This window comes from Synchiropus splendidus, chromosome 13, assembly GCF_027744825.2.
Source record: "Synchiropus splendidus isolate RoL2022-P1 chromosome 13, RoL_Sspl_1.0, whole genome shotgun sequence".
Lineage (NCBI taxonomy): Eukaryota > Metazoa > Chordata > Actinopteri > Syngnathiformes > Callionymidae > Synchiropus > Synchiropus splendidus.
In genome coordinates this window covers 1059035-1337817 of record NC_071346.1, presented here as the reverse complement: position 1 = coordinate 1337817, position 278783 = coordinate 1059035, and the positions used below count along the sequence as shown (strand labels likewise).

Here is a 278783-nt window from a genome sequence, read left to right as displayed (position 1 = left end):
GTTCTTCAGGATGTGCGAGTAGCCGTGGCCGCCGTACTTGGTCAGACGGTTCTTGGTGTGGATGTCGTGGGCCACCACGATCTTGTCCTCGTAGCCTTCCCTCACCAGCACGTTCAGCCTGAGCAGGGACCGCAGCAGAGGGTGAGACACGTCATGGGACAGCAGACAACTACACTTTGGTTTGTTCATTTGAAACAGAAACTCTTCTGTGGGAGAACTTCGGCTGAAGAACACATGAATGGTCATCTTGATGATTCACCGTACTGGATTATTTTAAAAACAAACAAACAAACAAAGAGAAACCCTTATGAAAGCCCCAAACCAGCTGCACTCAGGACTGTCATCGGGGTCGCACGGAGGACGTCCACCTATCAAACCTCGTCCCACAGAGCTCATCTCATCTGCAGGACTGAAGGGCAGAGGAAGGTGGCAGCTTACGCTTGGACGCGCTGGCTGTCGCTGGGCATGTCCACCTCCAGGTTGTAGGGATAGTTGAGCATCTCTGTTCCAAACAGGTCGTACTCCAGGTAGCTGCCGAGCCGAGCGAACTCCAGCAGCTCTCCGTCCTGGAACAATGTCCTGCAGAGCAGCGAGCGTCCGTCAGTCAGGCAGTCGGACCGTCCAACCCGGAAGGCTCCCACCGCACCTACCGGTCCAGGTGGGACATGACGGTTTTGCCGATGTCCCCGCCGGCCTCCTGCAGGATCCGGACCACCTCAGCCGGAGCCGCCGGGTTCCTCCCGGGATGGATGATGACCGGACATCCCAGCTGAGTCTGAGCATGAGCCGTGGCCTTCAGAACCCTGCTCTCGCTCTCCGTGATGGGCCACCCGGTGCCGATCTCTCCGATCACCCCGCAGCGGATCTCGGTTCCGTCGGCGCCGTGGAGCACCTCGCCCACGATGACGGCGGTCAGCTGTGGACATGTGGCAGCGTCAACCACCACCCACCTCAGGCTTTTAGCTAGGATTTTGAAATAGGGTGTTCAACATCCCGCCCCCAAACCATACCCTCCAGACACATCATGTTAGCCACTGACAACTACCAACTTGCTTTGTAAAAAACACTGCTGTATTTTGTATCTATTTGTACCAAAGTAGCTTGATAAACAACAGATAACCAACGTTAACAGAGATGACCTCAGTAACTGTTGCCACGGTAACACTTTGAGACGCAGGGGACCCTGGGCAGCTGTTTTACTTGGCTGACCCTGATTATGAAAATAATAATAATAACATGTGTGATTCTTTCCCTCAAAACAAGCCATGGTGTGTCCAGCCTTGTGTCTCCATCTTGTTTGATATATTGATGCCAGATAAGCAGGTGTATCAGCTGTGATGCTTTTCTACACAGTCACAACCTCAACATTCATTCATTCAAACAACACATACATAAAGGCTTGTCGCTTGATTCAGTCAATAGAACCACTCAAATGTTGATCCCTGTGAAGCTCTTTTGCCCCCCTTCTGAAAGGGCTGTGTGTTCGTCCGCTTGCTGCTGGGACGCAGGGGGTCGAGGAGGGGAGGGGGCGCCAAATACTCCTCCCACTAGAAAGCAATGAGTTAGTTTAGTCAACGACTGTTTAAAGTGTGGAACTGATCTGTGGTTTCCTCCAGTCTTCAGTGTCGCACACTCCATCAATAACAGAGCAATTCCATGCCGCGAGTGTCGCCACTTACCGCGAGACCACCGCGAGATTACGCTGGTAAACAAATATGGCGACCGCGATGGCCAAAATACGGTTGTGAAAGGTTTGAGAATCTGTGAATTTGTATCATATTCGGCCAAATTACCGGGCGGAAACACGCTTGAATATAAACCAGTGAGATGACACGAGGAGTTGGGCATTATACAGACACTAATGATACATTCAGGACATCCTGCTGAGGAAACAGGGCGTCCATTTTATCGTGTTTAGACGGCCTCGAGCTAGAAGCCTGCCTCACCTGCTCCACGCTCATGCTCTTGGTGGCCTCCGTGTGGGTGCAGTCCACATAGAAGCCAGCTCCGGCCACCACGTGGACGCCGGTCTCCTGGGCCAGCTTCCTGAGGGCGGGCAGGTCCCGCTCTATCCCGGCGGTGGTGTTCTCCACGATGGTGCCGCCGCCGGCCGCCTTGTAGGCCAGCAGCTCCTCCCTCACCGCGCTGTTCTCCTGCTGCAGCAGCAGGTTCTCATGGCTGCTGTAGGGGTTCTGCCGCAGCCAGTGCATGTGCCGCATCTGGAAGGGGTTCTTCGCCACCTCCTCCTCACCGGGGGGCGGGGGAAAGTAGCAGCACTCGAAGGACATGGTCAGGTGTTCGTGGGTCATGGTGCGGCCCAGCTGCTCGGGATCCAGGAGACCCAGCACCGTCTGGACTTTCCCACTCAGCTCCGTCATGATGGGCCTGACATGAAGGTGGGAGACGTAGTTAGGGGAGGAGAGACACGCCGTTCATGGTGAAGGAGCGACTGAAGGTACGACTGGTTCCAACAGCAGAACCCTAAGCACGAGGGATGGGCGATAACTTGTCGTACACGATATACCGCCAAACACAATCTCCACGACGACAATTCCGCGTCAGCATTAGGCTTCACTGATGGAGGACACACTCTCACAGGCAGCGCTAATGCTAGGAGTCGCCATCAGTTAGGGACCATCAACAAATTCTGAAGCCTCAAAGTATGAGTGAAATCTGCAATAACGCAATGGAAAACAAGCACTTTAGGAGAGAGAATTGTGACAAGGTTTTTCATCACACAAGACAAAAGACTGACAGTTTGGGTCATGATCTGGTGAATAGAATGTGACTCCATGGTCATTTCTTCACATGATCGTTTCTAATGTTTCTTCAGCAGCATCTAGGAAATGTGTCCAGACTGCTCCATAGTTCAAGTCAACTGTTCAGAGACATGAGACACAGCAGACAGACGGCATGAGCCACGTATGGTGGCAGCAGTGAGTCACTGAATCGACTTGACAGCTGCAAATCTGTGATAGTTACCAACTATGGAGAAGTTCTTGGAAAGAAAAAATGATAAAGAAAGTGATGGCGCCCCCTACAGTAAACACTGTTCATGAAAGCACCTGTTGGAGCAGTTTTGAAAATTTCATGGGTTAGATAATTTACACTTCAGTTATGACTTCTGTGGAGTTTAAATAAAATACATTGTTTTAATTTCATGATATTTAGACAATTTTATTCAGAATTTTATTCAGTTTTTCCAATTTTCTCAGCCCCTGGACTTGGACGACCCAGGGGTTATTTCGGTTCAGTGTTTGCGCGCGTGTCACTGAGTAACGGCAGCTATTCATTGACCAGCGCAAACGCGCTCCGCTGCCAGCAGGAGACCCTTGAACTTTGGGATCTGGTAACGGGAGATCGAATCCTGCACAAGCTCAAGACTCTTTAAAATCCACTTCAGTTCTGCAGAGCGGTTTCACTCACTTCGCCATCGAGTCGCCACGATGATCGGCACACTTGTTTCCAGACAGTTATGAGACACAAAGACCATTCGCATATGTTTGAATTACACCATCGTGTTTGCAGATCGCGATTGTGAAGCTCAGTGTGAACCAGCAGAAGACGACAGTTGAAGTTCAGGACGGCGATGACGGAGGGAGTCAGAAGGACAGAGCGCGGGCACGGGCTCGAGCGACTCGCGGTGGAAAGCCCTGACGGGGAGAGACCAGGGACAAAGCAGAAGAAGCCATTCTAACCTTGTTTTGCGAGGACTCTTGCAGGACACTTCTCACCCACTTCACGGATCAGCAGGAGCTTCCTGCGGGAACTGCCAGCTATCGCGAGACACCACGAGATTTACGTTGAAGAGGACGGTTGCTACAACAACCATATTTGCGTATTTTGTGCGTTTAATAGTGGTATTTATTTAGGTGTATTATTAAAACAATTACTCAAAAAATGTAAGAAATGTGATTTTATAGTTTGAGTTTCTATATGAATAAGATTTGATTATTGTATTTCCTTGCGTCGTCATTGTTGTTTTTAACAAAATATTTGAAGATCATTTTAAAGCGAAAAGCACCACACTGAATTTGAATGTATTTTAGTTTTTTAATTCCCTTCACGTGATCCAAGAGGATGAGTACGTCGTCTATTTTGTCACGCTTGAGCAAGCTGCTCTAGCGCCCTCTACAGGCCAGAGTGCGTGACTGCCTCCAGGTCATTTCTTGAAAAAGACTCCTTTGTCTTCACACACAGCAGAGTGTGAAGACAAACCCATGATGAACAGGGCCACAACAGAACACAACAGAAGCCATTGTGTATGGCCTTTTCTTGAGTCACCCACAAGACACTGTGATTTCATGGTCTGTTTAGTAATGACACGCTTGGATGGAGAGGACCGAGCAGAGGAATCAGCAGCCTGTCGGACAGTGGCAGGTCAGAACGTAAACTCATCACTGGAACACTGTAGCATTTTTCATGAAACATTGCGATGATGATGCATTTCTTTGTAATGTGATGAAGTCCATCATTTGTTTTGATCTTGACTCTCTGTGAACCAGGCCACAGTGGATCCTCAAACCCAGCGAGCAGCTCTTGCTCAGGTGAAATCAAAGTCTCTTGTGCTTCAGCACTGACAAACACGCAGCTTGTAATTGCAACCATGAACCATGAAGGGTGTGGAACGGCAGAGTGACCCACAGCAACTGTCACACACGTCTGTTTTCACGGCCCCGCATGACAAAGCAGCCGCCTCGCTGCTATAAGAGCTGGGCGGAGTGGGGCGTCCATACTTCACCACCACTCATCATGGCAGGGAGGACTCTGGTGGCGGCCTCCGCTCTGCTCCTGGCCTGGTGCATCCTGACCAGCGGAGCGCCGGCAGACACGCACGCCTTCTGCAAGATCGTCTGGTAAGATGGACGCACTCTACATGTCTTCTGCTCCAGTAGACTCAATATTTAATCCAGATGTGTTTTTTATGAGAATATAAATGGGTTAAATTGTTGTAAAAAACTATTTAACCATGGGAAATGTTTTGGTGATCAGTCACACTCTTAACTTGTGACATGAAGACCACACATATAAATATAAATACACCATTATTTAGACGCTGTATAGTGGTTTAATCGAAATTAATCTTTCACAAAAACATATGACTAATGAAGTTATAGTCATTTTCAAAGCAAATTATAGTTATAAATGAGTGCCGTCATCCGTATTGACAACATAAATATAACATATATTACAATCCCCGTGTAATATAAATGTCTTGTTTTGTGAATGTAACCGTGATGTTTCTTCTCTAAGGTTGGTAGAAATACCATGCAGCCAAGCCAGCATGGCCGTGGCCACGCAGATGAAAGCGATGGGTTCGTACAAGGTGAGAAACGAGCTGAAGACCATCTGATGCCAACCATGGAGATGCACCTCCTCCATCTTCCACAGGGGGCGCTCGTTAGCCACATTTGAGATGAAAGTACATGATAAACAATCAATTAAAAAACAAACACACACAAGTACACATCTGCTCTGAAATAGGTTCTGCTGGAGTCGATTGAAACCTGACTTGTCTGGCGCCCTCACCGGGGTCGCAGGATCGAGGGTCGCCACATGCATCAGCGTTGACAGGCTCTTGCTGCGATACGGTTTGTGAGTTCAACACTCCTTCTCTGGTGTCCAGCTGGGTTCGACCGCGCCTCTGCTGATCCAGGCCAACCACACCTCCTCCATGGGTCAGATGGAGAGCGTGAACTTCACCATGAGCAGCACCACCATGGACATGGGCTGCAGAGTGGAGGTGACCTTACAGCCAGCGACTCCGAGCCGCTCACTCTCCCGCTAACACTGTCGATCCCTCAGGGCTCGTCCAAGTCCCAGTTCTGGCTCAGCCTGACGGATAACGGCACCAACTACTGCAACCTTCACAACGTGATCAAAGGTAGGACCGCTCGTCTGCAGCGGCCCAATCCCCTCACCTGCTGTCTGTCTCTGCAGGGAGCGGACTCACCACAGCTCTTGGATTCATGGAGTACACCAACGACTGGCTGTGCCTCGGGTTCGCCTCGTCTGTCTGCATCTGAATCTTACAACGTCGTGGATCAACCAGCTGCATTGCTTCCATTGACCCCAATTAAAAGAACATGAACTTTTTTCTTGCATTCATTCGTTTGCGTGAAAAGACACGATGCTATTTGCTCCATGACTGAATCCAAAGATGTTGGTGAATTCCCTGGGGTCACGCAGAGTCAGGAGGTCTGATGCAGAACCCACTCAGTCACTGATCCTGACTTGAGACAGAAAGTGGATTCTTCATGCTCCAGTTCTCTGTGTTCTGAACACGTGCTTCTAAACACGCCAGTCACGGCCCTGTGCTACATTTCACACACACTTCTCCGCTGGCTTCGCTCCTCCCAACATACGAACAGTGGTGGGTCGCCTAAGTGCTCATCTGCCACTAGAGGGCACTGCAGCCCATTTGTTCACTGCTCCTTTGTCGCGCCGGGATGAAGAAGAGACGAGGCGGGAAACATCTAATGAAACAATGAAACAATGATATAGAAACTAAATTAAACTTGTGTAAATATTGAAAATATTTGCATTAATAAAAATTAATAGATTCTGAAGAAGGAATTAAACTTTTTTTGAGGAAAAAGTGACTGAAAATTATACATGAATGTACAAATATAACTCGGGCTGGAGTGAAATAGAACAGTGACATGACACTCACACATGATATGGGACCATGAATAGCCGTCTGCCTAATATTCAGACGTGATCAGCGGAGGCAGATTATGAAACCTGGATTTGAACCCTGACCCTGAACACAGCTCATTGATTGGCTATAACATCAGTATAAGGTAAGTCAGTTCACAGTAACCTGGTCCACTGAATGTACTCCGTTATTACTGGAAAACAACTTAAAACAACAGCAGACCCGTTGGCACTAATTTGATTCCACATGCAGTGAGTTCAATTGGGCAGCAGGTGGCAGCATCATTTCTGAGCTGCGTTAACACGGACACTCAGGAGAAGAAGAGGAAGAAGAGGCGAGCAGCATCCACGAGGACGAGACTCAGTTCGCTGGATACATCCTCATCTGGTCACCACAGTCGCATGGAAGCTGGTGTGTCTCAGTGATTCCATCTCATGTTGTGTGTTACGAAGTCAAAATGTCCGGCTTCTGCCTGTTTTCTCGGGTCACATGACTAAATCACTGGCAAGACTCGTGAGGGTGGATTGAAGTATGTTTGTCTGTTCCCACCTTCTGTTGTCAGTTTCAGATGATGATATCTAATGTATCTTGATCGTCGTGATTTAGCGAAGCATAAAAAACAAGGCTTGACTCCAGACTTCGCCACTCTCCTCTCTGGGCTCCTGATCAGCTGACCAGTCTGTCACCACCGTGCCACATGTGCCGTGTCAAGCTCCAGCCGGCTGATGTCACAGCTCATAAAACGCTTCCCATCAATCAAACCCACTCTGCACCAGTGACTGCAGCGTCAGCAGAACCGGCTCCTCTGTGTCTGGAGGAACACGTGAGACTTCCGTCATCAAAGAGCCGGCCAGAAACATAGATGTTGTGCTCAGACAAACAGGTCTGTGGAGCAGTCTTTAGCTCGACCGTTTAGCTCGACCGCTCGGTTGTTTGTCAGTATTTTTTACTCATAAACCGTCGGCTCAGTTCATTCAAACGTCTTTCGTCACTCAACTTGTGAGGGAAGCGGAGGGACACCCTGGACAGCCAGCCACTCACACAGAGGCGTGTGGGGGGAAGGACACACAAATGCCGCACACAGAGCTTTGTTCCAAACCAGGAGCGGCTTTATTTCTTCAGGGATCCAACCTGTTCCTGCTTCCTGTTTTCACTGCTCCGGGTGGTAGAACCGAGCTACTTGAAGAATCTGGGCCTGCAGGCGGCCGTGCTGTAGCCCAGGCAGCTCCACTCGCTCACCATCTCTCTGAACCCTGGCTCCAGGTCCAGCCCACTTCCTGCCACACAGATGGAGCGCTCAGTCACCAACATGGGCCAGAGAGCCGTCGCGCTCACCTGTCAGCAGGTCGTAGAGGTTGCAGTAGTTGAGCCCGTTGTTGAAGAGGAAGGTCTGGTCTATTGATGCGGACGTGGCCTGTGACAGAGGGAGCAGCGGTCAGGTGTGTGTCGAGGGAGTCGGTGTGTGTGTGGGAGACTCACATAGACTTCGCAGTTGTCCATCAGCTTGGTACTGTGCAGGTCGAAGTCCACGTTCTCCGACTGCGGAGTGTCCCGGGATCCATGTCGGGATCGGATGGTGGTGTTGGACGAGGACTCCAGCTGGACAAGAACGGTATTACATCAGCCCAGTTAGTTCTCCGAGACCTTGGTCCTGCTTCTGACCCGAGACGGGACGGGAAACAAACTGAAACCACTGCAGTTCTGAGTCGTTTTGAAAAAGTGAGTTCAGTTTCTTTTAGAAATATCTGCGTGTGTCTACATGGTGAAGAGACACGTTGGTCAGGGTCTTGGGTCAGGTGGTCTGGACGACAGGAGGTCAGACTTGAGGTAACCTGATCCTGATCCGCCGGTGACACAGTCTGACCTATGTTTATTGAACAGTTTAGATCTGTAACACACAGCGATCTCAGTCTCGGTCTCAAGTCTACGAAGCTAATTTTAGCATCCTGGGCTCCGCATGCTAAACGGCAAAGCTGACCGAATGGCATCAGAGCTCTGGTGGCGCCATAACAAACTCTCAGGCCGGAGAGTTAGGTGCAGACCTTTGAAGAGCAGGATCATCGGATTCAGAAGCTCAAACTGAAGTGGAAACAAATCCAAGCTGTGGCCCAAATGGGCTCTGATCGGGGCTGCAAACGGGCCAGATGCCAGCCTGCTGCTTGGCGTCGGTGAGAGCAGCACTTGAGCATGATTCAGCGAGATGGGTCCAGAGTGGAAAAGGTGACGGAGACCTACCGTGAAGTGCCTGCGGATTTTGATCTCGTTCACCAGTTTGGTCGCCACATCATCGCACAGCCCGCTGAACAACCTGAGGCACAGCAGCAGTTTAACGGGGTCCTCCCGCGAACCGCCCGACCCACAAGTCTCACCAGATAGCCTTGCAGATGCTTTGGTACGGAGGCGGCGGCGGGGCGGCAGCGGTGAGGTGCCCGGCCAGGAGGGTCGCCAGCAGGAGCAGGTGGAGGACCATGGTGTGGAGAACGTCCCGTCAAGTGTAAAGAATCTCAGCTTGTGACTGAGAGCGCCCAAAAACCCGAGAGCTCTGATATAGAGGGGCGTCACGAGGGCAGCGGTGAAATCAGAATGAAGCGCTCCAGCATGGAACAGTGGTGTTGTTGATGGTGCCAGGGATAATAGATTTGTACGCTCTCACAGAGACGGCTTCCACTCTGGCTTTGGGGCAACCTGTGCTCCAGTTTCCTCCCTCCGTCCAAAAGCAAACGGTGCGAGTGTGTCTATAGCTGCTCTGTGATGGACAGTCTAGGGTGACCCAAGCCTGTCACCCTGAGGAGCTGGAACCGGCTGCAGCCCACGCTAGTTTGACATTGAACTTTTTTGAATGGTTAAAGTGGAAAATCCAAAACCCCAAACTGGATTCCAGCCTCTGATGGAGACAGTCATCTGACCCTTTCTCAATTTAACAGTGGGACTTCACGGTCACACTCCTCAGCTCACAGCCGTCCTGGCTCCCATCACAAGACTCTCCGCCACACAGCCGACCTGCTTCCATGGTGCCGCTTGCTGAGACGGCCGGGTCTCCAAGGTGAGGAGTGTTGGCAATACACTTCCGCGCGTCCCTTAACTCGTGAGCCTGACTACCAAGAAGCCAACGTCTGACATCCCAGACATGTGTTCCCTGACAGAGGAGTGGAACACACAGCAGAATTCTGGCTCTGCAGCTTCACTTGACTTAGCCTTAGCAGTCGTGCGCTAGAGCCACAAACACTGTCTGAGGTCGTGACCCCTTCATACACAGAAGTTCTGCACGTGGGCTCTGTCCTCGTCTGATTGGTCCTCAGCTGTTGACGCCAGTGCCAGTCTTCCTCGTCACCATGGCAACGATCACAAGGCACGCTCCCCTCCTCCGGACCCAGGTGGCTCTTGTCAGGACCATATCCATCCAGCTCTGGAGTAGATGGTACTTCCCAGCCTGACCTTGGACCCGCCAACAAGTCCTGCCCAGGCCTCCAGGGTCAGCTTCACTCCCGCCATCGTACTCCAACTGGGACTTCTCTCTTTCTCACGCACACTCCTTCAGCATTCCTCCGTCTGTCAAGAACTTCTTTATCAGCAGCACGAGTGATTCCAACAACATGAATATTGTGTCATAAATGCACAGTTCCCATGAGGAGCGTCCAAGAGAGACACGAGCCGCTCCCCTCCAGACCACCACGGCGGTCCACTGCTCTGCTTACGATGACTGATGGGAACACACCTGACCACCCTGGCTGCTGTTGAGAAGCCAGCGGCAGCAATAAAAGAGGGAAACCAGATTACAGCGCTTGTGTTGGGGAAGCTCCGTTGCTCTTCATGTAGTTAGGTCTAAGTGCATTCCCACATTCAGAGAAAACCAGTACCAAGCAGCTTTAGAAACTACGTTTTGATCTCAGTTAATCGCACTGAAGCTGAGTTAACTCCTGATTCATATCAAATGAACCACCCATTCTGTGCTCTCAACGCCAGAGAGGCCATTTCAGTTTCCAACGTCCTGCTGTTAGCATGTTGTGGAGCTTCTTCAGAGCCTCTGAGGTGGTTCCCCAGAAGGTTCTGGACAGGATCTGCTCTGTGGCCTTGTTGGAGTGAACACGTGTTTGCAGGAGGGAACATTATTGGCTGCTCTGCTGTTGAGAACATCGACTTGAAGCTCCATTTAGACCGCATGCACAATGTGTGATTCATTTGCCTTTAAACTTCACTTTTGTTCCCCTGAGGCCACTATAACTGAGAGAAATGCTGGAACAGCTACACACTGGAACACTGGGTTTTCTCTTGAGTTCCATGAAAGTATTTCATCTGACGTCCCAAAAATCTGGTTTGGAACTAATCTAATATAACTACAACAACGTAAACAAAAGAGCCATAAGGCAGTGGAAGCTAACTGAAGCAGCAGACTGCAGCAACTGTGGAGCTTCAGCCTGCCTGACCCGGCACTGGTGTCAGGTCGCTGCCTGCCGGTGGCACCAGCTGATCCGCACCACAATCCTGCCGTCATCAGTCACAGCAATTTAGCTTTCGCTAGCATCCGTTCACAATCACATGAATCCAATTATTAATGCTGTGGTTTAAATAGCTGAAAACCAACGTTGTACTCCAGAGATGGAAGTAAAACTGCAGTAAAACTAGCTTGGTGCTAATGCAGTAAAAATGGAAGTCGAGTCCAAATTGAGACATTGAACAGTATTTTTGGGTCAGAAAATGTTTTTTCTGCTGCTGTTGTGTGATATTGCCGACACGGTTGCAGTATGACGGTCGGTGGAGGCGGAGCTCAGACGTAGTGGGCCTGCTCAAGTTGCAGCCGCAGTGCTGAAGACGATGACCTGAATGAGGCTCTGACCAGGTGTTCTGGTTCTGCTCACACACTCACTGCAGGTCAAACATTGCAAACTGCTGCGGACCTCTGCGCAAGGCGACACGGCACTGAGTCAGCACTAAACTAATTCAAATATCCATCATTCAGACACCCTCAACTCCTCAGTCAGGTGGGTCAGTGATGGGCCATCATGAGGTCGGGACTCACTGGGTCCAAGTCAGAAGTCCTGTTATCTTCTATTCAGCACCAAACTCATGTGCTACAAGATCCCAGTGGGAGGTCCACCAGGCCCTGCAGCTCTTCTGCGACCCCGTTGAGGTGAGTGGGACGGAGGCCGAGTGATCATTGGGGGCCACGACTGACTCCCACTGAGGCTCCCTCAGTCCAGGACCCAGTCCAGAGTGATGACCACTGGCATATCTCAAGCCGTTTCGCTGTGACCCCGGACCCCGAGGCCTCTGACCTGCGGGGGCAGTGGTGGATGACAGTTCAACAATGACCACCCCAGAAAGGCTTTGCACTTTTATTGACATGCAGCAGGAAACAGTGAGGTGACAAGGAGGCGCCAGGTCCAGAGAGTCAGGGGTCCTGTGGGGATCTGCAGGTGGCCGTGACGTAGCCCCTGCAAGCGAACTCATTGGTCAGCTCAATAGCCCCCGGCGTAGAGAGGAGTCCGCTGGCTGGGTCAGAAACCGAGACATGGATTCAGCCTCCAGCGACAGCAGGGAGGAGAGCGGCTCTTTACCTGACACCAGGTCGTAGATGTTGCAGTAGTTGCGGTCTACCTCCAGGGCGCCGTCCCATCTGAGCGACACGGACTTGGCCTGGGGGGAGAGAAGAGCATGGAGTGGGCGGCCACTCGGAGAGCGCTTGGCTGGGCTGCGGGACTTGCCTTCAGCTGGCAGCGAGTCGGAGAGAGGGAGCTGGGGGAGGAGTTGGAGAAGCTGAACTCCATGATTTCCACCTGCAGGCCGTCTGGAGAGGTGTGGGTGGCTTTGATCCCGAACGGACTTGCTGATTGCAGCTGGACAAACATACCAGCGGACTGTTACTCGCCTAAAACTGAGAGCCACTCCTCCAGCAACTCACTCGCTCCACTTCAGGAGAGAGCCGGAACCATTGATTCCCAACAAGAGAGTGGAACGCTCCCTTTGACTGACAGCGCTTTCTTTGTCTGTTGTTTATTAGAGATGAAAGGCACATCAAATTAATAAAACCATTGATTTTTTAAAAAGATTTTCTGCAAACACACATTTATAAATCACCTGAATATGAAATACCAGATTTATTTCCACCCATTTCTTCAGATGTCTCAGCTAGAAAATGCATTTCTTCCTGTTTTTGAATCTAATCAAATTATCCTTTGATTTTCATGAATTGCTTTGAGTTGTGATCCACAGCATCCCCCCCTCACTTCCCGCCGGCCTCACCATGTAGCGACACTTCTCGCACCCGAGCAGAGGGTTGAACGCTTGGATCTGCCTCAGGATGATGGCGCTGACATCATCGCACGGATCGGAGAAGAGCCTGGGAAATTCACAGGTTTAAAACCATGAAAACTCTAGAGTCAGTTTCGGCAACTCACCACACCGTCTTGCAGAAGGCCGGACGATTCACCGGTGTGAGGGAAGCTGTGGCGGCCAGGAGCCCCAGCAGCAGCGTGGAGGAGAGCAGCGCAGCCTTCATGGTGGCTGAGACGAGGATGGAATATGACAACCTTGGTGCGCTGGTGAAGAATAAATAGGCTGTTGTCTGATGCCACATGATGCTGATGCCCCGCCCCGGGCCTTTTCCTCTCTTCATTCTGCGGCTCATCTGACTAATATGGATTTGACTGAGTAATTCACACGCACGTACAGCTCAACTGCCCACTCAAGAGGAAGCAAACTACACAAAGCAGACAAAGATCAGAGGGTCACACCAATCCTGCGCCACCCTGTATCTCCAGCCCCAGAAACCCACTGGTGACAGGACAAAAGTGTCCCACCTTCGTTGATGCAGCTCGGCTCATCACAACAAAGTGGCGATGACCTTTCACCTTTGCCAGTCACGAGCAGCCGTGCGCTTCAGTCCCTTTCACAACTGATTCTTCATTTTGTATGAATTTCCTGTGAGACTTGAGTATCAACCAAGTCGTAGCTATCTGCAGGATGGAGCCAAGGTTGACCCAGGAAACGGGAGGTTGTGGAGGAGGACTCCTGGTTTGTGCTCACCTCCAGTATTGGGGTGTGATCATGAGAGATCCTGACCTCAGGTATCAACCAAGTCTTGCTGCTCCACAGCAGAGCTCCTGGTGGCGGAGAAGCTCCAGGACTGGCCCTGACATGAACATCATGGGGCCACGAAGGAGGAGGCCTGGGAGATGAAGGCGGAGAATCGGGGTGAACTTCAGGAGCAGGTGAATTGCTCCAAGGCTCCGTGACTTCAGGCTCTGATGCGTCTCCAAATAAAGAACCATTTCTAGCACTCAGAACTTTTGAAGACCTTCCTGTCCCAGCTGACGATGAAGCCATCCAACTCTGGGGCCGCAGCCTTTCACATGGCTCGAACCGTGTCATTCTGTCCTTCACTCCCAGTGTTTGGAGTCTGTGAGTCGCTCACTTCAGGACAGGGCTTGACATTTCTCGTGTAAATGAGCTTGAACTGTTGATTTTGATGTCATGTCGCTTACAGAGTCGTGGTGCACATGTAGATGTTCTGAGAAATGCATCATGAAGGGGACTTTTTCACCGCTTCTTTTGATGTAACTGCAACGTGACAGGCTCTTCTGACTCTTCCAACAAGGACTGACCAACCACTGTGAAATGACTGAGCTGAAGAGAGAGAGAGCTGATGAGCTTCCACAGCTCAGTTTTGCTCTTGGTACAGATTGCACAGATCGGACAGTATGATCCCTAATTAAAAAAAAAGTCGGATTCTAGCGCCCTCTGCTGGTCATAATGTGCCATTCCAGACTCACAAGTTGTAACTCACCAGCTGCAAACACATCTGTCTGGGTTTCTGTCATATACGTGGTCATATATGTTTATTCGGTGCATTTTGGAGGTGAGACTTCACGTCTTATCGTCGAATGTGTTGAGTGGCGCACAGTAAGGATTATGGAGTGTCTCTCTTTTAAAGCTTGAGTTCCGATGGAAACCTGCAGAGGAGCTCTGTGAAGTGAGGCGTGGTGACACATGGAGCCTGCTGCTCTCCTCCCCATGCTGCCACTCAGAGGACCACTGTCCTCACCAGTCTTCCCTCTAATTGTTCACCAACTTTCTTCAAATAACTTCAAGCAACTTTGACAAGCATCCATCCCTTCTCAAGCGGCTGGACAAGGCCCATGAATCAGTCTGTCGTGAGAGTGAATTTGGTCCACTTGAGTTTTCTGTGACTGCGTGTCATGGAGCAGGGAGCCTGCGTGGATCAGGCTAAAATGCAATAAACCTGCAGTGCACCGATTCTCTCTCTCCCCTCTGTGTAACCCCGCCGTCCCAATTGGCCCAGAGCATGCGCACATTTGGACCAACCGCCAGCCACTTGAGGAGAAGTCAGCTCTTCAACATCAGCCAGCTCCAACAGTTCACTACGAATAGCAGCTCTTCCAGTTGCAGTGAGCGCTTCCTTTGATGGCTCTAATGTCACAAGGCTTTATGTCTGGACGGCAGGAAGCCCCGTAGAAATTGTGGTCATTTATATTCAATTCAGGAATATTTTTGTTCCGTCGCGTTCATGTTTTTGTTGCGCCGAGGTCGTATCAGCTGTGCGCAATTGCATAAGCGCGCGCATCTTAGAAGGAACAATGGTCCTCACACTTGAGTTTCTGGACCATCATCTGAACCACCACCAGAAGCAGAACCTCTTCACTCGCCCTGTCTGTACCAAACACTGTTTCTTCTTTACATCTCTTTGAGTTTCTTTCATTGAGTGACGTAAATGAGCTTGAACTGTTCATTTTAATGTCATGTCACTTATAGAGTCATGGAGGACATATAGATGTTCTGAGAAATGCATCATGAAAGGGACTTTTTCACTGCTTCTTTTGACGTAACTTACAACGTGACAAGCTCTTCTCACTCTTCCAACACGGACTGACCAACCACTGTGAAATGACTGAGCTGAAGAGTGAAGTCTTCAGGAACCTTGCCATGAGTTTAGCTCGTGCTTCAGATTGTGTGTCAAGACATCAGTACAAACCCAAATTCCATTTGTTTAAAAAAAAAACTTCTGTCCTATTCTATTCTCTCTGCCGGTCAGATAGCGTCATTGCTGACTCACAACTTGTTTCTGTCATGTATACGTAGGCAGGAATCTGTCTGGTAAATAACATGGTAATGACTGGCCAAAAAAGAGACTGAGAATGAAACTTGTCACTTTTATTTTATCACAAACAAACAGGGATGAAAGGCTTTTGAAAGTGCTCTCTGAGGTGGAGCTCAGGCAGTGATCTCCTCAGAGCTTGCACTGGCTGGTGCCGAAGCCCAGACACGCCCACTCGTTGGTCATCTCCATGAAGCCCGGAGCAGAGGTGAGGCTGCTCGCTGGAAAACACAGCGCGGGTTAGTGCTTTGCGCCGCCCAGTCATGTGACCAGAGCAACTCACCGGCCAGGAGGTTGTAGAGGTTGCAGTAGTTGAGGCCGCCGTCCAGCAGAGTGGTGGAGAAGCCGATGGTGGCGGACCGTCCCTGCAAGGTGAAGCCACAGAGAGAGCGTGTGAGTCCAGACCTCAGCAGCCGCGAGCCAGTCATGGCGGCGCGTCAGTCCGACTCACAGAGACGCGGCAGCCGGCCATCATCATGGGGCTGAAGCTGAAGCTGATGCTCTCCGCCTGAAGACCGTCCGCAGAGGTGTGGTTGGCGCTGATCCGGAGCGGGGTGGCCGTCACCAGCTGGAGGGGAAAACGGGAGCCATGAGTGACACACCGAAGTATCGACACTGATGCGACCGTGACTCACGTTGTAGTGGCAGTCGGGGCAGCCGAACAAGGGGCTGAAGGCTTCGATCTGCTGGGTGAGGGTGGCGCTTATCTCCGCACATGGAGTTCCAAACAACCTGGAAGGAGAGGAAATCAGAGTCATGCTCAAAGTTCTACTGACGGATGTGAGGGTTGTGGGTGGTGTACCAGATGGCAGCGCAGAAGGGCTGGTAGGGAGTCGGAGCCGGGGCCGGAGCGGCCACCAAGGAAGCCACGAGTCCGGCCAGGACAGCCGAGGCCAGCAGCAGAGTCCTCCCAGTCATGTTGGAGCTGGTCCTTCTTCTGGAGGGGTCCTGGAGAGCTTGGGTTCACAGAGCGCTGTGAGGTGACGCCGCAGAGCGACGCCTCTTATACTGACTGGCTAACGCGGCCTGAAATCCATTTCCCGTCGGTGCTGTCTCGTGGTCTCTGGTGGTGGAACGCTCCTTTGTTCAGGCGGGTCTGAGGCTCCTGCTGTGTCAGGCCGCTCAGCTCCATCACGCACCGTGACGATCGCGGTGCTGGACCTGAGAATGTGTGACTGAAAACAAGCGATTGATGGAGCCAACGCACGCGACAGCACCGGAAGCACAGAAGATAAGAGCTGTTCTGTTTATAGCCTGAAGACCACTCAGCCCTGCAGCTCATGGCAGGAGGCCTGCATCAAAACTCGGCCTGGAAAATGGGCCGCGAGTGTTGCTCCCAGCTTTTTGATCCCCTTTGGTGGCAATCACAATTAAAAATAAAATAAATCATTTGATTTAGAACAATAATTCTTCACTAAAACAGAAGGGAGGTTCTATCATTTCCACGAAACACATTTGTGTTTGGCCAAACTTTTATACTTTACACTGCAGAGTGTCGCGGATTAAAAAGGTTTTAGAAAACAGTGTTTGATATTTGACTGAATGACGAAAACAGGATTTTACTCCCTCTGCTCAGAAACACCAGTGAACATGACAACAATAAAAATAAGTATAGAATTCCATTCAGGAACAAAACCACTTATTATTGCTATTGATTTTCACGGTGGCATCGTGCTCATTGTTTCATGGAATGAATTCCTCTTTAGCTGCAGATATTTACTTGAAACAAGGCTTCAGTGTTACAAAGGAGGGACTTACATGACACGGATGGCTGTAATTCACGGCACCTATCACCACCCTCACTTGGCTCCCGCTGTGACGTCACTGAGGTCACATGACGGAGCCCCACCAGTGAACACTCTGTGAGCGCTCACGTGACTCTGAGAGAAGTTCAGGGGACGGAGGGAGGTTGTTGAGGTTTAAAGATGAAGGCTGCTTCATCACTGGGTTGGGGTTCAGTCAGTGTGTCCTTTCCTGAAGAAAGTGGGCCACAATACTCTGAATAACACTCAGAGGCTATTGATAATAGCCCTCATGTCTCAGACAGAGAGCAGAGAGCAATGTTGTCATTTGTCATTTCAATGAGGTTTCTGGCTGAAGAGGAAAGAAATGCATTGATCAGAGTGATAACAGGGGCCCCTGCAGGGGGCCCTTCATGAAACCCAAAATCAGGCCTGAGGAAGCAGAGCGTGAAGGCTCCGCCCACAGCAACATGGAAGGGCCATGACTGTACATCAGAATGCGGAGTCCCGTCACCACGCGTTAAACCCGCTCAGAGAGCAGAGCTGTTAGCCACGCTGTATTTTAAGGTGACTCGTGAAAGTGACTCAAACAAGAGAGGGAAACGTAGCGCGTCCAATTGGTTCTCTGGAACCTGACGCGGTCATGCTAACCATGTTTCACGTCTCTTATTCCCGCTGGAGCATGGTCAGTGGGCTGAGGACCCCCTCCACACTTCCACCGGACACGAGCAAGACGTGACAATGGCGGAAACTCTCCCTCCTCCACTGGCGATGTCCTGAACAAATGTTGATCTTTTTAACTTGAAAAAGGTTACAAAGATAAATATTTGAGCGTAGTTCCCTTGACTGATAGCAGGAAGACTCTATTGCGGTGTGTGCGTTGATATGAGGTGCACAGCTGAGGCTAGCTTTCAGCGCTGGCGTTCGTCAGGACAGACCAAACAGGAGTGGCGCTGAAGGTAAAGACTGGTCGTGTCCTCGCAGCTCTGACACAACACCTTCGTTCTGACATACAGACATGGGTCGACACGTAGCACTGTTGTCTACAGGGTTGCAGAAGCGTCTACTTTGGGCTTGTTGCGAGTAGCGCCTCCCACAACGCTGCTCCCCCTGGTGGCTATATTGGCAAACAGCAACGTAAAGACACATGGAAGCATGTGATCAGTGACGGGAACATGGTTTGAAAAGGACGGGGAGATTTTCGTACGTAAAGGGAGCCTGACTGGAACCTGATTGGTCCTCACGTGCATGTTGCAACTCAGTTTTCACATAAACCGGTCGATGAATGAGGTGCAGACGAACGGCACCTCTGTGTCACAGAACTGCAGCTCGCTTTTCTTCTTCCATAATGTGTCGACAGGCTTGTCACGAGACGGAAACACCTGTGTGTCGACACGTCGCACCTCATAAAAGCGCTATTTTAATTTTGAGGACAACGTTACCTTCGATTCTGGAATAAGCCCCTCCCATAAATCCCTCCTGATCAGTGTGATTCGTAGCTACAGCACTTCACTTCTGTTAGTCTCTGACAACTTAAAATAACTGTAACCTTAAGGATTAGCTAGAGCTAACGCTGCATGCTAAACCAGACTTAGCATGTTAGCATGTTGTTTTAAAACCCATGTGAGTCATCAAATAATTCTTGTTCTTGTGGAACTAATATTTGTGCAGTTCATGTTTTGGGCTTGGTTACATTGTTAGCTGTTACATGTGCAGATGTTTTGGTGTGAAGTTTCTAACCACCTTCATGACGGAAAGGTTTTCAGCGAAGGAAGGAGGAGGAGGCAGAGCCAGAGCTCAGAAAACGTCGCATTTTATTTGTCATTTTTGCCACAAAATCACATTTCGGGAAAAACAACGCTGTGAAGACAACATAGCGGCTAAATAAAGAGGCAGGGCGAGAGGCGCGGCTCAGAGCTTGCACTGGCTGAGGCCCATGCCCAGACACGCCCACTCGTTGGTCAGCTCCATGAAACCCGCGGAGGTGGTGAGTTTGCTGGCTGCAACACAGGCACAGACGAGTGTGTCGCCACTGCGCGAGGGGGTCAGTCAACTCACCGGCCAGGAGGTTGTAGAGGTTGCAGTAGTTGAGGCCGCCGTCCATGATGCTGGAGGTGAAGCCGATGGTGGAGGATTTGCCCTGGAGGAGAAAGAAGAAGCGTCCACGCGTCAGTCCCACTTCTGCAGGCGCTCAGAAGACAGTGTGGACTCACAGAGACGCGGCAGCCGCCCACCATCATGGGACTGAACATGAAGGTGATGCTCTCGGCCTGCAGCCCGTCGGCAGAGGTGTGGTTGGCGCTGATCTGGAGCGGGGTGGCCGTCACCAGCTGGAAGAGAAACAGGCCTTAGATGGGCAGCAGGAACGGAGTCCAGGAGCCAGTGCCACTCACGTTGTAGTGGCAGTCGGGGCAGCCAAACAGAGGGCTGAAGGCTTCGATCTGCTGGGTGAGGGTGGCGCTTATCTCTCCACACGGAGATCCAAACAGCCTGCGGGACAAGAGAGGCAAAGTCAAGCCATCGGCAGGTGAAGTTTCAGCGCAGGAGCAACTCACCAGATGGCGGAGCAGAAGGGCTTGTAGGGGACAGGAACCGGCGGGGGGAACGGGACCGCGGCTGAGGAGCAGAAGAGTCCGGCGAGGAGGGCGGCGGCCAGCAGCAGGGACCTCATGCTTGTGGTGGAGCGGCTGGCTTCTTCCCTGGAGAGACTGGAGGAGAAGTGTGAGGGCAAGAGGACGGAGCCGCTGCCTTTATTGCAGCCCACTGATGCAGCCTGAAATCCATTTCCTCTGCAGGGTGACTTGTGGTCTTGTGGCTGCTGCCTCACAGCCACTTGACTGGAGTCACACATGATGCCAATCCCACGGCTGCAGCTGGTGCCAGCAGCGGCATGAAGTCGCCGTCTCTTCTTATTTCTCTCTGTTCGCTAAACTCTGTGGTCCTTCACCTCAGCTCTTACCTGCACAGTGGGCGTAATTTATTCAAGGAAAATTCAATAGAAAGAAAGAAATTGAAATTGACATCAAGAAGGGAAACAAGCAAACAAATGAAAGAAAACCCACCAAACAAAGAACGAAAGAAAGAAGCAGGTAAAAGGCTGCAACAAAGAAACGGCCGACGCCTGCAGCACCAGCAGTTGAACACTGGCATTCAATAACAGAAGCCTTGGAAGAGAACTACAGACTTGAAAATAAATAAAAGAATGAGTCATTTCTTTAACTCCCTGTGAATGGCAGCAAAGATAAATAAATAAATGTATAAAAATCAAAGCGTTCAAGTAGTAATAAGAGGACATTTTTAATGAAATTAAATAGAAACAAATATCGATTGAACTGTTTATTTTTTTTGTATGTGAAGCCTGAGCTGGGTCATGTTGAAGCTCCTCAGTCTAGACCTGGAGCACCAACAGTGTCTTTATGTTCTGTGGGGTGTCGTTCCGTGGTTCTTTTCTGGTGACACATTTTGGAATTGTTACATGGGCAACTTGTAAACAAAAATAAATGAATCAGAATAGTCATAATGTGCAGGATTATTTATGCAGGTGAGTGATGGAGCGACACATCATCACTCACCATGAGCTGAAGAGGTTCTGGACTCCCAGCTGTAGAATGGGTCATGAGGCTCCACGCTACGCCTCTTCAAGCTGCTGGACTCTCTTCCAACTCTGTGTCTGATGGAGGGATTTCACGGCCTGGAGGGCGTGTGACCCCTCGGCTGCCGCTTGCTGCTGCTTCTCTTTACGCTCCCCGGGTTGGGCCGGGGGGCGGAGCCAACGTTCAACTGTGCCTGTCCAGCTCAGACAGTCCCGCACGTCCCACCGAGGATAAGTCAGTGACGGAAGGATCTGGAAAACCCAAGGAAGCCGGAGAATATTTGGGTCATTATCCTGCAGGAGGCCACATTTCACTTTGTCACATAACTACAGCTTCAAACACAAGTAGTCACACTCACAGGAAGCAGATCCAGAAGCCAAAGACTCACATCAGTGGAGATGACAGACAGTTCACTGTTGAATATATATTCATTTTCTTGCCTCTGTATTTGAAATCTTGCCCCCTGGATTGATCGACAGCCCTGGTTCGGAGGCCTTTATCCCAGAGGCCAGTCAGCGGGGCTGCATCCTGTTCTGACAGGGACGTGAGGGCTCTTTCTGTCCACAGCTAGGTAGCATTTCATCACGATTAAACAATAAGATAAAAGGTCAAATATGTGGGAAATACAGGAAATAAAAATGTTAAGCACATACACTGTCCATGTCAACCACTCAATATGAGTTTAAAAATCGCTCTTAAAAAAAAGAAAGATAATAAACGTCAGCAAAAATAAATAAATAGTTAGTTAGGTAGCAAATACACGACACGCATTTTTACCTTAAATAAATAAATAATAAATGACGAAGACATTTATGAAACAACAAAAATAAATAGAAACAAATCAATAAAAATGGCTTGAATTTGATGGTGGATCAGATGAGAAACCTAAACTGAGACACATGAAAGCCAGGCCGCCTCCGTCTCGCACCCGAAGCCTACCACTGTCTGCTCAGTTTCTCTTCGACCTCACGACCTGTTGCGGCCCCGGGGCCGTGGCTTGGCCCCCGCTGTCCCCGACTGAACTTGCTCACATCACTTTAATGACATTTGTTTTCGATAAATCATTCCAGTCTTAACCACCGCGTGGCAGCGTGGCGCCGGGTCACAGCTTCATCAGCGTGTCGATAAGGAACATTTCAACAGCCGTGGCAAACGTGCTGCGACCCACTGATCAGGCCTTTGGCTCTGCATGGTGCAGTCTCATGCCATCATGCATTCTGATCATGGAGACGCCAAGTCATTGGTTGGTTCCATCATGGGGAATATAGATGTCGGAGCGGAACATAGCAAGGGTCAGCGGTGGGGGACGGCGCTTGCTTCCGCGCCGTGGAAGGCTGAATGTGCTGGTGAGGTGGCACACGTTTACTGAAGCCACACCTGGGTGAAGACAGCAGGTGATGTCATCACTCTCGGCCTTTTCCTCGTTCGACTCCGATTTGAAATACAGTCCAATTCATACGCAACAAAGCTCGTTGATCTTTTGTTTCCTGACCTTTATCATTCTGCCTTGTCTTTCTCTGCGCTGTGGAGTGGGACCGTCCTTGACGTGTTCATTTTTATACTCTTTATGTTCTCTCAGTGTTTTAATGCTGTCTACGTCTGTCGTGCTTTCATCTACCTTCCAAACAGCGGGGAGTTTCCGTCCTCAGACCTTCCCTGTCACGGTGGTTCCCACCTTTAGTTAGCCTAGCGCTAACATGCTTGAACGCAAGTCTGATCTTTGCTTCCACCTGTGACGCTAAATGAACAGCGGATCAAACCTCTGTTTTCAGGAGACATGCCCAGAAAAGTTTCAGAAGGAGAGTGGGTAGGTCGTAGCATAACGACAAGCTAGCTCCACGCTGGAGCCCGACGGAGGGCGGTGACCTTCCTCAGGGGCCACACCTTTCATGCTGGGGCCGCCAGACCGGAAGACAGCAGCACGCAGGAGGACAAAGAGTCTTGAATTTAACTTAGTTGCTATCAAAGAAGGAGAAAAGACTGTCAAAACAGTTTATTCTGAGGGACAAATTCAAATTCAAACTCTGATTTAGATGCAGGAAACAATTCAATATCCAACGTCTGACGGAACAGATCAGGCAGCTGAGTGACCAAATGGAGCCTCCTGCGCAGGAGGGCATCTCGAGGTACAGCTCTGTGTTTCTCCATGAAGCAGACTCAATGGCAAACCGGTACCCCCCAAACAAACTAGGAGATCTCAGAAACTGGACCGGATACAGCGAAAAAGAGCACAGGTTGAGAATCCTGAGGCTTTCTTCCATGTCCGACCCGACTTTCATATTTCTACAGTGAAAAGCTGCTGTTCTTCTCCGATCCTGGTCCTCCCTGCATCATTGGAGCTGAACAACTGATGGAAAATGACAACGTCATTGGCCCACATCTGCTGGACCATCTCAGAGCCTGGATCCAGACCATAATATCACACCCTTCAGACTGATCCTCTGATGCCCGAGAGGAAGGTCTCCTTCCTGCGCTGCAGATCAGCCACCCTTCACTTTGACTCTGCAGTTATGAGTCATGGTTGTTCCTTAGTCTGAGCTGTGAGGATTCAAACACAGAGATGACGTCCTTGAATCTGTCCTTTGATCTCGTTCTGATGACGCAACATTAGCTCCTGAAGTGCGTGCAAGGTCACACTGTCAAAGGCACATCAACTGATGTTAAATAATACTGACTGAACCAGTGACCCGTGACCCAGCCGTGGCTTGGTTACACACACATTGTTGTTGGTGTGTGTGTAAACAAATGCTTTCAACTACAAATAAAAAAAGGACCGTGTTTAAGTAAAAATGATTGAATGTGATCCAGGTTCAACAGCGTCTTCTCACGATGACCGAGCAGGGTATTAGACCTAGACCTGTTCAGGAGCCTGGATCCATGGCCCACTAGATCCTGCACCCCCAGCTGTCGACTGCTTCAGTGGTGTCTCACTCATGACGCCGGTGAAAATGTCCTGATTCTGGAGCGGAACCACGTGCCTGCAAGAGGAGCACCTGAGGTGTGACCAGCAGGGTGACGACAAACATCGCAAGCCTGACAGATTTATCCACAAAACAGATCTGATCTGCTGATGCAGCGTGGACGAGCGTGGAGGAGGCAGGACAAGGCTGTGTTCTGCGGGTCGGTCACAGTCAGCTGGGGGTCACGATACACTTCTGCTGGGGTTCCATTCACTCGGAGAGGGAGATTTTCTGGAGCCATGTGACTGGGGCAGTTGGCTTTAAAAGGGCCCGGACTTGCCGGCCGCCCTGAATGCAGCTCTGTCATGCGGCGAGGGACCACGATGAGAGCCCTGCTGATCCTGGCCGTGCTCCTGCCTCTGGCCGAAGCCTCCTCCAAATGCACATCGATATGGTAACGCTCACACGGGCCTCAGCTCATTTCCTGACCTGGACGCGGAACCTTGTGTTGCAGGATCTTCAGGGTGCCGTGCCTGGAGCCGGCCAGCGTGTTGCTGGCTCAGGTGAAGGCGTGGAGCGGCAAGAAGTGTCGGGACCAGCAGGAGACCTGCATGTACGAGGTAGAGTGACCTCCCACTGGCTGTCTTTGGACCCATTCCTTCAGTTTTCCATGTTGCTGCCGCCCTCCAGCTCACCAAGGAGTCGCCCAACTATTTTGAGGTGAGGCACACGTCCCCACAGACGCACAAAGTCACGGACATCCACTTCACCCTCTCCCCTCCGTCTGCTCCGGCCTTCTGCAAAGTCAAGGTACCGTGTTTCTCCCAGCCCCGGGACCTCCTCATGGGTTCCTGCCCCCGAACAAGGGCGAGCTGTTCACGTGGTGGGGAGGGTAATGACGCTTGTGTCCGCAGGCCACCGCCACTTCCCAAGACGGCAGCCATCCCAACGACTACTGCCTCATCTACAACCTGATGGAGGGTGAGATGTCCTCCTCCTCCTCTGGGGAGCTGAGGCCTTGCTCACCTGCCTTGTCCTCTCTCACGCAGGCAGCGGCCTGACCCAGTCCAAAGACTGCAGGGAGGTCACCAACGACGCCATGTGCCCCGTCCGGCAGTCAGGGAACTGCCGACACTAGAGCCGACTGCATCCAGACATAATCTCTCTGTTGGAGTGGCAGGTTTTCAGATCGTCATCCAGAGCTTCCTAAACCAGACAGATCGCTGGAGTTGTGGGATTAGAGCCGACGGCAACCTTCTATTTAACCTCTTTTCATGTAGTTTTCTTGGCCTTGATTCAAAGTTGGATGAGAGTGCCACCAGGAGCAGTGCAGAGAAGCACACCAGCTCACACCTCAGCCAATCCAACCAAGGCCCCGTGCGGAGACCCAGTCCGCCGTCACATGACGTGAACATGGGACGCTATCGCTGTGGGATCAGAAGTCACATGGTTGGTGTCGGCGTGGACCCCCAAACTGAGGACCCTAGGCACTGAAGTCCTGCTGTTTTCCAGGTGAAATAATAAAGTTCAGATGAAAATCTCTTCAACTGGTCTGGTCTCTTTCATCCCACCCAGTGTCCACCTCATCCTTGAGCCATGTCTTCATCTACTGTTTCACATCTTCACTGGTCTGAAAATAAAAATTGATCTCAATTTATTTAAAATTATTATTGTCATATGCACAGGTTATGTTCTATTTCTCTTAAGCTGAAGGTAGTGCATTTCTTCACTCTGGTAGTTCAGCGTCATCCCCAGAAGACGATCTTATTGTGGCTCCACACGTCCTTCCTCTCTCCCGTCTTTCCAAGGTCTCACTCATGGGACTGATATGCTTCAACTGCAGCAGCTACTTGGACCACCATGGCCCAGGATGGTGAGCCAGATTTGGACCACCAGGACCCAGGATGGTGCGCCAGATTTGGACCACCAGGACCCAGGATGGTGAGCCAGATTGGGACCACCAGGACCCAGGATGGTGAGCCAGATTTCTCCACGGGTCAAAGCCTCAGTGCACCTCCTTGTATGTGGAAGCTTTGGGCCCTGGATTACATTTTTCTGTTGTTTATCAGAAGAATGCTGACGACTACTGCATCCTTAAAGCGTGATAATAAAAATATAAATAACAATAATAATCTGGAATTGCCGACGAAACCAGCCGGTGCGTTTCAAACCCACTTTATTGACAGCTCCTTGCCCTCACTGTACAATACAATGCAGGATTGGTTCTGAGCACAGAGGAATAAATACGGCAATAAATACAGTACTGACTGGCCGTCTGTTATGGCTGACACACCTCGCCCCGGCGGTCACGCCCCCTTCCCGTCGCACGGTTAGATGACAGACGACGTCACCTCACGATGACCATGACAGGAGCAGAAGGTCATTTCCACAGCTTCACTCACAGGCTTGTTTCCACTGGCAACTCAAAGAAAGACGAGGTCTTTTTCAAATGTTGTGGCACACTGAAACAGTCATCCCAAGTCACCTGCAGCTGACTGGTCCGTTATCAACGCTGTGATGGCTCTGTGTATTGCTTGCGAGAGAGTACCGGAGTATGTAAGTACACAGAAGGGAAAACCCGCCTGTCTTGTCACCCTCGGATCTTGTTACGGTTACAATTTTGCTGCCAGCTTCAGTCCTGATATACATGTTTCAGTTTGTTAGTTTGGTCACTTGTTAGCCGTGTTCAGTTAGTGTTTTGACCTCTGGATGTATGCTGCCAAAGTCAAACAGAAAACGGAGGCAGGACGTTGGATTGCCACACAGCAACGACAAGAGCGGGAAATGAGAGAAGAAGAGAAGCATCAAAGCCAAAACTCTCTTCTCACAAACTCCTGTGGGAGACACACTGCACAGACGTGTGAACCTGACAGGTGAGGCTGGGCACGGCACGGAGAAATGTGTGGCTCACCAAACAGAGCGCTGAGCGGACGCTGAGAGTCCGGACGCTGGGAGGAAGCAAGCGGCGGCTCAAAGCTCCCTGGAGACTTTGATCTTTCTCAGCAGCGACTAGACTCAGCCACAAATATTCAGGTTGGCAATTGCATATCTGCAGTTGGTTTTCATCCACGTTTGAAGTCAGTCTCTGCAACGTCCCTGAAATTATGACCTTTATTTCCTCAAGTGAGGCTCTGACCTCTGTGACCTGGTTACTTCCTTCACTGCCTCCTTCAGAAGACTCAGTCTTGACTCAGTATTGAGGCCTGACTGTGATATGACAGCTGGCTCATGCACACACTCTGTCATGAAAAGCTCAACAGCCACTCTGTCGGGCGCCAGGACCACAAGCGCGCTTTGCTTTGGCACATCTGTTAGTATTCGTGTATAAGTTTGTTAGACGGTTGCACACTGCTCATAAATATTTACCTTTTACTTGATTGTTCTAAACGTATTTCTTCTTTTAAACCACCAGTTACAGCAACAGGCTGAACTGCGCTCACTTTTACCTCAAATCAAACGTCAAGAAACATCTCTTTGTTTTTATTTCACACTTCATTAGAGAAGACGGAGCCTGTTTGCTGTCCTGCTCAGAGCGGGGCCACATGCGGCCCTTGGCCCGTATTCACGAGGCCCTCAAGAGCTCACTGCAAAAGCAAAAGTACCATTTGAATTCTAAATACAACTTTTTTTCCTAGATGTTTTTCTTTCTCTCATCGTTCTGAACATTAACCCTTTAATGACTATTGCAAATATTAACAGTATTTTTGTCCCTCCAAATAAATAAATAAAAATATTGTGTAATAAAGTGCCTTTTTAAATCATATTTACATGTTTTACATTTACTGTTATCAAGCTTTTCACAGGCTCAAATTTAGGAATTACATTGAGAATTAGCCGCGTACAGTCAAAACAGTCAAAACATTTTATGGCGACACTTTCATTTACACTTTACTGATATCTTCTTTGGAGTTCAAATAAAATATATTAATTTATTTTATGATATTTAGGTTTCATTGTATTTATTTTACTCAGAATTTTATTCAGTGTTTCCAATTTTCTCAACAATTTGCATCAAGTGCATTTTTTCCTTTTTTGCTTTTGATGAACATGACTTGCAGCTGCATCTGCTGCGGGTTGGACTTTTCCATGACAAATAAATATCTTTGTGATGATCACATGTTTTCATGTCATTTCACAAGGTTTTGCTTTGTTTACGTGTGAGTAGATTAAATATGGTTGTTGCTCACAAATGAAATCAAGAGTCATGAATCACTTCTATGACTTGAATGGGCCCCGGGGCCATTGGTTCTGGGAGAGTTGGGCCCCGAGATCAGAAAGGTGAAGAAGCCCTGGTCTGGCCTGAAGGTTGAGTTGCTCCGCCTCATGCAGCGCCGAGGCTTCGAAAGGTCAGTGAAGGGCAAACACCAGGTGACGCATGAGAACCACACACACACACACACACACCGGCTCGGACGGACACGCGCGCGCAGGACCCGCCGTCCCCGCTCCGCGTCAAGTATCCAGAGGAGGAGGGAGCAGAAGCAAAGTGTGATTAAGGCAGCCTCAGAATATTGCAACAGTTCCCCGGCGCTCGTCCCCACACGTCACACGGAACTGATGAGCTGAAACGGCGAGAGAAAGTCTCGGCGCTGATGCCACCACACTCCATCCTGGAGGAAAGAAAGCAGTCCGTCCCGTGGTGGAGCAGCCATCCTCTTTGGAAGAAAAGGTCATATTTGGTTTGTGTATCAGTCCTTCACACAACGACTGGAACCAAGAAAACGCACAGCTCAGGATGAGGACTTTTATTGAAGTCTAGTCTAATGTCTCCACTGAAGTCGGAGCTACGGGCTGTTGAAGCGGCGTGCAGAGATGAGGATTGACAAAGGTCCAAATTACTTACAGTGGCTTCACTCAGACTGGCTCATCTGAGGAAAGAGAGTCCAAGCCGACAGGCAGAGAAGCTGGAGACGCCGTCGCTCCATGGCTGCTGTCAGCGGCTCCTCGCAGCCGGCGCACTCTGCCGACGCGGCGCCGCCTGGGGCCCGGGGTGACACCTCGCCAGCCAGCTGGGTGCAGAGCAGTCGCCGTCTCTTATACCCACTCCTGCATGGAGCGCTTGCAGTACAGTATGTGGCGCTGCGTGCTCTTCCTCCTGAACTGGAACACGGTGTAGAGAAGCACCATCATGCAGAGCGCCAGGACGCAGGGGATGGCGATGGCCACCGCCTTCTCCGTCCCGCCTGCGCTGTCCAGCTTGATGACCACGTCCACGTCTCCGTTGTCGTAGTGGCGCTCCTCGGCCACCGGAGGGCTCCAGTCCCAGTCGGGGTCCGCCGGCAGCCCGTCGCACCCCATGAAGTCTCTCAGGATGGATCTGGGGTAGCCGGGCTCCACGCGCAGCAGCTGGTTGTTGAACTTCCAGTATTCCTTCCCCTTGTAGAAGTATGTGAAGCCTGGGGGAGGAAGGATGAGTCGGTTACTGGCTCAGGAGCCGGCTCTCAAGGCTGGTCACCACCTCAGCTTTCACCCATCTACTGTTACAAACACAGGATGGGAGAGTTCACAGTGGCACAGAGGTCGGAGGTCATCCCCGGGAAGCTCAGTAACAAGGCTCAGACACCCATTGGTCCTCTGGCTGAAGGGGCGTCGCCATGGTTACCACTCTGATGCTGCGGGTCAGAGGAGCCTGTCCAGGGTGGCAGGGGCCCCACCTGACCTGAGGGGCCCATGCACAACCCTCACAAGACCAAAAATACATGAGCAAGTGGGAGAATACTTTTTCTCAAGGGCTTAATAGAAGAAAAGGAGGGTGCTTTTCTCACAGAAGGGGAAAGGGCTCGAGCTCGGGCCCCACCTGTGCTCGTCCCTGACTGACCAGGAACCAAGGAAAGAGGTTGAACTCACCACCAGGACTTGTAGGACGGTGGCCCACAGGTAGGGCGAGCTACAGCAGGAGCATTTGGACCATATCTACTGGAGCCATGGCTCAGTTCTGCACCTCAGACACCTGGGTGTGGAAGGGGCTAAAAAGGCAGGTTGCCCCGTCCCTCCTTCCTGTGCTGAGGGACGGCGGTACACAGAGGTCAGATTCGCCCTGGGGTGCCCGTGTGGGTCAGAGGATTCTCTAGATGTGGAACTTCACAGAGAGCCAGTGGAGATGTGAAGGATGGGGGTGATGCGCAGAGAGAGCCTGATGCCAGTGACCCATTTTATAAAGTGGAGAGTTAAAAGAACATTGGAAGGAAGCAGGGAGGAGCTTTTCATTTGGAAGTTGCTGCAGTGTGAAGTAGAGTCCTCTGCCCTTGAGCAAGGCTCCACTCGCAATATGCAGAGGCCTGTTGACAAGTGGCCCGTCACTCGGGCTGCGATCATTTCGATGGTCTGAGGAACACGCCACTATTGTTGATGTAAACAGAACATAAATGAATCTGAATAAAACAGAATTGTTGTAAACACTTGTTGGTGTTTTGAAACTAGATACTTGAATTTTAACAGCGCAAAATGTGGTGTGAAAGGCGTCTCTTTTGATGTCTCCTTTGATGTGTTCTTTGTGAAATGGTCCCACACTTTGGATTTTTTCAGGCGCCTGTGGTCACGTAGCCGTTTCTCCTCTTGCCACGGATTGTGGCGAGAGAACGGTGACATCACGACTGATGAAACTGTCGACTCATTTCATAGTCAACTGTCTGCAACTATACGAAGCCGCAACCAAACATCTCAGCATCACCCGATGGAGCCTCACTTAAGCCTTCATTTCACAGCCTTCATCATCATCATCATCAGAGACAATAATGAAGTTGGCTGCAAGAGTGTGAGAGCTGAACCAGAGGTTATATGGGGTCACTTGAAAGCACCCATTCTAAACCCCTCAGAATCAGTGATAAACATGTGCACACTCTGAGCTACATCGGAAAATAGTCGCATTATTTATAGCCTGACCTCCATCAGTCAGAGAGGGATGCGAGGCGCGCCAGTTCAGGTGAAGTACTGCGGAGTGGCAGCAGATGGCGCGCTTGTTCTCCACAGACTGAGACACGGAGGCGCTCATCCTGTAGGTTCGCCATCGCCTTCTGGCCTTATGGCAACGCTCACATCCGAGAAAACAAGGCTCTTTAAAGAGGCCTGGATTATAAGATATATCTCCATCTCCATGAGCAGATTAGATTAGGTGAGCAGGCGCTTTTGCTGTCGTACCGTTGGCTTTATCCACAAAGGCCCCCTGAGGGGAGTCAGGAATGCCCTTCCAGATGGTGATGGGTTTGGGGTAGCCCGGGTCCATTGTCCTCATCTCCTCGTTGTACCTCCAGTATCTGAGACACAGAGGAAACAGTCATTTCAGCAAGAGCGAAGTGGCTCGGGTTCAGAGTTGATCAGCGAAACTGGGACAGGAAACTGGGAGGTGCTCTGAATTCAGGGGGGTGGGACGTCGTGACGAAAGGCCTGTGTTTGACAGAGTCACGGCTCTGTCCAGCAGCTAAGTGGGTCAGAATGAATGGACCTGCTCTAATGGAGCCCTGCTGACCCTCGGCTCCGGGCTCCTCTCCACACTCTGGCTGGTGTGGGGTCGATCTTACGTGGCAGCCGCCTGCCGTGACTCAGCCCGGCGGCTCATGTTCAGCGATGACATAACTTGATCAATAGGAACGTGCCGCTGCGCAGGCGCTGCGGTTGGATTCCGACCTGTCGCCTTTGAAGAAGTAGGTTTTGGCCACGTCCTCCCACCACACCGCCGTCTCGATGCTCTGGGTGGGCATGCCGCTCCCGAACAGCGAGATGTCCTGAGGGTAGGAGGGCTGCAGCGTGGTGTCCTTGAAGACCCAGAAGCGGTTTCCTGTCGGGCAGAAGCGGCGCGTCAGACAACTCTCCATGGTGCAGAGAGAAACTGCTGAGGAATGGTGTTGCTAATTAAAGGAACTGTGCGCTGGCATCAGGAGGTCAGAGGTCAATCAGAGCTGAGAAGCTTCAGCATCTCTGTGGCCGAGAGCCTCACGTCTTCAGACCCTTTCATGGACCACGTCCCCCGTGATCTCAGCAGGAGCCTGTCCCAGCTACACAGGGCCAGAGGTGGGGGACACCATGGACGGCTCCGTCACTCACAGACAGACACACACACACACACACGTGTTTGTAGTTCAACAATCATTTCTCCTTTCCATCTCCCTTTCCCCATCCTCTCCCCCTGAACCTAACCCTCCAAAACACATGAACCAGGACTCTGGACCAAACTGGAACATAGTTATTTTGAGGGTTTTAACCCACAAATTGAGGCTGAACCTTTTAAAGATCAGAAAAAAATGTCCTCACAAGGACAGCTAAAGCAGGTACACACACAGTCCATGCGAGTGAATGAACACAGCAGTGTGACAGGCCTGGCCGAGAGATGCCATGTTAATCTGCCGAGACATGGACGGATGAAGCAGACCTGCTTCTCCTGCAGCTCAGACGCTAAGCATGACGGAGGTCCGCACCATATTCCCCAGGCTCTCGCCCTGTGCATGTGACCTGGACTTGGCTGCGAAGTGTGTTTGTGAAGCAGCTCACCTTTGAAGAACACAAACTTCCCCTCGCTGTTTTCATACACCGCGTCGATCTTGGGAGGGAGCCCCTTCCAGAAGTAGTTAATCTGCATGGGATAGCCAGGAACCACAGAGTTGTCTCGGACCCTCCAGAACCACTGGTCCTGCAAGACGAGAGCGGCGTGTCACTGAGGCTGCAGCGGGTGGGGTCTGGAGCGGACCCCGCGCACGCACCTTGAAGACAAAGAGCTCCTGGCGCAGGATGGCCAGCGTGTTGAAGCCGCCGTCGCAGATGTTTGGCTTGGAGTTGGGGTTGGAGGGCTTGGCGCCCTGCGGGGGTCGGTGAGGTCTGGCGTGGCGGTCGTGCTTGCGGGGGTCTGAGGGGAGGTGGAAACGAGGAGGCGGGGCCGTGGGGGGAGGCCTGGTCGGCTGAGGGGCTCGGTCTGGTGGACCTGGCGACAACAAGACATGTGCCTCAGACCCTAGTCGTTCCACTGTGAACCACGTGAGAAGGTTCACACTTTCCATCTCACAACACAGACATTCAGAAAGTTCACCCTCTGACCTACAGTAGGACATTTGTTCCACATGGAGCGTGACCGAACACAGATGACTGGAGCTAAAGAAACATTAGGGTTTCTCCTCACTGACTCGCTGATGTTGCTCTCCCTTCTCTGGAGGCTGGACAGTAGCCAACATGCCCAGATTCTCACAGCTCCTCCCCTCTTATTGGAGCCAGATGAAATCAATATTCACGGCACCAAGTGGTGCGGCTCCACCATCCGAGCTGAGCCAGAGGACCAGCGTCTCCACCAGTGGGCCGATCCATCTTCCCACTCTGACCTCAACAGCTGAAACTTGACCTCCCACAGGAGGTCAGGACTCCGTCGGAGGTTGAGAACCTCGAGCTCAGAGCACAGCGTCAACAGAAGCCAGTGGCTACAGCACCTGTCCAGCTGGGAGGAGCAAACCCAGGAGGAAACGCTGAAGAGATCCAGACCTCTTCATTTTGAGTGCTGCCCCTGCGACCTGACATTAGGTATGTGGAGGGAAGGCACTCTGACTCCCATCAAAACTGAATCTGTCATCTGTGACAAGAAGAATAACCTTGTTCATGGACAGAGTTTGTGATATTCATGGATCTCAGTGGTAGAACATCAGAAGAAATTCCTTTTTTTGCGTGAATATTCCTTCACGGAAGCTGCTGTTTCCCACCTGAGTTGCCTGTGTATAGATATTTTTCATCATTACTGAGCTCTAGAACCTTTTTGATCTGGGGGCCCATCTTTCCCAGAACCAATGTGCCCAGGGCCCATTCAGTAGAACTCATTCATGACTCTGTATTTCATTTGTGATCAATAACCATATTTAATCTACTCACACCTAAACAAACCAAAACCTTGCGAAGTGACATGAAACCATGTGATCATCGCAAAGATATTTGTCATGGAAAAGTCCAACCAAAACTGAATAAATAAATATCCTAAAATAAAAATAATAGATTTTATTTAAACCCCAAAGAAGATATTAGTAAAGCGTAAATGGAAGTATTGCCATAGCATTTTCAATACTGCTTCAACAGCTGGTTACATGAACAGTGTTTACTGTAGGGGGCGCCATGACTTATCACTTAAAACTGAGCGTCCCACAGTCCAAAGGTGTCAAACAAAAAACTTGCTAGCAGCCCTCTAGGGGGCGCTCGCGGCCCAACCTTGTAGTTAAGAATCACCGCTCTGGAACACAGCAGCCCAAACTGCACTTCTCTCTTCCTAAAAAGCATGAATCTTTGAGTAAACCTTCAGTACAATCCTGGAGCGAGTCAAAGACAAAGACCCAGTGCAGGCTGAAGCGCCGCAGACTCCTGCGCCTGGACCTCACAAGACAGTTCTTCCTCTGGAGTGAGCTCCATATCAGCTTACCGTAGATTTTCTGGATGCCCTGGAGGTCATCGTGAGGTAGTTTGAAGTTCTCCGTGTCCATGTACTGGTAGAAGGGAGCCATGATGGCGGTGGGGTCGTTGGAGTGCTCCAGACCCAGAGCGTGGCCCAGCTCGTGAACCGCGACCAGGAAAAGGTCATTGCCTGGGGAGGGCAAATTAGCATTGGAATTATTCTTCCACACTTAGCATGAATATTTCATGCAGCTTGTTCTTGTCAGAGAAATGGAATAATTCATGACGGTTCCTCTACTGTAGCGGTGCAGAGAGTGTGGAAGGCCAGCAGGAGGCTGCCCCCCCCGGCCCCCGTCCACTTATCGAACAGCCTCGCCCACCACCAAAACCTCGCGTGAGCAGCTGCCGCCATCAGCGCGCACCTCAACATTTGCTCCTGTGCTGCTGTGAAAGGCCACTAAAGGCTGCATCACTTTCCCCCCACACTGGCGCTGAGGCAGGAGCTTCTCAGGGCCGGGTCCCAGCAGGAACAGCCATCAGGGCTCCACATGAGGGCCAGCAGGGGCAGCAGGGCCAGCAGGGCCGACACTTCCTCATGACCAACGCCGCTGATGTGAGGGAAGAAGGCGAGTGTTGTCCAGACCTGCAGGACGGTGCAACCACTCGCAGCACTTCACACTAGCATGAACGCTACAGCGCTACATGGAAATGCTTGTTACTATCACACAAATGAATAGCAAAACAATGAGTAACCAACTAAAACAAACGCTGACAGATAACATCCACAAATAAACAATGAACGATGCGACAGAAAAAGTGTAGTGAGGGAGAACAGAACAGTTTTCCCATCAATGAGTTACCAAATGAAAGCAAACAAAACGATCCACAACATAATGGATTCCAATGTGATGCATGCTAACACGACACTGAGGGAGTGGAGACCTCTGCCAAGCTTCACAGCATCCACTCTGACTTTTTAACCAAGGTCATTGGAAGGACTGGTCAATACAGTGTCACATACGTGTAGTGTAATGAGCACAGACCGACAGCAGATGGCAGTGTTGTGACAAAGACACACACGAGAGACATTAAGAAGAAGCCGCTCTGCTGGGAATGAATTGTCGCTACAGTCACATGACAGATGATTATCACAGTGATTGGATGATACACTGTGTTTTATAGACTTTCCGCCTGTTTAGACCAGAGCTGGTCATGTGACCACATCGGCCTGAAACCACTTCTAACCTGCCATGACAGTTTCATGGTGCGTTCCATCCTGAGTACACAATCCAAGATGGCCTCCTGAACGTAAACAGGAAGTAGGAATTTTGAATCAAGGAAATACACTGAAAGAAACAAACACGTTCGTGTATCTGACTGTGTTTGGAGGAACTCGGCTGTGCATTCTCAGGTCCGTTTCCGAGGTTACTGGAACGCAGCATCCACACTGTCGTCTGTCAGCTAACCATCAGTGGCGGAGGCCAAACGGCGGCAGTGTGAGGGAGAACGCAGAGGGAAAAAAACAAGTAATGAGATGCTAGTTGTGACGGAGGAAACCTCACCTGAGCACAAACCAATGTCAACATGACGACACGTGAAGGGAAACACAAGGTACAACACAACCGTTCAGCCTGCAAGAAGGAGCCCATAGAAAGGCAGCAGTAACAAGAACCAGGTCACTAAACTTCCCACATTGCAAACAATGGCCTCATAAAAACACCATGAAAAGTGTCGGAGAAACAGAAGCCAACGCACAGAAGGATGCTGACGCAACACAGCCTGGAGCGGCGAATCTCTCCAGCACACGCTGTACAGTGGTAAACCTCCAAGGTTTAACCGACCTGCTCCGCGGAAGTGCGTTGCATTAAACTCACAAATCCTCAAATGCCTCCATCACAGGGTAGAAAAGCAGCGTCTGAAAATAGCAGCTCGCCGCGCTGTCATCTGCTGGAAAACACGTCAGAATCCTGACAGATGGGCTGATTTGTCTTAGCAGAGAGGAGCCCGATCAAAGGCTTTCCAGCGCTCTTTGTTTCCGCCAAAGCTCCGCGCACAGCCTGTGATGCAAGCGTTCTCGCCGCCGGCGTCCCAGCAGCTTCCTCCCGCTCTGCTGAGGTCAAGGCTTCTCACTCACCGTCGTGGTTGGGGTTCCCCAGGGTCCAGGGCTCGTCTGAGTCGAAGTGCGTGTCCCCTCCGATGCCCGGCCCCGGGAAGTAGGCGTGGGCCAGGAAGCCTCCCTCGCCGTCGAAGGGGGAGCTGTCGCCGTGAAAGCCCGAGGCAAAGATGATGGTGATGTCCACGTCCCGCCTGCCGGCCTCCAGGGCGCTGTAGGGAACGGCCTCAAAGCGGAGAGGCGTCACTCCCTGCCACACGTCGAAAGCACGGCGGATGGCGTCGTGGGTCTCCCGGGCGCCCACCTTGGGCGTGACGTTTTTGATGCTGTCAGGAGGAAGGAGACAGACAGTGCCATCAGCATGACATCAGCGCCCGACTCTCCTGGCCGCCACAGAGGCCGGGAGGGAGCCAGAGAACAACACCACTATCGCAGCGCATATACGAGTGAGTACAGCTGGACAGGAAGCTGAGGCTGCCCCAGCTGCAGCCGGGTCGCTGAGACCACCTGACCCAAGACCAAGTCACATGGGTGGGCAGTCCATCCCCCTCAGGTCAGTCCCCATTATCAGCCTGCTTCTCTATCAAACACAGAGTCGCCATCTCCTCACTGACCACCAGGGGTCGCTGTGTTCTGAATCTGAGTGATGATGTTGAAGACTGTGCCAGTGCAGGAGTGAGGCGTCTGAGAGGGTCTGGATCTATTCAACCAATGGATCAGACTGGTCGTCTCTCTGAGGAGGCTCTGTCGGTAGCATTAGCCACCGAGCTAACCAGTGCTGACACGCCACAACCTCAGTTCCCAGTGGGTTGAGAGGACCAAGACTGATGAGGGGGCTGGGGCCAGACTGGGACCAAACTGAATCCACAAGCTAAAGTCATACAGAGACACACATGTATATCTTTTCAAAATAATTCAAAAACAGACTTGTTGGTCTGCATTCAGTTCGCCCCTTGGTCCTTGGTCAGGTGGTCTGGACTACCACGCTACGACTCCATCATTCAGATCCAGGTTCATCACCACTGTCTTCTTAAACCAAGAGCCGGGTCTGCTCCCAGTTCTCTGGGGTCCCAAAGGTTTTGGGAAGAGAGATGGAGTCCTCGGGTCATCACGAAGCCTTGGGCCATGTGACGACTGGGGCCTCTGGAAGAAGCCATCACGAGGCCCTTTCAGAAGACCCAGGTCTTCAAGAGGCCCCGGGTCTTCACATGGTCTCGGGTCTTCACGTGTGCCCGGGTCTTCACATGGTCCCAGGTCTTCACATGGCCCCTGGGTTTTTACATGGTCCCAGGTCTTCACGAGGCCCCCTCTTCACGTGCCTCCGAGTCTTTACATGGTCCCGGGTTTTTCACATGGCCCCAGGTCTTCACGTGGCCCCTGGTCTTTACATGGTCCTAGGTTTTTCACATGGCCCCGGGTCTTCACGCGGTCCTGGATCTTCACCAGAATCTGGGTCTTCAGATGGTCCCAGGTCTTCACGAGGCCCCAGAGAGCCAGAGATCAAAGCGTGGGCATCGCTCGTCTCCAGCCCATTATTTCAGAGGGATTTCCAAAGTTTTTAAATGAAGAGGAAAGAAGCAAAGTTCCTCCCGACACCAGACCCGCAGCTTCCCGTGAACTTCTCCTCGCCGGGCGTTATCAGCGGCTGACAGGCTGCGAGCAATTGTGGCTCTCTCTCTCTGTCGCGCTCTTCCTCATTTCCTTGAATCCAGTCACGGCGCCGGCTGCTCTGGCTCGCCACTGATTGACATTCCGGCAGAAGAGGTGGCTCTTCAATTCACATTTCGGGGGGGGAGGAAGGATTTAAATAAATTGGCAGCGTTATCTGCTATTGCTGCTGTAACCTGTCCATTTGTGCTGGTGCTGGAATCCCAGGCCTCTGAGAGGCCCGAGCCTCATCACAGAGATCAGATGCGTCTGGATTACAGACTTCGTTCACACTAAATGTGCAAATCACTTGACTATATGAGGAAGACGACGCCGGTGCTAGCGTCAACACGGCGGAGTCATGGCGCCTGAGGGGCAGGGAGCCTGGAGCCTCCAGATAATACCAGTCTCATACTACTGTTCTTACACCACCAAACTGTGGAATGGAATCATCCGTTTTGCTGTGACTTCATTGACCTGTGTGTGTGTGTGTGTGTGTCACTGTAGTCTAGCATCCACATTAGGAGGAGAAATTCATTCCGTTAAAAGGTAAAAGGTAAAACTCATTGTGCATTTCTTCACCAGCGCAATAACCTCATCCTTCACCCTCACCATCTGCACTTTGTGTTTAAGCTTATAAGAAATAATTTTTTTGTTTCTTCATTAAATGAAGGATTTTTTATTTACAAAACTAAATAAATTGTAATTTCTCTTAATAAACCAAAAATAATTGTAATCATGACTTTGTAATTGAATTAATTCAATTGAGTCGATCATTAAAATAAAAGACATTTTTAAATATGAACTTTCTGAAGCCTCTGTTTACAACCCCCTTCCCTGAAAGTGTGTATCTTAACACACAAAAAATATTATTATTTTAATATATACATTTTTATTTAGTTTTATCTGTTGTTTTACCAGAAATTTTCTCAAAAATGAATGCTGTTTTTATTTTAAAAAGGGGAAAATGCAAACTTCTTGTGTATTTTTAGAGAAGCCAGTTGGAGCCACGGTGTATTTCAGAGGAATGATCTGCTGCACATGACGCGCTCCTGACATTTAACAGGTGAATTCATCACAAGTATCTGGATCCACTCACGTTGGCTCCGTGGATCAAGTGGCGCATTGATAAATCTGCCCGCTCGCTATTTATATAGTGCTAAGTAAATGACTGGGCTCCTCAAACCCATGTGTTATGTCGGCGCTCGCGCCCCCTCAGATGTGACGTAGGTGTCCGGTCGCCATGACAACAGAGCAAGTGTGACTGCAGATGGCAAAACAGGACATGAAATCACTTGTCATTTGGACACCAGCTGGTGCTAAAGTCAATGGTCACCATGGCGACCGTCGCTCACCTGTAGGTGATGTGAGTACGCTGCCACCTCTGTCCTGTGAGCGCGTATCTCCGCTTCCGTGACCTGGAGGCGCTCCGGAACCTGTCGGGAACGCCGCAGCGAGGCTTCTGCATCCAGCTGGCAGAGGAGAGGAGGGGAGAGAAGGGCTTGTGAGCGAGCGCAGGGCCACAGCGCAGAGTCAAACACTGCCACAGGACGTCCACTCAGGGGGCGGGGCTACTGTCAGCTACAGGACAGACGGACAAGACGTGCGTGGAAGCTCTCTCACCTTATCGTGATATCACTGCATCACCATGCAAATGAGAAGAAGGACAGCAGTTAAACTTTGGTCTCACTCACACTGCTCCCGGTCTAACCAGTCACATGATCATGTCAGCATGCAGCGTGGCACGGGGAGGGTCCCTGACCTGCTCCCACAGCTGTGACCCCTCGACCTTCACCTTTCCTCCCGCCTCCCCTGCAGCCGCACACTTCCATTCCCGCCTGCTTCACCTCTTCATCGGGCGAGAGGCCGGGGAAAGGGTTATGGCCATGAGAGGTCTTCACAAGGACAGCAGTACAGGTGTGTGCGTGGGTGTGTGTGTTGCCATGCTTGTGAGTCTTGACACCATCTTGTGAGGGCATTTTGCCCCGGGGGTATGAAGTTGCCACTTTGAACTGTTTAAACAAGCCTTCAAAACAGCATACAGACACACCACAAGGCCAAATATAAAGTGCATGCAAGCGTTTTATCGGCATATTGTTAAATCAATGGGAGTCCTGAGCTAGTCCAGACGTTCCCATCCCATCCATCGATAAAACCATATTTCAAGTACGACTCACGGTATTGTCTGTTTAAAACCCTCTTGTTCTTGGAAGTCGTAGGCTCTTCTGTCTCTGGAGGAAAACACCTCCTTGTGAGGACATTTGGCTGACGTCAGTTTTGCCCCCACAATTTGAGCCCACAAGGAAAAGCCTCAATTTCAGGGTTAAAACTTCAAAATAACTTGGTGATTGTGACTGGCTTTCGGTTTGCTTCAGAGTCAAGGTTAAGTTTAGCCATGTGCTTAGGGGCAGAGGCTGGGGAAAGGGTGATGGTCCTCACAAGGACGTGTGTGTGTGTGTGTGTTGGTACTCACTCTTTGGTCCTCTCATCCAGCGTCCCGGTAACATTGAGGCCGTAGACCCGCTGCATGGCAGCGATGGCGGAGTGCATGGTTTGGGCCGAGCGAAGCACTGACATTCCCGGTTCTGTGCGGGGAAGATATCCATACCTCTGTAGCCAACCCTGCGACGGCGGCGAGAGAATGACAGGATGAAGGAGGTGAGCCGCAGAAGCAGTGCCACAAAGACGGTCCTGAATTCAAAAGCCTCCAGTTCAGGCAGCCATCAGCTGCTCCAGCCTGAGCCAAACATCTCCTGGCAACTCACCCGGCCGGGTCACAGTCAGACCCGCGGCCGACCTGCTAACATTTCCGAGCTATGAACCGAAACATTGTGCCGTTCCTGAATCCAGGACACCGAGACGCACTGAAGGAGAAAATCACCAGGAAGACATTCACACGAAGCTCAACATCTTAACGCCACGAAGCAGCGACTGAATATACTTCCATGAATTCAGCCAAATGAACTTTCACCATGGAGAGGTTTCGTGATTAATTGGCTTCAGGAAGGAATATTTACTCCATTAAACGATGCTCTGAATGGCTGCTCATTGAAACCCTCCGCAGTTTTGTTGGTGATTATCACCCTTCACGGCTGGATGACAGTTAAGTGGTGAGAGAGCAGAAGACTTCCACAGTCGCACGGTGAGCTTTGAACAAGAATCTTTCCAGGGTTGTTCCTCACTGGAGGAAGCTGTGAGGGCAGCAGGAGAGCCTGCGGTGAGGCGACCTTTGACCTGCAGCAGTGCAACGCTGCGTCGTCGTCGTCACTCCGTAGGTTCTCACCTGAGGAAAGACTGGAGCCATGACTCTTTTTCGGCTGGAGGGACTGTTCACGGAAGAGGGGTCAGTGAACGCCTCGCCAGAGGCCCGGACCTCCGGATCCCGCTGTTCACCGTCTGTAAACTGGTCTAGTGTTTTGGACTCTCTTGCTCTCTCTGTGCTCGGCTTGTTTCACTCCCACTGACCCGCCTCTGTTTGAGGCCAAGTTTTGGAGCAGTTTTCCACTTGGATCCATTGTCTTTGCCTCCCGTCATTGAAGACTGAGATGCAGGTTCTTATTCCAAGGTTGAGTTCACTGCTTCTTCCGTGTCACATGAACAACGAAAGGGGAGCAAACAGGACGGGGGTCCATCGCAGTCCCACCCACCACTCACACCCTACTTCGGACTGTGTCCGAAGGCACGTCTCGACAAATGTGCTCTGTTTGCAGCTGGAAAACCCACTGGATGTTTCTTTTGAATCAAAACTTCTACTTCCTGTTTGGGATCAGCCATCTTGGATTGCGCACTCGCACAACGCAGACTTTAACTTTCAAGCGTGACTGAAGCCTTGTATCCCTGGTTCACCGGACTTCATCTCCTTCGCCCGTGGACCCTCTGCAGAAGCTGACTTCAGCGAAGACTGAGAAGCCGCAGCGGCCTCAGCTGCACTCACACCAGCTCTCACCACGGTCCGGGTCTGTAGACGGCGGTCCTCTTGCTCCATGCAGCTGTGAGTCTGGCTCACGACTCACTGGCTTCCCGCTCACCTCAGTGACACACACACCGTTTCATTTGCTCCACTTTCGATCTTTATCCAAACAATATTCTCCCACTGCTGCAGCAGAGCCCTCCAGCCCCACAGGGGGGGGCGCAGCCCCTGCGACCCAGCACTCCAGACTCTGCAGCCGGTGCTGGGAAAGTGGCGATAATTCACGGCAAAATCGCGCTTTGAAACGTGTCCTACATTAGCAGCGCTATGCAAATGAAGCCAACAGTGAAACCGACACGTTCTGTCTGAACATGTCGCTCCACAAGGGCAAGGCTTTCATGAACAGATTGTCAGTGGAGCGACTGCGTCCAGCCTCCTTCCTCTCCAGCGACAGTGATTCACCGTGGCTGCCGTCCAACCAGCCGCCCGCATCTAGAACCTCCACTTGGCTGTCTGTCCCGCAATAAAAGGCAGAAGAATGTGGTGTACCCCGCAGCCTTGAAGCCAACGAGGACCGACTTCCTGTCACTGGTCGTGACGCGGAACAAACTGTTCCCTGCAGAAAGCTGCTCTCAGCGGCTTGTAAATGTAAACATCATCCTCAGGTCAGGCCATAAAGGTCGTGGAGTTCATCACCATCCTTCACCTGATCCAGAGGCTATTCAGCGCTGCAGCACGGAACAAATCACCTCACCACTTCCCTTCCACTCGTCTTCATCCTCCCACATCATCCTGTCTTCCAGGGCTGGAACCGCCACATCACTTGGCACCAGAGCAGGAAACCTCCATTCCACTGCTCCCTGACCTGACGTGACCTTCACACCTCACCACAGGTATACATCCACACAAGCGGTCATAATGTTAAGGCTCAGTATTGTGTGGCTGCTGTTGACCTCTTAATAGCACAGCAGAAACTGTTTACTTCCAAATGCATATTCAAACGTCCTCATTTTGACACCTCACAGTACGATACGCATCACGATACGTATCACGATACGATGCCATCACGATGTATCGCAACATTGTGACTAACAGTTAAATAAATGAATCACAACAGCAGCTGAAAGGACAGAACCTACTATGGTGTTGAACTCAGGTTGCAACCAGGACTAATATTCCAGCCTCGAACAACGCACAGAACGCAGCGCCTGCAGAACGCAGCGCCTGCATTGTCTCGTCGGTCTCAGCTTCTGGTGCTGGAGTCGGTCACCAGCGCGGGGTGACCCCACCTCTCGCCCCCAATGTCAGCGCGCTGTCCAGGTGCCAGCGGAAGCTTCATCACAACGGCAACCATTTGCATTTTGCATTGAATTCTTTGTGACCTTATCAAGTCATCTGGCTGGCGGCCACCGTCCCAACACATGCTGCGAGCGCAGGCCTTCACTTGCCCTCCGCAGATGAGGACGATGTGGAGGTGAGGACAGAGAGGAGGGCAACATGGCTGCTGTGATGGTGGCTCTCCTGTGGACACGCTGCTGTCTCTTCACCCTGCTACTGGCTCTGAATCCAGGGTGCGACGTCTGAGACCCAAGTGAAACATGAGAGCCGCAGCGGCGGGAGGCTACGTCACGGCGCTCCAGCATGGCCGTCTGAGGCAGCTCGGACTGACACCGTCACTGCTCACTTGCCTGCAGGATTTAACTTCCAGCTAACAGCTTTAGCTTCTCTGTACCCTGGGGTGGGGTTTTATTTGGCATTTGTACACTGCACACTGTTGAACAGAGAAGGCTGCTCAGTGTTCTGGATGCTGATTGGCTCGTGACGCGCCACCACGGTTAGCATTCAGCATCAGCCTGGTGCCAGCGTGTAGCACATTGCTCAGCAGTGTTGTGGCTTGGCCGCGGACCTCAGTTCTTATGACATTTCTGTTTGGATTTTACAGATCAAAACTCGCCATTTGACCAATATTCAGCGGGTTGGACTCAGAGACCTTGTGTGAAACCTCAGAACAGACTCAGGTGTGTGTTCCACGAGTCGTGGGGGTTACAGGAAGTGGAGCGTCACTATTGTTGTCATGTCAGCAACACGCCAGTGAAGCTGTCCAGTCTGGGTTTTCAACCTGCCTGTTCCACGTTGGGTCATGCGATTAGGGCTGCAACAACACGTCCATAAACGTCCGTTATTCAAGTGTTGCCACTGACGCACCACGCAACGTCATCGTCGCGCGACAGGACGATGACGTTGCGCGGTGCGTTTGTGTTTATCACAGCCAGTAACAACAGAAGAGTCTCCTTCATGACATGCTGACCACCGTCTGAAACGTTAGCGCCACCAGCTGTCAGTGACATGTTGGTGCCACTAATCATTAAGTTAACTGATTATTAATTGCGAGTCATACTTCTTCAGGCCATGAAACAGCGAGAGATCATGACGGTTCTCGGACTGTTTTCTTCCCCAACACTGCCATTGATCCCAGCTGTCTCTCTGGAGTGTCCAGGCTTGTTTCCCCCGCCGCGGCCCCTGGTCACCTGCTCACCAGGCATCATCCAGGGGTCAGTGGCAGACTCTGATGCTGAGGACCACGCGGCTTCTGCACATCTGTGCGCTCGCCAACCAGCTGCCTCGCCGCCGCATCTCGCCAGCCTATGAGAGGCTCCATCCAGCTAATCTGTCCATCCCTCCCCCACTTCTGCCTTCATCCATCTTTCTGCTGAGCTAAACGCCTTGTTTATCCTTTCCATGAGCGGTTTCCACTCCAAGGAAAAAAGGCGTCCGCCTGCCTCATGAATAACACGAGTGTGAACGTGGCCATGCTCTGGTTCCATCCGCATGTCGCTGTCAAAGACGGCCAGCTCGGATGGAACTGGAGAGACACCCATTATGCGCTCAGCCTCGGCGCCCGCTTTGGGCTCAGTTGCTCCATGAGAATGTCCGGTTTAGTCGCTTTGTTTTTGCGCATCAAACGGCAGACGCTCGGCGTGTGCGAGTGTGTGTGTGATCACAGCGAGGAGAAGGCCATTTATCTTACCTCCACACTGAACTGACGATGATGATGATGATGATGATGCTCCTCTCCGGACACCGCGATCCAAAGCCAGAAATGCAAGCAGAGAGCTGCCGCGTACAAACGATCCCATGGTTTTCTTGGACTGGAGGATACTAAGGTCATAATGACCCGCTTTATCCCGCGAGTTGACGAGAAGAAGCCGCCCGTCTCTTCGGCTCGCGTCACACGGAAACCATCAGGTCGAGCTGGCGAGGCGTTCCCGCGAAATAGCTGAACCATCGGCGTGAAAAGGCGTCAAGCGCGAGCACCGCGGCATGTTGGAGCCTGCGTCCTCGCCATCATTATTTACAGCAGCAGCATCAATGGACTCAGCGCCGTCTGCGCAAGATTGGCTGCCTCCCGTTTCCACGCCTGCGCTTTGATTCCTCAGCATCCTCCGAGCTCTGAGGACACGCAGCGCATCCTCCAGCGCGGCACCTGACGTCTCTGATTCACGCGCCGCCCGTTCAGAGCTGCGAGCGGCGGATGGAAAACCAGGGCGAGCCTGCGCTCGTGACGGAAACGCAAGTGAGCGAGCGGAGCCCGATCAGGGGCCCTGGGGCCCCATTTTTCTCTAACAACCGAAAGAGCCTATCGGGTGCCAGTGAGAGAAAACACTGGCCGCTGCAATGGACTACATCAAAGCTTGGCCCGAGGGCCACATGAGGCCCTATGCCTGCATCTCTGCGGCCCTTCAGTGGGAAACTAGCGCCTCGCACTTTCACATTTAGATATTGCAACACTCCAGCAACACACTGATCTTTTTTTTTGTTTGTTAGTTTTTAAATATTGATTATTCGTGTTAATATATTTATTAAACATTTTCTTTCAGCTGTTCTTTTTTTTTTTTTATCTAAAATTAAATTCCTAAATAATGTGCCATTATTATTCTTATTACTCATGTTAAAAACACTCTTGTCGTCCAGTCTCTTGCATAGCTTTTTTTTTTTTTTTTTTTTTTTTTTTTGAGGATATCAGGTCCCTTTTTTGCTTAGAATTTCTTGCAAATTGTTTTCATGTATTATATTGGATGGTCTTTATTATAGTACAGCGGTTCCAGTCCCAGATTAAATCCACCAAAATAAAAGGTCGCATTTTCACGCGGGTTGACTGCAGATTGTTACTGATCGGCGTTCGACTGCATAACTTGAGTTTTAACTACATATTTGGTCTGCTTTAACTCAGTTCTTTCAATCCCATCTGTGCAGAGGTACAGTGACACAACTGCTGCTGTTGCTGCGTCCCGCCACAAGATGGTGCTCCATCGTTGACGGAGCGTGCTGCCGTTGCTGGAGACCGAAGGAAGAGCGACGTGGGAAAGTCTTGAGCGGGATTTGGAATCACGCTGCGACACTTTGTAGCAGTGGAGTTGATGCCGTGTTCCAGGACAACACTCAGGCGAGCCCTCCGGGAGTCACGGGTTTGACTTCCATTAGAGACGAGCTCAGTCTTCGTGACCGCATTTTAATTTGTCTGATCTCTTAAATCCAAATGTGGCAAGACTAAAAGATCCTCAAGGCGTCCCCGAATTTATTCTAGTCTTAGGAACGACCTCGTTTCTGATTTTGGCAACTACTGTCGGATTTCTTCCTTGACTGGGCTCGAGATTAGGAGGCATTATACTTCCACTTCACTGCATTCAGGATGAGTTATGAGCCCCTGCTCCACATTTAAATGTGAGGCTCCACCTTCTGCAGGGCCTGGAGTTTCTACTACTGTTTCCTCAGGATAAAGATCCTCACTGAGGTGTCGCTCAGGACGCGACTCAGGCATTCCATGTAAAGAACGAGGAAGGAGGCTGTTTCCCCTCTGCACTGCTGGGGTGTCGCTCTTTAGCTGAGGTCTTCTGAGCTCTGTCGCCCGCTAGAGACTCGTAGTAGAGCAGCTGCATCTTTGAAGGGGAAATGTGGGAGGTGAACCCATGTCCCTCCTGTTGGGAGGACCTGCTCATGCTTGCATGGGTTTTCTCCAGCCACTCTGGTTTCCTCCCTCAGTCCAAAAGGTTCATTCAGAGGAGGGCAAAGTGTGGTCTGGGGGCCACTTGTGGCCCTGGTGAGGTCAGTGCAGAACTACAAAGGAAAGTGTTGGAAATTTAAACGCTGACACAGATTGTAACATAGTGGCTTTATAGCTTATATTTACTTCTTCCATAGCAACTTCCAATATTTATGACAATCTTTGAAAGTAAATACAGTAACTTAACATATAATGAAATAACATTTTAAGCATGAAATGTCATGGCATAATAAGCATTTTTACAGTTTTCTCCTTGTTATTAAAGCTACAAAAGTCAAGTTAAACTTGAGACTCGTTTGCTTCTGTCTTGTCCCTCACAGCAGACACAGTGGAAACTGTGGGTCCCACCTGGGTTCATTGATGGCTCTGGGTTTGAGTCTGCATCTGGTAGTGAGAGCGCCCCCTGGTGCTTGCCCTGTGTAGCCATGACGAATGTTGGATTTCTCCTTCATGCCTCGGTGGAAGTGGAACGTGTGACCAGGACTCTGATCCGGCTCTGAAGGAGCCCCGTGATGGCACTGACCCAGCTCCAATAGTAGGGTTGTCTCTGCCCACTAGCAAAGCACTTCAGTGGGAAATGCACTAGCGTCCATCACCTGAGGACCCGCAGGTGAACTTGTCTCACTGAAAAAAAGGTGGTCGGTTTTGGAGACATTCTCACCGACGGAGCTGGCTGCTCTTATTGGATCGCGGCAGGTTCGTTCATTCACTCTGTTGTGTTTACTGACTACCCAGGGGGTTGCCATGGAGATGGCGTGCTCCGGCAGGTGAGCTGTGCTGGAAACCCAGGCCTTCGTGATATCATCGATCCTGTCAGAGAGGTCATGTGACTGGCTGGTCTGGAGGCATGCGCCTAATGAGCTGGTGGGACGCCCGAGGCCCCTCAGACAAACACCTCTGGAAAGCAGATGCTCGCTGGCTGATAGTGGAGCATCTCACGAGAACATGACCTCAATAACACATCTGCCTGGCTAATGAGCAGCCTTCTTCTCACTCGTCCGGCTGAGATGTGGGAAACTATATCAGTCACGATACATACGAAAGGCAAGAACTACTCATGTCAAATTACAAAGCCATTCAATTGCTATATATCCAAGATATGACAGCTTTTAAAGCCAGAAAACAACATATACCATCATGCTTTTTTTTAAGAGAAATGAAAATGTGGTGAAAATAAACTGAAAACTTTAAAGCCACTATTCAGAATTGTTTCCTAAACATCACATAATCACACCCAAACTCATGCTTGCAAGTCATGAAATATATATTCAGCATGACAGACACCTCCAGACAGGCTGCGAGCGTCTGGGCGAGCTGTCGAGTCGGGGTCAGCAGGGACAGTGGCGAGGTCACGGCCCGGGTCACCACACGTCACTGCTGCTTCAGCTGAAGCCACGGCTCTGTTCTGATGAAACACAGGAGGAAGTCGCTCCGAAATGATGGGGTTACAGCAGGAACTAGAGCTGGTCCCGCCACATGGAGGGGAGAGTTGGACCAGGAGCACTGCAGATCAAGCTGTGCCAACTGCTTCCTGTCGGCCCTGTATTTGGGCCGGGACTCAGGGTCGAGACCCACTGACCCAGGATCCAGTCGAGAGGAGGTCTAGACCGAGACCAGGCTTGGTCCAGGTGACTGAAGCATTAGTCTGTTGGTCATGATTAATTTATTCCGCCCCTGATTCTGAAGCCAATTTTTCACCCTGAGTCCTGAGTGAGGCACCGTGACTCCCGAAATGTTTGGGTTCATAACGTGACTGGGCTGTTCAAGAACACGCACACATTGGGGGGAATATCTGACTCACGTGGCGTTTCCCGCTAACTTGGCGCCCTTTCCTCCCCACGATGTGAATTACAATCACACGGTATAAGCGAGCAATAGTCCGCTCAGGTGGTCATAATGTTCCGGCTTGCTGTTGGTCGAGCCCACAGACGAGTAGAAACAGCAGCAGCCGTGATTTCTGTGACTCAACTCCTCTACCTGACTGAGGCGCCTCCCGCCCGCTGACGTCACGCAGCCTCTCCTCCTCCGCCGGAGAGAAGAAGTCGAGAAGAGGAGGAGCTGTCAAAGTTTGAGCGCGTCCGGGGAGCGGAAAGTCTCGCACGGAACCGTCGACTTGTACCTGAAGCGTTCTCCCAGCGTTGAGGTTATTCGGAGCGAGAACCCGAGGCGGTCATGGAGTGAAGCGGCGCGTCACGATGGCGGCTCGGTTCCTGACGTGGATCTGCCTGGGCTCCCTGCTCTGCCTGGGCTCCTGCCTGCCGGCGGAGAAGAAAGGTGAGTCGCTCTCGACCTGGCCTGGCCTGGCCTGGCCTGGCCGGGAGATACACTTCCATAAAGTTCCTGCCGTTCTCTCGGCCGTAAACCTGTGTGTCACGGAGAAGGACAGAGGTGAAGCCTGATCCAGGGGAGAGCGAGGTCTCCCTGGTAGCTCCGAGGAGGAACCTTGTAGTCCGCCTCACCGCGCACTGATTTCTTCTTGAAGGTTCCAGGACTTTAGTCTGAGTCCGTGGCTTGCAACGGACGAACCACTGTCAGGTCTCTGTCACGTTTAAACGACGTGGGTTCAGTTCCCTCTGTACCTGAGGTGCGACTTCCTGCGCCGACATCCCGGTATTCGGGGTTTTATTCCGTAAAAAATGCGTTTGACAGCATTTATCTAGCGTTTCGACTTTACTATGATGAATTTCTAATAGCTTTCCTCCTTCAATTAATTTTCCCTGGCAACATGACTTTGAATGAATTTCCGTTCTATTAACTTCAAATATATTTCTTCACATGACATATTTTCTATCATTATCAAAACGCAACGACAGCTGTCTTTAACCATGAAGCCTAAAGAAATGTTTTTGAATTGTAATGCAGATAATTATCACAGTTGGTACACACAAAAAAACTACATAGAAATTATGAAAGTGTCCAATAACATTCCGTTGAGTTAATTTAATACAGTAACCATTGAGGGCTCTATGGTGTCACTTGGTAAAATAAAATGCAACATAAAAGTTCATTATTCAGCTTCCTTATTCTGCAATCTATAACATGTACAGTATATTTATAAACAGCAGTGTTGTTATTTTGTTCTCATTATGCCGCGACTGTGGTCAGTGCAGCTGACTCACTGTGAGAAGGTTGCAGGTCTGGTCTGTGTGGAGGTTGGAGGTTCTCTCTGGGCACTCTAGTTTCCTCCCACTGGCCAAAAGACATGCAAATCTTAATAGATGGCTCTTAAGGCCCATTCATGCATTGTACACTTCCATTTCAAACCATGTTCCCGTCACTGATCACATGGTTCCCTGTGTTTTTTACCTTGCTGTTCACCACTTCATCCATCAGGAGGAGCAGCCCAGAGTCAAAAGTTAATGACCGCTCCAAACATGGCGACTGTGGGGTCAGTATTGCTCATGAAGCTATTGCCCAAAAGAGGAAATGGAGGCCGTGTTGTAGGAGGCGGTGGTCGGTGAGGCTGTGAAATATATGGCCACTGGAGGACGGAGAGTTTCCGCCATTGTGTGTCCTTTTGTGTTGGACTGCTGACCCGTCTGCTGGGATGGGCTCCTGTCACCCGCTGGTGGGACAGGTCCAGGTCACAGGTCAGAAGATAAGCGCTAATCTTGGTCCCTGGTGTGACAGGAACCCTGCATCCGTGCTCCCCGGGCTGGTCCTCAGAGGCCACCATTCACAGGCATCTCCATCTCGATAAGAGCCTGGCGCGTGGTTCAATGGAGCTCTAAGCTGATTACGTGGAGATGTGACAACAGGCCGTTACTCTGGGACAAAGAAATCACATCAAGCGGCGTCTGGGTTAAAACAGGGAGGGTGGGATTATGATGGATGCTGCAGATGGTGAAGATCCACCAGTTGCCAAGCAAGGGGTGGTTTATTTACCATAGAGTGACTGGACTCAGCTGGTTCTCACGCTGAGGAAGCGTCGTGCTCCTGGGTAGCTTGATGTTCACCAGAGAAGTGGTCTGCTGGAGATCTCCACTGGCTGGGAAAGAAGCAAGAGTTTTCCCCTGCAGGGTTGGAGGCAACCATAACAAATCAGAAGTGTTTGTCAGCGCCACAGACGTGGCACCTAAATATTGTCCAGCCTCTAAACAAACAGAAATTTGTCCTCTGTGACAAAGAGCGTTTCTCCTCAGGAGGTTGGGCTGCACCGCGCAGCTGAGCCTGGTGGAAGCCAACTTTAATGGCTGTTCTTTTTGGTGGCTGCTCCACTTTCAGAGCGAATTCCTCCATCTGCTCTGACGGCTCCAGCCCTTGTTGTTGTTGTTTGGTATGTGACCAGAGGCCCAGACAGATGTTCCTGCGTGGAAGCATCTTGTTTTCTAGCTGCCGTGTTCACACTCATCGATCTGGAGCTGGCCACTCACCTTCAAACGCTTCTAACCTTCTTATTCTCCACACCAAACACAGAGAAATTAAATTTGCCGGCCTCGAACAAAAATGTCTCTCTAATCTGACGGGATTAAGTCTGTTTGTACGGCTTTATGAAAGGATCATTTTCTTTGGACACAAAGGGTGATAATCCTGAGATTGACTCAGCCGTCACTCGACCCGGACGCCAGTGTTTCGGAAGGAAAGTTAATGATTCAATCTAACCTGGCGTCTGTTTAACTGCAGCTGTTTGTGTTACCAGGGACCCTGCAGGAACACCTGGTTACATGTTTACGCTCCCAGTTAGGATTCATTAACACCTTCAGATCTGTCATTCCTCATCATCTTCATCATCCTCGAGGCACATCTCACCTTCCTCTCCTTCATCTCCACCATCTCAACCACCTGTCCTCCTGAACTGTGTCTCCAAACTTCTCTACTCTGATAGACTCTGCTTCCATGCTTCTTTACGTTGCAGTTCACCAATATACCCACCAGGGGGAGCAGCCCAGAGTTCACAGTTTATGACCACTCAGACATGGCGACTGTGGAAGACGCAGTGATCACGTAGCTCTTGCATAAAAGAGGAAACAGAGGCAGTGTTGTAGGAGGCGGTGGTCGGCGAGGCCGATAAATGTATCGGCACTGGAGGACGGAGAGTTTCCACCATTGTCATGTCTTTTTCGTGTCTCATTAGAGCTACGTATTGGCGAGCACGGGAACACTGCCTCCCCCCCAATAACATTGAGTGTGTCTGACTCTGATCTTCTCCTTAAAGCCTCAGAATCTTCAGCTCTGACTCTCTTGTGTTTACTGCAGTGTCATACAGCGATGAACATGAGAGTGAGAATCACTCCTCTGTACACAATGTACAGATGGTGAAGTGAGATTGTTTATTTGAACGTTCTAGAGTCGTGTCTGTGGAGGTTATTATCTCCAGAGGCTCGACTGTAAACCTCATCATTGGCTAACTAAATTACTTCACGTAATCTCAACAGGAAGTCCACCTGTCACAAGCGGCCGCGAGTTAGATTCTCGAGGATTCAGAGCGGATATAAACCCCCTCCCCGCTCCCGCACTCTGTTATTAACTTTCATCATCCGTGTGGAGGTTGTAAATAAACCCTGCAGCTTCTCCCGGCTGCCAACAACAAGGAATAACTGAGCTGATTTATTTCTGAGATAAAACGCCTCTGTTAGTGAGCAAAGCGTCCTGCTGTGGAGAGCCACCTTCTGAAGAATCCTCAAGTGCAGGATAAAAGGAAGGTCAGGACCACGAACCCCGAATCTCCCGTCCGGCCTTTACATTTGAGGCGCTTGAATGTTTCATTCCTTCAACTCACACGGACGTTCTGTTCAGTCTGTCATTAGGGTTTGAAAAAATAAAAAAATTATAAAAAAATAAAACAAAAAAAAGAGCATGACACCAGTCAGAGATACAAACCATCTGGCCCACTGTTGCTTCATCATGGACAGACCTTATTTAGCAAGCGCCGTCTCCACTGAGTCACTGGAAATTGTGGCGATTGCATTGCACTTGTCCCGGAGAGTGTGTGGCCCCGGGGACAGAGCTTGGACTGCTGGTGCCCCAGTTTCAGAGGCGGAATGGAACGTGGAAGGGTGGTGCCGGCTGACTTACTTTGACATGGGTCCCAGCAGGATTCAAACCCATGACTCCCGGGTGAGAAACACCTGAGTCAGCAGACGGCGAGGACGTGAGAGCGACGTGCTGGTTGGACTGTGTTGAGGACTCTTGGTGGCTGGGGTCTTCACGAGGGGCATATGTGAGCAAGGATGGACCATCAACGAGGTGGTTGGTGTCTGAGGAAGGTTTCTGCCGTCAGGCCTTGTCATTACGGCCCAGTCTCTGATCCCCTGTCATGCTAGACTCCACGCTCTCTGCTTCAGGGTCCAGCGCGTCTTCTGCTGCTCCTCTGACGACCTTCCCAGACTCCCATCTGCTTCAGCTGAAACCGTGGGAGCTGGCGCCTGATGCCTCCCCTCTGCTTTCTCTCGCTCGCAGCTTTGATAACCCGTCTGGTGTTACAGCGGTGGATTTCAGGGCGCCTCTGGCAAGGTGCGGGCCTCGGGTTTCACCCGCCACAATAGCTGCTGTGTTGTCGGCAGGTTGGCGACGGCTGCTTTCATGAGGCAGACGCACCTGAGGCCAGGCCTGTGTGCCTGTTTCTCTTCCTCTTTCACCGCTTCAACCACAATCACATGCGACACTAAACCTATTGTCTGGTATTAAAATATCACTGTGTTCCAAAAGGTAATTGTTGAGCCATTACATGTCTGCAAACCACCGAGGTGTTTCTTGCCGAGCAACTTAAAGCTAATCAAAGCAGCAACCGCGTCTCACTCGTAGACAAAGACTTTGATTTTGGAAAGAGCTTTTGGTTTAGTTGAACTGCTCTCAGCACAGTGACGCACCTTGAAAGAAACGATGGCACTTTAGCGCTCCTGTTAGTTACACAATAAAGGTTAACAAATCATAGTTACCTGGAGGTAACTCCAGTTCTATGAGTAGATATGAAGCCCTCTGAGTAGTTATTTTATTAATACTTCTAATTAGGGATGGGCAACATGTATAAAAAAGTTATCGCGACAAATGTTGTAATTTTGGTGATAATGATCAGGATAAATCCATGTTCCTTCTCCTCCATGTGTTGGACACTACAGTCTCTCTTGAAACTCTTATTGAAGATGTCACTCATACTTTGAGGCTTTAGAATTTGTTGATGGTCCCTAACTGATGGCGGCTCGTAGCATTAGCGCTAACCCTACTGGGGATGCGGAAGAGGACGCCGCCAATATCCAAGTGTTGTCACCTTGGCAGCAGGAGAGCTGCATGTGTTGATGTGAACCAAGGCAGAGGAGCGCGTCAGAGAACCTGTGAGGACCACTCCATCTCATCAAAAGAAACAGGGATCCAGAGACTCAGAGTCCACCAGTGTCAAAGGTTCCCTGGATTCAAAATCACTTTCACACTACTATGACAGCTGGAGAGCGTGGCGCCATGTTCACGTGTGCAGGTCCAACGCCGCCAGTGAGCCGCGTGTTTATCCAGTTTATCCTGAGATGCAGAATTGTCATGGTGGAGACTGTGTTTGGCGGGATATCGTGTACGATAAGTTGTGGCCCATCTCTACTTCTAATTCTGATAAAAACATTTATAGCACAACAGATACATGAAGATGTGCAGCTTCTAAGACCAAAATAAAGGTTTACTGATGAGAGTGAAGCGCTGATGTAAGCCAGTCCGGATGTGTCCAGGAGGCCTCCCAGCTGAGGCGTTCCAAGCAGGTCCAGCTGCTCTGACCGTGGCTGTGACCGACTGGTCAGAACATGCAGCGCTCCTCTGTTTACACTGCGAAGGTGGCTCCTCACTGAACTGTGTTTGTACACAGCAGCAAACTAAACTGGTGTATTTACGATCTTTCCATGAGGCACTGAGGGGGGGGGGGGGGTGCAGCGTCGCGCTGCAAAGGAAACCAGGCCACTACTCCTGTGGAGCTGCGAGGCGTCCGGCCGGACTTCCGGGCCGGAGGATGTCTTTTTATCTGGTTGCTGACCCCAGTAACTGACTGGTGTTTCTCTTGCTGACAAGGGACCCGAGTGGACAGTTGCTTCTGGACAAACATGGTGTCCTGCTTGTCAAGTGTGAAGCATATGAAGCGGACATTTTCACAGTGAAGTATATCAATATAATCAAAATATCACCTTTAAAAATAGTTTGATGTTAAAAATGCAACAAATAGTGAAGAGTAAATAAGGTATTTCATTAAGTTAAAGTCTGAGTCATAGCAAGACATTCCCTCAGCCGGAGTGGGGTTACAATCTCTCCACTTGGTTCTCAATCTTCCCCACCACTCCAGCAGAAGTTCTGGAAGCCAGACCCCCTCTTCTGGGTCGTCTGTGAGCAGATGAGCAACAGCTCTTCTCTGAGACCAGCAGCTGCGTAAGGAGGAAGCAACATTGCTGCTTTTATCGGACCATTTTTCTTCTCATTATTCACCAACAGCCCGCAGTTCCTGTTGCTATGACGTCGCCAGCTTTGACTGCGGTTTGTTCCTGCCAGCAGTGGTTTTTTCAGAGAGGAATCACCCATAGAGAGGAGAACAATAGCTTTCTAAACAAATCCCCGACTCTTCAGCGGCTGCAAAAGAGCTGGCTGATCTCTCAAACCAGCGTCCTGCCTCTTCCTGTGTGGTCGTAGAGGGAAAGTTCTTGCCTTCAAGTTCATTCATACTGATCTCTCCTTCAGAGTTGGGCCTCTTTGTTCCTCGTCCTGATGAGAAAGACGTTCATGAAGACACTTTCGGGTTGGTTTGCTTTGACTCTCGGGTCTTTTCCATGGCGACGCACGTCAACAATAGAAAGTCACAACAATAATGTGGCCGTGCTTGACTGGGTTGAACTGTCTAATTGTTTAACTCTTGATCGGGCTTGTCCGATTGTTTTCCCCGCTCCACTGCTTTTCAACGCACTTTTATTGACTCGTGTGAGCTCTGCATGCTCGGCTGCAGAGGCGCGGCGGCCATCAATCATGGCCTACTGTACTTCATTGAAAGGAAGTCTCGACAGGCCGTGACCTGCTGGGTGGAAACGTTGTGGTGTTTGAAGCGAGTCTGAACAACGACAGCAACATTCGCTGCGCTTCTGCGGCGGCACATGGCTAACAGGCTCCCAGGTTTGTCAGAAGCTGGAAATCCAGCCTGTGCTTCAACACGGTGGCTCATGATCAGAATAACACTACAGCATGAGCTGCTGATGGACTGCTGGGGCCTTCTCAATGTGTGTTGTGGTGACACAAAAAGCTCTTTGTTCCAGACGCCGTTGTCTTCTTTAACAAGGCCTTATCTGTCTTCCTTGACCTTAACTTGCCATGTGGACATGACTTCACAACCCTGTGTCAACAGTGGCCAGAAAGGCCTCTCTGTGACCGATGGCTTCCGAGGCGGCTTGTGAGGACCACCGTTATTCACTTCTGTAGTTCCCTTTCAAAGGAAAGACGGCTGTGGAGGTTCCCAGCAGTTCACTGGCGTCCGCCCTGAAGGATGACAGCTCGCCGGGCGAAACCCTTGGACTGTCTTCGCAGTTGTGCTGCCTGGCACCCGTCACCCCGGACTCAGCAGCATGATGCTAGCTAGTGCTGGGGTCCCACCCCGAGTCCCCCCATCAATTTGAGGGCCTGACTCGATTTGCAATTTGAGTCCTGATATTTCAGTCACATCACCAACTTGTCTTGAAAATGGAAGAGATTCTCAGAGAAGCCTTTCAGGGATTCCTTGAGTGGACATCCCACAGAGGAGGCCTGATTCAGATTGAGCCGTCATTGTTCAACCCGGCCGACGGCGGATGAAACAGTCCGACCCGTGTCTCATGCTTGCTCTTTATTTGCACTGTTCCAGAGAGTTATTGGGGGCCGCCCCCGGACCTCCCAACAATACAGAAAAAGGGCCGCCCACTGAAAAAGATCCAAGCAGGAAGCGCTGAGACAGGATATATGTGACCTTTACATTCTGACCTCGCCAACGTAACTCTTCCTCCCGATGAGTTCAAACGGTGTTTTAGCGTCTCCGATAAATAGCCTTTCAGAAGCTGTAATAAATGGATCAATTGAAGAGCAGAACCTTCACACGCTGGGAGGAACCTCCGTGGGTGGATTGACTCTGCAGATGTGCTTGGTGTCGCCTGCGATACGACCTGACACACATCAAAGATGAATCCACCATTTAGCTGCTACTGTGGGTATCAGCGGGGAGAAGTGATGAACAGGGCAGGGGGACACCCTCTGGAAAAGCCTGGCTCCAGAAGCATCTGCTATGGTCGTTACTCAGTCTCCATGGACCCCACGGAAGACGTGTGGTCCTTCATAGGAAAGAATTCAAGCGCTATCTGTTCCTGATGAATCCCTCAGCCAATCTTTAGGAATGAAATATTATTTCTGATGGTATCACCGTTAAAGCCAGAAATATGGAGCTCTGCTGGAGAACTCCAGCCGTTCGTCTTCTTGCACCGTAAATAGCCGATTATTTCATGGCAATATGGCCGTCTGCCTGGAGGAGGAACTATAAGCTGTCTGTCGGAAAGATGAGGGGAGTTTCTGGATGGCTTCTGTCTGCACCTCGGTAACAATAGTCATTACAGTCGGCTTCCTTTCAAGTCAGGAGGACAGTATGGCTGCTGAAGTTGGTTCTGAAAGTCCCAAAAAGTGGCTCTGAACATGACCTCCAATGTATCTGACAACAACAAATCATTCTGTATCACTTCGCTCATTTCAGACTTGAATGTTTCTGCAGCTCAGGATGAGACATGAGGTCAATTATCCTTTTATAGTCCTCAAATGGAAATGAGTTTCCGGTCGCAAACACCGAGCCACACACTCGATATACACAGTTCTCTGTGTGGTTGACGTTGTATGTGGAGCAGGAAAGATTCAGAACATCGAAGATTAAGCACCGAAGAGCTTGTGTCTCTTCTGTGGAGATGGGTCACGTGAGTCCTGTGTTGCTGAACTTGACTCGGCCTGGAAGGATACACTTGATCATCTATGGTTCTACACGCGCTGACGTCCAATGTGCTCTGTTCCCACCACACCCGCTGAAGTACCATTTAGCAACGAGCTGGCAAGTTTCATCAGAACGCTGAACTCACTCAGAACTCATTTTCTGGTTGGATCTGAAGTAGGGACGTCTGAATCACCACATAGTTTCATAATTATTAGCAGAGACACTTAAAAACAGAGCCATCGCTGGACTGTCTCACCATGTGATCAGTTTCATCACCAAATGATCATGTGACACGTCTGTTTTTATAGCTTATTGAAGCACTTAGGTCTATGTTTGCAAGCTGACCATCGACTGTTCAGCTGTACAAACGTCTGGCCCCGGGGCCGCATGTGGCCCTTTGTGTTTGTTAACGTGGGCTGCACATATTGTTTTGTCTTTATTTTAGTTTACTGTGATAGTCACCTTTCGAAGTAAAATGCAAATGAAATGATATCATTTGTAATGAAATGGCAGGTTTCATGCCTGACCCTTGTGTGAGTTTCGTTTCCTGCCCCAAGCCTTGATGCTTGTGTGCAAATGGCCTGGAGTGGTCCGCGCGGCTGATGCCCGTCAGCCCGGACCTGCCCGCGTGCTAAATCCACATCTGTTCTGAGAAAGCAGCTTAAGATATTCATCTGAATTTGCTTGTTAGGGGTTTATTAAGGAGCGACTCCTGCGGTGCCTGGAGGATTTAGAGCGCTCGGTGTAACTAGGTCAGGCGGCCATATGAAAGGACGTGTAAACACAAGCCAGTCAGGTGGTAATAACTGAGTGACGCCCCTAAACTCACCTCCGGCCCCACGTGCACGGCGCTAGCTCGCGCGTGCGCTCACCCCTCTCTGTGAGTCCAGCCGTCTGTGTTTATGCTGCGCGATACTGAGACAAGGTCCCTGTGTCCAGCAGTTGGGCTGATAACAAGTCGTCTGCCGAGTCGTTTGAGGGCCGACGACTGGAAGAAAAAAGCCCATTGTGTTCTGAAAGTGAGGGGGCGTCCTTGAAACAGCCGCCCACTCCAGTCATAATCATCTCAAGCTAGCGATTGTTTTCTGAGACACAGACCACGTGACCACAGGACCCCCCTTCCCTCGTGAAATCTGAGAAAAAATCACATTACATTGTATTCTTAAATGCAGTTAAATAACCAAGTAGATCTGTTGGTGAGCAGCCCTCCTGTGACCTCATGGTTAGAGGTCAAGAGAAGCCCTCGTGAGGTCAGAGAGCTGCTGCTCCTCTTCCCTCACTGGCTCCACAGGAACTTGGCACCCGAACTCAGTGGCATTTCAAGCATTCCACCTTCATGTGTCAGCTCTCGCCTGAGATTCTCCCAAGCTTTCTCCCGGAAATGAAAGTGCTCATGCGTTTGGCTGCAGACTGATCTTGATCACCAGCGTGAGCAGGAATCCACTCACCAGTGTGGAGTGCGCAAGACTGTGCAGTGGAGAAACGCTTACTAACACCAACCCTGGGGCTTTTTGGAAAATATTCCTTTTATGGGGTCTCTCTCTCTCGCACTCTCTCTTTCTCTCTCTCTCTCTCTGTGTGAGGACTAGGGGGGTGTATGTGGGGGGGGGTGCAGAGACTCGTGACTAAGGCGGTAACAGAGTTGTTGGCAGGCAAACACTGGTTTAGACGTGCACAGAAATGATCCTGTCAGCAGTCTAAAATAAGAAACCCTCCAGAAGAAAGGCGGCCTGAGAGAGAGAGAGACAGAGCGTTTATCTGCTCTGCGAGGATGAGTCCGGAGAGCGAGCGTTATCTGCCCTCTCTGCTGATGAGCTCCAACCTGCCGCCCAGAACCCGGGTGATGGGTGATGAGCGTCCACGTCGCCTTGCTCTTTTCCTTCTCCTCTGTTGCGCTTCTTTTCCAGTCATGCTTCAGTGGGGAGGGGGGTGGTGGTGAGTGAGTGAGCAGCAGAGTGATGCCGCCCACTCCCTCTTTGGCCTTCCTCTCCCGCTTCCTGTGGGATTGAAGAGGAGTATGGCTTTAACAGGGAAGGAGAGAAGAAAATGTGTGGGGGGGTGGGGTGCGTGGGGGGGTCGTCTTGGCTCGGCTGGGCTTTAACTGCTAGAATGTTCAAGAGGAAGTGGGCTGGTTGTTGGAACGTTTGTGCAGGACGTTAGTGAAGTTGAGCTGGTGTTCTGGCTCCCACTCGCTCCGTCCGTCCGAGGAAAGTTTGCACTGTCTTCAGCTCCCGCTTTAGGATGTTGGCTCTCATTTTTTAGGGTCACTGTTGCAAACAAAGGTCATTGGCTTTGACCTGCGCCTGGGTTTGGCTCCGGCCAATCACACGCTTCAGTCATGGATCTGGTCAACTGCATCCCACAGCTGGGACCGAGTAGTCTGACGTCACTGGGGAGCAGATGTTTCCATGCTGACGTCGTGTTGAGTGTTGCGGCTTGAGGCAACTTTGGGTGATGTCTGTGTGCTTTCTCTGCTCCTCAATGTGTTTCCTCTAGGCACTCCAGTTTCCTCCCACAGTCGGTGGCCTACAGGAGTTAGCTAGTGGCTCTATCTGTCCAATGATGGACAGCCGCCTCGTGCCCTGGGTTACTTGGACAAGCTGACCCCTGTGACCCCACAAGGGAATCAGCCAAATTAAAACACGATTGACTGATCAAACTCAGTCCTGTTTTACATGGGATTAAATTGGGATGGAAAGAATGACGACACAAGTCGGCGACTTGATGAAAGCTAACTTGGCTTTTTAATGCTCCAAAATGGTCTGAATAATCCACACATCTGTACTGATCTGGACAGTGGGATGTTCCCAGCATTTCTCACTTGGTGCTTTTACAGTTGAGGCTGAGTCAGATGAGCTTAGTAACGTCCCAGAAGCGGCCGTGAGTGCTCGCCGCTCGCTGTATTCCTGTGTTTGTGCAGAGCCTAAATCCTGTTTCCTCACGCCGAGTTGGAGTAAACACGGGGACGCGCTGAGTCGCAGGTATCTGGAGTGTCTCACCGGCTGGTCAAGAGTAAAACAGTGTAAACAAGCCGCTTTCGGCTCTTTATTTGGTCACTCTGCGCAGCTGCCGGTGACAACCTCGTCTGACTGTGGAGTCGGTCCTGAGCTCACAGGCCAGGTCACCCCTTTTCACACCCCCGTTCCTCACTCCGACCCCCGCAAACATCCATCCACACTCACCAACAAGGAGGAGATTGTCGAACCTCCCCAGGAGACAGCATCTGGTTCAGTATGGCGGAGCTGTCTGGAGATGTGCAAAGTTCAACTTCCTGATGCGTTTCTGCTCACTGAGGACGAGGAAGGAGGAGGTTTACTCTCATCCTCACTGACCCCCTTTTTTGTTACGGGCCCCAAGATTCTCTGCAGCAGGATTTCCTCCATGAATTAGGAGTGGAGGAGTGACATGGAAGAGAAGGAGGCAGTGTTCCCCCACGTTTATTCACTCGAGGGCCGACGAGGGAGATTTATGCTGGAGTGAAATCTAAAGATCAGATGCGTCGGCCTCCTACATCCTGTCTGAACCAGAAACAGTCAAAGTCAGCAGCACAGTTTGTCATGCTTCTCAACATCTCCTCAGTGGAGGTCCGAAGGGAACGTTATGGAGAAGAATGGGCTTCTTAAAGGAACGTCGCAGCTTCTCCGATCCACCGTGCGTTATCTGATAATGACATTAGGAGTCTCTGGAAATGGCTTAATGACATTGTGCGAGGTGAACGAGGGGAAGAGGCTGCTGCTGTAAGAAGACTCATCATGATTCATGCCTTTAAAAAAGGCCATTTTATAGACTTTTTTTCCTCTCTCTGGTGCTCTCTTTTCTCTCCTGTTTTCCTTTGTATATTGCTTGATTTTCTGATGCTTTTAATCATTTAGTTTTGGCCCCTATCATCAAGGATCATAACAAACATCTCCATCACTGAACAACACTAAAGAATGTGGCCGCAAAGTTTTGTGTTTGCTCCAACTTTAATGATTAAATCTCATATATCTTGTGGTCCTGTCTCTGGCTGCACGCCTGCTTCTGCTTGGACCCGTTTAATACAGTAATGTTCGACTACATAAGTCAAGGAAGCCGCATGGATGGCGAGCCAAATGGGCTGTTATAAATGAATAATAACAAACGTTAATGTTTCTCTTTTCTCGCAGAGTCTAGTTTTACAATAAGGCGGGGGCCACATTACATGCTGTGAGGCCTGTCAAGCCAATACACAGAAGGAAAACTGGTGAATGGAACTGTAGTTGTGTTGCTATAATATTATAGAACAAGGAGAAGACTGGATGAAGTGCAATTACACCGTAAACTTGCATGAGTTTTTTGGTAACACAACTACGAGTAAAAAAAATTGCCAATTGGTATGTTTCTAATGTCTCTGTGGTAGAATGTCCCTCATTAAAAGAATCCAATTTAAGATTTCAAACTCTGGGGGAAGAAAAACTGACCAAAAAATGGGGGAAGAAAAATGTGAAGACCTAAAACATAAATGAGTCGTATTTAGAATGTCTTTTCTTGTTCCGAGGGCCACAGCTAAAGGGCCCAATGTGGCCAGTTCCCCTGCAGAAATAACTGGTATAAAGGGCTTGAGCTGATCATATCGCCTGGAGAGACACATACCTGCCCACACGCAGCTCAGATCGTTCTTAGTCCCTGAGTAAATATCAGGAGTGGAGTGAGCGGCCTCAGAAGACTAATGATGGGCTTTAGCGGGTGCTTTGTCACGCTGACGTGCCGCTGATCTGCTTCTGCTCACACGGCCGCTGAGGTTCAGGTACGCCCGCCGGCCTCGCCCTGCCCTCAGCCGCCGCCCGGACACTCACTGACAAGGGTTCAGCTGGAGGAAGTGAAGCAATGGGGAGTTAGTCCTTGTCACGTTATGTCACAGGCCACGCCCCCCAGCTGCAGACACTGGTGACTGACGGCGAGTCGAGCTGAGAGCTGGTGGTGGCCCGTGAGGAGGTTGGTTTATGCTCAGAGGTTATCAGGTCGGTTACCACCCGCGGTGGGGTTTGCGAAATAAACAACCCGACCAGCAGAGTGTTTACTGCAGCTGCTGCTTGCTTCTTTAAAGCACTCTTGTCTTTGACTCATCCAAGCGAACGTGAGCGCACTGGGAAAAGATTTTAGCCTGTGTTAACGTTGTGAGTATGTCTTTGGGCTGTGGGAGGAAACCGGAGTACCCAGAGAAAACCCGCGCAGGCCCAGTGTGAATGGTGTGCGTGTGCCCTGCCATGGTCTGGCGACCTGTCCAGGGTGAATTCCTGCCTCTCGCCCAATGAGAGCTGGCGCTAAGCCATGGTTAGATGACAATGTATGCTAGCCCGTGTTAGCTGTAGCCTCGCTGAAGATCACCTAGCTCTTGGCTGTCACCCTGCTAAGCGCTCGCCTCCTTTGTCGGTTAAAGGATGTGAAGAAGATGTAGCCTCAACGATGGTCATGTGTATTTGGGCCCAGGCTTCTACTCTCTTCCCACATGGGTCACGACCTGTGGCCACGCAGTGTATCCAGGTGCAGCAGTGGTGATGCGATACGGAGTTAAATCATCATACAGTATTGTGCGAGCAAGTATCGCGATGTTTGATCGTATCGATATTGTCTTCAGTGTAACTGCTGGAGGAAGGTGGTCTGGACTGCCGCAGTCGTGGTGACCTCTTCTGCCAGGATGATGATGATGATGATGATCAGCTGTGAGGATGCTGCTGTCAGCGAGACGTGAGCAGGCCTCAGCCATTACTGTCCTTTATCATGAGGTGATACTGTGCTTGGCCACTGAAGGAAACGAAGGACGTCCTTGTCCTGTCCGGCCTCTCTGGCCAGGTGGTGGGGCTTCGGGCTTCATGCCAGCTCCTTCCCTGAGAGCCGAGCTAATGAGGACGGGGGGGACGTCAGGAGACAGCTGCTGTTCTTCTGCACGGACATGGTTTTGTGGTGGAAACCTCTGGCGACAGCGCAGAGGAAGCCAGCAGAAAACAGTCTTCACAGTGTTCCTGCACAGACACACAGAGGGACGTGTCACACCTGTGTCATCATCCAGTTCCAGATGTTGCTCAACGTTTGAGGAACTTGCACACAAAACCAATTATCTTTGACGCAGCATTGTCTGAGCACGAGGACGAGGTTACGCCGCCTCAGTTCCAGTCATAACCTGATGGACCTGTTCCTCTCTTCCTAGTTCTCCTCTGGAGGTTTTCGCTCGGTTTGCTTCTCATGGAAGGAGAGGGCTGACGTTTAGTAACCAGATGTGACGGCCTCTTCTTCCTCCTGTTCGACATCCAATTTTACAGAATCAACCTGAAGAAACCACTAGATGTTGGTGGTGTCTGGTGGTTCCACAGCTGGACCACCTGCCAGTGATACCAGAGGCTGGACTGCAGCCTTGTGTCTGCTGCATTTGTGCTTCGATCTCAGTTGTTATACAGTGAAATGTTACATGGAGAAAACACTTTGCTTAAAGCTTATTCGATTATATGATGCATGTTTTTCAGTATCTTTGATTTGTCTGTTTTGAAGGACAAACCCAATGATACGAAGAGCATCGTTTATTAAAAGGATTTTCAGATTTCACTATCAGTGTTGGGGAACCAACGACTCGCGAGCCAGCAGTCGCCGACTCGCACATTGGAGGACAAGCTGAGACCAGTTTCCCTGATGGTCCAGGTTATCCACGGAGTTCTGGGACATGAAACCGCGTTGCACATGAGGTGGCGTCACTCTCAACTGTGACTTTCCATGATGCTCTGACCTGGTGACGGCGTCCAAACGGCAGCGCTAGGTCCAGGACAGTTGGACACAGTTTGGACTAGTGAGAGAATGCTTTGCTCGGAGTGTGGTGTCCCTGTGTGAGCTCTGCTGGAGCCTGAGTTTTCGGTGTTTCCTGGGTGCGCTGCCCATATGTTTACCTTGCTTTGCGCGGCCTTATTAGCTGGTCCCTGAAACAACACGAAGCAAAGAAAGTGCACACATCAGCATTTTCATTTAAGCCTCCACTTCTGGTGGCTGCGACCTGAAGCAATGTTGTTGCAACAATGGTTCATTATCAGATTTAGGGATCTAACGCTTCCCTCACCAATCCGCCTTGAATCATCTGGCGGAACATGTGACACACACACACACACACACACACACGCCCTCGGACCTGTTCTCTGAAATGACAGCAAGCCTGTCGATGCCCGTCACACTGGGGTTTTTTCCCAGGCTTCCAGTGGAAAGATCCGAGCCGCCGCCAGTATAAATACAGCCGCCTCACGTTGACTCACCGCCGCCGAGATGCGAGTTTATTGTGGATGTAACCCAGATTGGTTATTTTTGCTTGACAGTCGACTACAAAGAGATTTTTACAGACACGAGCGTCTAAAAATGAGCCGCGGTGTTACGTAAGAAGTCAGAGTCAGATGAGAGAGCAGACGGTGTTTGTCTTTGTTATTGTGGATGCAGATGAGTTATGGCGGCGCTGCGCAGGGTCTGGTGAGGCCTTGCAGCTGGGCTGGTTTCACTCACCAGACACGGTCATGGTCGCTTCCTCTGTCTTGTCTGTTTTGCTCAGCGTGAGTCGTGAACTCTTTCAAATGATTCTTGTTCTGGGTTGCAGCTTGTCAAGGCATCACCAATCGATTGAACCTTCTCGGCACCAAAGATGACCACTACCAGAACATGGTGAAGACCTACAGCAACTGCACCGTGGTGCTGGAGAACCTGGAGGTCACTTACATGGAAGAGCATCACGACCTGTCCTTCCTCCAGGTAATGACCCCTCACACTCTCCCGATCAGGGTCTGAAATGGACCTTTCATGCCGTCAGGAAGTGAGGTCGTGCTATCGTCACACTTACTCACGTTGTAGCGACACAGTCAAACTAAGAGCTGAAAGCCTGAGTGAGATGAGGGATGCTGAAACGTTTGAGTGTCCGTCCCCAGTCCATCGAAGAGGTGGGTGGCTACGTCCTCATCGCTCTGAACATGGCGTCCAGGATTCCTCTGGGAAACCTCCGGATCATCCGAGGCCACACCCTCTACGACGGAGAGTTTGCGCTGGCCGTCCTCTCAAACTCTGAGAAAAGCCGCGGCACCAGCGAGCTGGTCCTGAACAACCTCACCGGTCAGTGCTCCCCATCTCCCCCTGCTGGTCACTGCTCTGCCTTTCGTCTCACCAGCCTGATTTGTCCAGAAATTCTCAAAGGAGGAGTCAAATTTCGGAACAACAACCTGCTGTGCAACGTGGAGACAATTCAGTGGTACGACATCGTGAACGGCGACAGCAGGCCGAAGATGGAGCCCCCTCGGCGGAGTTTGAACCCACTATGTATGTGACTCACAAGAGCTGGAGATGGGCTCCGTCCACTAACAGGTTATTGTTTTGTCTGTAACAGGTAAGAAGTGTGACAGCAGCTGCTACAATGGATCCTGCTGGGCCCCCGGTCCCCAGAACTGTCAGATATGTGAGTCACGGTCTGGTCTCAGTCCTGGACCTCAGCAGAACCTTTCACTGAAAACAACAACCTCCCTCAGTGTGAATTCAGTGGATTACTTCCTCCTAGCCACCTCCCTGAAAACTATTCATGGATTGGGATTCACGTGACCAACCTTGGCCCCTTGGGCGTGTCTCCCTCTCTAAAGCTGCCCCTAGCTCAGAGGTGGGCAGCGCGTGGCTCGGGGCCACATGCGGCCCTGTGCCTGCAGAAGTGCGGCCCTCATGAGGACAAAACTGCACAACAATGAATACAAATTCTATATTTAACTTTCATATTTTGTAACCTTTATTTTCATACTCATTTTTAATTCACTTTGTTTTAATGAGTAGCGCTCATTTCAGCAGCTTAAATTAATAATGAATTATATGTATTGAAAAAATACCTTCTAATGAAGTTCCTTTCAACCTTAAAATATTTATATATATGTTGTCATTAAACACAATGCATAAAAATGATATCATGCATAACCAGATAACATATGTTAGTCATAGAATGCAATCGTGCTTGTTTCTAATTTACAATATTCCATTGGATTTAATCTACCATAATAAATGTATTTCTCTTTTTCACATTCCTCACATTATATCATGTGGCCTACGAGCTGGCTGCTAGTTAGCAACACGTGTCAACTCAAGGTGCTGAAAGAATCTTTGCCCAAGAATAAATAAATCCTACTTGAGAAGAAAAAACAGGGATTGAAAATACCAAATTGATGTTTTTGTGTTTGCCGATAGTCTCAGCTAACTGCTGAGCAGCTCTGCCTTGCTTCGATGAGACAGAGCTTTTTTTCTTTAAGTTAAAACACAGTTTTGGTTGTACATTGCTTCTTATTTTGAAACGAAGTGGTGTTTTGATAGCTAACGTGTGACCACATTAGTCACTGGACACAGCTGTTTTGTTCGGTATGTCATGTGACCTGCAGAGCCTTTATGGTGCCACTTATTTTATGAGCGTTTGATTCTGCAAGGTCCCAAGTCCGAGTCCAGCTCGAGTGCGACTTTAAACCCGGTGGATGCAGGTTTAGCGTGGACTCATGTGTTGATTTCCTCCTCCATCAGTCACCAAGCTGACGTGTGCACAGCAGTGCTCCAAGAGGTGCAAAGGACCGTCGCCCATCGACTGCTGCAACGAACACTGCGCGGCCGGCTGCACGGGACCGCGACCCACCGACTGTCTGGTGAGAAACACGCCGAGAATCAGATCCATCAGGGAAACAATGGGTTTTCTGTTCGCCCTTGTTTGTAAGACGGCGGCACATAAACAAGGCTCGCTCATCCGCAGCCTAACTGCTGATTAAATCTTTCACCTGGCAGCGTCTCTCCTCAGCTTTGGGGATTATCCCAGGCTGTGACGGAGGAATGCTCTGTTATCATTACGGCGGGGCTCTGTCATGCTCCCACAGCACTGCATGGCTGTGTTTGTGTTGCAGGCATGCCGAGACTTCCGGGACGACGGCGTGTGCAAGGACTCCTGCCCGGGCCTCATGCTCTACGACCCCAACCTGCACCAGATGGTCCGCAACCCTCACGGAAAGTACAGTTTCGGTGCCACCTGCGTCGCCAGCTGCCCACGTAAGCACCACCCGCTTCCTTCAGGAGCGCAGACGTGAAGTTGATGTGGTCGCCCCCTGCTGTTAGACTTGAAGTGGCGGCCGCTTGTTTGAGGTCAGTGATAAACTGTGGAGACAAGGAGAGCGAGTGACTGAGTCTGAGGACACGGTCAAGTTGGCGAGGAAAGGGATCTGGTTCTTAACCCGGCTTCTGCCAAGACACCAGCATGTTTCCGTTCAGAGCTGCATGAGCATTGCTTCTCTGATGCTCTGCTGGCAGACAACTACGTGGTGACGGATCCGGGCGCCTGTGTGAGGAGCTGCAGCGATGGCACGTACGAGGTGGAAGAGGGCGGGGTCAGGAAGTGTGCCAAGTGTGACGGACTCTGCCCCAAAGGTAAGATGTTGCACATTAACTGTGTCAATCAGGACAGAACACACTGACTCACATCCTTTACTGGCTCTGACTCATCGCAGCTCCAGAGATCCGCGGTTTGACACACTTTTCCTCACAAACATTATTCTACTCATAAGTCAAAAGTCAGCTCACATCAATGGTTTAGTTTCTGTAGTATTTATACTTCTCGCTAAAAAAAAACGAGCCTCAAGGACTACAAAAATGGCCGACGCCACGGGGCTGCAGCTCCCTTCTGGTTTGAGTCGAGAACAAACGATAACGAAACTAAAGTGGCTGAGCTAAAAGGATGAACGTGGTCCTTCACACTGTTCATGTTCTTGTAACTCCTGGTGAGTCAGGTGTCGCCCTTCTTTGCCAACAGTGTGTAATGGACTTGGCACCGGCAACCTGACTCACATCATTTCAGTCAACGCCACCAACATCGACTCCTTCAAGAACTGCACCAAAATCAATGGGAACATCGCCTTCATCCACACCTCCATCCACGGGTGGGTCCGGCGCCGCTCCCCGTCTCCCTCTCTCACAGACTGACCGGCCTGTCTCCATCTCACAGGGATCGTTTCACCAAAACGCCCAAGATGGATCCCACACAGCTGGATGTGTTCAGGACGGTGAAAGAGATCACTGGTAGGAGCTGAGCGCACCACGCTGTGCTGCGGTCCCCGTCATTAACCTGGCTGTGCTGGTGTAGGGTACCTGTGGATCCAGACCTGGCCCGAGAGCATGGCATCACTCAGTCCTTTTGAGAACCTGGAGATCATCCGCGGCCGGACCAGACGGTGTGTACCTCATGAGTGCCATCTTCTGTTTGTCCGCACCTCCCTCCCCGGCAGAGACTCTCCTCTCCAGTGGCTGCTCCCTGTTGCTGCCCCCTGTGGCTGCAACATCCTGGGCTGTTATTCACGCCCGGTTCACCCACATTCACACTACCTTCTCTGGTGCTATCTTGGGTCCGCCCATTTCAAGAGCCACAATGCAGGCGAATGAAAGGCCGCCAGCAGTCTGCAGTCCTGGCTCCACCACTTCTGTGTGGCTCATTTATCTATGTACAATCCAGGCCAGACAGTTGACTGATCTTCATTTAAGGGATGTCCACGTTAACTTGATGAACTCCGTCGGATGGAGGTGTTAACTCTGTTAACCCATCAGCTGCTCACTCAATGACTCATTCAGACCCAATTTCCAGCGGAAGCTTTCTCGGGTCCACCTCCACAGTGAATTCACTGGGCTTCTATTTTTCCAGCTGCTGCATGATCCCCTCTCACTACAGTCCCATCTGCTGCGCTGTCATATCAGGAGAGTTGGGAAGGGATTCAGACTCAGGACTGCCTGGTCTCTCCAGCCCGATCAGGCTAAAACCAGAAGTTAGATTTAAATAAACTCGCCCCATCGGGCACTGCAGTGGTTCCACCTCCGTCGCTTCAGAAGAGTGGAAGGCTTGAGATTATTTTTGGGCCCCGCTGTGATGGAGTTGAACACCTCTGATTTACCCTTAGGGGCAGCCGCAGTTTGGTCGTGACGAAGCTTGGCATCACCCACTTGGGTCTTCGCTCGCTCAAAGAAATCAGCGATGGAGATGTCTACATCCACGACAACAACAACCTCTGCTACACCAACAAGTCGCACTGGTACAAGCTTTTCAAGTCCTCGTCTCAGAGCCCGACCAGCGATGCCGACGCCAATGCTGCCAAATGTGGTGAGTGTGGCGACCCGCAGTGGTTCGGACCCGCAGTGGTTCTGACGAGAACTTGTGCCTGCAGCGGAGAGAGGCAACACGTGCGACAGGAAGTGCACCCCAGACGGCTGCTGGGGCCCCGGTGCCGACATGTGCTTCGCCTGCCGAGATTACAGCCGGCACGGGAGTTGCGTGGACTCCTGCAACATCCTGGAAGGGTAATGGAGGAATCCGGAGTTGAGCGACTTCTGAACTCCAGCAAACAAACATCAGATCTATTTGTGGAAGCGTGCAGTTGATAATGTCAGATGAATTGATGGAGCTGGAGATGACTTGCACAGCTTTCTTAAGGGTCATGATGTTGGCCCTCTGGGGACCCACCAAGTGGCAGCGAACAAACATCTGAGCCTCATAAATACAAGCAATTTTTCCGCCCAGATAAGAGCCGTCAGATGTTTGGAGCTAGATTACTGAGGCCGACACAAAGAGAGATTGTGTTCCTTAAAGATGAGTTTTAAACTACAGTAAAATGGAAACGTTATGGCTCCTTCTCTGTTTGAGACACTGTAAGCCACAGTACAGATACAGTCCCGTATTCCCGCTTAAGACGTGACAGTACAGTGAACAGGAGCCTGGCTCTGGGGTTCCAGCTTAAACAACAACTTCTCTCCCTCTCGGTTTGCTGTCAAACATTGAAATGCAGCTCTACACTTTAACTTTTGCCAGGGAGCCTTTCAGCTTGGATGTCACTGATTGAAGGTGTCTTGTTGTTGTTGTGCAGCGAGCCGCGGGAGACGGTGATGAATAATACCTGCGTGGAGTGTCACCCCGAGTGTCAGCGGCTGAACGGGACGGCCACCTGCAGCGCTCCCGTACGTCTGCTGCCTGAAACGCCTCTGTAATGGAAAACACCGATTAAAATTCAGCCGCCAACACTTCTTTGAATGTTGTTTATCATCAAGTTACATTGCTTTAAAGGCCCGGGGTATTATGTGGTTATGTGTGACTTACTGTGGGTCTGGTGCGATGCTATATATTGGACCTGCGCAGGGCAGTTTAATAGCCACATTATATATATATATATACTGGAGAGGAAGTTATATTTAGTCCTTCATTTTGAGTACGTGTTATATATAAGATCTTCACTGTAAATCATAAATATGGGAAGGTTTTCTCTTCTGGTCTTGATATTCTGTGTAAAAACAATTGTTGTGGGGCTAAATATTACCTCATCAGTTTGTTTGTATTTTGTAATGCATTTCAAAGGGCAATACATTTTTACTTGAAATGAAATGTAAAATGAAAGTCTCAGTGATCTGATGATCAGTCTCACCAGGGCCTCATAAGGGCCACATAAATGCAGGCCAAGGGCCACATGTGGCCCCGAGCCGCAGGTTTGTTTTTACGCCCAATCTGCTCAATATTCATGATTTCCAATCAATAACATCATATATTCGAAAGCATCATGACATCCGACTCCTGAGTCTTCTGCTTACTTATGGCTCCTCTCAGGATGTTTGGAAACATCTCAAGTGTTGGCTGCTGTTTGCTTCCAGGGCTCTGGAAACTGTACCAAGTGTGCCAACTTCAGAGACGGGCTCTTCTGTGTGTCCTGCTGCCCTCAAGGCGTCCCCGGGGAGGACGACACGCTGGTGTGGAAGTACGCCGACGCCAGGAAAGTCTGTCAGCTCTGCCACAAGAACTGCACTCAGGGGTGAGGACGCGCTCCTCTGCGAGACGCTGGAAGGGAGTCGCCTTCTCATGTCTTCTCTCTCGTCGGCTCTCAGGTGTGTGGGTCACGGTCTGGAAGGCTGCCAGGGCAAAAGGTGAGCCACTCCCCTCCACGTTTTCTCAAGTGACCCTGAGGGTGTTGACTGTGAGGCCGGTGTGGTCAGGACCGCTGGTGTTCCAATGATCGCGGCGGGACTGGTCGGCGGTCTGCTGGCTCTGCTGGTGGCCGGCTTGTCGGTCTTCGTTCTGCTGCGGCGACGACACATCAAGAGGAAGAGAACGCTGCGGAGACTTCTCCAGGAGAAAGAGGTGGGCGTGAGCTTCAGATGAGAAAACCCTCTGTCGGAACTGGTGGTTCAACCAAGACCATGTGTCCGCCCAGTTGGTTCAACCTCTGACCCCGAGTGGAGAAGCTCCCAACCAGGCTCTGCTGCGGATCCTGAAGGAGCCCGAGTTCAAGAAGATTAAGGTTCTGGGATCAGGCGCTTTTGGAACGGTTTATAAGGTAATGACACAGAGGTGTAGTGCTGCGTGCATGTGCCGAGTCGGCAGAAAGCCCTCCGCATCTGCTGCAAATTATTCAATCAAAAAGCACATTGTTATCAGGCCGTGTCACTCTGCTGTGGCGGCACTCTCACTCTCGTTTGAGGGGTCCACTCTGTTTTCACACTGGACGGCTTTAGTTATGATCATTATTCCTCACCACTCCCACGGCTCCAGACTCAGCTGGAATTATTGATGGATTTCCATTCATCTCAGACTTTACTCATTCATTTCTCTGTCCCCGCCTGCGTGCGCACGTCTTGAACTGAGTGTAGTGTCTGCGAGTGCTCCAATGGTTGTTGGTGTGGTTTGTGTCCTCGCAGGGTTTGTGGGTCCCGGAGGGAGAAGACGTGAAGATCCCAGTGGCCATCAAGGTCCTACGAGAAGCTACGTCTCCCAAAGCTAACAAAGACATCCTGGATGTAAGTCCACTACGCCCCGTCACGTGACCAGCTGCAGTTCGCCATTGAGCAAAACAAAAACAAAACGAAATCTGCAATCGAATCACTGAAATGGTGTCGAATGTTTCCTCATTCATTGCTGCTGCTGGCTGCACACTGTTATGACAGAGTTTGTTAACCCTACTGCCACCTGCCGTCCGATGTAGCTCACTGCGCTCAGAATATATGCAACACAAATAAAGTTAATGTACAGCAGTAATATTAGATTCACAGTTGGGGTGGAAATGAGTATGTTGGCGGAGGTATGTGCTCTCCCAGTGCCTTTCTCTGTCTGTTCTAATAAGGTTTGCTTTTCATGTTAGTCATAGCTAATATCCAAGCTTTATCCAAATGGAATAGTTTGAGATAAAAATGTAGAACTTTATCTAGTTTTACGCTTGTACATGTGAATTAATCTATTACATTTCATTTTTTCACCATCGTAAATGGCCCGTGCGAAACCGTGTCATGTGATCCGGTGCTGTGGAGGGTCCGCCTAGGCTCGAGCAGTGACTCCCCTCAAACAACCTTAGGTCGGAGAGTGAGTGACAGTCGTTTCCCATGACCTGGTAAACCGACTGTAAAGTGCTCACTAACTTATTGTACTTGTAACTTCATCTGGAGGGTAATTGGGTCGTATTTTCTCTGGACGGAGCGACTCTGCGCCGCAGCGCTGCGACACCCATGGGGCTTTGAAGAAACAGGATTAATTTGCCGGAGGCCGGCGAGGGGGAGTTGGTGTGTGTGTTCCAAGGCTGAGGTGTTCTGGAATGGAATGCAGCCTGCAGCCACTCTCAGACTCTTCCAACCGCTGGATGGAAACAGCTGAATGTACAGCAGTTTTTGGGGCCTTGTTTTGCTCGATCAGGCTTCACATGGGTGTTGTGGTGACCAGTGAGCCCGAGGGCAGAGCTGCTAGGACGCTGTCGTTGCCAAGTGCTGACTCTTTATTATGTAAGTGCAACGGTGGGCTGGTGCGCTGGAACAGTGGAGAGGAAGTTGGACGACGAGCTGAAAATCATTCAAGTGTGAGTCACTTTAGGCAGGACAAGCCCCCGATTGGCAGTTGCTGTGGGTTCCATGGTTGTGTTGTCTCACATGTGTTGAACTAAGGATGAACAGTTGGAGTGGAGCTGCTCCCCATCTTGAGGTCTTGTTCTCGAGTGAGGAAAGGGTGGAGCATGAGGACACTATCGTCCTGCCCAGATGAAGAAGGAGCTGAGCCACAAGACGTGCAGCTCCTTCTCTCACCCGGAGCTCTGGGTAACACCCAGAACAAGCTGAGCTGTTGGCAGCTCTGGTGTCTTCTCCCGACGCCTCTGGGAGGCTCTTCATCTTCTGACCTGGACAGGAGGTCCATTGGTTCTGCTGCCCTTCAGTTAACAAAAGCTGAGAAGGTGTCTTTGACCGATCCCCAGGAGGCCTACGTGATGGCCAGCGTGGAGCATCCGCACGTCTGCCGCCTGCTGGGAATCTGCCTGACCTCCACCGTCCAGCTGGTCACCCAGCTCATGCCGTTCGGCTGCCTCCTGGACTACGTGAAGGAGCACAAGGACAACATCGGCTCGCAGCCGCTGCTCAACTGGTGTGTGCAGATCGCCAAGGTGAGAGACTGAGAGCCTTCCGACGCTCGGCGGGAGCGTTGCGTAACAGGCGCCTGTGTTTGGCTGGCAGGGAATGAGCTACCTGGAGGAGCGCCACTTGGTGCACCGTGACTTGGCCGCTCGGAACGTCCTGGTCAAAACCCCTTACCACGTCAAGATCACCGACTTTGGTCTGGCAAAGCTGCTGAATTCTGATGAGAAGGAGTACCACGCTGATGGCGGGAAGGTTGGTGGTTCATTTCCCGGCTGCTATCAATCACTGTTGGTGACACTGAGGACTCCTTTATTCAGATGAATGCGCCTGTTGATGAAAGATATTCTCGCTGCTTTTAATCAGACCGTGGAAAAATCTTATGCAAGTCATGTTGACTTTGGGCTCGGTTCCTCTGCAGGTGCCAATCAAATGGATGGCTCTTGAATCCATCCTGAACAGGACCTACACGCACCAGAGTGACGTGTGGAGCTACGGTGAGCGCTGCGCTGCTGCCGCACAAACATCTGGAGTCCTTTCTTCTGTGGTCTGGCTGGGGGGTGTTGACCTTGTGTGCAGTAGACTTCCACTGCAGAGGTCATCTCAGGTAGCAAGCTGCTGCTGAGGGGGGGGTTAGAGCGAGGAGAAGACATTAGAAGGTCAGGTATGTGACGCCCACACTCGGGCGCTGGAAGATCTTCTCGTGTTACGGTTGCACCGACCCACTCGCTGCCTTCCTCCAGCTCCAATGAAGCACAGATGTCTGCACATTTACTCCCGGAAATCAAACACTACGCAGCACTTTAGTGAAGGACAGGCTGTAAAGGCTTCTGTTCCCAGAGGTTTGGTGAAGCCTGCTGCCTGTTACGATTGGCACTTCCTGCCCCAGCATCCTGCCATCTCCCTCTGCTGCTCATCCCGTGCTCTCAGAACCAGCCTTCACCCTTCACTGTTTGTTTGCTGCAGGCGTCACTGTCTGGGAGCTGATGACGTTCGGGACCAAACCCTACGACGGAATTCCGGCCAGTGAAATCGCCGGCGTGCTGGAGAAGGGAGAGCGCCTGCCTCAGCCGCCCATCTGCACCATCGACGTCTACATGATCATGGTCAAGTGTGAGGAACTCTGTCAAACTTCCAGCTTTATTCTAGTGCAAAGTTAAAACTGTAGCACATGAGACGCGAGGTAACACAACTGCAGCAGAGAGAGCAACACAACATTGAACACACAGCCTCCAGCACTGAGGGAAACTGCTGACATCAGGGCCTCGTCTCCGCAGGCTGGATGATCGACGCCGACAGTCGGCCGCGCTTCAGAGAGCTGATAGCAGAGTTCAGTAAGATGGCCCGGGACCCGTCGCGATACCTGGTCATTCAGGTACAGAGCGACCAGCGTGTGTGGGACGTTCCGTCGTCACTGCTGTGCTGTCCGTCACAGGGCGACGACCACATGCAGCTGCAGAGTCCCGTCAATCCCAGGTTCTACCGCAGCCTCATCAGCGGCGAGGAGATGGAGGACGCCGTGGACGCGGACGAGTACCTGCTGCCGCAGCACGGCTTCTTCTCCAGCCCCAGCACGTCGCAAACGCCGCTGCTGCACTCCACCGTAAGACCACCGCTGACACCTGCTGGTTCTTCCAGCGTCTCGCTGCCTCATTCTGATGGGAATAGATTGTAATTCTGCGGACAATTCTTGGTCTTTAGCCTGTATTTTCTTGTTTGCTGAGCATAAAATAGCCACACATTTGGGCCATACACCACTTTATAGGTGTCGATATCGAACTTGTCATAGTTCGAACTCGGCACACATACCACGTGTGGTGGTCTTCACAGGCAGCAGGTCGACTCGTGGGGTCAGAGGTTTTTGTCCGTAGGTGTTTCCCTCAGCGTAATATAGTGACATTGGGAAAGTGGCCTTTTGCGTCTGATACTGAAGAAAAAGGCAGCCTTCAGCGTTGCATATTGACGCATTGGCAGCGTGACGTGAAAAAAAGACACGGGTCAAGGTTGGGTCAGCGATGGGGTGGTGCTCCATTCATTCTCTGTTTAGTAATGTGGTAGATTGCTATTTAAAGCCCATTAAACGGCCACGCAGTTTAGTTACGGTGACACTCCATTACTAAGGAGGAGGGCCATGTGAGGGGTTATAAATATAATGTCATATCCTCGCGATGCTGCCCGCGCTCGTGCATTCCCGCGCCTCTGCGTGTGCTGCTCCACAGCGCATGATCCACGCTGCCCCGCCTGGAACACTACAGAAGGAAACCCTTCTTTCACTCCACCTATGTGTAACTGCGCTGAAGGCTGGACACAAAGGTCGCACGTTCCCAACGTCAGCATATTACGCCATAGCAGTGAGGATGGGACCATCACTGGTCCTGTGCAGCCTCCTGGTTATTTTCTGCCACGAATACTGCACATTTATAACCGAGGCTGCGAGCCCTGCGGTGTCGGATCCCGGGCTGCAGAAGGCCCACGGGCCAGATGTAACGGCCTCCTCACCTCAGCAGCTGAAGCCAACTCTTTAAAGCTAGGCCCAAACTTGGACCGCCGACTCATCCCCCTCCCAGGGGAAAGTTTCCTGGCTTTTGGACCGAGGTTCAACGGCTTTGGAGTCAGTCACGCTGACCTGCTCCACCTCAGCTGGTTCCTGATATCCAAACGTGACTGAACGAGTGCGGCGCTCCTGAAAAATCAATCTGGCTGAGCCCGGCGCACGTGCGCAGCCTGGCTTCATCATTATCCTGCTCTGGAAACAAACAGTAGCCTGCTGGTGGGAGCAGGGGCCGCTGCTGATGGAGCCTGCAGATGCCCAGTTATCCTCTTCTCTTCAGGTCCACTCGTTCATGGCCCGACCCACGTTAACGTTCGCCTTCTTAATTGTCACCGGCGGGAATAGCTGTAGTGTTCCTGACCCCCCCACCCCCACTTCCTCCCGGCTGATCGGTGATGGATGTGAACTTCCACATCAGGATCCAATAAAGCTGAGCGTGGGTCTACCTGGGATCCAGCCTGAGAGCCTTCACAGGCCGCTGCCCCCTCCCACACACACACACACACACACACACACACACACGCTGGGTCCAGCTCGGTGGTGCAGATGGCTGCTCCTCCAAAATGTTTAATTTCCGTGGCTTGTCGAAAGTAATTGCTGTGGTGCAGCTGTCACTCAGCGCTCGGCCGCCGCTCGGTTCCCATGGTTTCCTGCGCCATTCAGAGTCTGACAGACGCAGCATGGACGTGTATTTTGGAGCGTCAGCGGGTTCTGAGGTGACAGCTGCAGTCAGCACCAAACTGACTGGGGAAGCTTAGGAAGATCCTGCTGGAGATCCAGACTCACTGGCCGCCCTCTCTCTCTCCCCGCAGAGCTTCAACAGCAGCAGCGGAACATGTCACAGCAGAAACGGCTTGTTGGTAAGAGCTGCACACGTCAGACGCTTGCACCTGATCCTGTGAGTTTCTGAGGACAAATCAAGTGAAAGCCCCGCTCCTCTGCTGCAGAATGGCTTCCCGAGCCGGGACGGCAGCATTGTTCTGCGCTACATCCCTGATCCCACTGTCAAACTTCTGGATGACGCCTTTCAGCCTGCTCCAGGCAAGTGTTCCCCCCGCTGAGTGACAGCAGGCGGCCGCGGGCGCCACCTGTTGGTCAAGAGTGGAACTGCACTGACTCCTCCTGAGCGGGAACATTCACGGTTCCAAGTTTGAACTCCGGCCTTGTTTACACAACCAAATCACAAGTCTTTTTGAGCCGCTTTATCTGCGGAACTCATTTTTTTTGTTTCATTACGACTGTTTGTACAGAAATATTTAATAGTTTATAGACTTACCAATGGTTTTAACTGTAAATAATGTTAATACAAGGGTTTCATTTTCTGAAATATTCATTGCATTTTTAGGATGAAAATCTAAAACGTGTAAATTGTCACAGACCTTTAAAAATACAGTTTATTTTTTTTAAATAGAGATGAAATATTCACATGACAAACATTGCAACAAGGAAACAATCTAGGAAACACTATCTAAATTCAGACTTGGACTTTATACTTATTTGCCACCTTCTTCACCCACACAACATTACGTCATAGATGACACCTACAATAACAGACATTATTGGGAATATTCAGGTTCCGCAAGCTTTGGGGTGGAAGCACAACGCTTTGAGTTCATTCTCAAGTGGTGATGGTGAAATGTGGAATTAATCTGCATTGATGAATGAGTCTTTTTTTTAAATCCCGTCCCTCAAACATAACAAACGTGTTTCCAAAATAAAGCTCCTGAACGTCAGGTTTGCTGACTGAGTTACGTTGGTGCTTCAAGTGTAGAATGCTGACTCGCTCTGTCTCTCTCAGACTACATGAACCAGAGTGCAGCCTCCGACATGAGCAACCCCATCTACCAGCACCCGGGGCCGGCCCGCACCCTCCTGCCCACCATCTCGTCCGACGACGCCGAGTCCGAGTACCTGAACTGTTTCAAGCAGGAGCCTATCGGACCCGAGTACCTCAACGAGGCGGCGCTGCCCTCCGTCATCCCCTGTCACGCCAACGGGAAGCTGCACCACTCTGAGAAATACTGGCCCCAGCACAGCATAGACAACCCCGACTACCAGCAGGACTTCATGCCCACCTTCAAGACCCACACCAACGGCCACATCCCGGCAGCAGAGAATGCAGAGTACCTGGGCCCAGCCTGAGACTTGACGCCTCCAGACGTGAACGTGTGGAACGAAAGGGCATTTTTGCAAGGTACCATGGTGAAACCTCAGGTGACGCTTTTCTTCCGCTGCCTGCGTCCAGTTACGTTGGACCTGACCCAGTCCTCCTCAGAACAAGGCTCTCGGACTCACAGACACGAAGCCCTGGCACCTTCAGGACGATGAGGAGGCCCATGTACAGAATGTAGTCCGTTGAAAGGGAATCCTGTGAAACTCATACTGTTCCAGCAGGGGCTCACTAACTATGCAACCCTCCGATCCTGGTCCTATTTACCTTCCTATACTCCACAGCAGCACTTTTGTAGCATGAACGTTTTTTTTTTATATCCAGAAGTCAACGTCCCAGAGTCTGTATCAGAGTTCTCCCGCTGGTCTTGTGATTGGTCCTTTTATTTATCATTTATCATCCGTGACAAATCTGACCTGCTTAGTTCGAACGCAAGTAATACACATTCCAGAGGTGTTTCCACTGTCATGATTGTGTTTTTGTAACTGTGTCGTAGTAAAGTGTGTACTTTGTGTCTGCGTCTGAAGAGTTTGTGTCACAGTCCCCTGCGCCTCTGTAATGCCAAGGTCACCGGGTTCACTGTTCACCACAGAGGAGGACAGATCACAGACCACTCACACTCGAGGACACTCAACACTCTAGACTCACTCCTGTTCTTCTACTTTATTTATCTTTAAATCTTGATTTCAGCAACAGATTGTCCTCTCATGAGGAAGTCAAGATGCTTGCTCTGAAGGTGAATGATAGACTCAGAAGGAAGGCTGTTCCTGATTGTGATGAGGAAGTTGCTGTGTAGTTGTGGTTACACAAGCTAATGCAGTGAAGACGACACTCTTCCATGACTGTTGCTGTGAAGTCCGCTGCCTGATGGACCCATCAGTTGCCCTCACGTTCCTCTGCCCATCACCGACCTCCTTCAGCAGCCGGGTGCTGGCGACCGGAGCGGCCGAAATGTGAGGTGGTGTGAGGCCAACCAAACTCCAGGATCATCTGGGATGATGTTGGTGATGGTGTCGGGATCTCCTGAAGCCAGAACAATAAAGCCTTCATGTCAGCGACTGGTCTGAACATTAAAGGTTCACAACATCTGCACCTCAAATCACACTGGCATTTTTACTGGTACAAAAGTGGCCTGGCTCCACTTTGAAGTGAGGCTGCTTTTATGCTGCAAGTGTCGGCGCAGGAAGGACAACTGGATGATCCACTCATCCCTGCGACCCTTTTATCTTCCTCCATGTTGATCATTACCTGCCTCTTCCTCTTCCCTTGTCCCACAGCTGATGAAAATTCACATTATTTGTTGTGAGTGCTGTCGTGATAAAAGGCGCCTGATTGGACAAAGAAGAGCCTTTTATTTCACATTATTAGCATTAAGTGTGTCATCTCAGATCAAAAGTGACGTGAGGGAGACCCAGGTGTGCAACTGAGGAGAACTCAGCCGCTGTTTTGGAGAAGCTGTTAATGAAGCTAATGAGTTGTTAAAACTCTCAGTCCTATCGATCCACCTCTTGACCCACAATAAGTGGATCAAAGCTGGACAAAGTCCGCTCCATGGGCCTCATCAGACCAGCGCTTGACCCCAGTCTCTTTTGCACCTGGAAAGTGGCTTGTGCTCTGACGAATAAACTTTCCAATGGACGTTTAAACACAAACCATTATTTTGTTGATTATATATGGAAATGTATGAAAACATATTATTTTTTGTGTGAAATATTTCTATCAATAATATAACCTTTTTGTTGACTCTGTCGTTCAAGAGATTTTTACTTTTTACTGTAAAGTCAATGTATTTTTCCACAATATTTTCATCATAAATGAATTAAAATCATTCACGCCTGTTTTTGTTCTCTTTTTGACTCTTCATTTTGACATATCTATTTCCATTTCGTCGAGTTTGAGAGAAATGGAAAGCAGCCGTGTCCTCACAACTGCTGTTGTGACATAAAACGACGCGTCACCTGCATGACATAACAAATCTTTGTTGTTGTGACGCCTTACAACAACCAAATCGATGTTTGCGCTATTATTTTTTGACTTCAAAGATGTAATCTGCGTTGAAGGAACGATTTAGATGCAGTTCATGGAATAGTCACTTGGGGGCAGCAGAGACATCTATTTAGCAGCCTCAACAAACAAGGGCACGAAGAAGAAACCGACAGCAAAATATGCCAAACTTGGTCTGAGCTGTCACTGCGTTTCGATGATTCCGGGGAGAACCATGGGGAGCTCTTCCATGAGAAGCGGGTTCTGGTTCCTTTTGGTTATTGTCTTGCTGTCGGTGGAGCATTTCCAATGGGTGAGTGTGATTTAATCCGGTTTCCAGGCATAAAAACACGAGTCAGGCTGCTGCCGCCGCCGGTGTTGCTAGTCGGAAACTAAACTCTTGTCAGCACTACGCTTTGACTTGGTGGTTTCCCTGAGTGAATAGGTCGAGTCGAGGGATTGGAAAGAGTTACAAAATCCACCTGGAGCTTGTGTATGGCGAACGCCACTACTCTGTTCAGGTTAAATAAACAACAGACGAGGTGTTTTCATGAAACGTCTTCTCAGTTCACTGTTATTAACCGGGTGAAAGTGCGCCGTAGCTGTCGCTGGTTTGGTGTGTGCTCACCGACATGTACTTGTCTGGCAGTACTACTGTTGAATGTCACTGGAGGAAGAGCCGTGGACCAACAGACGATAAAGTGTGTGTTCGATCGTCCCCACTATGGTGACGGAGCTGTGTTTCGTCAGATGCAACAGTCTTCTATTGATTAATTCAATCAGCCGTTTCATCTTCGATAAAGCAAATGTGTTTATCTTTCTTCATCTGATCATTCAGCTCTGTAACGCCTTTGCTTCCTTCCGCGAACGATAGATGACGTGTGAGGGTAGAATTGATTACTAATGGAATGTCGGTCCAGTTCGAGCTCTGCGTTTGGCTGCAGAGTCGTTTTCAGTGCGTCTGAGGCATAACAAGGTTCAACTGGCTCACACCCAGCAGCAAACTCCAAAAGAGAAGCTAGAATGTGACTCTGAATTTGCCTAGTTTGTGGTGCAATGGTTTTATAGGGAAATGGCACCAGATCTATTTGTTGTGCATCTGTTGTATAACTTCAATGCGATTGCTTTTCTTGTCAATGCTGGACACTGGTGTTCTCACTTTAATGCCAGCCTTGGTCGTTTATTTTAGTACATAACATAACAACATAAATCAGCAGGTTGTTTCATGTTGTTTTAAATATTTCATTTTATATCTCTGTTACTTCTACTGCTGCAGGCGTGGGGCTCGTAGTTAATGGCAACTCTTATGTTCTCCTTGTCCGTCAGTGTTGTTCTGATTTTTTTCAAATCTGTTTCAAGCATTTAAACCTATTAAAGTCCAGTTGATGACGAACTTGGGTGCGATTGTAGTCTAACTTTCTGGTGAGGGTCATTTTTACCGTTCAATGAGGCAGATCCTCTTGTTCTGCAGCTGCAGGAAATCTAAATTTAGGAGACACTCGCATGTGGCCTCTGTTCTCAGAGGGACAAGCATAAAACGAAGAGTAAGTGAATTAACTTCCCACCTAGCAGAGATCATGTGAGCACCGGACCGCTGAGTAGACCGTTTTAAAAGGATCGACCAGTTTGGCATTGCTGTTTCAACTTAAAGGAAAGTGGTTCCCGTCGTAATTATGTTGCGTGTATGAATGAAAATGTCAGTTCTCTTCAGTTGCCTCAGAACTCTGACCAGACCGTTGTGTGAGTCAACCAGAGAGGATGTGACTGTTTTACCACCCGCTTCTTCACCTCAGATGTGACAAAGCTTATGTCATGAACGCTGGCTTGGCATGAGAAACGTTTTGCAGAAGTGAAATTTGTATCTATGACTTCTAAAGCACCATTTGAACAGAACACACAGTGGTCTTTATACCCTCGAGGCCTCTGAAGCCTGCTCCGACTGATTTTCAGGAGTTTCGACTCGTAAACTGGCTGCTGATATAAATACCACTTGCAGCTTGGTGCGTGCTTCTAGTGACTGTTTGTCTCTCCTACTCACAGCTGTAGATTAAAATAAAGTGCTGCATTTGAATGTCTCTCAGTTTCACACACCAGCAGCAGAGCTTTTCACTAAATTACGTCGGAGTCCGACCGGGCCCTGGAGCAAGATCACAGCAGGTGCAGGGCTGTTGTCGCCCTCGCTGGTCACTCATGCCAAGGCTCCTGTTCCGTCAGTGGTTAGTCAAGATCAGAACATGACTCACAGGTCATGTGATGAGAGTGGTGTCATCGTCAAATGTAAGGTGGAGGAAGCCTCTGTGCTGCTGGAAAAGACTAACAGGAACCTAATACTTGCTGAGCTCCTCTGCCTCTCTGAGGCGGGGCCCTTCAGTCTGAGCAGGTTTTTAGGGTTCATGTCACTATCGATTCATTTGTTGTTTTACCAGGTGGAGGCGCAGCAGTGTGTATGGTACGGTCAGTGCGGGGACTCGCAAATAGTTCATGGTAAAAAGTACAACTGTAACTACACAGGCCCGCCCCTCCCTCTGAAGGAGGACGGTTACGATCTTCTCAAGGTACGTGTCCTCGCAGGGTTGTGTGTGTCGCCGTTTACATGTCAGCTCATAACTGGTCCCCTCAGGAACTTTGTCCGGGGTTGGACTATGGGAACCGAAGCCTCTGCTGTGACGTGGACCAGCTGCAAACTCTCAAAGAGAGTCTCCAGGTGCCGCTGCAGTTCCTCTCTCGGTGAGTGGGATGCGACACGAGACAGAACTGGAGACCTGCCGGCTGTGATCCAGGAAGCTAACCAAACTCTGGCCACAGCTGTCCGGCCTGCATCTACAACTTCATGAATTTCTTCTGCGAGCTGACCTGCAGCCCTCACCAGAGCCAGTTCATGAACGTCACGCAGATCAGCGGGCCCAACGTGGTGGACGTGCAGTACTACATCGGAGAGAGATTTGCCAGTGGTCCGTTTTCTTCTCATCGTGGAGGTTTGTGGAGTGAACCGGCTCAAGCGAACTTTGTTATTTTCCAGCCATGTACAACGCCTGCAAGGATGTGGAGGCTCCGTCCAGCAACATGAAGGCCCTGTCCCTGCTGTGTGGCAGAGCGGCTGAGGAATGCACCCCCACCAACTGGATCCAGTACATGTTTGACATCTCCAATCAACAGGCTCCCTTTCCCATCGAGCCCATCTTCTCAGGTAGGTCTCGCCTCACATGTCACACGCCGCTGTCGTGCTAACGCTAGCTTGTGCGTGTCATCAAAGACAGCCCCGTGGTGGGTTTCACCCCCATGAATAACCAGACGTTCGACTGCTCTGAGGCGCTGGAGGACGGCCAGGGCGCCTGCTCCTGCCAGGACTGTGAGAAGACCTGCGGCCCCGCACCAGTCCCCCCTCCCGTCACCCCGCCGTGGACCATCCTGGGCTTCGACGCCATGGTCTTCATCATGTGGATGTCCTACATGGTCTTCCTGTTGGTCTTCGTCACGCTGGTGGTTGGCGCCTGGTGCTACAGGTAAACCCAAACCTCTGCTGCCGTCTGACTCGGCGCCACTCATTTTCTCGTCCTCCTTTTGTGTGTTACAGAAGAAGATTGATTGTCTCTGAGTACGGCCCCATACTGGACAGCAAGAACCCTCTGTCCCTCAACGGAGAGAGCCCGGACCAAAGTATGGAACTGTCTTTTTCATCAGCTGGTGATTCCCTTCCTTCCTTCTCACATTTCCCTCCCGTCTAATTCTTCTGCTCTCTTCCTTTCGGATGATAAATCCAGCTTTTTTTTCTACCACTCTGCCCAATTTCTTGGATTTAAATTCACCTTCTTCATCTGTTTGCGTCTTTCTCCTCCATTTCTGTCTTTGTTTGTGTCTTTCACTGTTGTTGAGTGGTCATGTGGCATGTTACACTGTTATTACACCACTTACCTGGTGTGAATGACGTGACGTGATGTGTGTTTCTGACCCGGCTCCTCAGCGGCCGTGACCTGCTGCGAAACACTCGGCGAACGCTTCGAGAACAGCATGAGGTCGGCCTTCAGCTCCTGGGGCTCCTTCTGCGTGCGGCACCCCTCACTGGTCATCCTGGGCAGCCTGATCCTGGTGGTGGCCGCCTCTTCAGGACTCGTCTACATGCGCATCACCACCGACCCGGTGGAGCTGTGGTCCTCCCCTGACAGCCAGGCACGGCGGGAGAAGGACTACTACGACAGCCACTTTGGGCCGTTTTTCAGAACCACTCAGCTCATCATAACGACATCGCTCTCTGCTCCTGACCCCTTTGACCCCCAAATAGGGCCCCTGGTGCCATTTGGAGCCGTACTGGGCATCGACGTCCTGCACCAGGTGAGAGCTGAGCCCTTGAAGCTTCATCTACACCACTTCATTGTGCGGTGAAACTTGGGCTCACTGGCAGATTAGGACGACAGCCTCCTGAAATCTCTGAGTAGAAAATGTGTTTTTTGTAAAAACCCATTTAAATCGTTAATTGTAGGGAAGTGTTAGACTTTCTTCTTTATCCACTTCATAGCAAAGCAAATCTCTAGTTCAACAGAACAGGGTTTCCCTTAGAAAATGCCTTGCGAAGAGGGTGCCACTGACTGGTTTTGCCCTCAGGTGCTGGATCTTCAGCTGAAGATCGAAGGCCTGGAGGCCACGTACGAGGGTTCAAAGGTCACCCTGAAGGACGTCTGCTTGGCACCTTTGGCCCCGTACAACAACAACTGCACCATCATCAGTGTCCTGAACTACTTCCAGAACAGCCACGAAGTGCTGGACCATATCATCGCAGACCCCTTCATGGTCTACGCCGACTACCGCACCCACTTCCTCTTCTGTGTCAAGTGATTCTCTTCCCAGATTCTTCTGAGGTCAACATCCTGCTCTTGAATTACTGAAGCCTTTCTCTGTTTTTGTTGTGTCTCTTTCAGTGCACCTGCGTCCCTCAATGACACCACTCTCCTCCACGATCCGTGTCTTGGGACGTTTGGGGGCCCCATCTTTCCGTGGGTGGCCCTTGGCGGCTACGATGGTAAAGCCACAGTCAAATGTTTTCCTGTTCAATTATTGCATCAATGAATGGGATAGTCACAAACAGGCTGCAGCTTTAGGTGCAACATCATTACACAGCAGCGAGGTCAGAGAGCGCAGACCTCACTTCAACAACCCTCACATGTACACACCGACGTTAGTTTTAAACCGCTCCTCTGGTCTCAGATCTGTATTCCGGTTCTTGCACACATTGTTTCGCCAAAACCAGTTAAGGCAGGAACTGGAGTTGCAGTCTGGTTCATTTGCTATGTTAGAAGCAAGTACACAACCTGAACATTAACACACAAGTTGTAGTGATATTGTGGGTCATTTGGAGGCTTAAATGCATAAATCACTCTTGTGACACCATGAACCCTGGGACGGTTCATGTGGGTCACAGGCGCTTGGCTGTTTGTTCTCCGCTCCACCAGCGACCCTCCAGATAACAATGTTTTCGGTCCTGACGTTGGAGTGAAGCGAGGAAGCGGCGGTTCTGAGAGCTCTCAGTGTGGAGGTGGCGCTCCCAAAGAAAGTTCTGCTTGTGTTGTCAGAGCTTTGAAGCAGCTAGCAAAGTGGCAGCATGAATATTGGATGTCGTCGGACCACATCCATTTCAGTGGTAATGGGGTTCAGCCTCTCGACAGGAGCGGCCCAGTCGTGGTTCTCTTCCTCACTCTGTGGTGTGTGTTTTATCACAGGCCGGCCACACACACACACACACACACACACACACACACACACACACACGCACATAACGATTCATCAATGTGTCGCATTTTACAGCACTTGGCCGCGGAATATGAGTCAGGGCGAGTCAGAGGTCGCTTCAGGTCCGACAGTTTTTTTTCCACTCTATATTGTTGTTGGAGTGAATGTGCTGCAGCAGGTGAGTCACACCTGAAGTGCAGAGTGGGTGTGAGTGTCACAGCGCCCTGCGTGGCCCCGTGACCCCTCTGCTGTCTCAGCAGTGACTTTTGCCTTCATAAACCAAAAAGTGTTCAAAGTGTCTTAGCTTATCGACTTGATGGCAAATGGAGTGACTGAGTCCAGGGCTGGTGAAAGAGCAGGGAAATGCTTGACTAGTGGCCGTCCACAAGCCGACCTCCTCAGCAGACCACTGGATCTCCTCATGAATTTGTAGACGTCTGTGAGATGCTGTGGCTCTGCTGGCCTCAGCTGTGTGTCAAACACAAGGCCTGTGGGCCGCTGCAAGTCCCATAATGCACTGCAACATCCGAAACCAGGAGCTCTGAATCAACATGATAGTTTTGTCTCGTCCCTGGCAGGTACCAACTACAACAACGCCACGGCTCTGGTCATCACGTTTCCTCTCAACAACTATCTGAACGACACTGTGAAGAAAGGAAAAGCCCTGGCCTGGGAGAAGGAGTGCGTCTCTGAAGTCGGCCCGCTGTGGTTTTTGGTTTGAACCTGCTCTTTATTGTGACCTCCAGGTTCATCCGCTTCATGAAGAGCTTCAGCAGCCCTAACCTGACCGTCGCCTTCACCGCCGAGAGAAGCGTGGAGGACGAGATCGACCGCGAGAGCAACAGCGACATCAGCACCATCGTGATCAGCTACGCCATCATGTTCCTCTACATCTCGCTGGCGCTGGGTCACATCCACAGTTGCAGGAGGCTTGTGGTGAGCTGCTCTCGCTTCAGCCCGCCGCACATTCCAGCTGAATTGTTCACACTGCAGTGACGCAAGTTCAGCAAACGTTGCGCTTGAACTTGCTCAACCGCTTCTTGTTACTCAACCAGAGACTGGCTCGACGGCTGACCTGCTCTCTGCCTGCAGGTGGATTCCAAGGTCTCCCTGGGGATCGCCGGGATCCTCATCGTGCTGAGCTCCGTGGCCTCCTCGCTGGGAATCTTCAGCTATGCCGGGGTCCCCCTCACCCTTATCGTGATCGAGGTCATCCCCTTCCTCGTCCTGGCCGTGGGCGTTGACAACATCTTCATTATCGTGCAAACCTACCAGGTAACCCGGCGCCCCGCCCCCTCACCTGAGCAGGGCTGGCACACGCCCTCTCACCCCTCCCCACAGTGATGGTGAGCTGGGCCGTGACGGTCATGTGGCTCCCAAACTGAAACCCAACCGTCATTCTTTGAGTCAGTTCTAGTATTAGCACACACTCCTTCTCTTGTATCATGGCAGAGGAGAGAGTGACTCCATCTCACCAGGCCTCCTTCAGTCCTCCTGTGGTGTTGGGGCTCAGGAAGTGTAAATGTTTGTCTCCAATAAATCATCTTGTTTGTGCGTGTGCAAGTGAGCCCTGACTGTTGCTGTGGTCCTGGTGCAGAGAGACGAGCGGCTGCCTCACGAGGAGCTCCACCAGCAGATCGGCCGGATCCTGGGCGACGTGGCGCCCAGCATGTTCCTCTCCTCCTTCTCCGAGACCGTCGCCTTCTTCCTGGGTAACTGCAGTGGAGACACGGCTGCGTGTGAGTCTGGTGCTGACTGTGCCGTCGGCGTCTGCAGGAGCGCTGTCCAACATGCCGGCGGTGCGAACCTTCTCCCTCTTCGCTGGCCTGGCTGTTTTCATCGACTTCCTCCTGCAGATCAGCTGCTTCGTCAGCTTGCTGGGGCTGGACTTGAGGAGACAGGAGGTGAGAGGGAAACGTGCAGCAAGGACTCGTGCAGCTGAAACGTCTGCAGCTGGAGTTGACTTTGTTGTTGGTTTCTCCAGGTTTCTCCACAGCTTTTTAAGCTTAGTTTTGTGGTTAAGGTGGGATTTCTGTCCTTGTAGTTTAGTTTCATCCAGGGATGCTCCGATGGATCGGCCACCGATCGTGATCGGCCGATCACTACCTTTCATTGCTGATCACAACAACACTGTCATCACAGGTGACAGCCGGCGCTCTGATGAAGCCCTGCTGTCATGTGAAGTTTGCATCCTGCAGCACATGCACGATTTAATGGTTCATTTCTTCACATCATGTACACCGCTGGTCTCATCATTTTGATGACAAACTCATGGTCAATCCCTGTGATCGGCAGCCAAAATCCCCATCGGAGCTTCCCTGGTTTCCTCTGGACCCTCACAGTAGTGAAGGAAACGCCCAGGCAGGTCAAACCAGCGGGTCATGACCGCACGGTGCCTGGAGTCCAGATGGTCTGCCATTCTTCACTGTCCTTCTGTGTGAAGCGCGTGAATCACGGTGGCTCTGTTGGTCAGTCAAGTGATGGGTTTGCTTTCCAGGCCAATCGTTGGGACATACTGTGCTGCATGAAGCTGCCGGAGGGTCAGAAGCAAGAGTCCGACAGCTTCCTCTTCCGCTTCTTCAGGAAGGTCTACGCTCCCTTCATACACAAGGAGTGGGTGCGACCCCTCATCGTAAGTCAACCCCAGAGAAGATCCTCCCACAGTGGGAGTCTGTTGTGTGCAGAGGTCCATGTTGGATTTGAATAAGAGAAGAGGCTTCTGTAACCAGAGAGCGAAGTCTTGTGTCTGACCTGAGTCCACTGGTGCATCTCTCCCAGGTGGCTGTGTTTGTGGGGATGCTCTCCTTCAGCGTTGCTGTGGTCAACAAGGTGGAGATTGGACTGGACCAGAAGCTGTCCATGCCTGACGTGAGTCTCGATTCCTCACCTCGACTGAGGTTAGATTGTGGTGGAGCGTGGTGCTCAAATGTGTCTTCTCTTCCAGGACTCGTACGTGCTGCAGTACTTCAAGAACATGAGCGAATACCTGCACATCGGGCCGCCGGTCTACTTCGTGGTGGAGGACGGGCTGGACTATGGTCTCTCTGAGGACCAGAACAAAGTGTGTGGAGGCATGGGCTGCAACAACAACTCGGTGGTGCAGCAGGTGTACTCTGCCTCGCTCATCAGCTCCTAGTAAGTCGGGCGGTACCCAACCCTGAGGGAGTCCCAGCATGTAACTTCTCCTCCTCCTCCTCCCAGCACCAAGGTGGCCAGCACGCCCTCGTCCTGGCTGGACGACTACTTCGACTGGGTGAAGCCTCAGTCCACCTGCTGCCGCTATTACAACAGCACCGGCGCCTTCTGTAACGCCTCAGGTACCGTGACCTTTGGCCCCACAGGGGTCATGTGAGGTGAGCCTGGACACTGATTCTGGTCGTGGTGTTTCAGTGGTGGACCCGTCCTGCGTCCGCTGCCGACCTATGACCCCGAGCGGGAAGCAGAGGCCGCTGGGGGAAGACTTCATGCGCTTCCTGCCCATGTTCCTGTCTGACAACCCCAACGTGAACTGTGGCAAAGGGTGAGTTGTGGAGGAAGTGCTGGCTCCCAGCGCCGCAGTCGGCTTCACCTCTGCTGTCTCCCGCAGCGGCCACGCCGCCTACGCCACTGCCGTGGATCTGCAGGGGAATGCCACCAGGGTGGGCGCCTCCTACTTCATGAGCTACCACACCATCCTGAAGGAGTCGCCCGACTTCATCCAGGCTCTGAAAATGGCCCGGACTCTGGCCTCCAACATCAGCCAGGCGGTGGATCACAGGGTGTTTGCATACAGGTGAGTCAAGGTTCCAGGACCCAGGGGTTGGAGTGGGGACAGCGCCCCCTGCTGGTGAGTCGTGCCCCTCACCCCCCGCCTTCCTCTCGCCAGCGTCTTCTACGTCTTCTACGAGCAGTACCTGACCATCGCCTACGACACGGCGCTCAACCTGGGCGTGTCGCTGGCCGCCATATTCGTGGTGACCACGGTGCTGCTGGGCTTCGACCTGTGGGCCGCCGTGATGGTGAGCGTCACCATCGCCATGATCCTGGTCAACATGTTCGGAGTCATGTGGCTGTGGGACATCAGCCTCAACGCCGTGTCCCTGGTCAACCTGGTGATGGTGAGGAGCGGCAGATGCCGGCCACGCTGTCCGAGTGCTGTGTTCTGACACCCACTCTCTTCAGGCCTGTGGCATCTCCGTGGAGTTCTGCAGCCACATCGTGAGGGCCTTCTCCGTCAGCGTGAAGAAGAGCCGGGTGCAGCGGGCCGAGGAGGCGCTGGCCTTCATGGGCAGCTCGGTGAGTGGCGCCGCGCCCGTCTGCCGCTCGCCGCTCCTCTTGTCCTCCACTGAGCGACTCTCACTCGCAGGTCTTCAGTGGCATCACCTTGACCAAGTTCGGTGGGATCCTCATCCTGGCTCTCTCCAAGTCCCAGATCTTCCAGGTCTTCTACTTCCGCATGTACCTGGCCATCGTGCTGCTCGGGGCGGCGCACGGCCTGGTCTTCCTGCCGGTGCTGCTCAGCTACATCGGTGAGTGGCACTCGCACCAAACACGCCTCAGATGAGGAGTCGCCTCCTGGGCCTGGACCGTGAGGCCATTTTCATGCTCCTCCACCACCTCCTCCTCATCCTCATCCTTCTACTCATCCTCCTCCTCTTTCTTCTTTTCCTCCTCTTCCTTCTTCTCTTCCTCCTCCTTCTTTTCCTCCCCCTCTTCCTTCTTCTCTTTTCTTCCTCCTCCTTCTTCTCATTCTCCTCTTCCTTCTCTTCTTCCTCCTTCTTCTCGTCCTCCTTGTCCTCCCCCCCTCCTGCTCCTCATCACCATCCTTCTCCTCCTCCTCTTCATCGTTCTCCTCCTCTTCCTTCTCCTCTTCCTCCACCTCCTCCTTCTTCCCCCTCCTGCTTCTCCTCCGCCTCATTGTCCTTGTCGTCCTTCTTCTCATCCTCCTCCTCATGCTTCTCCCCCCTTGTCTCCTCCTTCCCCTCCTCCTCTTCCTTCTTCTTGTCCTTTTCTTCCTCCTCCTCCATTTTCTTCTGCTCCTCCTTCTCTTACTTCTCATCCTCCTCCTCATGCTTCTCTTCCTCCCTCTCCTCCTTGTCTTCTCCTCCTCCTTCTCCTTCTCCTCTTCCTCCTCACCGCCCTCTGACGCCGCTGTCTCTCTCTCTCCAGGTCCCGGCGTGAACAGGGCCAAGGTCCTGGCCGCCAACTCGGCCTTCGCCGGCACCGAGCGCGAGCGGCTGCTCAACTACTGAGGCGGGTCGGAGGCGAGGCGGTGAGATGAACTATGCACAGACTGAACTCAGGTGCTCGACCGGACCCGCCCCTCCTCACAACACTACACTCGATCGTTGATCAATACCCTTCATTGATCAGAGGAAATCTTAAAAGGAGAATTTTTTTCTTTAGTTTTTAAAAGTGCGTTTCTTGATTGTATAAAGCCAAGTTTTAATCGCCGCCGCAGCAGCAGCAGCGAGGACGCAGGAGCCGGCGCCAAGTCTTCTTTTATACCTTTAATCATGGGACCTCAGGGCGACCCGGCGGGCGGCGCCCACTAACCTGCACTCTGGTACCAGACCCGAGTGGAGAAACCCTTGTGAAGCTCCAGCTCACCTGCTCAACTGTCAGTCCTTTTAAGTTATTGTTTTACTGACGTGACTGACGTGACTCCGCCCCCGACTCAGCAGATTTTTAACACCTCTTTATTCACCCGGGTCACTCGTCCCATTCCCTCCTTCCTTCCTTCCTTCCTTTCTTTCTTTGGACTTTTAACCATGCAGTCGCGCGTGTCGGGAACATTCCTGATTGTAAATGAAGTTGATGCCTTTGGATTGTACTTTTTAACATTTTAACACATTAAACTTTCTCACGAACGATTTTCCCCGCCTCCTTCAATGGGTGATGTGATGCCCGTGCTGGCCGCTTGGGGGCAGCGCGCTCCTTTGTTTCTCCACTCAGCCGCTCCGTCGTCGAGCGACAATGGCGCTGCTCCGAGAGCGGTCACCACAGACCCCGGTCCGGTCCTTGGCCCTCAAGCCCGGGACTCGCTAATGAACCTCGGGAACTGTTGCATTCAACCTGTGTTTGCATTCACGGAAGCAGCGTGTCATTTTCATGCTCGACCAGCAGGTGGCGCCAGAATGTAAGAATCCACTTGTCCCGGATCAGGTTTCCCTTCTGAACGTTGTACCCCCTCCATCCCTGAGGTCCGCGCGTGCGCGAGTGACTGTCGCTGAATAATCGGCTCATGACTCATTCATGCTTCCTGTGGGAACCGAGTCCGACTCGCAGGTTAAAATATTCATTCCTGTTCTCGTCTCAGCTGAAGAGACTGGAACCTTCAGCTGTGTAGCTGCACTCGTCCTGCCTTGTAAACATCAGGACTCCATTCCAAACGTTTCACCAGTGTTTCCTTTGCTTCTGAGGTGGCTGAGCTGCTTTGGACCGGGCTTGAGTCCTGCACTGCAGTAGCAGTTCAACAGGACTGAAGAAGGAACTCAGATTTGGTCTCACAGTCGCTGTAAACTGGATTTTAACTGAAGCTGCGTGACTGAAAAGTTTCTGCTGTGTTGTTGTTGTTTGGAGTATTCAAGTGTTTGTTGGGTCAGTGGATCTGGACCGGGGCCGGGTCGGCAGGAGGGCCCACCAGACTCCGACCCCCCCCGACAGCTCCTGCTTTATTCAAACCTCCATCAATAAGTGAGTGTGTGAGGCGTTTAATGTCCCGCCCTGCGTCAGCAGCCTCCTGTTACTGAGACGTGAGACACACTCTGCAGGATCAGGTGTCGACCCGTGGATCCGATGCTGAGCTTCTCACCCACTCGCACCACTTCTCATCCTCAGCTCTTCCACAGGCACCATCGCTTCAAGCTGATCAATGAGGCGCGGCTGCTGCTTCACTCCTCAGTTCTGACCAACAGCCCCCTCTGAAATACTGTTGATAGCAATGAGCTCCGCTGCGCAGCAGGTGGCAGTAGGTTTTTTTTTTTTTTTTTTTTTTAATTGAACCAAAAAAGTGTTTTACAGAGGAAACAACAATCTTAATGTGCATACCGGGTTTCCAGATTGAGTCCTTAAATGACATCACAACATAAAGTACATAACAATGGAAAATAATGCTAAAACATTTGATTTTTTTTTTTACATTAAATATATAATGTAAAAAAAGTGAACATGACGGTGATGTAGCTACCAGCAGAATTATTTGTCTTGTAGATCATTACGATTAATTTAAAATAATAACAGTAAATCACTGACTCGGTAAAAAGTGCTTTGCGAACCTCAAACCAACCAGTGAACGTCGTTAGCCGGTCCGGCTACTTCCTGTGTGGCTTTGGGTGACAGTGGGTGAAGTGTTTCATCAGGAAGGAAACCGCAGGTCCAGCTGCGTGACGTCATCATCGGGCGACCCTCGCTGTCAATGCTGCTGTTTTGCACCGGTTTCGCTGAGAGACCGACGGTCACGCGACCGCGGCGCCTCCTGCGGGTCCCGACCAAAACAACCCGCAGTTTCCTTGTTGACAGCCGCGCGGGAAAAGCCCCGAGTCACAGAGCCGCCGAGGCAAAGTGCAGCTTCAGCCAAACGGTGCTGCGCCGCATATTTCCGCCGGAGTCAGGGCCCGTCAATAGGCGCGTTCACGAGGCGCCCAGGGGGAATTAGGCGTCAATGGAGGCCGCTAAGCCGCGGGTGGCACGTGCGCGCGCGCCCGGCTTGTTTTGATGGGAGCACGAGACCGGCGACCCTGAGCCGCGTCGACGCCCCTCGCGGGCAGGAATTCAGGGCCCACGAGTCTGGCGCAGCCACCTCCGACCTTTGACCTTCACCTGCGCTGCCAGTGACGTCACGCTGGGATTTAACTCTGCACAGTCGACGCCGTGTCAAACGAGACACGGAGTGATTTTACCTCCCAGAGTTTTACGAGTTTCGTGTGAGTGTAATGAGTTTAAACGGACAGCAGGCGGCGCACTGGCCACGACCTTACCTGACCGCACAAGTGGCGTGAAGCGAAGAAGAACAGTGCCGTTAGAAAACCTGAAGCGCGCGGTAGAAACCGCTCTTGTCACGGTGCCAAAGTGAAACTTGGTTCTTCAGGTATTCGATGGAATGTTGTGTTTCAGAAAGACAAGAACATGTCTTAGATGGAGCCGGTCACGTGACCGGATGTGCCGTCCTCCACCGCTGTTCTGGACTCGTCCAGTTGGCGAACCCTGTTTCTACCGTTCGTGTTTGGGTCCCGCGCTCTCGTCTCCTTCGTTCACACCTCGAACGTGCGGCGGCAGAGAAGCGCTCGCTGCTCCCCACACGCGTCTGTTGCCTTTGATAGCAACAGTAGAAAAGCACAACAGCAGGATGACTATCAAAGCCATTTTGGGAGCAACCTGCGTGCGTTTGTCCGTGCTGCGTCTGCAGGTCACACGCCGACTCCTCACTCTCGTGTAGAAGCTCGTACTCGACCTTGGGACGGAGGATTCAACTTCACCAGCAGGCTCGACCTTTGACCCTGACCCGAGTTCAGAAAGGACGCAGATGAAGGAGCAGAGCCGTTTATTTACAGGAGAACACAGAGATCCGTGCGGCCCACGAGTTTCCGTCCAATAGCAAAATCTTTGGGCTGAAAAGTCGACTGGCGTCTTGTGACGTTGAAAACAGCAAGGTCAGCGGTTCACATCTTAATTTGGTTTCAGATAAGAGCAGCATCGAGTCCATTCAAGTTTTCTCTGGCGCCGAATTGAAACATTCACAGGTCCGATTTCCACAACCCAGTCCAATGAAGGTGGAGATTCTGCTCTCAGAGGTCGTGTTGGAGGACACTTGAGGTCGACCGCACCGTCTGGGCCGGGTCGGAACCCCTGGTTCCGTCCCACCCGGACCCGCGGGTCAATGGCATTTTTGCACTCATGAACAAGCTTCATGACCTCGTCGAAGGAAGCACCATAAACGTGCCAGAAATACACTCTAACATAGAGCACAGGGAGGCGTGTGGGGGGAGGAGGGGACCAGTATGAAAACAGCTTCTTCTTTCCTCAGTTCCCAAACTTGAGTCTCATCATTGGAAAAGTGCACTTTTTAAGACTCGTTTGGCGCCGAGCCACAGTCCGGCGGCCAATCACATCAAAGGTTACAAAAGCAGAGATGATGAAAATGGTACAATCACGCAGGTCCTCACAGACCCGTCTTGGCTTTGGCCCAGTCTCTGAGAGGAAGAGGAGGAAGAGGAGGGTCGGCCTGGCGACCGCTCGCCGGCGCTAGGAGGCCTGCAGCAGCCGTCTGTAGTGGGGCATGACCTCGTGCTCCGGCAGGTGCAGGTTGAACTCCAGCGCCACCAGGACGGGAAACTCAAAGGCGATGAGCTCGCGGCGATTCACGCGGAAGCGCTCTTCCAGTTTCTGTAGGGAACAATGAGAGGCGAGGACAGAGTCACAGTCCAGAGGAGGAGAGGAGGAGTCAGAGTCAGAAGAGTCCAAGACAGAAACAACCTCATGTGGAGATGTTTGCAGAGCCAGCCAGGGAGGACACAAGGAGAAGCGGGACAAAGTCATAGTCCAGAGGAGGAGTCAGAGTCAGAAGAGTCCAAGACAGAAACAACCTCATGTGGAGATGTTTGCAGAGCCAGCCAGGGAGGACACAAGGAGAAGCGGGACAAAGTCATAGTCCAGAGGAGGAGTCAGAGTCAGAAGAGTCCAAGACAGAAACAACCTCATGTGGAGATGTTTGCAGAGCCAGCCAGGGAGGACACAAGGAGAAGTGGGACAAAGTCACGGTCCAGAGGAGGAGTCAGAGTCAGAAGAGTCAGAGCCAGTGAGATCAGTGGAGACGAGCAGGAGGAGAGGAGCGACAGAGTCACAGTCCAGTCAGGACCAGGGTCCGGTGACTCACGTCGATCAGCAGCTTGACCTCGTGCTTCTTCAGGTCTCCTCCGATCTTGGCCGCCAGCAGGACACAAGCTCCGGCGCAGAGTTTGCGGTTCTGCTTGTTGAGCTTGCCCTGAAGAACCAGCTTCTCGAAGTAGACGAAGGCCATGGCCACCGTGGGCTCCTCGTAGCCGCACTCGTCCTGAGCCAGCTTCCTGATCTCCCTCTTCAGGCTGCGGGGGTGGGGGGGGACACAGGGGTCAGAGTCGGGCTGGGGTGGGAGGGGGCTCACCTGACCTCACCTCCTGATCTTGCTGAGCGTGAGGCGGATGTGAGGGAACTTCTCCTTGAAGGTCTCGTTCATGTCCTTCTTCAGGTCGGAGGGTTTCACGTACTCGATGACGGTGGTCTGCAACACAAAGCCACAGTGCTGGGTTCCACCACGGCACCTGAGCCCCCCCCCGAGAGCAACAACCGATCCAAGATCACCAGGAAGAAAAGTCCTAGAAATATAACACTGCTGAGTAACAAACAGCAAAGTAATTACTAACATAACTATGAAGAAATAAAGTGTCATTTCTGACCAAAGGAAACCGTCCGAGACTGAACCAAAGTAACAGAGAACGGACGAAGAAGAACAATCTGGGATTTATCAAAGGTTCCACGTCACAGAGAAACAGTTTGGGAACACTGGAGCGAGGCCTCAGTCACCAGACTGGAGCCCTCTGGACCCGGCCCCGTGGTGGAGTCACCGCGGCGGTGGCGCTGAGCAGGAGCAGGAGCTCGCTGAGGAAAGCGTCGCCGATGACAGAGCTAACAAGCGGCTGCAGGTCTGAACCTTGATGATGTGAAGCCAGCTCCTGGATGTTCTGCGGCGTGTCTCGCGAGTGTTTGAGACCCTCACCATGTAGGAGGGGAAGATGAGGACGCGCTTGTGCTTCCCACACGGCCACTGGGGGTCATCCAGCAGGTTGGGGTCATACTCCCGGAACTCCAGCTCATTCCCTGCGGCCAGACAGCAGGGCAGGTCAGCGAGGGGGGCGGGGCCTGCGAGAGCGCCGGCGGCCAACTCACCTGTGTCCAGGCTGCTCTGGTTGCTGTTGGCTCGGCCCAAGCTCAGGCTGCGGTGGCTAGCGTTCCGCGACTGACAGATGGAGGAGGTGGAGTCGATGGTGTTCCGGCGGCCTCCCAGCACGTTGGTGGGGTAGAGGAACTGGGTGTAGGACACCGTCTGCAGCACAGGAGGGCTGAAGCTCTGGTCTGGTGAGGAGCGTGACGCGAGGAGGAGGGGTCACTCACCTTCCCATCTGCCCCCAGCTCCACCCCCTCCAGCCCCACCACCATCTCTTTGGCACTGACTCCTCCGGACGGGTGGCGCTGGCGCCCTCCTTCCAGCTTCACATCCCTGGTGAGCACAGCACCTTTAGCCTAGCATACATGCTAAAATGCCTGCCCTTTGTTACAGCCCCTGAATGTTTTGGTTCAGTGATCGAGAGTCGTCCCATTTTAACCATAAAAAAAAAGGTATTTGTACCTGACCTTATTTACAGTCCGGATCATTCATATTGACTTAATTTGAAGTTCAGAAAAGCAACTTCTCAGACTTGACTGAACGACGTGGAAAGTGAAGATTATCACGACACAGCTGAGCAGCTATTCACTTGAGATTTCTGGGGTCATGGTTCATGCTGGTTTTTTGATTTTGATCAAAGTGTAGCAGTGAACAGATTGGGTCAGAAGGCGGGAGGACGGTCCCAGTCGCTCTGAAGTCGTGCTTCAGAAGGCAACAGGAAGAAAAGCGCTGTTATTCCTGCTCATGACTGGAGGCCTTAGATCAATATTAGTCTTGAGCAGGCTGTTGTTTTCCCTCCTCACACTGCGCTGCAGCCGTGTTGTGCGCCCAGATTAACAAGGCCAGCGCTCACATGACCGCCGCCGTGTTTTGATGTGGGGCCGCTCTGTTATAAGGAAAACATTGTTATCCGGCAGACGGGCACACGAGGACAAAATATTGACAGGTTCATCAGAAGCACAGAGGAGGAAACATGAAGAGGCAGAAGCTTTCTAGACAGAGAGCGGTGCTATGAAGCCGCACGGCTCAGGAGGGTCGGTTCATTCAGGTGATCGCCGTGCTAGACATGGCAAAGCAGCATGCGTGGACGCAGGCACCATCCGTGCAACGTGCTCAGCGTGACGCCACAAATCTCCCCCAACTACAGGCAAGTCATCGCAGAGGAAGTTGGCATCACAACCGCCCCGTTTCAATGTGACCTGAGCTGCGAAACGACCGGGGCATTGATGCGTTTCGGCTTTCCTGCCGCGTTACTGGTGAGACTCTCTGACACGCAGCCATGCTAAAGTCGCTCAAGCTAGACCTGGTGATCCGCTCTTCGCTAACAGCAACAGTTAGCAAGCTCGCATCAACAGCGGAGCAAACACCAAACAGAACTGATGTATGAAACACAGTCAACTGCCAGGACGAAACGCAGCAGTAGCCGTCACAGAAAAGTCTAGATGAAACCTGCTGGCAGATCTAGCAACACACAACTCGACACCTCTGATCTGCTGCGACACATTATCGGCTAAAAAGCTGTGGGTTTGGAGAAGCCGGGCGACGGTGAGCGACACATCCGACCAGCTCTTACGCAACAGGCACACTTCCAGTGAAGCAACCAACCGCCACTGACGACACGGTGCCAGACTGTGACTCGAAACACGCCGCGGTCCAAAGGTAGACTTCAGGTGATAAGCTAGCGTGGCTAGCAGCGGTGCCGTATCTGTGGGGTCACTCTGTTACCACTCACCTTGTCCCACCGTAAACAGTCTTCTGATAGGTGGACGGCCGTGCCATGCTACACAACAGGGTTCTTCAGTCGAAGCTAACTATCTTCTGCTTCAACATGAGGAATGTTGGTGACATAAACATTTGGCATTTACTGATGTAGCACAGCCATGTCCAGCTACTTTAGGTAGCCTGATTTCTCTTTTTTAAATGTGCAGGGAGGGTCACGATCCAGAACCCACAGCGACTGGGGAAAATCTCGGCTACACCGGATTCTAACCCTTCACAACTTCTAGCGTCGTAAACGCTGCCCTTCCTCCATCGTTAGCGTTAGCATCTTCCTCTGGTGCTAGCTTAGCAGAAGACCCAACCGTCGCAGGGCTTGAGACTAAAACACCATTTATTAGCTCAATGCACAGATCCTGTGCCGCGGTCTCACGTGGATGTGGACCACACTCAAGGCTGATGTCAGCACCCAGGACTCTGGAGAGTGTCTGGTCGTCACACCTGTCCCACCCCAGTGAGAGGCGACCTCGTGCTCACGCCTGGAAGTTGGACATCGGTCATCGGCTAATGCTGTCTGGAGGCAAACCACTCAAGTCTGAAGGCTCGTCTTTGGACTAAAAAAAGACGCTGCTGCGAGGCCTGAATTAGTCATGGAGAGGCTGGTTACAGACGCCACGGCAGATTTTAAATATTTCACCAGGCTTCTCAGAGACACCACGGCTGGTTTCTGCTTGGACTGTGAAGGAGAAAGCAGGTCAGCCGTTCATCAACCCCGACCCTCGTCCAGGTGAGTTGTGTTGCTCCCCCCCAACTCCTCTGGAGGAGCTCATCTTCTCATCCTCCCGAGGAGGTTCCTTCAGCTCCTCAGTCCTACACCGGTTAGTGATGCACCAGGAGGTTCCTTCTAACCACAGCCATGCAGCTCATCGCTGGTGTTAGCCAAAGCCACGGTTACAACAGACGACAAAATGGAAACAAAAAAGAATGAGTGCCCAAAAAGCCACCAGAATGCAAGCATTAGGCCACATGGAGGAGATATTCAGCATCCAAAGCCCACGGCCTCTAACAGAGGGAAATGCGTCGACGGACAGCAGCTCTTCAGAGGGAGAGTGCATCCACAGAATAAAGGGATGAGACGGAAGAGACAGACTGGAGGAGGTTACGGAGGTGGCATGCTGCTGGATACATACCCCGCTTGGCTACAATCTCGATAGGGCAGGACAGAAAATACACTATAGAAGGATCTTCTGCCACTGATTAGGACTATCCTATAAAAAACAAAAACGGCAAACAGGCTCATCAATATCTCTCTGGAGGGAGCTGAGCTCCAGCTCAGGAGCCTCCGGCGTCAGGTTCATGCATCATGAGGACATGGTTAGCACTTGACTGAGAGTGGTGTTCAGGCGAATAGACTGGCCCCCTGGTGGCAGTGAGAGGTGGTGACAGTGTGTGCGCGGGCAACGTGAGGCCCGGGGGCCGCCGGCCGGCCAACCGCCCGCGGGCCGGACCAGGGAGGCGGTGGAGCCGTACCTGCCGTTGCGCATGTCGTGTTGCCTCATGTTCTTGATGAAGTGGACTTTCTTGAAGCTCTTTGGTCGGGGGGAACCTGAGAGGGTCCGACATCTGCAACGCACACAGACACACAGCTGCTGAGTCTCGCCGGGGTCAGTCAGCCAGCACCAAGATACCATAAAGAGCGCCCGCCGTCAACGGCCGAGCAGCTGCTGCCAGAATATGAAGCAACCTCTGGCCCGGGGGCCACATATGAGCCTCCACTCACACACTCAGGGTCCTCGGTTCCATCCGCAGTCATGTCAGGTGATCTCATGTGTGAAGCGATGACTCACTTGAATAATAAAGTTGAATAATGTTTGGCTAGCTCAGAATAAAGGATCATAAAGACACTTTTTCATTTGTAGAACATGGCGATGTTCTCTTATTGTATTAAGCATTGCTTACTATGTGCATTTTTCATCACTTATGTGATTTGAACAAGGTCTTTACGAGTCATGTTCAAATCTGCATGATTCCTCGTTCATATTCCAGTATTCCAGTGAACCCTTCTGTTCCTCGGGGCAGATATTTTGATGTGGTACTCACATGCTTTGGCATCATTTACCTGCGCAAAGGTGCGTTTTCCTCGATGTCCTCGAGAGTTTCCAGAGACGAGCGCTGAGAGATGAGTCTCCGCCTGTCAACACATGCAGAAACAGGAATCAGGAATCGCCTCCATAGACTGGTTGTCAGGCCACGATTGGAGCCGAGGCCTCGAACCGACCAACAAAAGTTGTGTTACTTATCCGTCAACACCACGGGGTCAAAGGTCAGCCGCCTATTTAGCCCGAATCACAGGGAATTTTCCAGATCACAGCAGCTAAGAGGATAACCGGCACTTTGTGTAACACATTTGCTCACAGATGGCCGTCACTGCTCAGCAGAGCTGCTCGCCAGCCCGGTTCTGTTGGACCCGTCTACAGAAACAAACCCACGTCGCAGCTGAAGGGATCCAAAATTAGCCTGTCATCGCACGTTCCATTAGCCGACTGTGAAGAGGCTGGTGAAATCACCACGTCGGTGTTGACATGACGCTCTCCCAGCAGACCAGCCATCCCAGTGTTACATGAGTCAGCAGCAGCCTTCTCACCGGGGGGTTTGGAAGTCAGCTGTGCCTCCGCGCAGACATCAGGTGTGCGTTCAGGCACCAAATTCAGATTCCAACGATAACACACAGGGAATGAGAAGTGTGTGAGAGGTGAGAATCTTCGGCTCACTGCAATGATCGAATCGACAGCTTCTCACTGAAGTTCAGATGATCATAAAACTGCTCATGAGGTTATGAGTTAGCAAGCGGTCATAATGTTCTGCCAGGTTGACCTCATGACACTAGTTACTGTGTCACCATGTTGTTAACCGAACAAGTTGGACCGGCTCAATAAACGGCAGAGCGGGAGGAAATATTAACCAGAGACCAGTCCTTCACATGCAAGACTCAAAAGAGCGACTGTTTAATCGGACCAGATTACACGCTAATCTGACTCCTTATGTCATAATCCAGGCTTAATTCTGACTTCATAATTAGGAGAAATTGACGCAGCTTTTCCACCGAACAAGCCGTATCACCACCTGAGCGCGCTGCGAGCTCATTCTAACCCTGGCCAGCCCACAACTCATGCTGCTAGGTGGCGCTGCGATCCCACACTGAGAGGACCTTTGGTGTGTCATTTGTCTTGTTTTGAATTCATCCAGCAGCGGGTGACAAAACAACACGGTCATTTGAACGTTGAAACGTTGACCTGATCATGTGACTGGACCAGGTGAGCTGACGCAGAGTGGACGGATTGTTGTTGGAACGGATCCTTCACAGAAAGACGACTTCCTCTTTTGACATTTGTGAACACACGTGGTCATCATCATGGGACTATATGTTGGACGGTGGGTGTGTTTCCAGCGGTGGTCCCATGACGCAGAAGTGAAGGGCGTGTTGACTCCAGGCTCTGCATCAAGCTGCACCACCACTGAGGGAGAAGAGCAGTCATGTGACATCACCGCCGTCTCTCCCTGAGGGCACTGAGAGGGTCTGACCTGGGCCTGAGAGGCTGAGGTCATGTGTGGTCAGGGTGACATCAGCCCCTGGAGACCAGCGGCCGCATGAGCTCACGCAGCAACAAGTTCAATTATTCAAGCGGGCATTTCATATTTCAGGCCACACAGTGGAACTCTGGCGCTCGGATTTTTCCTGAAACACTTTTGGAAGCCCTGAACGACAACAACGTCACAAGTTGCTGCTAAATATAAAGCAGCTGCGGGTCTAAATCCTCGCTGACCTTTCAGTCAATTTTCCACTTAAAACTGGGAAGAGTTTTCCTCTGTGAAAGGGTTCCCTGCCGGCAGCAGCCGGGGACGTGACCCGGACCCGCTGCAGATGAGTAGCAGCAGGACGTGTTTGGAAAGCTAAAATCCCTTTCCAGTGGTGGAAACACTAACACAGAAGGTCACTCATTCACGGGCGGAAAAAGCTCCACCAAGTGAGGTTTGTTGTTACTCGGTTAGATTTTTAACACACAGAAGGGCGGCGGGGGTGAAGCCGCTGCCACAGGGGTCAATTCAGAAGGTCGTCTGCATCCATGCTGACACGGCCTCAGCCCAACAGCATCTGCTGAGACTTCTCTCTGGAGGAACACCAAGACATTCCCAGCACAGAACCTGGGCCACTTTCAGGGTCTGCCCCAGGACCTCCTCCCAGTTGGCCACTGAGCCACTTTGAGCGTTGATGCTTCCTTCTCTTCTGGCGTCTTCCTTCAGTGATAAACTAGTGAGGGAAGTTTAGCCTTTTAGCTCAGCTCTGTCCTCATCAGAACACCATGGCTGGAGATCCTGCACTGAACCAAGATGACATCAGACGGGCCACCATATGATGGAGTCCAGACATCTGGCTCCTCGTAACCTGCTTCATCCTCCATCACAGCAGGTTCCTCAGCCGACTTTAGGCAACTCTTTATTCAACATGTCTGAGAAGAGGAGGCTGCCCTTCATCTGGTCTTCTATTTTTACCCGGCAGCTCCTGTGCTGACTCACGACCAGTGAATCTGAGGACCAAGTCTTGCTGGACCAACAGGAGGTGATGAGCTTTGGCTTCAGAAGGTGGATTTTGGCGACAGATCAGAACCAACAGGGCTTCCTGTAGCAGGACCCGGGGCCAGACCTGGTGAGGGGGGGGGGCGGCAAGCGTGTCTGTGGTGCCGCCCCCCAGAAGAGGAAGTGGACCACATTAAACAGCCAGAGGCTCGTCCAGGAGACACGTTTCCAGCAGCTGCCTGCGGAGAACAGACCCGGCACTGTGTGGAGCGCTCGCCGCTGGAACGTGGCGGCGCTCCATCCACAGGTTTCCCACTCCTGCTCCAGGATTTGGACATTCCAGGGTGCAGCTAGTCTTCAGGGGACCAAAGTGAAAGCACATCTGTTGGCCGAGAGCCTCATCCACAGAATCAATAAACCACTGTTTACTATCTGAAACCTGAACAGGTCCGAGTCACTACGAGGGTGAGAGGGTGACTCTGCGCTTCTGGCAGCGACAGCAGAGAGGAAGACGGAGAGTGGAAACAAGAGACCTGACAGCAGCAGAGAACAAGTGCCGGTGACAGCTGCTGCGAGACAATTAGCAAGGACTAGCTTGTATTGGTGACTCGGGCGACGAGTCAGGTTACAGTGCGTTTGTGTTCGGAGCAGAGTGCAGGTGTGTCAGACATTAAATCAGTGTGTGGCTCAACCATTGGACTGTCACAACACACCCAGGCTATTGTTGAGAAGAGAGCGGTGGCGTGTCCTCTCAGCAGACCTGTCTGGCTGACTTGAGCACAGAAGCAGATGAATCCCTCAGAACACCTTCTCACCCGACACGCACGTCTTTCCTGACAGCTGGCTCGACCAGTTCCATCTGAACTAGGACTGAGGTCCCAAATCTGAAGGCATTCATCAGAGCTACAGGAGCCTCCTCCAACAGCTGAGATGTTCTCTCGTCTCCAGAGACTCTACTGGAGGACGAGGGAAGTTCATGTACATGGACGTGCGGGAAAGAGGGTGGCAGCTGTGAGTCCAGCTGTGAGGAGATGTTACCACATCTGACGGGCACATGACAGGACGCCATGTTGAAACAGACGCCTCGTCACTGCTCCAGCTGCAGATCACAAACTGTGGATCTGATTGACTTGATGTTTTACACTCAATGTTCTGATATCCCCCTCTTCTTACACCCCGTAATAACTTACAGCTTTACAACAGGAATAAAGCGTCAAATACATTTATCAATCTATTTCTTATGTCTGCCATTTTGCTTCCTTTTATTTCCTGTGCGTCACTTTTGCGTTTAATTCACGGCCTCCTTCTCCAGGTGAACAAGTCTCTGTCATGTATAAAATCGTGAGCCATTCGTTTTACAGTCACTTTATATTAATGTGCATTTGAGTCACATTTATTTTTTTCTTGAACTATGATCATGTTCACGTCCAATTTCTGACCCACAGTATTACTGTCAAGTAAAATATTTATTTTCAGAGAAAACCCAGGGAAAACCAACACTACTATTCAAGTTACCTGCAGCTTCTAACGTTCGCCTGCATGTAAACACAAACACCCAGTTACCGTGGTGTCGTCTGAACATCAAGTGACTTCTGGCCACATTTAGGAGGCAGTAAACCCTCAGCTTCTGTCGGTTAGTGTCCCCTGACATGGAATGTAGCGACTAGTTTGAGAGTCAACGAGTCATCGTAACGTGGAGGGAACTTGGCTGTGTCTGACAAGTCAACAAACACGCGACTCGTCTGACTGTTGAGGTGTAAACAGTAAACACTTGTACGGTGTTCAGAGCTGTTTTCAAACTTTCATTGCTCAAAACAAGGTTTGAACAGTTGGTGGTGCCGACGTTGCTGGGACCTCAACGGTCGGTGACCAGTCGGTTAGTGGTCGCAGCTCAAATCACCACCACCATTATCAAGCTGGCTCACGATGGATGGATGGATGGATGAATGGAGGAGACCTTCATGAGCCTGGGAGCTCAGGTTTCCTCTCTCTCTCACACACTCACGCACGCGCACACGCAGACAGACAGAGGAGGTGCGGCACGAGACGTTCCCCAGCCAGATGAAAAGAGGCGCAGCAAGACTTGGCTGTGCTCTGGTGACAGACGGCCGGCGTGTTGTGATGACATAACCAGGTGAAAGTACGTCGTATGTTTCCTCCCCAGGTGCTGCGTGTGGACGGGAAGCGTGTTTTACCTGGAGCGCTGCAGCTCCATAGCGGAGGAGGCGACCTGTCCGCCCTCCAGGCTGTAGCTCTGGGAGCTCTGTCGGGTGAAGGTTGCCGGTAGGATTCCCTGAGTGTAGGTCTGCAGCCTCCCCCTGGTCGACAGCGGCAGGGCAGAGAAGGGCGAGCTGAAGCCCGGAGGAACTTCTCCCTCCGCCTCGGCGCTGGAGCTCACGCTGCCCCGGCTGCCGCTGCTGGCGGCTCCGCAGCGCTCCGGGGACACCACACTGAGCCGAGTCCTCGGTTCCAGCGAGCTCTCCTCCTGGTTCTGCGGCTCCTGGACGGGTCTTCCGTCCAGCGAAATGTTGCTGAGGAAAGACAGCGCCGCTTGTCTCCTCCTCGGGTCGATGCGTTTCCGCGTCTGCTCCATACTGGACTGCTTCATCTGCAGCGCGGCCGCCATGCTCCGGGCTCCGGGCTCCGGGTCCAGTCCACCGCAGCGTCCGGGTCACCGCGCAGGCATTAGTAGCGAGCGGCTCGTGTTGCTCGAAGGCAGCGGCCCGTCTTTTAACTCCACACGCTTCACTGTGGGGGAAAACAGGCAGGTCACGTGGCTGCAGTATTGTGGCGTCCGGACCAATCAGAGGCGAGCATGCCAGCCTTCTCCAGCGCGAGTCCACCGTGGGAGGGACGGGAACTCGGAGCGCACGCGGGCTCCGAATCGCGCACGCGGGCTCCGAACCCCGCACACTCCCCACAGTGACACGTCACAGCCGAGGCTTCTCCCTCCGCACAGCACCGGGTCGGGAGGACGCGAGCGCCGCACACGCTTGCAGCCGTGGAGGAGCAGCGCCACCTGCTGGACCCACCGTACTTCATCGATAACTTGGGAAAGCGCGACATCTAGTGGGCAACTGGTGAAAGCTGCGACCCGCTGACTGCATTGATGCGGACATGCGCAGTGAAAAATGCTCACCTGCACTTCTGTACGAGAGCAGATCAGACATTAGAGTCGTGCTTCCGGTTCGCTTTCGTTCGTCACCATTCAACGTTCTCTCGCTAATTATTGACTGTTGATTAAAGTGAACCACGCGGCGCCAAAACAAAAGAGTCACGCGACTGTGGTCCAACGTTCATCAGTGACTGGTCACCAACGGATGACCTCGGTTTCAGTCCAGTCACCACCCGAACCCTCGCCTCTCACCCGCCGCGCTACTGCTGCCGCCTGCTGGCAGCTAGTGGAATAACATCGCCACCTGAACAATGTCGCTGAAGAACCCACGTGTGGTGTCGAGGTTTCCAGAGCTGTTCCTAAATTCAACCGCTAGGAGTCGCTGTTGACCAGCTTTTACATCTGAAACGACCTTTTCCAGGGAAAATGCTATTTTTACGAAGTGAGAGGAAAGTCAAATTCATTTTCATTCGCGTATTTACCGGCTAAACATGTGGAATAAACCCATAAATTTCCGCCGGTGGGAATTGACGTAATGAACGAAATATTACATTAATATCGAATATTTTAATGAAATGTATGTATTAAAATATATTTTAATATCACCATTTATTACTTTTTGTTGAGCTATTAAAGTGAGTTATTTATTTTTCAAAATCAATTTTCAAATAAAATATAAGTTCCAAAAATGTTTTTTTTTCTCCCTAGGTATTGATTATAGTGTCAATTTTAATTTTAAATCATTCATCTCTTCCTGAACAAGTCATAAAAGTTTCTCCCACATTGTGTTCCACACTTTGTGCCGTTCAACCGGGCATCTGACGGTGGGTCTGAAGGCTCTTCAGTGTCTCTCTGAGCCACAATAGACGCGTGGAAGCAGCCAGCGTTAATCTGGGGCCCCATCAGTCCCTGCAGCGCTGCAGCCGAGACTCTTTACCCTCGGTGAGAAACCCTGCGCTTCCTGTGTTTGTGCAAAGTTTCCTTCTCATGAAGAACCTCAGCACTTCATTGTGCGGCGGCGGGCACGTGACCTGGCCATTACTTTCACAGCCATTAGAGACAAACACTTTCCTGAGAGCCAGACACTTGTCATGAAGGTAAGTGACTCTGTCAGTAGTTTAGTGAAGTGATCCTTAGTTTTGCTTTGTTTACTGAACAACCGCCTGACAATTAATGTCTGGCACAACCTTTCCAGGGTGTCCACCTAATGTCACTGACGTCGTGGTCCCGTCCCATGACCCTGGAGCACTGGGACGCTGCAAATGATTCAGCCACAGTTAAGATGTTGACAAGCTTCTCAGCACAGACGGGGTGAAGAACAAGGAAGTGCTCTCATCTGAGTCTGGAGTCTTGGCTCACAGAGGTACTCCGTTCTTCTTCTTTGCTTCCTGGGAAAAGTTTTAATCACAGTAAGAGTTGAGCCATCGCAGAGTGAAGCAATTAAAATGCCTCCATAGCTATTTCAGGCGTGTCGGTGTCAGAGGAGGCTTTATTTGGTCACACACACCCTCCACCGTGGTTCCTGCCTAGTTCACTCGGTCGGAACCAAGTCGTGATGCTCTTCACAGCGCAGTTCCACGTGGTGTTGAGGAAGGTCGGCGGTTGTCAGAATCAGATGGATCAGCCTCAGCTCCCGTGGCCAGATGAGGTGTGTGTCGATGAAGGATTTAGATAAGAGGGCGTGCGGCCGCCAGGCTGGGGCGGCTGGTCTTCGTGGAACCGGCTTCTTATCAGTGGAATCTAAAGAGCTCCCTGAAGTTCTGCTCCGACACTTATGAGACCTGATGATCTTTCACTCTGGCTTCAGGTGGAGAGTTTTCACTCTTCAGGCAGCGGCGATGACCTCGTGACCCCTCAGCTGAAATCCCGCTCCCTGATCGCGGCCTGTTGTCAGTTTGTCCATTGCTTTGCAGACCTGCTGGGGGAGGTCATGTGACGAGTTTGTTTCCGACGGGAGCAGGTAGATGATGGACCAACAGGTCCTGGTGGAGGACGAAGCCTCCACTGAAGGTTGAAAGCTACTCCGTAAAGGCGGAGCTACATGTTGTGTCTCGGGCAGAAGGGCATCTGTCTCTGTCCCTGTGGAGGCAGGACCTCTCATCTCTTACAGAGGAGACAGACCAAGTCTGACCACCGTTTCCTCTGACTCTCTTCTTCCCCCGGGGGTGAAGGTGCCGCACCCCAGGACCTCCTCACATCCCGGTTCCTTGGATGGGTTTGTTGTGCCAAACGTGAGGCCGGCGGGCCACATCCAGGTCACTCACACATAGAGCTGCTGATGCAGATGGTGCCATGGTCAGGAGGGCGGGCTGAAGGTCAGGAGGATTGATGAGCGGGTGACGGGCCGCGGACAGAGAGGGCCCACCCGCGTGCCAACATCAAACATCCGTTGATGTATGGAGGAGCGCCGGCAGCGCTCGGACCAGGACCCTCAGAGATTTATCTCTGCGAAAGATTAAAGCAGACGAGGCATCTGCCAAACACAGGGCGGCGCGAGGGTCACTTCAGGGAGAGAGTCCCAGCAGGGGGAACCATAAATCCAGGAGAAGCGCCCGAGCTCTCGGTGTCCCTCCAGAGTGAAAGTGCTTCAGAACGCGGCGGCGGGTTCCTGCGCCTCCAGGACACGTGAGCCGCTTTTAGCTCACCCCCGTGTCACCTCCCGTGATTTGTTCCTGCTGCGCTGACCTTCGCTCTCCAGCCTATTCCTCACTTTCTCATGTTTTGGTCCTGGAATGTTCCAGCTCTTTTTTCCAGGAGTGGGAACTCCAGTGACATCATGTGGTGAACTTGCAGGATGCAGCCAAAAATCAATAGAAAAACAAAGAGTGGTTTTCAGTTTGGGACCAAACAAATCCGAGCATGAGCTGCTGATGGTGAGCGATGACTCCTGACACGCTCCTGTGTGGCTGAGGAGCCCGACACTTGCCACATGAGTAAGAAACACACTTGCTGCTGTTTTTCTGTGCCAGTCACGGGCTGTTGATGCCACGGTGCTTCCTAGTTTCACCAACCCTTCCTCACTCCTCTGCGCTTCCCTTCCTCAGCTTAGCTCCGAGCACCTCGTGTATAAATACTCTGTCAGGGACAAATGCAGTATGCGAAAACAACCTCTATGAACGTGTGTTTTTCAGCACACCATTCTGGTCACATTCCTCCTCTGGTTCTGCTAATGAAAACACCGATCCAGACTGGTTTGGCAGCCAGTGGGTGAGGCGGGGGAGGCGGCTCTATAACGGGGGACGCGGGCTGCGCCGGCTCAGACGTAGCCTTGAATCGGAGTAAAACATCGAGTGGAATGCTCCTCCAGAACGTGGCCCTGGATTTCACATGGGAATATTGGTCTCACTGGTGGAGGGCCGGAGGAGTTGTGCTGGACAGAAACAAAAGGAGCGGAAGCTTTCATTTGAATTCCTAAAGCAGTGAGTCCGTAATGGCTGAAGTGGAGGAGAAATGTGACCCGCGCTGACTTCTCCTGCACCTGATCATTAATAACAGCCACTACTCTGTTTGGATTGGCAGCGGCTGCGCTATTGTCTAGCGGCGAGCGCGCTGAAAGAGCCTATTAGAGCCAGGAGGTCACATGACTGGAGTGGCCGAGGACGTCTCTCTCACAGGAGACCGCCGGCTCTAAATCACGGGACGATCCTGGCGTGCATTGCTCTTGTTTATCCTCCCTCTCTACAGCCCAAATCGGAGTTCTGACCAGGCTGGAGAACAGGGACAGCGACCGCCAGCAACGCTGAGGTCGGCAAATCTTCAGCGCGGAAAACAGTGGAGGCCAAGTGGGGCGTCCCCGGGACACAAGGTCACCTGCTCACATATACACACACAATTGAGAGTCATCAATTTACTGCGGGAGGAAACCGGAGTGCACTGAGGGCAGCAGCTAACTCCACACACCGGACTCCTCCAGAGCTCCTGCACGAGCCTGCAGCAGCCACTAAACTGACTGAAGCGCAAAACGCTCCAACAACAACTTGTGGCTTTTCAGTTGTTTACTAGAGAAAGGCCCTGAAACTCTCGGCCAGATTCACCGTCCTCCACTTCAGATCAGGCACAAGAACAGAGCAGAACTGGGCCGAAATGTTCCATGATGTTTGGCCTTGAAACCAGCCTTTTCTTGCTGCAGTCTTGTGGAGGTCACTGCGGAGGCTCGGCCTGTGGCCCTCGCACTGCCGGCAGCCATCATGGGCTGCAGGCCCAAAGGTCAAAGCCAACCCCTGATATTATCATGACGGGAAACTCGCTGTTGTGTTGCAGAGACACACAGAAAAACCAACCAAACTAAATCCAATGTGTCAGTCCTCAACACGGTTGGAATTAAAGTCAGCAAATGGCTATGAGTTGAAAAGTGAACCGTGAATGACACATCATGGAGCTGATGTTGAGCACCTTCCCACACGGTACAGTGGCGGCGAGTCTGCCAGGGATACGCTGTTCTCAGATCCAGAATCAAAGTCAAAGTCAAACACAGCTGTGCAAACCTGCGTCAGATTTTAAGAGCTAACAAATGAGGATTCCTCGGAGGTGATGAGACTCATCATTGGAATAACTCATCACGGAGTTACAACACCGTGTTAGCGCGAAGCCTCGCCCATACGAGGAGGAGGGTGGAGGGAGGGGAGCCGCGGCGCCTGGCACCGGCTGACACACACACACACACACACACACACTCTGAGACAGACCTTGGGGAGGCCTCTACAGCAGGACAGAATGTTCACGGCTCGTGTCTCTCCCTCACTGCTGCACCCTGCAGGGAATAAAAAGTTGTCGGTTAAACTCCCTTATTTATGACTATTTGCTCCAAAGGTTGAGGTTCAGAGCGGCGCTCTTCGAAAGCGCAACACTCCTTCCATTGTGGCAGAATGTTTGCTCGGTGTAAAGGTTGCCGCCGTGATCCGGCCCTCACCTTCCCGCCGTGGTCCCGTCACAGCCAGGTCACGTGGCCCCACGTAAACAGCCGGCCAGGGTTCTACCTCTGTGTTGAAGGTGCGGGTTTAACCCAAGCAGGAGCAGATGAGGGGAGCTGTGAGGTTTATAGGTGAGCCTGTGTCAGGTGCGCTCGCATGCAGGACTCCAGATTTACTGCATGTTCAGGACTTAAGGATTATTGTCGGGCAATAATGCTCTGTTCTGCAGACAAAATGTGAAACATTAGCCTCAAAGGTAACTGACCCCGGGACCAGAGGAGAGGCGGCAGTCGGCGAGCAGGAATGTTTATGAGGGAAGAAGCTCCGGAGCTGCCAGAATATGCTGCAGAGGTTACGTGCTAGACACGGCCTGGGAGAGAGAAATGATGGACGTGCAAACAGATGGAGTGATGGATGCCAGCGAGGAAGACGGTGGGCAGACGGATGGAGGGATAGAATGATGGATGGATGCGAGAGTTTAGAGACACAGAGGCAGAAGGATGACTGAAAGGTGATGAATCGAAGACAGAGCCACGATTAAAGGGCCAGAAGGAGAATGGATGAGTGTATGGATGGATGGATGGATGGATGGATGGATGGATGGATGGGTGGATGGATGGATGGATGGGTGTATGGATGGATGGATGGATGGATGGGTGGATGGATGGATGGGTGGATGGATGGATGGATGGATGGATGGATGGATGGGTGGATGGATGATGGATGGATGATGTATGATGGATGATGGATGGATGGATGATGTATGATGTGGATGATGGATGGAAGGATGGATGGATGGATGGATGGATGGATGATGTATGATGGTAGATGATGGATGGATGGGTGGATGGATGGATGGATGGATGGGTGGGTGGATGATGGATGGATGGATGGATGGATGGAAGGATGAATGGATGGATGGATGGATGGATGATATATGATGGATGGATGGATGGATGTTAGGGATGGATGGATGGAGGGGTGGAGGGGTGGCAGGAGAACGGGTGCCAAGATAGATGCTGCTGAACGTAGGCAGGAAGGATGCAGAGACTGGAAGTGAGCGCGGTGACTCGCGGTTGTTGAGGCGATGAGAGAGATTGGAGGGAGAGAAGAGAAAACACTGGCGGCAGACTGGAGGCATTCTACGACACATTAGGTCATGAGAATTGGATCTGCTGCTGTTAGCGTGATGAAACGGCTCACCAAAGGGACCTTGATAGAGGTCCACAACACTTGGTCACCCAGAGGTCATCTGTCCGCGGGAAGAGGAGGGCGGACTCTGCTCGGTCACGGCTTGGCTCGGTGGGAACGGCAGCGCCTGAGCCCCGGCCGCGCGCACCAGACATGAGGGCTATTTTTGTGAGTCCAGGCCCAGAAGTGGCCCTGTTACCCTGGAGGAGTGTTTTCCAGGCGGCTCTCAAACTTGGCAGGGGTGGCTGAGACCCCCTCCCTGCCTCCCCCGCCGCTCTCTCACCCTCGCAGAAGCCAGGAAAGCGCTCGTGGCCCGGGCTGGAGACAGGCTGACTGCGCAGGCGGCCCGGCAGATGCTCTGCAGATAAGCTTGTGTGCGTAAGCTGGGCCACGACCCTCGGCGGCAGGACATTGACCAGACCCTGTCAGAGAGAGCGCCTCCTCTTCTGGCCGGCCGACCGGGGGAGGGAGGGGGGAGCCCAGACCTTCCTCTGGAGAAGTCTCCAACAACAGAGGTGCCAGGCACACAATGGTCCCCCGAGATCACTTCCCCGTCCCGCAGGAAGATAATGGATGGAGTGTGACAGAGACGCCACTCTGCTTGTGAAAACACTGTCCTTCATGCTGCATCAGCGCTTTGCGGTTCCTTTCGTCTGAGTAGGAAATGAGGCCGAGCCGCGTCGCCGCCGACAACATGTGGCGTGTTTGGATGTGAGAAATGCAAATGAAGTGTGGATGCTGCGTCGCCTCCCAGAGAGCAGCGGTGGCCTCCTGACTCTGAGGCGTCCTGCAGGACGGGCTCAGCTGGAGTGGCACACGCAGGACGGGAGCCTTTCAAGGGCAGATAACCAGAGCCCAGCTTCTCAGGAGACTATATTTGAAGCTTGACTGTGTCACAACAGCAGAACCCAGCGACTCCTCCGCACGTGTCATGAGAAGCTGGAAGGTTCAGACCAGAGTGTCGTCAGCAGCAGAGGGAGGGAACCAGAAGCAGCTGAGTCATGGAGTGGACGCTGCCCTCGCAGACCTCCTCCAAGCAGCTCACGTCACAGACATCACTGAAACCAGCTGAAACCTCGTTGATATCAATGACCTCAATTGACCAGCAGGGGGCAGCGGCTCTCTCCTCAAAGACGGTCATGAATCCTTCACAAGATCTGTGGATCCAGGTGGTAACGAAATGTCATCATCAGTTCCACGTTTTCATTGAAAAACATTCATTGGTTTTTGAGCTACTATGACAACTGATGACTGGGGCTAGGTTCTGGGGTGAGGGTCTTGTGTGAGGGTCCAGGGAGAAGATCTGGGGCGAAAGTCTGGAGTGAGAGTTTGGGGTGAGTGTCTCGGGCTAGGGTCCAGGGTGAGGGTCTGGGCCCTGGGTCTCGGGCGAAGGTCCAGGGTGAGGGTCTGGGCCCTGGGTCTCGGGCGAAGGTCCAGGATGAGGGTCTGGGACCTGGGTCTTGGCTGAGTGCCCTGGGTGAGGTCCGAGGAGAGGGTCTGGGGCCTGGGTCTGCGGCGAGGGTCCGGGGTGAGGGTTCTGGGTGAGGGTCTGGGCCCTAGGTCTCGGGCAAGGGGCCAGGATGAGGGTCTGGGACCTGGAGTCTCGGCTGAGTGTCCTGGGTGAGGGCCTGAGGAGAGGGTCTGGGGCGAGGGTCCAGGGTGAGGGTTTCGGGTGAGGGTCTGGGGCCTGGGACCTGGGCGAGGGTCCAGGATGAGGCCCTGGAAACCCCGGCTCCCTCCTCACTGAAGCACTTTCTTCCATGGCCGACTTGATGTGAGTTTGTTTTCAGCTGTCGCAGAAATTAATGATGCTCTTTAGGAGGAATCACTGTCCCATAACTCACACACTTCAGCTCCAGTTAGTGTGTGAATGACCATGTTCTGCAGGGAGCGTCCGGTTACATTTAGCTGAGACCTGCGGGCTGCTCTGTCAGCGGCGGCAGGGAATTCAGACGGTGAGAAGGACTCGTGTTCCTCTGGACCAGGAGCCACGCGGCTGCAGGACGGCTAGCGGAGGTGAGGAGGAGGAGGAGGGTGGTGGTGAGGACGAAGGCGGCAAGACGGCGTCTGATCCTCAAAGCTGAAACCCACACAGTGACGGAGCCTCTGCTGCTGCTGCTGCTGCCAGCCAGAAGATCAGGAAGTTCACTTTAAGGTGCTTCACACGTTCAAGCACTGGAATACAAGTGTTGCATCTTCCAAACAATATCAGTCGTCATTACGTGAAAAAACAAACCTTAAAAAAGGTTTAGCTTCATGTATATAAATGTGTTTTTAGCCCCTCGTATGCCTGATATTTGATGCTGCTTCACATCACAAACCATGACTGAGTCATGACACCACTCGCTCGTGTTGATAGTCAGCATGACATGAGCTAATGTACTCTCACATACACAAAACTAAGGTCTTTTAAATCATTGAAATGAACTTCAAAAATGGGCTATTTACCATTAAGAAGTAATTGTTGTGGCATTGTTGTACAGAAGAAAAACGCAACATTGAAGTAGAATGGTTTGATCCACTTGGATTTACTGATTCATATGTAAATACTTAGACTTTTTCTTATTGATGTGACTGTAATAATAAACTCAATTCGGTGAACCTGCTGGGATGAAAGTCAGATTTGGCCTCTCGACCTCTGCGGGGTCTGGACCTGGCAGAGTTGACAGCTAGTCAACATCCGCTGACTAAACGTGGAGCAGGTGAAATATTGTTCTCTGGTGTTTGCCTCACGCGCCGAGCGGCCTTTAATCCCTAATCCCACTCTCAGCCCTCAGACAACACAGCGCCGCCGCAGCCATTGTGTGCAGCCCTCAGGTGTGTGACTAACCTCTACTGTACGTACGAGCAAACACCGCTTCAAAGACGGCCCACAGGGTGTCTGCAGGTGAGGGGTCAGCCGGAGGTGAGGGGTCACGGACCAGTGCGGGGACCGGCAGCGCCGCTGCAGCTCGCAGTAAATCCTGTGGTGGTCATGAGCAGAAGCGCTTTCCAGTCACCAATAACTGCATCTCCCACAATGCACAGCGATGACAGGGAGCCGGGCCTGTAGGGGGCGCTCTGGAGGACGGTCCATGACTGAACAGGCAGATGAAAAAGGTGCAGTTGGGTTAGTGGGTGACGGAGACAAAGACAGAGACAGAGTCCTCTTCCTCCTTCTTCTCCTCCTTCTTCTCCTCCTCCTCCTCCTCTTCCTACTTCTCTTCCTCTTCCTCCTCCTCTTCCTCCTCCTCATCTTCCTCCTCTACCTCATTCTCCTCTTCCTCCTCCTCCTCCTTGTCTTCCTCCTCCTCTTCCTCCTTCTCCTCCTCTTCCTCCTTCTCCTCCTCTTACTCCTCCTCATTTTCCTCCTCTACCTCCTTCTCCTCTTCCTCCTCCTCCTTGTCTTCCTCCTCCTCTTCCTCCTTCTCCTCCTCTTCCTCCTCCTACCCCTCTTCCTTCTTCTCCTCGTCCTTTTTCTCCTCTTCCCCCTCTTCCTTCTCTTCCTCCTTCTCCTCCTCTTCCTCCTCCTCCTCCTTCTCTTCCTCCTCCTCTACTTCCTCCCTCTTCCTCCTTCTTCTCCTATGCCCCCTCTTCTTCCTCCTCTCCCTCCTTCTTCTTTTTCTCCTCCTCCTCTTCCTTATTCTACTCCTCCTTTTCTCCTCTTCCTCCTCCTCCTCTTCCTTCTCCTCCGCCTCCTTTTTCTCCTCTTTTTCCTCTTCCTCCTCCCTAGCTTCCTCCTCCTCCTCCTCCTCTTCCTCCTCCTCTTCCTCCTCCTCCACTGATGGAGTGATTCACTGCAGAGCTCAGACTCGCCGCCGCAGTGACTCCATCAGAGCGGGACATTATCGGGGCGGCTGTCAGGCCTGAGTCCAGAGCGGCTCTGGTGGAATGCAATCTGAGACTTCGGGTCAGCAGCAGGCCCTGCCCCCTCAACCCCCCACCCCCTCAAACCGAATCAGTCAACAGGACCCCAGGGGCCATTTTCAAGAACAATCACTCTCTCTAAGTAGTCAAGAGGTGCCAGGGCTAATTATAAACAAACTATTGATGTCGGCCCTCGGCTTGGTGCGTGTGCGGGCGCCTGCGCCTGCGTGTGTGAGCGTTCTGCCTGACAGGGTGTTCAATTGGCCGGTTAACAGGCCTCACCCCGACTGAACGCAGACACCACAGCAGGTTCACTAATGTTTAAGCTCATTACAGACCTGTTCACGGGAACAGAAGAGGAACCGGACCTGAGTCAGTCCCAACCAGCCTCACCTGGCCCAATCAGAGCCGTGACAGAGTGAGTCCACCTCCATCATCCCCGTTCCTCCTCTGAGCCCAGCCTGGATCCACAGGTCCAGACCTGCTTCTGCACAGGCCGGGTCTGCCCCGGGGCCTCCTCCCGATCTCACACGACATGCTCAAACCTAGTCTGACTTCAGGACGGCTTTGCCAAGGTCTCATGATCAGACTAGGTCTGGGTCGACCTCACTTGAGTGCCGTCCTCCTCTCCTTCCAAACCATCTTCCCTCCGAGCTTCTGATCTGCTCCACGTCTCTCCCACTTCTTGTCCTGGTGTCAGAGTGACCAACATCCAAGAGAGAATGCAGCTTGAGTTCCCAGCTGGTCATGACCCACTGGGGCAGGGCTCTAGCTGAGGTCAAACCCTCAGCAAGCGTGGTCCCTGACGAAGATGGCACCGGGCCTCACAAGGGTCCTGTGAGATGATCAGTTGGAGGCCAACATCGCCACCTTGCTCCCACTGATGCAAGCGTCAGTAGCCAGAGGTGACCAGCAGGTGGCTCCTCCCACACGCATGAGGCCTCCTCAGGTGGGCGTCGCCCGGCCAGATGTTGGCCTCCTTGACCACCCGGACCCTTGAGAGCAGACTATAAAAAGACTTGAGAGGACCGGCCAGTGTGTGACGGACGCTCTGCAGGTCCGTCCTCCTGCGCTTAGAACAACAGCTTTCTTCTGGAGGAGCTATCGCGCGATGACACATGGTCTGAGTCCAAGAGGGCCGTATTTATTTTGGGACGGAGCACATTTCTTCCCTTTAAGTAATGAAGTAGGAAAACACAGCTCTGGCTCTGGGACGAGGAGATGTGTGGGAGAGAGCTGCGCTGTCTCATTGCAAACAAGAAAGGAATGGGCTTTGGGGGCTGGGCTCCTCCAGGAGCCTGGTCTCTGAGAGCCCTCGCTCCTTCTCTCAGCAGAGAAGACTGGCCGTCCAGAGAGCGTCGGCCTCTTCGCTGACGCCTGACTTCAACTGTCACAACAGGCTGAGGGGAGCGGCAGCGTGGGACCTGGCTCTCTCATTCATCCATTCATGTGTTGCATTCATGCTGCTGGGTCAGCATCTCCAGGTGGCTCAGACACTGCTTCAAGGATCACAGCAACTATTTAGGTTCAACATCTGAGACCCATTGTTAATGACAGAACACGAGTATCACACAACAGTGAGAAGGACAGGCTCACGATGGGCGTGTCAGATCCAGACCCTCTGAACCGGAGCCTGGAAGCGATCCAAACCTGAGCTCATGAGAGCTCAAGTCAGCGGGCAGCAGGCCGGGACAGTGTGGAGCGACAGCAGTGCTCATGGCTACAGTCTAAACCACAGGCTCAGGTGTGAGGAGCTTTAGCCGCAGTCCCAGGGGAAGCTCAGGGTCACCACATTATTCCAGATCCCAGCGAGCCGGGGTGAGAGGCGGGGGTCGCCCTGGACTGTCCCACAGGCAGCGGCAGACGTCGCCCTCCCAGCTCCACCCACCTGCCAACCAAAACATGCGGCCCAGTCGAGAAGCGAGTCAGAGTCGAGCCACCTCCTGAAGTGGCTCCTGATCTGATGCGAGAGGGATGTCAGAGGTCGCGGGTCAGCCGAGCAGATCTGGGCTCCCCCTCCCCGCAGCATCCAACAGAACACCTTCAGTCGAGGGGTTAAATAAATGTTAGTGGTGTGATAACCAGGCTGTTTATGGAGGGGCCTCATACAGGACACTCGCAGGCTGCTTGGGTTTCCTCTGGGGTGATGTCACAGCTCCAGCAAACAAGAGCTCTTTTCCAGGGAGTGGAACCAAAGAAAGGCTCGTGAAGTGGGGCAGAAGCTCCAGAAGATATGACGTGACACACGTCAGCCTGCCAGATTCCCTCCAAAACTCAAGGTCACGGGAAGTTCCCCTCCGATTGTTTGAATTAGAAAATGATTCTGAAGGTGTTTTGGTTCGATTGAGATCAGGAAGAATGAAAACACGTCGAAGAAGAATGTGAGGGTTGAACAGTAGCCACCGTGTTCTGGAGGAGGGCAGTCGGTTCACACTCGCAGGCGCACGGTGACGCTTCAGAACAACCAACAGCACTCGTGGGAACCTCGGGAAATGTTTTCACTTTCCTCCCAACAAGTAATGAGGAGAAGAGCGACCCAGACGGAGCGTGTTTTTCAGCGACGAGCTCAGCTTTGTGTAGGTTTGAGGGTTTTACCTTATAAGATCATGAGCATGTGTCGCTCCCCGTTCTATTTCTGAGTTCCCCCCCGACACCTGGTCACATTTTTCCAGAGGGCTTCTCTCTCCGCAGCACGTCTTGGCCGGCTCTTCCTCTTTCCTGCTCCCTGTGGAAAACAGCGAGGGCGAGGCCTGGAGGTGAGTCTCAGTTCAGAGTTGAAGAGGCCGGCAGGTATTGAACAAGAGCGGAGGCTGATAACGCCAGCCACTGGGAAAGAGATACCCAGCGTGTCTGCTCCCAAGGCCACGCTCACGTGGTGCCGCACCACGCTTCTGCGGAATAGTGCAGTGTCAGTGAAAGCCTGACCTCGGGCAGGAATTACTGGAATTTTATTTTCAAAACTGAGAACAGGAAGCAGCAAGAGACGCGGCATAAATCAGCCGCTTCCATTCTTCTGAGTAATAATCTGGGGTTTGGGCCGGGCGGGCCTGACGCCGGGCACGTACTTCCGAGCCAGCCGGTGCCCACCTCCGGCACCAGCTCCTCAGAATTCCCACGTTACTGGGGCGCAGCAGGAAGGAGCGGCGGACATCATTTCCCTGCCTTCAAACGCTGCTGATCCCCGCATCAACGCCGCAGATGCAATCTGCGCTCCAGTGCGACCAAACTGGGACCGTTTTCAGGAATTTCCTCTCGGCGGAGCAGCGGGGCAGATCGCCTTCATTAAAGAGGGAAAAACAGGAAGCGTCAAAGTCGTGGCTGTAATTAATTGGTGGCCTCAGCCAGAGGGTCAGTGGGACGCCACTGCGAGGTCCGGCTCGGGCGCGGACCAGCCACTCCGCCGGGTCACGTGACTGCCGCTTGGATCGGCCTCCTCTGATGGGAGTGGGCTCCCTCTGGAGCCACCGACCCCTTGACTCTTTAAACTCAACAGTGAGGAACCGGACCCAACTCCAGAGAGGTGACAAACACAGAGTCACAGCAGGATCCCGCCTCTCTCTCTGAGCCCGGATCTCTGAGCAGGTCGGAGATGAGCCTCAACATTCCACCAATCAGAGGAGGAGAAACGACGACACTGTCAGCTGGAACATCTGACAGTGACAACTGAAGTGAACACCCAGGTGCACTTCGCTGACGCAGTGACACCAAGGAAACTGTCCCTCCGTAAATATGAGGAACAGAAATGTGCGTGACTCCGTTCGGGCTTCATCACTGCGCTGTCCAGAGGTGACTCTCTGTGGAGGTGTTTCATCTTTCAGGTCTCAGGAAAACATCTCTTTTGCACACAGTTATGCCTGGTGAGCGTTCATCACAAAGCCCGTGCGAGCTGAGCCAGAGGCTCCGGCGCCGTCAGCTGATGGTCTGTCATGGTGGTGCTGATGAAGGAGCAGGAACCTTCCGGTTGAAACCTCTTGCTCTGGCAGAGGAGCTTAGCAGGGGCAGCTCTTGGCGAGCAGGAGGCCAAGGTCAGGCTGGAGAACAGGCGATGACATCTGAACGCATCTGCCCGCCTCAGCGGCGCAGCTGGAGCGTCGTCCGACTCGGAGCCGTCAGATTCCGATGAAGTTCACCAGCTAATGAGCTTCTCGCTCTCATGTTTGTGCGTGTCTGTTTATGTTCGCTGCTGGTTATCAGGTCCTCACAGAGCGGCGTCCCTCCGTCCGAAGGCTCATGGCTGCGTCCGCGGTGCCGCTGGCTTCAGCTGCAAATGAAAATTTATGACAGATCTGGACTTCAGTGGGTGTTTACTCAAGCATACCTCCCCTCCGTGCTGCTCCTGATGCATGCTGGGTAGAAAGGCCCGGTCAGATCCCATCAAACTCCGCAGGCCCGGGGCGACCCGGGTGCTTTGAGCCAAGCAGCTGATCGGAGCCAGGAAGGTTCGGAAACTGCTCATACACAGTCAGACACAGACACAAACACGTAAACAACTTACAGGTCCTCACGGAGACCAGCGCGGCTCGGTTGTTTCCTCGAGCCCAACAGTCCAGCGGCGAGAGCAGCGTGTGCTGTTTTCAGAAGGTGGAGGTTCTGACAGAAACACTCGGGGAAGTATTGCGTTTGGCGGCAGCTCAGGTTCCCAGACACGAGCGCACGCCGCTTCATTCAAAAGCCACTGGACACCAAGGAACCGGAGAGAGAGCCGACCTCGCGCTCACCTGCGCCGTCGCCTCCACCACTCGTCACTGCTTTCACGGTGAATCACAGCAAACCATTGCATCCGCTACATATTTTCATTTTTCACTCATATATGACTCATTTTTATCCAGAAAACGAGTCACACAGCTGAAGAGGACTCCCCAGTGCTACACTGTTCTTCAGTACTCCAGCTCGCCAAAACAAAGAACCACCAGGGATGGAGAAACACTTGAAGAGATCAGATCCAAAACATGTCAAAGAAACAATAAGAAAAGGGTGTTTCATGCTTATTGGTCCCAACTCTGGGTCCTGTATGAGAACAGGTCATGTTTTCAATCCTAAATATTCTCCACTGAAATATACTTTCACAGTACTGGGGATCAGAAATGACCACTGTGGCCTACTATTTAGCTCCGTTCCCTCCTCCTGAGCCCATAAATCCAGCCGCCTGATTGGTCCAACAGTAGCCACCGCTCCGTCCACGCCAGGGACAACAGCTGGTCAGCAGTGCTGCAGTTGCTGGGCCCCATTTCCTTCCTGCAGCGTGGCCCTGGTTGGAGTCAGGCTGAGGTGAAGCTGGGGCATGTTGGGGCCCAGCGGTGTCCCCCAACATGCGCGTCAAGAGCCACGGAACTCCTTCACCAATCCGAGCCCAGATTTCCCGGGGACGAGCAGGAAGTGAAGCGGAGGAGGAGCTTATCGTAGCGGTCGCTAGCCTTCACTGCTCCTCTGACGGACCTCAAGGACCCAGAGATGGCAGCGTCCAGGTCGCTTCGGTTCTTCCTCTCTGAACCACCACGTTGACGTGCCGCTCGCTTTAGCCCCGCCCCCAGCGCTGACCTATTGACCCACTGTTTTTGATGGGCACTCGGTTGCAACAAGTTGTGTTTGGCGCACCCGGCTCCGGTCCAGGGTGCAGTCTGCCTCGCGCCTCAGGGATCAGGGTCCTGGCTGGTGTTTTTCAAGCGCTGCCTCTCTGGAGCCCTCATGTCCCAAATAGAGGAAACCCAAAAGGGCTGAGTCAGAGATCCCATCTCTTCCGGGGGCAGGACCGTCAGCGTCCTGGTTTGAAAGGCAGCGTGGAAAGATCAACTGGCGTCTCCCGAGGGAGCGATCGAGTCACGCCGAGCCTGCTGCCCTCCACTCGGCTGTTGACCCGGCTTCAACCACCACTGGGCTCGTGCAGCTGCGTCGGCTCTCCGTCAGTCCCAGGTGAGCACTTCTGTGGACGTGACCCCGGCTCTGAGAGCAGGGAGGCCTTCTGCTCCGAGGCGTTTCTGTCTCCCTCATGAATCCAGTCCGGAGCTGCTGTCCTGACTCGTCTCTGTGACGGCGCCCAGGTAAGTGCCCTGACTGCTGACCTGAGGACGAGTGGGTGGCGGGAAGTGTCCGCATTCCTCCGCACTCACCAGCAGAATCAACATGACCACGAGCAGACAGCTGATGCTAAGCCGGCGCATAAATCCAGTGAGACCTCTTCATGTGGCGGCCCCAGCGGGCCTCAGTACAGTAAACACCGCGACAGCTACGCCGCTGGTTCAGCAGGCCGCGGCTAAGTGATGGTGCTCAGGAGGGATTTAGGGATGAAGGACGAGGTGACGGAGCCAGAACATCTTCGTCTGTCCGGCTCCAGGACAGAGCAGTGTTTTTCCTACTTTCACCTCACCAAATCGAACGTGTCAGGATTAGCATGATCGGCGCAAAGACGAACGTTACAGCAAAGGAATATAGACATCACAAGTTTGCTAAAATGCTAAGCTAACAGGTCGCTACCCCGTCTTTTACATCTTCGCCTGAACATTTGCACGTTGTCCGTAAGATTTGCAATTGTGGCAAGACTGGGATCATATGGATGCTTTGAGCTCACATCTCCTCCATCTCAGACTTCTCCTTTCCATACGATGCGTTTGTGTTAGTGTTTCCAAATGGTGCCACAGGTAGGATGGTTATCTGGACTTTGATGAAACTGATCTAACAAAATAAATATGGAGGCTATGACTCATGACTCAGCAAAAACCCCAAAACATAGATTGGATTGTTTTCCCAACACTGAGATACACAGGTGACACTTTGATAAACATCTCCCCCTCAACAATTCTTCCTTAAATTATTGGTGTTAGCACAACAAAGCTCAGCTCGTGATTTAGGGAAAAAGACGACTTGCTAATGCAGTGACCAGTTTTGAGGTTTTGGTTGAAATAAGGGGGATGTTGGTGGATCAACTGACGATTCTTCATTTAAATAAGGTGTATTTTATTGTGCTGAGTCAGCATCTAAGCTAGTTGTTGTAAAACTGCTTATTTGTTGTTCCAGACAGAGTCAAACCTCTTTGCTAAACCACTGCCACGATCGCGAGCGTCCACCTTCAACGTGTTGGCAACTTTTGGCCCAAACCAGGAAGATTATTTCACTTATGTCACCAAATCAATTTATTGGACTGGATTTAAATAAAAATAATTTCTTTAAATGTTTCAGAGAAAACCGACGACAAATGGTAAAACAATGCAAAAACGTTGAACGAGTTGAAAAAATAAATAAGTCCGGGAATATGAAAAGCTTGTTCCAGAAATGCTTTGGTTTGACGGCGAGATGGACGGCTTCACACCAGGGGGATTTTTCAGTCGTCATCGGCTGACTCTGACGCTCAGAATCCAGTTTCTGCTCCAAAACTCCCTTCCCCTGAAGGTCCGGACTGGGGGAGGGGGAGGGATTGGGAAAGCGGTGTACACTTTGGTGAGTCTTTCAACATGGACTTTGGCTGGTCTGGCAACACACGGACAGACGTACCTTCTCGCCATCATCTGACACGTCAGCAATTCGGCCTGAAAACACTGGACGACGACATCGATACCCTGTTTACACCACAATAGTCTCCTGCAGTAAGAGCTCTGAGGGCTCAACACCGCTCTTTGAGAAAAACACTTGAAAGAATTAAAAAAGCTTCTACTCTACTCTGATATTTCATCACAATCATTGCCTCGTGCTTTTGTTTTTTTAACAATTGAAGATTCATAAATATTTATTTTTAGCTTTTGATTGATAAAAGTTGTCTTGTGATTCCAGTTGTGGGGAAGCTAAAGTCCTTAGAGACGACAGCGCTGGGTGAAGCGCTTGAATCTAGCACAAGTCTTATGTACACGACGGCTTGAAGGAGCCGAGTCGCTGGTTCTGATCCCTCGGTGGGTGAGATGGTCCACGGACCGGCCGCTGGCTGGCTGCCCGACCTCGTCTCCAGGAGCCGCCTCTCTTCACCAAAACTTAAATCCGTATTTCCCGATAGGGGAAGAGGTCTCACGGCTCCTGCTCCGTCTGGTGGGGGTCCAACGTGTCTCCCAGGTCCTTCTGTGACACCGCTGGGCGACAAGTCCAGGAAACGCTGTCCTCCTGGGCCAGTTCAGGCCAGAGCCATGGGGCACCAGGGTTCGCCCCGCACCACGTCGGACGGCTGCGACAGACTGGAGTACAAGCTGTCCTGACCCGGGAACTTGACCGCCGAGTCCGAGCCGGACCCTTCGCCGGAGCTGGACAGCACAGAGGAGCTCACCTGCAACACACACACACACCTCATCAAAACCAGCTCCTGCAGCTTGCAATCCTGAGAAGACTTGACGTGTGTGTGCGCGCATGTGTCTCACCCCGGGCACCTGCGCGGAGGGCGAGCTGGTTTTGGAGCAGTCTTCAGAGTTGGATGAAGAGGTGGAGGTGGGAGTCATGGAGACAGAGTTGTTGTTGTTGTTGTTGTTTCCTGGAGAGCCACACAGGGACTGGAATAAGCTGGCAGCAGTCAAACTGAAACAAGGGTCAGGCGAGGCACCGGAACCCACCAGACGATCCTTTGGTTTTGTTCTGGGTTTTCGGTTTCCTCTTCCTGGTCTGGATCCCCTCTTTCTTCATGGCCAGCGGCCGTGGAACCTGCGCGTCAGTTGCCTGGTTAATAGGGTTTCTCATTCAAGCAGCATTAGAGGGGGGAAAGGGACGGACCCCGTGGAGCTTGGTGTAGAGTCCGCAGGCGTTGCACACCGGCTCCCCCTCCGCGTTCCTCCGCCACAGCGTGGTGGTGCTGGTCTGGCAGTTGGCGCACGACAGGCCGATTCTCCTGGACGTCGACTGTCAAAATCCATGCCAGTCAGGCGCATCAGTCACGTGTTCACAGAGCAACCGCGTCCCACATCTGAACTTGCCATTCTTAGTCGCGTGTATGGCTTTTTTAATAAACGTTTAAACGCCCACAAACACGAGGCAAATCACTGAATTTCTGACTACACGCTACCTGCACCTCATGTAAACAACTGCGACGTGTCGTAAAACCGATATTGACGGCGGAGTGATGCGTTCATGACATGTGACGAGTCTCATCTTCAACTCTGATGAAGTATTCAAAGGTTCATATTTCGATTTTTTTAAAAGGCCCTTTCCGCTTTTATATGAATAAAAATGGCCTGTGGCGACGCCGTCGTTCTGACTGTTGAATAAGAGTTTCGTAAATATGTAAAGGTTCACGATTGTACTGCTGTTCTTAAACGTAACACCAGATTGGCGGCAGGCAAAGTCGTCGCTGTTCCACAGGTGATTTTACGGCACAGTTTTCACACTTTCATCTGTTAAAATATGTGACAACAGTTCGTGTTGGTGAGGTTGGTGTTCAGTTTGTATATTTAGCTCGCTGCACGCAGACGTAAAGTTCCGGTAAAACTCGGCCACGGTCGTGTTTGACCGTAAATACTGGCGTTACTTGAAGGTGGTGGAGTGACGGTTTAGTGTCACAGATTCACCCGGCGGTGTTTTGCGTGTGCGCGCGTGTGTCGGGCCCGTGGTTCTCGGGCGGGCCGCCGGACTCACGGTGCGTTTCTGGGGCTTGATGAGCGGCCGGCTCAGGCCGTTCATCTTGCTGTACAGGCCGCAGGCGTTGCACAGAAAGTGTCCGGTGCCGTCGCGCCTCCACAGCGGCGTGGAGATGGAGCCACAGTTGACGCACTCCCGGCTCTCGCCCATGTCGTCCAGGATGTCTGCAACTGAGCACCGACAGCGCAGGTAAGAACCACCGCCTCCGGAGCCCATGCCGCCATTGACAGAGCAAAAACACTGGCGCTCCCATTCGAACACAAACAACAATGAAGCTAGTTTCACTTGACTGAGAAGCAAACGTTATAAAAACACTAAACTTGATCATTATTAAATATATTTTTGGTGTCATATCATATTTACAAGAGATCAAATTACATTAGACACTTGTAAAACAAAATAAAAAAACACATTTGCACCATAAAAAGTATATATATATATATATATATATATATATATATATATATATATATAAATAAATAAAACAAAATGCCCAATTGATTTTCCCAATTCTCTAATTGATGCATTTATTTTCTATTTGCTTCCAGACTCAGTGGCTCACTGTACTGTGGAGCATCACATTAACCCAGCCACTTCCACATGATTAACTGAATGAACAGCGACTATAAACTTTATCAGAGAGGTCGATGAATAACGATCTGTAGATTGAAGACAACTCTGGGCTGGTCATGTGACCCGGCGCTGGACAGGTCCAGGGTCCACTGTCTGACACCCAAAACAAACAGCATTTGCTGAATGGATTTTTTTTTTCATGATGAAACTTCATCTGACCTGTTTCCCTGCAACTCAGTGACCCGTCGGTCCGTCTTTGACCGGAGCTGCTCTGCTGCTAACACTGCCCTGTCCCAGGTGATGATGATGATGAAGCACTGTCATGCTAATTGCACTCATCAATTATCCAGGTAGAATGTAACAAGAAGCGTGGAGCTTTCTTAATGGCGCTGCTCCTTTTGGATTGTTATTATTTTGTACCCTTCTCTTTTACTGCAGCAATAGTGCCTGATTTTGGGGCGTCTCTTACCTCCGTTGGGCCCCCGGATGAGGGGCGCCCCTCGGCTCTGCAGGGTGTGCAGCATGGTGTTCTCGAAAGCTCCTCCGCTCCACGGCGAGGACAGCTGCGGTGCCACATAGGGGGTGTAGGGACTCGGGTAAGGTCCAGTCAGGGGCCGAGTCAAACCGTACTGGTCTCTGTTCAGCGAGTTGCTGTAGCCAATGTCCCTGGCGCTGCCGTTATTCAGAGGCGGGCTCGGAGGGTAGTGGAAGCGGCTGGAGGTGTGCGGGCTCCCGGCGCTGTAGGAGGGGCTCTCGGGGCCGGTGGTGGGGGTCTGGGACCAGACCGAGTGGCTGGAGACCGAGGGCTGCCCCGAGTACGGCAGGCTGGGGATCATGGAGCCCACCCGGGTGCTGGGCACGTAGACGGGGGAGTTGGTGTTGGAGTGCAGGTAGCCCCCGGACGAGGACTCGTACCCGGTCTGGCTCTGGGCGGCGGCGATGGCCAGGGTCTGGTACATGTCTGCCGGGTCCACCAGCAGTCCCGCCTTGCAGTGCGTGCCGCCGGACAGGACCAGCTTCCCGCCCTGGTCCAGGTCGGTGAAGAGAGGCAGGTCCTCCGCCGGGGTCAGCGGGGCGGCGTGGTGTCCGAAGGGGACATAGGAGTGTAGGGAGCGGCCGTCCGGGCAGCGGAGCGGCTCGTGCAGCTGGTCCGGGGTGTGGCCCTCGCTCCGGCGGCTCTCTCCGGTCAGGTAGCTGTGGTCAGCCGGCGAGCCTGGGCTGCTGGACACTTCGCGCTTGACCATGGACCAGCTGCTGTCGCCCACGTCCATCCAGGACTCTTTCCATACACCAGGGGGGTCACAGAAAAGCTCAGGGGGTCCCTGCCACACAGGAACAGCAGGTCAGCCGCCGGGTCACCGGGACCATGGAAACACGACCGCACAAGACAGACCAGCCACCAAGTATTACAGTCTGAAAAGCAACGGAGGAGACGTCCAAATGTTAAAGAGCTCAGATAATAAGGAAGAAGTAGGAAGAGAGTTGAAATACTGAACAAGACGCAAACTGTTCAGTGTGTGGTGAGAACAATATTGACGTTTGGCATTATTCTAATGAAAACGTTTGAGACTAAAATAAAACGCTTGGAAGATGTTTTACAAGTTTGCCTCATCGAAATTCCAGTTTAAAAACTCGGGAGATTTTTAGAGTCATATCGAAACATGAAAAAGATGTGGAATTGATAATATCCCCAACGCGTCAGGTCCAACGCTTCTTATTCCGGAGGCTCGAGCGGTGGTCTTGTTCTTGACGGAATATTTCGAGTTTAAAATATGTAGGTTTTTTTAAGGTTATTTTTAAAAATTGTTTTTAATTGTAGTGCGCCTCAAGAACCCGTCAGCGTGAAGAGATTTGATTAAATCAGCGAGCCACGATCGATCCGTCCGCAGCCAGGGTTTTTCTTCATTTACAGAGAGGAATAGAAAATAACGTCTGACGCGCATCTGTCTGCTGCTGGGTCACGTCTTCGGTGGCGACTTTTTGCTTCTGAAAGACACAAACTTATACTCTCGGCGGTGATCGCGTCCCTCGTGTTTTAATTCTTCTACAAACGGTTGCTGAAACTGAGGATTGAGTCGCCTGAAAAAGTAGAATTTAAATCATTTAAATTGAAATATTGAAATTTGTGATGAGTAAAAAAAAACATTTAAAAACATCTAAAACATTTATCCATCATCGAAGAAATGAGGGAAATGTGGACGCCTGACAGCGGGGTGTTTGTGCGTGTTACAAGTGAGACTCACGGAAGCGCTCGGTCTTAACGCGCTTTCGCTCTGGACCATACGAAAATCTGACTTTGGTTTTGTGGAAAAACACCACATAAATTTGGAAAAGCATGATTATGAAACTGAAATGACGAAATCGTTGCGCGAGGAAAACCTCTCGATGAGGTTGTTAACCCACCGCGTTATTGCTCTTAACGATCTCATTCGGCCGTTTTTAACACTCGAAATGAGCTTCAACACGCGGCTTTGGATCCGCACGTCTGCGTCATATTTAGCGCCCGTTTCTCCTCCACCCCGAGTCGGTTCGCTCATTTCCCAGATCCATGAAGTTTGAATGGTCCTGAAAACTCGTCCGTCCCTGGAGAAACGCTGGATCCTTCCGCGTCAGCGCTCAGCAGGCGCGTGCGCGCGCACGCGATAGGAAACCCAAACGCAATATGTCTTCACGGCGTCGAGAGATAACTGTTTGATAAGCAGATAAGGGCCGGAGAGGCAGCGATAAAACAAAGAATCCCGGCATCGACGGCGCGTTCCTGCGCCAGATGGTGCGTCCGCGGCGACACGAGACATCCGAGCGAGAAGCCGCTCTGGCGGTGTTACCTGCTAGTTGGCTGCCATCGGCGGCTCCGCGGACTCAGGGCTGCTGTTCGGCTGCTTCTCGGGAGGTAAATGGGAGTCGGGCAGCGGTGACGAGGTTTTAGAGAGGAGGCGCTGCGGCGGCGTCGGGAGGACCAATCAGCAGCCGCCAATCCAGAGCGGCGTGGAGCGCGCCGGGGGCGCGAGCCCGTGACCTCCTCCCGTCACTCACACGGCGCACACCGGAGCGGGAGCCGCGCGCCGCTAGCTGAAGTTGATTTTATTTTGTTTTGTTTTTTTTTTTAACGAAGATGCAGCGCCCCCCGCTCAGGAAACACCTTCCTTTTGTTTGTCCTGTTGTCGCCTCCGTTCCTGCTGTAACCTGCGCGTGGCTCGGGCCGCCGCGGCCTCTGACACTCGGGCCTCCTTTGTCTTAGATCGGTCTTCCGCTCCGCATCGAATAAAACCCGAGTTTCGTTGAACAGGAATCACGGGCGCTATTTCAAAGAGTTTGTGGATTTATCCGGGTGATTGTCGAGCCGCGCAGCACCGTTCTATACTTCACCACACACCGATCACAGTGGTGGATCCAGCCACCGCTTCAAACCATACACACGAAAAACTATACAAGTTCGTCCAATAATAACAGGGTAAAGGCTGCGGAGCGTCTGACTAACGGAAGGAAACGAACATTCTTACTCCGACATCAAAACAAAATATAGCTTTTGATTTAGCAAAAATATAAATACTATTTAATAAACAGACGCAAAACAAGAGATAAAAATGTTTTGAATTTAAATCCGACACAAATACAATATTCAGAAACGGCTTTCTATTTAAACATTTTTAAAATCAAATTTTATTTTTTTTAATAAAAATTCATAACAAATAACCCAAGTTTAATCAAATGTGAATTAATTTCGTTATTACATTCTTGCTCGATTACGGAAGGGAGAATAAATGGATTTTAAATTGACGGAAACATAAAACGTCGGAAAAATAAAAGGGAACAAATGAAGATACGATCATAAACAGAAATGTCTCCTCGCGCTTGGAATGTCACATGGAACGGACCATGAAATCAAAACTGAACGCCATTATTTGAACAATATTAATATCATGTAATATAAATATTTCAAAAAAGCTAGTATTTCAAGTAGATTATTAAAACCAAGTCCACAGGTGTGATGGGAAATATTTAATACACATTTATTAGAAATGACTAATAAAATATTATAAATGCGCAAATGTAAAAATGAATCGTTTTGAAATTTTTTTTTTGTCCATTTTTATATATATTAATTGTAACGTTCTATTTTGGGAGGGAGTTCATCATTTGATTTTCCATCCATCTGAACTCAAACTCTGCTCTCTGGCTCTCATTGCTGGTTCCACATGAATCTTCCTTTAAAAAACAAGGCGTGTGTTTCTCTCTTGTTTTCCTGTTCCACACCGTGGCACTGCGGCTTCTGAGCGCCACCATGTGAGCGCCTGTCCTCCTCCATCACCACCATCGTCTGCTCCAGTGGAGGCTAACGCAGGCCCAGCTGCGCCTGCGCTCCTCGCGCCTGCTTTGATCAAGCGCTCATCAAGGCTCTTTGTTTATTGGCCGAGAGTCGTCAGGCCGATCAATGAGCTCCGGCCTAATTGGTTTATTTAAGTCAGACTCTTTCAGGCAGCTCAACACAAACTTCTCCACCTCGGTGCTTTGAAGCCTCATGATTGAGTCACAGCCAATATGCATGTGAGTGATCAAGAGTGTGGAGGCGTCAATTGGATCATCTGAGGGCGGCCACGCCCACCTGGAGCCCAGGTCACATGACCACAGTCAGCCTCAAGCACTGTATCAGCGCCCGCGTTCAACAGCAGCGACATCCACCTCTGATACCTCCGACTTCTATCAGACTGCTTGGTCTTGTACTACTACACATCACTAACACTTCTGTGTACTACCAGTAGGTTGTAGAGTCTGACCAACTGCTCTCGCTGGAGACACGAGTAGTTACACTTCCACAACACCGTACTTCTTCAGTGATAAACACTACTACTGCAGAAACAACTGCTACTTCAACAACGGTGAGACGACTCGTACTTGCATGCCACCAACATCTCCGCTTGTATCCTGCCAGAAGTACTGTCTGAGTGCGAGCTTGGGCTGGCTGTAACTAGCAGGACTCACTCTGTGTACTTGTACTAGCATGAGGCGCAGAGGAGTGTGCTGAGCCCTTGGACCTGTGGGTGGTGGAGCGCGTCAGAGGGGGGACCAAACCCGAGCCACCGTCTCTCTGGGCTCAGACCAGGCCCACAACACTGGCCCTTTCCCCCCCTCTGCTCTGGTCTATCTGAACGTGATGAATGAGGTGTTTTCTCAGCCGTGTGTCAAAGTGAGCCGCTCTGACACTCGGTGCCTGAGAGGAGAAGTGGCAGGACGCCGCCCTGTCTGACGCTGGGCCCAACACGCTGACGGCCTGCGCCGAGTCTCACACAATCTAATCTCTCGCTCCCCACCAGCATGGACACATCCTCCCATCAGGACACCCGAAAACTCTTCAAACATCCTCACACTCCCTGTTTCGCCATCGATTGTTGCTGCGAGTTAAAGTCCAGGCTTTTATCAGACTAGCGGTTGTTGCTAATGGCTGCCGCTCTTCAGGTGTCAGCGTCCCAGCGTGATAATGATGATCTGCCACACTCCAGAGCTTGTTCTGCTCCTCAAGAGCTCAGATAAGCAGCCAAACGTGTTCGCTACGACAAAGAATCCCCCAGATCCCCGACGGTCAGCTCAGCGTCCGGAGGTTTCAAACCATGGCCTCTGACTCGGTGCTCGCGCCATGCTAGCAAAGCATGCTAACACGTGCGGAGATGCTTTTCCTTCCACGCTGACCTCCTTTATGGTTCTGGAACAACATGACTGGAAATAAGGAGCCTTGCAAATGAGCTTGGAAAAAAACAGTGTCAGTTTTTAGCCTAAAAAAAGCTCCAGTACGCAATGATTTCTTTAGCTGCCAAAAGCAATGAGTATTTCAAGTGCAATGAACACATACACACACTAAATAAATGTAGATGCTAAATAAAAACTGGTGATAAAATAAGTCCATCAGGAGAGAGATGGATCTGGAGGTCGGCCATGTTTGCTATAGTGTTCTGGTGACGCTGCACTAGTCAGTTCCGCTTCTTACTTCCCTCTATTATATACATTTAGGAATGGATTCAGGATCCATCGCGTCCCAATGGTTACCCTTGTGTGAGCTAATGTTGCCGCCAAGCTAAACATGTAGCATAAGTACGAGTCCCATAGTTTAGAAACCTCATGTTAGCTTCAACCAAGCTCCGTCAGAATCCATGCTAGCTTTGTTAGCCTGGATTAGCTTGGCAGCGTAGCTTCAAAACATTGGTTGAGTAACAGTTCAACCGTCGTCTTGACTGAAGAGCCAGTACAAGAGATGATGCTAGTTTAGCATGTAGCGCGCCGTCTCCTTCCTTCCTTCCACAGAAATGTTGTGGTGCGCCGCCATATTTGGCCCCGGCTCCCATGAGTGGCTGGGATATTGATCTGCGGGCCTTTCACCGAGCTCTTATCAATACTGAGCCCTGTGTTTGAACAGGCGCTTAATGAGGTCTGAGGTTCTGAGTATGTCATCTTGGAGTTGCTGAGTCGTCGAGCATTCATGCTTTATGGCGGTGGGAGGAACCCAGAGTGCCTGGAGTATTGGGCGGTAAACAGCAGTAAAAGCTGGAGACCCGAGACTTGTTGGACTTCATGACTGACGGAGAGGTGCGGTGGAGGAAGAGGAGGAACGACGAAGAGGTGGAAGAGGAGGAGAACGATGAAGAGGAGGAGGAGGACCACTGAGGCAGAGGATCCAGATCGGTGGAGGAACTGTGTTTCCAGAAGGGAACTGAAGGACAGAGAGTCATATATTGAACTCACAGCTGAAGTAGTATTGACAGATCCTCAGTGTTTCTGCACCACAATGCGCCTCACTCGCGGGTGAATATTCACTCGCCTATCCCACCGGTGACACCACTCTCAAGCGCTAGCATGGATGCCCTCACTGTTCAGTGCCAATAAACATCAGAACTACGACGGTAGTACGACAAGTGACGCTGCCTTTGTGTTGCTGTGTCGACGCCACTACAAACTACTGCAACTTCTTCTTTTCTAGCAAACCTGTGATCATCAGAATAACTAATACACACATTCATAAATAGTTACTTTAGTCCGTATTTTGACGTGCATTTCTACATATATTTTCTTACTTCAACAACACATCACTCGAGTGAATCATCTCCATCCAAACATCACTAGAAACTGATGGCAGGAGGCCCAGGTGATAGAAGCACTGTAATTTACTGAGTTCACTTGAACGCCACGCCTGCTGGGAACCAGCCATGTTTCCCCCTGGTTTGCTTGAATGTTTCAAGTGGCCTGTGTGAAGGTAGGCGTGTGAGAGTGTGTGCGCGTCGAGTGCAGGGCAGCAAAGCATTGTGGGAGCTGGGGGGACCGTCCTGTTTGAAGTGGTAGATGATTAAACGACGGTGACAGGTGTAAACGCAACCTTTGTCATTCTGAACTTGTACCGTCCTTCTGGACTCGCCCTCAACCGTGCAGCCCGCTCACCTGTGTCTGTGTGTGTGTGTGTGTGTGTGGGAGGCACGCACGCACGCACGCACGCTGCGGTTGAAACCGTCCGCGAGGAAGCAAACACCATGCAGTGGCTGCACAGACACAGCAGCGAATCAAAGACCAGAAACGTGTGAAGAAATCCAAGTCTATAAATACACACTCAGTAATAACACACTGAATGTATGCAAATACACACCAGAACACACACTTATAAACCTCCGTGCTCAGCGTCCACTGTGGAAACACAACCGGCCGGAACAGCTGTGCGTGTGCGTGCACGTGGGTCAGAACCGAGGTGTCACCGGGTCACCGCAGTCCCGGGTCTGGCTCCGCCCACCTCAGTCTGAAGCCCGAGCCGCTCTGACTCGCTCCGCTCTGACTCCCGCCTCATTTATCTGTGTTGACGTTTGCGATTGTGTTTGTGTCGCCGCACAATCGCTGGTGCGCCGTGATGTCGCATCAGCCTCACACCGACCTCAGGTTTGGTCCCACCCCTGTCACATGACTCCCAAAACACAGACTGTGTCCAATAAAGTCTGCGGTTTCATGAGACGTCAAATTTGACACATTTTCAGGACGAGTCATAAACGGCTTTATCGTAGTAATCCGTGAGTAATTACTTTTTTTAAAGTCAAAATGTAGTTACGGCGTGGTGTGAAAAGTACACACTGGCTCTCAAGAGCTGACGGTCAGTTCTGGCTCTGGTCCAAAGGAAAAATCACCATTTGGTCCAGGAGCGCTGGATATGGATTCAGCAATTGTGAAATAAATGTTGAAAACCAAAAAAACAAATACAGGAAGGAAGTAAGAAGCATGAACATCAGTACAAGTGTCCACTACTGTTTGCCTATTTCGTTCCTGTCAGTTCTGTTTTATGAATCAATCTGAGCCGAGTGTTGGGTGAATGTCGAGTTGGGCCTCAGCGGCGCTGCTCTGGGAGCAGGAAGCAGCTGAGCTGGAAGTGGAGTCAACTGCGCTGCCGATAAAAACCTTCATCAGCAGTAAAATGCCTTTAAGAGCGGCGATAAGACAGAGGCGTTTGATAGACCAGCGCGAGTCACTGGCTCAGCTGGGTCCTGATTCCTTCATGGTCATGGCTCAGTGTTGGCGCTCCGCTGGCGAGGTGAGCCACGGGACCGTCACAGGCCTCTCTCTCATCTCCTCCGCAGCCCTGTTATTGTTTCCACGCCACCGGCTCCGTCCTGTGGAGCCAGGGCTCCTGCGCATGTTTTGTCTCGGAGGAGAAGGTCACATCTCCACGGTACACGCTGTGACTTTCCTCCTGAATCAGCCCCAGAGCAAACAGCCTTGGGCCGGCGTGACGTGGCTGATACCGTCCCGGAGATGGCGTGGGGACAGAGGCGAGGCGTGGGCCGGCCCGGGGGGGGCGCTGCGGCGTGGACCTGAGCAGCTGCTAGACCTTGCTGGCGCAGGCTCAAGGTCGCCCGCGCTGCTCCGCTGGGGGAGTGGAGAGAGCTGGCAAACAATCGGCGCATTGATGGAGCTGTGCTCCGCCGAAGGTCCTGGGGGCAGCACCAAGAGTCCCGCGCTTGGCTCCGCACCGAAACCTCTCCAGAGCCCAGGGAGCGCGTCACGTGGGCCGCGGTGACCAGAGCTGACTCCAGTCCATATCAGAGATCAGCAGCACGTAGAGTGCCGCGGCTCATTGTGTGGCCTCTGTGCTCAGCAACAAAAGAAGCCGAGAGAGACGCGGCTGGAGCGGCTCGGGCTTCCGCTCCGAGTCAGTCACGGAGATTCCATCACAGCTCTCTTATCGCGCTTGTATGACCGGGGCCGGGACCTGGCTGAGGAGGAGCGCCACCGTCTGACCTCGGCGGCGTGTTGATGGATGTGAGGAGGCCGCTCAGATGCCCAGGCTCTGTTTACTGCTGAAGCTTCAGGCTGACAGACTCCAGGACCTCAGTCAGACGCCTGGAGTCTGAGGCATCTCTGAAGACCCCGACTTCTTCTGCTGATGATGATGCTGCTAGAGGAACATGTTGGAGGAGGAGGAGGACGAGTGGGGTGACAAAGATGCTGACGTGATGATGAGGAGGACTGGTGCCAGTCAAGACTGGAAGGTTGAGGATGTAGCAGTGAGGATGATGAGGAGGAGGATGATGAAGGACAGCAGTGAGGATGATGATGATGATGATGAGACGGAGGGGGAGGATGAAGGACAGCAGTGAGGATGATGAGGAGGAGGATGAAGGACAGCAGTGAGGAGGAGGAGGAGGAGGATGAAGGACAGCAGTGAGGATGATGAGGCGGAGGATGAAGGACAGCAGTGAGGATGATGATGATGATGAGACGGAGGGGGAGGATGAAGGACAGCAGTGAGGATGATGACGATGACGGAGGAGGAGGATGAAGGACAGCAGTTAGGAGGATGATGAGGAGGAGGAGGAAGATGAAGGACAGCAGTGAGGATGATGATGAGGAGGAGGAGGAGGAAGATGAAGGACTGCAGTGAGGATGATGATGATGACGAGGAGGAGGAGGATGAAGGACAGCAGTGAGGATGATGAGGAGGAGGAGGAGGAGGAGGAGGATGAAGGACAGCAGTTAGGAGGAGGAGGAGGATGATGATGATGAGGAGGAGGATGAAGGACAGCAGTGAGGAGGAAGAGGAGGAGGAGGATGAAGGACGTAGCAGTGAGGATGATGAGGAGGAGGAGGATGAAGGACAGCAGTGAGGATGATGATGAGACGGAGGAGGAGGATGAAGGACTGCAGTGAGGATGATGATGAGACGGAGGAGGAGGATGAAGGACTGCAGTGAGGATGAGGATGATGATGATGACGAGGAGGAGGAGGATGAAGGACAGCAGTGAGGATGATGATCAGTAGGAGGAGGAGGATAGTGAGGAAGGTTGCAAAGAGGATGAGGATGGTAACACAGTCATGATGAAGATGGTCAGTCATGAGATGAGTGGAGCTGTGACGAAGGTGTTGGTGATGAAGATGATGATGATGATGAAGAACAGCTCACCTCCATGTTGGGACTGAAGTGAAGAGATGCTCTTCTGCTCCACTGCGTCACCTGAAGGTCAAGGTGTGACCACAGCCATCAGGTGTGTGTGTGTGTGTGTGTGGGACGGACGGACGGACGGACGGAGGCTGCGGCCCGGGGTGAAGGCCAACCACACGCACTCACGGCGGCAGGACTCCTTGGCCGTGACTCAGCCAGTGGGAGTCTCCAGAGCCAGCGGCGGTAATGAGTAACAGCGTTTATGGTCTGTCAATGGTTAACGGAGGAGCTGAGCTCCGTCCCAGCACCTGCAGCACCTTTTACTGGCCGCGGCAGCAGCAGAACAAACACTCCAGCCACGGCTCCTCGCGCAGCCAGACGGAGGAGTGGGGCGGGGGTCACGTGACCCGCCGCAGCTGCTGCCAATTCCTGAGCTTCAGCAGCAGGTACTGCGCCCACTGCTGCAGTACTAAACACTACCACAATTACTTGGACCTCTTCAGACCTACGAGTCGGAGTACTACTACTACACCTACAAGTGCTGCTGTAAACTGGTACTAGTGCGAGGATTTGTGGTGCCACTGGTCTCACCTCCACTACCACAGTGAGCCCTGCAACTACGACTACTACTACTACTGCTGCTACTACTACTATTTCCACGACCACAAACATGAGGTGAAGCCACAGAAAAATCCAAACACAAACATGTTCTCGGAAGTGGATGGGATGAGGTCAGTTTGAGTTGAAGGGAATGCGTGTAACACACACACACCTGCAGAGCTCAGGTCAGGGTGACCCCACGGTGACCTCTCTGACCAGGTGCCTGGAGCTGGGCCACCTTCACCTCGCACACACACACACACTTGTGTGAGCTCGGACCATGATGCTTCAGGCAGAAGAGCTTGGCGCTGGCGTAATGCTGACATCAGCAGAAGCCGGGATGGAGTGTTCCGGTGTCCCTGTGACCCTCAACCTAACCCTCCAAAACGCATGGCTCACCCGAACCAGGACTCGGAACCAGACTTCAACCCAATTATAAACCAGCCCACACACACACACACACACACACACACACACACACACACACACACACACACACACACACACACACACACCCCGCAGCTCCGAGTCACAACAGATCCCGTCCTCAATGGAGTTTCGACAGCGAGCGTCAGCAGACAAGTGTCCTCACAGGAGCAGAAGCCCAGTGGGCTCGCGGTCAGCAGCGGCCTCCCGCAGGCCCAGGTGGGCTGGGGGAACACGGCGAGTCAGCAGTCCACCTGCCGCCTGCCTGTGACGTCATCCAATCTTCAATCTGCCAAAACTAATTTAACACACTGAATACATGTTTATCTGTCAAGTCGGTGTTGTGTTACTTTAAACATATCAGAATGTGTTTCTGTCCCACCATGAAGGTGAATATACCTTTTGTATAATGATGGATGAGTTATTCAAAACACGTCTCAATTTCTGCATTATATTCATGGAAGTTTTCGTACTCCTCTGTTGGCTTCATTTCAACAGAACTGTAGCAGAAAAAAAAATGGTTTTAGTTTTTAAATAGAGAGAAACATCTTTCTTAACATTCCAGTTCACCCCCCCACCCCACACCCCCCGTCCTTAACTGGGAGGCTGCTGTGTTAAGTAAACTTTGTCAGCAGAGCGCCGTCTCTCTGCCCATCAGGAGACCTCCTCTGTGACCCCCGCCTCCTCACCGCCTCCCCCCCCTCAGCATCCCCGCGTCTCCTCCGACGGAGACAGACTATCAGAGGCTTCGCGTCATCCGTCTCCTCAGCCTGACTGACAGGACGACCTCAGAGATTACTGACTGGCTGCTATCAGATCAGGAAGGATCTAAAATAAGTCTGTTCTGGGAGCAGCACCAGTGGCTGGTCCGAACCCAGACTGGCTGGTTCTGCTCTAATCAGTCTGGAGGCGGACTCAAGGTCCGCGGAGGCCCAGACAGATACGCTGTGTATCTGGAGCCACGGAGCTGGTCCTGCAGGGCGACCGCCGGTGTCAACAGTCGCCCAGTCTCACCGTCCACCCTGAAGCTCACAACCGTGTCTGTCTGTGTGTGTGTGTGTGTGTGTGTGTGTGTGTGTGTGTGAACACGAGCCGCTCCACTATCAAGGTCCAGATGGAACATTCCCAGGCCGAGACCTTCAACCCACATTCTTCCAAACACAGAGAGAAATTCCTCCACTGCAGCACTTCTCTCTGCCCACCTCCACACTTGCCATGCAGCCGCGGCTCGGAGCTGGAGACATGTCACCTGCTTTCTTGGCTTGTTTTTGGGGGGGCAGAGATCTAATCTAAGATCTGATCTAATTTTTAGTTTATTGTTATTATTTTAATGTAATTATTTTTGGTATTTAATTGACCTGGATAACGTAAAAGACATTTGTTTCCAAAATATATAAGGTTTTTATGTTCACTAGATTATTTAAAAATGTATATATTTCTAATGTATAGCGGGAGAAAGAGGGGGGAAATATAATTGGTATTATTATTTTTTCTTCAACAGTTAGGTAAGGACAGGTTTGGACTTTCCTTTCCTGATTAATTTTTTGTTTTATTGATGTATTTTTTGTTCATAAACTCTTCATGGTGCATTCCAGTACCGGAATGTCGAAGTGAAACACCACACCTAAGCAAGCATCCATGACTTCTGGAAACAGTGTGTCGGCTGGTGCAGTTGGTGTTTTACTGTGAAGAAAGGAGCGCCAGTCACCGGTGAGCGCTGCCTTCCTGTTTTCATTTGCTTTTTGATTTGTTTTGTCAAATTCAATGTGCTTCTTATCTGACTTTATGGCCGCAACATTAACTTTCTCTGCAGAGTTTCAGGGCCGACACGGCTGCAGGTGGGGGGCGACAGCGAGCAAACACGTGGCGGCGGCGCTGGGTGGACGTAAACACCCTCTCCTGGCGCTGACCTCCAGAAGTCCCCTGACTTACCGGCTGTGTTCTCATGGTGAACGGGCCGGAGGGGAGTGGTGCTCCTCCGGAGGCTCAGATAGCTGCGGCACAAACATCTGCAGGTGCAGAGCGGCAGCAACCTTGGGCAGCGAGGACGGCAGTGCGGCGAGCAGCAGCAGCAGCAGCAGCAGGATCAATAAGCCAGAGTCCAGCGCTCACAGCCAGGTGGGTTCAGGCTGTGTGAAGCCGGCTCACAGTGACCCCTGCAGAGAGCAGTTAATGGCTAACGCTCTTATCTTTACAGCCCAGGTTCCACCTCCAGATCAATACCTGATACACAGATTCCCAGAGCTGCCTGGCCAAGGCCTGAGAGTCCTCGGCTGCCAAGCACCTGGGAGACCAGAGGGAGAGACCCAGTCAGGGCGCAGCCATGTTCAAACACCAGTCGCCCCAAGAGCCAGAAAACCGAGAAACTGAGAGCAAGACAGGAAAACAGAGAGGCTGGCTGGGATCCTGGGATGGGAAGGACTTCGTACTGGCCACTCATAAAAAAAAAAAAATATATATATATATATATGTGTGTGGTTTTTTTTAGTTCAGAAAAACGTATTTTTATCATTTTATTTTAATCTTTTAAAGTATGTTACATTTTAAAACACTATTAAAACCAGCCTACAGTTGCTAAAATCTATGTATTCAAATGTTATTAACAAAACTAAAATTGATTATTATCAAGGAAAAATAAGTAGATTTCATTATTAAAAATGATCACCAGAGGTTATTGTAACGTGGGGTCAAACAACACGAGCTGAAACAAAACCTAAAAATCAGCCGTGATACACAACAAACTGCAGTTCAGAAATTGGCAAAATGGTCAAGAGAATTTCAAACTCGTGTGACCTGCAGCGTTTCTAAATAGGAATATGATGAAGGAGACTTGAACCTGATAAATATAAAGGTTAGAAAAGTGAACACTGACACTGGAGTCACCGGAGGGACCTGGCTGCTGAAGCTAAAGCAGCGTTAGCTTGCTTGGTTTAGTTCATGTTATTAAGTTGCTTGAATTAAATCCTGTGCTTCTCTGACAATACTTACTCACTCGTGAGTTCTGTTTTTATTTATGACGTTCACAGGTTCAACAACGACTGTTCGCTACGCATTAGCACGACACTAGCTCAGCGCCATTGTCACCACAGCATGGGCTGCACTTGGGCTCAGTGTCGCGCAACACACGGCTCAGAGTCAAAGCCGCCGTCCGCGCGAAGCTCGGCGCTAGCAGCATTAGCTTGGCCGCTCGCTTCTGCTGCATCATAAACTCCGTCATTACTTATTAGCGCTGCTCAGGTATCTCCTTCAATCTGTGCATGAAAGACACTGGTGCGTTTACGGCCAGGCAAAGGTCACACTTGCACACTTTTATAGAATTATTAAGTAAGCAATTATGATAACCCACTGTTTTAAAGATAATCGTGTGATAAGCTGCTACCAAACACAGAGCCGCTGAGCCACGTCGACACCCGGCTCCCGCTGGAAGCTCCGGCTCCACAAGCCGCCATCGCGCCACATGCTAGCGCCCAGCCAGCGTTTTGATTTTATCAGAGCTCATAAACCTTGAATGACTACATATTGATAAAGACTGTTTAAAGTGTCATTGGAACGATAACATTTGCACTGTAAATGGGACTCGCAGGCTCCAGCCTCCAATCAAGCCGGGGTGATAAGGGCCACAAACACGGGGTCAAAGGTCAGCCGGTATTTGGAGCGACATGAATCCAGATCGGTCACAGGCTGGAGCGGCAGTCTGGACCCGCGCTTCCAATTCATGCCGAAATATTTGACAGCGAGTGAACGGGACTGGATTAAAGAACAGGCAGCAGCTACTGACACTTCCCAACGGATCCGTTCTGCAGAATGAACCTGAGATTTCTGCCACAGGTTTTCGAGCAGCCGGTCGCCCGCACTATTGATCATAACTCCATAACCAATGCGACTCAGGACGAGATGCCTGCACAATGTAAGGCAGGTGGTCATAATGTTGTTGTTGTAATGTTGTTCACGACCTCATTATTCTGTGACAGAATCAAAACAGAAATCGGATCTCATCTGAGGCCCTGATCCTCGAGTCGAGGTCCGAGATGAACCACTGTGAGCAGGTGAAAAACACATTTTAATCCAGTGGAAAGGCTTGAACGGCCGCGGGAGAATCAGAGCGCGCCTCTCGAGCGCCCCCTATACTGATAGAGGAGTAAGTGCTTTGACACTTTGGCCTGACCGACAATAAAACGATCAGCGGCAGCTTGTTGTGAGAGAAACCTGCAGGGGTTTATGGCTTTACTGTGGAGGTGGGGCTGCCGTGCTCAGGTACACAGCCCCACCTCCCCTGCCCCCGACACACTCCTACTGTGAATCAGAGCAAATGTTGTTTGCCTTCCTCTGAATGCAGATGCAGTCAAAAGAAATCTGCTTCTTTATTTTTCAACTGAATCCAAATCCTCACACACATCCACTCTATCCTTGTGGGGAGCTCTCCTGGCCATCACCCTTTCCCCAGCCTCTCACCCTGAACCGAACCATCCAAAACACCTGGCTCAGCTGAACCAAACCGGAAGCCAGTTATTTTGACATCTTAATCCTCAAATTGAGGCTCGACCACGTGGGGTCCGGCAACAGAACTGGTCCCCACAAGTGGAGCTCAACCACCACACACACACTGGCCCAACCTTTCTTGAACACTCCTCAGGCAGACCAAGTGAACTTTGCTCACCATAAAGAGAGACAATAAATTGAATCTCTGGACTGAGTGACGTGAGAGGAAAAGACCTTCAGACGGTCACGGATCGAATCTTCCAGCTTGGAAGCAGAGGACAAACAAGCAGGAGGCCCAGGCTTGGTGTGTCATCAGACCGAGGCCGAGACACGCGGCCCTCAGCCTCCACCCCAGAGAGACCGCTTCACTGACACAGTGTGATTATATCTATCAAACCCAACATAACATTTAGATAGATACGAAATAATGCCTTTATTTCCTTTTATATTCATTTTTTCCAAGTCATTTTGGGTTTCACTCCATTAACCCGCCTGTTGTATTGGAAAGATTACGGTGAACTGTCCTGCTCACCTGCACACGCGAGTGCTGCCCCCGTGTGGCGACTCCGAGAGCTGCCGCTGATAAATGTCACTTCTGACAGCGAACGTGGAGCTGCTATGTGTCTACTGGCCACAGCAGGCGGCCGGTGATCACAGCAGGCCGCGGCTCTCCAGGGGGCCACTTCACCTCACTGCGTCGCTGACACTCAGCTGACCCCCGCCCAGGGTGGGAGGAGCCCTCCCCAGGACCAGGCCGCGGCCGCAGGGAAGATAGCGGCGTCTCCGGCCTGATGGTGCTGCAGCACAAGAGAAGAGGAGCAGGTCAAAGATCAGCTGATCATCAGGAGGTGTCGAGCCTCCGGAGGCAGACGCCGCACCACAGGACTAAAGCAACACAATGCTAATGAGAAGCAAACAGCCTCCCCTCGCGCTTCTTTTACAACTTTATTTCAGCTCTACGGTCAGTTCATTTTTTTTTTAAAACCACTGAGAAGCAACACAGAGAGTTTCCATGACACATCAGTCAACATTCATGCCAAAGAAGAGACTCACGGGACAGTTACAAAACAAAGTAGAAAAGAGTCTTTAGGAGGGAAACCAGGTCGACACGAGTGACTGAAATGATGGGGAGGAGGAAGCGAGCGACGTGCCTTCCACAGCTGTTAAGGCAAGTTTGACGACGGCAGAGTTGCTCGGAGCACAGAGACTCTGCTGAACAAAGAGTTGATGAAACAAACGTGGATATCAGAGTGCAGACTTTGAGGCTACATGTCAGGGGGGCAGTGACTTCTATACATTTCTGGGCAGTCAGAGAGAATAATTTACCGGCGTGAATGAATACTGAGTCCAGAGAAACGAAGGAAACACGTGACCCGGAGCACCGCGTCTCTCTGTGGACTAACCTCTGCAAGCAAATGGCACTAAAGTCTGGGCGCGTGTGTCAGTAGGAGCCTCTGCTCAGCCGGGACTGAAACCCCACTGGGGTCTTCAGCCCGCTCCAGTGTGTGGAGCGTGGACGTCAGCACTGACGGGAAGCTCAGAACACTGGAGCCTGGTGTTGCATACTGTAGTGAGAAATGAAAACCTGCTCTGCCTCCACAGGTGACCAAACATTTGCATAACGTTTGACAATAATAAAGGTGGACACATCCGAGGCCGGGCCGAGGCCCCGGGCACCTCCAGCAGGGTCAAAGTTCAAAAGAAAGTTGGACGCTGAAGTCTTCAGCCAGTAACAGACACTTCCATCAGGGTCCGAAATGAAAAGCTGGGTGGAATAAGACGTGCGAGGGCGCCCTCGTCTGGCAGGCTGGGGCACAGCAGCTGGTGTGGTGGCAGCACGGCGGAGCTTGGCGAGGGGAGGAGCTCTAGTACAGGAGGATCCGGCGCTCGATGGCCTTGCGACAGATGGGACACTCGCTCATGCGGTCGCCGCACAGCTGGCAGGTTCCGTGTCCGCACATGAAGATCATGTTCTTCAGCCGGTCCAGACACACGGGGCACATGGTCTGCAACACAAGTCGGATCCAGCAGCGGCTCTCACGGACAGAGGCTGGGTGTTTTCCGGACTCACCTGCTCCTTGATGTCCTGCAGCTGCTGCTGCAGCTTCTGGACGTCAGCGTTGACGTTGGTGTTGTCTTTGTCCCGCTGCAGAGCCGGAATGTTCCCACTCGCTGTGCAAAACAAGAGGAGAGGTTCTGAACACTGAGGATCGCTGACATCGGAGGTCAAAGGTCAGTGGTGCCTATGTCTGGAGTTATTTCACAGGTTCCACCTGACCAACGCGTCACCACTCGCTCCAGAGCGCTGATGCCGAGCTGCTAGCTCTGCTTGCACCCAGTACACTCACCGACGCCGCTGCTGTCATGAAGCACAAAGAGGAGAGACTTACACCAACTGAGGGCCAGGTTGTTGGGCTGGAGGAGGTCTTGTGATCCTCCTGGCATGGTGTTCGTGCTTCCTGCTGGGAATAAGTGGTCACATGGTTATAGCAAAAGTCAGCGTCCACAAATGTCCAGAGGACTGACGCTACTCGCTACAGGCCGCAGAGGGAGGAAGAGAGAGGAGAAAGCAGGAAACTGACTGACTGAGAAAACATGCAGATTCCAGCCGGGATAAACACCTGCCATGAGAGGCGCATGCATCAATGCAAAGGTGAAAAATCAAATGAGCTCTGGAGCCAGGAAGTGAAGGATGTTCTGTCTGTAAACACTGGTTCTGAGAACACGTCCGACGTGTGAGGAGGTCTGAAGCTTCATCAGTAGCTACTGCCTGTTCTTTAATCCAGTCCCATTCACTCGCTGTCAAATATTTCGGCATGAATTGGAAGCCCAGACTGCCACTCCAGCCTGTGACCGTTACCCGTCTGAGAATGAGTCTTCAACAGATTATTTTTAAAATCAGTCCTGAATATGACTCACGGAAGGAGACTGCTGATCTCCTTCTGTAAACAAGTCAGTGAGAACAAGACCTTAAAACAAACAATGACGCGATGAACAACTGAACACAAAGCAAGAAATCAGAAGAAAGGTGGGAAATAAAGGAACGAAAGAGAAAAGAATTAAAAGGGATGTGTGGTAGATTCACTCACTAATGTCATCATCATCATCATCATCATCATCATCATCAGCGGCATCATCCTCCATACCTTTCCCTCCACAGCAGAGGACAAAGGGAGTGCGGCGTTCCACCACAGCCCGGCACTGTACGCACTTCTTCATGAGGCTGGCACAGTCTGAGGAGACGGGCTTTGTTAGAGCAGCCACAAAGGGGCTGAGGAGGAACTGAGGCGCCACTTACTCTCACAAGCGCACATGTGACCGCAGGGCTGGAACAGCACGGCCGCTTTTTTGTCCGAGCAGACGACGCACTCCTCGATCTGGGGGAGGACATGACGTGAGCCGGCGTGTCTGTGGCGCCACTTCCGCTGCGGACCTCCTACCTTGGTCCTGGACTGGACCTGATCCTTGCAGATCAGACACTTCTTGACTCGGGGCGAGCACAGGGAGCAGGTGGCGATGTGTCCACAGGGTCCGAACAGCGTGTCTCTCTTCATGTCGGAGCACACCATACACTCCTCCAGCGACTCGATGTTGCTGTTCAGAGATGGACTTCGGGTCCCCACCTGACCACTGGAGCAGAGAGAAGCCAGAGAGTCAATCCATACTGAAGTGACTGTCACAATGGTCAACGTCTAGAGAGACAGCTGCGTGTAAATCAAATTAAACCGGTTATTTTTTTTACTGAAAATTGCAATGTGTACTTGCGACCACGAGATGGAGCTTAGTTCAAGCGAATGCAGCAAGTTCTTCCTCATTTATAAAACTCAGGCTGCGTCCCACTTTTCACCCCAACACTGGTTTTTGACCCCAACACCGAGTCTTGCGCGTCACGTGTCAGCGTCGTGTGTCCCAATCCTCCTCAATGGCTGTTCACCAGTTGAAATGATCCCTTCAAACCCAGGAGCTCTGGAGCAAGTGGGAATATGAAGTGTGGATAGATTTCCAGGATACCAAAGTACTTCATTTCAAAACAATATTGGACAGGACAACAAGGACGATAGTAGCCAGGACTACTCTTCCGTATATTTTGAGTTCTTCTGAACAAACAACAGTGGGCTAACATCAAGGCTACCGTTAGCATCCTCATACAACTAACAGATCTATCACCGCAACATAGTGGCCAAGCCGGCTTGGGCTTCGCCCATTTTTTCTCCGTTGGTTGACCAAACCAAGCGAGATGATCAGTGCCGATGCAAGAGGTTGCAACAACGTTGGAGCTGGCATTTCCAAAACGTCTCCAACAGTGGATATGCAGGAAACACAGCACGCTGTCTTTACACGTGACGTCATCAAGCGTCAATTCTTAGGGACGTCAGTCACTTCACTTGGTCATCAGAGGGCACTTCACAGTGCATGGCGCTCAGAAGCAAGTGCTAGTGTTAGGGGGAGACTTGGGACACAGCCTAACTCATGACTGAATTTTTGACACTTGCTTACAAGCCATCGACAAAATGAAAATGTGATTTTACTGAAACACAGTGCGTTGGCCACTGAAACACTCACCTGCTCTTCTCCTTGTGGCACTTGGCCAGAGCTTTGCAGAGGCTGGGGTCAGGACACAGGTCCAGTGGCGACTGGCCCTTCTTGTTGCGGATGGACAGGTCTGCTCCGTTGGCAGCCAAGAAACAGGCGATGGAGGCGGCGCTCTTTTTCTCAGCCCCCTGAGTGCTTAGGCCCATTATCAGCTGAGGGCAGGAGAAACATCAGTGAGGGACACCAGCGGAAACACCTGGACACACATTCACTTCACACACTTCAGCAATGACTGAAGTCCTGCTGACCTGGTACAGAATTAAGGGAGCGTTGGGCTGCCTTGAGACTCATGAGCGACCCAGTCTTTACCCTCCTCCAGTCACTTCATGGAGCTGTCCATGCGTGATTGTCTTGAGCAAGCCCCGCTGATGGAGCCGTCAGACCCGATAATGTAACTCACTCCAGAACCAGAGTGGCCACATCACAATTAGACTCTGTGTCCTGCCCCGACGACCCCAAGTGAGCGGCGAAGGCAGGAGCTGACAGCTCAACATGATCACTGACAAACGTGGACCATGTCGGGCTCTCTAGGGTTTTGGTCCACAGAGGATGGACGAAGTCACTGAGGCTGACCGGCAGACAAGAGCGAGCTGCTGGACTGCGCAGGTGTGACCGATGGCAGGAGCTGCAGTCTAAATCACTGGGTCACCATGTGACCCTGCTGTGAGTGTTGCGAACACAGCCTCGGTTCCTCCCCAGTCAGAATGACGTACCGTGTTCTTGGAGGGCTCCCAAGGCTCCACTTTGCTGACATCCTGCATGTCCTGAAGCTGCCGCAGCTGCGAGAGCGTGTGGTGACGCAGTGCCTCGTGCAGCGGCGTGTCCCCATCCTTGTCCTGCACATCCAGCTTGGCCTCCGCTCGCACCAGCAGCTGCGACACAAAAGGAAACATAAACAATGAAAACGCAACGGTGGTGATTCATAGCGCAGGTGCACGGCACTTCTGCTTTTGACCACTAGATGGCAGCATAGCGACGGCATTCCAGAACTGAACCAGACAGACCCTGCATATTCTCCAAAGGAGGCTCGACACACGGGACACCCACTACAGTCACAATGAACCACCACCTACCCGGACGATCTGGGTGTGCTGGCGCTCTACAGCGAGGTGCAGGGCCGTTTGCTGGTTGACGTTCTGAATGTCTAAACTGGCATTCCCCTGGAACAACAAAGGAAAGGGCATCACTGAAATGCGGGTGACAGCAATACACAAACGTTAAATACAGAATTGTCTTTGCTCCTTAGTGACAGAATGTTCTGTCCTGCAACATCAGAGACCAATAGAACTTGGCCTAGGGGGCAGTCAATATTGCAGCCTACAGTAACGCTGCATATGCTGTGCCGTCATAAGCAAACACTGCTGGATGATGAGAATAGTCACCAGAAACAGTGTGAAATCCCAAAGTAATGTGACCGCCATTGTGAGGCAGAACACAGCATCCGAGGGAGAGAATCACACCACAGTACAAGAGCAGGCTTCCACATTGGACATTGAGCGGAGGAGGTATTGCAGTTGCCCTGCACCATCTCCTACCTAACCCAGTTCCTGCCTGGTCAGGTGACTTGTGCAGTATGTGCCAGTCTGTGGGGAGTTAAAAACTGCAATCTCTACGGAGGAAAATAGACTGTGAACCTATGATTGCAAAAGGAGGAGGCTGTGAGGCCCAGCAGCAGTAAAGAATAGCCCTGGAGGCGCAGTTAACCGTATGGATTCAATAAAAGAAAAGCAGTTATTGCAGCTTCAACTGTACTACAGCTTGCAGGCTGCAGGGAGAGCAGCCGTCTTAATGGTCTGTATTAAACGCAGCGCAGCAACGACTGCAGCACTGCTGGAGGACAGAACACCGTGTGTGAATAAAGGTCATCTCCAATAAACCAGGACACAGTCTGAGGTCTTGCAGGGCCGGATGTGGAGAGACTCCAGAAGGAATTGGTCAGGTACCTGATGGACCAGGAGCTCAGCCACCTCCACGTGGTTGTTGAGGGCAGCCAGGTGCAGAGCCGTGTAGCCATCATCCTTCTTCTCATCCACGATCCAGGGCCTCGGCAGTTTGGAGAGGAGGACACGCATGGCGCTGAGGAGGGAGGAAAGAAAACATTCGGTTTAAAGCCTCATGCTCTGGACATCTACACAGACCATGAGGTAATCCATCCTCTTTAATCTGTGTGTGAAAAGACCAAATGAATTAATCTGTTGCACAGACATCATCGGGGCCAGACGCAGGCTGGTGCCAAAAAACGTGACAGGGAGGGTCCTGGTGAATTACGGCATTGTCTGGATTTTGCTTTGGAGTCACTCCCATTTTCATACACAGGGACACCAATACTGAATCACCCCGGCAAAGGGTAAGTGACGTCAGGGAAGAGCGACGCCAGCGCGGAGTTTGATCCGTCTTCTCTGGAAGGCCCACATCAGAGACAAACAAGGAGTACAGTTTGTGGCAACTCTGACGAAGAAATCACGCATTCAGGCAGTGACACAATTAAATAACCTTTAGTGAATTGAGGGAATCAGACCAGATGAGGGCCCAAACTTGAGGCAAAAGACGGTTTTATCTCCATAAATGATTAAAAACAACCAGGTCGTTTTGATGACAGGTCAAGACGGACATATAAATGAAAGTGTGAGGGCAGTGTAGCATCGAGGGCTTACGATCTGCACATGAACCATTGGTACAGAACATGAGACTCAAGAACCAGAAAGCTTCATCATGCACATGAACGTGCTTGTGTAATTACAATAAAGAAAGCCTGGTCCTGGTTGCCGTGAAAGTGAAGAAACTGAATGAGAAAACAGCTGATTTAGCTGCACCGAACATGCAGCTCCAAGTACGTTGACTTGGTAATGATGGTTTGATACAACCACATGAAGAAGCTAAATTACAGTGCGATACAGTGTGAACGCGTACCTGTTGGTACACGCCGTGCCTTCAGCTCGGTCTGCATATCCTGCACCATGAACATTCAGTCATGCACTCGCTAGTGACCTTCAATAACCTCTCGCTAATAAAGTCGAGGAAAAAAGCTTATTTATCTGAAGTGGCAGGGAAGCTGAGACACACTTCTGGTTTTTGAGGAACTTATAAGCGAAGGTATGGGGAAAGCTGTTTTGCCCTCCTGCTGGGGCTACTAAGAGAGCATCATCAGCAGAGCCCTGCTGGAAAAAGAGCCGAGAAAGCAGAGCGGAGAAGCGGGGGGCAGGCATCAGGCCCCTCTGTGCAAACACAGATCTGTAGCTGCTGTAGTGCTGCAGTGATGAAGAGCGCAGCACACTGATCCCAGGCTGCCTGCCTCTCTCTCTCTCTCTCTCTCTCTCTCCATCGCTCAACGCTCACCTGCATTGCTCGCAGCGCTACTCAGCGCTAAATGCAGCGGAGCAACGTAAAGCATGATGGCAGCCGCACCCCTTCTGACTAATCTCATATTCATTATGTGTCGCCTTTGTTACAAAGAAGTGTTTGCATGCCTACTCCAGAATGACACTCTCGCAGGGGACTTGGGAGTAATTTCATCCGCCGCGCTCACTCCCAGTAGGGGTGAGACTAAGACAACCAAATGATTCAAGGAAAGACCTTGTCACATCAGGTTTGTGCCTGAAGCAGTCACATAAAACGGAATCCCGCTGATTAAAGATCATTTTTCTGAAGTGTCAGAGTGAAACCACAAGATTTAAGAGCAACATCTACAGAACAAACGGAGCCGTGAGAACCGTGAGATCAGACCTGCGATACCAGACTGCAGCATTCGGAGGGCCAGCACGAGGCAGCGGAGAGGCCAGCACATACTCTGGACTGTGTCAGGCTCATCAGCGGACGATGGGATTGACAGCTCTCTGCCATGCTGGGCAAAATGGGTGGGCATTAATATTAATGCCCCATGCTGGCACTGCTGCATTGCAGTTACGTTCTTTGCTGTTAAGGCAGAAAAAAAGAGCAAGTCCAGGATCCAGATTTTATGACAAAGGTTGTTGAGTTAACTCGCTGCGCGGACGCAAGCCGCTGCCTAAAAGACTCTTCTTCTTTTCTCCTGCAGCGATCTTCTCACCGACCCCCGTGGAAGACATAAAAACTAATTACATGGAAGTGAATTTAATCTTCTGCTTGTATGACTTGATGCCGTTCAGTCCGTTGAATTGATTATGGTGAAACTGTAAATTGCCTGACCTTTTTTCAAAAGATCGTCACATCAATTTCAAGCAAACATTTGTCTCCCCACACTGGGCTGGCAGTTCACACGTAGAGTTCTCCTACAGTTTTCTGTGAAGGACAGAAAACCTGTGAGGAATCCTCCAATGAAGCAGCATCGTAGTCAGAGAGTGACTAACCATCAGACCTCATCACGGAACAAAGGTGAAACATCTTGAAATGCCAGTTGGAATATTCAAAAACGCTTGATGCTCAACGACCTGGATGGCGACATTGGCATCTGCAGTAGCGATGGAATTAACAAGTTCAGAGAAGGCAGTGATTTGACCTCGGAGGTTTTCTCCTTGTGTCCCCTTTTTGGAAGCAGAACTTCATGACAGCTGTGGTTGCAGCAGTTCAGGAGGATGTGCATCTGCAGGTAGGGAAACGGTTAAAGCAAGGACGAGCAGGGAAGACGTGATGGAACTGGGTCAGTCTGAGGGATCTCGCACGTCCCCCTCCCACCCAGAGGAAAACTGTGCTGGGATCTGTTGTGTTGGACAACACTTTGTCATTGAGGTTCAGGTCTGTCATTGTGCAGCGTGGAGGAAGTGAGTGAAGGTAGGGGTCGGCGGGACCCTTCTGGAAGCCTCGCCTGGCTGACAGCCATCTGTGTGGCCGCTGCATGTTATTCCTACAGCGAGAGCTGCGCAACATGAAGTGTGGAGGACAGGAGCAGAGCTGGACCAGTCAAACACAGTCTGAGATGAATGATTTCATGCAAACATATGGTTTCCCTGAAGTCGGGACGTGCACGGCACACCTTCATTTACGCTCCAAATTTTGAACGGATTGGACGGAACATCCGCCATCTGGGATTGAGAAACTCACAAATGCTCCGAAACAGCTTCCAACTTTACATAAGTCATAGCAATGTGACACACTTAGTCACAGATTTAACCTTAAACATCACTGGAAAACCAACTAATGATATGAATACTAATTCAGCGGCAACAGATACTGATGAAGGCAATACAAGTGACTCAACGGTCACAGTTGTTGCTATGGCACCAGGAGTGAGGGAGGATGGAGGCATTAGTCAGGTTATACATAGTAGCAGTAACTAACAGCTTCCACACGAAGAAAAGCCTTGGGAAGTGAGCCAACTCCAGCCATCCTTTCCCTTCAGGGACATAGACCAAGCCCTACCGACAGAAGCAGGTAAAGAGGTTCTGTTCTTTCAAGATCATGACGAGAATATCGCTAAAACCCAGCAGCCAGACGGGTGGTGTATCTCGTACAGGAAGAGGGAGCTCTGAAAGCTTCAAGACAAGCTTGTTCATCCAACTGAGCACTGACTGATGTAGGAAAATGTCAAACATTTGACCCAGGTTCGCAATGTTTTCCATCAATGAAATGCTTCCACAGCATATTCCTCTGATGCAGCGTCGTCATTAGGCCTCTCCTTCAAGAAGGAACGACTTGAGACGATACATGAGGTGTCAGGCGGAGTGAATCAATACCTCCAGCTCCTGTGATATAGGGAACCCGCTTCCAACAAATCATTCACAAACCACGCACCAACTCGAAATGGAACAGGGCGGCTCTCTGCCTGGACAGCAGACTCGGGTCAGGATGTTGGAAATGCTCTTTTTCAGTTGATCCACAACCCAATTTCTCCTCTTTATCACAATTGCACAATTGGGGAGGGATGCTGCTGCAGCCACACAATGGAGTCAATTAGTTCTCGGTCACTTTGTCAGCATTATCCCACCGTGTCCTGCCACGAATTCCAGTATAAACACAGGTCCACAGCAGCAGAGGACCAGGGACCCAATTGGCGCCATAGGAGCAAAAAGGCTTTCATTACCATGCTGTGAGCAGAATAATTCACCCTGCATTGTGACCTTGGTCTGCCCGCCAGTACCTGAGGCCCCTGAGCGCGCACCATTTTATTAAAGACTATTTGCATGAGCAGAAGCCATGGTGGAGCGACACATTTCTATCATGCTGGATTTCACTGTGTTAAGTTGGTGGTGATGGCAATGATGGCCGCGTTCATTAACCTTAAATCACCTGGAATTACAGGGTGTCCTAATTCATTTGTGACGGCGCAAGTGGGCAGATAGCCAGAGCAGTCCTATGGCGTGTTCACGTCCCTTTGGTTTTAGATGACCCAATTATTTTTCCTTTGCACTTTACCCCGAGCTGCACCTTGTAAGCTGCTCTACCCTCATTAGCCATCACAATTAAAGTTGAGCAGAATAGTCGCTACAAAGGTCGCGTTTCCACCGAAAATCTAGTGTAAAGTAGTGAGCATTTGTCATATCTACAAGTGTAGTTACAAACACTGCCAAATGGGCTCGGGTTCTGCAACACACCCACCCCAGTTTCCAGGGACCCCCCAAATACAGCAAACAGGGGAGCCACATTATATTCAATTTCTCCGTATTAACACTGCAGTTTGAAGCAAAAGCACAGCTCCACTGGTAAAGTGATACGCCACCAGTGCACTCGTCCTACACATGCTTGAGTCATCATCAAGGTAATTCAGTATTGCACTCTTTGTTATGATGCAAAATACTGAAGCGAAGGAAGACGGGAAGATAAAATAAAAGCTCTCGACACTTCCTACAGGCCCAGGACTTGTCATTGAAACTACAGATTATGTTGATGATTTGAAACATTAACCTCAATATACACACACACAAACACTGGGCCCACATATCACACAGGTCTGGTATAGATTCAGACGGAGGCTTCTGTTGATGTCAGACTGTAAATTCTACCTGCTGAAATAAGCTTTTTACCACAACTAAGGAAATCTGTAAATAGATCTGAGAGGTTGTCGTTTTTTTCCTTGGTATCAGTGAGAACAACATCACTGCAGGTCCTGCGATCGGCAGCCACTCAGTAGCCTGCCACTGTGTGAGCAGACAGTCCAGGATGTACAGTTACATGGCTTATCCAGCACTTTAAATCAGCCTTTACTCTCCAGACCTGCAGACAGCACACTTTCAGTCAGCTTTCCTTCAGGAGAAGGTCCACTCAAGAGGGGCTTGGAAGACAGACAGTCCTTCACAGAGAAGGGAGCTCATCTCTGACTTGGATGCCCAGCAAGCGTGAGCAAAATCTTTGTTAGCCCTTGACAACAATGGGGATCCAAAGGCCTTGGATCAGCGTCCGGAGGACAGGACACCACCTTTGTCTGGTAGTAAAAACATAGTGAATGAGCAACACAAAGCTTATTCTGTTTGCATGCCCATTTATTTTAGATAGAGTGCTGAGTCAGCACCTCATTTGCTTGCACAAACATGATCACAGTGGCAAAAACACTCCTGAACACACAAACAAACACAAACCTTCTCCCCTCTGACCTGTCATACTGCATTAACATTGGAGCAATCGACTTCGGCGACCGCACAGGTTACCAAGGTAACACCCGATGCATTATTCAACAGCTTAACTGGATGCTTAAGATGTGGACGTCGGACAGTGTGCTGGTGTACATCCGGTGAACAACGTCACTGCTTTGAAGGTATTATTTTAAAACGTCTGCGAAGCACATGCAACATAACCTGCTACAATACACACAAAGCATGCACATCTTCTCCCTGTAGAGGTCACTAGACAAGACCATCCTTCTCAGCCCATCCCTGTTGTGCTGACATATTCCCTTCTCTCGCCGATGACGACCTTCGTCACCACGACCTCCTTCCCTCTTTTTGTCTTTCGCTGACATGACAGGGGCATTCGCAGCATTTTATCCTGATCAATATATCTCAGATGGTCCTCACTGATGATCATGACACAAACGTGCAAACACGCTCTGCTCAGACACCAAGAAAACCGTGGGTGTCTTTACTTCAGCTTCCTGGCAGATATTTTGTTTACGTTCTGAGATTAGCAAACTGTGCAGCGCATCTACCAGAGTGAACCTACAGAACACAGCTTCTCCGCTGTTTGGTTATACGTCAACGCCACCCTCTGAACTGTCTGTCACCATTTGTCTCCCTTCCAACAGTGTCCGCGTGTGAATTTGTTCCATGTTAGCCTCCAGCCAATAATGAGCTTGAGAGCCCACTAGCATGCTGCAGGAAGACAATTCCAGGTGCCACCACAGAATGAAAGTACCACTGAAGCGCAAATAAATGTAATTACCAGCTGACGTTCATCAAAGACACAGATAAACTCCATTTGTTTTTGAACTCGGGCAGGGAATATCGAGGCGGAGTATATCACCTTGCTCAGTCGTTTTTATCACCTGCATTGGTTCCACCGTTAAATTGCCTCAAATAAATCCTGCACTTCTGAGGATTTGCGAACATGCAGACACACCATCACTGCCTGTGGCAGCATTGTAATGCTTCCCTGTCTACTTTCACCGTCCCTGAAGATCCTTTATGTCTTGTCAGGAGCATCCACGTTTCCCTTTTCCCTCACAGTCAGTTCCTGCATGCAGTACTCCGCCGCCCCCCTCACTCCCCCCCAAAATGCGCCAAAGCAACATTGCAGCCAGGAATTAATGTTTCAGCATGCCACAGACAGACGGAGCATTACGGCATGCTTGAGCTTCTCTATTGGCTGGCAGCCACCGTCAGCCCAACCCTTGGAGGATGTCTGGGTGAGCGGGACTGGTCACATGGTGGCTGGGGATTAGCTTGTCCTCTGCCGGACCTTCTATCGGATCTGTCCCAGTTGAAAAAATGATGGAGGTATTCCAGGATTTCCATGAATGATGCGCGCTGGCTGTGCCTTGCATTAAAACAGAACCCAGTGTGCTTTCCTGTGAGTAGTGGAACTACGTTTACGTAACAGTATAAAAAGGCATGGGTGCTCAGGCCGACAGAAAGAGAGAGAAACAGCTGTATTCATGCCATGCTACATATGAAAGTCAATTAAGACAGAATTTCGCCTGGGTCCAATTTTTTTCCGCCCTCTGACCTTTACTGTAATTTCAACCTGCTTTCCTATTCTCGCACAGATGAGACGGTATCTCTACACCTTTTCCAACTATCTCCACATTCATGAGGTGATAGACTTTTTCGCTTACATCTTCAGTTCTCACAAATGAGTTGCTCCGAAAAGGTTTAACTGCCAGAGCCTTCCACAAATAACAATGCTTAATTTATGACTCTCCAACTCCTTTTACACACAGCTTCCTGCAGCGTTCTCATCTGAGCTGGTTCAGATTTTTGCTCACATTTGCCTAACCATATGAAAAGGTGCTCAAAACAATGCATGACCCACATGCACCTCTGAACACACGGCAGGACACAGTTCTACGAGCAGACAGTAACGAAGAGGGGCAGGAGAGCTTCCCCTGCAGTGAGTCTAGAAGCAACAATGGGTGCCGGATCACTGAGCTTGAGTGCCACTAGCTCCCCCCTTTAGCACTCAGGTAGGTCGGGCCATTCATAAATCACTTTTATTCCTGCGAGCGCTCAACGGCCTCACCTCTTCAAATGATGCACTGTGTAAAGGAATGGAAAGGGTGGGCGGGAGGCAGGGGGAGGGGCTGACGCGGGAGATAAAGTGGTAACCTTAAGGAAGAGCTCGCGATTTACCGAAAAAAGAGCACCGACTGGATTCATTAGAGGTTTCTCTTATCTGTCTATGAAGCAGACAGAACAGGAATTAGCAGAAGCTGAAAGAGGGGGGAGAACTGTGAGAGGAAAATGAATTTTACAAGGAAATCGTTTACCATTTCAGCTTTAACTCACTTGTGATGACAACTCTCAGTATTCCAGAACCAAATAAAGCGGACAGGTTCTCTGCAGGCTTCTGACAGGCAAATGGTGCTCTCCTTCCTGTTCTACCACAACAGTCATTGCTGGTAACCTGGATGATAGGTGGCCGAGCCAGCTACACATCTTACAAAGCCCATGTCCAGCTGGTGTCTGCATGTGTAGGACACCACATGATATCACTGGCCTCTAGAAGCGCAGAGAAGAACTGTGCTGCTTCAGTGATGAGCGATTGAGTTCTGTTTCTTGAGCCAAACATGCAGCAGGTGAAGGACGCACCCTCTCTCACCATGAAGCAGCTTCACCACCATCTTTACTTGACTTTAATGAGCAAAATAAGTAATTAAACCTAGACAGATTGTACAGAGCGTCATCATCACCATCTTCAATTGAACATTAACTTAGCTGCATTCAAAAGAACAACGTGCCCCACCACTTCATTCAGTGAAACAAAGCCTATCCATTAGTGGGCCTCGTTTTTATTGATCGATTAACTGCTCAGCTAAACATTCAGCCCTGTGCAATTCATCATGGAGGGGAGACGTAAGTCATGCTGCTGAGATTCAGGGCCAGATGGGATCTCGCAATGTAATTGAGATTAAACTGGTGGGCCGGATAGCTGGAACAGGCGGGGTGGAGACCCATCACAGGGAAGAGATGTATGGCTATTATCAATGGCCAGGACAATATACCGCAACATAATTTATTCTGACGGTAGCCGAAAGGTGAAAAAAAAAATTAAGACTGAGGTGGTATTCTCCAGGAAGTTGTGTGTGTGCAAGTCTTTTCGGGACATGGTGTCGGCTGGAAGATGAAAGACAGGTCGTGGGTTGAGTCATCATCCGACATGAGTAAGCACTTCACAGTAATTGGTGGTTAAAATCTGTTTTTGATCCAGCCACCTCGCGCTCACTCCTCCTCTCACACATCATCTTTTTGCAAACATATTTATGCGAGGCTGACACTGAACTCTACACCTTCCTCATACCAGCTGACTGAAAATCTAGGTGATGCGTTCCTCATGCACACAAACATGACTGAGGCATCACTGGAGAATTGTTGAATTCCCCCCACTGTGTTACAAACGAAGGATCGGCTGTGGTGAGTTTGGAGTGAAGGGAATGGAACCAAAATATTGCCGGACAGCAACTTTAACATTCAGAGAACCATAGAGAGGGAAATGAGAAAAGCAATCTGTGAAAAATACAACAAAATGTAACAGCTGGCAAAAAGCAGGCTAAGCAATACGATAAGAAGAAGTAAAATTCTTATACACAACTGTCATATTCATGAAAACTGGGCGCCAGTCTCACTACTGCACTGGAGACAAATGCAGCCATATCAAGGCATTTGTAAATTTGGCTAGCTACATTTAAAGCTCAGCAATTTATGGACGGCAACTTCTGGCAACTGGCAGAACTGCTTGAATGTAAACATGATTCAGTCAGAGAGGGAGAGGACGAGGGTAAAGAGGAGTCGAGGACAGAGCGGTCGTTGCTCCTGTACAGTATAGAAATGTGCCCCGTGATGAGCGCCACTAATTAAACAGATTCTTCAGTGGCCGCGCCTCGGGAAAGCTTGAAAAAGACGCCTGAAAATTAATGAGTGCTCAGAAAAGAGACATCCGTCCAAAGTTTTTAGAGGCTCAGAGGTGAGACTGACACTTGATTTGCTGTGTTGCCAAGAGCAAGAGGAATACACGCGTCCAAGTAAGGCTGGTTTAGTTTCATCAAAATTCACCACCAGTCCTGGTCCTGCAGCACATTACAGCAATATGTTTTTAAATATAACTGTGAATGAGTCAGCAAACATTTGTCCCCACGAATCGTTGGAGCGCGGCAGCTGTCACAGGATACAGGGGTGGGGGCAGCCAGAAGAGGCTCCCATCACACGCAACTACAGAAACTACAAGAGTCGCCGGGGAGGAGAAAAACGATGACCTGCCCGCAGTATATAGCAGTTTGTGGTAAAGCACACAATACAAACTTGGAGCTCACAGAGTGTAAGTGTAGACCGAGGCCAAACATGGGAAATGTTGGCTGTGAAAGCGTAACGATCAGTCTGGGAGGTCAAAGGGACAAAAATAGCGAGAGGTGCTATCAAAGGAGGCAGCGAGGGATTTAAAGCAGACAAGGCTAGCAGTAAGAATACACAAGTGGAAGCAAGAGACCACTTTATTTGGGGTTACTAAATATAGGCCAGCAAATGGTGGCAGGGGCAGGATGGCCTGACGCTGCTCCGTCCTTTTCCTGGCCGAGGAATCAATAGGCAGGGAGCCGGAGCGAGGCTTCCCTTCCACAGAGCCAACAGTTGCTGTGGTGGGGGTCGGAGGGGAGGGGGTTGACCCGAGAAGAAAAGTAGAGTGGAGTGGAGTGAACTATTTTTTGCACTGCTTGACTAAATATGGTCAGGGAGGTGGTGAGACAAGACACAGGGGCAGCCCAGCAACAGGGACATGCTTCACATGCTTGACTTCCCACAAAGTGTGAACCGCTTGGCTTCGTTCTTCTCACTGTGCCGGCAGACAGCGGCCAGTTGGCCTCTTGTCCCGAATATATTGCTTCTGGTGTTCACCTGGATCCCTCCGAACCAGAGTGACATCTAAATTACACCTTAAACTCAACTGCAGCCAAAAGGAACAGGATCATAAAAATCCACCGTCAATTGCTCATGTGGTCAGGTTGTGGGGGCAGCAGCCCAAGTGAAAAGACCCAGACTTCTCACATCAGGAATACAAAGCAGCTCTTCTGGTGAATACAGAGGTTTTCCCAGGTAAATTAGTGTTGGAGACATGGTTCGTGGCCCCCTCCTTCTTGGACATCCTCGGAATATTTCACTCAGGAAACTAGCGAACTCATTTTTTGCTTACTATCCAACACAAAGTGTATCTTGAACACATGTTGCCTTCATGCTCTGCTTCACGGCAGATTGATACGGAGTACCGATGACACAACACCAATCCTTCTGTCAGTCTGAGAAGCATACGTAGATTGGCCATACTCTAATTGAGATATGTGTGAGCTACAAGAACAGTTTTGCACCACACCTGAATGTTCGGAGAAGGCTGGTTTGGTGTGGTGTTGGGGAGATCCGGCTACTTGGGTGAGTTTGTACTTTAATGGAGAACCAGGTTGACGGTTGCTCATCTGGATTGATTTTCCAGGCTTATTAATTGAGCTTGAGTAATTGCCAAGCAGAGAGGGACCAGGAGCGACCCTTCAAGTCAAGTCGTTTCAGCTAACTAGGATATGTAGAAACCACTCAGAATGATTGAAATTACCAAAGAGAATTTCAAATTCTTGATGCCAGTGACAGACAATGGCAGATCCAGATATGAAGCATATGGCCCTTCCAATCTTGCTTACGTCTTGCACTCAGACAGCGTGGTCTTTTAGTGCCTCTATTAGTATTCAGTTCTTGAACACGACGGCAAACTCTCTTGTCAAAGCTGCAGCATGAAGTTCTGATTAATAAGAGCACATTTTGGGAGCAGGGTAACGCTCTTTGGCCATTCATGGTGATGGAATAGTGAACAGGAGTGGAGGACCGTTTTCTCAGACGAAGGATTCTTCTCCATCAGACAGCACATGACGGAGAGCAACCGTCTCCTCTCTCCCTTTTTAACATCCATGCTCACTCGCCATCTGAGCTCTCCGACATCCAAAGGCATCACTTTTGTTTGTAGAGGAAAGTGAGTGTATGTGAGTTTGAGCATCCATGCTGGCTTCTTCCTCCTCCCCCTCTGAACCCACCGCCATCACCCTCCCTCCCCCCAATCATAGAAGCTGATTCAGCGAGTCAGCCATGCACCCGGCACACACGATGGCTGCAGCAGCTGGAGCGCTCTCTAGGTCATTATGACTCTCCTCACTACGGGAAGAGGAGGAGAGGAAGCGAAAAAGAGGAGGAGCGACTGGAATAATAAACTGATCCGACAGGTAATATATGTTCTTCGTTTTTGGATAGAGTTCACTGGACAGGCCTTACGTGTCCCGTCTCTCCCTTCTCTCCTTTTTGGATGCTATCAGTTATTAACCTCATGGTTTGCCTGTGAGTCGCATTGTCGAAAGGGGGAGTGGAATGTACTGTTCTGCAGCTGCAATGGGACACAACTTATCTGCCTTTCCTTCCGTTTTTAATGTCTGAAAAGTAATACCGTGGAGAGGAAGAGGCTGTTGGAGGACGATGAGTTGGTCGGCTGAGGACTTTGTGGATTTTAGACTCTTCACTCCATCTTTCACATCTTGTTCTTTACCCTTCACTCTCCTCCTCGTCTTGCTCTCTCCCCTCTCTGTTGCTGGCTGGACATGCTGCAGCAGCAGCAGAGGCTTTTGGCTCATTAGACATCACGGATGCAGTCCTGCCGCTATCTAATGACAGACTTGTTAACTTAAATCTGCGGCGCTGTGACGAGGCAATCCCCTACGCACAATTCAGCCTCGGCGGCCAACATCTTCTGGGATGATTTTGACACAGAAAGAGGATCCTGTCATCTCTGGGAGCTCAATCTCCTTTTTTGGTTTGAGGCTTTATCAAAGTCGAGATTTTAATTCACCAGAGAGGCAGGGCAGGTCACTAGCATTCTTACGAATGGCAAGGTAAGTTTGAAAAGGTGTCGCATTTTTCAATCTGACAGGGCAGAAACTACAGAGAGCAACTGCAGGGCGAAGATTAAGTAAGGCGAAAAAAAAAAACAGTCTGTGGGATAGTGGGTTTCGGGCGAGGGGAGAAAGATGTCCGGCAGTGACGGCTGGCTAAGCAGATGTGTGTCACAAACTGAACTCACAGCACTTCGGTTAGCAGCGCAGTTTGTGTACTCAGTACCTGTGCCTCATTGCAAACCACGGCATTCATGGCACACAGTGCTGCAGTGCTATCACCCAAACCAGAAGAGACAGAACTACCAGCAGGCTAATTCACTTCATGCTCACCCCCATCCTGCTGTGATGAAAGCAATTTCTTTCTCCCATTTGCTCTCGCTCTCAGTTGGCTGTGACATTTCCTAAACAGGACGTCACACCTATAGAACACCGGCCCTGCCCAACCTCTTTATGGCACGGCATTATTGATATTCAAAACCTCCTTCAACAAACACATTTTTCCTGTTTACTGTGTTCCCTGGCCAGAGCGGACTTGCATTAAGGCTCGCCTCCTTGCCTCAACCTATTTTCAGCCTTCACGCATCACCCTGGCCGACAGCTAGCTGGCTAGTTTAGCGGAGGGCAGAGACAACTTGTGGAATGTGTTGCTCCAGGGAAAAGATTCATTAGAGACCTACTGCACAATTCTCACAGTCATGCAAATGGTCATTGATCTGCCTCTTTACTACACACGACTATTGAACAAAACAAAACAAAAAAAAATCAGACAAAACAAAACGAGCAGTGCGACAGAAACGGTCAGTGAGGGTAGGTTGGGTGTACAACTGCAACCAATCCACAAGTGCTGAGTGGGCATTAGCGCCTTCATGTGACCTATGGCCTGCCTCTACGCCTAAAGCCTAAATCCTGTTCACAATAGTTTCCTGTTCCATTTGGATCACTCTCATTTTCAAACACCAGCAGGCGCACCATCTCGTCCTGTCGGGCGTCACAGACACATGAGAGACGAGGTGAGAGAGGGGTACATATTAGTAAGTGAGGGGTGAAAAAAAGGAGGGTCAAAAAAGGGGGCTGAATGTGATGGTGGCAAAAGGAAGAGACTAAAAAAGAAATGGGAGGGGATAAGTTGAAATGTGAAGTATGACAGTATGCCCATTGAGACCTGTGGTGCAGCCCTGCTCCCGGGATGTGACGGAGATATAAGAAAAGGTGCACACGGCTGCACCTAACACTTTGACCGAGGACGAAACACCCCCAAGTTTCTGCTTTTTTCAAACCTTTAAAATTCAACCTTGACACTTTTTTTCCCAGAGGAAGACAAGGACTGTTTCTCTCCTTCGGCCGACTGATTTTTCACAGTTTTTTCCAGGACAATGGAGGTCACAGGGACACTAAACTACGGTATGGACTAAAGAAGTTGCGCTGTTTCCAGGGGCGGAGATGGACTCACTGTTCAACCTTACATGGACACTAAAGGAAAGCCTCCAGTGTTGAACTGAATTTACACTCAAAGTCACCTTACAGTGCAGACTACCATACTTGGGAGAGAAACAGGAGGAGATAGCTCTGCTCGCTTCCTCCTGTCCGTTGATAAAGGTGAGAAAATGACACAAGCAAGATTCACTCCTTAAGAGTACATACTTCTTTATGTACCCATATGAACATATGACAGCTATGGAATGTAAAGAAGTATGTATTCTTGGTGAAGTGCTGACGTCAGCCTAGCAAACAATAGATTCCTCTTCTGTGTTTGTTTGTGGAATTGTTAACATTGTGTGTGTGGAGGGGAGGAGAGAATAGAGAGATAAGAAGGTGAGGGGAAAACAGTGTGAAGCCTCATACATTCTCCATACTGTCTCTGGGCAGTCTCACTGCAGCAGTAACCGCTGTGGGGAACTCATTGCTTTCTCACATGCCTATCAAAACCAATAAACCAACCTCTCATATAGAAAAAGCCAACATTTCTTTGGATGATTATCAAAGTTGACGGTCTTGTTTTGTTCACGCTCACCCTGCAGAAACATTAAGAAACTGCATTATAGATGTAAACTTGCTGAGGGCAAATGGCAGCCTTGTGACGTCACCAAGTAACAGGAGCTCTTTTCATTATTCTTTCATTTTACTGCATTACAGCGCTTGAAATACAGCCAACAGCAACTTAGCACTAACTTCAGCGAGCAGTGATTGGTATGCTGGAGCTGCTCCTTAATACTATAATCTGCTCCTTTGTTGCAACGTGAATCATGGGAGAAGGTGAACGCGTTTGTGATTCGAATAAAACAAATGAAATATGAAATGGTGCACCTGCTGAGTATAACGGGCTCATTTTAGCAGCGTTAACCGCCGCTGTCCTGCCTTCATGTCCCCCTTCCTCACACACGCATCCCACATGAACCCTGCTGCTCCCCTCCCTCCCTTTGATTCCTGCTCTCATTGTTCACGTTTGCTATGTTTGCCAAATGCTTTGCTGTGCGGCATGGCGGTCAGATTAGACCATCAAAAAGTGACAATGCAGGATCAGGGTCAACTCTGGCCTGTCAGCTGATTCCAATTGTCGACCGCTTTAAACAAATACGGGCAGGAGAACATAGAAAGAGGCGCTGAGGGGCGACGGCGCTGGGAGTGGGATACAGTTTGTATGCTGACCTATACTGACGGACATTCAGGCCTGGTCCGGATTCACACACACTGCAGCTGTTTACCGTCTTTCACTGACTGTATTTAAGCATACATTTGAATAAACGGTAATTGTACTTCTGACGCTTTACTGCGAGCCGTTCAAAAATAATTTGAATATTTCCCTGACGTATGTCTTACAATGCAAGTCAGTTGACACATTCTAAAACATTTAACCAACAGACGGACATTTTAGACAAAGCAAAATTACGGCTGTAGGAACTCTATGTTTTGAAATACATGTGGAATGACGTCAATACAAGCACTTGTATGTCAGTTGATTTAAATTTTTGCTACACCTGTTGGTTAGAATTTCAGCTCAACACTTTTCCGTCAAGCCGTCAGTGGCTTATAGGACTGCACAGGCAGCAATATGTGACTCTCCCGGGCCTTTAATAGCAGTGACCTGCTGTCTGAGTGACAAACGCAGCAGATGCTGACATTATCAAATGCACTGTGCCTGTCGTCCCCCCTTGCTTTTGCCCTGTTATGGCCCTTAGATGAGGTGAGCAGCCGGGGCCGCCTGACTCTGACGAAGTGCCAGTGTGTTTGTGTGTCACTGAGCAAGCACTAAAGCGTTATGTGTATCTTACAAATAGAACTGCTGCCTCTGGTGTGCCATATCAGGGTGGCCCTATGTTGACCTCCGCACTGTCTACAAGCAGATCTGAGTATCCTTCAGCTGTCACTGGGCTGTGTCAGACACTTACTGGCGCCATTCATCCTCCAGCATGAGGGCTTCATCACAAAATGATTCGTTAATACAGCGAAACACGATATTAACGAGGCTTGACTACATTCAAAGTTTTATTGAAACAAGGCTCGGTGAAAAGGATTTACAATAGTCAACTAAAATCCATTTATTGAGCAGTAATAGATAGGGGGGAAGTCAGATGGAGGAGGGTGACTTGCTGTGGCAACCACTGAGAAGAAATGCAGGAAGAAGAATAGACAGGAAAATATTCCTCGCATTCTCAGCCATCATTCTGACTGACATGTTTCCAGTCCCCTCCATCTCTCGACCTCATCTGGTGGATCTTGCTATTTAATGTTCACCTTTACACAGAGAATCTTGACCTTTAAAAGCAGTCTTTGTGGAAAATAAATAGAATTGCATGTTCAACAGCAGTAAATCAAAGACACGGAATGAGACTTTTTACAAGACCCTTATTCTTACCATGAAAATGATAACCCAGGCTGAAAAACATTTGTCTTTAGCAACTGGATTAGATTGAAGTAAAAACATAAAACTGAGCAGTGTAGCCCCAAAGAGAAATTAAGCAGCCGCTCCCCAGTTAGTGCTTAAACACTAGACTACAAATCTGTCTCCAGGACTTAAATGACTGCTTGAAATGAATGCTGTGACTTGCCGGCCGAGAGTGCTGCTGGGAGTGCGGGCGAGAGCTCTTGTTTATGTGGTTGTGCCACTGAATTTGTCTGTTGGCCGTCTCGGTGACCAGAGTGGCGAGGCGCTCGCAGCCCAGCCCATCTGTCAAAGCATGTAATTGCTTCATGACTCCAGGACATTTGACTCAAGTGCACTACCACAGATTATTATTATCCTTTTCTCGAGGCGCACATTTTCTCACTCTCTGGGAGGGACAATGCATAGCTTACAATAAAATAGAGACGTGGCTAGGAAGGCAAGTCATTTGCCTGGAAGGTAGTGACTGAGGAAGTTTGGGAGGACTGATAATTTATCTATTACTGAGGAAGGAAATGGGGTGGAGGGTGCTAAACGCACCTGTGAATAGGCAGGGGAGGCCTGTGATGAAGAACTGCATGGACTCTGTCAGATGAGCCGTATCTTTGATGTTTTCATCAAATAAACTTCCCTGTCATCACACTTCCCCTCATCAGCAGGATGTGCCAGAACATGTGATTCCCACAATGCTTTGCTAAAGCTGGTAAAATGGAACCAAATCACCTCTTGAATGGATTTGGTCCCCTTCAACCAGCTGTAGCTATGCTTTGATGACTACAGGGATAGTGACGTGATGCTCTGTTTACGCATTCAAATGAATCAACCACTTGCTCCCAGTATTGTCTTGCATCTGTGGCTCCATTAATCAATAAAGCTGGATTCCTCAGCACCAATCTTGTCCTTCTCTGACTGAGCGTAGCATTTGTGTCCTGAGAGCAGTCGATACTCTGACCACAATACCCATGTCTGTTTCAAAAATAGCAGGTGACCCGGCACTATGAGCTAATTTGGACCAGTGCATGTTTGTGTGAGAGGACACAGACCACAGTATTAATCATCACAGCGGGACTTCATTCAAATTGGTTGCACACGCCTCTACTGGACTCTACAGTTACCTGGGAGTGAGGAACACCAAGATTATCCAGAGTGCAAACGTTCCTTGGAAATTCACCCAGGACACAACCAAAGGAGAGACCTCGGAACAAAGAAGCAGCCTCTCTACTCTGCGCCACAGAAGGATGACAGACTTCTGAAGCAATTTCTGGGAAGTAGGTGGATGTAGGAAAGGTCATGGACAGACAAGGAACATCAAGCGCAAAGCCTCAACTAGTATTCCATCTGATCAGGCCCGCACCTGAGCTTTGTTGGAAGGTGTTTCTTTAAATTAGAACTACATCAACCTTGCATAGATTAAAAGAAAAAGTGACACAATGTGGGGTCATTTCAACGTATGCCACAACTTCTCGAAACCCTAAAACATGTAATATTTAAGTTCAGAAAACCCCCAAAACATGCTTATTGAACTCAGTGAAATGGGACTTCTGTGACCAGTTCTTTGAGCATTATGAGAACCTTTACATCCGAGTCAGTTTACCAGAATGCACCACGTGGCTATTGTCGAGTACAATTCAGGCCACACACACTCAAACTCCTTGGCCTCCTTCCACCAATATCTCCAGCGATGTGGGGACAAGCTGTGTTTGATGAGGAGAAGATAATGACAGATAAAATTCATGACAGGAGCTAAACACATAGACGGCAGCAGCGTCACATACACACTCTTAACACGCTCACAAATTCCAACACAGCTCCTGCAGCAGACAGCCAGATAACACCCCAACTGTCACAGGTATTCCCGCTTCCTCTATACTGTCATTATATCCTGAAATAGAATCCACAAATCCCCAGATGACTGCAAAACCAGGAAATAAGCAGTTCAATTACCAGACAATGAAGCCACTTACAATCTCACTTTCATTCAACTATTCTATTTCCGCCTCAGTTATTCCTACAGAGAATGTTATTACATTATAACATTCTGCAATTCAAAGCACAGCGTGACAGTCTAAAGACCACCGATGTCCCCAGGTGATTTCATATTTGTAGATACCCGCGGCTTGCTAAACAAAAACACAGAGTTATTAGAGAGAGGAGGGCAAACAGCGAAACAAGATGACACGTTAAAGGGTACAGACCGCCACGGCTCGCTCGGCTTGTTTATGAGTCATGAGCTATTAATCGTACTGTTTACAGTATTGTAGCAGCTACCGGCTTCACTGAGCAGAGGGGAAGACAGAGAGACGAGCCAGGCTGTGGCCGGCAGTAAACACACACACAGAGGAGGAGGGCCTTCTTAAAAATGCTGCAGTAATACCCGCACATTTCATTTACTACTAATAGTAAAACTCAACGACCAATTCTAATTTATTAGTCGCACAAGTGGTCCATGAAGTAAGGCAAAAAGTTACGCTGAAAAATCAAAAAAGGAGTTGCTAAACAGCAGCACAAATATAACTCCATCAGAGTCGAAGCCGGCAGTTTGCACAACCACCACCACTGTGCTTTTCAGCTGGCCATGAGGGCTCCTCACAAGTCCACCTTGGGAGTTTGGCTGCACGTATGGCTCCCTCCTGCTCTGACTCTGGGCCGCCTGATTGATTAAAGCTTGTTACATTTTACTTGCATCCATTACACAAGAACAATTAAGCATCTGAAAACTTTGAGGAGCCGTGGAGCGAATAAACTGCTTAAATATCTGTGGAGATGTGTTCATTAATCTTAATGAGCTACGAGAAACTTTTCTTTTTTAGAATTATAACGCACAAGAATTGGACTAGATTTACAGAGTGGACTCCTTGATTAGTACCACAATCACCTCTAATGCTAGACAACCAGAACACATTAAAAAAGGCACCAAAATCAGCTGTGTAATTACAGGTAAGTGGCGAAGCCCACTTTGTCGACATCTGTTCATTAATTGATGCAACCTCTCAAAACAAGCACTTCCTGATAGGCCGTTCTGCCCTAGAGGTGGAGCTTGGGTCTGGCTTCTGGCAGGTGCTTCAGCGTCCTCTGACCTCAATTCTATTTGTCCTCATGCCAGAGGACTAAATGGCAGTGAAGAGGAAAGACATTTAGCCTGAACCAACCAGGTTCATAAACAAATGAACACATCAAAATCTGTCTGCATGAAGGGCAATTTTTCTGGAAATAGCACTCAAGACAAAGCTGACATTGACCCTGCACCACTAATGCCCACCATGTGAAGACATATTGGACGCTAAACACGGACTGTCTCTCTGAGGCATCTTCAATATGCTCCTGGATAGGAGACTAGAATAACGCAGTCGACGAAACGGAGTGGCAATCTGCAGGAGACATAAATAGATCCAGCCAAGGACAAGGCAAACTGCTGTGCTGCATGGACCAGTTGCTTCCATGGGCCCCGGGGTCAGAACACAACAACGGACAACAAAAACAGTTAATAAAAACAACAACTACTGAACTTCAAGGGCTATTAGTTACACAGACAACAGACATTTACATTGAGCAGGTGCTTTTAAAGCCTTGAAGGAAGCTTCATGTCTTTGTAAGACGTTGCCATATGTTGTGGGACTGATATCTGTTGTGGAGCCTATAGGCTTACATCAACTGATTCATGACACATTTAAGCAACTAAAGTAACTCCTCCTGACTTACAAAGAGGCCTTGCAGCGTCATAAACCAGGAGGTGGAAATTCCAGTCAGTCCAAGCTCAGAATGACACATTTTGACGCACACATCTACATTCGCTTATCAGCAGACAAATGTCAAACCTCTAGGTTTTTCAGATCAAACATATTTAACACATTTGAACACATTGCAAAAATCAATTTCAACTGACAGTGGTGATGATCATTTTCTTCAGAAATTCCACAGCACTAATAAGTCTGAAGGAGAGGACAAAGCCATCTATACTGTGTATATTCACTTTCACAACATCAAACTATAATGGCTGACGATTCAAACTCGATTCCCTGACTGATAACCAGTGTTTAAGAGTTTAAAACCAGACTCCACCACAGCTCTTCCTAAGAGTAGCTTGATTCGCAGGAAGACACAAAACAGATGTGGATTCTGGAAGCAGCGAGGAGGTGATTATTATTTCATACCTGGGGTTTCCTCGGAGGGCGGCATGATGCAAGGCATTGAACCCGTTATTGTTGGTGATGGTAAAATCAGCACCGGCCTCAAGCAGCACTGACAGCATGTCGTCCCTTTTCTTGCTGATGGCATCATGTAGCGGGGTGTCGCCCTCAGAGTCCTAAGAAAAGCAAAGTGAAAATGGGACTAAATATGAATCAGATATCATAAATGAAGAAAATATTATTTTCTTAACCCAATCATCAGCAACCTAGCAGTCTGAGTAATTAACATAATGTGTCTCAATGTGTAAATACATTTTAAAAATGTCAATAGAGACATCAGACGATCGTCTGATGACCTAATGTGTCATGGGCTGGAGGTCATCGTGATACCTGAAGGCTGGGATGGCAGCCAAACTCCAGCAGGGTTTTGACCACCTGCAGATGGCCCTTGTTGACAGCTATATGCAGCGGAGTCTGTCTGCGCTTGTTCCTGGCATTTAAGTCTGCACCGCCCCTCTGCAGCACCTCAATGACTGAGCCTTCGTCACCGAACGCTGCATGATGCACCGCACGGTCACCGTCTTTGTCCTGAGGGACAAAAAAAACGTACAATACTGGTGCTCGTAAAAGGAATTAAAGAATGATTAAATCCACCAACCTCAGCCTCAAGGTCCACGTTGTGTTTGAGCAGCAGTTTCAGAACATCCACGTGGCCATTCTGACTGGCCGCCTGCATCGCAGTGTGTCCAGCACACTGTCCGTTCACCTGTAACACACCAAGAGTCCGGCATAACTATGAGCTCTCGCTTTTATGTTTGCTCACCACAGGTGTGGAAAGACTGTTGGAAGGTGATTTCAAACATCTGAACGATTGTCTGCATGCAAAACCATGCGTGTGCGTTTCATCACCAACTGCAGCATCGCAAAAAATCAGGGCATAAATATTCATGGAGGCTCCTTTGGGAGTCTCAAGACGTCTCTTGTCCTGGCAGGCAGATCACTTGGCCAGGCTCAGTTTTAAGCAAATAATTTCACTGAAAGGCAACAGGGCATGTGGCCAGACTTCAACACTGAGATAAACACACGCAGACAAACACACACGCCCTTGCTATCTGAGCAAACTAATATTGCAAAAAGACACAACAGGAACTTGAAGTCTGCTCAGGGGAGTTGCGCATGAAAGATTTCACCCTTTTTCAGGAGCGTTTTTGGCCAATGACCATATGAAGCATGTCAGTGTTTACAAGAGTGGATTCCAGAAAGCTGCAGCACAGAAAAGTGCTTTGGCAACCGTGCTGATCCTGGTTTTCATCGTCAGAGAAGGAACGAATGAGAGGATTCAGGGAACACAGGTGGCAGGGATCCAGAAGCCCACATAATTAGCCAGTTGTCAACAAAGTATGAAAAAAGAGCTCTTACATCCACATCGGGTCTCTTCAGTATGTCCTCCACTTTGGCCAGGTCTCCATTGGCTGCTGCTTTGACAAGCTCCTCGTTGATATCACCAGACTCTTGTGTCTCGAAGAGTTTCTTCAGCAGTTGAGACAGACGCTCTGAGCGGAAAAAAAAAAAAAAGAGTCAAATGATGGCGCCTGAAAACGGGCAGTGAAAACTTGCTGAAGAGAACATACCTCCAGAGGCGTTACTGACAGCGGAACCAGAGGGGGCGATTTTGGTGACGGCGGCAGGATTGTACGTCCATGAAGTTCCACAAACCTCCACCTTCAGGTCGCTGTCGGAGTAGATCTGTTGCACACGACCCACCTTGCCGAGAGTCTGAGGTAAAATGTTGCCAGTCAACTCTTGTAGCAAGCTCTGAACTAACAAGCTATCAACCAACATACAGTACAGAAAAGAAAAGGAGCTTGCATTGAGCCCTGGGGAGTGCCATATTTCACAGCAAAAACAAATAGTAAATTTACCCAAACAGGTCGATTATTACATTTCTACATAATTAATAATACACTTATAGAAAATGTCAAAAGTATAAATTGAGCCAACACAGCAGGCTTTTAGCAAGTGGCCACGATACAGGCCCCAAAAGGTTACATGCCTGATGAATGAGACCTGGTTACGTTAATGAAACATTATCATATATTTGTTGACATATTATTATCTTGCGTGTTTAAGCACACAAACATTTGCGACTGGATTGGCATCCCTAACCAATAATATCTCCGTGGTTTACACAGGGACCACTTAGCAAACATAACCTGATCCATACTATGTTAAACAGGCAGGTCCAGCCCATCCCACTGCATCTGGAACTGTCCTGGAGGACGCCATCAATAACCAGGGCTGCCGCATTAGAAGCAGCAGCGGGCTGCAAACAGCCGTTGTTAGTGATCAAAGGTACAAGCCAGCTCGGGTTTTTAAGGCTCATTAGCTGCCAAGAAGGGACAGTTCAGCAGGGACAAGTGGCATATTGAAGTAGACTGGCATTACATAACCTTGGGGCTGCTAGCTAGTGATGAATAAACCTCATATTAGGAAAAGAATCAGTTCTTGTCAGGCCTGACATTTTTTCCCCTCCCTGCTGGAGTTATCAGCTTTTCCGGCTGAAATTTACATCCAAATCAGCAGCAAAAGACAGTAGAGGAGATGTGAATTCACTGCCCAAACGAGCCTTGTGATATATGTCGTCTGTCATGATTCAACATTTCCTTGGATGTGTGCAGATCAGCCAGCAGACTATTAAATGATTGATGAAGACCAATAAAAGCATTAGGAGTAAAGCGTTGCAGCAGCTTGAACAAGGGATCCTTGGGACACGACTCACAGCTGTAAATGTTGTGATTCTCACGAGTCACTCTTGGAAGGAAGAACAAAAACAAAACTCCCAGAAGAAGGCAGCACATGGGTTTGCTGCTGGCGTGTGACTACAGTGAACTCACCGGCAGCATGGCCTCCGCCCACTCCCCGTGGCCTCTCTGTAGGAGCTTAATGCGATCAATGTCGTAGCAAATCTGAACCAGGTCTCCCACCAGGAACTGGGAACTTCCTCCTTCTGCCCCGGCTGCCACCTCACCACTGCGCACTACATTAGCCTTCGTCAGTACAGCTGGGTTGAAGGTCCACCTTGGAATGAAAACAGAATGGAATTACAAAACAAGCTAGGCTACAGTTTGGGCAGTTATTATGTGGAAATTACAAGCAAGGACACAAGCCCTGCCAGTCGACCCGGGTCAGAGGTTCACAGGTTAGTTAGCTCACAGGTTAGTTGGTTAACAGACACCTCAGAGAGGCAGAGGAGAGGTGACATTGATTCTTTTACTGCAAGGATAAATCTGCTGTCATGAGTTTCTAACATGGCTTTGCATCATCGCCAATGTATTTTGGGACTCACCTGTTCCCACTGGGATACTGGACCACAATGTCATGATCCTCGTCGATGCCGCATACCGTCCCGGTGGTGGTGAGAGTCTCGAACATTCCGTCAGTCCACCCACCGTGGCCATGTTGCAGGGACTGGACAATCTCTAGGTCAAGGTCAATATTGACCAGGTCGCCAATCTGCAGGCCGCCCGGATTTCGGTTCCCATTTTGCTCACCTTCAGAATAAGATGACACGATTGACTGACAATACTCAGGATTGGAGTTTCAGGTCTCAGGAAAACACAGAAACATTACATCAGTGTACAAATAAAACACTTGACGTCTCCTGGGATTTCTATTTAGAGAAATAAACTGTCAGCAATTTATTTATATTTGTGGATGTCGGCGCAACACAACTTTTCAATGTGGTGCTGCCATCTTGTGGTCAGATATCCATCTACAATTACTGTAACGTCCTTGAACTCACTGCAGCACAACAGTAGGTGAAAGAATTGGTGCAATAATGAGGGTGGACACAGATGAACGGTTCTCTTACCCAAAACAGGACAGTGGTCTCTGTAAAAGGAGCCTCCTTTGGCATCCTGAACACATTTCAGATCAGACTGGGGGGAAACAAAGGAGAGAAGACGATAAAGCGGACTACAAAGAACAGGATAAAATGCACTCAACTGTAATAAGCTGAATGTTGTTCGGGGCACACTTCTAATGACCTTGACAGAAATAGGCTGAATGTGAAGCGGAATATTTGCAATTTCATCAGCAAAACATTTTACCAGCGCAGATGTGCTCTCTGCTATTACAAACAATTTCAGCTATTTAGGATAACAAAGACCAAATCTGTTACACAACAACGAAACTTGATTGGCCACATTCGTAAAATGGCAAGGGTCACTGCCACCAATGAGAGCGGTACTTTGCATTGGAGACGCGTGTGTGGCTGCACCCTCAATAAGTGGAGAGACAGGCCCCCTCTCTAAAGTTGACCTCCATGTTCACTCCTTCCCTTTGAAAAGCTAAGAAAACAGATTGTCTTTCTCATGCAGATGGCACCCCCTTCCATCTGCCTTGCACAATAGCAACCAACCCACGCCGGCTGCACGGCGCTGACAAAGGCCAGCAGAGAGAGAGAAAGAGCTCCAGCAGTCCAGCACAAAAGCCAACCGACAGCTGATGTTTTGTATGGCAGTGTGTCTACATGTGGGGGCGGGGTTTGGGTCAGTCTGGACGCTGGCTCACCATTCCCTCGAATCCAACTCTGTACAGGTTCTTGGCCCCGTTGTCCCACAGCACGTAGGCAGCGCTGTGAGGACTGGCGGCGCTCCAGTCCTGGATCTCAGTCACCTAAAGGGACAGGAAGAGATGAGAGAAGGAAAATTAGGATGCTGTTTTTGATGAGACACATTTACTGTCTGCAAGAGTCGGGGTTTAATTAAATGTTCACTTCACATGGACAGATGAGAGGGACGCTTCATAAAGTCATAATTCATAAATTTATGACACACAGAAAAACACGAGGGCTTTAACGGGATCGAGTGGCATCCCACAGTGCGCACGTTTTTACAGCCGACTAGTTTTCTGTTGAAACCCTATCACCCTCTCACTGCAGCCAATTGGGACCGATTGAAAAAGGACATGAAAGAATCATAGTGTCAGCAGTTTACTTTAGAGTGTATGTCACATTTAATCCATTCCATTTCAAGACGTCTCCCGTGCTTTCTTATAACCATAGTGCCTGATCCAATATTGCTTCAACAGCCAGAAACATTCCATCCACTGGCCGGTGTAACACATGCATGTTATTATTGAGTTGCGCCAACAATCTTTTCATTGTGGTTATCAACGACCCATGAAAACCCAACGCAGCCACTTAATCAAATGAATAACTTGGTCAACCACAAGGTCGGGATTAGACACCAATCTCCATCACAAAATAAATAACGGGTTCCCTGAGGTTAATTAATCTCATAAGTAAAGGTTGAGCCATTAGTGAATAAAGAAATCAAATTAGTTTGGGGAACCTTCAAGGAGCGCATGATTAATGACCCAGAGGAGCCAATACCCCTGCTAAATAACAAAACACACCTGAGCCGCCAGACAAGTATGAACTATTTTCAGGAGAGATTTTTGCTTACAGCATCATAAACTGTAATGGGATATGACATTAACTCACACAAAATGAAATCTTAACGTGTCACAAGGGGCTTTTAAATTAAACACTCCGGGGTGTGGACTGGAGTCACGACACAAGTGCTTTAAACTTGCAGGTAGAGTATAAATCTCAATATGTGATAAACAAACAGAGCTTCATTTGAGGCTTTATTAGGCTCTAATGGCATCTTTAGCAGCAGAGGAAAATGTGTTTCAGGCCTGATGGAGGATGAATCATGTTCAGCTGGGATACAGATCACAGTATTGTTTCAGCAGCACATGCTTCAGCCACTGTCTGCCACACAGCATGATGACTGGACTTAAACCAATCGAGACTACTCTTCTAAAGAGATGGCAGAAATAATAAAATAATCTTCATTATCTATGTGAAACCGCTTTATAAGATCAACCGTTCATGAAGCCTTATTTAAATAGTGTAACACTGACAACACAGAGCTAACATTAAACTGAAAGGTAAAAGAGAAAACTTCAGTTCAGAGATGGATTAAAGAGTTCATCCCTGCACCCAATGTACAGTCCTCCTTTACTTTGCTACAGTCACATGCACATAGAGACACGGTCAGGCCAGTTTGTGTTCTACCTTGCCCCTCCTGCCATTCCCTCCATCCTGGTCCTCCCACTGCCAGTCCACTCCTCGGACCACACGGCCGCCTGTGAAGATGCCTCTGGCAGTGATCTTCTTTGACTTGCGACGCGACTCCAACAAAACTCTGTGGAATTGAAACATTTTTTGAAATAATTTAAGAGCGTAGCGCAAACGATGGGGATAACCTGTGCAATGACGAACAGGAAGTTCACTTGATCAAGGTTTAACCATCAAACAGGGCACCAGTGTTCCATGGAGGTCTGGACTTTTAACTTGGCAATACAGTCAATACAAAAGAGACTAACTTTATCCCACCTGTATCCCATGAGTCTGTCTTACATGATGTGTGTGCTGTTATTATTGAATAATTATGTGATCAGTACAGTTGATGCAGTTAAGTTTTGTTCTTCATCTTTAATTTTTCAACTTAATTTTTGTTGTTAGTTTAGGGCCTGTGAAGGTGAACATATTAAAATATATTAGAAAGTTGAATATTCTAAGCTTGTCATTGGGAGTGACTTGGAAGCACAAAGACAAGTATATCAGAGGGACACGAAAGTTAGGGAGGACAGAAGGTGTGGACACATGGAGAGGAGTGACAGGGAATATACCAGAGAATTAAAGCCAAAAACAGAAGTACAGGGCAAAAGAAAGAAAATGCAAAAATTCAAAGAAGGAAAAACATATTCGTGCAACGTGTACATTGTTTTTATTCTGAAGTGATCTTTTGTTTTTTTCAACTCCATGATGCAACTTTGCAGATAGCCGCGCGTGCAAGCAAGGTGGGTGAATAACTGAGCCGTTTCCAAGTTGCGGTGACATCTGCAAGCAGCAGTCTTATGTAATCAACAACCTGTTGACACCCACAAGCACATAAACCTTCAGTGTGGTCATGACATGGTTGGCTGCTTGGAAGCACAATGATACTGACACAGAGCTTCAACCAACACGTTCGCATATGAATAAAAATGAAAGCAGAAAATTTAGCCTGAAGCAAAAGAAGCGCCAGCAGCAATTCCAGCTGTGCTCCACTCAGAGCAGCAAACTTTGAAGGTGGCTGGACAGGCAGGGTTTGAAAAATGCATCTCTCTGACCAACAAACGCTCCTTTTCAGACGTGAGTCAAAGAATCCGATGTGGTGTAACAAAATACTTCACAAAGCTGGCAGGTCTGGGAGAGGTGGGGAGACATCCAGCACCCATTGTGCATTATGCAAAGGACGTCGCCAGGGAAATGAAGTTGCAGTCATTTGTAAAAGCTGCCAGCTGTTTGGCCATGTGTTCCGCTACGAAAAAAGGCTTTTCACCAAAGTGCCTAGAAAATTAAGAATCATCGCAATAACGACACATTAAATGTATTGTTGTGTCGTTCAGCTGAAAAACACTGGCTCTCGAACAGTTCGCTGACAGATTATTGCATGAATAAATCCAATTCAGAGACTTAATTTTAACGTTCAAATTAAGATACATCAGTGACAGCTAAAGTGCTTGAATGCGTTTCAATGTTTACAAACTGTTCAAAGGTATAGATAACATGAATACCTACACCTAAAAAAAGCACACACACACACACCTTATGCTCACCTCTTACACACACGCCCTTTGTTTGATGCAATGTTTTGTGTAAAGATCCGAGTCAGACACAGTTATTTTCAAGCTCATTCTTGTTAGTCATTTAGTTTTCTCAGATACAACCAGAAGGCCCAAGCTGTGTGAAAACAATGCCGCGACTCTGTGTCTGAGTGCCCCCGCCCAAAACCACACAAAATCTCGGAGTGAGACAAATATTTGGGAATCATACCAGGGACTGCATCCCTTTCATTTTTCTAAATAGATAGCAACAACCGATTACGGTGTTTGTGCCTCTCAAAATATTATTTGGTTACCCTGTACTCAACTGCCCAAAAGAGGCATTATTAACTTTGTTGGATGACAAAAGACAGCTTTAATTTATAGACAAAGCATAATTAGATATAGAGCATGACTCAACCAAGCAGAACTAAAATCTTATCGCTGAGATGGTTTGTTGCTCAGCAACTACATGAGGGAGTGAAGAGATACATGCCAATAGCCTGGGAGGATGGGCTAACCAAAGACTTCTCAGATGTCACACACACATAAAGAGCAAAGGCGTAAAAGAGTCAAAACAGGAAGACATCCTATCCCACTGAAGTGTGAAAGATTGCCCAACTTCTTTGTTTGTATTGTCGCAGGCAGACCAGAGGTTCTCATCTTTAACTCACCTCTCACTGCCTGGGGTGGTGATCCTGTAGAAACGGTGCCTCAGGTGATGTTTGTCTCCATGGTAACAGGTTGTACAGAGGTCGTAATTGGTGCACTCAGCGCATTTCCAGCGAATACCAATAATGGGCTGCTGACGACAGGTGTCACACATTGTCCCATCGTGTTTGATACCTGGAAGGAGGACGGTTCTTTGAAAGTTACGAGCAAGCACGGGAACATAAATAAACGATAAACAACATGTTGACTAATAGAATCAATTCATAAACAGAACTTTCAGATCATCTATGACCATCTACAAATGGCATTTTTGTAGGCAACCTTTCAAGAGATTGCTCAAAGGTGCTCCAATGGGCATCTGCTATCTCAACTCTGCAAAGACAACTTGTAATTATACGGTATTGACCCATTGTAATAGATGTGGATACATTACAAGATGGTGCTCAACCCACTTCAGAGGATAGCATTTTATCTTGGATGTCTAGACGGTATCTAGTGGATAGCCAACTTGTATACAGCTTTACACATCACAAGACATTTGTAGCGTATGTTGACTCAGGTTGTGGCAAAAATATTTCTGGCAAAAGTGTGACTCTTAATTAAAGTACTCTCAACTCACAACATGAAGGATGGCAACAAACACGGGTGTCAGCAGGACATTTAAAATGATGTTAACAATACCAGTAAATCAGCCAACATATGTTCAGTGACACAAATGCAAGGCGAAATCACTTTGAATGTAGCGTTTCCAATCATGCCATCAGAGTACATTTATATCAACTGTCTAGAAGGTCATACTGAATTATAAAATTGTGGCCAACAACTTTTATGGATAGTGGACTGAGCAAAAACGGTTTCCTTAGTTTCGGCGGCCAAGCAAAGGCCGTTTATTTTGCAGCTGATACGTTGGGAGTAAGGCAGCAAATAAAGATGCTACTTTATCGCCATCAAACTCGAAGGAGCCGACTTACCTGTGGGAGCACTGTCCAGTATCCTCACGTCGTAGGCTCCAGAGCAACGGTAGTTAGCGGCAGTTCCATTATCCCAGACAACAACAACCTCCTCTGGACTTTCAAAACTCCGGACGGTGCCAACGTGTCCCTCTCCACCGTCCTGTTTACCCCACTTCCAGTCGGGTCCGCGGACCACTCTGGCTCCCACCCCTTCCATCATCGCCCGGTTATTCCTGCCGGTGGTCATTTACGGCAGGATTTGGAATCCCAGTGCAAATCTGAGTTGGTCTGCTAGCAGGAGGTGCTACGATGGGCAGATTTCAAACGAGTGGAAACAAGTCGCAGATGAAGAGAGAAACAATCCACAACGCTACACTAGCTAAGCTAGCAAATAAACAAGACTTGGGCAAAATAAATCCCGATCGACCAGAGGGCTTTTAACTGGCCGATGTCACCCTAATTCCACCTCACATTGGCTGGCGTAAACAGCAGCGAGACTCGACTTACGGCGCGTCTTGTGCACTTCTCTTAAACTTAGCAAGCTAGCGAGCCGAACTGCGAGCTAACCCCTGTGCAAAGAAAACGAAGCCCCTCTGACGACTGGCTATGTTCTCAGAGAGTAAAGTGCGCTCTCGCATTTATTCTGTATCCTTTTTGCGCGGCTCAGTTCCACCCGAGATGCTCCCTTTGTCAGCCACGGATGAATCCTTGGAGCCAACTCAGAATCAACGCGTCGCCATTATTGTCAATCACCGCTCAGACGACCAGCAACGGAAGTAGACGACAAAGCACGAAGACGGGAGTCTAGCCAGCAGCACGCATGCGCGTTAGCCCGCTGCGAGATGCGCGCTTCATGCCAAATATTTGTAATTACTAGACTATTTTTTGCTGCACCTCCGGACAAAGCAGGACATAAATTGTCTTGAGCTAGTCATTACGTTTATATTTGACTCAGTAAAATTAGTTTAACCGCACCTTTTCGGTCCAACATTTATTTTTATCCTTTATTATTTTCAGCATCAAAAGACTGGTGTTTATGGGACTGTGACCAATCACTTTTAAATGGAACTGTACTTCATAACAACATTATTTTGCCGTCTTTTATGGGGCTTCGCCACTGATAAATGGTGAATCCAATTTGCTAACACTAGGTTCTCTTTTGACTGAATGACCTCAAGCTCATTGCTCCATGATTCCGTAACATTCAGGCCTCCTGTGGCTGCCGTGCCCCGTGACACCGTTGGCTTCTCTGCACGAATGGTTTTCTAACCTGACAACAGAGTACAGTTGTTTCAGTTCGGACACATTTCAAGTACTTCACCCAGAAAAATTGAGAATATTGTACTGTATGTATTGAAATGTACATGGTTACATCACTAGTGTTGACACACACAGATAAAGGTTTGTTTTCGTGCTGACAAAAAGACTAAACTGACGAAACAGACTACACTGATTTATGTAGTTGGGAGGGCTGAGACAACTCCCCCCGTGAAGTGATGCAGGTAAGATTCAGACCAGAGACCTACTCAAGCTTGTCTCCCACTTGACTTGGAAATATCTCAGTGTGCTGCCAGAACAGCAGGAGGAGGTTTCTGAGGCGAGTCAAGTCTGGGTGTCGTGATTCGCTTTGTTCTTGGTTTCTGTGATTCCCATTCTGTGTTTCCTTCCTTCCTTCCTGGTTAATGGCACATGGCTGGAGTGAATGATCTCATCGGCGTCAACAACTCATAAGCAACTCCAGCAACGTGTGCCAGATCATCTGTCCCTCGTGGTCAATTGGCTCTCGCTTGTCCTCGTTCCTTGGCTCGTTTGCTTATTTTGATTACTCTGTCTGAAACCCTGGTGCCTGAGTTTGTGTCTTGTTCCTTATTCTGTTTCCGTGTGTTTCCTGGTTGGTTCGGTGATTGACTATTTCTGTTCATTGTGTTTTCTCCCTGTTTACAGATTTAAGTTTGTTTCTCCCAGTTCGGTGATGCTTTCTGCTGGACTCTTATTCTGGTTTATGGACTTCTACCGGTTTGGTGACGCTTTCATTTTGGACACTTTGAATTTCCTTTGTCTCTCCTGGTTTGGTCACGCTTTCTGTTCTGCTGTTATTGTTGTGAATGATTAAATATTCTACCTAGCTCCGCACATTGCCTCCTGTAAGTTACTCATCACTGCACATGGGTCCCGCTCTGCGTCTCAAACCTTAACACTGGGCCTCTTTACTTCGGCTGCTGCCCCTGCGACCCCTCCTTGGATCACTCATCTACACTTGCATTCATAAAGACGTCAAGTCTTCTCTCTTAGCTTATATTCGCCTCTCTTGTTATTATTAATAGTAGTAGTAGCAGTAGTATGGAAGTGGCAGTAGTAGTAGTTCTGTTTTGTTCCTTATTGCACGTGGTTCCAAAGCACCTGCCCAGTTGGTGGCATCCTCGCTGATCTTGGCAATGAAGCCGACTCAGATTCACCAGCGATCATCTGACACGTTTGACACCGACACACGTCGGAGCTTCGGTCGAGCTGACGTCACCGCCCTCGTGCCCTGCCTCGGCTGCGGACCAGGCGCAGTGGCGTCTCTCTGTCGGAGAGCGCCACCCACCGACCGAGCCTCAGATGCGGTACATCTTGCTCCACAGCAGGTTCCCCTTGACCGTCTCCTCCTTCACCGAGGCAGCCACGCGTCGACAGCCGCTGTGTCCTTGCTGTTCGGGGGTCAAACCTTGCAATGATCTCGCTGGACCTGAATTTTAACGTTTTAACCACCGACCTGTCGCATTATCTGGAGAATCAAGTCAAAGTTGGACTCTTCGGCTCCGGGGTTGGACTGTCTCTGGTGCTGGGCTTCAGTGCAGCCTACACCTGCTACTATCTGGTTTCGGTCGCCAAGGTAACTCCCGTTTTTTTGCTATATAAACCCACCGCATCACTGTTTTTTATCGTCATTACTTGCGCTGGCGAGACTCGCGGTGCGTTCACGGACCGACCAGTGCTAACAGTTATCACCGGCACATGTGGATTTGCTGCATCTAAGTCCGCTGAAACGCTGCCTCGTCCTCCCGAAGTGAGGATATCGGGTAGAGCTGCTCCAGAATCGCGACGACGACAGTGAAGTCTGTGTAAGAGTGTAGCTCTGGTGGTTAGCCAGCTAGGCTAGCCTCACGTTACTGTTCAGCAGCCGCACATGCCCTTTATTATTGCAGTCAAGTTTGCTGACTCCAATGTTTCGACTCGTTCCTACACAGAAGTCTGACCTCGATCATCTTTGAATGTGTTTTGTTCTGATCTTCTAATTTCTGGAGTCATCATTTTTTTTTTGTTTTTTTTAATTGCAGAATTGACTATTAAGTTTAGTTGAAAACAAAAATCCTTCACATCTGCGTGAAAACTCTATAAAGGCAATGATGATCGCAATTAGTAGAATTATTCATGTTATTATCGCCGAGTTTGTTTCTGATACATGACCTTTGATCTGTTAGCTATTATTCCCGTCCTTTATTGTCTGAATTCTCCCCACCTACAGTACATATCTAACAATATATAATGATGGCTTTTAATAAACTTTACATATTAATGTATTAGAATGTCTAAACACAAGTGTATGTGTAGGTGTGTTTCTGTCTGTGTCTGTATTATTATGTAACAAATTAGTTATGCAAACAATTCCAAGAAAAACAACTCCAGATGTCTGTAACTGTTGCTTATTTAAGCACATAGTTTGTCACATGTTACATTGAAAATTTTGCTGGTGCCGACAGAAGCCACAGCTCATCTCCGGGGGCCGGAAGTTCTACCAGTTTCTGAGGGAGCAATGTCCAGTGGTGTCGGAGACCTATTACCCCACCTTCTGGTGCTGGGAGAGCCGAATCCAGACTCTGCTGCGGCCTTTCGTCACAGCCAAACCTGGGGTGGTGTACAGGAAGTAAGTAGCCTCCCCCTCCCGAGTCTTATACAGTAACACTGCAGTAACTACTGTTACTGACTCGACCACTGGCGTCTTCCTTAAGATGCCGCCAAACGTGTTTGTACTTGATGTGATATGAGGCTAAAGGACTTCAGTGAAATGGCAGCACGCAGCTTAAGCTTGAGGGCAGGACGCGAGGTGTTCAGGTCACGGAGGGACTGCTGCTGCTCGGACCTCTGCTGCGCATTTGGACACAAATCCAAGATTTGCTCTGTAACGGTGGCTCAGCAGAGCAAGAGAGCTCTTCTGTTCTCACCCGCTATGTAATCGTGCGCATGCTGGTGAAGATTAATGTGCTCTCTTGCCCCCTGCCAGCATAAAGCAGATTGAAGGAAATGAAGAGAGACGGCGCTCGTCACAATTTCTTTCTGTTTCTTTTTTTTTTGGTTTGTTTTTTGTGTTGTGGTGCGTGGGCAGTACGGAGATGATTAAAAATATCTGTTTTGTGTTTATTTTGAAGCAGCGGGAGAAATACAGAGACAGCTTGTCAAGGTCTGTTCCAGCAAGGTTACACTATCCATCATGGAACAGGCCTGTTTGTCACGTCCTGCGAGCTCCCTGATAGGCACACATTTTAGGAAGTGATCTGTGTGAGTGGCTTCATCTAGTGCTAAACTGGGGAGTCACCATCTTGACCTAAGCAAAGGTTAAATATGTGATGACAAAACTGGGCATGACTCCTGCTCCCCTGGAATTGAATATAATAACCAGCGCCTTTGTAAATGAACAGCAGCAGGTTTGAATGTCATAGTTACTGTTAAAATAAAAACACTATTTAAATAAAAGACAGAGAGAATGTGTTTAAATTGGAATGATTTGCAGTGCATTAACAGAGATTAGATTAGATGGCCTTTAAAAATAAAACAGTGGTTTCCTACATAAATGTAACATTAAAGTGCTGTTACTTTGATGTAGTTATGCTGTTTCTGTTCAATAAAAAATAGATTAAATTGTTTCAACTGTAATTAAAACATGTATATTTAAGTGCTGTGAAAGTGAATGAATGGAAGTTTAAATACAGAGAAGCAATATTCCAGGTTGATTAAAAAAAAAAAAAGAAATAATATAGGAAGTTATCAAAAGAAAGGTATAAGATCAAATCATTTGTGCGTTCAGAAGCATAAGTTGAGTGGTAATAAGTATCAGGAATTCGCTCTGCTGAGATGTGTATGAATAGAGGAATAAGGCCGTGCGACTGTGCGGGAGGCCTTGACTCCACAGTGTCATATCGCGGAGCTACTTTCAAATCTGTGCCATCCATTATCCAAATTGTTCACTCAAGGACACTTGCTTTGACATTCTGTTATGATATATACCCATAATGCACTGGGGACGTGTCCATCTTACCTGAGTGCTCTCTTGTCAAGCGGTCACATTTGCTGAGGTTATTATCGCCGCCCCCCCCAGGGATCACTGTCCCTCCCCCCGCCATAATGAAGTTACCCTGGGTTAAGTCAAGGACGGCCGCCGTGAAAACCATCCGATTTGTCGTAAGCTGTCCGGGTGAAATTCCACTCATCTCAATGTCCAGCCGGAGGATTAGCAGCGCGGCCCCTCCCACGGTGCGGGCTGGTCACTGGACCTCAGGTGTGGCCCTCGCGCTGCTTGTCAAGCTCCTGACCGTCCATGTGAGGTACCTGTGTCTGTGGCCGGCAGGCTGGGCTTGTGAGCGCAGCGCAGCAATCGCGTCTCGTCCGAGCGTTCCAGTAAACATCCCATTCCGTCTTTGGCAGGGCTACAAATGGATACATCTGGGACTGTCAGCAAAGAGCTGCAGCGGAATTATAGTGACTCAAGTGTTGTGTTAAGAGAAATCTGCTTCAAGAATCGGCTCAGTGAGGAGAATTCCTGGAGATCATTCATGTGCTTCTTGGCAGAAGCGGTGCACTGTAGCATGAAGGCCCATCCGTTTGCCCCCAGTCTGAGACACGGTCTCTCTAGCAACCCTTTGAACCAGGGCCCGCGAGGCTGTAAGAATAAAGAAGTCACATGAGCGTCCTCCAAAAGACTCTTTTCATTTCAGAGAGCATTGTTGCCTGGTGTCCCAAGTCAGGTCTGGGGACTGAGCTGGCATATTTCTGAGGCCTGCTCTCCGGAGGCTGACCCTGTCGCTTGTCTCTCTGCAGTGAGCTTATTAAAGCAGCAGATGGAGGGCAGATCTCTCTGGACTGGTTCGACAACCACGATAGCCTGGCTCATCCCGAGCCGGCCACCAGACCCACCGTCCTCCTGCTGCCGGGCCTGACCGGCACCAGCCGCGAGTCCTACATCCTGCACATGGTCCAGCAGAGCCGGGATCTGGGTTATAGGTGGGTGGTCGCCGCTGGTCTGGTCACACTCATTCTGAGCCAACAAAGCGAGAGAGAGTGGGTTCTTCATGTTTCCATGAGTGGCAGGTTTGTTTTGGGGCGAGTGCATGAGGTTGATGGCAATGTGATGAGCTTCTTCACGTCTCAGGTATGATGACAAGCGTCGTCTGAGGAGCACAGTCTGAGCTAAAGAAGCTTTTAAACATTTTAGCTGGAGCACTTTAGCATCAGCGTTTACACTGCAGGAATTCACAAGCAGTTCACCTTCTTTTGTGAAGAACTACAGTACAGCTACACACCAAAACTGCACCATTCACTCCTTAATCATCACCGTTGTTATCAGCATAATAATGATGAGACACTTTTATGACATAATCATACACCGCTCATACTTTTTTTTTCGAGCTATTGAAGCAACATAGTTCAGCACTAGCAGTTCTGCATGAGTGCATTTTCATGTAGATGCTAGCTTTCTTTCACTGGCAATAAAGGAGCAGCAGTTTGGCAGTCATCACGTATTCACCCATGTTTGGTCACTTGTTATCATCTTAGTGCACAATTTTGCATCAGCACTTTCACCTTCGCGATTATATTTGTCCCCCAGAAATGCAGCATTTTATCAGACAAGACTGCAGGTCTTACTGAAGCGCACGTATGTAGCATGACGGTGTCATATGTCCACAGCGTTTCACGGAACACACCCAACTCCTGGGCTCATCTAGAGAGCACATGTGTAGCTGGGGCTTTAACAGTGGTCAGAACCTGAAGACCTTCACTTCTCTATTAGCATCTTCCAGTCAGTCTGGAAAGGCAGCGCGAGAGCTTCTCCCCAGCTGCTGGCTTTCCTCTCCACCGCAGTCCTTCGTTCTTCCAGATTTGGGAAGGATGGTAGCCGGCAAGCTCAGCATCTTCCACCCTGTCCGTGTCGCTTAATGAATTACAGCTTATCCAGTACAAGCTGTGCAGCTAAGCTGGCTCGACACTGCAGCTCGACGGGCAGTGTGTGTGTGTGTGTGGAGGCTCTCGCCCCTCCTCACACACACAGATGCACTGACGGCAGCGCTCTGACTCCAGCAGATAATAGAGGAGTGGCCGGAGTGCTGATGTGGTGGCTCGACTGTACCAGTCATCAGCCGGCTGCCTCGCTCGCTGCGTACGCCTCGCCGCGCCGCTAATAAAGGACACACATTTCGGGCACACTTTACCCTGTGTTGTCCCTTTGCGTCATTCCTGGAAGGCAGTGTTAGCTAAAGCTCTTGTATCAACTTACCTTTTTTTGCTAAGTCCATGGTCCTGCACGACTTCTAATTCTGGACTAGCTGTTTAGCATTAGCACTGCATTATCAGTCCTCATGATAAGCAATCAGATGTTTATTACATCATTATTACATCAAGTCTGAGGCCATGGTTCTCGACCGCAATAAGGTGGTTTGCTCTCTCCGGGTCGGTGGAGAGTTCTTGCTCCAAGTGGTGGAGTTTAAGTATCTCGGGGTCTTGTTCTGGAGTGAGGGAAAAGGGGAGCGTGAGCTTGACAGACGGGTTGATGCAGCGGCAGCAGTGATGCGGTCGCTGTATCGGACCGTCATGGTGAAGAGGGAGCTGAGTCACAAGACGAAGCTCTGGATTTACCGATGGATCTACGTTCCCACCCTCACCTATGGTCACCAGCTTTGGGTCATGACCGAAAGGATGAGATCGCGGATACAAGCGGCTAAGATGAGTTTCCTCCGAGTTCCACCCTTAGAGATAGGGTGAGGAGTTCGGTCATCCGGGAGGAGCTCGGGGTGGAGCCGCTGCTCCTCCACATCCAGAGGAACCAGCTGAGGTGGCTCGGGCATCTGAGCCGGATGCCACCTGGACGCCTCCCTGGGGAGGCGTTCCTACCGGGAGGAGACCCCGGGGAAGACCCAGGACTGGCTGGAGAGATGATGTCTCCGGTCTGGCCTGGGAACGCCTCGGGATCCCCCGGGAAGAGCTGGAGGAGGTTTGTGCGGATCAGGAAGTTAGGGCTTCCTCTGTCCCCGGATAAGCGGCAGAAGAAGGTGAAGGTGAAGGTTTTATCACAATTTTTCATCAGCAATTTAGGTGTATTAGCAACCATTTAACCCCTCTGAAGACCTAATGGGCATTCGTTTAGCGTTAGCAATTTAGCATAAGCAGCTCAGCGTTTGTGGCGTCAGCTAAGTGAAGCACTCATGATTCCCATCAGTTCAGAGTCTTCTCTCAATTATGGCCATGAAGTCGAAGATGCCTCCAGGAAGGTGGTGAGGGAGATGGGAAAGAGTCCAACCGTGACCTCCGTCAGCTCAGAGAGCACTTTGGGGCAGACCCTGGACAATATGAGGAAACGTGGATTATCATGTTCAGCGAACTTTCTGTCAAGTCCATTGTGTATTTAAGTCACACCTTCATGACTGTTGTAATTTGCTGTGCAACCTGGCAGTCTCTCATCGCAGCGCTCAGCTCACCTCTGCAGTATTGACTGACGGAGGAGGCCTGTGTGTTTTTACATTTCAGATGCGTGGTGTTCAACAACAGAGGAGTCTCTGGAGAAACGCTGCTGGTGAGCTGCTCAGATTTAAACACACGCTGGTCGAGAGATGGCTTTGTTCTGCTGACGTGACTTCTGTCTGAGTGAGGAGGAAGTGTTATCTGAGGGTATTGTGTGCAGTGATAGAGCACAGGCTTGGAGCCAGGCAGGTGTGTTTAGCAGAGAGGAGGCGCGAGAGTAGCTGCTCCACTGCACACGCCCTCCACATCATCCACAGCCCCACTCTTGAAACACCACATTCCAAATGTGACCTAAGTTATGTGTCAACAGCGTCGACTGAGTTCTAATCACTCTTCTATTGCGGTGAAGGACTTTTCCTCCTGGGCTGTAGGGAACAATGGCGTGGTTTCTGTGCCAACACTTGAGCGATTATTTGCCCAGATAAACTGGGCCAGTCGAATGATCCGCTGCTCAAAGAATAAGCCCTGTTGTTGTCGAGCCTGGAGCCGCGACAGCAAGGCTTCGAACCGTTTCACACAACCCGGAGGAGACTCGAGGTCTGGTCCGCACTCTCAGGGTGGTCTGGTGGGACTCAGGGGAGAACCTTACAGCGGTGTGTGTGTGTGTGTCTGCCACCACTCTTCACCATCATTTAGCATTACTACAGAATGACGAGTCAAGAACGTTTGGACCAAAACAACGTTACAGACAAATATGTCCCCTTCTTATAAAGCGCGTGCTCAAAACCTCCTGACATGCCAACAGTGTGAGGGTTTGAACATTTGGTGACACACAGTTTAGCATCAGCGATTAGCTTCAGCATAATAATCATAATAACATCAGATGCGCTCCGACGACTGGAGGTGTGGCATGTGAACTGGGATATGACTAAAGCATTAAATGTGGCCTTAGCACAAGTGTTTCTACAGCGTGTTTATGGTGCCACTGGCTGCAGGACTGTGGGGAGGAGCCTTCTGTTAAGCTCCGCCCACCTCTCCTCTCTAAGCCACTTTTTTGCCTGATAGTTTTCACGTGCATGTGACCCGGCATCATGAAAGCTGTGGAGTTAGAGGAGAGGACTGACGGATGACGTGTCCGTGAGTCGGCAACAGGCCTCCTCACTCATGTCGCGTCTGCTCCCAGAACCTTGTCTGTCTGTAGCTGAAGGTGAAAGTGTGATTTTGGAGTAATATTGAAGCCAGTGTGACTTCAGACTCCGAGGACCTACTGTGCTGCCAACACCGAGGACCTGGAGACGGTGCTGGAGCATCTCCAGCGGACGTACGCAGCTGCTCCCATCATGGCTGCCGGAGTGTCCATGGGCGGGTAAAGAGGTCTGGACTCTGGCACCTTCCGTCCAAACCGCTCACCGCCTGTCTCCACCATAGGATGATGCTGGCCAACTACTTGGGGCGCAAAGGCCGGGAAACCTGCCTGAAAGGGGTGGTGGTCTTCTCCGCCGGCTGGGACGTGTTCGAGTGCACCGCCTCCCTGGAGAAACCGCTGGACCGCTTCCTCTTCAACTCCTACCTCACCAGCTGCCTACAAGCCTCCGTGCACAGGTCAGCGGGGGCGCGGGATTAACCACGCTGCCAAGGCGCTGCAGTTGGGGAGGTTGTGTAACTGGATGACCCACACAAGCCTCATGCACATCCTTTTCCTGGCGTGACTGAATACGGACTGAACCTCACCTGACCATGCAGGGCAACACAACAGCCGGCCGTGAACCTGAAGGTCACACCAAGGGCCTGGATGATGAGTTGTACGTCGGCGAGGCTGAACAGGATTAGCATCGCGCGGCAGTGTGATTGACCTTTAGCTTTCAGTTCAACTCTGAGCCCTGAAGATGAGTCCCACACAGCCAAAACATGGTGCAGCTTCCAGAGAACAATGGTCACACTCGTGCGTAAAAGTCAGATAACATGAAAGTGACATCAACAAATTAGCTGCAGGTGCGCCAGCTGCCGCCAACACGAGGTCATGGAACTAGTTCCATCAGCCTCTCGCCTCGGACCTCCTCTGTAATGGCTGCTACTTCCTCCGGTGCCTCCTCGTCTAAAGTGAAAGCTCTGCATCTGTTGATGCTGACTGAGCAAAAGCATGTTGGAGGACGGAGACAGCAGCTTGTTAATGACAACTAAGATATATTAAGATCGAGTTCACTTCCAGTCTTGGAGAAGGAATCACAGCCGGTCACATCAGGCGTCATGACCTCGGCGCACGTTGGCAGCCACTCCAGCGTTAGGCTTCATCTTTTGGAGGAGAATAGTTTTAGTCGCAGTTTAGTTTCTAGTTTCAGGGGAGGAAAACTCACAACATAACGCAATAATTTAGTCCATTTTAGTCGGGGAGAAATGATTCTAATGATGATAAGAAGCGATAAAAGAGGGGATGCATGTGCGTTTATGTGTTTCTACACATCATGTTTCCCAAATACAACAATGTTCAGAATAGAATGACCTTAACAATACATTTGATCTGTTGCTCATCAACCACGTGACGGCGCAACACAATAACGTAAACTAAGATGATCGTCCTGTGGAGACCCCTAGTGGTGACACACTTTTCCTCTCAGGCACCGACCCGTTCTGGAGAAGAGCTACGACATTGATCACGTGATGAAGGTGAGCCGCATTAGCTCCGCCTCTGTGCTCCGTCCGCCGCCGCTAAAGCCGATGACCTCTCGCAGGCGAAGACCATCCGAGAGTTCGACGAGCGCTTCACCTCCATCATGTTCGGCTACCCCACCAACGACGACTACTACCGCGACGCCAGCCCGGTGCACCGGCTCAAGTCGGTGCAGGTGCCCATGTTGTGTCTCAACGCGGCGGACGACGTCTTCTCTCCGTCACACGGTGAGACCCGCCGCCCCGCGCGCTCCCGTCGCCACCTTTACGAGGCGCTCTGGTGTCTGCAGCCATTCCTGTGGAAGCCGTCAAGCAGAACCCCAACCTGGCGCTGCTCATCACCTGTCACGGGGGTCACATCGGCTTCCTGGAGGGCCTGTGGCCCCGCCGGAGCACCTACATGGACCGGGTCTTCAAGCAGTTCGCCAAGGCCGTCATCGAGCAGGGCAGCCGCCTGCAGGACCTCTCCTGACTGCTGTCCTCCTCTCTGTCCTCCTCTCTGTCCTCCCCTCTGTCCTCCCCTCTGTCCTCCCCTCTGTCCTCCCCTCTGTCCTCCTCTCTGTCCTCCTCTCTGTCCTCCTCTCTGTCCTCCCCTCTGTCCTCCCCTCTGTCCTCCCCTCTGTCCTCCCCTCTGTCCTCCCCTCTGTCCTCCCCTCTGTCCTCCCCTCTGTCCTCCTCTCTGTCCTCCTCTGAGCTTCCCTCACCTCCATCACTCCCTCCTGTCCCGTCCAACAAGCAAAAAAGGAACGCCAGTTCCTCATCCAAAGGGCACAGCTTCTTCATGACAGGCTGTTCCCATTGAGTCTGTAATTTAGTGCAATTCTTCTCAAGTACTGTACATAGGAACCACCTGCGGAGCTTCTTTGGCTTCTCCAGTAGCAGTGTAGCCCCTCAGGGATTTGCTTTCCTCCACCCTCCTGAGAGCCTCGCACTTTTTCAAAGCACCTTCCTGACGCATTTTAAAGAGGCGAGGGTCCGTCCCATCTGAGTCGGGGGGGGGTCTTGTTCAGCTGCATCTCTAGGCTCCGCCTCCTTCCTCTTCCCTGAGGGTCCTCTGTGAGGCCTTTCACACTCACGGGGTTCTGGTTCTGAGGCCGGTGCCGTTCGGGATTCTCAGAACCTCGATGGGTTCTGTTGAAGTAGCAGTTTAAGCGAGACTGAAGTGGGAGGGGCTTGGAAGCGTCACTCAGGTGGAAGCAACCAACCCACGACTCGCAGAGTCTGAGGGTCTGAAAAGGTTGGTTGCTTTACTGGGACCATTTGTTTGCATACAATAATCAAGCCATTAACCTCACAGGAGACATTGGGATGCAACTAGAGCGAGAGCGTCCTTCATCCAGCTCTCAGACAGACACGCCCACTGATGATGTCACGCCTCTGGTTCCAGCTCCTGAACTGGCTGTTCCGGTTCCCGACCTGTTCTGAACACGTGGCCGGTTCAAAGTAGCACGAGGAACCCGAGCAGGTGTGAGGGGCCTCTGTGAGGACCAAACTTTGGACTCCGTTCAGATGAGATGAGATGCTGGTCAGCTGGAGCTCAGTCAGGAAGGAATTCCGCTGGAGTTTCCGTCCTCTCTGGACTCGGACCCCCCTGATCCAGATGCGTTTGATGCACTGAGGTGTTTTTAATTTGCACAGCTGCCCCGCAGTAGCTCTGGGAGTGGGGTGAAGGTTCACCCCACAACATGGCGCTGCATGATCACCACCTCCTCTCCCAGCATGCACTTTTGTTTCGCACCTTTTCTGAACGACGGATGAATGACCACTGCGACGATGGGGGGGTGGCCACTGTGTGTGAGTTGGCTGGGACAGACAGGTGGCGCCGTGTGTTCCGTCCAGCAGCATGTGCGTCATCGCGTCTGTGTTGCATCGCTCTCCGCACCACGGGAAATAACTGCAGTAGTCGCGTGACGGCAGCGTCATATACTACAATATTTAATATTTAATAAAGAGTCCAGCGGAGTCCTGCCTCGCTGTCTTTGCTGTGGGAGCGAATCTCTTCGTGGGGCTTCAGTGGCCGCGCCGCAGTGGCGGGATTAACTTGCTGATGTGCAGCCGTGGACATGATCCAGTGACGGCGATACGTAATCCCCCGGCCGTGCACTTTCACCCCCCCGAGACAGATGAGCTGCGGTGGCTAGCGCCGTGCCCCAAAAGCTTCGGGATGGGACGACAAGAGAGGACGACTCGAGCGCGCACGTGTTTGAGGATCACAACTGATGACAAAGGTCGCACATGTGAAGACATCATTGACCTTGACCTTGACCTTCCTGTTGTGTTTTGACTCGAACGGCAGATTCCGGAGTCAGCTTGGTCTTGGTCCTGGACTTGGGCGAGGTGGTCCACACATGCTGACCCCAGTCCTCAGATGAAGGTCCTGCAGTCTCGGATCCAACAGCATGTCACAGATGCTCACGTGTGGAGAGCTGGAGCAAAGAAACCCACCGTGGACTGTGCACCCAAGAGCGGAACCTTAAGATTTCAGAAGTCACTTTAATACATTCATACATATTTTACCACCAACAACCGGCTATGACGTCACATGACCACAGCCTGCCACCACTCCTGTGACGTGAGGTAGACCACCCGGACACTCGGTTGTTGACACGAGAGTGAAGATTGTGAGAGCAAGTTGCATATCAGGATTTCACATTCCCAAACCTCTTCTGCACACAGCGCTGGCAGCTCCAGTAGTGCAAGTGAACCACCCCTCCCCCGCGACATTCAGTAGATCCTACAATCATTGGCTTGGCTCTTGTGCAAAGCTTTCAGCTCCGGCGGCTCCGGAAGCCAGCTGAAGCGTAACAAACACAGGTCAATAAATAAAGTCCCTTCGCAGCGCTGATGGGGATTTAAAAAAAGCAGGCGTGACGGGCCGCAGCAAGGACACGTCTAGGTAGATTCTTTCGTCAAAATACACTGGCTAACATCGACATAAAAGCCCGGCCGGTCTGGGGCTTGGTAATATATTACTAATGTAAACACGTTTTAAACAGTACAGTCGTCCGAACCCTCCTGCCCAGTCGGACGATCACATTCTTCATTCGCCTCACAGCTCCCTCCTTCTCATTGGTCCGAATCAAAAAGTCACTTAAGGCCTCGTCTTTGGGCGACCCTGTGCAGGAACATTGTCCTTTCAAGTATGTGAAACGGATTTGGGGAAAGTCCCGCGAGAGTCGCGTCCCAGGGCGGCGTGAGCTCCAGCTCGCGCCAGCCACGGGGCGGGAAGTGAGAAACAACACTGCGTTCAAGGTCACAACTTTGGCATGTTCATCCATTCACTTAAAAACACCTGCCCCCGTTTAAAAGGTGGGATTCAACACTGTCTGTGCCGTAAAGCCCCTAATAAGTGAGCAAAATATTTAACTTAGGGGGGGTTTACACGCCAGCAGCAGCGTGGAAGGTGAGGACAATGATTTAATCCCGTCATGTGCATCTGTTAAGGGCTCGACAGCCAAGCAACAGGATGGATTTGAATTTCAGGGTTCAAGGAAAGTTGGGTTTCCCCCCCCCCCGTGGTTGGAAGAGGTGAGGGCGGTGAGTGCAGGCGGCGTGACGGTGAGCGTGAGGGTGAAAGACAAGGTGCAGCTGAGAGCGTCTCCGGTGCCAACATAAATGAATACCTGGGAAAAGTGGCGCAACAGAGTGGAGACCTTCACCCGGGACAGTGTCCCATTTCCTTTGGAACCCTGAGATCAACACCTACGTCCAGGCGGGACGTAGCTGACGTACAATCAGTCTCACTTTCTTCTTCTTCAGTCGAGTATGAGCTGAGTCCAGCGAGAGCGCACGCGCTGACCCCGTCCTCAGCGAATGAAAGCGGCACATTCGCGGCTGCCGGCTCAAACGTGGCGTCCGGTGAGGAAGTAGAGCGGCCGGTCCTCGCTGCAGTTGGCCGTCTGGAACTCGTCCCGCAGGCGGAACTGCCACTCGTCCTCCAGCTCCAGCCGGACGATGGTCTGGCGCAGGGAGCTTCTGTCCTGGCAGATGACGCAGAGGGTGGCACCTGGGGAGACCAGCAGGGGGCGTCAGCATCCAGACCGGGGACCCAACACTGGGTTCTCACCTTTGAGGAAGCGGAACTTCTTCAGGAGCCCGGAGACCACGAAGGAGTCGCAGAGGTACAGCAGCAGGCCACTGAACACCAGACCCTGGTGGTTGAGGTTGGTGGAGTGTGGGCGGGAGTTGATGTAGCACACGGCAATCTGTGGCGGGAACAGAGGGATTAACGGGCCGAAGACGGCTCAGGGCCCGGCGCCCGGTCCTCCCTGACCCGGCTCGTACCTCCGGGCTGATGTTGAGGTAGCTGTCGACGGACAGAACCGGGTTGTTTGGGTTCAGAACCGCTTTAGGGAAGAGTCGGTGGCTGCAGCTCTGCAGGAACTTCTCCAGCAGGAACTGGGCCGGGGCGTCCAGCAGGGTCTGCTCGCTGTCTGGGGCGCACACGTACTGGGACGGGCTGATGGGAGCCGGGTTCTCCATGTCCTGAGCGGGAGCAGGAGTCAACATGAGGCTGAGAGGATTGGACCTGCCTCAGGGGCGGAGCGGAGAGAGACCAACCATCAGCTTGGGTTTGACCACGAAGTCCTTGTTCCCCCCGACTGGAATGTGTTTCTTCATCAAGCTGAAGCAGTTGAAGCGGCACAGCAGGAGGCCGCTGCTGTTCACCCGCAGGTTGAAGTCCACCTCCTCACAGCTGTACCTGCAGGCCCAACAGCAGAAGGTCAGGCTGGGGTCCTGCCGAGCGGACGCCGGGCCGGTGGCTTACCGGTTGAGGTCGTACTGAACGTTCTGAGTCAGATCCACGTTCAGCAGGACAAAGTCGTGGAGGTGGCACCGGCTGAATTGCCGGCCGCCGCCGCTCCTCCGCGACAGGCCGCTGCTCCACTTGCGTGTGCCGCACATGGCGTACAGCGAGATCTTGGGCGCCGACTCCATGTGCTGCAGCACCGTCTTCAGAGACACGTTGGTGAGCGTGGAGCCTCCTTCTGACGCGGCGCTGAGGGAAAACAACGACAGCAGATGTTGACTGTGGCGCTGCAACAGCGACACCACGTGGCTGGCCAAGTAACTGCAGCACTACCTGGCGTCTGCGGGCTGCTGCGCGTTCCACAGCACGCAGGAGTCGTCCATCATGACGATGAAGGGCCACACGTCTTGGCGCTTGACGCCCTGCTCCTCCAGCCGGTTCCTCTCCAGCTCCAGGTTGTGGTACGACAGCTCTTTGATCATGAAGCGAGCGGCGCCTTCGGAGCCAACCAGGTTTGAGGTTACACCATGCACCGGGTCAAAGGTCAGGCCGCAGGCGCCTCACTCACCCACGCCAGAGCTGTTGAACATGGCCGGCAGCACCAGCAGGATGTGGTTGGGCCAGTACTTCCTGTACAGGGCCATCTCGAACTGCTTGACCACCAGGACGTGCAGGTGCGACGCCCCCTCCATGGCGTGAAAGATGTTGAGCAACCCGTGCTCTTGGCGCCCCGTGGTGGGCGTGAAGATGGGGCTCTTGACGAGGTCCGCGGCCTGAAGAGAGAGAGAGTCAGTCTAAGCCAGTGCGTTGGAGAGACGGGTCTCGAGCTGCAGTCCGACCTTGAGGGAGACCAGGGGCAGGCGCATGCTCTCCAGGTGGCTGCCCTGCTGGCTGAAGACAAAGTGCTGCTCCTTGGCTTTGGGAATGACGAACTGCAGCTGCACCTCCTCGCCCAGCATGGAGGAGCAGAAGGTGAAGGTGTGGAGCGTGCACTCGGGCAGCTGCAGAGGGCGGCTCAGGGTTAATGAAGGTCGTGGCTGAGCGGCGCGCGGGAGCCTCACCTGCGACGCGGGACCTGGTTCACAGTACTGGTGACACTGCTCACAGTGGTGGAAGGCGTTGTGGGCGGCGAAGCGACTCAGGCGAATGGACTTGGTCTCGCGCTTGCACGGCTGACAGCCGGCTTCCTGCTTGATGTCTGCAGCGGAGAGAGCCAGGGGATGAGAGACCTTCACTGCTGCCGCTGCTGACGTCTGACTGACCTTTGGCGGACCTGGCCATCCCGTCTGAGTAAACGGGGCTGGCCTTCCTGAACTTGAAGTCTCTGGGGTAGGGGTCAAAGGGCAGCTGGCGGACCTCCTCGATGTCGGGCCACTGGTTGTTGGCAGCAGTGGCAATATCTGCGGCGCCATCGCCGCCTTCGTCCTCCACGTCCTCCTCGTCGTACACGTCCACCTCCAGCAGTCGGATCAGCATCCGGAACAGGATTCGGAGGAACTGAAGATACGCTCCGGTTTTCCCAACCTTAGGAAGTGCACACGCCAGAGCGACGGTTAGCCCAATGTGCACAGGTCCCCACTTTAACACTGACACGGCTCCAGATATGTTTCAAAACAACTGTGTTGTGCTGAAAATCACCTAAACTCGTGACAAAAACATACATTTGATCCTGTTCATATTTCCGTCACACCATTATTAGACGAAGCAGTGACGTGTTCATATTCTATTTGTACAGATTAATATCCTTTTTCATGTGATAAACTTTAGCATATTTTAAAAATAATTTAAACTTAAAAAAATAAACTAAAATAAAGGAAGAACACATTTGTTACTTATTTCTCCGTCTGCCGGATTAGGGAGTAGACCACGGCTAAAAAAGGATCAAATAAATAATAATAATTATTATTTTCATCTTCTTATGAGGGATTTTGTGGTTCCTCTTTTGTCACACCATGGTAATTATTGTGAAAACTGGTGAGTTCAGAAGGCAGCTGGGGTCACACGGTGTGGTCGGTGACCCCTGCTGGAAAGGCTCTGCGACTGCGATCAGGATGCGGCGGTTACCTGCGGGGGACCACTGAGCAGCAGGCGCCGGGGGTGCGGGTCGGGCGGAGCGTCGTAGTCGGCGTGATGTTGCCTAGCAACGGTCCACTGGCGGTAGTAGCGGCTCTGCTCCTCCCTCAGCAGGTTCTCGGTGATGAGCGGCCGCAGCGGGCTGCTCCAGGACACGTCGGCGTGAGGAAGGAGCGAGTACGAGTTCAGCTGAGCGCTCGAGTCGCCCGACAGCAGGTTGTACGCCGCCCTGGACATGATGGCGGTGCGCGGTGCCACCCGGGCCGGCTTGGGAGGCCGACCCAACTGCGTGGACTGGCTGGGTCTTTGGGTGGAGGAGGAGGACGGCGACGGAGAGGAGGAGGAGGAGCTGGAGCAGAAGGAGGGCGGGGCAGCTCTGGACGGGTGTGGCGCCATCTGGCCGGCGAAGGAGTCGCACTCCTGCTTGAAGCCTTGGGTGAGCGCGCCTCCATCCGAAGCCACGCCCCCCTCTGGAGGACAGGAGGATGTAGAGGGCTTCTGGTCGGTGAGGTCGGAGGAGCTGACGCCGTTCTCTGCCAGCGAACCTGGCCACCGACCACAGAACACGTCAGAACCAGCCCGGGAGGCGCCAACAGCACCGGACTCACCGGAGGTCCTGGTGGCGGCGCTGCCGTTGCTGTGCGGTCGCTCCAGCTCGTCCCCATCGTTGGCAGCGCTGGTGGCCTTCTCGGCGTCGGAGCCTCGGGCGCTCACCCCTTTCTTCGGGTCCTGGAAGACGCTGGAGGACACGTAGGTGCAGGCCAGTCCCACCTCCTGCTCCAAGGCCGTTCGGGTCAGGTAGCTAGAGTCGATGAGCCGCAGGTCGCTGTACTTCAGAGACCTGAGGGAGGACAGGGAGGCACGGTGAGCAAGGAGGGCATCAGCCACCGGTGCCACAGTCCAGGGCCCAGCTCACCTGGGGAAGGTCTCTCCCAGCGGGTCCTTCCCGGTGAGGATGACGATACAGGACAGTCCCTCCAGGTCCTCGTAGGTGTGCGGCACCCAGTCGTCCTGCTCGCAGCCGCGCCACGCCTGCGGGAGCGGAGGGGTCAGGTCACCTTCTGCGGTGGCAAACCTGCGGCGGCGGGTGACTCACCTTGAGGCGGCTGATGAAGTGCCTGGGCAGGCTGAGCTCGGAGGCGGGGCTCCCCAGCAGCACGGCGAAGCACAGCTGCAGCCCCAGCTTGTCCCGCACATCCTCCAGCCGCTCCCGCGCCAGCATGGCCAGCTGCAGCGACGGCACTCGAACCAGCAGCATGTGGCCCCGCCCCTGAGAGCCCTCCCGGCCGGGGGCGTTGATCAGGTCCTCCACCATGGCCAGAGTCTCCGGCGTGATGTGGTCCCGCAGTGAGGGCGAGGAGGTCAGCGCCATCATGGCCTCCGTGTACTGCTGGATCAGCAGGTAGCTGCGGATCACCATGCTGTGCAGGTGCGGATGCCTGCCACACACACACACACACACCGGCGGGTCAGTCTGGCCACGCTCCCCACACGCCTCTGACGCTCGGGTCCTCACCTCTGCAGCAGCGTCTGCACCATCTTCTCGAAGGCATCGTCGCAGCGGAGGATGGGACTGGCCACGCCCCACTGCAGGGAGCGGCTGTAGTCCCGCAGACCGAAGTAGGCCAGCTCATGTGGCGACTGCTCCCCCTGCCGGCAGGACAGCAACCATCAGTACCAGCTGGATCCCAGCACTCGGGGATCAGGGCTCCGGGCACCACTCACCAGGCTCTCCCTGGACGGCCAGTGCACCTCGTTGTGGACGCTGATGCGGGACTGGTGGGTCTGCAGGGTGAAGGGGAAGCAGCTGACCTGCAGCACCAGCAGGTTGAGGGCCTCCAGCACCTCCTGGCAGTTCACCACCCGGTCAGCCAGACCCTGCAGCTCCCCGTGGCAGACGGAGCCGGACAGAGCGCTGCGGAGGGAGACGCCAGCTTCACATCAGCACTCTGCTTCCCAGTCTTCGGCAGCGGCGGGTCGGGTTACCTGGTGAGGTCCACGTGCGAGTTGTCGTGGATGAGGACGAACAGCGTGTAGGGGTTCTGCTTGACTTTCCTCATGAAAGCCTCCATCTTGACGTGAATGTCGGCGTCCAAACGCACCACGTACTTGTCGCATTTCTGGTGAGCCATGGAGGCGTCTTCGATCCCCAGGTCCACCAGGACCCCTGAGCCAGGAGGCAGAAACGTGCTTCATCAGAGCAGGTTCATCAAGTCATGAGGGGTTCTCACGACTCTTACCTGACTGTCGGATCCGCTGGGCCGTCTGGTGAACCAGAACGTGAGAGGGCGGGACTAAAATGAGGAAATCCACTTTGCAGAAGCGACCCAGATCCAGGTTCTGGGTGCCTGAGTCGGCGATGGAGCAGACCTGTGAGAGGAGGCTGCGGGCCACACACAGCTGGGCCGGGAAGATCTGGAAGACCTTGTTTATCAGCTCCGCTGCAGGAAGAACCAACAGAGCAAACTCAGCGTGACACAAAGGGAAATAACAGGTTCATCTCACGCTTCATCCACCGGGTGGACTTCATTCTCTAAACATGAGCGTTGTTCTCTAATATTCACTGCAAACATCTGAAGTCGCCGAGGCACCAAAATAAACATCGGCTCATCCACCGCAGGAGCGGGTGACTCACAAGGTCCCTTTCATTGGAAACGGATGCTGGCCCAAACTCCGCCAGCTGATAAGAGACGGAGAGCAGTCTAACCTCTGTCTGTGTGCGGTGACATGCTGGCAGCCTCCTGCGAGTGGATGTGCTCCGTGACATCACCCTGGTAGGGCTGGATGACCTGGCCCTTCCGCCGGCGCTGATATCGGACCAGCTGCTTGTCCAGATTGTCCCCTTCAAAACAACCAATCACCGGATTAGAAACGCTTCGACCAAACCAGGGGGTGAATCGTGTTGGTTTGGCTTCAACATGTTCGCAGTCACACGCTCAGCCACTAGATGGAGCAACTGGCTGACAAAGACGCAACTCACCAAGGGACGTGGTTTTGAAATGCGAGGCCAGGACGCTGACCTTCCCGGTGATGAGCTCGTAGCTGATTTCTTTGAGGAACTCGTTGGTTGTGAGCATCCCCTCGGCCAGGGCTCGAGCTTGGTACTTGCCTGCAGACAGCACACCTGTTATCCACGTGTGTGGGTGGGGTGGGGGCTGTGGTGTTGGGGTTGTCGCGCACCTAAGACGAGCACGCAGAACTCGCTGCCACTGAGCTTGGAGGCACAGATGATGAGGACGTAGGTGGGCAGGCCCCGCTGCTGCGGGGGCCCCTCGCTGAGGGAGCGCAGTGACTCCGATATGCCCTCCCCCAGGGTGCCGTGCGTGACCACCACTTGGACGTGGCCCCCCGACACGCTGGCCTCCAGCCGGGCCAGCCAGGGCAGCTGCGAGGGCGAGACGGCAGCGCCGCCGGCGCAGCTCAGCATGGCTCGCAGCACTATCTGCTCCAGCTCCTCCCGTAGCGGAATCTGCTCGGAGCCTGGGGAAAACAAGAGCCGCTGGTCAGGACGCTGCCCTCACCAGCCATTGTTGGGGAAACACGTGGTCGGATTGGACCCGAGTCCGCCGGGTCACGGCAACCTGCCGCGGCCTGAATAACAGGAAACATCAGGCCGCGGCAGAAGGATCCCAGCCAGCGGCAAGACACGTGACCACCTCCGACACTGACCCCTGAAGCACCTGCTTCCTTAAAACCAGGAGTGTCACATTCTCACGCTAATGCTGCGGATTATCGGAGAACAAAACTAGACCCATATGCTAATGTTTGCAGCTGCACCTCAAGTCGGTACAGAAATGAAACGACTTCACAAAGCTTTTTTACCAGTTACCAGTGTTTTTATGTGCCACAATAACAGAATTGATTGGACTGAAAATACCACAATTTAAAGGGTTTTCCCTGCAATATTTCGGTGAGATGAAATCAGAGATTAGGTAGATTAACTACAGACTATAAGAAATTCATTGCACTATTTTTTATTATGACATAAAGCTTTTAGTGGCATCAGTTAGAGCTAAACTATGATTGCATTTATACGATAAATAACATTGACATGCTTGGGGTCAGGGTCAGGGATCGGGCGCGCTGGTGCGGAGCTTCTCACCAAGGCGAGCCAGGTACTGCAGCGTGAGCAGGATCATGGTCTCCACGCTGAGCAGCTGGCTGCTGCTGAGGCCCAGCGTCTCCAAGGTTTTCTCCGTCAGCTGGCTGTTCTTGTAGCAGCTGACCAGCAGGGGGCTCACCACCACGTCCCCGACGTTCCCGTAGAAGTAAGGCAGAGTGCCGTGCCCTGCAACCAAGCAGTCACCGTGTTAGAGTCGCTGAAAACAGCCTGTCCCAAAGCTGTTTGCTCAGCCGATGACTAACTGATGGGAATATTCCAATTCCACTTGAATTTCACGTCATTAAGCCCCGGTGTTTGTATTGGCAACATCATTATTTTCAAAGATTTTAGGTGACAGCCAGCAAAACATGCGACATTAAGAGGTGATAAACAAGCAGAAGAGCGAGTCTCTTGGTGAAACCGAAGCAAACACTTTCACATACTTTTAACGTTGATAGCAAAGAACGCCAGCCAGCTGTCATAGCAGCATGCGAGTCATTACCGGACACCAAACAAGGTTCAGCTGAAAAGCCTTTGGAACCTCTGAGAATGTTTCACGTACAAAACTCCACACTGAACGTTTGGCTGCATAGATTAGATTTGCTCTTTCATTGTTGTGTATTGCTGAATCAACAGTTTAAGCAGATTTGCCCAGTAACATTTTGGAATAAGTGCTTCCAGTGAAATCACTTTAATTATGATATTAAATATTTATTTTTATTATGAATGTCAATGTTTTATTTGCAGCAGCAGCAGCTGCAGTTTTGTGACTGTAGGACTCAACACAGGAAGCAACACTGGCAGCCTGATGATGAGGGTCAGAGCTAGAACAGAGAGTCGAGTACCGATGAGGATGACCGGCCGGACCCCTGATATATTGAGCAGGTTGTCAGGAACGATGACAGTCTCCCCAACAGAGACAGGCTGGGGCTGGACCACGCCACTGACCGGAGGCTGTGGGGATGGAACCCCCAGAACGGAGCCTGGGAGGGGGAAGAAAAAACATGGTTGGAAGAAGCCGCCGGACAAGGTCACAGAAACGAAGCAGATGGACCAAGAGGCCTGACATTTTCTCCTTGGCTCTGTCGCCATGGAGACCGAAAGTGAATCATCCCTGACAACAGGAGGACGTCAGAGATATTCACAGGAGCAGGGGGGGGACAACAACAAGTGAGACGGACACCGGCACGTATCATCCCTGACCCACCTGGAGAGCACACGATGGGCCGGATCGCCGGCACCGGCACGGCAGTGGGTGGCACCGGAACCAAGGGTGCGCTGGGGTGCCAGCTGCGGTGGCGTTTTTTGGGCGGGCCGGAGTTCATGGCCGAGGATCCTGGAGACAGCGTGGAGGAGTGAGCAGAGCGTCAGCTGCCAGGAGACCTGCCCTGCAGGAGGGGGGCGTCAGCTTACCTGGACTGTCTCCCAGCTCCAGGCTGCGGTAGCCCTGACTCGGGCCTCCCAGAGACACCTGGGACGGGCTCAGCAGCGGGGGCCGCCCCTCCACGCCAAGCCCATTGGTGGGTGCGTTCACCCTCAGAGCTGTGGGGACTGAAGACAGGGGCCCAGTAAAAACATGGTTTCATTGATTTGCCATCGATCATCCATAACCCAATCGGACGTCTTCCAATCTCATATTCACTGTGTATGCAATACAGGCGGGTATTGACTGGCGTGTGTAGCTTTTGCTTGTCAATATCACAACCTTGTAAAGGGGATAATGGATAGCGAGACCTTAAAAAGTCATTACAGCATTCCTTCCTGGGGTATTGATCGGTGTGTGCGAAACACAATACACACGTGTTTGTTTGTGTCCAGGGCGGCCATGACAGAGGTTAATCTCTGCTCGCGTGGCGGCCCACGGCAAAGCAAACCCCGCAGCAGTGTCTCACGGAAGACGGCAAGGTCGCCGCCGTGACCTCCGAGGAGCGGCGGAGTCAGAGCCCCTGACTCGGCTTCAGAGTGTTACCTATCGGGAGAGTCTTGTTTCCGGGCGTGGAGGCCAGAGGCTTGAGGAAGCTGCAGTCCCTGCTCAGGTCCTGGCCGAAGAAGACGGCGGAGGCCGGAGCGCCTCTGTTGGGCGGCGAGTCTGAGCACAGAGGAAGCCACACGTCAGTTTCTGAGCTCGCACAGCCCCAGCACAACACCCACTGGTCCGGATTGGCCATTTGTCCGCTGCTTGGTTACATAACAGAGCGCGGCGGCGCTCGTCGGTAAACATTCATAAACCATCAGGCTTCCTGGAGGTCACAGAGCGTGAGGATGAGCTGTTCCGCGGCGGATCAATAGGTCCCAGAGCTTTTATTAATCAGAGGCCATGACAGCTGAAGTCACAACTGTGCCGCGAGAAACGGCGCCCTACCTGTGTGTGGCCGCTCACTATTTACTAAAATGTAGCACGCTATTTAACATAAATAAAATAAAAATAATGTGAAAGTAATGAATTATAAAGATAATAAAAATAAATCAACAATAATACTTAATAATAATAATAATTCTTATCATTTTATTATTAGTGTTGTTGTTGATTATTATTGTTATTATTATTATTGTTATTGTTATAAGTATTATATTCACTCTAATAATAACTTATTATCATTATATTTATATTATATATCTAATCTTATAATATATAATACAATATAATAATACTTGAATGTTCATTATATTTTCCCTAGTTTGTATTATAGTTGTGTTTAGCATTTTAATGAATATACTTGCCTCCAACTCATACAATATTTTTAAATGATGAAATCATCATTTTCATTTAATTTCATTTTTGTGTCCAGTGTTGTGTCCCTATATCTGCGAGCCGATGTCTCAGCAGTGTAGAGAGCTGTTATTACTATTATGATATTCACTGGTGTCCATTCCAGCCTTTAAAAATGGAGAAACAAACCGTAAACGTGAGGCGCAGTACAACTGAGGACCAGGTGTAGGCTGAGGTGCATCGGGTGATGAACAGAGGGAGGCCACCATGAGAGGCTCACCGCTACGAGGTCTGCAGCCGCAGCTCACCTGAGAGTGAAAAGGGAGACGAGCTGTTCCCGCTGGCTCCTCCGTTCTCTTTCCCGCTGAGCGACGAGGCCGAGCTGGGTTTGGACGTGGACGCGCTGCTGGAGAACTGCCGCGCCTTACAGTCTGAGAGGAGCAGAGCGGTGTGAGCGGCGGCGTGAGCGGGCGGCGGGACGGGTCTTACCCTTCCAGCAGATGAGCGGCCCCTTGCACAGAGCACCCTGCGAGTTCTTCAGTAGGTAGTACTTTAAGTGCTTCTGCTTCTTGGGCTGCGTGGACAGCTTCAGGTTGATGTGATTGGAGAACTCGGTGAAGTATCGGAAACCTTTCTCCCCGCAGCCGACACAGTTTCCTGAAAAACCTGAGGACATCCAGCCCACGTCAGCGCGCTAGCGCCCCCACAGGTGCTTGAGTGAAGGGTGGAGCAGCCTGACCTAAAAGTGCATTTTTCCCGTTCTCGTCCGGAAGGAAGCGGCGGTCCACGGCGCACACCAGGATGTGCTCGGGCGCGCTGGGCGACTTGGCTCCCACCAGCTCAAAGCCCGCCGGCACCTCGATGGGCTCCGTTGCTATGGAGACCAGCCGCAGGTCCTTGCCGGCCTGGCAGAAGCCTGAGGAGCACAGAACAGAAGGAAGGGTCAGAAGGGTCGGTTCAGCCGGAGCGGGCAGGTATGAGGCCACCATCCAGGGTGCAGCATCCGTCTGGAGCCGGCGTCTGCATGTAGGGCAGCGGGGGGCTGCTGCTGTCCGAGTCATCCTCTTCATCCTCCGGCTCGTTGGAGGAGTGGCCGTTCATCAGGTCGTGGCCCGCCAGCTCGCCGCCGCTCAGCTCTGCCTTGGCCTTCACGTCTGCACACACACGGTTGTTTACACTCACAGGCCTGGCCTCGGAGGACCCACCCTCTGACCTACCCTCCAGGGCGCCGGGGTACGGCTCGGGCTCCAGGTAGAGCTGCGTGAAGATGGGCTGAGGGTCGCCGCTGCTGGAGCGCAGCGAGGCCTCGATGGAGTTGTGCAGGGCTTCTTCGAATCGAGCCGACTTCAGCTGCCCGGCGTACGAGTTCCCCATGTCCTGCGGGGAAGACCCAGACCCAGTCATGTGAGAGGGGCAGTGTGCGGTGAGAACGGCGGCCGCTTCAGATCAGCGAGGAAACAGACACTGAGTCACAGCCCGGACTGTTGCGGTCAGGAAGGACTGCAAAACATTATGACCAGCTGTCCGTCACGCTGAGCAAACACACTGCCTGTGTGTGTGTGAGAGCCCCGGGTAGCTGGGACAGAATCCAGCCCCATGAGCCAAGCGAGTCATGAGAGGTTGAACCCAAGACTTCCTGCGGCTTAGTCTGGCCTTAGACTTGGGCTGTTGGTTCAGAACCGACAGTGGTCAGTCGTGTCAAAGGTCAAGCTGAGTCACATGATGTGGTCATGTCGTAACCTGACGGCCAAAAAAGAACCTTGACTTGTTTGTTGTGTTGCAACTCTTACATAACAGGAGCAGAGCATCAGGGTGTCAGCGTCTCAGCCATGTTTCCACCAAGGCACTTCTGACCGACCACGAGGCCACGAAGCAAATGATCGTTTCAAAACCCTCCCACCTCAATACAGGAGGGAAAACCGTCTCAACAGAAACTCCCTTTTGATGTTGGAAACACACAATGTCTTAGGGGAGGGTCTGTTTCCAGTGTGCCAATGATAAACACATTTTTAAATAAATCGAAATCAGTTCAGTAACACTGAAGCAAAGCGCATCTCATGAAAGAAGCCAAAAATGGCTCCAGGTCCACATTTCATTAACAATAGAGATAATTTCATAAATATTATTCATATTTGAGAAATGGTGGGAAAAAAGCAAGGAAATGCAGTAAATATCCTTTAGAGTGATGGAGTGAAGGTGCAGATTTTCATGGATACGCTTGTGCATTGATGGAAAGAAATGATTTCAACTCAATCCCAAACATTTCTGCGCAGCAAAGCATTCCCACGGCGCTGTTCTCAACCTCTCATCTCAGAATGAAGAATGAGCTTCAAGCCAGGAATGCATTGTTTTGCGCTGGAAACCGGGAGGACGGCGTGGATAGAACCAGTCGGTTGACTTGACTTTACACAACAGTCTCTTTGTTTCCATTCAAATATACAGTGTCAACCGAAGCCTTGAGCAGTTAACTATTGTCAACGGTGAGAATCAAGTTTGCGCTTCTCCGCCCGCTCCAGCATCAGTGTCCACGCCTGGACAAGTTCCAGCGCCGCTGTTTACCTAACAAACCTTCCCGGGGAGGAATCCCACCCACCCCGGGACAAAAGGGAAGATTAGACAAACCTGAGATAAGCAGCTTAGCTGAAGCGCCGCTACAGTGTTTGGGCTTTAACTGATGCAGGGACGGACGCTGGGAGGGGTGTGTGTGTGTGTGTGTGTGTGTGTGGGGGGAGCCCCGGGGCCACGTTCAGGCAGCCTGTTTCGATCGTCCAGTCAGAGGGGACTCCAGAGGCCTTTTGGCTTCGCTGACCCTGGAGCCTCAGCGGACAGATTTGTCATTAACCTCGCCAAAGCTGGAGGTGAACACAGAGCATGACCTTTCGTCACCTGCGCCACTTAAAACAAAGCGTGACCGCGGCCGGGGTCGCGTAACGGATGTGTCCTAGGTGTGACTGGCCGGGTGATAAGGTCAGGGCTGGAGGCCTGGACGAGGGGGACTCTGACGGACGAGCGACGGCGCCACGCGAAACAGGGCCTCACCACATTCATCTGAGAGCCGCCCTCAATTACAGCTGACCACAACCAAAATATATACCTGACTCCCAGAAACTCAATACATTACTGGCGTCCTGGTGCTCCTGACATTTGAAACGCCGACGGCCAAAACGGTTGCAGCCATTTCAAGTCATCGAAAACAGTGGAACACTGGAGAACAGTAAACACGCTGGGCATGCTAAAGGCTGGCTAGCGCTGCTAGCTTCCCACAGGTCAGCGTTCAACAAGAGGTTCCCCGAGGAGCTCTTCAGTCAGGAATCCCGAAGGTTCTGCTTTATACCGAGAGACGCCAGCAGAGGCCAGTAACGAGCGAGTCACGGTGAAGTCACGCTACACTTCCATCAACATGGACACTGTGTTGTTCAACACTCTCCACAACAACGCAACACGTTTGTGCGCAGTGTTATCTTAGCAGGGTCAGGCTAGCTGCTACGCTGACAATGCTTCGACTTCTTGGTGTACTGTTTGGATTAGATTAGATTAGACTGCCCATAACTGCATTTCAAGATTAAAGACAAACATTGAACACTAAAGACAGAGACAAAGCAACAACTCAATCAACATTGTAGAAGCAAGAAAACACAGCAGAAACAGAAAAGTGAACACCATAACAAAACACCAACTATACGATATAAAACTATAGTATATACAAAAACCCTAAGAATTTAAATAAAATAAAACAACAATGTCCAGTCCAAATGACTTTATCTGATCTAAAGGACTTCACTAGACTGACTGCCTTCTCTGTGGGAGAAGACTCGGGGGAGACTGCTGGACACCTGGTGAGACCCGGGAGGTCGACTCCCTCATTGCCCTGACCGTTTATGTGTTGAGCTGTTGCATCACCACAGTGTGGGTCAAGGCCGCGACCGGCTTCTGGGTGGCACCGACAGACAGCTCGACTGTGACCTCGGGTCAGAACAAGCTGGTCTCATCTCAGGAGCACCGGCAACACAAGGCTGTTCCACGTGTACTTACGTCGTGTGAGTGTCGGCAGGCCAGACGGGACGTCACCTCTGCTACATGCTGAGTCAGCACCTCGCCACCAGCAACAGCATCTCAGCTGCAAAACCTGCAGGAGAGAAGAAGAGCTCAGAGACGCGGGCACTGACACACGGCAACAGCAACACAGCACTTTCATGCCTCATGTGCTGGAGGTCGGAGCTTTTATACGCCTCCGAAAAGAGAGTTATATCAAGAAGAGAGGCTGAACTGAGCGTCATCCTTTTTTTATTTTGTCTTTAGTTCATTATTGCAGGAAGCCCCTTCCCACTTGGTGGGATCCTCACTGACACAGAGCTGGTTCTGATTGGATGTTGGCGTGCGTGGTGGAGCAGCTCCAGCACAGAGGGTCACCAGGCCCCACCGAACACTGTCCTCTGCCAAATAAATGGCTGCACTTACGGACACCAAAAACTGGGAGAGACGGGTGGCATGACCACCAAACCGAGGCTCTGAACCCGTTACGGGACACCCACGGCCTTGGCTATTTTTGGAGAACAGGATTGGTAGTTTGGTTGAGGAACACACAGCGACACAGACACACACTTTGACCCCAGCTATTGTTGGTCCACTCAGACTGTGACACAGCAGAAGCAAAGTTCTCTGCCAAAGACGGACCACCTCATGACTTGTGGCCACCGGGTCAGGAGTCCTGCAGCGTTTGCACAGGCTGCTTGAGCGTCACGTCCACTGACCGCCACACACAGCCGCTGCGCTCGGTCAATCATTAGCCCGGACTCCGCTGATCAAACAGGCGAAAATGTCACGGAGGGACTTTTGATCGGCTGGAGGCAGGAGCGGACGGAGACGGGCTCAGATCAATACGCTCGCAAGTTCATGCTCCTCTGGCTCCACGCAGGCCTAATGACAGAGTCCTGGAATATCTGATGCTTATCATGAAGGCTCCAGAAGATGGAGCCGCAGATCGGCTCCGTCGCGCCCCGGGGCTGCGTCGTCTTCACGTGAAGACTTCAAACACCAGGACCGTCACCAGACATGGAGCATGTGGCCAGTGCAGAGATGATCCCTGTGGTGCTCTTTGATATCAAAGGAGACGGTTCGCAGATGAGATCATGAGCTTCAGTGGAGCACCATGGTGCTGACCGTGACTGAAGCTGCCAACAATAATGAAGAGGGAACACACGGCAGCCCAGTTAGACCGGACTGAACGGAAACCTCAGTGAAACCGACCATTTAAAAGCCTGAAAAATGACCTTTGAATTTCAGTGTTTCCCTGATGAAGCCACAGATGAGCAGATCATCACTGGGACCTGGGTAAAGGCTAGTGAGGACCGATGGGGCGAGCTGCAGCCTGAAGAGTTACTGACACGTGGGAGCTAGTGTGTCGTGGATACAGCCATCACTGTGTTTGGGAGGAGACCTTCATAAGGAACATGGGAAGAGCAGAGCAGTGACACACAGCCGTGCACTCATCCATGGGAGAGGTGGGAGGGAGGAAACCAGAAACACTGAGCTGCAGCCTTTTTAAACCAAGACCTGTCTGAACACACGCTTGAATTTTACAGCTAATATCGCCACTCATTTAAAAATAGGAATTTCTCATTATTAATTCCAAACACATCAAATGGCAAGGTCTATTTGGAAAAGGAAAGAAAGTCATCCGAGACTGCAAACAGCACCTCAGGATGAAATGTGAATAAGGATTATCAATCGTTGGAATCGACCTCCGTCACCATTGATCAACACGTTCATTTGTTTCAGTCTCTCAGTTTAGCTCTGTGAATTCCCTCAATTAAGAGGTCAAACAACAGGACTCAGCTCTCGGTCGCTGACACCAAATATCCATGAGGTTTTCTCATTCGTTCCAGCTCCATGTGAGAGAAAACTGCATCCAGTTTTCTGGCAACGTTAAACTTGTGCAAAGGCACATGTGCAGCTCACGGAATGAATGGTTGTTCTCTCTCTCCAACATGGAAGAGGACAGCAGTAGACCTGACCCTCAGAGGAACGCCAGCCTTTTCTCACCACTTCTGTTCTGGAATCAAGAGCTTTAAGTCAAAGCTGCAGAGGCGGACAAATGTCCACCTGAAGTGGATACATATCTAAAAGCTTTCTGGCCTCATTGTTATGCTGCTGGAGCTGAGAAGCAAGAAAGAGTTTTTAACATCAGAAAGGCTGGAGCAGCAGAGGTCCCCACACCGGGGGGAGGGATGGCCGGGATCCCAGGGAAGACCTCCGATATCTGCTGTAACCTGGGCTCCAGCCGCCGCTCCGAAGGGGTTCACACTCACATTTACCTCGCATGACTCCCGGCCTCCACGCTGAGCTGCTAAATTCCAAACTTCAAATCAGATAATCCAGAGGTGAACGTTAGTCCATGAGGGAGGAATAAATCCCGTCGGAGCAGTGGAGGCTCACAGTGCTCTGCTCACTATCCAGTCACCTTTGTCATGGTCCACCATGGTCACAAGTGGGAATCCTCCTCTCAGTACAGCAGTAACCCCCCCCCCCCCTCCACTCACATGCAAACAAACAGAGCCCGCCTCCTGATCCTCTGGGCCCGCCTCTCCTGTGCCATTTGCCAGAGAGAAGGGGGATCCACTGGGGGCCCATTCATCTTGGCCCCGCTGACCCCCTGTGGTGACAGATGCTCTTGGAGGGGTGCAGTGGGGCTGGGGGTGGAGAAGGCCGAACCGAGGAGCACCGCGCCACGCGTGACCCCGGCGACACGCTCCGACATCCGCCGTCGGCACCGTGTCACCATTTTCATTTTTAAGTAGGCGGAGGTGGGCGAGAGGTCTGGGGGGTCGTGGGGTGGGGAGCAGCAAGTTAGCAGAAACACGGCAATCAACCTCACACATTTGTATGTCTATCCCTGTGCGGACCGTCACCCTTTCCTCAGCCTCTCCCCCTAAACCCTCCGACACACATGGCTCACCTGAACCAAACTGGAACCCAGTTAATATGACGTCTTCATCCTCGCATTCAGTCTTAACCTCGTGGGGTCCTCACAAGGATAGTGTTCTGTCAAGAATCGGTCCCCACAAAGTAGGATAAACAAGCTGGACTCTCTCTCTCTCTCCGTCATCCTGCCACAGTGAGGCACACGTGGCCGCGGCGGCGAGTCCTTCAGGACTGGCCCCAGCAGCACTGTCCCTCTGGTCCCACCCTCCCAGCTGGGATGCAGCGAGTCACCCAAACAAAGATGAATCCTGTTTATTGAACGCTGTGAAACCCACTTCCTCTCTGCACGGCGAGGTCAGGGGTCAACCTCAGCCACTTATCACTTCATATTTCTGAGCGCCTGAGCCACCCACACGTTTCCTGGCCTGACACACAACAAAAGACAGCTCACTGCCTCCGTGACGTCTGCGTCATGCGAGGAGCCGGCCGTGGTGGCTCGGCTCCGCGGTGGACGAGCGAGTTGGACGGAGCAACTCTCCCATCACTGTCGGGGCGCTGTTTGTTCAGCTGCGGCCGCAGGCTCCGCGGAGACTCCATTCCTTCTGACGTGTTTTCGAGGGGTTAACGCAGAGCTAGCGGTAGCACGACAAGCGCTATGATTCAGACTGAATACGGGCACGAGCGTGGCTCTCAGCCACAGGCCTCGGCGCCTGTGAGAGACGCGACGCCTCACGTTGCCCCCATCTTGACCCGGAGAGACACCCAGCCCTGGCTAACATGCGCCGCGCGCCCTGAAGCAAACCTGTATCTGATGAAGCCGAGGGACTAAACAAACTTTCACTTGCCAAATTGATCACTTATTGCCACACCCGACTTTTATTGGGGCCAATTCAGAGACTGTAGAATCCGTCACCAAGAATGTCAGGTCAGCATTTTGTCCTTGCCCGGGATTGACCCCACACTGGGGCTGTAAATACCAGGGACTCATCTGGTCAAAATAAATACAGGCCGGCAGATGTTGGGCTTCATGTGACGCTGATGATCTGGGAGCGACACGGCCATTTTGCTAAAGTACATGTGGAGGATTCCACTTCTGGAGGAAGAATATAAATGATGGAAAAGAAACGGAAATGAAACAACGTCAAGGTATACTTTCAATTTCCAGGCGGGAAATCCCTAAATATGGCACTATGTAAAGTACAAATGTCAAGTGATAAACCAGATGACAACACCAACAGTTGTATGAGGAACAAAAAAAATCACATGACTGGACACTTTAAAGATTAAAGTGTAAACAGCTATTGGTGTATACATACTCAAATATAAGGAATACATATTTATTTACAAACAATCACTGAAGGAAAACAAATCCTCCCACAGTCACTGATGAAGGACAAACAGAGAGAGTGGTGTTTACACTAAAGCTGAAACGATACACTGATGCATATTTTCATGATGGAAAAACAGATTTCATTTCTGGTGAATGAAAACACAGCAACGTGGGTGTGGGCGGGGCTGCGAGCGCTTCTGTTGACGCTGCGCTGTGGAGGGTAAACACCAACAGCTGCTGCAGCGCCAAGTCTAACAGTCAACTCCCCAGCTACTGTTTGCTCTGAGGTTACAAGTCCTTGTTTAGAAGCCATCGGGTCCATAAACGGGTCACTCTCACTGAGACACTCCTGGCCCTCTTTACAGTGGTGTTCGGAGCCAGGAGGGCTCCAGACGGACTGATCTCCACAGGATGGAGATGACGCCAAAGAGCGCAGCCTGAAATCACGGTCGCACGCTACAATATCTCCTCAGAAAAGTTCAAGTTCTTCAGTCGCCTTGTAAGGAAGGAGTCGGACGGAGCAGGGGACACGTGCACTCTGGGTGAGGAACCTCGAGCATTACAATCCTCCAACAGAACCAAATGAACGTGGATGTGAGGAAACCCAGTGAAGAGAAAACTGTCCATGTGACCGGGGCTGCCCTGTCGCCATGGAGACAGGTGACCACTCTGCTGTGTTTTGAAGGAAATCCTCACAGTATTGCATCCATTGAATGTGTAACTGGGTTGAAATGTCACGCCTGTGCGTGCTGGGCTGGTCACGTGACTGGTGTTCCAGTTCATTACCACAGACACAGTTGTTTTAATCAGGCTGCGGCCCGCTCTTCTCACCTCCTCTCCAATGGTTATATTGGGGCCAAGTGAGAGCTGTAAAGGCCCTCGCCGGCCAATCTGGGCCCCCATTAGTGACGCCCCCCGCCCCCTCCAGCAGGCACATGTGTCTAAACATTGGGCTTGAGTTTGACTGTGAAATGAGCCTGACTGTAGTTTCAGGCCTCACGTGCCACCGTCCGGTCAGACCTGGATCTCTCAGCCCGTCCAGAGTCCTGGTCCCATCCGGGTGTGAAGGTCAGCAAGAGCGGTCGGCGTGATTTACGTCCCTGACTTTGCCCCAAACAGCCCCTTTCTACAGGGAGATAATGAGTAAACCCGCCATTTTCTTTGCTCTTCCAAAAACAAAAGAGAGCAGATTGAATGGCCGCCCGCCCCCCCACACTCATCCCTCACCACTGCATTGAGCTTAAGTCCCTGACAAAGGGGAAGTCTCTCTGCCCACCACCACCACCACCACCTGAGGAAAGATGCGTCACATGACCCGCCAGTGGGATCCGAGAGGTCTTAAGCTGAGGATTCTTTACATTTCAGGAGGGGGGCAGGGGAAGAGGATTCTTCCTCCCGAGTCCCCGAGGAGCGGCGGGGCTTTGTTTTAGCTGACTCAGCAGCTGCCCGCGCCATTTAAGTTGGACCCAGCATCTGCTCCGGCCTCGGCCAAGGATGGCCGCCGAGCGTCCGGGCTGACAGCTTGATGTGCAACTACAGTGAGAGGTCAAGTCTCTCACGGGTCCGCCAGCCCACTCCAGAGTGAACCACCCGCAGCTACGTTTTATAAGCCTTTTAATGACCAACGGCCAAGACAATGAGGCACATTAGCTCGATAGCAAACATAAAAGGCTCCTCGTGAAAGTTTTACGTGGCTCTGCTCCCTTATCTAATAATGTAATGACCCCTTCTCAGTAAACATGATTAGCACGTTTAACAAGGCAGCCAGCCACATTCAGAGGGGCTAGAGTTCCGCGGCAGCAGCCGCTGGCATGTTGTGCGCCACTGTTGCTGCTCAGTGTCTGCGACACGCTGGCAGCTCATCTGCGACACACCGAGTCAGACACCAGTTGCTCACGCTTGTTAGCGTTTAGCCGTTAGCTCCCAAAGAGCTTTTATCTGGCTTCGTGGCGACCCTTTTATGAGCATTTTAAATAAACATCTACCACTGCGACCTTAGTTGGTGTCTCGGCTGAATGTTTCCTCTCATTCGTGAAGATGACTTCACCCACTGCCAACCAAACTGTAAGCGGCGTGCCAACAGCAGCCGCCCCTTTACTGCAGCCCCTGACAGCTGTGATTACAGTAACACCAAATAAGACTTTGACACTGTAAATGAGCTTCACCTGACACGTGGGCTGGAGGTGCTAACTGGCACGTGTCATCATAGAGGGCTCAGCAACGCGGCCACCAGGCGAAGGTTCCCGCAGGCCGCCGCACTTGCACGTGGGCCGGCGACGCCCCGGGTGTGAGGTCCGACGCTGGGCTTTACTGTCCGGGTGGCAGTCCGTGCCTCTCATTTCCTTATAAAAGCCTCAGCATCTTAGTTGAAACCCCCCACCACCCCAACCCCACTCCTCCTGGACTACCTGCTGGGCCCTGAAGTGCAAATCGCAGATGAGCGGAGTCATGCAAGTCTTTCCACAAACAAAAGCAAACATGGCTGCTGAAGTCGACCGCGACACAGAGGAAACTTGGAGGAGATAACAGCCTGAGGCCGTGTGTGTGAGTGTGACCGTGCGTGCGAGCGTGCGTGCGTGTGTGTGTTCCGGGGGGATTATCAGCGGAACTATAAAGTGGGGTGAACCAGGGTTTAAGGCCTGGTGTGAGCAGAAGGTCGGGGGCAGGGGCCCAGGCCTGGACAAAAGGAGCATTTGGGCAGATGAAGAAGTCATCATCATTAAGCCACTGGAATTTTACTGTCCAGTTATAAAAGTCATTTCAAAATTAGGAGCGAGGGGAGTGTGTGAAAGGCCGGCGAGGGAGTGGGGGGGGGCTCTCGGGCTAATTCATTAGCAGAATAGCACAGCCTCTGACTGGAGCGCTGACCTTGCCACACACTGGCGCCCGGCACAGGAGTTTAAGGGCAAAGGCCTTTCACCGTCCACTGGATCCCGCCAGGAAACACAGGCTTTTGATGAGGTGTGTGGCGGAGGAAAGACTCGTGTCGGCGGGCCACACGCCCTCGGCGAGGGTTCTCGCGCAGCACAGGAGGTGACGACACAGAAGAAACACCGCTCCACGATCAACCCCACTCAGACTCAACTCCTGTCATTGGTTCTTAGTTCAGCTTCTTGCGTGTGACGTGCTGCTCCAGACATGGCTGCAGTGACCACGTGACGGCAGGAGGCTTCGCCCGGAACCAGGTCACGTGCCTGTAAACAAGTGCTATCTGAAGCACACACCTTTATGGTGAGTTCACCACTCCCACGAGCCGCGCTCGCCTCGTCCCCTTCGGCCATAAAAGTTGAAGTTTGAGTGGGAAGAACCTAGAACACAGGTCTCTTGGCGTGTTGAGTATTAGAATCCATCGTCACAGCTGTCGCTGTTGCCTATCGATGTTGCCCTCGACACAGACCAGACCGCTCCAGCTCAGCTGGATATCACTGACAGTGCCCGATATATTTGTGTCAGTGCTTCTCACCGGTCCAGCCACTGAGGCGTTGCAATAAAGTCGGAGGCCTGTCACTGAACCCAATCTGCATTTTACAACGGCGCGGGGTTGAACGGCAGTTCACCCAGGCCAGGACAAGAGAGACCCCGGGCCCTCGTGCGTTTATGGACTTATTCAGAGACCAGCATGAGTTCTGTAGTGTAAAGCTGTCGGTCAGGCCGGTCACACGCCGGTCAAAGGCAAAGGCACAGGCCAAGGAGAGGTCTGGACCCAGTCCGACCCACACACGGACAGCTCTCTCCGGGCCGCTGACTCGGCAGGAGAGGCTGGTCCCAGAGCAGGTCTTGGATGACGCTCCTTGTCCCCGCCGTAAACTGCTGTTTGGACAGCTCTGTTTGTGAGAGCGGCAACGCTATCACAACACTGGCTCTTATCAGATGGCAGGCGCAGGGGTCGGGTTCTTCCCTGCGTTCTGGCCGCAGGTCTGGAGAGATATTGGCTCACCAACATCCGCACTCCAGTCCTCTGCTCATCTCACGTGACTCGGGCCTTTTCTCTCACTTTAGTTTCAGCAGTTGAGCATGTCAAGTTTCCCCGGGAAAATCCTCCGCTGCCTTTGGACCGAGGGTCAGTCCCATGACTCCCTCCCAAACATGTGAGGCTCCCGCCGCCCGGGAAAGTGTCTCAGATTGACATGCAAACTCACTGAAGGCATGAAGGAGCGGGAGCCCTAATGGAGAGCAGAGAAGAAAGAGCTCTGTTGTGCTCTGGAGCCCACCGTCCACCACAGGAGCTCTCCTTTCTCGGCCACCTTGAATCCATTTGAGTGACACCGTGACAAAGAAGCCTCTCAGCGTCCCGACGAACGAGCCTCCTCCCTTTCCCCTCAGAACTTCCTCACTGGGCGATCAGCTGAATCCATCATGTCTCTCTTCCTGACCCCAGGCGGCACCGCTGCGTCAGCAGCACCCACCCCTGCTCCCCCACACCCCGCCGCTGAACAGGCAGCAGGTTGCCGTCGGTGACACACTTCAATCCCATCAGCAGGACTCTTTGTTTTCACCGGACAAAAGGAGAAGATCCGCTCTTTGTCTCTGGGCTTGACCCGGCATCCAGACCTGACGGATGAGGAGCCGCCGCCGGGCGACCATGGCGACGAGTGTTGTGTCAGGGATCGTTCAGGGGCAAAATCATTTCCATTTCTGATGAGAAATGCAGTTCAGCTGACAGCTTCAGGAGGACCAGTGGAACTAAAGCTTCGGTCACACGCTCGCCGTGACTCACTGCTCAGGTCACACGGACCTCGTCATCATGTTAAGTCTCACCTTTGGCGGAACACATCGGTGCAGGGCCAGGGGCGGGGCCTCGGACCAAAGCGAGTCCCCATCACGCTGAGCACAACCCACACACAACCCCTCCCGAGTCTCAGACTCGAAGTCACCCAAGTCCCGTCCTAGACCTGACCAGAAGGAGCTGACCTGACCCGACAGAAGTGGAGTCAAGGAGGCGCAATAGTGAGGCCAGGGAGCCTCCACACATGAGCAGCTCACCGGCACGACGGGGTCCTGGGTTCCATAGCACAGATGGAACTCCAGAGTCCAGAGGAGACAGGGCGGGCCGTGGTGCCTGATGTTGTTACTCCAGCCATGTCAAGCCTGCCCTGTTTTTCCAGCCTAATCTGCTGGCTGCTGCTGCAGCGGCGGAGAAAACCAGCCAGTTAGAGAGCGAGTCTCAGACAGAGAGATAATGACCTCGCCTGCCACTCAGGAACGCTGAGTCCTCGCAGCAGAGGTCCGGGTCTTGGTCACCGTAGCCTTGGACAATCTGTGACGGCCTACGGAAAGACTCTCGCCGTTAGACAAGCTTCTCCCCCACAAAATCCCTGGCAGCGAGCACACGCTGACCTTGTGTTTGGGCGGGGGGAGGGGGAGGTGGGGTGGGTGAAAGTGAGGAGTGTGTTTGTTGATCCATGATGGCGCATGTGGAGGAGGCCATTATGAGACGACTTATTAGGACCGGAGCGACGCTCGGGAAAATCTGGACACGAGAGTTTCCAGCTGCTGCGAGCGTGATTCATCGCTGCACGTCCGCTGCCATAACACACGCACACACACAGGGGTTTGTCTCTCTATCCTTGTGGGGACCTCTCATGGCCATCACCCTTTCCCCAGCCTCTCCTCCTGAACCCAGCCATCCAAAACACATGGCTAAACTGAAGCAGAACCAGACTGGAACCCAGTTATTCTGATGTATTCATCCTCAGATTCAGGCTCAACCTTGTGGGGTCTGGTAAAAAGGTACCCACAAGGAGTAGGTCCTCACAAGGGTAGCTATACAAGTTATGTGATAAAATCGGAGGAAAATATCACAAAACTAATTTAAAATATCCACAAATACACAAAAATCTATAAGACAAACATTGACCACTGTCATGTCAAGAAAAATGGCAAGAAATACATCACAAAATGAAAATGAGTTTTTAAGAATACTATATGCAACAATGAAGGAAATACTTGTGAGTAAAAGATAGAAACCTACTTCTGAATAAACCTCTGCACTTTGCTGAAATGGTGAGACAAAGACATCAAAGTGCAGGAGAAAATGCACTGATGTTACTCTGAACAGGAGGGAAAGCTGCAGATGTTCAATCGATGGACGGCAGTTTCAGAAACAGACGGCGGGGTCCAAAGCGAGCTGCAGCCTGGCTCTAGCAGCGACCCGTGAGGAGCCCATCTGCCACCGGAGCGTGACCTCTCACGTGGTGTTTCTAGATCACAGTCCGTTAGACGCTCGCCCCCAGCGTCGCATCCTCAAGTTCACCTGACAGAGGACCTTCACTCTCACGCCGAAACAATGACATGCAACAGGAGAAACAATACGTTTCCCTCAGACGCCTGTGCTGTGCTGCAGCCAGGGGCACGGCACACACTGTTCTCAGGGAGAGAACAGACGCTCTGAGCAGGACCGTCTGGCCGACTACACCCTCCAAGAACACAGTGTTCCATAACAGCACGGCGCGGAGGGATTCACTTGGACGCGCTCCATCTTCAATGGCAGGACTGAGGATAACGTTAGCCAGCGTGAGCCTGATGTGATGCAATCCCTGCCCAACTATGTGGGCTATTAAACTTGACTGGGAACAGACCAGAGCAGCCGCTCTCGGTAAACACACACTCGCATGCCAGTGGAGGCGTCCAGATAAAACATGACTTGTTTCCATCAGGATGATCTCAGCTCTCATCTCAAGCAGCTGAACCAGTGAAGCCTCTCACTGGGTTTAATAGGTGCACACAGCGGCTGGTGACATCACAGGTGATATGGTCACGTTGTTGCACGAGACTGTGACTCAGTTCCATGTCACTGAAGGACCGTCTCCTGTTACTGAAGGAGATGGGCTCATGGTCTTCAGCCGTTTCCAGTTCAAGGTTTCCTCCACCTCCATCATCCATCCTGAAGCTCACTGCAGGTCCTCCTCTGCGTCACCTCCACCATCCTGGGTCCAACTCCGTCGCTCCTCGCGACCTGTCCAACCATCTGTCTCCAATCTCCTCCACACGTCCCTCTGATCGACTCGTTTCTGGTCTACTCCCAAAGACAAGCTCAGGCTCACCATCTCTGACTCTCCTGACTCAGACTCCTGCGTCTCTAACAAGTACAGCAGTGATATACCATCCCATCATGCTAACTCACAGCCAATGTTTTCATGGCTCCACATGGAGTCATCAGTGTGAGTGAGGATGTTGGAGTGGATCCCTCACCGTTTATACAGATCAAGGAACTGACTTTAACTATGGGTTTAACAAATTACCGTGCAAATATAAACCATAAATAAAGACACAAATTAAGGTTATTCTTAGATACTATACTTTTTTTGTTCACTTTTGCGCCTTCCAAAAGTATATTGTGAAAAAAATAATCTAAATGAAAGGTGTTTTTTTTTATCTTGAAGAAGTGAATAAAAGTCCCCAAAACCAAATCATTAGAAAATGATCTTAGAAGAGCCGCATGTGTGAAATGCTGCATGTGTTCTCTTGCTGTGGTGCTGGGCTGGACGGACTTGTCACACTGATGCTTCAGTTCAAGTTAGTGCTCGAGGGACTGAAGCAGCAGGGTTTCTCTCTGCAGCTCATGGCAGGCAGGTCAGGCAGCACCAACCTCACCTGTGTGGGGACCAGCGACAGTGTGACATTCAGGTTTCTGTCAAGCTGAACTGGTCCAGCCAGGACAAGTTCCGGGTGGGTGACGGGAACCAGTGTAACAGATTTAATGTTAGATAAATGGTGTTCTCAGTTCGATGTTTGCTTGGTGAGAATTATTATTTTCATTTGAAAGGCTATCCCGGAAGTACTCTAGTCATGTACACTATGAGCTTGACGCAAGTTACCGGAGTTAAGCAATTTATTTTTGGCGTTTGGCTGAGCAGGGCACAAGCTCTTACTGTGGCATCTTTTTATTTCAGTCAAAGACGCCACAACCAGAGCTTAATGGGTCGGTCGGCCGGTCGGCTCAGGGAGCGGCTGGTGACAGATAAGATCCCGACTGGCTTCTCTGAACCTGAGATAACAGGACAGCAGGAAGTGCCATTCACAAGGGTCACGTTCCACTGGCGCACCACCAGAGCCGCGCCACACAAAGGCTCTTCAGCCGTCTCTCAACGCAGGACAGGATGTTCCGGACAGTTGGACTCCCACGGACTTCACAACCCGCCCCCTCCAGGTCCCTTCTCTCATCACTCACATCCAACTTCCTGCTCCACTCTGCACACAGCTGAGTCCAAAACAGACCATTCCAAGTGGGAAACACTGCACAAAGCTCATGTTGTAAACAAATGAAAAACTGTTTCAATAAAGTTTGGGGTCTTGAGAAGCTAACCCTGCTGCACCGGAGACGGAATCTAAAAATGACTGAATGACGAAAATCATAAGCAAAAGCAGCCGATTCCATGACTTATACCTTCAGTCTCCTCCTGAAGTGTGATCAGTCTATGCCACTATAAAAACTCATCTTTTCATCAGAACTCCATCCTTTTAACTATGTATTTAGTCAGTAGCCAAGTGTTGTTTTCAGGACAAAAGATGCTCCAATAAACCCTCTGAAAATCATAAAACATTTCTTTCATTTTCACTAAAACTCCTGCAGCTGATGAACAGAGAAGAGAGCCCTAAACAACAGCAGTAACAATGGCAGCTGCTCAGATGATGGTGTAGGAGCAGGGCCGGGCAACAGTCGGAGGCAGAATCGAGCGCTGGCTCCGAGGGACGGAGCTTCCTGCAGGTGAAACTAAGACATAACAGCTGACGTCAGGGGGCTTCAAGGAGCAGGCCCCGCCCCCGCCGGCCGGATGAGCGCACACAAATGAAAGAGGTCAGGGACCTTTGACATCTCCTGTCAGTCGGGGGAGGGTGGAAGGCCTTTGTGGGGCTGCTACAACGTCCTAACTGTCCACCCTGGAGTACTGTACTGTCCCCTGCGCTGGAGCAGACTTTCTGGATTCTCTGGCTGTGTGCGGTGTGTTGAGGGCGCAAGCTGATGCTTTGCTTTCATTCTTCATCACTCCCCCAACTCTTCCTCCCTCCTCCTCTCTGAGAGCGGAGCTGAAACACAGCATTCCGATTTGCATTTATGGATCGGGCGGACGAACCAAGTGGACGTGCAGATGCTCCTGTGAGGGAAACCAACCGAGGAGAGCTGTAACAGCAGCACAGAGGGACGCGGTGTTCCTGGCCTTCTTCCACCTCATAAATAAGACAGGTTCAAAGTTTGCCAGCTTCCATGTGGAACAAATGGCCTTCGCAGAACAACAAGCTCACGCTGTTTGGAAGATCTGGCCTGATGTTTTGGTGATGAATGTCACTGAGTCGGGAGGTGAAGGGAAAGTTGGTGAATGCTTCTCCTCAACGGCTGAAGCTCAGCCAGTACAGGGGTTATCAGTCTATCACAGGGCCGTTTAAAGCACAGCGCCCCCTCGGTGGTGCTGCAGGCTGAGGTCGATGAAAATGAAAACTATTGAAGAAGAAACCATCGTCACAATGTCACAGAGGTGTTTGCTACCCAGGATCACAAGTGGCACAACTGGCTCAGTCTCAGGGCAGCCCAGCTCTGAAGGTGGGGCCGGGATCCCACCACAGTAGTTCTGCTATTATATATATTATAATCTGCTCCTCAGAGCCAGGATCAATGCAAAAGCCTCCGACATGGGCAGGAGAGCGCCCCCTGCATCACATGTCCATCGTCACATGAGCAGTTTCCAGGAGCAGAAAGTTCAAAGTGAACTTTGAGGGTATTTGGAGCCATTCAGCTCTGACCTTCAGAAGAGAAAACAGATACCTGACGACAGGCTGATTCTGTGATCGACGACCAAACTATTCCTCATGGAACGTATCACATCCATCCCGCGGCTCATTGGCTCGCAGATTCAGCACCAACAACCTGACACTGACTCGCTGCCGGAGAAGCTCCACGTCACATTCACAGCCATCCGTCGCTTCATTTATCAGAACCAGAGAGTGCCGATCCTGTGCTAAACCCGGCAGCTCACAATGCTAACGCGGAACAAGACCAAGTAAAAGAGGATTTTCCCTGGAGCCAGAAGACGCAGCGCTCGTCTTGGGCAGTTTTAAATTGCTGTGACAGAAGCGTGCTTCTCTGTAAACACAGCCTAATCTGCTGAGTCATCACTCAATGATTTTGAAGACCAGCTCTTTTCTCCACCCTCACGTATGAAAAGGGGGTGAAACAAAAGCCCTGATCCCCTCGGCTCGTGCCCCCTCCACCAACACTGAGCAGCATCTGCCTGGCTGCAGCAGCTAATGCAAACCACCCGCGTCAGATACTCTGGTTTTTCCCTCCGTCGATACCTTGCACTGCTGTGTTTGAGCGCCTGCAAAGGTTCCTGGGCAGAAAACGAAACCCCGGAGCCGCTGACTTGATTGGTAATCCATATATGGACGGCTCTTTGTTATGACACCACACAGGCATGGAGTGATTTATCACACACACACAGGTCAGGACTGCGGTGACCGTGTCAAGATGTGAGCAAGGAAAACAGAGTCATGACTCACAGGTTATTCACCATTGGGTAGGCTGTTTGCTCTCCACGACGTTTGGTTTGAAAACCATGGCTGCCGGAGAAGGTTTCTGAGCGCCACAGCTGTTGGGTTTCTCAATGGTTTCTGAGCTTGGACCTGTGGCTGCTTCCACCACGACACAGTGACCGGTGTTTAGACTCGGCTCGGCTTCGCCTGCCGCTGGAACCAGCACGTACTCTGAGCTCACTCTCTGGGATCCAAACCCAAGGCCACCCGGTGAGATATCCCACCACATGTGACAAACATTTATGACCATGTTGCTGACGTTCAGCAGATCTTGGTTCCGCCTGACCCTGAAACAGCACCGGCCCGTCTTAAACCAGAACCTCTCCATCTGTACCAAGGTTTCCTCTTCACTCAGATGAACATGACAACACCATGTGATCAGTGCGAAGGAGGCTCGTAGCAGCATCTACGTTACAGCCTATGCTCCGCCCTCTCAGATGAGGCAGGTCTGTGGTTTCATCTATGTGAAACACTAGAGATTTCAGTGGCTGGACTCACACAAAGCGGAGACCTTTGAAAGCACCACGGGACAGAGATGTCTCCTTCAAGGCTACAGAGAGAAACCAGTCAGGAGGGGGGTCTTACTTATCTCTTGCCAGATTAAGGCCCAATTGTTTGGAGGGAACAAAGATGGCCAGTGAGGAAACCAGCCCCCCGAGGGCCAGATGGTCAGCCTTCAGAGCCCCCTGACCTCTCCGGCCCTCGGCCCCTCCGACAGGGCCGCGCGTGCTCCCAGGCCACCCAGCCCTTTCAAGCACAACACATGAGACTGAACGCACCCGTGCGCCGCTCGTGCCCCCCGAAAAAGAAAAAAGAGCCTCCCATTGCTTTTCCTTGAAACAGATGAATTCATTTTAAGAAGCTTTTTTTTGTACTCAGCTTTAAAATAACCCAGAAAAGGCTGATTTACTGAGTTAAATTCTTTGCTGAAGAAACGTCTGAAACACTTTCTTCGATTGAATAACTGCAATGGCAGTTTTAAGTCTCAAGCTCGAGCTTTTCATGTCTCTATTTAATAGACTCGGGTGAAGAGCGAGCGGCGGCTGGGTTCTTCTCTCCCGTCAGAGCCGCAACTCTTCGGGTCCAGCTCATGAGTTGTGCTGACAGAGCGGCGGGGGCCACAGCCGGAATTTAACCTTTGGGACATGAAACACGATTAGACTCCGTCCGGACAGACTGGTTCGCCTGTAATTACAATGACAAACCACCAAATCCACGGCTTATCTGATGGGAGTTTATCGCGGAGGCAGTTTCAACTGCAGCGCCCCTGGCGGCCGCGTCCCAGCCCCGGCGGCCTGCGGCCACACTGACGGCTCCGAGAAGCACAGTTCCTCCTGGATACAGCCAAAGTTGCTGCCCGGGCCGGGGAGCGGCCGCAGGCAAACGGGACGCAGCCGCTGCCGGACACTGGGCAGCGACTCTCTGACGCGTTGTCAGTCTCGCTGCCTCGCCAGCTTTAAACGCAATTACTCAGCAAACTTTGCTCCGCGACGACGTCAGCGGCGCGTCAAGTCGTTTACGATCGCTCACGTTCACGTGCCGCAGGTGAGTTTTTCGGGAGCCAGCCGCGAGCACGAGGCAGGCTTACCTGTGTGTCCGACGCGGTCCGGTCCACGCGCGAAGGCTCGCCTCCGAGTAGCTGTGTTCGCTCCACGGTGCTCGCGCTGCTCCGCTCCCTCCGAGCTCCAGCTGATCTGAGTGCAGCCGCTGCCCGTGACGTCACCCAGCGAGGCAGACCGCTCGTGATGAGATTGTGATCGCTTTTATTATTAAACCACCTCCGCTGCGCGAAGACTGAAGGCAGAGCGACGGCATTATCACTTGATCTCTGTCCGTTCCAACCAACTCCGAGCGTGATTGACAGCAAGGGTTATCAGAATTCAACTCGCATATTTTATTATTAATAACTTTCCATAAATCAGAACGCGCAACAGGAGCGGTCTTCAAACAAAAGTTCGCACTTCTTCACTAACTATTGAATAAAGACACGCAACTGTCGGATGGATAGGAAAGGTAGAAATACTATCAAGCTCGTGCGTGTTTATCTCCTGCCCTGGTTCAGTGGCTGGAGACATAGACACTCTGGTCCTTCCACATAAACTTCCAGCATGTCCACAGCATTCCGAACGGCTCTGTCAACAGAAAGACCTGGGCTTTTCCTGAACAGTTTTTAACCGAGGTCTCCGCAGCTCAGTGTTTGTGGCACCAGCCGGGGAGCTCTGAGGCCCGGGGTCCGCAGTGACGTGTGGGCCACGGGGGCCACGGAAGCCGACTCTCAAGGGCGTCAAGTGTCTCTCGATATTTCCTTTCGCCCACACGTATTTTGGAAGGAAAACTGAACTTGACATTTCCGAGGTGGCCGCCAGGTCAGAGAGAACAAGCTGTTCCGCGCGCTCCTCTTCACCAAAGCCTCGTGAATTCTGGAGGGAGGTCACATGGGTCGCGTTGGGCTGGTCTGAGATGATGAGTCGGACTGTCGATTTTCAAAACAAAACAGCAACACTGCGACATTGTAATGCTAGGCTTCATTGTGTCTTGGTGATCTCTGGCGCCAAAGCACCATTTCACCGCGTGCTCTCAGCAGTTAGTCGACACATCATAACGTCGACAATAATGTGGACACCACGTCAGATTCACGCCGGTGACCAATAATCAATGTTTCTTTCCCTTCAAAGATGGATGGTTTCGCTGCAACATTTAATGTAAATGACCGCATCGGATCATGCGTGTTTTATGATTAGATTTGTAGATTTAAAACAGTTCTTCAACCGTGTCGAAGACACACGTCATCGGCTCGCCATTGTACACTGACTGACATTGCCCTCTAGTGGTCATATTATAAACGTGCCATTTTGGAAACGAGTGACGTTTCAAATAGAACATCAAATTACTCCTCTGTAAAAAAAAGAAGATAAAACTAGTTGATAACTATAAGCCAGTTTAAACCAACAAACTGATTTAAAACCGACATCTTTACTTTTTCTCGATAAGAGATGAAGTGAATGTATTTTAAATACACCGGCTGCATTAAACCCCAAGTAAATGGTGCTTTAAAAACATGTATTTCGTATTTATCAGCATGCGCGGACCAGCCATGGAGATTGGTTTGTAGATCACACGGACGTTTCTGCCACTCGCCACATATCTTAAATGACGAATGATTGTTGTAAACACTTCTTTGTTTATAATTCTAATGCAGTCCCGGGGAAGGTGCGGCTCAAGTGTCAAACGTGGTCCTTCCTGGATTTGGAGTAAAACTATAAAACTGATCATGCAATTTCTCTGACAGTTTCTTGCATTTTCTTGTTCATTGTGACTGCGTCTGAAATACAACTTCCTTGTTTTATTGTGTATTGGTACTGAGTGTTCCCTGTCCCTTAATTTCAATATAAATGAGACACTGCAAGGATCTTTAAGTGGAGCATTTTTCCGATATATTCATATTGTGATTTCATAATCACACGTATATTTTCTTCCATTTACTTTACCCATCATGTCAACGTTTTTTCTCGTCTCCTTCTTTCCTTGGGCTTGACGGCCCCTGACAACTGTCATCGTATAATGTGGCCCCTGAGGAAGAGGGATTGCCCCCCCGGTCTCGTCTATACAAGTGAGTATTTAGCCACCAGTTGTACGGGGGCGCCGCCTAGTGGGAGGAAGCCGAGTCGGTGGCCACCCTCGTCTCGCCGCTACCTGGGCTGTCACGTGACTGGTATACTCGGTTGCGCTTGTTTTTCTCGTGCAGAACAGTGAGCAGATCGAAGCAGGAGTGGCTGCGAGGCCCTTCCTTCTTGGCGCTGCTCTCCTGCCTGCACTCTCTTCTTCGCCTCCCCAAAACTCTGCTGCACGAGTCCAAACACCGCTTCTACAACCCTCATCCTCGCTGTTCTCTCAGAAAGTAGCCTATTGTCATAAATATGAATAACTGGTGTTGCTGAAAAGTTATTCACGAGTCGTGTTTTTACCTGGAAAAGCGTCGACATGTTGCTTTCCTCGCACAGGAACTCCTGCGTGCGCCGGGGTGGCGCGCATGCGCAGTGCCTGACATTTGAAGTGGCTTCTCTGGGCTGTTTGAACAGGAAGGCGGACATGTTGGCCAGGCTGTGGGAGAAAATCGGGCACCGTCTGCTGTTTTCCTCTCTCACGGCAGCCAAACTTGATGCTAGCGCCACTGCTATCTGAGACAAGGAGGCTTCGGAACGCCGAGTGTGCGAGCGTCGCTGAGCGCCGGGGCCGCGGCGGAAGCACCGCGCAGACGTTACAACCACTCCACGTTCAGAGGATCGACATTTGGAAGAAGAAGAAGCAGAAGTTTTTTCCCCCCACTTCTACTTTTGAGCTGTCAGACTGGCGTGTCGCCCTGTGCAGGGGCCTGCTGCAGCAATGTGAGCGGGCCTGGAGGTGGCACCGAGCTGACGAAAGGAACGGACTGCAGATGCTAGTTTGAACTTCCTTTTGTTTTGATGCAGCGACATTTGAAGCCCTTCTGCTCCGTGGCATCCTGCGGAGGCTGACTAATCTCGGTCCGTTTCCAGCCAAAGTTGCCGGACATACATGCGAGGGGGGGCGTTTTTCTACACAGAATGTGGCTTCTACAGACCCACCGTGACCTCGGACGGCTCCTGTTGATGTCTTCCCTCTGAACTGCGACCAAAGTTGACAAGAAGAACGGAACATTCGGCTAGCTGGCTACCACTGGCTGCTAAAGCTAGCTAGCCAGCGAGCATTTGTTGTTTGGTCCGAAACCACCCGGGACAGTGTGTGACGGCAAACATGTCGGCAGGAGAAAGCATGGAGGCTCGGTTCGGGAAAATCGATGCCATGTTGAAGGACCCGAAGTCGGAAATAAACACAGACTGTCTTCTGGTAAGTCCGTAGCACATTAGCATGCTAGTTAGCCGTCCCGGATCTGTCTACTTCTTGGAGCGGCAATGTTTGTGCTACATGCGACATCTGTTGCATTTTCACCGCTTCTCCAAGTTCTCAGTTCTGTTGTGTGTCGGCTGAACCACCCGAACGGCTCGTACAGTTGCCTTCATTGCGAAGCGGACCCGATCACCGACTTGGAGTCAAGATTTTAGGACTCCGCCTGACATATGCCAGTCCTGAACAGTCACACTAGTCACCTGTTTGAATGAGTTAAGGTCATTAACTCGGTGAACGCAGTTCGCCTGTCCTCAATTCCTGCTCCTCGCCGTGGCTGCTTCCGTGTATTGGAATGCGATCGATGAAATCCATTCTCCTTATCTGTCTGCGACGCCTGGGCAGCGCCTGTAGACTAGGATAAATCATCTCGAATACATCTCGATTGAAGGTTGAAATTGCGTTTACATCTAGTGGATCTAATGTAAGGGAATGTTTGGTTGTCAGGAGACTATGGTTAATGTGAGCGATCATAGCACTTGTTCCATCTAAGACACGAACGTCTCTGGTGATGACACAAAGGTTATGGGGCCACACTAGTCCCTCGCTTACCAATAACACATCCTGCTCTCTGAATGTGGAGCGAAATCATTTAGACCAAACAGACTTGTCGTTTCACACTTGATCTTCCATGTAACGAAGACTTACGGAACAGGTCTATTCCTGAATTATACAAGATTATTTCTCAACTGAAGATCATTTCCCTGCAGTTATGTATACACATGTGGATGTGGATATACACCATTACGCATCATTTAAATGATTTGAACTTGCCTCACTCCATAGCAAAGGTGTGGTGGCATGTACCAGACTTTCACATGAATGAATGTTTATTTCACCTTCCTCTTAAGGCATTGTAATTACACTTGACATGTCCTTGACCATTATATTTACATTCTACATTGTGATACTGTAGTTCAGCAATATTCTATAATATTTGTTAACAAGAGCCATCATTTTAAGGGGGAGAATTCAGATATATTACGAGCATGAAAACAAGTTTATTTTCCCTCTAACTCCGGTTAAACTTTCAGTTGAATTTTGCAGAAGAATGAACAAGCTGCTCATAATCAACAAAATGTGTAGAGAATGAAAATGTGAAAAATGCAGTAGTATATCCAAATATCTATGTACAGGATATCGATACAGTCAACTTAAAATATCAGGACAATATTGTGCGAGTATTGTGATATTTGAGCACTCTTTCTTACTCCCTTAATATTGATGCGTTACAATTCAGTTGATATTTCGTCTTACATTGAAAAGGAGCAGAGTGAAGAACAATTCATATCATCTCTTTCCCATATTTCCATGTAATGTGTCAGATGTGTTGATGTAATTCCTGGTCCACTTTTGAGTCCCAAACCAAATGGCGAAAAGATTCTTGATGGGAGTTTGATCAGTGCGTTTCCCTACATCTCATAGATGACTCTGGCTGGTGTTATGTCATCATGCTTGGCACTCTTAAACTTACTTATTATTTATGAAGTATTTCACGAGGAAGTTTTCACGGGTTGCATTTACATGCAGGAGCTGTTGACAGCCATGTTTGGAGACCTAAACTACTGCCTGTGACCTCACGCCCCGTTTGTGAAAGCACCAATTAAACTCACCTAAAAGTGCACACTCTTTGCATTTTAATAGCAAAAAGCTGTGGCGACTGTTCGTGCTGGCAGCGCTACACACAAGTGTGTTGTTCCTCTTTTCAAGCTCGCTGCAATCTCCCTTGATCAATGAATGGAGGCCTTCTGCTCTGGCTGCCACCGTGCAGCTCCACCCACACTTTAATAAAATTCCGTCCTAATCAAATAACCTCTTGTCTTTGACTGGCCCGTGTGTCCCTAAAGCCATTCTGCAACTCTGGGGAGAGTTGAGCCCAGGCAGGCTCCTCTGAGGTAGCTGGGTGTGGGCTCTGCTTTCTACCCATAAACCAAAATTATGTGGACTGAAGACTCATGTTTCTGAAGGCAGTGAATCGGGACATTTAACTCATAAAGCAGCCAACGTGCTTGGCTATGAGTAATAGGTTCCATCAGAATGCACAATGCAAGCCTTTTACCAGCCATGTTTCTCTACCTATGTCCCGAGCTCTGCTCTGTGTCCGAGGGACTGTGCTGACATTTGTCCTGCATCTTACCGCCTGGCCTCGCCTATCAAGGCTCGTATTCTAACCCTGTCCCTCTTATCTTTACCCCTCTAAATAAATCCTGCTTGGACAGAAGGGTGCCTTATCTGCAGTGACTGCCCCCTCCTCAATCATGCCTCCGTCAGGCTACTTAAGGCCTATCTGCTCAGACAGAATTCCCAACATTGTGATGTGGAAGCCCTGTAAAGTCTGCGTTGGCCCTCATGTTATTATTTTGCTCTTGTCTTGAGTTTGTTTTTTCAGCCCCGACTCCAGTGACAGTTCCATTTTCTTGCCTATGGTTTCCTGGGTTCCTTTCTCTGTTGGCTGCCCTTCGGCATTTTCACTACAACCCATTTCTTCTCGTTTCTGGAATCAACTTGACTTCAAAAAATCCTTTGCAATAGCTCCATTTTCTTTTGATCCCCTTTCATCCGTCTTTGGACTGGGAATCTGTAATAAGTGTAATTACAGGAAATTACATGGTTGTTAAAGTAGTGTGAATTCTACATGCACCTATTATGTGCCAGGAAAGCGCTTATTCCAAAGTGCGTTGAAGAGTTAAGAATGGAATCTTTTAGACACAACTGACTGGACACTTTTATTAAACATCTTTTTTGTTGTGTCTGAGGAAGTTTGTTGAGCTACTGTTACCCACAGTACAGTAGAAGCAGTCCATGAAAAGGCCACCGTCTGAGTAGTGAATGAATATTAATGAGGTCGGAAAATAGGTTTCTTATTGTCCACTTTGTAGACAACAATTGCAGTTCTTTACGGGGCTTTAGTTGGACTACACACTGAAGTTTTACCACCTCATGCACATCGTTTTAGAACTTTTAAAAAATAAAAGGAAAGCAGCTCCTTTGCTTTAAAATATTTGTTTTTTTTTCTGAGAAATAAAGGTGTTACAACTATTGCACTGTTGAGGAGCCCAAACATCTCCAGTCTCACCTGTATACCTACATGATCTTTGGCCCTTGTTGAGAACGCTTGCTTCACTCTGCTACCTTCGAAAGCAAAGAGATTTGAAGCAGCGTTTGAATTGTTGAGCACACTCTTCCTCGTCAGGTGCGGTGGCTTTAAATTACTAATCATCCTGTGGATTATTAATTAGATGAAATGTTTCACATTCTGTGGCTCTGCACTGAGCGAGCCCCGATGAACTATGAATGTTCTTAAACAAGTGGATCTGGTCTTGGTGTTCTTCCTCTCAATCAATTAGTGACTGTATTATCCAAAAAGCGACAAACAATTTAAAGGTCAATAACTAGTTCAAGATGATTCCTGTTGCCAGGTTGCGTTTGATGAAGCCTGATCCACTTGAAGTGTGTATTAAATGCTTCAGTTTCTGTGATCAAGGATTTACCATGAAACTCTGAAGTAGTCTGTTGTTTACGACCGTTGTACTCTGTGGCATGTGGATGTTTACTAACATCTGTACAGTTTTGTGTTTCCCTGCCATTGTTCCATTCGAGGCTCCACTGAATCCACGAATACAGACACCCCAGTAATTGACCTGCTTTGACTTGAATGTGTAAACTGTCACGGCCATTTATAAGCAGGGTCTCTGGGTCCACTGTTCCACGTTAAACATGCTCTTATTAATGGAAAATTCAAACGTTTGTATTGTCCTGAAGCTTCAGCGCTCTCAGTAGTGGAGTCCCTGCGCAGCTATTCATCTATGACAAAAACAATTGGCCGGGCTATTTCTGGTGCTTCACTCAATCAACTGACTTATTGTGTGCAGGAATGCACACTGAAATGTTCTTTAGTCCTTTAATAATGGAACATTTCTTCCTTTAATTCGCCATTACGTCTAATAGCCAGCTGCTACTTTTCCCTTCTTATCCCATCTGAAGCGAAATCCAGTTTGCCCCATTTTCAAAGGACTCTATGACCCTTATCCTGCGAAGATAGCTGGAGTAGTCTGATTCCACGGATAATAAGGTTGATGTTTGTCAGGCTGAGGTCAGAAATCCAGGTCTTTACTGCAGTTTTTGCTTGGGAATCTAGAGCTCAGTTGGAGGACACACGTGAATGCTCTTCACTGTTGGAATGGTGCAATTATATTTTGACATGAGAGCGTTTGTGACAGTGATTCTCGCTCACTGGGACCTCATAAGGAAATGGAATGCCCCTGTTTTGCCACCTCAGAGTTCACTGTCACAGTCATTTATCCAGTAGAGTTGTTAGATATGCAGTATTTCTAGGTAAGTGGGATTTTCTGTCAGTTGATATTATGCACAGCTGGATTATACGAGGTCTTTGTGCTGAGTGCATTGTGACAAAACTGGCATATGTAACAGTTTTAGCTCGATCTTTGAGGTATGTTACGTGTAACTAACCTCTTCAAAGTCCTAAGACGAACCTAAAAGACTGCAGTCTTTCATCAAGCGTGACATCAGCGAATAATAATAAACCTCCATTTCTCTTCCCTATCTTACGTTTTCTCTTATATTAATCTCCATTCCTGCGCATGAGTCTCCTTCTCCTCTCACTAGTCTATTTTTAAATCTCTCTGTCTCACACACGGGTCCTTTTCTTCTTCATCTTTCTCCTCCTTCATCCATGTTTTGTCAGGTGTGGCCCCTCATTGAAAACATTGGCTTCTTGTACTCCCTGCATTACACATGCATGCTGGAGAAGCAGTGTAAGCAAGATGAGCTGCGCTGGTGAGGAAAGAATAGTCAACATTTTTGGCCGATGATATGGTGACCTCATTGCTTTGTGTCATCACTTTTGTGCTCACATTTACAGTTGGACTGGGAGGTTGTGTGCACAGTCCCTCACATGTGAGAAGCATATTGTCTTAAAGAGGTGGCAGAGGAGGAAGTGAGAAGCAGAACTTCACACAGGCCAGTCCACATGCCTTGTGCTGGCATGCTGAAAGGGATGATGTGGCTGAATCTCCCATGGAAATTTCAACTCACACTTAAAAAGTCTGGAAAAGAGCTTGTGTGTTGTCTGGATTTCTCCCCTTCTAAAGCTTTAAGAAATAATTACCATCTGTAATATCAACCACCAGATTGTGTATTCTGCGTTGGCACACGGTGTTTTTTGAAGCTCACCACGTTTCACGTTATTATTTAGTAATCTTACGGAGTATGGGCCAAGCAAAACCAGACGATGCTTCGATCACTTAATTTGTTTTCTATTCATGTAGTTCCTCGTGAACCATCGCCCCTGTGAATGTCACTTAGATGACTGCACAGCTGCTACAAAAATGGTGGCTGGCTGGCTGGCTGTGCCGGGGTTGGTGGTGAAAAGGCAAAGCAATTCTAGCAGTGTTTTAGTCGTTGGTTTGTCTTCTCGTCTTGATTGATCTGAAGCTCAGCTGGCGCCTGTCCTGACAGCACAGTGAATGTCATGGATGTTTACTGTCCTTGTTTGTGTCCTGGATGAGCTGCTGATTTTCCTACACCTGTGTTGAATGGTGGTTCTACTGTTACTGAGCAGCACTGCCCAGGTGGAGAGGCTGTTAAAGGTTTGTGTGACGAGAAAGCTGCTGTATCCCATCTACAGCATAAGGCCAGTTTTTACAGTTTAAAGTCATAGCAGGTTCTTTCTATAAGAGAACAAACAATGTTACTGATTGTTGACTTAAGCAAGATGAATTTTTCCCAGTGTCGGGGTGTTTTCATGCAGGGCTTGGGCTGGCGGAGAGGATGTGTTGGAGTGGAATGAGTGGACGGCCGACGGAGCACATTTTTTTTCATCACTGCGAGTCACACTTCACTTCATGTTGACAACTGAAATCAGTGGAAAACCCAGTGTAGGTGGTCACAATCCTAGGGTAGGGCGCTCCTATGCTGCAAAAGTGCTAGGGAGAATCCAGAAATGCGTGTCACTCATGTCAGCAGCCCCACGCAGATGAGTTCCTGTCATTCTGTCTTGGTCCAGTCGATGACAGTGGCTGCATGTGGTGCTAATGTACAGGCAAAACCATGGTGCGCTTCATAAAAGGAGCTTGACGTGTTTCTGTGAGTTGCATCAGAATTTCAGACCATCATGGAGAAGTTGGAGGAAGCAGAAAAGAGAACGTTGGGGTTGTAATCTGATGGCATATCTCGAGTGAGTCAGGTTTCTAGTTGTGTCTGACATCAGTGCCTGTAATCCAGAGATGAAACTAAAGCAAGAGTCTTGTGTTTGTTCTGTGCAGTGTCACGTTTAAAGTGACCTAATACTGGTTGCCATAGCACTGATGATCATCAGTAAGATGTGACCCCGCTCCCTTTCACTTATGATTTGTTTTTCTCATAAGGATAAAAGAGTTGAGAGAGTCACTGCGTGCATCCAAACTCAGAAACTTCCCACACCACCTCATGATGTGAATTAGCGGCTTATTTGGCCACTTCATTGCTTTGGTTGAGATTGCTGGGCCACCTCCGAACAGGAGTTTGTTTTTTCCTCCATTTGTTCTTCCAGTGGGCGACTCAGGCCCACATGTGCGCCCCACATCTCCCTCCCCTCTTTTCCGTCACAGTGTTACTAGTGCCGAGTGAAAATAAAGCTCACTATGTGGCTCTGGACTTGGGATGGGTTTTTTTCCTCCCTTCCTTCACTTTTTGTCGAGAACTTGTTTGGCCACATACCTAAAATAGCTCTCTGACGTGTACAGTCCTGTAGAGGAATGTTACTGTGGCCGTCCAGAGTTCTCTGTGGCAGGAAGTTATGCAAACGTTCTCGGCTGAGCAGAGCGCCTTGTGATTAGGGTCCTGGAGGACTTGGTTCTCCAGCTTTTTTCCACAGGCGACTGGCAGAGCACGGTGAAGCAGACGATCTCCTTTGCACATCCATCAGATGATTTTCCCATTTTTGTATTCACTTCAGATCAAGATTGCCTTCTAATTATTATGGTTTCTTTCCGTATTTGGCACTTTGCGACAATCAACTTTTATTTTCTCTTGACAAATGAGCACAAAAAGATGAAGTTTAAAAGGGAAAACAGCAGTATTTATCTTCATCTGATGATTCCAGGCTCCTGATGGATTTTCACTGAACCAACATTCAGTTTTGCTAACTAAATGGCAGATCAATATTCTATGATCAGGACACTAATTGTGTATTCCATGATATGTCCCAGACATGATAATTCCATGAGGACAGTATTTTTCTTAAAAGCAGGCAGCTGTATTGAGATGAATTTTGTTTTCATTGATTGGCTGATCGATCAATAATTGACTTAAGTAATCTTATGCTTCAGTTGAAAGCAGACTATCCAGTTTCCTGCAATTGTTCTTTTCTGCTTCATGCACGTCTGAATTTAAACTACTTTTTCAATTGTACATAAGAAATGCTTTTTGCCATCCCCACTGCGGCCTACTTTACCTCACAGCAAAGTAATTTCCATTCTTTTTTTCCCTTCCTTCCTTCCGTCTGCAGCCTGCACCCTGCAGGTTAAAAATCTCTGAGGGGGGTCTGGCGCTGACCCCCACTGCTGAGCAGCAGCAGCAGCCGCTGTGTAACTTAAGAGGATTCTTGTTTTGTCTGAGCTGCTGATTCACCATGTGTCATCATTGTTTGACGCCAAGATGCTAAAGTAGAGGACTTGTTGTTCACCTCATGTTCCACATCACATGCTTCACATCGCATGAATAACTATGTGAGGTCTGATGTAATGCTGAAGGAAGGATGAAGTTATTCATGAATTCTTATCATCCAATTAGCTAAAATGGCAGATGTAGTTCCTGGGAATATGACCATGAAGACAGCGGATATCAGGGTCTCAACATCTGGCTCACTCTTGGGAGCAAAAGCACAACACAATGGTGAAGTGTTTGTGTGTCTGTTTTGTTTCAGCTATTGTGGATTATAGAAGATTAGATTAAATCCTGCCGGTGGCACTTGCGTCCATGTGTCGCTCCAGACGAGGTGGCATGCTCTCGGCACGATGGTGCGCCTCCCGTTTTTAATACTCATTTACTCACTCAGTCATCCGCTGCATGTCCCGAGGAAGGCTCTGGGTTTTGATTTCATTTCAAGCGCCGGCGTGTTGAACCTCACCTGACCCTGCTGCCTCACTCGTGAAAAAGTGCTTAGTTAGTTGAGTCGCTTTAATTAGAAACTACAGTAAGTGTGGGAAATTCCTTCTCAGCCCGAGTCAAAGATCAGTTGGTTGCTTAGATTCCACCAGTCACACATCAAAACTGCTTTGTGAAGTCACACACATGGACACTTGGAAACGATATTAATATTTACTGGTTATCATAGCAGTTATTGTGATGTGATCAGCCTGTCATAGACAGACTTGTTTCAAAATTAAAATAGTGCCTTGTTTCAGAAAGTGCAACTGTAATCTGTGAACACATTGTTTACAGTTATGATTCTGTATTTATCCCTATAAACTGTGTTGTTCTGCTGATTCCCTAACACATCCTCTCGTCTCTGCAGGATGGGTTGGATGCGCTCGTCTATGACCTGGACTTTCCTGCCCTGAGGAAAAACAAGAGCATTGACAACTTCTTGAATAGATGTAAGTCGCTTTCGTCTCATGTCCTCCATTAAAGATGAACTCCTCGTGGCTTCATTTCGCTCATATACGTGTATGTGCCCTGCATCAGAAAGGAAGGCTGTTTTAGGGTCACCGCTTCCATGTGGGGTGGACACAATGGGTGTCTGCTGCTTAGTGTCCCCCTCAACAAAAGGAGCTTTCATAAATGGCTGGTGACCCACATGACGCCGATCCTGATGCTTCTCTTTTCCATCGCCCTCCATAACCCCCCAAATAACTTGACTAAGCTCAATTCATTGACCTGCGATGCAATAGTCTTGTTACTGCGTGGAGATTCCGACTAGGTTTTTATGTGTAAACATGTTTGTACCCTCAGAGGTCAACAGTGTGACATGAAAACATACCCGTCATTGCTTCCAATGGCATTTTTATACCTGAACTGACAGAGGGTGAATGTTAACAAATGAGGATGTTTGTTTGTTTGCGACAGACAGTAGACAGCTGCAGCTCAGAAGCAGACGATGATGCATATTAAATCTAGGTTTTCTTTTTCGTTGAAACTTGATGTTTTGATCACTGATATAACCAGTCGTACTCTCCAGTAACTCCAGGGATGACGCTCGCTGGTTATATCAACCGCTCTGTCCAGGTGCAGATTTCCTTTGCATTCATTGTGTGGCAGTTCTGTGGCCTTCACGTGATGAGACGGCTCTCGTAGTTAAACTAGTAACATGAATGGGAGTCTTGTGTTGTAACCCTTGAGCGGAATTTAATTATTCCCCGGAACGATTACTTTAGCTGCAGCACTTCAGTGTGTCACAGCGACGTGTTTGACTGCGCTGATGGATGCGGACTAATGGACTGACTGTCTTGTGAGGCGCTGGACCTCAGTGGCATGTGTTGCCCCCAGGGCTCTTCGCTCTGGATTCTTTTTAGCCCTCTGCATCCCGATCATATCAGCTGATTCCTTTGCTCTATAAATTCTCTGGTTTACTGAAAATAACCGCACACACAAGCACACCCGCATACACAAACTGTGGCCTCTAAAAATGTGTCTTGCGGCTAAACCTGGGTTCTGTGTTTATTATGTGCCCAACAGTTTTCCTCTGTGGCTTGTGATCCTGTTAAATGGCCCTCAGTCTGGAAGTGACTCACTCCAAATGTTCTTAATCTGATAGCAGAGTCCTCACTTTTTTGGGGATCTGTTGAACTTGAACCCCTCTGAGATCCCATGTTCTATGCTTTGCTGTGCCAGCTGTGTCCCATGGGGGTTGTAATTGATCCCTGTTGAGCGGCCATGACCAAATTTGGCTGAACCTTTCTTCTTACCATGTTCCCTCGAGGAGGCTTGTATCAAAAGCCTGTTACATCAGGCTGAAGCTGTAAACTTTCCCTAAATGGCATCTCGAAGCAGAAAGGAAGTTTTAAGCGTGACTGGTTGGATGTGGACAATATGAACACTGGGTGTCCGTAGAAACTACACAAGAGTTGCGCGATTTGTCCATGAATGTGTCAGTAAAACCTCAACTCAAATCACACTCTTGTTTATTCAGCCTGTGTTGTCAAGCTGCCCCAGGGCTGTATGTTGTTAGTTTGATTTCCTTGTTGAACAGAGCAGAAACGTGTCTGGTTTATCACTCGTTTTCTTTGTTAGCCAAACTGGTTTGAGGGATTTTCTCATGAATCCAACACAATGGCAGCAGCATATTGCTGCTTCAGTCACCACTGACAGGCAGATATGGAGGAATCCTCAGTTCTCACAGCTCACAAGGCGAGGCTGTAAATGGTGTCATGTAGAAGTGACCTCGAGATGAGACCCTGCTCTGGAAGTTCATGCTGCACCTGGATGATGAGGCTGCATTCATAGTTGAATACTGGAAATAAGTTTCTGCATCATGCCACTTCAGTGGAGTCGAGCTGAAGCCTGTGGTTAACTGCAGTGTCTTGTGCACTGTGGCCTGTGATTGAGAAAAGTGACCTCTCACAAACCCCAAAGAGCAATTTGGGCACCTCCGGTTTGCTAATGCACACCACAATAAAGTGCGGCAGGTTTGAGAAACTGAGCTCTTCCTCCCCTCCTACTGGAAATCAAACTACTGTAACTGGCAACCGCACTGAAATGCCTCTTGACTTAAAATGAAAACTGTCAATCATAACAGTTATAATCACACTCCCGCTAGAAGCAACATTGGAGGTGATTTACTATAAGTCAGATTTTGATACGCTCATGCAGTGCTTGTGTGTTCATGCCAGCGTGAGGCTTCATCAAAGCTCAGAAATAGGCACTTTGTTTTATTTGATTGCTTCTGAGCTCCATTTGTCTGAACGTGGCTGCTGCATGTGCTTCTTGTTTAAATAATATATTTGGTACACAAACATTTGTGTCAGGATTACTTAAGTGAAATGACTGTCATGTTTACCTTGTGTGTGTCACATGAAAAATGTGGTTTTGTCTGCCGTAGTTAATGTTTGCACGTTGTTTCTTCCCAGACAAGGACACCATCAGCAAAATCCGAGATCTACGTATGAAAGCCGAGGATTACGAGGTTGTCAAGGTCATTGGGAGGGGTGCTTTCGGAGAGGTGCAGTTGGTAAGTTTGGGAGACATTTATGCTCTTGTCTTTGTAGCTAGATTAGGCTTCAGAACCAGGTTGTTGTTTTCATTAGTATTTGGTTTTGAACTGTGAGTTTCTACATGCAGGAACGGTGTCAGAATAAGTAATGCATATTCTTTATGTTCTTTTTTTTTGCTTTTTCCTGTGCAGGTGAGACACAAAGCTACGTGCAAGGTGTACGCCATGAAGCTGCTGAGCAAGTTTGAGATGATCAAAAGGTCGGACTCTGCTTTCTTCTGGGAAGAGAGAGACATCATGGCTTTTGCCAACAGCTCCTGGGTGGTGCAGGTACGAGGGAAGTAAACAATGGTCGGAAATGTCTGTAGTCGGAAGCCGAGAGTGGGATTTCACCTCTGATTTCATCATAGCTACTTCCTGTGAGTCATCAACTCTTGCTTCTGCTCCGCAGCTCTTTTTCGCATTCCAGGATGATCGCTACCTCTACATGGTGATGGAGTACATGCCCGGTGGGGATTTGGTGAACTTGATGAGCAACTACGACGTCCCTGAGAAATGGGCTCGCTTTTACACTGCTGAAGTGGTGCTGGCTTTGGACGGGATCCACGCCATGGGCTTCATTCATAGGTAAGCTTGAGCTTCGGTTTATGCTTCTGAAAGGTGCTGCAGCTGCCACTGATGCAGGCCATTTGTACTGGCATTCAGATAACTGCAGCCTCCTCCGCCTGTACCCGAAATATTGTGCTCGTAATGAGTCACTTAACTACTTTAACATGTAGAAACAATTTCATGGCTTTAAAATTGTTCGTAGATGACTTCAACCTTTCTTGGTCCAACCTTGGTTGTGTGGAGGCTCTTTGATGCTGATGTGAGTCTGTCATCCACGGATAGTGCAGTCTTACTTTAGTCACCAAATTGTTATGTTAAAAAACTGCAACGCTGCGATGAGGTTGACATTGACCTTTGGTGACACTGAGGAGTTATTTTGTGGCTCCAGCCGAATCTGTGAGGACTGTGATTCAGAACTATAGTGATGAAGGTCTGTGGAATGATGGTCTTGAATGTTTGGGCTGATTTCTAAATCCCTTTTTTTCCACTTCCCAGGGACGTGAAACCTGATAATATGTTGCTCGACAAAGCTGGTCACTTAAAACTGGCGGACTTTGGAACCTGCATGAAAATGAACAAGGTATTTTTCCAGTGGAAGGGTTCTTAGTCCCGGTCAGGGGATTATGACTATACTTTCAGGTGCTTGTAACACTTCTGAAAAACACGATCCAAATCCCATTTCAGGACGGTATGGTACGATGTGACACAGCTGTGGGAACTCCAGACTACATTTCACCAGAGGTACTGAAATCTCAAGGAGGAGACGGTTATTACGGCCGGGAGTGTGACTGGTGGTCGGTGGGAGTTTTCCTCTATGAAATGCTAGTGGGTGAGTGGTAAAGTGATCAGTATTTCTGACGGATGTCTAAAAGGTTCTGTCCAGTGACTCAGGTTTTCTCCTCTTCTTCGTTCAAGGTGACACGCCGTTCTATGCAGACTCCTTGGTCGGCACCTACAGCAAAATTATGAATCATAAGAACGCCCTGACCTTCCCTGATGACAGCGACATCTCCAACGATGCCAAGAATCTCATCTGTGCATTTCTGACTGACAGGTAAGAAGCAGTGCACGTGCATATCCCAAGTGAGTCTTTTCCTAAAAATAGCACAGCAGCACTCACTAAAGCTAGTCTGTCTGCGTGTGAGGTGTTTCATTCACCCCCATAAATGGTATACATTTTGTTTATGGACAGACCGTGCAGTTGAATCACAGCCAGTGGTTTCTCCCGTGACTCACTGCCTAATATGTTTCATTGTCTTTTCCGTTCTTGCAGGGAGGTTCGCCTCGGAAGGAATGGTGTGGATGAGATCAAGAGACACCCGTTTTTTAAGAATGACCAGTGGACTTGGGAGAACATCCGAGAGAGTAAGAGCAAATCATCCTCAAGAATCGTGGGCCATTCGTGGCATCAACCACTCCATTGTCATCTTGCGTTAGAAGAGCTGTTTGTTCATGAAGAACTGTTTGCTGTCAAGTCGCCACCGGATTTATGTTTTACTCTGAAGACAGCTTGAGTCAACACATTTCTCTGCAGACTCATTATTTGTAATCCTGTTAGCTTTAAGGAAAAGGCTGTCGTTTGTCTGTGGAATGTATGTAGGTCACCACATGATGTGTGGATCCTGGGTTATTGCTGTCCATGAAAGATGGCACTTTTGGACCGAGTGATTGTCCATTTATCATATTGTGACCTGTCATGTTTGTGCAGCTGCCGCCCCTGTAGTTCCTGAGCTGAGCAGCGACATAGACACCAGTAATTTCGATGACATTGAAGAAGATCGCGGCGAGGAAGAGACATTCCCAATACCAAAGGCCTTCGTCGGCAACCAGCTCCCCTTTGTTGGTTTCACTTACTACAGCAATCAGCAGTACGTCTTTGCTCAATTCTGACTTTGATTCTGTTGTGAAATAAAGGATCTTTGGCTTTGAGTGACATTTGTGATCCGTTGGCAGTCTGTTGCGCAGCTCCAGTGGCAGCACCAAGACCAGTGACAAACGCAGCCCCTCAACAAAGGAAGACAAGAGTCATGTGAGTGTCGTGTTGCCTCTTTTGCCTGTTAGACCATCAATGTAAAATGTTTTTTTTTCCTTTGTGGTAGCTGGAGAATATGCAGAAGAGAATCTACCTGTTGGAGGAACAGCTGCACACTGAGATGCAGCTGAAGGATGAGCTGGAGCAGAAGTGCAGGTCAGGGAAGTTTACGTGTCACTGATTTAATGTGCTCCAGTCTGGTCATAGTATATATATATATATATATATATATATATATATATATATATATATATAATGATGAATGTGTGTCATAGCATCTCAAGACATGAAGTCTCTTACTGTTCTATTGGCACATATGCATCTAGCTCTGAACATGTCCGCCACTAAGGTAGGCTTGGCAGTCGGGCAAGTTAGTCATAGAAACCATCTGCTAGCTAGTAAATAAGTCAATTCTGCCATCATTTCTTGGTTATCCAGAAATAGATGTTGCACTGCATCGATTCAATCATGTATCTCACATGATGCTTCGAATACAAGTTGTGTTCTGCTGGGTTTCCAGGAGCTCCAACACCAGGATCGACAAGATCATGAAAGAAATGGACGAGGAGGTGGGATCTCAACATCAGCGCATTATAAAATCCTGCATCTCCAGCTGTGATTGTAATGAGATCCTGGGTGCTGCCACATCACCGCTGCTGTTCTCTTGCCACAGGCCAACTTGAGGAAAAGTGCCGAGGCCAGCGTGTCTGCACTGGAGAAGGAGAAGCACATGCTGCAGCACAGATTTGCTGAGGTCCAAAGAAAGGCTGAATCAGAGGCAGAAAAGAGGCGCAATTTGGAGAATGAAGGTGAAAAATAGTGAAGGGCCTCTGAAGTACACACAGCATTAAACCCTTGAAGAATAACTTTTATGTATTAGTGGTCATCCTCACAGCACCGTTTACCTACCTTACAGGACATAGCTACTAATATGGCAACTGAACCAAAAACTTGCCTCAGTAGAAGAATAATTCTTGTGCTTATAAATATTCTGAAATAGAAGTGTCATTGTGACTCCCCTTTCCATCAGACGTCATGTTGGTCGTTGCATCTTCAGGACGGGTTTCCTAATTGTCCAATATAATCTATGTTTCAGATTGCTTCAGTTTTGACTCACGTCATCTGTTTTTCCTGTAGTTTCGACTCTAAAGGAGCAGCTTGAAGACATGAGGAAAATCAGCCAGAACTCTCAGGCCTCGAATGACAAGATCTTGCAGCTTCAGAATCAGGTACACTCAGAATGTGCATACCTGTGGCCTTGCTGTGAACAGCTCTGAGAGGATCTGCCCGTGAATTTTTCCCCAAATGTGATTTTCTGCTCTTCCAGCTGGAGGAGGCCAATGACCTCTTGAGGGCAGAGTCTGACACGGCGGCACGACTGAGGAAGAGCCACACGGAGATGGCCAAGTCCATGAGCCAGCTGGAGAGTTTGAACCGTGAGCTGCAGGAGAGGAGCCGTTCGGCCGACGGAGAGAAGAGTCAGCTGGAGAAGGAGCTGCTGCTTCTTCAGAGCACGCTGGACTCCGAGAGGAGGAACTACAGCCAGGGATCTGAGGAGATCAGAGAGCTGCAAGGTGAATTTTAATGTCCTCCAGTTTCAGCTGTAGCTAAACGGACCGAGGTGGTCCGTGCTGAGCAAAGCAGCCCCTGCTGTCAGTCCGGTGGCTACTATCAAACCCTTCTTCTCACATACTAAGTTTAATACTGAGCAGCTGTGGAGCTTTGGACAGACAATAACCTAATTTTTCTTTCTCAGCGAGGATGGCAGGTCTGCAGGAGGACAACAAGAACTTGAAACACACAGTCTCCAAAGTGGAAGCGGAACGTAAACAGGCCCAGGAGAGAAGCAACAACCTGGAGAAGGTTTGGGTCCCTGATGCCGTTTTTTTCCTCTGAGGGGAGCCAGTGCACGTCTCTTCAGTGTGTACTGTTGTCCATGCAGGAAAAGAATAACCTCGAGATCGACCTGAACTACAAGCTGAAGACTCTGCAGCAGCGACTGGAGCAGGAACAGACTGAACACAGAGTCACGAGGGCACAGCTCACGGACAAATACGAGTCCATTGAAGAAGCCAAATCAGCCGCCATGACTGGTATGGCAGTGCTTTGTTCTGCCTGTTTTTTTTTTCTTTGATTTTTCTACTCTATGTTCTTTCATTCTTCATTCAGCTCCGTTTGCACAAGCGATGATACTCTGTTGTGGTTTAGATTGAGTGCCCTGCAGGAAATATCTGTAGAAACCTGAGTCTGAGCCAGTCAGCATGCTGAGGCATCTCCATGTTACGCATTAAATCAAGACTAGAAGGTTATGTTCCGATAAATGATTGATGGGAGTATTAACATCAGCTGTAGCTGTTTTTAAAACGTTTCTCAGTAGTAGCAGTCATGTGTGTATACTCTTCAAGTGTTTATGTTCTCATGCCTTCAGCTGTCCAGCAAAAGATGTCAGAGGAGAACGGAGCCAGAATGCGAGCGGAGAGCCGGGTAGTGGAAGTGGAGAAGCAGTGCTCTATGTTAGAGTTTGACCTCAAGCAGTCAGTGCAGAAGATGGAGCAGCTGATGAAACAGAAGGAAAGACTGGAAGAGGATGTGAGTGAATGGTCTTTCAGTCCATCTGAAGCCCATTCTTCTTCTTTACCAAACAAATGCCTTGCTGCCTTTAGGTGAAGAGTCTGCGGATACAGCTGGAACAGGAGACGAGCAAGCGTGTCTTGTCCCAGAATGACCTCAAGAGCCGCATGCAGGAAGTCGATCGTCTGAGATGCACAGAGAAGCAGCTGAAGCAGGAAAGCAACACTGCACTAGAGAGTAAACGCTCGCTGGAGTTCCAGCTGGCACAGCTGACCAAGTAAGTTCTCGCCTCCAGTCAAACCCCGAATCGCACACTCTGCTCTCTTAATGATGACAGTTGTGGCGTGAATGTGAGCGGAGCACCACTTACTGAGCGCAGAACACTTGATCTAGTCTGCATTCTCCTCACAAACCCGTGAAAAATGATGAATGATGGAGACACGATTAAGACTGCCACAGTGACAGCTGAGATCCAATAGCTTCCACATAACCGACTCATTAGCCCTGAAATCATTTAGAATGACTGAAATATTCTGACTTTTTCCTGACCTTTCAGGGGAGCTGGTAGAAACATGGTCGGAGACCTGGTTTTGTTCAGGTCACTAATGCGCTTTAAAAGTCAGAGTGTCAATTGCTGCCGTATTCACTGCTGTGCCGAATAAGCGCTATTATTGCAGCTTAGAGTGCAAATGTTGCCAGGGCTGAGGCGCGACAGCAGATTAGCATTCGCTCTTTGGTACGACTGCCTGACGTCTAATCTCCTTGTTGTTACCAGACAGTACAGAGGCAACGAGGGACAGATGAGGGAACTTCAAGACCAGCTCGAGGCTGAACAGTATTTTTCTGTAAGTACCAGTGTCATCTTTCAGGTCCTTAGTAGCTCCGGCTAACGGACGTGTTCTCTACAGACGCTTTACAAAACTCAGGTCAAAGAACTGAAGGAGGAAATTGATGAGCGGAACAGACAGTTGCAGGAGGCTCAAAAGAAGGTGCAGGAGTTGTGCAGTGACAGGTAAGAGATGGGGACTTTGTTCTTAAGCCTGATGAAGCTGTGTTCACGTTTGCATTTAGATGTTATCACAAACTGTGAAGACAAAAATCCAGTCGGTGTGTCGCTGCGTTTACACTGACTTTGCTCCATGTCTTACATAATTCCGCCTCGCCCCTCATTTTAAAGTATGAAACAGAAGAGCTTGTGTGTCCCTCGTGTCTTCAGTTGAAGACACAGACAAGCCAGGATTTCCTGAAACTCATTTGGAATTTGTTGTATTCGCTCCAAAGGGAGTCCCTGTCCGCTCAGCTGGACCTGACAGTGACCAAGGCGGAGTCTGAGCAGCTTGCACGGGCCCTGCAGGAAGAGCAGTACTTTGAGCTCAGCCAAGAAAACAAGAAGACCATCATGAGGCATAAGCAGGAGCTCGGAGACAAGGATGCCACAATTGCACGGGTGGGTAACACCTGCCGTCTCTTCAGCTCTCGGTTTACGTGTGAAACTAACTGTTTCCTCGACAGCTCGAGGACTCGAATAAAACGCTGACCAAAGATGTGGAGAACCTCAGTAAAGAGAAGGCTGAGCTGAATGAGAAGGTTCATTCTCAAGAAGAAGGTAATCGCAAGCTGTTTCTTTGGATGACACAAAAGCAAACATGGTCTTCTCACTTCCAGAGTACGCAGCGCAGAAGGATGAGATAACCAATTCATTAAAGGCCCAGTATGATAAGATTCTGAACACAGAGCGCACACTGAAGACTCAGGTTCGTGCCACCCTCGGTCTCACCTGCTTCTTTATGGTCACATCTAACTGAGCACTTGACTGTCAGGCGGTGAACAAGCTGGCGGAAATCATGAACCGGAAAGACATGAAGTTGGACCAGAAGAAGAAGGGAAGCACTGCCGACCTGAGAAAGAAAGAGAAGGAGAACCGTAAGCTACAACTGGAGCTCAACCAGGAGAAGGAGAAGTTCAATCACATGGCCATCAAGTATCAGAAGGAGCTGAGTGAGATGCAGGCGGTGAGTTCTTTACCAGCCGCCTCACGACTCCAACGTCGGCTTGTGTCCAATTACCGTCTCCCCCCGTCCGCAGCAACTGGCCGAGGAGTGCACCTACCGCAACGAGCTGCAGATGCAGCTGGACAGCAAGGAGAGTGACATCGAGCAGCTTCGGGAGAAGCTCAACGACCTGCAGCAGCGGATGGACAACTCCAGCATCACGAGCTTGCAGACGGACGAGACGGACAGCAACATCGCAGGTACAAGACAGAAGACACTTGTTGTCCGCGGGGTCAGAAGGAGAGGGGGGTTCTGAATCTGGTGTTAATTCTCCAGCCAGTTCTGCTGAAATATAGACAGCCTTCCATGGTGTTTGCTCATCACTTTGGTCTTTTGATGCCTGATCTCGTCCTCATTCCGTGGTGCATTCTAGCTCAGTTGAGTCACCCCAGCTCTGTGTTTACATTCCAAGTCTCATTGTTTTTCATGCAGCGCTCAGATTTCCTTTAATTCACTGTTCACATCCACATCACAAATCTCCTCGCTACTGTGAGGTGAAGGCAGAAAACCACTGAACGCACCATGAAGTTCTGGTAAACACAAGACCTCAAGGTGTGTTTTTACCTGCCTGCTATTTCAGTCTCTCAACTCTCAGACCCACTTGTGGTGGACGACCGGTAGACACAGGCTTTTGAGTCTGAAACTCGACCTTATCACATGATCAGTCGTGAAGATCACAGGCCAGAGTTGCCGTTCCGTCAGGAAATAAGACTGATGTCCTCACACTTTCCTGCACCGTCTAACTGGAATGTCAATCTCCCTTTTGTAGGTCTGTGTCTACGAACGTTGGTGTTTGTTGTGGAATTAATCTCTCTCCTTCTCCCTCTTGTCCAGTCGGTTCCCCTTGCTCTCCTTATCTTAGTCACTTCTGTTCCTTTCTCTCTGTGAGTAACTCGCGGGACAAACCCCTCTTTGCCTGGCCTGCACTGCAGCTGTGGTGTGTTTCGTTGCCGTCCATGTCATTTTGTTTGTGTTTCTGTTGGAGGGACTCGGACCCACCCACTTGGTCAGGTGGCGTCGAAGCTGAGTCATGTAAAATCAGTATTATGTCAGACGGTGACTTGAGCACGGCACTATAGTGGCCATGCCAGTAGTCTCCAGCACGAGTGAGGTGTAGCACGTTGTTCCTACTGCAGTGTTTACCTAACTGCAGCTGCGACACCTGTCGGCTTGCTTCTCTACCACTGGCACACCAGCACTTCCTGTCGCTCTTCTGCTCCACTCGTGCTGCTCTGCTGCCAACAGTCTGTAACCGTTACTAACATGCAGTGCAGCAGAGAAGTGTGAAGAAGTTAAACTGTGTAAAGAAGGTTTATGACTCATTAACTCTCGCTTGACTTCAACCACATTTCATCACATTGTTTTCTTCTGTTTAACCCATCATGTGTGACCCTCATCGTGTCTCATCCATTCACCTGAAAATTGCAGATTATTTTGGATGCTAACGTGTGTCAACACGGACGTTGATGAGATCAGAGTTTGATCTTTAGTTATAATGTTTTAATTTAAAAAGATACTTCTGTTGGTCGTGATTCCTCATATTTGAGCTCAAAGTGTGGAGTTGCTTAATGACAGAGAGACAAATGCATCACAAATGTGACCTATTTTTGCAACCACGACCTGCGAGCTTTGTCCCACATCTCTCTGTTTTCTGTGCATTTCCGAGACGAGTGGCATGAAAGCTGTGTCTTGACGCAGAGCTAACCCGGTGTGACTTCAGTCAAGTCACCATCTGTGTTGTACTATGTTCATGTTGCCCAAACCCTCCTCCAGTTCCAATCTCAGCGACGTTGCACCGGTCCACTGTAGAACTTAACCTCACATGGACACCTGAGTGGACTCACTGTTCTGAAGTGAGGGTGTAGGAGTGTGGCTGTAGCCTTCCTCTCCTGCTGCACAGCTTGTTTGCATGCTCCTCTGTTGAGGTAGATCCCTGCACTGCTTGGACTTGACATCTGAGTCATTGACTCCACTTCCTGAAAACCTTTTGCATATCTCAAGCTTGCAGTCTTGTTTCCACATGAACTAAAGGATGGCTTTGAGCACGGATGCCCCAACCCCACCCCCTCGCTACCTGCTCGAGGACAGTTAAAAGAATGAATGTGTTTCAGTTGTTTTTGTCCACAGTTCTTTTCTTTTTTCCCCCAGTTGAGTGTAGATGTCTGCACTGCATGTGCACTGCCCGTTGGGAAGAGTATGAAACAACACCGTTGACTTGTCTAACTGTTTGACAGAGTCCAGGCTGGAGGGCTGGCTGTCTATTCCTAACCGTGCTAATATCAAGAGGTACGGCTGGAAGAAGCAGGTGAGTTCAATACAAGATCCATCTCCATACTCAAGCAGTGTGGCAGCTGACGCTCGCTGGGCCTCCACTGACTGCCTGTTCCATCTTTCAGTATGTTGTTGTGAGCAGTAAGAAGATCCTGTTCTACAACGACGAGCAGGACAAGGAGCAGTCCAACCCCTCCATGGTACTAGATATCGAGTAAGTCGTTTTTGCCTCTGTAAATGCAAAGACGGGTTAGTGTCGTGACCTTTTTTTCCTCGTGTGAGATCAAGTGTTTAGCTCAGGCATGTGCACAGACATTTCAGGGGGCTGGTGCTCAAGTCAGAGAAATGGGGCACCGTCACAAAAATGTTGTTGTTTGCTCGGTTCCTGGGACTTTACAAACAGTCTCAAATTTGACGCTGTAAAACACAAAATACAGTTGTGTCACTGAAATCATCAACTTTATTGGATTGTGACAAAAATCTGTGGTCCATGTCACATGATCAAAACTTTGGAGCAGAATGAAATGCAATTTCAGTGCAGTGGTCAGAGCTGGAGCCCGAGGTTGCTGGTTCACCTCCGGCCTTAGTCTTTTCTATGGTCAGTTTTGTTCCCAAGCTCCGGGCCTCTCCTTCAGTCAGAAGAGTGACTGCAGACCGGGTGCCTCTAGTCAGTCATGCCCCCACATCCGTGTGTTGAGACGGTGTCTGTGGACCTGGGTGAGGTCGGAGGTAACTCCTCTCTTGTGCCACCTCGCGCAGCAAACTGTTTCATGTGCGACCTGTCACGCAAGGAGACGTGTACCGAGCCGAGACCGAAGAGATCCCCAGAATATTCCAGGTATGAGTCTGCTTCCTGTCCGCGCTCCGGTCAATGTTTGAGAGCAAACCTGGCTGTTTGCAGATCCTATATGCCAACGAGGGAGAGTGCCGGAAGGAGGCCGACATGGAGACGGTGCCTCAGGGCGACAAGACCAACTGTCTTCCACACAAAGGACACGAGTTCATCCCCACGCTTTACCACTTCCCTTCCAATTGTGAGGCCTGCTCCAAACCCCTGTGGCACGTGTTCAAGCCGCCGCCGGCTCTGGAGTGTCGCCGCTGCCACGTCAAGTGCCACAAGGATCACCTCGACAAGAAGGAGGACGTGATTGCTCCTTGCAAAGGTGAGTGAGACCCTGCCACGTCATAAGACCAGTCCTCCTTTATTGGTCCCAGGAGCGGAGATCCCAGAGTACTGGCAGCAAAAACGGAAGAGAAATACAATGCCTGACTTCAGGCAAAGTTAACTACTCTAAGCTCTAAATTTTTACTGTTAGTGCTGTTTGCTCTTCATAGATTTGTTCTGTACGATTTCTGTAATGGGGGAAGGTGCTGCAATGCCTGTCCTTCACACACTGGGTGGTGTAGTGAGTGCGTGGCCGTCAGCCTCCACTCACTCTCGTCCTCCAGAGGGCGCCCTAGGCTAGCGCTGCCCTTCCTTATCAGTTTGTTCAGCTGCTGTGATGCTGCGCCCTCTACAGGCCACGCCGTGTAAGACAGCTGAAGCCACCACTGTCGTGAAAGGTCGTCAGGTTCACCTCCTGAAGCCACCTCCCAGCCTCCTGAGCAGATCCTGCCCTGAGTGTGTCTCATGTAACGCCATCTGTGACCTGTCTCCTCTGCTGCAGTGAACTATGATGTGACCTCGGCCCGGGACATGCTGTTGCTCGCGCTCACCCAGGACGAACAGAAGAAATGGATCGGTCATCTTGGCAAGAAGATCCCCAAAACCCCCCCATCCACCTTCCTAAGAGCGTCGCCCCGCACACTGTCGACCCGCGGACCCAACCAGTCCTTCCGCAAGAACCCCAAAAGCAATACAGGAAAGCTGAGGTAACCGGAGTCATGGCGAGGCATGCATGTTCGTGCAGAGCTGGCGAGCGTGTCTGTCCGCATGTCTGTCTGTCCGTGGCTGTCGCTGTGCTCCAGCCCGTCACATGACCTGCTGTTTGTCTCCTGTGTTGTAGCCGAGCGCAGTCCAGCCTCCAAGCAGCAGACACTACGTCCAGCACTTGCTGAGAGGAACCCCTGCACCAAGTGTTGCTTTAGTCAGACCCTCTGTTTGTTAACTGCCGACTCGTGGGGCACATGGGATTCCTGTCATGTCAGGGTCACCAACCAACCAACCAACTAACTCACGCACAGCCTTCACTTGAGAGCGTGAGCCCCGGACCTCGCGGGGAAGACCGTTCTGACCTTATTCCCTCCGTTAAATCCCCAAATATGTGGGTGATCAGTGAGCAAACTCTCAAGTGAATGCTTCCGTTTGAAAGATGCAGGTGTTTCTACGCTGAAAACTGTTTCTCACCTGCCTCCTCATGAGAGGTCGTGTTGGCTCCCATCCTGACGCTCTCTGCCGAGTCTTTCTTTCACTGGACGCCTCTGTGTTCTGTCTTTCAGCTAACCGTCTGACCACCGGACCTTCTTTCTGGACTCTGCTTTTCCTTGCCTAATCCTTTACCTTCCAAATGAAGACGTTCGAAAGCAGTCGCGCACGGCGGACAGGCGCCCGCCGCCACATATCCACGACCAGAGACGCCGCCTTCCCCGGGAGAGCCGTGTCATCGTGGCGTTCCTCGGTTCATTTTCAGGGGGGTTTGCTGGGACTTCTGCGAATAGTTGTTCAGTTAAAGGTACGGTCGCACAGGGATTGCAGGTCTGCGGGGAGCGATGGAGACTCAGGGGGGGGGCAGGGAGGTGGCCGCCATCGTCCCGCCTGAAGGATCCTCCGCACGTTTTAACTGACTGATGCCTTTTGTCTGACTTTTGCCTTTTATTCTAATTACTCTACGTCACTTATCAGGTTCGGGGCAGAGTGTTGGGACACGAGTATTAGAGCTCTCGAGCGCCACGTGAGGAGCACGGAAATTCATCATTTAATTCTATGCATTATTTTTATTCTAGTGATTTTTATTGCTCCAAGCCATAAGTAACCTCCACCCACCGTGGCAGACTGGAGTCCTGAAGCTTCCTCGCTTTTTTTTTTTTTCTGTTTATTTGGTACATTGTAATATTTCTCTTTGTTCAGTGTTTGTTTTTGTAATGTATTGCCTTACATTGATTCACAGATAAATGGTTCAAAAGGAAAACATTAAGTTAACATTGTAAAACTGCACTGTTTGTAAATTATTTGTAGAAGACTTAACAGGTGTAGCATTTGGCCACCTAGTGCCTTAATGTTTGGATGTTGTTTTTACTGCCATATCTGCGCGCTCTTTCTTTCAGACAAGACAAATCACAACTCTTCCGTCAGTTCTTTTTAAGGAAATGCCACAGGTGTGGTTTTATTGAGACCTACTTGCTTGGATTATATATAAATAAATATATATATATATATAAATATGATTAGATTACCACTCTATGGACACATTGCAATGGTTAGCATGTTGAATAAAAAAACAGAAAAGTCCCTGCTCTCGTATCATTTGACAAGTTTCGGGATGTTGCGAGCACAGCTGTCACGCGGTCCCGTGAATGCAAACCCCCTGCTACAGTGTACATACTGAGAAGCGACTAAAGGATTCTGGAATACCTCCGCAATCTTTTGATGTGTAACCTTCTGTTCAGTTGAAAAGAAAAGCACTGGAACTATGATTTTCTCTGGTCTTGGATTAATTGCATGGTTTATTGCATTGCAGTCCGCACTGATGGATATGTCAATAAACATATCTTTATCATTGGTTGTACCTGAGCTGTCCACCTTCATGCCTCAGTCGCCACACAGCCGCGCCTGTGTGTTGGTGGGGATTCTGTTGCTTGAGTTAAAAATGGGGTCAAACGTGGGCCAGATGTGACCTTGACCTGCAGCCGGGAGGGGGGGGCGGAGACCACTGTGGGGCTTGTTCTGTGACTGAAGAGCGACATTAGGTGAGGGGTGATTTTCCTGCAAGTAAATTAACAGTCAAGATGTACTTTTTCATTCAAGTTTTCTAATTTGATTTTTAAGAAGTTGGAAACAGTCCAATCGAAACAATGAAATTACAAGGTTGGCAAGTATCACAGAACATAAGTAATTTTAAAAATACTGATAACACATTGACATTGGTGAGAAGTCTCATGGAAAACATGAATGCACGCGCTACGCTTTTTTGTGCTTAGCAGTGACGTCATAATTTGCGAGTCTGATCCGGTGCCGTTTGGCGCGTTTAACAAAATATAAAATACTGTTAATTTTTTTATCTCAGTATTTGCTGTGTGTCCCATATTGGACCTAACGTTGCGTTTATGCTCGCACTGTTCAAACGCTTTGAAAACGTCTTCACTCGTCTCTGTATAGTGACGTCACCGGAAGAGCAACGTGCGCCAACTCAATTGTTCCTTGACATTTTTGTGTGTATTCCACCGCAGACATCAACGGTGAGTTGCGGCAGACGGTTCTTCTGAATGAGAGTGTGAAGAACAGAAACAAACAAATACATAGAAACGTACCAGACGTCATCAGCCGTCGGCGGAAGTGCGAGACACGTTCGAAAGCCGAGTGGCTCAGGTTCAACTCCTGACGTCACGTATGATCTGAATTACCGGCGGCGTGGGCAACTTGAAATAAACAAAACAGAAAGGAAAACATGGATCTAGTTCTGTATGATGGCGTGAAACGTGTTCTTCTTACCTGTCCGTGAGCGGGAGGGCTCGCGCTTGCCTGTGGTTCTGTGGTCTCCGTGTCAGTAACAGACGCACAACAGACGCGTAGATGACAATGAAACCGACGGGGCTGAGGAGAGAGGCGCGCGCGCGTGCGCGCGCGTGTCATGCCGTCGGCCGTGGAAGACCCGCCCAGGCTCGGTTCGGGGGTCACAGCGCGAGTTGCAGCGTCATTCCGTTTGAATGAAGTGGAGAGTGACGCCGCTCGCTGCTCCGCACTGAACACAGCGAGCTCCCGCACCCAGCCAGCGCTGCCCAGCACCCAACATGCCGGTGTTCACAGGTGAGCCGCGGCTTATATCCGCCTCGGGAGGAGAAGCTGTGGCCCCGGCAGCGCGTCACGTGCGCGCCGACTAGCGCGCCTAGCCTGCTAGCATTAGCACAACACCGCGTTAGCTCGCCAGCGTTACGAAGCACTTTTTGCGTTTGCGGCGCAGCGCGGTGGTTTCCTCGACTGTGCTCCAGGTCGACACGGACCGGTGGCTTGTTAAACCCCCCGCGTGGGCCGCACACCGGCCGTTTGTGTGTGGAGGCTGTCGGCAGCCGGTGCGCGATGCTAACGGACCCAAACAAGAGACGTGCGGTCGCTCGCGGAAGCGGCCGCCGGCTCCCGCGGGACCGAGCAGCCGCCGGTCACTGCAGCACGCTTCAGCAGCCGGAGCCCGCCGGTTCGGCTGGACGCCGCGGTGGGTTGGTGCCGGTGAAATGGGGCTTTAGCCTTTGCTAACGCGACTCGCTCCGCTCAAAGATGGTCTCCCAGATGACGTGCAGTGTTGTTGTTGCGCGGAAGCGGCCGGCCGGTCACTTGGCGTTTGCTGTGTCATCCCCTGCTGTAACGCCGCTGTACTCTGCCGTCAGTCAACGTCAAGTGGGGCAAAGAGAAGTACGACGCGGTGGAGCTGAACACCGAGGAGCCGCCCATGGTCTTCAAGGCTCAGCTCTTCGCCCTGACCGGAGTGCAGCCCGACAGACAGAAGGTCATGGTGAAGGGAGGCACGCTGAAGGTAAACACCGGGACACCCCTCCCCTCCCAGCACCGCACCCCCGTCCCGTCCTCCCTCAGGTGCTCTTCCACTCTGTGGACCGATGGACATGTTGGTCGTTGACAAGGCAAGTGAGCAGAGGAGAGCGGTGTCACACTGCGGCGCCAGATCCACCTGCGGATGAGTGACATTCACGTCCAGCGCTTCAGGCTCAGATAGATTTATTGCTGTTTGTGGTCAGATTCCAAGCGCACCATTACACATTGCTTTGTTGGTCAAACTGAACTTGAAGGAAGTTGTCGATGGTTTTGAGCTGAGCTGGACTGGACTCGGCGCCGGTCGTGCTGCTGCTGTGACTCATCGATGTTGTCTTTGCTCAGGACGATGACTGGGGCAACGTGAAGCTGAAAGACGTGAGTGTCAGAGGTGAAGTCGGCGTGACAGTGGGGAGCTGGTGTGGGACTAAGTGTTGGTGTTTTGGAAGGGCATGACGCTGCTGATGATGGGCTCGGCCGAAGCCTTACCCGAGGAGCCTGCTGTCAGGCCCATGTTTGTGGAGGACATGACGGAGGAGCAGCTGGCCTCGGCGGTGAGTCCATCAGCCGCGTGTGTGCGGCGCCATCCCAGTGTTGAGGCCGTGTGCTGCTCCTCAGATGGAGCTGCCGTGTGGACTCACCAACCTGGGCAACACCTGCTACATGAACGCCACCGTGCAGTGTCTCCGCTCCGTCCCGGAGCTGAAAACAGCCCTGAGAAGGTGAGGACCTCCTCTCCGCCGCTGCGGCCTCACGCTCACCTTGGGGCCTCCCTCCGCAGGTACTCCGGGGCCCTGAGGTCCTCGGGCGCCAACGCACCGTCCCAGTACATCACAGCAGGTAGGAGGTCGCAGCTCACTCTCAGCAGCTGCTACAGCTGCCTGCTCCTCTGCTCTGCCCTGCAGCGCTGCGTGACCTGTACGAGACCATGGACAAGACCTCCTCCAGCCTCCCCCCCATCATCCTGCTGCAGTTCCTCCACATGGCCTTCCCCCAGTTTGCAGAGAAGGGCGACCAGGGCCAGTACCTGCAGCAGGTGGGAGCCACTTCGGCCTGCTCCGCTCTCCTCTGAGCTTCCACCTCACGCAGTCTTCTCTCTGTCGCTCCACCAGGACGCCAACGAGTGCTGGCTGCAGATGATGCGAGTCCTGCAGCAGAAGCTGGAGTCCCTGGAGCCGGAGACGCCCATGGAGGTGTGGGATGGTGGAGGGTCCTGAGGAAGGCCCGGGGAATCCTGATTGAGACGTCTCTGTGTTCCAGACCGACTCGGACAGCGCGGCCGCCTCGGCGTCTTCAAAGAAGAACTTCATCGACCAGTATTTTGGAGTAGAATTTGAAACCAGGTATTGTTGCTGGCTGCCGCGCGTCCGTCCGTCTAGAGCTTGACTTGTGTCTCCTCTGGCAGCATGAAGTGCACGGAGTCGGAGGAGGAGGAGCCCGTCCGGGGGAAGGAGAGTCAGCTGCAGCTCAGCTGCTTCATCAACCAGGAGGTCAAGTACCTGGCGACGGGCCTGAGACTGGTACGTGTGTCGGAGGGGGGCGGGGCCTCGCCGGCTCCCACCGCTGACCTCGCTCTGCTCTGCTCTGGCAGCGTCTGCAGGAAGAAATCACAAAAATGTCCACCACGTTGGAAAGGAACGCTCTGTACATAAAGTCGGTGAGTTGATGGTGTTGAGGCGGTGCTGGTCCTCAGAGGAGCCCTGAAGCTCCTGCTCCCTCTCTCTCTCTCTCCTGCAGTCCAAGCTCAGCCGCCTGCCTGCCTACCTGACCGTTCAGATGGTGCGCTTCTTCTACAAAGAGAAGGAGTCGGTCAACGCCAAAGTGCTGAAGGTGGGTCCCCGGCGGCGCCTCTGCCCCGGCGCCGCTCCTCGCTTCAACGCCCGCCATGCTTTGCTCCTCAGGACGTCAAGTTCCCTCTGATGCTGGACGTCTACGAGCTGTGCACCTCAGAGCTCCAGGAGAAGATGCTGCCCTTCAGGTCCAAGTTCAAGGAGGTGGAGGACAAGAAGCTGGAGAAGCAGCAGCAGAAGGTTGGTACAGCTGAAGCTTGTGAGAAGTGAAGCGGCGCCTGACGACCCTTTGTTGCCGCAGTCCACCAAGAAAGCAGGAGCCGCGAAGGAGGTCCAGTACGAGCCGTTCTCCTTCCCTGAAGGTGAGCAGCCGCTCTGTCCGTGGGGGGCGGGGGGGCGCCAGACGCCTGGGCCTGACCCTGACTGACCTCTTGTGGCCACTCTGCAGACTTGGGCTCCAACAACAGCGGCTACTACGACCTGCAGGCCGTGCTCACGCACCAAGGTCGCTCCAGCTCTTCGGGTCACTACGTGGGCTGGGTGAAGAGGAAAGAAGGTGAGTGGGCTCCTCCCCGTCCCGGCGCCGCGCCCTCACCCCTGCGTCTCCCCTCACAGACGAGTGGGTCAAGTTCGACGACGACAAGGTCAGCCTGGTGTCTCCCGAGGACATCCTGCGCCTGTCCGGCGGCGGGGACTGGCATATAGCCTACGTTCTACTGTACGGCCCGCGGCGGCTGGAGATCCTGCAGGAGGAGGAGGAGGAGCAGTAGCTGAGGGCTCCTGCGTCGGCCATTTCCAAGCACTGTCTGTATAGGTGTGCAATAAACTGGTGTCTTTAGCGCTGCCTCTCTGGAACTCTGACGCTCGCGAGTCTGTCACCGCCGTCGGAGCTCACGGGTTTTCTACACGCTGCTTCCATCACGTCCTCCGCGGCTCCTCACTGTCGGCTCTCGGGAGCCTCAGCGTTCCCTTCTCTGGTCACCTGGCTCCCGGAGCCATGGTGGATTCAGTCCCAGCTCCAAATCTTACAGTCAAATAGAGTCCAGCGTGTCAGAAGCGTTTTTGGACCTGGAGACCGAGGCAGAAGGTCAGAGCCGAGTAGGAAAATCATCTGCTTTATTCAGGTCTGCAGTAAAAACACAGTGCGGTCTTCATCAAGCCTCCAGCAGCGTGTCGGCCATGTGGGCGAAGCCAGCGGCGCCCAGAGCGGCGGCCAGGTTCTCCACGGTGGCCAGCGTCCCCTCGCGGTCCTGCCAGGTGACCAGCAGCAGCTTGGCCTGCATCTCCACGTCCTCGCCGTCCGTCTCGATCTCCCTCAGCTCGGACGCCCTCATCTCCAGCTTCGTGGCCAGCGTCCTCCACTCGCCGCCCAGCTTGGCCGCCAGCTCGTCCATCTGCTGGTTGGTCACCAGTTTGCTCTGGATGCTGGGACCTGCGGGGACACGGAGCCGCTCAGTCACAGCGGAGAACACAGGAGGCGCGAGCGTGGACGTACTGTCGTTGCTCTCTTTCAGGAGGTTGTCCCCGTTCTCGTCGTCCTCCTCTTCTCCGGTCTTGATCTCCTCAGAGGGAATGTCCTTCTGCGCGACAGGAAGAGTGGAGCTGACGGTTGCAGCAGACGTGAGCAGCGGGCGGCCTGTGACTCACCGGCAGCTCCTTGGCCAGCTTGCTGACCATGCTGTCCAGGTAGTCGGCCAGACACTTGAACTTCTGGTTGATGGGCTGGAAGAAGTGAGGGCTTCTCCTGGACAAGAGCCGCAGCGCCCGCCAGCCGTAGTTGGGGTTCCGAACCACCCTGAGGAGTCAAAGATGCAGGTGGTGTCTCCTGGCTCTCCTGCCCCGTGGCGCTCCCCACTCACTTGTACTGCTCTTCCACCATGTTGACCGGGTCGGCCTGTTCGATGGCTTCGGCGAAGAACTCGTCCAGCGACGGCATGAACTCTCTGAAACAGCCAAGCGGACGTGAGCTCTGGGCGCGACCTCGGCGAGCGGCACCGGTGTCTACCTGCTCTCCGACTTGCAGGCCTCCATGTTGTCTGGGATCAGGTTCCACAGTCGGGTCAGCTCGTCGCTAACAAGAGCAGCGTCAGTCATCGGCGCCAGCGGCTTCACGCACAGTGCTTTCTTACTTTCCCATGAAGATCTTGCGGTCGGGCCCTTTGCCCAGGAAGTCCTCCGGCGCCTGTCTCTTCCTGGTGGGCCTCTTGGGCTTGTCGTCCACGGGCCTTCGAACACAAGCTCAGACTCAAGCACCAGCCAAGTGTGACGCTGCGGTCTCACGCTGCGCCTCGCACCGTTCCTTCACGAAGCTGGGACAGCCCTCGTTCTTCCAGAAATTCCAGTTCTCCTCCGTCTTCAGGATCCTCTGGTGAAGGGATGAATGAGTGAAGAGTTTGGCGCTGCGGCTCTCCACCACTCACCTCCACCATGGTGGCGAACTTGTCTCCCTCCGGTGGGATCTCTCGGAGCAGCTGCGAGACAAAGCGGGTTCTGAACTGAGCCGCGGCGCCCGGACAGAGGCGGGCGGGTCTGTGCCGGCGGGACTGACCTGGTACACCAGCCGGGTGGTGTCTTCGATCCAGGCCGCCTGGTCGTCGTTCAGCGTCAGGCTGGAGCTGCAGAGACGGCGACTCAGCGCGGGTCAGGACTGCGGACCCCGCCCCAGACTCACCTCTTGAACTTGACCTGACCCGTCAGGTACTGGAACAGGATGAGATACTGCAGGAGAATGTGTCGCCGGAAGTTGCTGTCGCTGAGCTGCAGGTCCATCAGCTGCAGGGAGACAGGAGAGCGTGTTCACCGTGGCGTCACGCTGCGGCGGGCGGGCGGGCGGGCCGCGCACCTTCTCACTGGTGAGGAACTTGGCGAAGTAGACGTGCTCGCCCGACGCCCTCAGGTCCTCCAGCTTCCTCTTGGACGCCTGCATGTCGTCCAGCTTGTAGCTCTTGAAGACGGCCAGCGTCTCGTCGGAATACTGGCAGAGACCAAGGTTAGGACCCCACCACCTCCGGACCCCCAGTCAAACCTGGCCCTGCAGCGCCACCTTCAGGAAGGTCATCCAGGAGAACTTGTCGTAACACTGCACCGGGTTCCTGAAGTAGTCCTGCAGGGTCCAGAACTTCCTGTAGAGGTTGTAGTCGATGGGGATGGAGCTGCAGGGAGGCAGCGCTGGAGTGAGAAGGTCTGAGGGTGAAGGGTTCGGGTGAGGAGCTGCTCACCACGGCGCCGGGGCCTCCTCCTCCCACATCTCTCCCTCCTCCACATCCATGCCCTCCTCCTTCTCCTCCGTGCTCTTCTGTCCCAGAGTGCTTTCCTGCTCGTTCTTGTTGAAGACGGTGACGTTCTCCAGGTTGAACTGACTCTGCAGGTTCAGACCTGGTGGAGACGCCTCCCGTCAGCCGCGTCCTTCCATCCCAGCCTGGAGCCACTCACCTGACTTCTCCGACAGAGGGAAGAGCCTGGCCAGGAAGAGCTGGATGCGGCCGCAGAAGACCGTGTTCTGGGACTTGGAGAGCCTCCTCAGGAGATCTGCAGGACCACACACACACGTCTGCTGACTGAACCTCAGGGAGCGGCGGCGCCACACTCACCGTTGCACATCCTCAGCAGGTAGTTCTTCCCTGCCGTGTAGAAGGAGCTCTGCCAGCAGGAGAGAGAGCGAGCAGCTCAGCGGAGGCCGGACCACCAGCGAGCCAGGAGGCGCCGCCACCTACCGACTTCCAGGTGGAGACGTTGTCCTCCACGAAGGAGAAGATGACGTCGCACTGGTCGAGAGGGAGGCAGTCCAGGACGTCGGCCAGCAGGATGAAGGGCGTGGTGGCGGGGCAGATGCCTGGGGGGGAGAGGGGCGAGCGTCACGTGACCTGAGTGGCGGCAGGCGGGCGAGGCGAACGGTACGCGCCCCCCCCCGCGCCACAGCAGAATTGAGCGGTGTCATCGGTTTATTACACCTGTTATACGCTGACAAATAAACGTTGGCTATAAACACATTTAAAATAAATAAGCTGTGGCTTGTGTTTGTGGTGTATTAGGTCGTGGGACCACACAGTTAAGCAGCGGTGAGGGAGTGTCGCAGTTGTCTGTGCTCTGTCATGGATCAGTCGTCTCTCCTGTGTTTGACACCTATGTTATTTTAACTTCATGTCGCTTCATTCTTTGGCCCATTTCTCGCCTCAGTTGAGATGAATTTGCCGAGCTTTGCACGTCATCTACAGGGCCTTAATTAAAAGCGTGCTACTGTTAATATTTACGTAACACGACTGTTCCAGAGCACTGTGGCTGTGGACACTTCTGTAACTGGGTAAAACCCTGCAGGAAGGCGTTTTCACATGAGAGCAGACGTTGTGAAGGCGACACTCGAGATCGTCTGTGCCATTCTTAGGTGCTGCGCTGTTTACTGAGCATGATTCAAGCGTTGATCTGTTTTAACAGTCGCACTTGTTGGTTTGTTTATCCACACTCCGTTCCATTTCTCCTCATACATTCCAACCTTCTGTCATCAGTTCAACCGGCCTGAGATGCTCCACTTCACCCGTGTTGCTGACCATAGCTCGTGGCGTCTCAGTGGACCGTCTAGCCCTGGCCGGCATCAGCGGCCCTGACTCCAGCTGCCAGCGGCTGCTGGGCTCCAGACTGGCTGCTGGTGCCACTCACCTTGTGTGACGGCGTCGATGCTCAGGTCGATGACGGACAGGTACTCCTCACAACTCGACTTCTGCTCGACCTGCAGACACAGACAAGCCGCACTGAGGACTCGCGTGCGGACGGGGGCGAGGCGAGCGAACACGAGCGACGCACTCACGATCTGGTCACCCAGCACCACCCGGAGAGACTGGTCCAGGGTGGTCTTCTTCTCCGTCTCGCTGCAACCAACCAAACCACAGTGAGGGTCGCGCAAACACACAAGTTGCTGTGACTGAGAGCAAAGGATGACTTACTTCCCCGGGATCTGATTGAAAGTATTGACCAAGTGCTTGCTGTTCTTTGTAGTAACAGCATGTTTGGCAGAAGACTGAGGAGAAACACACGCGTTATCCGTACTTCTTCCACAGAAACGTGAGCTAGCATTAGCAACATGCTAGGACAACAGAGGAGCACGAGCGTTATCGCAAGGGGAAACAAGACCATCTTTCACACAAACATGGCGTAAATCCGTGGTTTAATCGAACACTGGTGGGTTTGTCCGGTTTCTTACCGTGAATTTGTCTCGAGCATCAATAAAATTGAATAAAGTGTGAGACATTTTTGGTCGCTACTGAAACGCTCGCTCGTCTTCTTCGCGTGACTGACTTACAAACGGGTTGCATTTTCACAGCGCCGCCAGCTGGACACGGTAATGTAGTGTGCGGCAGATTCCGCTCACATTTTGCCATCGTCTACGTTGTTAAAGAAAAGATATTTCGTCTCAATCGATTAATTTTGGTTTCTTTTTGTCTTTGCTTTGTTTTCCTCTTTTGTAATCTGACGTCTCAATATTTGAGGTTAAGAAATAGAATATGTCACTTGTGGATCACTTCATTCCTTTATTTATTTATTTATTTATTTTAGCTGTGTGGCATTTTCACGACTCTAAATTAGTTTTTACTCCACGAACCATTTCAGCACAGCATAAATATAAATATATCATCTATCATCGTGAGTTGTCACCTTTGGCCAAAAATGTATGTAAAAATGTACTGTTACTCGCATTTAAAGATGAACAATAATCGGAGCGCAATGTACAAACGCACTCGGTGTGAGCTTTCACTTCCTCTTATATGACAAAACACGACTGTTCTGTTTTTTTCTCACGTCGCAAACGTTTTCCTTGTAATTCCGGATACGGCCGAGCGGCGGCGGTGTTGCTCAGGCAACAGATAGAAAGGAACCAAGGCTGTGTGAGCGGTGCCAGGTCAGCTGCCCGGTGACGTCACGTGTCCCACCGCTGCCGTGTTGTCATGATGTCCGGACCGCACCGAGGCCTCACACCGCGTCGCTGCCAGCGCTGATAAGAGGCAGCGAGGGCGGGAGACAGCGAGCGGCCGATAAGCGCTCAGCATCCGTCACGCGCGGGGTGAAGTCGGGTGAGAGCGAGGCTGCGCTTCATCCGACCCAAAACACGCGCCTTGTTTTCCCATCCGCGCCCAAACAAATGCAGCCCAAAATAGCCCATTCACAGCGCCGGTCACGTGGACCACCACCCCTGGATGAATGAGTGAACCCGTCCGCCAGCGTGTGGATGACTCGGCCCGTCACAGCCGGTGAACTCACCAGTGTGTTGGGCTCTTGGCCGAGTGAGTCCGACACCTGATCGACTCGATGAATGAGTGAATGAATGAACACATTCTTCTGAAGGTGAGTGAGTGAGTGACCACAACAACGGTGCTGGGTGTTGGTTAACGGTTGCATCACTGATGGAGAGCGATCAGATGAATGAGTGAATCATGTGCTGTCAAACCCAGTGAGTGAAGTCGATGACATGAACAAGTGAGCAGTTGGTGGACGAGTCCATTTATAGTCAGTGACTGAGTTCGTGTGAAGGAGTGGTGGAGAGAAATGAGAGTGGTGAACAAGTGTTGATGACTGAGTGAAGAGTTAGTGAGGGTGTGAGTGGGTGAGTTGGCGAAAGTTGTGAGAGGGTGACGGAGTCTGGCCCCGAGTGAATGAGTGAGGGCGTGCGAGCGGCTGCAGCTCAGTCAGATGTGATGTGACTCGATCTTGCAGCCAGTGAATCTGCGTATTCAGACCGGGGTGTTTTGCACTCCGGTTTCCTCCCACAGACCCAACAGCCAGACGAGGAGGAGGAGCTGAACGACACCGATTGTTCCTCCGTTGGTCTAAATATAAAGCGAGCCGCGACCCGGGCCAAGTTTTGGGCTGCAGCGCCAGAGCCCAGCAGCACAAACTCTGCCGGGAGAAAGACAAGAAGAGCTTTGTCTGCCTGCTGAGGACAAACTTCCAAACAAGCAGCCACGCACAATACCCTGACCTCCGAGGTTACGCACACAAAGGGAGGATTTTCGAGACGGTCACATGACCGGCGCTGCGGCGCATCATCAAGAGAAGCGGCGTGTCATAGAAGGGTGATCTGCCGGGAGGGACCATGTGACATGAAGGTGGTGGTTAATGATAACCTGGCTGTGCGCGGAGCAAGGCTTCGCCACAACAATCGCTCGGCGCGACCTTGGCCCGTGACGCTCGCAGCCCTTTTAAGTTATTTGATGGTGATTTAATGATTAGCTGCAAGACGTCGGCAGGAAGGACGGAGCTAAACAGGAAGCTGCCCTTCTCCGACATGATTTCAAGGGCTTTCATGTGAAATGAGTCGCGCCGCATCCTCGCACAGTTCCTGCTGCTGCAGAGGGGGTTTTGGAGGCCTCTGTCAGTCAAGGTGGTCCAGAAGCGAGCAGAACCAGAGAGCCCAGGCTGCACTTGAGGGGGTGCGGAGCAGCGCAGGTGAGGAGGAGTTCAACCAAGACACGAGCTGCTGAAGCAGCCAGTCTTCACTGTGAGAGTTTGGAAAGGTCCAGCGGCCCCACCATACCCGCCCTCTGCAGCAGGGGCGAGGGGCGAGCTCGGGGTCGTGAGCAGAAAGGGCTCCTTGATGGATACAGGCAGTGACAGCCGCTCACTTTCAACAGACTGTTGATGAAAGCCCTCGGGAAACAGCCGTCCTCGGGCTGTTTTCATGGCACTTGGTGACTAAACACGGAGCCTCACGCATGCAGGTGGTCATAATGTTACGGCCTAAGCTAGAGAAATGAGGCCGGAGAACAGAGCTCAACACTTTATTGGAGCGGAGTGGAGGCGGTCTTCATCCGTCTGGCTCGTCCACCAGGCTCTTGCAGGCGTCGTCGTCCTCCCCCGTGGCGGCGGTGCAGCACGCCACGCTGGGCTTCTCGCCGGCCGGTCGGTCCTCACCGCAGAGGACGATGTAGAGCAGGGCGGCGACCACGCCGGCGCTCATGGGTCCCACCCAGTACACCTGCAACACCAGAACTGTGGCCACGTTCTGGCAGCGTGGGGACAGGCGTCTTTACCCAGTGATCCTGGAAGGACTCCTGGATGAGGGCGGGGCCTAGCGAGCGCGCCGGGTTGATCCCACATCCGGTGTAGCTGATCTGTAGGTGACAGGAAACAGAGGCGCTGCCAGACAGTTGTGGCGGGGCCGGACGTGTGGACGCTCACCCCGGCCAGGTGTCCCAGCACCACCGACAGCCCGATGGACAGCGGCGCGAAGCCGCCCACGTCCCGCCTGCGGTCCGTCACGGCGAGCACGCACAGCACCAGCTGGAGCGTGAGCACGAACTCCACCCCCACCCCCTGGCTGGCGCTGATTCCGTTGAGCTGCGGATCAGAACCAGCAAAAGGTGGTCCTCTCTTCACGCAGTGGCTTCTTTTCGAAACGTCACACTGTTGCATTTGAGTTCCATCCTCACCGCTGACTGGCCGATCAGACTAAACCTCATTTCACCTTCACCTGCTGTGACCGACAGCTGATTGAACCGACTCTTGGCACCTGTGCGGCTGAGCCTGGTTATTTTCACTCAAAGATCCGCAACATTCAAATGAAACTCATTAACGTCCGGTCTGGTTTCCCCTCACCTGGACCTGCAGGAGGAAAGAGGCTGCTCCCCTCCCAGCCTCCGCAGGTTGGGGCCCCGGGGCTCACCTTGTTGACCCCCAGCGACAGCGTGGATCCCGGCCGGATGCCGTAGACGATGGCGCTGCCGGCCACAGCGCCCACCACCTGCGCCACCATGTAGAAGAGGGCTCGCAGCAGCCCCACCTGCCCGCTGGTCAGCAGCCCCACCGTGACGGCGGGGTTGAAGTGCGCGCCGCTGACCTGCCCCAGACACTGGGCCAAGGTGGCCACGGCCAGGCCGAAGGCGAACGCCACCTTGATCTCCTGGTCCGGGTACGAGTTGTTGTGGTCGCCGATGGCGGCCGAGATGCCGATGGAGACCAGGACGGTGGTGCCCAGCAGCTCGGCCAGGACGGCCCTCCAGAACGGCAGGGACTTGAGCTCCGACATGAGCGCGAGCTGAGCAGCAGCGGGGGAGCGGGAGCCGCCGCCTAGCTGCCGCTCGTCATAAGAGCCGGGCCTGACGAGCCACAGCTGCGGCCCGTCAGCAGGGTGCACACAGCTTCCTGCACAGGTCCCCGCAGCACCGCTGCCCGAGCTTCTGCTGGGACCAAGGCCCCGCCGTCCATCCATCTTCAGCTCCACTGCGAGGACGGACGTCAACAGCCGTGGCACGGCGCTGCGAAGGAAGCGGCACCAGGGTCTCAGACAATGAGGCAGCGCGGGGTCAAAGGTTCACGGCGGGCCAGGCTCCCGGCTCAGGGCGGGAGGAAACCTGGCGGCTCATAAACCCCAGCGCAGAACAAACATGAGGCAAGGCTGGGCCCTTTACTGTCTGCAGCCTGACACCACAGGTGCCAGCAGACGTGTCAACAGCCGGCAGTGGAGCGGCCGTCTGTCAATCATCTGCAGGGACAGTGACTTGACCGAGCAGAGCAGCGCACACACACACACACACACACGCACTGACACTCATTAACTCAGAGTCATTTGCACCTTGTTACCTCGCCGATTCCAACTGTGTCGCTGGGCACTCGTCCCTCATTCTCTCTTGTTCATTGTCACTCCTGACTGGAAGTGATGATTGATGAAAGTCAATTCTCCTCAGGACTGTTTTTCATTCGCCTCCTGCCATTTGGGGTCATTTCTACATGTCATATTAAACCTGACAAACATGTGAGTGCCTTCTTCTGGCACTCTTTTCCTGTGGTAGTTTAATTTCCTCACCTGTCACGCACAGAAATAACAAATAAAGATGGAGTGAATGGAAGCAGCCAGGACAAAGAAGTGCTTGAGACAGTGAAGTCCTTCTGTGTGCCGAGTTTCTGGTCGGATTTTATTTGGACTTTTTTTCATTTTTTGTTTTCAATTCTGAGTTTCCGTTTTTTCTTCTAACTTCAGTCATTGCAGCTCTGTAGCTGTGCGAGGTTCAGTCAGGTTATTGATGTTTGAAGTGATGTGCCTCCTCCCCTCACCACTGTTTTCAACCTAGTTTTCCTCAGATTCTCCGAGTGGAAGGTGAAAACCCTCTGCTCGCTGCTGAAACAGTCCTCTCCTGTCCTCCTGAGTTGGAGCCGCAGCAGTTGCTCAGGAGGCCTCCTGCTCCTGCTGTGGCTGTCGGAGCGTCTGCTCTCCAGAACCTGCTCCGTCTGAGCCTCTCTGAGCAGCGTCTGTGACAGCCTCAGTGAGCCACGCTCCTGCAGGGGCCTCGGGCTCCTCGGGCTCCTCGCTCGGCAGCAACGCTGCAGCCAGCTCCAGAGCAGAAGCCGTCTGTTCCCGTGGCAACGGAAGCAACACCTGTGGCAACATGTGGACGGGAGTCATCGGAGCTCCTCTGTGCGCGGAGAGCTCGGGGCCAAGTGTGGCCCTCTGCCTCTATTTAGACGGCCCTCATGAGCTCAGAGTGAAACACAAACTCCATTTACTTTTCTTTTGCTTCCACTAAACACAGTTTCACTGACTTTGATCTTTTGCTCCTCAGTTTCTCTTCAGGCTTGAGAGCCTTCTCTTCTCAGCCAGCGGGTGGCGGTGACGAGCGGGGCCCCTGGCGTGTGACCCAGGGACTCCTCAGCTGGCTGGGCTCATTTCTCGTCTGTGGACTTTGACTGTAGAAACCATGTCGTCATCATCCTTAGCTAAATGCTAACGTGGCGCTCCAGAATCAGGACTCTCACGACCTGTGTGAAGGGTGAAGAGGTGCCGGACTCCTCACGCCTGAACTGGCCTCTGATGGCCGCTGGAGCGGAAGAGTTCCAGACAGTCCCCATGAATGGAGGTGGAGGTGGCCCCTGACTCAGCAGCCTCACTCAGAGCAGCTCTCGCCCTTCAACACTCCTCCTCACGTAGAACTGTGTCGGAGCCACAGCTCCCTGAGGTCCCCAGCAGGGGTCCCAGATAAAGACCCCGGGATTAAGCCCTGACGGATCAGATGAGACAAGAGCAGTGAAAACAGAGAGGGTGGGGATGAGGGGCCACACTGGGGCCCACTGCAGAGCTGTTTTCAACTGGAAATGCTTTGGAAAACCCGCCTGGCTCGACGGCATGGAGGCTTTCACGCCGGCGACTCGTCGTGTCCGCGGCGCTCTGAACGAGGGCGGAGCCTGTCGGGGGCCGTTCTGTCACCTGCGCGCCTCTGAAGAGTTTTGAAAAACTCCAGCAGTCAGCGATCGTCTTTCCCTGACTCTCTTGTCAGATGAGTGTGTTATTGTGTCAGTGGCAAACATAAAATATTGACAGTTGACTCAGGTTAGGCCCCGCCCACATTCCCCAGATTCCCACGAGTTGTCTGTCAGTCATTCAGTGACTGTGGAGACAGAACAGAACCGCGTTCTGGGTCAACTTTCAGCATTGTTTTGGCAGCGCTGGTCTCCTGGTTCATGAGCGTCTCATGAAGCCGGGACGAACACGGCGAGATTTTCACACTCTCATTGATGAGCTGCATTATTTTTGGTCTAGAAGTTGTGGAAACTCATTTGATAGTTTTGTTTGCAAGCAAATTATTGAAAAAATGAAAGGCTTTTTTTCATCAAAGCTCAAATAAGTCTGTTGTCTACGAGTGTTTACCAAAATTATTTTGCTTTTGTTATTCAGTTTTCGTCTCCTGGAGAGAAGAGACGGTGCAACTCATGAAAAACCTCAAGTCTCTTCAAGCATTATTTGTATGAAGAGAAATTCTGTGTTTGTTCACTCATAGGTAGCAGCACATTTACTGGCTCCACCAGAAGTAAAACATTGGAAATCAAAAAATAAAAAATACTACGGAAGATGAGTATCAGAAAAAAGTGATCTCAACGAAGAAACAAGTTCTGCCTCTGTTGCTCTCTTGAAGCTGACATGAATGCAATTAAAAAATGAAGAATAATTCAAGGAAAATGAACTTTGATACAGTTGATGTGAAAATAAATGAATAGGAACCATAACTGTGAAATGTCAATAAAGGTCCTCCATCACAAACATGAGGCCCAGAAGTGGACTTGTAACAAGGTGAAGTTTATTTACTTTAAAAAGTGGAAAACATTTTCGAGTGCACAACAAATACATCATTCATGAGCAGTCAGACGTGAGGACACGCAAAGTCATATACAAAAGGAAAACATGGCTCAACGGGAATACTGATACGGAGAGCGAGACACGTCAAGATTCTCAACCTTCACCTCCATGTGTTCAAGGTCAGACCTGGAGTGGGACGGAAACCTGCGCTAAGAGCTTCATTTTGAGGCCGAGCGGCCAGAGCTGCCTCTACTTGGGTCTCATCTCCAGCCTGTTGGTGATGTCCACGCCGTTGAGCTCGTAGTCCTCCGTCACGCCGGTGACCAGAACCTTCATGCGCTCGGGGAAGTCGTCGAACTTGGGGCTGAGCAGGAAGTCGTACATGAGGGCGGCTCCCACGCCGCCGCACATGGGCCCCACCCAGTAGACCTGCGACGCACACGCACGCACACCGGGGTCAGAAGGTCAGAGGGTCAGAGGCACGCGCGCCTTCCTTACCCAGTGGTCTTTGAAGTCGTTGAGAATCAGCGCCGGGCCGAAGGTGCGAGCCGGGTTGATGCCGCAGCCCGTGAAGCTGATCTGCAAACAAGAGCGTGACTCCGTGAGGGAGGGAGCGTCCCAAACATGTTGCAACCACACTAGACGCTGGCTCAGCGCAGCTCAGGCGAGCGTTTCAGTGACTTCACCGGAGGAAGGATCAAGCACAGAGCGAAAACAGGCTTGAAAACCAGAGGCACGCAGGAGCAACTTACGGCTGCCAGGTGGCCCAGGCTGACGGAGAGGCCGATGGCCAGCGGGGCCGAGCCGCCCACGTCGCTGCGCCTCTTATCTGTGACGGCGATAACACACAGGACCAGCTGGAAGGTGGCCAGCAGCTCGATGCCCACACCTTGGCTGGGGGTGACTCCGCTCAGCTGCGGTCACGCAACACAGCAGGTTAGTGGGGTCGGTCAGCGCTCGCCGCCGCCCCCCTCACTCACCGCGTTGAGCCCCAGCGCGTCGCTGTCCTCCGGCCGCGTCCCGTACACGATGCCGCTGGCCAGCGCCGAGCCCAGCATCTGGGCCAGGATGTAGAGGAAGGCCTTGAGCAGGCTGATCTGGCAGCTGGCCAGCATGCCCAGCGTGACGGCCGGGTTGAGGTGGGCGCCGCTGACGTGGCCCAGGCTCTGGGCCAGCGTGGCCACGGCCAGGCCGAAGGCCAGCGACACCTTCACCTCCTGCGCCTCGCTGGGCTGCCCGATGGCGGCGGTGATGCTGAGGAAGATGAAGAGGGTGGTGCCCACCAGCTCGGCCAGCACGGCCCTCCAGAACTTCTTGCTCTTGATCTCCCTCATGGTGGCTGGGCTGCTGCTCTGTAGTCAGGACAAGTGTGGACACACTAGCTGCAGCGGCAGGCGCAATATATAGGCCCGGGGCCCGCGGTGCTCAGGGGGCAGGGCCTGAGAACCTGAAAGAGAGGAATTAATGAGACCTTCTAAAGACTGGTGCGCTTTCACTCCCCCGACCGCCCCCCTCCCCGCACCTCCCCCTGTCCTCCCGGCACCTCCCCGCGCACAACTCTCTGTCTGGTCTTTGGACTGCTGTAAGAGCTGCTCCAGGAAACTCTGTTTTTCATCTGCAGTCACTTTAAACGCCTTCCATGTAGAACTGAGTCCAAGGCTTCACCATCAGACGCCGCTGACGGCGCGTCACCTCGTGACCTTGAGGACCTTTCTGGGTCACGTCGGGTCTTATCTGTCGTACCAGTTGTACGCAGAGGCAGCCGAGCCGTGGTGAGGGCTGAAGAGGAAACAGCTGAGTCAGCGCTCTTCCTCCCGTGCGGCGAGGACGTGGAGAGGAGCGCTGAAATCCGGGGACACATCTTCAGAGGTTGTAATTGCAGCAGATAAGCGGCGATGACTCATTAACTGAGCGAATGGATTATTGCATGTGATGCGTGACGAGCCGTCGGCCGTCAAACATCAACCTTGAGAACGAAACGCTCGGCTGCACCTGCAGCCAAAACCCTCCGAGAGAGTAAACACGGGAGCCGCGTGGCTCTGGGGCTCCGTGGCCCACGATCACGCTACCGGTGGGATCATGCTCGCACCGGGGCCACGCTCCCGCCCATGCCACATTCCCGCTGGGGCCACGCTTCTGTCGGGGCCACGCTCTCGCCCAGGCCACACTCCCGCCGGGGCCACGCTCCCACCCAGGCCACGCTCTCGCGGGGGCCATGCTCTCGCCGGGGCCACGCTCTCACCCGGGCCACGCTCCCACTGGGGCCACGCTCCCGCCGCGGTCACTTTGTAACTCGACAACAGCGGTGCCGCAGCCTTTGTAGTGCTGAAAAATAAATCTGGGTGTTCAAGACGTCCCTGAGAGGATCTTCAGGCTTATCTTATCTTGTCTTATCGTGCGAGCTTATGACCCATGGTGACATCTTGCAACAACGCCAGTGACAAACACCGTGTTGCAGCGCTCGTGGCCGGCAGCCTCTCCAGATCAGGCCAGCGAGGATTGCAACATTGGCGCTCCATGGAAAATGGACTCTAGAGCGCCCCCTAGAGAGCGGCCGTGCCACCATCTAGCTGTGCCACTGGGTCTGACGGAGCAGGAAACAGATCAAGCTCAGCCCAAGATTTGCTGCCCCCTCCGACGCGCCTCTCACTTCCTGCTTCTGTCCTTTCACCGTGGCATCAAGCGAAACTGTTGTGCCGGCCGGTGCCGGTGCCAACATGCCGACTCCACTCAAACGCTGCAGTGTTGCACTTTGCTGTGACTGACTTCCTGTCTGAATGACCCGCTCGACTATAGTGTGAATCCAAGCGGCCTGTGGAAAAGTGCTGTTTAGCGCCGTGCCACGGCACTTGGGTGCCACGCGGCACGCCTGGTGGTGGAGAGTCTATGATTGGCTCGAGCTGATGCCGTGGGTGGAACCCAGAGCTAAGCTCATGGTGGTACGTCCCATCTCGCTGCGATCCAGAGCTGACTGTGGCATGCCCAGCGTCAGCCTTCCTCCTCTGCCTCACCGCCTTGGTGCCGCACCAGTGTCTGAAGGCTGAAGCTGTGCTGTTTATGGGTTTCTGATCAAACACTTTGACAGTGAAGATAAGAAAAGAAGGTGAAAGACAGTGAAGATGATGCGCTGCGCCGCGAACGACCGCGACACAACGGGTCCGAACCCGTGCTGGTGACCCCAGACTTACTTTTCGATGAGACATTTATGAAAACCTTTCCTGGGCTGCGTGGTGGTGGTCCAGGACGGAGGCAGGACACCTTTATAGTTCTGAGCGTGGAGGCGCTCTTTCATATCTGGGAGGCTTCCTTAATGAAGTCATTAGCACCACATCAAAGACCGAGCAGGGAAAGTGTTGCGTCCTTTGAACAGGTTTATGAGCCTGCTGACGGGCCGGTGTTATCAAGGCGCAGCGTGCGGCGGACAGAACGTTCCGGCACTTTCAGCTGGGTCCTGCCTCTGCTGACGAACTCCGCTCCATTAAGTTGATCCATCGGAGGTAAACATGATCTCAACCTCAGAACAAACCCCCCCGAGTCAATGATTGGCCTGAGAAACCCTGGAGGAAGTGGTGGAGTCACCTGACCAGCAGTGCTTCCACGGGACCCTGCTCAGGTCCGTCCAGCCTCCACTGTTGTGTGTAACTGTTTCAGTGTTGACTGGGCCGCCGCTCCTGCTGCAGGGCGCTAAAAACAGCTCGGCTTGCTCTGCGTGTGTGTGTGTGTGTGTGTGTGTGTGTGTGTGTGTGCGGGCTCCCCGGGTGTCACGTCAGACCTGCGCGACCTTTGACCCCTGAAGTGTGCCTGAAGCGGTCGGCTTGAGAGAGAAAGTCAAGATATCCAAATTAAAACACAGTGCAAGAAAAAAAAACGTCTTATTGTTTATGACAAAGATTTTCTGTCAAAGTCCGACGGCTGAGTCAGGTTTGTAGTGTTTGTAAAGTTATTTTGTCACCAGTTTTTATTGGGCCGATGGAACATAAGTCAGTGAAAGCAGCAGATGCTAATGTGTCTGATGATCATGGATGAGAGCTGAGCTCCGTCCTGAACCCGCCCTGCTCACCGTGGCCCGGCGCGGCCCGGTTCTGTTGCACCGCAGCGGTCGCGACCCGGCGTCAGGTTCTGTTGCACCGCTGCAGTCGCGACCCGGCGGCCCTTCCAAGTATTTCAGCGCTACATTCCTGGCAGGATGCTGGTGCGCTCGCATGCAGCCGGCCCTTTGTTTACCGGCTCTAAATATATCGCCTGCTCCGGGGTTCAGCGCGGCCGGTCCCATGTTTGTGGTCACACCGCTGTGTGTTTTGGCTTCCCTCACGGCAGCTGGTGTTCCCGCCTCTCCGCTCACCGACCAATCAGAGCCCTCCCTGCTGGCCGACGTGTCGGAGGACCCAAAACACCTGAGCCCGGCGCTGGGCGGCAACAGCGCTCTGCGACTCTGCGCAGCTTCAGAGCCTCCAGACGTGCGGACGGGGCCACATCAGACGCGTGTCCTCGCATGTTTTATCACAATTATTCTGAAGAAGAAAGTTGTTGAATGAAACCATGTGTAAAAAAAAATAAGGAATGAAAGACACACTTGTTGTGCAGCGTGAGACCCAGCAGAAGAGCGGGCAGGTTCTAGTGTTTGACCTCAAATAAACCCCCCTCCTCCCCGCACACGCTCTCGTGATGCTCTTCTTGACGTCTTGTTTGTGTCGTCAGTTTGAACATCAGGTCCGCGGAGCTGTTGCATGAATCACTCCTGCGGCGGGCCAGATATGGGGCGAGGCCCCAGATAAGGTCGAGCTGCCGTGGCGTGTGATGCGCCTGAGGTCATGTGATGGAAGCCTCCGTCTCCGAGCCGCTCGCTCTGGCCTCACAGCCAGTGGCTTCTGTGCCAGAGCGGACGCTGGCTCTGCACCTTCACCGCCCTGCAGATGTTTGAGTGACAGCTCCAACCTTCTCATTCGTGTCCTCACGTCCCAGCTCCCCAGGGCCCCAGGCCCAAAGGTGATCCTTTATGACTGGTGTTTTCCTTGGGCCCCTGGTGCGGTCACGGCCCTGGAGGAAGCATTAAGGCCCTAATGTTCCTTTAATGGAGTCTGGCTTATCTGACTTCCACAGTGGAGCTTCATCAGCCGCTCATAAGAGCACACTGTTTGTTTTCACAGCGCTCATGATGGGAAATCCTCCGATTCTGCCCGTGTCTCTTGGCAGGTCCTCGTGTGCGACACGCATGTGTGATGTTTGGCACGGCCTCCAGACTGAGCAGCCCAGTGTTGGGAGGCTTGGCTAGGAGTCTGTCTGTGGCTCCGTGTGCTCCCGCTCTTCCCCAGGTTTCTTCATCTTGAGGTTGTGGGAAGCTCCGGAGGGCCACAGGCAGGAACCTGAGGGGTCAGACTGGGTCCCAGGGCCTGGGCTTTGACACACAGCTCTCCTTGTCACCCTGAAGCTCTTCCTGTCTTCACCTTCACGACGCTCTTCTGTAGCGCCTCTGGACCAGACGCCTGTGGTGACCTTGAACCACCGCTAAGGTTCCGATCCTTCAGGTCCATAAACCCACACACATTAACTCACCAGAGGTGGAAGGCTTCAGTCGACTGGGGAAAGTGGCCTTTGATGGGCAACCATCCTCCACGGGGGTCGCAGCTGAATGGAGCGTCCCCTCCTGAGTGGCGAGGTGTGTGTCCCGGCCCCTCCATTTGTCGCCATTGTGCGGCGCGTCCTGAGGCTCTGAGGACCAGATACAATCAGCGTCTGAAAGGCTCCGCTGGAGGTCCGGGCGCCATGACGACAGCCGGCTTTTGGGAACCACACCGAGCTTTTACGCATCTCTTTGGGTTGTGATCTCCAGGGAAACCCTGCTGACTCATGGCTTGAGGAATTTGGAGCGGGTGGGTTGAGAGGACAGAGAGTTCTGGAGCGGTTTTACGACCTCACACTTGGTTCCACCAACAGGTGTTTACTGGCCGCAGATGGAAATACATTTGTAAAACGATAAAAGCACTTGGGACATGTGATAAGAGCGCTCACCTTTGACCCCTCAGAGGAGGACAATTCATTTTATTATTCGCATCTCTTTACGCGCCAGTGACGAGTGGGAGACCTAAAGTGGGGCGACATCTGGAGGCGACTTTGATGCAACAGTCTGGCCGCGCTGCACCTGCCCAGAGGGGGGCGCGTGTCCCACTGCTCGCTGGACTTGGATCAGGAGCAGTTGGTAACATCAACACATGTTCTCCTGATTGATGATGACCTCACGCAACAGCTCAAACCCCCTCGGACCTCCTCAGTGGGAGGAACTGTGTGTGTGGAAGCATTGTAAATTGTGTAAATCCCTTCATGGATTCCTGCTTTATTGTTGGCTGTAATTCTTCAGTTGTTATCTCATCACACCAAGAGCAGCTGCAGGTCTTCAAAGCAGTTCTCCTCACACGTCCACGAAGCTCAGTGGTTCTCTTGCTCTTCTCCACCATCCTCGGCCCAGCTCTGTCTCTCCTCTCCACAAACATCTCTCAGTGTCTCCAAACGTCTCCACGCGTCACTCGGTCTGATCTTCTAGTCACCGCTCAGTATCTCTGACTCGGTGACCTCCACTGACCTCTGCCCTTCGCCGCCTTCTTCTCTTGTCCATCATTGTGATGGTCGACCTCAGCTGGTGAGAACCTCTGATGAGCTCCTGGACGGCAGAGATCCTCCCGCCACAGCTTCATTGTTCGTCCTCTGGTCTGTGAGACAAGTGGAGAAACAACAACAACAACACACCCTGGGAAAGCAGCCACACTGTTTCGTAAGTGGGTTGCAATAATTCACAAGCTTCAACAGCGAGACTGACCTGCTGGATAAGACTCTCACTGTCATGACTCCAGGTGACTCTTTCTCTGTCATGACTCCAGATGACTCTCACTGTCGTGACTCCACGTGACTCTCACTCCCATGACTCTCACTGTCATGACTCCAGATGACTCTCACTGTCATGACTCCACATGACTCTCACTGTCATGACTCCACATGACTCTTTCACAGTCATGACTGTCACTGTCATGATTCCACGTGACTCTTTCACTGTCATGACTCCAGATGACTCTCACTGTCGTGACTCCACATGACTCTCACTGCCATGACTCCACATGGTTCTTTCACTGTCATGACTCCACAGAAGCTCTGCTCACATCTGCCTCCGCAGCCGCTGCACATCTGGATCTGGTCATACTCGGCGCCATCTTCTGTCCGACTCATTGACTGGAGATTCTGAATTCATTGGCAAATGGATCACGTACTTCCTGTCTGACGGGAAGCGGCGTGGTAAGCTGCGCATTCCTGACCTGACCTGTCTGCCCTCGGGCACACGGTGCTGGGATCCTCCTGGAGTCGGCATGAAGCGACGCCAAGCAGCCAAACAGACGGACAGGAAACGGCGTGTGATCAGCTCGCCTCCGTCTTCATGACAAACCTTGGACCTCCTCCGAACACGCGGGCCAGCCATCTTGGATCTGGTGCTGAGGACTCTCTGGATGGTTAGGGTTAGGTTGACAGACACTGGAAGAGAGTTGGTCCTGTGCGTGGATCCGAAGCTGCTGATCCTCGCGCACATTTTTCCCCTTCTTCTCCAACGCTGGCGCTCAGAGCTGTCAATCACACCGGAGCATCATGGCCGCCACACCAGCTGAACGCGATGCGACTGCTTATCTGCCGCAGCGGCGAATGAATGCCGGGCTCCTCCCACGGGAAGGTGTTTGTTTTGGTGCTGGTTGGAGATGAATTTCTCAGATGTTTCGCTGTGTGACTGCACAGTTGCACAATCGTATGAGTCAGGCTGCCCGACACACGTCGGCGGCCTCGGGGTCGATGAACCCTCCCCCGGCTAGGTGGCTGCGGCCTGGCCGTATCAGATGCAGCGCTGAGTTGAGTGGACTGGAGCAAATGGACCGTGGAGTCGTTCTGGGGTCACACAGTCCCTCCCAGTGTGTTCAGATCGCCCGCGTGAGTGTGAGTGTGTGTGTGCTCAGCCATCTGTTTTCATGATGAGGAGGGAAACAATGAAAGCTGATTGGAATTCCTCGGAGGAGACGGAAGCACAGGGCCAGCGACACAAACTTCCCCGTCAAACAGCACACGTGCTCCTTACGTAACAGGGCAGCCAAGCTAGCGCTAGCTGCGGCGGCCACTTCCTGGCGTCCTTCTTCGTCCCCAGCATCGGCTCGGACTCAGCGGGACACGGCAGCGCCTCCTTGGCTCCGATGTCACCCTCGCTGTGATGTCATCACGAGCAGGAGTTGAGCTCAACTTTCTCATCTGTCGTCACATGACTCTTCAGCTTCTCAAGCGCCATGGCGCCACCTTCATTCCCTGAGTCAGGTTTGTGTTGAGGAAACCAACAGGCTGTTTATCGATGAAACCAAAGAGGGCCAACGGTCACCTGCGGCGGCCGGCCGCTGCTTCAGGGGCGCTGGAGATGCTCTGGAATCCTGCCTCCTGAATGGCTGTCAGAAGTGAGGAGCTTCTCTCACAGACGATTCTGCTCAGCGTGGCTCTGGAGCTGAAGTGAGGACCTGCTGGACCTGCTGGAGACCAGCACCGTCATCTCAAGGCAGGAGCCTGAGGGAGAGTGGGTCGTAAACGGAGATGGATCGCTGCAGCTCGGCCAAGAGGAGGAGGAAGCTACTCCTTGTTCTGTGAGACACTGTGTGAGCGGGCAACCAAACACGCTCGCACACGCCTGTTCCGCTGACCGAGTGAGGACCTCTCCTGGCCATCACCCATCCCTCCCCCTAACACATGGCTCACCTGAACCAGGACTCGGAAGCAGACTGGAACCCAGGTATTTTGAAGGTTTAACCCTCAGATTGAGGCTTAACACCAGGCGCACACGCTCCAGAAGGTTGTGGGTCGGATTCTCCTCTCAGGCTTTGGTGCATGTGTATCACAGTGATGAAAAACTCTTCACTTGGAGTCAGAATGGACCCCTGCTGTGACGGTGCGGGGTGAGTGAGGCCCTCCCACCACCCTCCAGGTTTAAAGATCGGCTCCTTGAGCCACACCTGCTCAGCTAATCTCTGCTTGCGTAATCTGGAGCCGGCGTCAGGTCCAGCGGGTCAGCGCCAGAGTCGCACAGCGCCACCAGCCACGGATCCCCAGCGCTGCCAGCCGGGCTCCGATCCTGACCGGGGCTGGTTGAACGTGTGCAGCACCTTGGATGAACTGCTGAGGATCATGCGTGACTCCACTCTTGCTCATCCCCAGCGAGGACACACGCTGCCTCCCTTCGGAGCAGCTTGGACTGATAAACGGCTGATAAGGCGCTCAGATAAGCGCCACAGGTCCGGCGTGTCCGGGACAGATATCAGGCCGCCGTGTCCCAGTGGCACGGCCATGTTTGTCCCTCTCTGATCCCAAACAAACCCAGCATCATCCTGGTTCTGGGTGTTGGTGGGAAGTGGCTACAATGTGTTGCCACCGAGGCTCCAGGACCATTGTGTGTGAGTGCGAGTCCACGCTTTCATGAGAGGACAATACAAGGAATTGGCATGCAGTGCTGCGGCATTGGACGTGGGATCCAGGTGGCACAATGGCGTGCACGTGCTGTCAGTCAGATTATCTCCTCTCATTTACCCGTCCGGCTCTTAGTCCACTTTAATCTGACTCACTTTCATCTGCTCTGGCAGAGTCAGATCAGATCAGTTGAGTTAGTCCGAAATAAAGTCATGAATCTAACCTCACCTACTTTACTTTTACAAATCCAGCTGTTTGTGGCACAGCTCAGCGTTTTAAAAGCCTCTTCACGCTCAAACAAAACCTCAGGTCAGATTACTGTCGAGTGGCAGCCACGGCAGGTGAGAGGCAGGGACACCCTGGAAAGCTTGTCTGGCGAGCAGACTGCTGAGGGTTGCTCCTCTCAGAGGCAGAGGTCAGAGGTCAGCAGCGGGGCCTGTCTGAATCCATCTGACTGTGGTAGCTCTGCTCTGAGTCTCAGATGAGGCAGGTTTCAGACCCACTTTGAAGCCAAGCTCATTGTTCCATGAACAGAAGAGTGAGCACAATGGCAGGTCTTGAGTGAGTGAGTGAGTCCACTCATTTCCCACTCGTCCCTTCATCCCTCTCTGTGTTTGAATGGACCGTCAGGAGCCGGACTCTGACCAGGAAGGAGCACTTGATCCGAACAATAATAGCCGGTTCAGGACGAGGGGCACGTCAATGTGTGTCAGTGGCTGCAGTGGGAAGAGGACCTGTCCTTGAACTGGCCTGAGAGCGAGGTGTCTGCAGCGGATCCTCACACGGCGCCTCATGTCTGCCGCCGCTCACCGACCTGCTGACAGTCAGCGCCGCTGAGGTCGTCCTCAGGTCGGACCTGACAGGTGGAGGGGCGTCTGGCGTGGACCTGGACAGCTGTGGTCTCTGGAGGCTCGAATCAGAGGAAGCCTCCTGGACTGGTGACTTGGTTCAGTCAGTT

The 278783-nt window shown here is 51.2% G+C and overlaps 14 protein-coding genes and 2 long non-coding RNA genes across 27 annotated transcripts in view; 6 read left to right on the top strand and 10 right to left on the bottom strand.

Moving 5' to 3' along the window:
- The window catches only part of pter (phosphotriesterase related), a 4872-nt gene extending 1108 nt beyond the window's left edge, over positions 1-3764 (bottom strand). The window contains exons 1-5 of the mRNA XM_053883307.1: positions 3699-3764; positions 1947-2385; positions 651-916; positions 439-579; positions 1-118 (exon numbers count right to left, since the gene is read on the bottom strand). The exon at positions 1-118 is cut by the window's left edge and continues 1108 nt beyond it. Coding sequence (XP_053739282.1) covers positions 1-118; positions 439-579; positions 651-916; positions 1947-2378 — 957 coding nt within the window. The 5' untranslated portion in view covers positions 2379-2385; positions 3699-3764. The remainder of the gene's footprint in view (positions 119-438; positions 580-650; positions 917-1946; positions 2386-3698) is intronic.
- A 22409-nt stretch (positions 3765-26173) lies between these two features.
- Positions 26174-45555, bottom strand: mmp16b (matrix metallopeptidase 16b (membrane-inserted)). Of its 2 annotated transcripts, XM_053883792.1 has the most exons (11): positions 45054-45555; positions 40589-40737; positions 39739-39753; positions 39471-39587; positions 36490-36794; positions 34384-34545; positions 32699-32916; positions 32490-32628; positions 31629-31779; positions 31143-31258; positions 26174-29401 (listed from the first exon to the last, which is right to left on the bottom strand). In XM_053883792.1, the coding sequence occupies exons 1-11, from the start codon at positions 45309-45311 to the stop codon at positions 29040-29042; spliced, it is 1992 nt and encodes a 663-aa protein (XP_053739767.1). In that variant the 5' UTR covers positions 45312-45555; the 3' UTR covers positions 26174-29039. The 2 variants fall into 2 exon arrangements, with proteins under 2 accessions (XP_053739767.1, XP_053739769.1); XM_053883794.1 differs by lacking the exon at positions 39739-39753.
- Positions 45556-49114: 3559 nt separating this feature from the next.
- Positions 49115-80764, top strand: egfra (epidermal growth factor receptor a (erythroblastic leukemia viral (v-erb-b) oncogene homolog, avian)). The gene is made up of 28 exons (XM_053882254.1): positions 49115-49361; positions 65561-65712; positions 65886-66066; positions 66136-66270; positions 66338-66406; positions 67498-67616; positions 67869-68010; positions 68269-68385; positions 68768-68894; positions 68960-69033; positions 69098-69185; positions 69903-70102; positions 70167-70299; positions 70863-70953; positions 71638-71795; positions 71869-71907; positions 71977-72121; positions 72195-72317; positions 72679-72777; positions 74214-74399; positions 74470-74625; positions 74792-74867; positions 75337-75483; positions 75648-75745; positions 75806-75973; positions 77734-77781; positions 77869-77962; positions 78720-80764. The coding sequence occupies exons 1-28, from the start codon at positions 49283-49285 to the stop codon at positions 79061-79063; spliced, it is 3588 nt and encodes a 1195-aa protein (XP_053738229.1). The 5' UTR covers positions 49115-49282; the 3' UTR covers positions 79064-80764.
- Positions 80765-81211: 447 nt separating this feature from the next.
- Positions 81212-92649, top strand: npc1 (Niemann-Pick disease, type C1). The gene is made up of 25 exons (XM_053882253.1): positions 81212-81387; positions 83501-83629; positions 83695-83801; positions 83880-84025; positions 84094-84261; positions 84328-84577; positions 84649-84731; positions 85036-85403; positions 85674-85900; positions 85988-86088; positions 87374-87476; positions 87542-87731; positions 87888-88070; positions 88393-88507; positions 88572-88699; positions 89293-89427; positions 89574-89663; positions 89740-89930; positions 89997-90112; positions 90186-90315; positions 90382-90567; positions 90661-90892; positions 90957-91070; positions 91141-91303; positions 91944-92649. The coding sequence occupies exons 1-25, from the start codon at positions 81292-81294 to the stop codon at positions 92024-92026; spliced, it is 3834 nt and encodes a 1277-aa protein (XP_053738228.1). The 5' UTR covers positions 81212-81291; the 3' UTR covers positions 92027-92649.
- A 2626-nt stretch (positions 92650-95275) lies between these two features.
- On the bottom strand, positions 95276-106909 carry cables1 (Cdk5 and Abl enzyme substrate 1). Of its 3 annotated transcripts, XM_053884235.1 has the most exons (10): positions 106182-106907; positions 101531-101602; positions 100942-101034; positions 100602-100679; positions 97923-98028; positions 97698-97854; positions 97528-97628; positions 96926-97032; positions 96649-96856; positions 95285-96158 (listed from the first exon to the last, which is right to left on the bottom strand). In XM_053884235.1, the coding sequence occupies exons 1-10, from the start codon at positions 106610-106612 to the stop codon at positions 96018-96020; spliced, it is 1494 nt and encodes a 497-aa protein (XP_053740210.1). In that variant the 5' UTR covers positions 106613-106907; the 3' UTR covers positions 95285-96017. The 3 variants fall into 3 exon arrangements, with proteins under 3 accessions (XP_053740208.1, XP_053740211.1, XP_053740210.1); XM_053884233.1 differs by having other exon boundaries at positions 95276-96158; positions 97528-97854; positions 106182-106909; XM_053884236.1 differs by lacking the exon at positions 100602-100679 and having other exon boundaries at positions 95282-96158; positions 97528-97854; positions 106182-106908.
- A 16723-nt stretch (positions 106910-123632) lies between these two features.
- Positions 123633-130777, bottom strand: gata6 (GATA binding protein 6). Of its 3 annotated transcripts, none has more exons than XM_053884397.1 (7): positions 129987-130777; positions 127631-128574; positions 126586-126758; positions 125728-125853; positions 125571-125658; positions 125382-125491; positions 123635-125290 (listed from the first exon to the last, which is right to left on the bottom strand). In XM_053884397.1, the coding sequence occupies exons 2-7, from the start codon at positions 128430-128432 to the stop codon at positions 125141-125143; spliced, it is 1449 nt and encodes a 482-aa protein (XP_053740372.1). In that variant the 5' UTR covers positions 128433-128574; positions 129987-130777; the 3' UTR covers positions 123635-125140. The 3 variants fall into 3 exon arrangements, with proteins under 3 accessions (XP_053740374.1, XP_053740372.1, XP_053740373.1); XM_053884398.1 differs by having other exon boundaries at positions 127631-128483; XM_053884399.1 differs by lacking the exon at positions 129987-130777 and having other exon boundaries at positions 123633-125290; positions 127631-128457.
- Positions 126226-141660, top strand: LOC128770120 (uncharacterized). The gene is made up of 4 exons (XR_008416478.1): positions 126226-126777; positions 127137-140296; positions 140400-140704; positions 140784-141660. It is a non-coding gene; the product is annotated as an uncharacterized LOC128770120 (long non-coding RNA).
- Positions 141661-143997: 2337 nt separating this feature from the next.
- mib1 (MIB E3 ubiquitin protein ligase 1) lies at positions 143998-180182 on the bottom strand. 4 transcript variants are annotated; one of them, XM_053884392.1, is made up of 22 exons: positions 179441-180182; positions 178472-178643; positions 176224-176353; positions 174711-174815; positions 174010-174076; positions 173485-173689; positions 173033-173216; positions 171770-171914; positions 171558-171691; positions 170797-170904; positions 170529-170726; positions 170163-170314; positions 149602-149734; positions 148732-148818; positions 148372-148530; positions 147629-147810; positions 146506-146695; positions 146364-146442; positions 146155-146298; positions 145456-145527; positions 145137-145237; positions 143998-145071 (listed from the first exon to the last, which is right to left on the bottom strand). In XM_053884392.1, the coding sequence occupies exons 1-22, from the start codon at positions 179667-179669 to the stop codon at positions 144931-144933; spliced, it is 3117 nt and encodes a 1038-aa protein (XP_053740367.1). In that variant the 5' UTR covers positions 179670-180182; the 3' UTR covers positions 143998-144930. The 4 variants fall into 4 exon arrangements, with proteins under 4 accessions (XP_053740367.1, XP_053740368.1, XP_053740369.1 ...); XM_053884393.1 differs by having other exon boundaries at positions 145456-145524; XM_053884394.1 differs by having other exon boundaries at positions 146212-146298.
- Positions 180183-182008: 1826 nt separating this feature from the next.
- abhd3 (abhydrolase domain containing 3, phospholipase) lies at positions 182009-195334 on the top strand. The gene is made up of 9 exons (XM_053883339.1): positions 182009-182297; positions 183166-183329; positions 185498-185680; positions 188198-188243; positions 189385-189497; positions 189560-189733; positions 190747-190795; positions 190861-191026; positions 191089-195334. The coding sequence occupies exons 1-9, from the start codon at positions 182136-182138 to the stop codon at positions 191268-191270; spliced, it is 1239 nt and encodes a 412-aa protein (XP_053739314.1). The 5' UTR covers positions 182009-182135; the 3' UTR covers positions 191271-195334.
- Positions 192356-211374, bottom strand: greb1l (GREB1 like retinoic acid receptor coactivator). The gene is made up of 33 exons (XM_053883332.1): positions 210748-211374; positions 208466-208559; positions 205651-205810; positions 205420-205587; positions 205173-205349; positions 204923-205099; positions 204742-204864; positions 203693-203812; positions 203137-203274; positions 202931-203059; positions 202569-202706; positions 201724-201909; positions 200802-201101; positions 200602-200730; positions 200329-200463; positions 199862-200062; positions 199608-199788; positions 199347-199536; positions 199138-199271; positions 198718-199060; positions 198538-198653; positions 198230-198462; positions 197613-198166; positions 196811-197072; positions 196610-196746; positions 196388-196549; positions 196117-196321; positions 195882-196044; positions 195567-195797; positions 195359-195500; positions 195083-195283; positions 194865-195003; positions 192356-194804 (listed from the first exon to the last, which is right to left on the bottom strand). The coding sequence occupies exons 3-33, from the start codon at positions 205805-205807 to the stop codon at positions 194641-194643; spliced, it is 5835 nt and encodes a 1944-aa protein (XP_053739307.1). The 5' UTR covers positions 205808-205810; positions 208466-208559; positions 210748-211374; the 3' UTR covers positions 192356-194640.
- A 15884-nt stretch (positions 211375-227258) lies between these two features.
- Positions 227259-252536, top strand: rock1 (Rho-associated, coiled-coil containing protein kinase 1). 4 transcript variants are annotated; one of them, XM_053883334.1, is made up of 33 exons: positions 227259-228077; positions 236650-236731; positions 239201-239301; positions 239476-239613; positions 239735-239910; positions 240388-240472; positions 240577-240721; positions 240808-240946; positions 241166-241257; positions 241601-241760; positions 241846-241921; positions 241992-242080; positions 242445-242493; positions 242598-242733; positions 243062-243153; positions 243252-243498; positions 243681-243787; positions 243867-244017; positions 244353-244513; positions 244588-244772; positions 245271-245340; positions 245404-245507; positions 245777-245942; positions 246008-246101; positions 246161-246249; positions 246316-246507; positions 246581-246746; positions 248781-248851; positions 248943-249031; positions 249577-249655; positions 249719-249980; positions 250485-250689; positions 251257-252536. In XM_053883334.1, the coding sequence occupies exons 1-33, from the start codon at positions 227985-227987 to the stop codon at positions 251258-251260; spliced, it is 4095 nt and encodes a 1364-aa protein (XP_053739309.1). In that variant the 5' UTR covers positions 227259-227984; the 3' UTR covers positions 251261-252536. The 4 variants fall into 4 exon arrangements, with proteins under 4 accessions (XP_053739309.1, XP_053739308.1, XP_053739311.1 ...); XM_053883333.1 differs by having other exon boundaries at positions 250824-252536; XM_053883335.1 differs by lacking the exon at positions 227259-228077 and adding an exon at positions 232187-232469 and having other exon boundaries at positions 250824-252536.
- Positions 251437-254423, bottom strand: LOC128769544 (uncharacterized). Its single transcript, XR_008416403.1, has 3 exons — positions 253466-254423; positions 253285-253392; positions 251437-252739 (listed from the first exon to the last, which is right to left on the bottom strand). It is a non-coding gene; the product is annotated as an uncharacterized LOC128769544 (long non-coding RNA).
- usp14 (ubiquitin specific peptidase 14 (tRNA-guanine transglycosylase)) lies at positions 253594-257157 on the top strand. The gene is made up of 16 exons (XM_053883338.1): positions 253594-253780; positions 254356-254501; positions 254861-254893; positions 254965-255069; positions 255134-255237; positions 255297-255355; positions 255421-255551; positions 255628-255708; positions 255776-255858; positions 255921-256035; positions 256107-256172; positions 256253-256345; positions 256417-256545; positions 256607-256667; positions 256754-256861; positions 256921-257157. Exons 1-16 carry the CDS (start codon positions 253765-253767, stop codon positions 257073-257075), a joined length of 1485 nt encoding a protein of 494 aa, XP_053739313.1. The 5' UTR covers positions 253594-253764; the 3' UTR covers positions 257076-257157.
- Positions 257158-257404: 247 nt separating this feature from the next.
- On the bottom strand, positions 257405-261621 carry thoc1 (THO complex 1). The gene is made up of 20 exons (XM_053882965.1): positions 261500-261621; positions 261243-261316; positions 261107-261167; positions 260959-261028; positions 260019-260137; positions 259896-259944; positions 259738-259833; positions 259524-259680; positions 259349-259457; positions 259148-259279; positions 258977-259077; positions 258854-258920; positions 258726-258776; positions 258600-258670; positions 258435-258530; positions 258311-258376; positions 258165-258248; positions 257953-258100; positions 257801-257885; positions 257405-257737 (listed from the first exon to the last, which is right to left on the bottom strand). The coding sequence occupies exons 1-20, from the start codon at positions 261545-261547 to the stop codon at positions 257460-257462; spliced, it is 1962 nt and encodes a 653-aa protein (XP_053738940.1). The 5' UTR covers positions 261548-261621; the 3' UTR covers positions 257405-257459.
- A 2476-nt stretch (positions 261622-264097) lies between these two features.
- Positions 264098-265318, bottom strand: LOC128769707 (aquaporin-1-like). Its single transcript, XM_053883651.1, has 4 exons — positions 264956-265318; positions 264472-264630; positions 264324-264404; positions 264098-264268 (listed from the first exon to the last, which is right to left on the bottom strand). The coding sequence occupies exons 1-4, from the start codon at positions 265316-265318 to the stop codon at positions 264098-264100; spliced, it is 774 nt and encodes a 257-aa protein (XP_053739626.1).
- A 3018-nt stretch (positions 265319-268336) lies between these two features.
- On the bottom strand, positions 268337-271673 carry LOC128769331 (aquaporin-1-like). Its single transcript, XM_053882966.1, has 5 exons — positions 271546-271673; positions 269338-269804; positions 269110-269271; positions 268856-268936; positions 268337-268786 (listed from the first exon to the last, which is right to left on the bottom strand). Exons 2-5 carry the CDS (start codon positions 269689-269691, stop codon positions 268607-268609), a joined length of 777 nt encoding a protein of 258 aa, XP_053738941.1. The 5' UTR covers positions 269692-269804; positions 271546-271673; the 3' UTR covers positions 268337-268606.
- Positions 271674-278783: the final 7110 nt, after the last annotated feature.

Coding starts and splice junctions, on each gene's coding strand:
- greb1l (XM_053883332.1), bottom strand. CDS start 205,807: ATGGGGAACTCGTACGCCGGGCAGCTGAAGTCGGCTCGATTCGAAGAA. Junction 202,707..202,930: donor GCCCATCGTGTGCTCTCCAG/GTGGGTCAGGGA, acceptor TCCCCCTCCCAG/GCTCCGTTCTGGGGGTTCCA. Junction 196,747..196,810: donor GATGGCCAGGTCCGCCAAAG/GTCAGTCAGACG, acceptor TCTCCGCTGCAG/ACATCAAGCAGGAAGCCGGC.
- LOC128769707 (XM_053883651.1), bottom strand. CDS start 265,318: ATGTCGGAGCTCAAGTCCCTGCCGTTCTGGAGGGCCGTCCTGGCCGAG. Junction 264,631..264,955: donor TGTCGCTGGGGGTCAACAAG/GTGAGCCCCGGG, acceptor TCTGATCCGCAG/CTCAACGGAATCAGCGCCAG. Junction 264,269..264,323: donor AGTCCTTCCAGGATCACTGG/GTAAAGACGCCT, acceptor CTGGTGTTGCAG/GTGTACTGGGTGGGACCCAT.
- thoc1 (XM_053882965.1), bottom strand. CDS start 261,547: ATGTCTCACACTTTATTCAATTTTATTGATGCTCGAGACAAATTCACG. Junction 261,168..261,242: donor TTCAATCAGATCCCGGGGAA/GTAAGTCATCCT, acceptor GGTTGGTTGCAG/CGAGACGGAGAAGAAGACCA. Junction 259,834..259,895: donor CCTGCTGAGGATGTGCAACG/GTGAGTGTGGCG, acceptor GTGGTCCTGCAG/ATCTCCTGAGGAGGCTCTCC.
- cables1 (XM_053884233.1), bottom strand. CDS start 106,612: ATGGCGGCCGCGCTGCAGATGAAGCAGTCCAGTATGGAGCAGACGCGG. Junction 101,035..101,530: donor GAAAACGCACCTTTGCGCAG/GTAAATGATGCC, acceptor TGTGCGTTGCAG/ATGTCGGACCCTCTCAGGTT. Junction 97,855..97,922: donor AGCTGGGGGCAGATGGGAAG/GTGAGTGACCCC, acceptor CCTGTGCTGCAG/ACGGTGTCCTACACCCAGTT.
- usp14 (XM_053883338.1), top strand. Junction 256,546..256,606: donor TGGAGAAGCAGCAGCAGAAG/GTTGGTACAGCT, acceptor TTGTTGCCGCAG/TCCACCAAGAAAGCAGGAGC. Junction 256,862..256,920: donor CTGGGTGAAGAGGAAAGAAG/GTGAGTGGGCTC, acceptor CTCCCCTCACAG/ACGAGTGGGTCAAGTTCGAC.
- mmp16b (XM_053883792.1), bottom strand. CDS start 45,311: ATGGTTCAGCTATTTCGCGGGAACGCCTCGCCAGCTCGACCTGATGGT. Junction 32,917..34,383: donor GGGCATCCAGAAAATCTACG/GTAAGCTGATAT, acceptor TGTTGTCGCCAG/GTCCACCAGACCGAGCCCCT. Junction 29,402..31,142: donor CTTTGTGGATAAAGCCAACG/GTACGACAGCAA, acceptor TTCCTCCCCCAG/GCTTCACATACTTCTACAAG.
- egfra (XM_053882254.1), top strand. CDS start 49,283: ATGGCGGCTCGGTTCCTGACGTGGATCTGCCTGGGCTCCCTGCTCTGC. Junction 66,067..66,135: donor GGTCCTGAACAACCTCACCG/GTCAGTGCTCCC, acceptor TGATTTGTCCAG/AAATTCTCAAAGGAGGAGTC. Junction 69,186..69,902: donor ATCCGCGGCCGGACCAGACG/GTGTGTACCTCA, acceptor ATTTACCCTTAG/GGGCAGCCGCAGTTTGGTCG.
- abhd3 (XM_053883339.1), top strand. CDS start 182,136: ATGATCTCGCTGGACCTGAATTTTAACGTTTTAACCACCGACCTGTCG. Junction 182,298..183,165: donor ATCTGGTTTCGGTCGCCAAG/GTAACTCCCGTT, acceptor TGGTGCCGACAG/AAGCCACAGCTCATCTCCGG. Junction 183,330..185,497: donor CCTGGGGTGGTGTACAGGAA/GTAAGTAGCCTC, acceptor GTCTCTCTGCAG/TGAGCTTATTAAAGCAGCAG.
- gata6 (XM_053884397.1), bottom strand. CDS start 128,432: ATGGACGTGGGCGACAGCAGCTGGTCCATGGTCAAGCGCGAAGTGTCC. Junction 126,759..127,630: donor CATCCGGGGGCCCAACGGAG/GTAAGAGACGCC, acceptor GTCGGTGCTCAG/TTGCAGACATCCTGGACGAC. Junction 125,291..125,381: donor CCTCCGCGCAGGTGCCCGGG/GTGAGACACATG, acceptor TGTGTGTTGCAG/GTGAGCTCCTCTGTGCTGTC.
- npc1 (XM_053882253.1), top strand. CDS start 81,292: ATGATTCCGGGGAGAACCATGGGGAGCTCTTCCATGAGAAGCGGGTTC. Junction 90,316..90,381: donor AACGTGAACTGTGGCAAAGG/GTGAGTTGTGGA, acceptor TGTCTCCCGCAG/CGGCCACGCCGCCTACGCCA. Junction 90,893..90,956: donor CCCTGGTCAACCTGGTGATG/GTGAGGAGCGGC, acceptor CACTCTCTTCAG/GCCTGTGGCATCTCCGTGGA.
- LOC128769331 (XM_053882966.1), bottom strand. CDS start 269,691: ATGAGGGAGATCAAGAGCAAGAAGTTCTGGAGGGCCGTGCTGGCCGAG. Junction 268,937..269,109: donor GCCTGGGCCACCTGGCAGCC/GTAAGTTGCTCC, acceptor TCTTGTTTGCAG/ATCAGCTTCACGGGCTGCGG. Junction 268,787..268,855: donor ACGACTTCAAAGACCACTGG/GTAAGGAAGGCG, acceptor TGTGCGTCGCAG/GTCTACTGGGTGGGGCCCAT.
- rock1 (XM_053883333.1), top strand. CDS start 227,985: ATGTCGGCAGGAGAAAGCATGGAGGCTCGGTTCGGGAAAATCGATGCC. Junction 246,250..246,315: donor AGCGCACACTGAAGACTCAG/GTTCGTGCCACC, acceptor CTTGACTGTCAG/GCGGTGAACAAGCTGGCGGA. Junction 249,981..250,484: donor CGTGATTGCTCCTTGCAAAG/GTGAGTGAGACC, acceptor CCTCTGCTGCAG/TGAACTATGATGTGACCTCG.
- mib1 (XM_053884392.1), bottom strand. CDS start 179,669: ATGACCACCGGCAGGAATAACCGGGCGATGATGGAAGGGGTGGGAGCC. Junction 173,690..174,009: donor AGACCACTGTCCTGTTTTGG/GTAAGAGAACCG, acceptor CTTATTCTGAAG/GTGAGCAAAATGGGAACCGA. Junction 146,299..146,363: donor TCACATGTGCGCTTGTGAGA/GTAAGTGGCGCC, acceptor CCGTCTCCTCAG/ACTGTGCCAGCCTCATGAAG.